This window comes from Dermochelys coriacea, chromosome 5 (assembly GCF_009764565.3).
Source record: "Dermochelys coriacea isolate rDerCor1 chromosome 5, rDerCor1.pri.v4, whole genome shotgun sequence".
Classification (NCBI taxonomy): domain Eukaryota; kingdom Metazoa; phylum Chordata; order Testudines; family Dermochelyidae; genus Dermochelys; species Dermochelys coriacea.
The window spans coordinates 126,510,009-126,774,995 of NC_050072.1; the positions used below are offsets into that span (position 1 = coordinate 126,510,009).

Genomic DNA, 264,987 nt, shown 5'->3' on the forward strand with positions numbered 1-264,987 from the left:
TTGATCACCATCTTCTTTATAACAACCAGTACAGTCTGTTAGCTGTGTGGCTGCTCAGAAGTCTATCGATTCTGTTTTATTGACTTTTTCTCCCTTTTCAGATTGACTCACCAGGTGTTAGATTCGTTTTTATGTTGCTTGAAACAGACCACTTCCATCGTTGTTTTTTTAGAATATAACAACCAAAGTAATTAAAACACTTTTCCAGATATTCTGTTCCCTTAAGTAATAAGTGGTTTTGAATGTTTTCTCTAATTAATTACACTATTAGTTAAATATGTATTTTGTATAACATGCATATTCACCCAACTACTTACTCAAACAGTTAAATGCATATTTAAATATGTATTATACACTTTAATGCATATTAATTATCTGGTAGCGAGAGAAAGCTCATTCTGAGATATTCCTGTCTGGGGACTAGATATTTACGCATAAAGTATATTACTGACTTGTTAGATGATAGCTGCTTCAGATTTCTTATGGTCTATCGTGCAGTAAATCCATATTTAGTATTGTGTTGATCTGTGCACCTCCACAACAACAGTGTGACAATGTGCAGTATATTGTGTGGTATAAAAAAGAAGGCACTGCCCATGTGCCACATTCATTCCTTTTAAAGGCCTTTTAATTGACAAATATACAGTCAGGGCTTAATAGCTCTATGGCCCAATCCAATGGCCATTGAAGTCAATGGGAGTAACATGTTAACACTTTTGATATTTAAACTCTTTAGGCTTCAGAGGAGAGATGTGGCAGGATGGCCTAGTGGTTAATGCACTAGACTGGGACTCCAGAGATCAGTCTTCAGCTGTGCCACAGACTTCCTGTGTGACCTAGGGCAAGTGACATCTCTCTGGCTTTGATTCAGTAGGTGGTAAGTAGGTGCTTAAGTGCTCTGCTGGGTCATTGCCTAATGGAGCAATTAAGGAGGATAAGGACATCACGCAGAAACTAAATGATTTATTAGTACCAGACACTGCTACAGAGGAGATTGGGGCGATACTTATTGTTTTCAGGTAAAAAAAGAGGTGCTGGAATATCAACCCATTAAAACCTCCTGGGCTAGAAGCTGTGCATCCAAGTGTTCTGAAGGAAACCTGAGTTGCCAGCTACAACATGTCACCTCTCATTAAATCAGCGACAGTACTAATATAAGGGGACAGGAGGGGAACAAATGTTGCTCTATCTTTAAAATGCTGCGAGGAGTGGCCCTGTGAATTACAGACCAGAGAGCCTTTCTGCCGGGGCTAGCTAAGCTAACTGACACAATTAAAAATAGAATTCTGCAACACCTCGATGAATGAGGTAAGAATGAACCAGCCACCTTCTGCCCAGGAAAGCCCCAGCTCCCTAATTTATTCCAGGTCTTTGAGCATGCCCACAAAGTAGTTAATAACGGGTGACATTGTTTATTTGGCCTTTCAAAAAGCCGGGGACAAAGGCTTATCTGAGGCAGTTAAAGCACTAAGTGATCTCGGGCTGAGGGGAAGTACCGTCATGGCTCAGAGCCTGCTAAGAGACAGAGAGCAAAGGGTAGGAATGAAGGGTCAGTTTTTCTGCATGGTGATGCAGTAACGATGGGGTGTCCCAGAGCTCCAGGCTTAGTAAACAGAGTCGTGACCTGGAGAAAGGGGTGAGCTGGCGGTGGCAACATTTAGAGATGACAGATGATTTGGGGCAGTCAAGATAAGGCGGGGTGGGCAAACTACAGCCTGGGGGCTGCATCTGGCCCTCCAGATGTTTTAGTCCTGCTGTGGAGCTCCCGTTGGGGAGTGGGGTCTGGGACTTGCCCCACTCCGGTGCTCCAGCCGGGGAGTGGGGTGGAGGGCTTGCCTCGCTCCACACGGATCCCAGAAGAAGCGGCATGTCCCCCCTGCTGCTCCTACACGTAGGGGCAGCCAATGGGCCCCCGCAGCGCCCATTGGCCGGGAACCGTGGCCCATGAGAGCTGCAGGGGCAGAGCCTGCGGACAGGGTGGCACACAGAGCCACCTGGTCATGGCTCCGCGTAGAAGCCGGAGCAGGGACATGCTGCTCCTTTTGGAGCTGCTTGAGGTAAGCGCCACCCAGACCCTGCATCCCTGAACCCCTCCTCCACCCCAACCCCCTGCCCAGCCCTGATTCCCCTCCCTCCCTCTGAACTCCTTGGTCCCAGCCCGGAGCACCCTCCTGCACCCCTATCCCTCATCTCCAGCCAGAGCCCTCACCTACCCCTGCACCCACCTCCAATTTCGTGAGCAGTCGTGGCCTGCCATACAATTTCCATACCCAGTTGTGGCCCTCAGGCCAAAAAGTTTGCCCACCCCTGAGATAAGGACTGTGATCCTCTGAGGAACCAGACAAAACCAGGTGAATTCCTCCCCCCCACCCCGATTCTTCTCCCCATGTATTTAAACACATGGCTTGCATGCCACCATGGCCCTTTTTCTTACCTGCATCTCCTTCTGCAGTTCACAAGGGATCCTGCTCCCACTGGCTGCAGCTCAGAGGAGTGGGGCAGGAGTAGGCCGAGCTGCGGAGTGGGCACATGTCTGATTTGATCTAGGCACCTGAGTCCTTCCTGCCTGCTTTGGTGCTTTGCATGTCCACTGCACAATGCCTTGGCTTAATGGAGGCTCCATCCCAGCCTGCCCCATCCTTGGTCTCTGCTGCTAAGCCTGAGAGATTAGGCCTCTTCACTAGCCTTTCTCCCGTGCCCCGGTCCCTGCTGCTGCCACCAGCCCCCCAGCATTGGAGTTAGAGGAGAATTTTTTCTAGCCCTTCCTCCTGCTTCTCTGCAGCTGCCAGGCCCCACAGCAGCAGGTGTAGGGAAGGAACTGTCCCTCCCTCCAGGGAACAGGTGGGGAGAGAGGGAAATGTCTGAGTGGTGTGTGCTAGATTCCCACAGCGGTGAACCTCTCCCGTCAACCAGTTTGTTTCTGTGCTTCAAGTTTCCCACTGGAGCTTGGGTTGCTAGTTCGGTTGTCATATTAGCTGCCGGCTTGCCCTGCTCCAGAACAGTCACCATGCCACCAAGTCCTATCAGCGTGACCACTGTGGAGACCCGCTCCTTGCAGGAGATGCATGACCACGTGCTTACCATGTGATGCTAGAGCCACTGGAGCTGCCTCTGCAACAAAGAACACAAAGCGAAAAGTCACCCAAGAAACCAGCTGAACCCCCTTGCTTTGCCTCCTTTCAAACGCCACAGGATTCATGGCCAAGAGCTTCAGAAATAAGGGCCTAAAACTAGGCTCTTAAACCCAGATTTAGATTCCTAAATAAGTGGCCTTATTGTCAAAAAAACTTCTCCCCCAGACATTCCCTTGGAAGGTGTTGGCTGTTTAACACTCCTGTGTAAGGCTTTCTAGGAGAAGACTGTGGTCTAGTCCTCCTTCAAGCACTCTTCTGGCCCGTGTGCTAAACACTGCTTTGAAGGCGACTGGCCGCATTCAGCTCAAGTTGCTCATTGAACATGCTGCAATCGGGAACAGCTTAGCGCTAGCCGTATTGATTTCCTATTGAAACTTAAACTTGCAAGCAGACTGGCTAGCTGTGCAAAGTGGTTTAGCAGGGCAGCTGTCGGGGGGAGGCAGTTCATTCATGCAGCCCTTTCTCCCTTGGAGGTTTACCTGGCTGGCTGGTGTGCTTAGCGGTGCTTTGTAGGGCCATAGGAGCTGCTAGAGTGGATCAGACCAGTGGTCCAAAGTCCAATGTCCTGACAGTGATCAGCACCAGTAGGAGTTTATGGAATAACCTGTCCATCAGGAAAGTTTCTTCCAATTCCCAGGTATTTAGGAGTTGATTTATGCCTTGAAGCATGAGGGTTTATATCACTTACAAATATATTTTAACTTAATACAACTGTGGATGGTTCTTATTCATATAAGGGTCTAATTCTCTTTTTCATTGGGGGGCAAATTGTGATTACTGACTGGCTACGAAATGTATTCTCAACTAGTCTATGCTATGAAATCCTAGTTTTGTTACCCTGTCCTGTCTCACTTCCCTCTCCATCATCCACTCACTTTTTTCCTCTATCACTTATGTCTTGTCTTGTAGACTTTACTGGGGTAGGAACTGCCATTTGCTACATTTTTATATAGTGTCCATCACAATGATACCTGATTGAGGCCTTTAGGTGCTCCTGAAAGAGAAGTGATTAATAAGGTCCTGCTCAATTCATGCCTTCAATAACATCTTGTGGCAATGAGTTACACAGGTTTGGGGCTTTAAAAATCCACTTGCCCAGGTTCTGGAAAGCAAGGGGACCTACCCATGAGATTCCTGCATCTATAGAAGTTGAGTGTCTTGCTCTGGGCTAGGAACAGTTCTGATGGACTTGGTTGAATGGGGTGAAGTCTAGCTATGCCTGCTCTACATTTGAAACCAACCTAGAATTCAGTGCCAAGTATGCTTAGTAGTCATGGCTCATGCTGATGATGGTGGGTAATTCCTGTAATAAAAATTATTACCATAATAATTTGTCATAGCTGAGCCTATTTAATGAGCAGGAGTCAAAGACTTAACTTGAGACCAGATTGTTACTTATTCCCCATTGAGCTTCTGTTAAGATGAGGTCTTGACTTGCCATCCTCTCTCTGGGAGCCCTGAATCGCACTGCCAAGGCATGGAGGCACGGCTGGTGTTTAGCTTTGTTTTTAACAATGGATCTGGCTGCAGTCTTTTTTGAAACAATGCACTTTTACTGTACAGTACCAGATTGTACATCAAAACTATTATTCCACCATCACAGGCTTAATTATAAAAGTATAATTCAAATGACATTGGGGGTTTGCTGGTGTTAAATTTTAATGGCAAGCCAGTGCCCTTTTAATGGCATTTTAGACATTTAAATTGGGCATGATCCCTTTGGGAATAGTTATTTTATTCATGGAGATTATGTCTAATTTGAATATAAAAATACCACTCAAAAGATACGGTATAGGCTATTTCTCACTTGCAGGAGTGCCACAGGCCAATCTTCCCAACTGATTGGGCATCAGTGGATTAAAAAAAAAATCTTACTCAAGCAAAGCACATGTGCTCATAAATATTCCCCCAAACCTTTCAGTTTGTTCCCTCAGCATTCTGGGTATGGCATGCAAATGAGAACACCAAGCAACTTACTTCACGGTGAAGATGTGTACTCTCCAGTGTATACATCACATGTAGCTTTGAACATTGAACATAAAAGAACTAGCGAGCTGTGGGAAGTAAACAATAACTAGGAGTTGTCAGCCTTACTCTAAAAATCCCAGGCCAGTCCCTCAGCTGGTGTAGATCAAGGTTGCTCCTCTGAATGCAATGCAGCTACACCAATTCACACCAGCTGAGAATCTAGCCCTGAGTTTTTCTACTGCAATCCCAAACCTTACCATTGATCATTGACAATTGACACAAGTATATCTCCCTGTGCATCCCCTTGCTTATAGATATATGGTGCATCTGCAACAGCAAAGCATTGTGGGGCACCCAAGGTTGCAAGGCAGGCACCGATACAACCCCTCGCTGGTTTGGACCGCACTGCAGAATGTGCTAGCAATGAGTGGAAGACAGGTTTCTGCACCAGGTATGGTCACTCTGAGTAGCTGGTTGTGCCCTTCTGCTTTTCCAATGCCCTGACCATATTTCATTTAGTGAGTGATACTTTCAAAGACATCCTAGACCAGTTCACTGGGACCTACTGAGATGACATCTCATCTTGTTGGAGAACTGGTCTCTGCATAACTAGCACATCTGACAAGTGCTGGAATGCCTCCGGAAAAATTGCCAATATGCCAAACTGGAAAGATATGAGTAGGACTGCACCACTGTCGATTGCGTCATCTAGATCATCTTGCTCGACAGGATCAGGAAGGGTCCACAGAAATTTTTCGTCATTGTGGATGGGGCCCCGCCGAAGACTACCTGTGACATTCAGTGCTTTCTGGGATTTGTGAATTTTTATCAGAGATTTATCAAGGAATTCTCCCCAGTAGTGGCTCCAATTACCAAACTCCTCCATAAGAATTCCACCTTTATCTGGATGTTGGAGACCCCGTGGGCTTTCAAGCAGCTAAAGAAGGCCTTCACCTCTGCACTTATATTGAAGCACCCTGACCATCCAAGCTCTTTGTTGTCGACGCAGACACTTCTGACTGTGCCATCAGAGGGATACTGGCAGAATCGCTGGGGTCACCGAGCAGTCTCCACCCAGGTGCATTGTACCGCAGAAAGCAAACTCCTACGGAACGGAACTATGAAATCTACAATAGAGCTGCTATCCATTGAGACTGCCTTTGGGGGTGGCATCAGCACTTGGAGGGTGCATGTTTCTCTGTCCTGGTATTCACCGACCATAAAAACTTAGAACATCTGTGATCCGTGAAGACCCTGATGCAATGCCAGAGCCCACGGTCCCTGTTGTTCTCCTGTTTTGAGTTCACATTACATTATCGGCCTGGAGAAACATTCATGGGAGCCAGTGAACCATATCCATGCCCCCTCTGTGAATTCCACCAGTCCTATCCCCACAAACCCAGCCCAGGGGCACCAAGTAATGCCTGGGCTACACTAGACAATTAGGGCTAGTCAATTAGCATAACTACATCACTCAGGGCCTAGTGAAACCGATCTCAACCCTGTGTAGACAGCACTAGGCTGATGCTACCTCCTCTCGGGGAGGTGGATAACCTGCGCTGACGGGAGAGGTGCTGCAGCTGTACCACAAGAGCATTTAAATGTAGACAAGCCCTTACTCTGGGCAACAGCACGACTCGGCCAGGAACTCTCCTGCTGCCTCGCAATGCTACAGACTCCCTAGACTTCCAGCCGGCCTTTGAGCTAGTTCCTGTCCCAGCCTGGCCCCATCCTTGTTCCAGCCTGCTCCAGACTAGTCCGTGCCCTACTTTAACCTTGCTCCAGCCCTGTTACTGGCCCGCTCCAGCCCTACACCTAACCCCTGGGCTGACTCCAACCCAGCTTCAACCATTATCCTGCATCCAGACTCCAACTCCGACCCTGATTTGGCTTGTCTACTGACTTTGACCTCGGTTCTGACCCATGGCATGTCCCCCAGCTCTGCTTTTGGCCTGCTCCCAACTCTACAGCCAGCTGTGACCCTTGGGACCTACTCTAGACCCCAGCTCCATGCCTGACCCCCTGGAACCCAAGCCTAACAAACAGAAGCATGATTAGACCGTATGACTGATTTGCTAATCATTAACACATTTCCTCTCGCATAGAGTGCTGGTGCAATCATGCTTTGTTTTACTGGCTCTCTGGTTTGGGGTAGCTGTGCGACCTTTTACAAAAAAATATTGTCCGCTTTTGGCAAAAGGTATATTAGGGCTGACTGGAGGGGAACAATTCTGTTTCATGGCGACTTACAGAGTTTCAAAATGTGTTTGTGTTCCACACTGGCCTGAAAACAAAACCTTTTCACAACAGTGGCCTTGTGTATGTCACACTCCGTGCCCTGGTGCCTAGGGTACCGGCCTGGCAGTGGGTAGAACCCCTGCTCAAGTTTTTCTTCCCCTATCGCTTCAAATCAGGCAGAGCCAGGCCTCAGACCCAGGCTAGTCCCGCTAGCCCCAAGCTGTAGAGTCTCTTCCTCTGTTTCTGCCTCTCGCTGGCTCTCTGTAAGGGACCAGGGCCTAGACAGTCTGGCTGAGCAGTCACAGTTGGGCTGGTGCACACAAGCAGGGATGGGAATAATTGCTAGAGCTGGGATCACTAAGCAAGAGACAGGGTCAGCCTGAGGCTGGGGTAGAGATTGGAGATGGGAAAGCGAGGCACAGTCTGGAGTCACAGCAGGCCAGGAGTCTGCGTGGTTACCCAGACAACACCCTGGGCCACCCTCCAGGGCTAAATAGTGTGCATGGGCCAATCAGAGGCCTGCCATGCTGGAGCCTTTGGAGGCGCTTCCTGCAGTGTTTAATCTCCATAGGGCGCCATGGACGGGGCTATGCATGGCTGCTGTGAGAACATCAGCTGTCCAGGCTCCGCAGAGCTGGGCTCTCGTCCCAGGGATCCTCATGCTATCAATCTGCCTGATGGAGATTTGTGGAAACCAATACGTCTCTGCCAATCGCTTCAGCTTCGGAACAGCATATTTTGGCAAAAAAATGTTCCAACCATCTCTAATGTTTATCTTTTTATTTTAGCTCGGTGACAGTATTTCACTCCCCTATGCTGGAAGGGAGCTGACGCATGAATGTAATAGATATATTTATGGAGAACTGTCTGTGCGCTCAGTATGATACTGATCCCAGTAACTAAGATGCTGCTCCAAGGAGCTTATAACCTAAGGCCCAGATCCTCCAAGGCAGTGCATAATGGCAGACCTTTGTGCCTGGATAACTCCGATTGGAGCCTTAGGCAGAGAAAATGGGCTATGTCCACTCCGTGGTCATTCATTGCTTGATGTGTGTCAAGCTGTCTAGAGTGCCTTAGGAGCAGGAGTACCAACTTCAGGGCACAAACCACAACCTGGCTCTCAGTTCTATACTTAGATTTCACCAACCAAATATCAAGTGTAAGCTCCTCAGGCGCTATAACAGGCCAACCATGGAGTCACAGACAGTCCCCTTGGGTACTCTGGTCTAGCCTGCCAGCTAGGCAAGACTGCCTTTGTGATAGATGGTCCCTTACACCAAAAATCACAACAATATTCAGGTTTCAGAGTAGCAGCCGTGTTAGTCTGTATTCGCAAAAAGAAAAGGAGTACTTGTGGCACCTTAGAGACTAACAAATTTATTAGAGCATAAGCTTTCGTGAGCTACAGCTCACTTCATCGGATGCATTTGGTGGAAATTTTTTTTTCCATCAAATGCATCCGATGAAGTGAGCTGTAGCTCACGAAAGCTTATGCTCTAATAAATTTGTTAGTCTCTAAGGTGCCACAAGTACTCCTTTTCTTTTAACAATATTCAGGTTACTCCCAATCTTAAAATACCAGTAGTCACTTATCCCAGGTCAATTACTCTTTAGATCTTACACCAAAGACAACACTTGTAGCCAATCCTACAATAAACTATCTAAAGATGTATCAACTAAGAAGAAATAAGAGATTATTTACAAGGTTAAAGCAGAGAAACACACACACAGAAATGAGTTACAGTGTTAGGTTCCAAAAGGTGCTAAACGCTGCTGTAATGTGCAAACTTTATATGTCTTTTATGGCTAATCCAGGCTAAGCAGCTGAGGATCCCTTGCTTATGCTTAGAAATCTTGTCCTCCCAAAGTCCAAGCAGCACAGAGATACAAGTTTCTTCTTGTTAGGGATTTTTATTGCCTTTCCCACAGAGTTCAAGCTGATGGGATGAGTTCATATGCCCATCTCCTCCTCATGGGGTGCAGGGAGGGAGGAACAAAATCAACAAAGTCTTTGTTCTTTGATGGTCCATAATGGCTCATTTGGTTTCGATGGGCCTTCTCGGTAGGCAGGACCTAACACAGGGGTTCTCAAACTGGGGGTTGGGACCCCTCAGGGGGTCACCAGGTTATTACATGGGGGGGTCACGAGCTGTCAGCCTGCACCCCAAGCCCCACTTTGTCTCCAGCATTTATAATGGCGTTAAATATATTAAAAAGTGTTTTTCATGTATAAGGGAGGTCGCACTCAGAGGCTTGTTATGTGAAAGGGGTCACCAGTACAAAAGTTTGAGAACCACTGACCCACCACCTTCTTTACAAAGCCAGCATTTTACATTAATTAATGTTTCTTTCCTGTTTGATGACTTACAACGGATTACACTGCACAAACACTTATCACCACCTTAAAGCATGGGATGCAGATGCTATAAGTGAGATAAATGCATGCAGCAATTTACAAGCATTCCTAAGTATTGTCAACACTACAGAGTTTTGTCAACAGAAGTTATGTGAATAAATGACATCAGTATGCACAAGGTGGACAAGCCTCTGAACTTGGCTCTGTTAATGTAACTCAGCCCGGGCCTAGACAGAGTGCCCTCTAGTGGATTAAAGGGTATTGCCATCTTCACTTGAAAGAGCTCTGACTTATTTTTCTATGCTCAAGTTTCAGTTCATTGAACTGAGCTGTCTGCCATATGAGGCTGTTAGCTATGGGTGAATTCTGGCCCTATGGAAAACAATGACTAAATGCTCATTGAGTTTAATGGGACCAGGATTTCACCCTATATTTCTAAAAAATATAAACATTTACCCAAACTCCTGTAGTGATCCCCCCACTCCACCCCCCGGTATTTCTTTTCACATTATTGTTGCTTTGCACATTAGGATTATCTATCTGTACACTACTCTCAGTAGAATGTCACTAGTGACTGGGAGCCCCCTTGTGAATTACTGAATCATGCGATTGGTGAGTAAAGAGAATTCACACAATACAAAAAACACCAAATATGCCTTGTTAACTTACTTTGCCAATTTCAGTTTAGTTTTGATGATGATGATACTGCAGAGAATACAGTGAGGGTCCTGTCATGCATTTGGTAACATTAATGAAATTTTAGTAAAGAGCCCCAAACACTGTTTCAGCTATTGAATCTATTTTGAGAGTTGGAATCTCCAAGTCTTTTGTGTGGCTTGCAAAGTGTGTCACGTAGTGACTTGAACCTTAATGAGATCTAATCTGATCGATACTCCCTCTTTTTGCTGCCAAATTCTTTGTGACATAGTGGGTCACATCGCTTGTGCTGTACACTAAGGCCCATGCACACAGCTCCAATGCAGGATTCATGGGCTTGCATATGCACCTAGCTAAGTAGCTGAGCATTTAGCCCTGGGAGTGAGGAACTGGCTATTTGAATGCACACATCAAGCAATGCATGCACAAGGAGGCATACATTTATTTGCAGAAAATCAGGCCCCATAAGCACCATCACATGGCTTTGCCCTGACATGGGCAGTGTGAAGGTTGTTTAGGTGATGAGAATTGCACATTTCAGTAACTTCTCATTTTAAAATGATACAGCAACACTGCAAGCCCCCATTGTTGTTGGTGCTGCATGTATTCATACTGAGAAGCAGTCCCTATCCCCAAGAGCTTACTGGCTAAGTAGACAAAGCAGTCATTAGTATCCTCCCTTTAAAGCTGGGTATCGGAGGCACAGAGAGATGAAAACCCCGATTCTGTGCCCATTGGAATTACTGGGAGTTTTGACAAGACGTAAATGGGAACAAGATCAGGGCCTCACAGACTTGACCAAGGTCACAGAGGGAGTCTGGCACAGGTTCAGGAACTAAACACAGGTTTCCAGAATCCCAGCTAATGCCTTATGTACAACCCCACCCTTCCTCTCACTGCAAAGTGCACCCTAACCATTCATTTCCAGGCTAATTCTTTTCTTTTGAGAAAGCTGCACTTTTCCCTTGAGTTGAAATAGCTTATCCCTTAAGTGGCTGATCGAAATCTGCAAACTGAAATCCAGCTTACCTAAGTGTATTTGGGGTTTTGGTATCATAATGATACAGTGGGCATCGCTTGTCCATCATTCCCTTTTGATGCCAAATATTATCACCGGTGCTATATAAGGGAGAGGGACAGAGGGCAGGTATAGCCACAACAAGCAACAGATTTTCGGAACAGTTTAGCTTTCATTTAGGAATCAAAATGGAATGGACAGATTGTCAACAAAACTTAGGCCCAGCTCCTCAAAGGGAGTTAGACACCTCAATATCTTAGTGGATTGGTACCAAGTGCTGATTGCATTTCTGGGCCACTTTAAATGTGATGGAGAAGAGCTGTATTAGCCCTTGGGTTTCCCTTTAATCCTCCCTGATCACAGCATCACGCTCTCCAGCACTGGTAGTTTGACAATGGTAATGGCACTGCTCTAGCCTTGTTCCCTAGTCAGGATAAACTATTTGGCCTGTGGATGAGATTATTTCTGTACGGAACAGGATTGTTATCACTTAATTGAAAATAATTATCCAATGCAAATTAACTTCAAGTTGCCTAGCTGAGTAGAACGAAGGGAGCATTTCAGATCAGTGTAAAGGGGGATCGAGGTGGATGTTTTAGCTATATGTAACAGTAGAGATAAAGGATGCTTTATAAGACCGAGAAGTATGAGGCCTTTCACAGTGTAACTATGGGAGAGAGCCACGTGAAAGTGTTTATGTTATCGTAAGCGTTGAAAATAATTGTACACTCCAATGAAGCAAGCATGCTTGTTAGAGAGCTGGAAGACATAGCAGCAGCGAATAACCAGGCTCTAATGCAATCAAAAGGATTTTAGTAATGGCTGCGCTTGCAAAAATCAAGCTCCAGAGGTGTGTGTGGTTGTTAGAGGCCCATCAGACAAGATTTTGTGTCTTAATTCTAGATGATTCATAGAGCCCTCAGTGAAGGGAGTAAGTAGGGGAGAGAATTCAGATTAGGGCTTCAGATGTGGAGAAAGGGGCAGACTCAAGGAAGAAGAGCAAACTGGCTGATTTCTCTTTGTCTAGCCCTTCCAGGAGCCACCTGCTCTAGCTGCCAGGGCCGGGAAGTGGCGGTAGCAGGTGCAGCACTGGCAAGATTTTGCTCCTTGTTGGGGTTTGCAGATTCCCTGCTTTCCCACAATGCTCCAGGGAGTTGCCAGGTAACATTGCCCCTGTGAACTATGGGCTGCTCCTTACATTCCCTGTAGATCAAAGCCATCTATCAGACCTGTTCCTCTAGGGATTTTGAAAAAAGTTTTCCCCTCCAAAACTCTTGTAGAATAATTTCAGTGTGTATAAATGTGAGGGACCAATGACACTGACCAAGGGCTGAGCTTAGTGCAAGGCTGGGCAGGGGAGCAAAGGTGCATTCAAGCCTGCTTTACAAAATCATAAAAACCTAGTGCTGGAAGGGACTTTGCAAGGTCATCAAATCCAGCCCCCGGTGCTAAGGCAGGACCAACTCAATCTAGGCCACCCAGGCAGGGGTTTGTCCAACTTGTTTTTAAAAATCTCCAGTCCTGAGTCTTCCACAACCTCCCTTGGAAGCCTGTTCAGAGCTGACTTACCCTTAGAGTGAGAAAGATTTTCCTAATATCTGCTCTAACTCTCCCTTGCTGCAAACTAAGCCCGTTATGTCTCGCCCTGCCGTCAGTGGACATGGAGAACAGTCGCTCCAAGTCCTCTTTGTCCCAGTGCTTTACATATTGGAAGACTGTTCTCAGGTTCCCCCCCCCCCCGTCAGTCTTCTTTTCTCAAGACGAAACAAGCCCAGGTTTTTTAAACCTTTCCTTGTAGGTCAGATTTTTCTAAATTCTTTATGCTCCTGTGATGCTGGGCCCAGCTAGGTGTCAACAGTCCCCAGTGTAAGTAAGAGTAGTCTCTGGGCTGCTCCAAGTCATACTTAATTGCCCCATTCCATTGTTAGGGTGCCAGGATACCTTGGACACACCCACTCCCCCCCCCCGACACACCCCCTGTACACCAGTAGCTGGGGGCAGGGCTAGCATGAGAGATTTTGCAGCTGTTTGGTGACACACAAGGGTTCCATTGGCCTGGCACAAAGCAGCTGGAGTGAGTGCTGGATTTGGCTGGGCATGGTGCAAGCAGGTCCTGTGCCAACTTCCCCGCGTGTCGCTGCCAATGCTTTTCACTCTTGCCCTGATCGTCCATCCTTGGGCCCTCTGAAGCAGTAATGTCCTGTGGCTTGATCTAGCATGATATTCCCTTGCCAGTCAGCTATTCCCAAGGGCCCAACAAGAGGTTAAAGGAAGCGAGGCTGGCCACACACAGGTGTGAGCTCTTAAAATGGCAGCTTTGGGAGCATCCGGCTTTGTAAAGGACCACGTTATACACGGCAGTGTTAGTGCTTCCTCTCCTTTGCATTAGCACTAAGTAAGGGACAAGGAGCATGACTGTCTGGGTCTGAAAGAGGTGCTGAGGCTCAAGCAATTAGGTCCTGGGGCTCAAGCAAATTTTTTACTTTAATAACTGATGCAGCAAGCCCAGAGGGGCTGGGGCTACAACCTGCCAGGCCTAGAAAGTCCTGGCACAAGTTAAGTCCTGATCTGGGTTAGTGACATTTGTATCACATCTAATTTGACACTAAATAGATCACAATTTTTCTAAGGTGGATATTTTTAGGGTGGCTGAAATTTCTTTCTCTGTCACTCCTTTAACACCTGCAGGGGGAGCTGCTCAAAGTGGCCAGTAGGCAGCTGATTCCATAGACCAGTTCGGGGCCATTTGCACTCAGTGACCACCAGTTCCTTGGCAGTTTCTCTTTTCCCCTGTGCGGGAGGGGTTTGGATTAGATGAGCCCTTCCTGAAATGTACCCAGTAGCTCTGCCAATGTATTTATCCACAAATACACCAGAGACTGCTGCTGAGTTTCTGCAACTTCTTGTTGTTGCACATTTACCAGGTTGGTATTAGGTTAATTTCTATGTTTAAAATGGTTTAAATACAGTCTCTTCAGAATAAATGTAGACACCTTAGTAAGAATCTCTGTCAGTACTTTTCAGGAGATAGCATGCTTTACGTGGCAAAGGACAATTAGACACAGTCAAATATTGTCCCGGTTAAAGACTATTAATTTTCCTCACATTTGTCATGAATTAATTTTTTCTGCCTGTATCAACAATATAGCTTTTATAAATGCAACTGGCTCCTCTACATGGAAAAATTTAATTTGCTTTGATAATGAACGGAGAAGCTAATAATCATTTTGCAATGCAAAAAAGCCCAATTACTGACTGTCAGGCTGTGCAGTGTCACACTCGGCTATAATTGTTTGAAAGGACGTTTAGTTGTGGGAGAAGGCGCTTGAGTGCTATGGGCGGGAACGTGGGGTGAGATCAGTGGTGGATGACACCCTGGGGGTTGTAAATGTGTCCCTTTGCTGGTAGGTGTGTTTCATGTAAACACGAGTATAAATGTTAAATTGAATGGCAAAGCAGCAAGCTAAGATTCCCAATCCATGGTGATCTTAAAGTTGCTCTAATGCCATGGGAGGCTAATATTGGTCTGTCACCTTTGATTTTGCTTCCTTTCAATCTGCCTGCTGTAACTGTGAGCTGTCCCTGCTACTGGCTTTTAGTGACACATCTTCTCCAACATTTTTCATGTCCTGAAGATTGTCACCCATAACACAGATGCAGAACTTATGCATTTTCACTCCATGGGTCTGGCCCCTTAACTTTCATTACATGATGGCACTTCGGCTCTTTGACACTTTCGTGTTGACTAACCAACCATTTTTGCCATTATATTTCCTTCCCATGAGGGGCTGAGCTGCTGATACACAGAACTGTTGATTCCTGATTGGAAGACTGAGGGAGAGTGCCACTGGGACTAATCTGATTGGTTGAATATAGCCTTCCTTCCTGCACTTTCTCCCCGGAGGGTCCAGCTCCTTCGGCTGCTTCCTGCCATCTTGTGGCTGACGCAGGGTCCCCTCAGCAGCTCCCTCCTGCCTGGTCTGCAGGATCGAATCTAGCTGTTGAAGATCTGCTAATTAGCCTCCGCTGTCTCTTAACCCCCTTAGGAGCTATGGCAGGCTTAGAGTAGTCAGGTGCCTGGTTTTTCACTGGAAAGTCCGGTCAGATCTACTGACCGGACACCCAAAGTCCAGTTACTTTGGGCAGGGGTGGTACTGGGTCATCATCCGTGCCAGCCCCTACTCAGCCGGGCCGACTCCTACCTGCGTTGGGTGGGTGCAGCTCCCAGCCCCGGTGCTGCAGGCGAGTCTCTCCTGACCCAGGTGGGGAGGTAGGGTGTGGGAGCGGAAAAGCAGCGAGCAACAGGGGGAAGAGGAGTGGATGCGGGCGGGACCTCGGGGAAGAGGCCTCAGGGGGAAGAGACAGGGAGATTCCGGCACTCCTTCTGGAGTGTCCGGTTTTTAAATATTACTGAGTTGGCAACCGTAGGCAGGATGGGGTTTATACCACCCATCACAGGGACAATAACCCACTCCACTCCAAGTGAAACCTACAATGACTCTCTTTAATAATGACTCATCGTGGACGCTGCTAACAGCTGCTTGGCTGACCTCACACCAAGCCAACCCATTCTCCTACCACCACCCTTCCCCTCCCTGAAGACAGGACTTGGGGCCTGATCCCAAACCTACCTAAGCCAGTGGGAGTTTTTCCATTGACTTCAATGGGCTTTGGGTCAGGCCCTGTCTCCAAAAACTAAATATTTCAGCAGAGGTGAACTCTGCCAGGGTACATCATCTCTGGTAACTGGGGCTCCTCAGTAGAGGTACAGGTTAGCGAAAGTATTCTGCAATCCAAGTTCTTTCTGGGCCAGTTGTTCACCGTGGAAGGGTTGGATCCCCTGTAGGCCTTTATTTAAAAATATGTTACAGTGGAGCAGAAGCCCTTTGAGTTTTGGTAAACCGGGAATAGATTGAACAAGAATAGCGCCGACTGTCGTCTTACTAAAAAGAGGCAATTTATCATTCTGAACAATAGTGAAGGGGGAAACAGAACTTGGAATTCAGTGTTGTCCTATGTCCACACATATATATTTGCTTACATAAGGGGGGTCTTACACCCAGCCACGGATACGGAGGAACACATTCTACATCACTGTTAGAAATGGCCAGGAGACAGTTACATGACATAGAGCCCCGGGCAGCATTATATAATGTCGCTGATTCTTTTTCGTCAGAAAAATGAAGAGAATGAATACAAAAGCTCCCCATTTTTATGGGGTGAGTGACTGTTAGATTATAGCAATGAAACTTAAAAAAATCACTGTTTGAAAATTAGTATATCCAATTCATTCAACCCCCTCTTCTGAGCCCATCTGCTGTAGTGCATAGAGATATATCACTGAACGGCACAAGGAACCCTGGACTGCTTGTCTGAAAGCTGTAGTACTGAAATTTAAAGGACTGTTTCTGGAATTGTTACAACACTGTTACATATTGTAGCAATTGCCTAAAAGACAAGACAAGTGCTGAAAACAGGACGGTTTGGAAAAGGTGAAACTTTGGAATATCTTATCAATTTTTAAAATATTTTAAGTATTTACAAATTTTATGTAGATTCCCCCACTACTCTTCCCCTTCCCGTTCCCATACAGTAACTTGTGGTTAATTCCACTCAGAACTGACTTTATCTCAAGAACCCTAGTCTATTCTCCGTAAAGGAGGAAAAATATAAGAGCAAAGAAGTGTTTGAATGATACAAAAATACTATTTAAAAAAATTGATTAACTTTTTGGAACTGCCCTAAGAACTATCTTTCCCCCCAAAACAGTCTATTTGTATTGACTGGTTTAAGGAATTCTTTTTTCCTCACCATGCTGAGTTGTTTTGAATACTACAGTGTAAAGCACATACAGATAAAATACTATTTTTATAAAATAAAAATCTGTATCATTGTAAAGGAGCTTACAGAGCATAGGCATAGAATAAGTGACAAAGCTGGATACACTCCAACAACTTCTGCCTCTTTGGTTCTCTTTTTACTGTAGGATACAGCTGAAAACAGAATTGGGTTCATTTTGGAGGCATTTATTCTGTTGGGCTCACACATTCTGATGCCAAGATACCTTTATCTGTTTGAATAGGTACAAGTTAGCCATTAATCTAAAGTCTCCCCATTCTATAGCACCCTATAGTACATACCTTCTACACACATGATAATGGCCAGATTTCAGATCAGCAATCTAAATAGATGAATACAAAGTGTCTGACTAATCTATACACAGTATGCAATTTAGGTGGAATTTTCTAAGTTTAATTAAAGCAGAATTTTGCTGAAGCTAATTTAAAATTTAAACAACCTAATGTGCGTGTGAGGAGTTTTTTTTATTATTATTTTAAAGCTTTGTGTTACTTTGTTCTTTTGTTAAAAGTAAGTCATTAAAGTAAAAATTAAAAGGCAAAATGGAAAACCACTGGGCATAGAAAATCCACCAAGAGTTCAAAAGAACCTCTTTAAGACACAAGTTGAGTGGAGGAGGAGGAGTGAGATGTATCTAGGCTGCTCAGTCAGTGGCAAATTTTCCATACACCAGGGTTCCTGGAGCTTACATTCTGTTTAAGCCCTGAACAACAGGATAAAAATGTATTTTTATGCGAGTGCTGCCACATTCTCAGGGTGATTAGGGAGTTGTAATGTTGGAGATTGGCCTACACAGCATTGTTAGTCCTCATTAACTTTGTTTTAGAAAGTACACGCAATGAGATTTCAAGTGGTAACAATCCACAGAGCAGCGTCTTCAACCCAGGAAGCTTTCATGGCTAATGTATAGCTGGAAATGTGTTTTTTTAAAAAGAATTCGTATGCAGATAGATGTTCTCACCGGGCAAACCTGCATGAAGGTCTCCATTGGGAAACCATGCTTGAGTCATCTGGGCCAAGCTTTCCTAGTTTATCAAAAGAGCCGTGTTCATTCTGACATAGCACTTCAAACTTCCTCGGCAGTTAGCCCTCACAGGAGACCCCCAGAGGCTTTGGATCAGGCCCTATGTGAACTCCACAGATGGAGTGAATGACCAGAGCGGTGAGAGCTGGGTGGGTGTTTGAAAAATTGCATTAATATGTGCGGGAGAAAACAACGCTTATGGAAAAATGATAGTTAAGGCCCTATTTGAATCGCAGGATGATTGTCAAATAATTGCGACTGAGCTGCGGACAAGTCACGGAAAATGGCAGAAAAGTAACAATGGGCCTTTATTATTTGTGGTAACTTTGAAAAGCCAGAGAAAACCTGTTTAAGAAAAATTTGCTGGAACAATATAAACACTCAACTACTAGGTTATGCCTGCTAATTTTTTTGATAACCAGACATTTGCTGCAGCTATATTTCAGTCATTAATGCACGGGGCTGACAGCAGGAATCCCACCATGCACTGTCAGTCCCGGGCGGCTGACAAAATTGCGATGGAAACATAATATCGCGGGATCTGCAATTTCCGCAATATTGCAAATTAAGTAAGGCCTTAATGACAATGTATTCTTCTCAGTGGGAGGTGGTGGGGGCAGACTGTTATTCTTTGGTGCTTTTTAAAAATCTGGCTTTATTCATTTAAAAAAAGAAACCCTGTTGAATGAATATTAAAATTCTGTCTTAAAATGCAGTTCTACTCTGGAAAATATCCGTGTACACATGACGTCTTCTGAGAGAGCCAGCCTGAATCCTGTGTGTGTGCAGATGCCTATCTGCCGAGGCATGTAATAAAGTACCATCACCACTTTTTACACCTGCTAGCCCTGCAGAGCTAATGCAGCTACAAGGAAGGGAGGTGGATCCTATTCCTTCTTACGCATCATCAGCAGAACTGTTTACTTAATTCCAAACAGAAACAGATTTGCAGCCTCATTGAAGAGGTTTGCACAGGTGACCTGGAGGGCACAGTTTGGCCTGCAGAATGTTTATCAATGGTGAAGGCAGGCGGAAGGAAAGAACCCAGACTGACTTTCAGCTCCCAGGTTGTGAGGCTTGCCATTAGAAAAACGTCTCTTTATATGATAACTGAGCATATTTGATCCGGATTCACTGAGACCCAATTAACCTGGAATCCCACCATGCCATTTTTGAGTTGGTTTGGTGAGTTACAACCACACTTTAAACCTCCAGAGGAGAGAAACTCCTCTAGGGTTTGAACTTCCAACATGCAGGACACAGGTAAATAGTAATAGTCAGAATAACATGTCTTTGTGAGTAAATATGGGGGCTTAAAGGTATGATTTTAAACCAGTTGTTTGTGTGAGGAGCTCCTTTCCCAAGGGACAATAGCTTAGATGCAAAATTTGACCGTCAGCACCTAAATATTGTTGTGTTCAGTGTTCTTCAGGTCACCTGCAGAAGAGCTCTGTGTAAGCTCAAAAGCTTGTCGCTTTCTCCAACAGAAGTTGGTCCAATAAAAGATAATATCTCACCAACTTGTCTTCTTAATATTCTTACAATTTGATAAGGAATATCTTCTGGATTGGTCCATGTGGGTTCTCTCCCTATCCCGCCCCAACCCATCATAGAAAATGGTGGAGTTAGCCTATTTTGTTGCTCTTTCCCCTGGGACAAGCTTATTCTTTGCTGCTGTGTGTAGTTTGCACAAGTTTTTGCACACAGATTGCCCGATTGAATCATTCCTTGTATTGAAGCAAGCCACTGGAAAAACTTTTCTCCTCCCTAATGGAGGCCATACTTTGTCCATGCAGATCCAAGACAGCTTCTAACTAGGAATTTAACATTTTTTTTTAGTAACAGCTCAAGGAGTCTTTTGTGCCCTTAACCCACTCATTCAGAAATGTACTTTTGAATAACTAATGAATGGCAGCAATCAGTCTGCAAGAAACAAATTCTAGTGCCCTTGGGCATGGTTTTCAAAAGCATTTGTCTTTCCTTGGGACTTGTGCTCCTAAATCACTTAGGCACTCTTCAAGACTCTCATCCTTCATCTTACCTATGAATCATAGCATCAGACCTGAAATGGCTACTAGGATTTTCTCTCTATCAACTACATCATCAGGTTTTCTTCATAATGCAACAGTTGAGTTGATTCCTTTACTTACTAAGAATGTGGCCTTTGTGGCAATTTCCATAGCCTTTATTGTTGCTATTGTCCGCAAAGATTCTACCTGATTATCCTAGACTTCTGCAGGAAAAGGGTATTTGGGTATATCTCTTCAACCAGGCAGCTAAAGACCTAAGTGAAAACCTGGCCCCATTGAAGTCAATTGAACTTTTACTATTAACTTCAATGGGGTTAGGATTTGATCCCTAATGGGCAACAAGGATCCCTTGTTTCTATCTCAAATCTGCTGACAAGGTTTAAATTAATGGATTTTTTCCCCTTATAGATAGATGTGGCCAGGAGAGGGTGGTAGGAAAAAGATCTCAAGGACACCCAACAAGGCAATGGATGGATTGCATTGAAGAAGATGGTAAGCAGTTAGACCTTAATGGCTCCTCAGGCACATGAAGATGGGGGATGTTTGCTTGACATCCTGACCCCTAGTTGATGGGATAAGGGGAAGAAGAAGAAGAAGATGTAAGAGATACATAGCCAGGAAGGACCAATTCATGGCTTTCTTTCTCATAAATGACTATTGATTCTCTCACCCTAACCCTGAACAGATTAGAGCTTTGAAGCATGAGTATATATCAGATATGGAATTAAGTTAACTATAGGAGAAAAACTGGAGCCCTTCTATTGGCCTCTAGATCTCCACATGAAGACCCATCGATTTCCCAAAGGAACTAATGGACCTTCTGTCCAGCACAATGTTCTTTATCTTCAACACGCACAGGGATGATGCCAAGGATACATCTGTAATCATTCTTCTCTCCACGGCGGTTTCACACAGGCCTTCTTGGTACCCACATAGTGAACGATCTTCAGCCCAGGACTGGACACTGAGGACATCTCATAGACTTTAAGGCCAGAAGGGACCAACCTAATCATCTTGTCTAACCTCCTTCACATTGCAGTTACTGAAGTCCTCCAATCACGATTTAAAGACTTCAAGTCACAGAGAATCCACCATTTACTATGGTTCAAGCCAGAAAGTGACCCCACCCCAGGGTCTCTGCCAAAATGACCTGGGGGAAAATTCCTTCCTTTCCCCATATATAGTGATCTGTTAGACCCTGATTATGTGGGCAAGACTTACCAGCCAGATACCTGGGAAAGAATTCTCTGTAGTAACTTGGAGCCCTCCCCATCTAGCGTCCCATCATCGACCATTGGAGATATTTGCTACTAGCAGTAGCCGATAGGCCACATGCCATTGTAGGCAATCTCATCATACCATCACCTCCATAAACTTATCAAGCTTAGTCTGGAAGCCAGTTAGGTTTTTTGCCCTCACTGCTCCCTCTGGAAGGTTGTTCCAGACTTTCACTCCTCTGATGGTTAGAAACCTTTGTCTAATTTCAAGCCTAAACTTGTTGATGGTCAGTTTACATCCATTTGTTCTTGTGTCAGCATTGATACTTAACTTAAATAACTCCGCTCCCCTCCCCCCCGATATATATCCCTCTGATGTATTTATGGAGACCAATCATATCTCCCCTCCCTGTTTGTTTTGTTAGGCTAAACAAGCCAAGCTCCTTGAGTCTCCTCTCATGAGGTAGGTTCGCCATTCCTCTGATCACCCAAGTAGCCATTCTCTGCACCTGTTCCAGTTTGAATTCATCTTTCTTAAACATGGGAAACCAAAATTGCACAGATGAGGTTTCACCAGTGTCTTGGATAACGGTACTAACACTTCCCTGTCTCTGCTGGAAATGCCTCGCCTGATGCATCCTAGGATTGCATTAGCCTTTTTCATGGCTGCATCACATTGGTGGCTCATAGACATCCTGTGATCAACCAATACACTCAGGTCTTTCTCCTGTAGCTTCCAATTGATATGTCCCCAGCTTATAGCAAAAATTCTTGTTGTTAGTCCCTAAGTGCATGACCTTGCACTTTGCACTGTTAAATTTCATCCCATTTCCATTAGTCCAGTTTTCAAGGTCATCCAGATCTTCTTGTGTGATATTCCGGTCCTCCTCCATATTGGCAATACCTCCCAACTTTGTCTCATCTACAAATTTTATTCACACACACCCACTTTTTGTGCCAAAGTCATTAATGATAATGTTAAATGAGACTGGTCCCAAGACCAGTCCCTGAGGAACTCCACTAGCAACCTCCTTCCAGCCCGCCAGTTCACCTTTTATCATGACCCATTGTAGTCTCCCCTTCAACCAGTTCCTTATCTATCTTTCAGTTCTCATATTAATTCCCATCTTCTCCAATGTAACTAATAATTTCCCATGTGGAACTGTATCAAATGCCTTCCTGAAATCCAGGGAGATTAGATCTACTGCATTTCCTTTGTCTAAAAAATCAGTTATCCTCTCAAAGAAAGATCAACCTTTTGTAAAACCATGTTGTACTTCATCCCAATTACCATTTACCTCTATGTCCTTAACTACTCTCTCTTTCAACATTTCTTCCAAGATCTTGCATACAACTGAGGTCAAACTAACAAGCCTGTAGTTTCCTAGATCACTTTTTTTTTCTCTTAAAAATAGGAACTATCTTAGCAACACTCCAGTCACAGGGTACGACCCCCGAGTTTATGGAATCATTAAAAATCCTTGCTATTGAGCTTGCCATTTCATGTGCCAGTTCCTTTAATATTCTTGGAGGGAAATTATCCAGGACCCCTGATTTGGTCCCAATAAGCTGTTTGAATTTGACTTCCACCTTGGTTTAGGTGTTGAGCCAGGCCTAGGTTATCTTTAATCTGCACCCCATCCTCAGTGTTTAGCAGCCCCATTTCTTCTTTCCTTGTTTTCTTCTTATTTATATGGCTAAAAAACCTTTTACTATTGGTTTTAATTTCTTTTAATTTCTTCTCTTGACTTCTCAGAAAAGAGCAAGCTGGTTTTCGGAAAGGGCGTGGGTGCACAGACCAGATCTTCATTCTACGAAACATAATAGAACAGTGCTTTAGAATGGCAACAGCACCTCTACATAAACTTCATAGACTTTGAGAAGGCTTTTGATAGCATTTACAGGATCAGCCTATGGCACATTCTGCAGGCATATGGAACCCCTCTCTGTATAATCAACATCATCAAAAGCTTCTGTTTCAACTTTACATGCAGTGTTGATCACAATGAGCTCAGTTTTGAAGTCGAAACAGGAGTACGTCAGGGGTGTGTCATTACTGTAATCCTCTTCAACATTGCCATTGACTGGGTAATGCAGTGTACAACAGAAGACATGTCAAGAGGCATTAAATGGACACTCAACTCATCCCTTGAAGACCTGGACTTCACAGATGATCTATCACATACCGAACACCATATACAAGAAAAAACAACTCGACTCAACGCATTCAGCCAGAAAATTGGTTTGAAAATCAATCCAATAAGACAGATCTCATGACCTTTAATATTACCTCACCATCACTGGTACCGATAGAGGATTATGTTCTCACCAATGTGGAAACATTCACATACTTGGGCAGCACTATCAGTCAAGATGGTGGAACAAGCCAGGACATCCGGAACAAAATCAATAAAGCCAGGAGCTTAAATACAATCTGGAAATCATCAAAATACAACACCAAAACCAAACTGAAGATTTATCAGAGCTGTGTACTTTCAACACTACTTTATAGTGCAGAATGCTGGGGAACGAGAAAGTAGGATATGTCCAAACTGTCTTCATTCCATACAACCTGCCTCAGAAAAATCCTCCGTATCTTTTGGCCCAAAACGATCTCAAACCAAGATCAATTGACACAGTGCCGCCAAGCGGATCTGAGCACCATCATTGCCAGGAGGTGCTGGAGATGGCTTGGCCATGTGCTTCAGATGGAAACTGATTCCATTACCAGAATAGCAATAAGATGGACACCTGAAGGCAAGCGAAAACAAAGCTGCCTGAAAACAACATGGCGAGGAGCTGTGGAAGCCAAGCTGAAAAACCTGGGGCACAGCTGGGGAATCATTGAAAGACTTGCCAGAAACAGACAGGAGTGGAGTAGCTTTGTCACTGCCCTAAATGCCAGAGGCGTAATGGGAACATGATGATGATCTCTGGACTTTCTCCAATTTGTCCACATCTTTCCTGAAATATGGCACCCAGAACTGGACACAATACTCCAGTTGAGGCCTAACCAGTGCAGAGCAGAGTGGAAGAATTACTTCTCGTGTCTTGCGTACAACAGTCTTGCTGATACATCCCAGAATTGTATTTGCTTTTTTTGAAACAGTGTTACACTAGAGAAGTCCATCAGTAGATCTCAAAGCCCTTTACAACCAAGGTTGATATCATTACCTCCATTTTACAGATGGGGAAACTGAGGCACAGGAAGGGCAAGTGGTTCTGCAGCAGGCCAGTGGCAGAGCTGGGAATAGAACCCAATTCTCCTGAGGCCCAGTTATCTTTCCACTGGGCCACACTGCACTTGGTCTCGGCTGAGGTCTTTACCTGCTGCTGGGATACCTAAGAATGACAGCTGGCTCCTCGAGGAGGCCTGTAAATCTGCTGGATGTCATCTCCTCTCCAGAAGCAAAGTGCTCCTGACAGACAAATACAGCAGGACAGTCCGCATGCTTCCAGCCTGAATGTCCTTTCTCCTCCAAAGGGATTGTTTCAATGAGGGGTAGCCATCATGGGACTGACAGTGGTTTATGCTTGTAACCTAGCCCAAGGCTGGGAGGGGTAAACAAACATCTCCACCAGGTGAGGGGAAGCGGCAGCTCTCACCTGCTCGAATATGAAGGCCTTTACACACGTAGGATCCAGATCCTCAAGGCCATTTAGGCACCTCACTGTCACTGAAACCAATTTCAATGGGACTTAGGCACCGACATACATCTGGGCCTAGGTTCTTCTTAAGAGTGTGGTGGGGTGTAATGGCCTCCCACTAGCTTGATCTCACTCCAAATAGGAACCCGGGTTGGATGCGGGTGCAGGGCTGGAGGGTGCTTTTCAGGGGTGACACGGTGTAGCACCAGCCCTGGGAGCTGTAGCACCAGCCGAATGCTCCATAGCGCACAGAGGCTGGTGCCCCCTTGGGTGGGTGCCGTGTATTCCCCCGCCTATGCTGATCCCATGCAGGGGGGAGAGGATTCCTTGCAGCTCCTCCCCTGTAGCGAGCTGACCGGGCCCCAGCGAGTTTGCCAAAGAACCAAGCAGCCTGCTAAGGGGCATATGGGGTTGTGTGACCCCGCATGATCCCCCTCAGGCGCAGAGGGAGAAGGGAGGCCCAACCCAGGGCCCCTCTGCTTGGGTCCCATCAACCCCATGGCTCTTGTGAAAGGTAGGGAGGTCTCAGCCGGCCCAGGCTGAGCCTATCTCCAAAGATCCTGCTTTAAGCCAGACACCGTGCAGGGAGGCTGTGGCAAAGCCAAGGCTCCTAGGTGCCCAGGCAGTGCCCTGGCCACACAACCACTCCCCTCTTTACCAAACCCTACTTAAATTCACTGCCCAGGCCTTCCTTTGCCTCGGTCTCACAGCACAGCGAAGCACATAGATTTGGCTTAAGCTTTCTGAGAGGCAGCGTGGCTAAGGGTTGGCGCTGCAATAAGAGGGGGCTAAGTTCTATTCCTGGCCCCGGCAGAAATTACCTTGAGAAACTTCCCGCCTCTGTACCGTACCCCAAGGGTAAAGGTAACCCAGTGCAAGCTGTGTGCCCTTCCCTACTCTCTGGTCCACAAAGGGGGACAAGAGTATACTGCTGCTGCCAAGTAAAGGAGTTAGGCTTTGTCTACACACGGTTTTGGTGCTGGTATAACTAGTTCAGGTAGGGGGTGGGTTGGGTGAGGATTCTTTTTACTGGTAGTTATACTCACACAAAGCCAAAGGTGGATGCTGTGACGCCATAGGGGAATAGACTATATGGATATCAGCTCCTTTACATTGGCATAACGGCATCCATGCGGTGCATTGTGGGAAGTAGTACTTCCTTTTGTTTGTTTTAAAGCTTCTGCCTGTTCATTTCACCAGGTGACCCTTGGTTCTTGTGCTATGTGCAGGGGTAAATACCACTTCCTTATTCACGCCACACCGTTTGCAATTTTACAGACCTCTGTGGTAGACTTTAAGGAGCAGCTAGCTTTAAACAGACTTGGCCACAGCCTTTGCTGTGGAGAAGCCAGCACCTCCCCAGAGTCCTCCCCAACAGATCCCTTTCGTTCCTCTGAATACACACGCTGCTTTATTCCCCCCACCCCCAGCCCGCAGGGTCTGCCCTGCAGTAGCTGCAAACGAAAGACGGAATTCTCTCTTCCCCTCGCCCCACTCTTGGGCCAACTGCCCCATTACTAGCCAAGACTCTGAGCCTCCCACCCAGCCCCTGCACCTCACACCCCAGGCTGAGCTAAAGCCCTTTATTTATTCACACACTGTAGGCTTCCTCATGCTGCTTCACCAATGCATATCGACTGTGACCTTGAGACACCCTCCCCTCCTGGGATGAGCATGTTTCCCAGTCCCAGGCATCTCTGGAGTGAAGACTGACAGCTCTTTAAAAGGAGAAAAATAGCAGGTGGGAGGGATGACATACAGACATGCACTTTGGTTTAATAGGATAAAATTGAGAGGGGTCAAACTTACTCCGGTCTGCAGTTCCCTTGGCCTAGCTGAGGATCTTCCAGAGACACTGTCCTTTAATTAGTGCACCGGCTGAGGCTATCTTTGCTTGTGGACAAGTCACTAAATATGGCTGCCAGCATTGTTTGCTCTTGTCTAGGATTCCCTGTTCCCTTCCTACCCTGTCTTTTGTCCTGTGTAAAAATGTTTTTAACTCTATTATTGAAATTCCTCTGAAAACTCTTCAGTGTTCTAAGCCACTCCACAGGGCACTGACTGAAAAGGTGAGCCTTGATTAAATGCTCCTGATTGATTTTGTGGAATGTAAGAGGATGATCTTCTGCTTAGGGGCCAGGAATGGGGCAGGGAAGGGCTTGGTCCAATCTCCAGCTCTTCCAGACTCTTCGTGTCTCAGTGCCCCACTGTTGGTGGAGAAATAATCCTCCCTTTGTCTCATCTATTTTGACTGTAAATTCACTGGGAAGAGGACTGTCTCTCACTATGGCCTGGTCTACACTACAGCCCTGTATCAGTACAACTATGTCGCTCAGAGGTATGAAAAATCTACCCAGTTAGACCTACCTAACCCCGTAGCCAGCACTGGCAGTAGGAGAGTCTCTCCCGTCGGGGTAGGAGCATCTTCACTTAAGTGCTACAGCAGCACCAATGCAACGTTTTAAGTGTAGATTTGCCCTGAATGTATATACAGCACCTAGCACATTGGAGCCCTCATCTCAACTGGGAGTTTCTAGGGCCCGGATTCTCAAACATGCATAGGTGCCTCCTTATGAGGCACTGAGATCAATGGTGTTAGGTGCCTCAACATCTTTGGGGTCCAGGCCTAAGTGCTCCAGTAACACAGTGGGTCCTGCTAGATGGAGCACTGGACAGAGATTCAGGAGACTAGGTCCCACTCCTAGGCCTGCTGGACAACCTTGGGCAAGTCACCTCCCCCCTCCATGTCTCAGTTACCCAATCTGGGAAATGGGGCTACTGCTGCTGACCTCGGAGCACTATTGTGGAAAGGCAGGATATAACAGCTGTGATTGTTAATATTAACTGGTGCTATCTGAAACAGATCAAGCTACCTTTAATTACCTCAAAGTAATACCACCCAGAGGAGTTAAAACAGAACAAAAATGCTCATTATCCTGCAAGGGAAAAGCCAGCAGCATTTGGGCACCAGGTCTGAGACAGAGGGGTTGAAAAAACTTAAGTGAAGTTCATGTTTTTGACTTACAGACTTTAAGGTCAGAAAGGACCATTGTGATCATCTAGTCTGACCTCCTGCACATCGCAAGCCACAGAACCTTACCCCACCCACTCCTGTAACAGACCTCTGACCTCTGGCTGAGTTACTGATGTCCTCAAATCTTGATTTAAAGACTTCAAGTTGCAGAGAATCCACCATTTACACCAGTGTAAACCAGTAAGTGAACCCTACCCCATGCTGCAGAGGAAGGTGAAAACCCCCCAGGGTCTCTGCCAATCTGACCCAGGGAAAAATTCCTTCCTGACCCCAAATATAGTGATAAGTTAGACCCTGAACATGTGAGCACGACCCACCAGCCAGACACCTGGGAAAGAATTCAGAGCCCACCCCATCTAGTGTCGCATCACTGGCCATTGAGGATATTTGCCGCTAAGAAGTTGCAGTTCAGCTCCATACCATTGCAGGCCGTCCCATCATAAACTTATCAAGTTCAGTCTTGAAACCAGTGAAGGAGTACTTGTGGCATCTTAGAGACTAACAAATTATTTGAGCATAAGCTTTCGTGAGCTACAGCTCACTTCATCGGATGCATTTGGTGGAAAATACAGTGAGGAGATTTATATACACACACAGAGAACATGAAACAATGGGTTTTATCATACACACTGTAAGGAGAGTGATCACTTAAGATGAGCCATCACCAGCAGCAGGGGGGGAAAGGAGGAAAACCTTTCATGGTGACAAGCAAGGTAGGCTATTTCCAGCAGTTAACAGAACATCTGAGGAACTGTGGGGGGTGGGATGGGGTGGGGGGGAGAAATAACATGGGGAAATAGTTTTACTTTGTGTAATGACTCATCCATTCCCAGTCTCTATTCAAGCCTAAGTTAATTGTATCCAGTTTGCAAATTAATTCCAATTCAGCAGTCTCTCATTCGAGTCTGTTTTTGAAGTTTTTTTGTTGAAGGATAGCCACCCTCAGGTCTGTAATTGCGTGACCGGAGAGATTGAAGTGTTCTCCGTCTGGTTTTTGAATGTTATAATTCTTGACGTCTGATTTGTGTCCATTTATTCTTTTATGTAGAGACTGTCCAGTTTGACCAATGTACATGGCAGAGGGGCACTGCTGGCACATGATGGCATATATCACATTGGTAGATGCGCAGGTGAACGAGCCTCTGATAGTGTGGCTGATATGATTAGGCCCTATGATGGTGTCCCCTGAATAGATATGTGGACAGAGTTGGCAACAGGCTTTGTTGCAAGGATAGGTTCCTGGGTTAGTGGTTCTGTTGTGTGGTGTGTGGTTGCTGGTGAGTATTTGCTTCAGGTTGGGGGGCTGTCTGTAAGCAAGGACTGGCCTGTTGGCTTTTTGATCCCACTACTCCCCTGGGAAGGCTGTTCCAGAACTTCACTCCTCTGATGGTCAGAAACCTTCACCTAATTTCAAACCTAAACTTGTTGATGGCCATTTTATATCCATTTGTTCTTGTGTCCACATTACCTCAGTCTGGATACTGCAGAGAAAAATATGTACTATCCTGCTAGATGCATGTTAAGTACAGGCTCGTTGGCTACTGCAGTCCTGTGTCTAGTCACAATTGCAACATCACAATCTGGATCCTGAGCCAAAGCTGGCTGAAATCAGTGGCAGACCCCCTCTGACACAGACAGGAGGTGGATCAGGCTCTGAGAGAGCAAGGAGTGTAGCCGAGTCTCAGTGGCATTTCCTCCCCTCCCCTGGCCCATCAGCAAGTGCTCATGTTACACAGTTGGTAACACTGCTCCATTGTGGGTTACTGAGCCCCAGAGCCACAAAGGGACTTAGGTGTTGCAAACTTTTAGGCACCTACAAAATCACTGCAAGACTGGGATCCACCAAGCCTGAGTGAGGTGCCCAGGCTCCCTGTACAATGCACGGGGAAAGAGAGGTGCCTACAAATGGGATCCACCAAACCCAGCATGCTAGGGCCAAGGAGAGAAGTGGATGAGAGGGGTGTGTGCGCTAAGCCCCACCCCTTTTGTGGACTTAGGCACCTCTCTCTGGTAGAGATCCGCTGCCAGGACCCCCTCTCCTGGATGCAGGGGCTAGGCGACCAGGCTGTTTCTTGTAAGAATGAATTAGATGTCTGCCTCACTCCACAGAAACAGAACTCCTCTCTGGTAACCATTAGCCCTGTGATTACAGCACTTATCGGGGCTGTGGGAGACCCTGGTTCAATTCCCCCCTCAGCCTGAGGGGGAAAAGGGATTTGGACAGGGGCTCCCCCCTGGGCCCTGCCAGAGGATGGGTACACTGTGGCTCTTTTCAGACTGGTTCACCAAACTAAGAACTCAGCTGTGCCAGAACCCTCCACAAGCCAAGTGAACAATGTAGGGTCAAGGCTTGGAGCAGGTCACAATGGGAAAGTCTAGTGGCTAGAATATGCCAAGCACCATTGAGTGTTCAGCGGACTGCAGGGTGGCCCAGGACAGCAACCGAACTCATGTTCGCCTGGCGGGAGGAGGAGGAGGAGGAGGGATGCAATGAAGATGAGGTGGAGGACTGGAGGTCAGATGGCCTAGCACCAGTGACAAGAACTGGAAGTGTCAGTGCTGGCATGTACCGGGACTGGGATCTATTGTTGAAGACACTTAAAACTAGATGAGACAAGGTCCAGTAGAGTGTGAGGGATGATCCAGTGCTGGCCTACGAGGTCTTTTCAGTCTCTACATTCCATGACTGCTCCAGCCCTGCACCGTACGCTACCTCCTGCGATGCTGGGGTGTTCCACTGGCAGTCAGTAGGAGCACTGTTCATCTGAATGGAGACAGCAAGGCTAGCATGCTATACAGCGACGCCAGGCCAGGGGACATACTGTCCAACACTCATCCTTTCCTTCCTATTCCTACTCTCTTTTACTTCCCCTTGTTCTGCTTTCTCTCGCTGCGTGTGGTGTAAAGGGTGCTGCTTATTGCCATCCGCACTGCAAGGTCTATTCCACACGCAGAGGGAGCTGAGCATCAGTCAGAGTCTACCGGCTGGGTAGAAGCAGCACGAGCAGCACTCTAATGCTCCTCAATTTAGTGGCAAAGGAAACTGCCTTAGTCCTTGGGTTGCACTTTCACCACAGCAGAGGAGAGGGCGCTCTCTCACCACCAGTCATTTCCTTCCCAGCTGTGTGAACCAGGGCTTGAGAGCATCACCACCCCTGAGAGATAACGGACACATTTTTTAAGTTATGCACCTGATGTTGGGCCCCAATCAGTATATTCAGACACCTAAATAAGTGGCCTGATTTTTCACAACCACAGCTCCCATTAACTTCCAAGGCAAATCAGGGCACTTTGCAGTAAGGCACCAGACATCCAAAACTGAAAACGTGGCAGTAGAATCTAGGATAACACAGAGTTGGTTGATGTCACTGAGTCTCTGAGAAATCACCCAAATTGGCTTCCTCTAGAGCTTCAGGCATCATCCAACTCCCATTAAGGCAATGGAAAGCACCCCTTGGTCTCACAGGGCATTGCATCAGGTCACTCCTTAGTCACTCCATCGCATAGTATCTTTCCAGCCCAGTTTATAAAGCCCAGACCAATGATGTGTACACTTGGTGCTTAAATAGGGCCAGTTCACAAAGCTGAAAACAATCATGAGCTACATTACCTGGAGGAACGATTTAATCAGAAAAACGTGAAGGATCAAATAATCATACAAATATTGGGCTGGAAGGGACCTCAAGTCCAAGCCCCCTGTGCTGAGGACCAAGTAAACCTAGACCACCCCTGACAGGGGTTTGTTCAACCCATTATTAAAAGCCTCCAGTGATGGGGATTCCACAACCTCCCTCGGAAGCCTATTCCAGAGCTTAACTCCCCTTAGATTTAGAAAAAGCTTTTCCTGACATCTAACCTGAATCTCCCTTGCTGCAGATTAAGCCCAGTTCTCCTTGTCCTGCCTTCGATGGACATGAAGAACAATTGACCATAATCCTCTTTGTAACAGCCCTTAACATATATGAAGATTTATCGGGTCCCCCTTGGTCTTTTTTTCTCAAGACTAAACATGCCCAGTTTGGTTTTTTTTACCCTTTCCTCACAGGTCAGGTTTCTAAACCTTTAATCATTTTTGTTGCTCTCCTCTGGGCTCTCTCCAATTTGTTCACATCTTTCCTGAAGTGTGGCACCCAGTATGAACACAGTATTCCAGCTAAGGCCTCGCCAGTGCCGAGTAGGGCAGAACAATTACCTCCTGTTTCTTATGTACGGCACTCATGTTAATACACCCCAGAATGATATTTGCCTTTTTCACAACTGAGTCACACTGTTGACTCGTATTCAATTTGTGATCCACTGTAACCTGCAGATTCTTTTCAGCACTACCACCACCTAGCCAGTTATTCCTCATTTTGTTGTTGTGCATTTAATTTTTCCTTCTTAAGAAAAGTACTTTGCATTTATCTTTATTGAATTTCATCTTGTTGAATTCAGACCAATTCCTCAAGGTCATTTTGAATTCTCATTCTGTCCTCCAAAGTGTTTGCAACTCCTCCCAGCTTAGTGTCATCCACACATTTTATAAGCATACTCTCCACTCCATTATCCAAGTCATTAATGAAAACATGGATCCAGGACTGATCCCTGCAGAACCCCCTTAGCTACTCCCTCCCAGTTTGACATTGAGCAAACCATTGATAACTACACTTTGAGTATGGTCTTTCAACCAGTTGTGTACCCATCTTATAGCAATTTAATGCAGACCACATTACCCTAGTTTGCTTATGAGAATGTCATGTGGGACTGTGTCAAAAGCCTTACTAAAATAAAGATACATCATGTTTACAGCTTCCCCCATTCATTAGATCAGTAATCCTGTCAAATAAGGAAATTAGGTTAGTTTGGCATCATTTGGTCTTGACAAATCCATGCTGGCTATTCCTTATTCGTATCCTCCACATGCTGACAAATTGTTTAATATTTTGTTCCAGTATCCTTCCAGCTACTGAAGTTAGTCTGATTGATCTATAATTCCCTGGGTCCTCTTTGTTCCATGTTTAAAGATGTACTCCTATTCTACCCCTTCTCCAGTTTTCTGGGACCTCACTCGTCCTCCAGGAGTTCTCAAAGATAAATGCTAACGGTTCTGTAATTGTTTCAGCTAGTTCCTTAAGTATCCTAGGATGAGTACCATCAGGCCCTGCCAACTTCAATATTCTAATTTATCTAAATATTTTTAACTTGCTCTTTCACTGTTTTTGTTTGCATTCCTTTCCCCTTGTTAATATTAACTGTGTTGAGTATCTGGTCACCATTAACATTTCTAGTGAAGACTGACACAAAATACACATTAAACACTTCAGCTTTCTTGATGACATCAGTCATTAAATCTCCTTCTCTGCTAAGTCTATAGAGGACCCTACATGTTCCTTCATCTTTTTCTTGCTCCTAATGTATTGCCTTTTATTTCCCTTGCTAGGTGTAACTCATTTTGTGCCTTAGCCTTTCTGATTTTGTCCATACGTGCTTGTGCTGTTCTTTTGTACTTCTCCTTAACAATTTTTCCATGTTTCCACTTTTTGAAGGTTCTTTTTTGATTTTCAGGTCATTAAAGAACTCCTGATAGAGCCATATTGGCAGCTTGCTATTCTTTCTATCCTTCCTTCTCATCAGGATAGTTTGCACTTGGGCCTTTAACACAGTCTCCTTGAGAAACTGCCAGCTCTCCTGAACTCCTTGGTCCCATTGGAAGAAAATCTAAGGGATATTCTTACTTACCAGTTCTCTGAGTTTGTTAAAATCTGCTTTTTTGAAGTCCACTGTCCTTATTCTGCTGCTCTCACTCCTTCCTTTCCATAGACTCATGAAATCTATCATTTTTGTGATCACTTTCACTCAAATTGCTTTCCACCTTCAGATTTACTACCAATTCCACCCTGTTGGTCAGAATCAAGTCTCAAATGTTTATGCCCCTGGTTATTTGCTCCAGTTTCTGGAACAAAACATTGTCCCCAATACGTTCCAAGAACTAATGGAAATTTTGTGTTTTCCCGTATTACTTTTCCAACAGATGTCTGGGAAGTTAAAGTCCCCCATTACTACCAGGTCTTTTGTTTTGGGTATTTCTGTTACTTGTTCTAGAAATGCTTCATCTCCTCATCCTGATCTGGTGGTCTACAGTAGACCTCAACCTTGACATCACCCCATTTTTTACACCTTTTATCTTACCCAGAGACTCTCAACTGGTCTGCCTCCCACATCCTTCGGCACCTCAGAACAAGTGTTTTTAATGATAATTGGGCATCATTGAAGAACACCTTATTAAATGCCCAAAAAGGAAATCTATGGCCAGCAGAGTTGAGGACAATAAAAAGGTATTTTAAAAATATACTAGGAACAAAAAGAATCCGAACAATAGTATTGGTCCATTACTAGATAGAAATGGTAGAATTATCAACAATAATACAGAAAAGGCAGAAGTGTTCAATAAATATGTTCTGTATTTGGAAAAAAACAGATGCTGTAGTCTTATAATATGGTGATAACACACTTTCTGTTCTATTTATATCTCTGGAGTATGTTAAAGAGAAGCTACTAAAGTTAGACATTTTTAAATCAGCTGGTCTTGATAACTTGCAACCAAAGTATTAAAAGAGCTGGCTGAAGAACTTGCTGGAACATTAATGTTGATTTTCAATAAGTCTTTCAGCACTGGGAAAATTCCAGAAGACAGGAAGAAAGCTAAAGTTGTGCGAAGTTTAAAAAGGATAATCAGGGTGACACAGTTATTACAGGTCTCTCAACCTGACATTGATCCTGGGCAAGACGATGGAGCAGCTGACATGTAATTAATGCAAATCAACATGGATTGATAGGTTTTGTCAAACTAACTTTATACCTTTTTTGATGAGATTACATGTTAGGCTGAAAAAGGTCATAGTGCTGATGTAATATACTTAGAGTTGTGTAAGGCCTTTGACTTGGTACTGCATGACATTTTGATTAAAAAACTAGAACGACATAAAATTAAGATGGCACACATTAAATGGATTAAAAGCTGGCTAACGGATAGATCTCAAAATGTAACTGTAAATAGTGAATTGTCATAGAAAAGGTGTGTTTCCAGTGAGGTCCCGCAGAGATTGTTCTTGGCCCTATGCTAATTAACATTTTATCAATGACCTGGAAGAAAAGATAAAATAAATAAAGTTTGCTGATGACACAAAAATTGTGAAACTAGTAAATAATGATGAAGAGGACAGGTCACTGATTCAGAGTGATCTGGATCTCCTGGTAAGCTGGGTGCAAGCAAACTATGCACTTCAATACAGCTCAATACAGGAACAAAAAACATAGTCCATACTTACAGAATGCGTGACTATCCTGGGAAGCAGTGACTCTGAAAAAGATTTGGGGCCCATAGTGGATAATCAGCTGAACATGAGCTCCCAATATGATGCAGTGGCCAAAAGGGTTAATGCAATGCCTGGATCCATAAACAGGGGAATCAGAAATAGGAGCAGAGAGGTTATTTTACCTCTGTATTTGGCACTGGGTGCAACTGCTGCTGGAATCTGTGTCCGGTTCTGGTGCTCACAATTCAAGAAGGATGTAGATAAATTGGAGAGAGTTGAGAGAAGAGTTACAATAATGATAAAAAGATTAGAAAACCTGCCTTATAGTGACAGACTCAAGGAACTCAATATATTTAGCTTAACAAAGAGAAGGTTAAGGGGTGACTTGATCACAGTTGTAAGTACCTACATGGGGAACAAATATTTAACAATGGGCTCCTTGATCTAGCAGAGAAAGGTGTAACAATCCAATGGCTGGAAGGTGAAATCAGACAAACTCAGATGGGAAATAAGGCATACATTTTTAACAGTTAGGGTAATTAGACAAAAAGAAAAGGAGTACTTGTGGCACCTTAGAGACTAACAAATTTATTTGAGCGTAAGCTTTCATGAGTTACAGCTCACTTCATCAGATGCTGTAGCTCACGAAAGCTTATGCTCAAATAAATTTGTTAGTCTCTAAGGTGCCACAAGTACTCCTTTTCTTTTTGCGAATACAGACTAATACGGCTGCTACTCTGAAACCGGTAATTAGACAGTGGAACAATGTACCATCAGTCATGGTGGATTCTCCATCAGTGACAATTTTCAAATCAAGATTGGATGTTTTTCTAAATAATCTGCTCTAGGAATTATTTTGGGGAAGTCCTATAGCGTATGTTCTACAGGAGCTCAGACTAGAGGTCACAAGTGGTCCCGACTGGTCTTGGAATGTATGCATCTATATGATTATTTAAAGGACACTTGTAGTTACTAAGCACAATAATTGCTAGATTTTCTATAGCATTGCCTCATTAGTATGGTAATGATAGTGATGCTATAATTTGCTTTGAGTATTTTTATTGTACTATATTTGTGGAATCCCTGTGTTACATGTCACTGGGCTATGCCATTACATAAAGTTTACACATCTCCACATTGTGGAAGGGTGAGGAATGCATTGTGCCCTTTATTTCCTTGGGGTGTCTTGAAAATGAGATACAATGCTGGATTCACACTAACCAGAAGTGATGGGCCTGAGGCAGGAATCACCGAATAAGATTCTGTGCCCTGTGTTAGGCAGGTCAGGCTTGTTGATCGTAATGGTCACCTCTGCCATAAGATCTATGAATTATCGCCTTCTAACCTCTCTCCTTTATGACAACCCACATCACATCGGGGCCTTTTACTCATTGCTAGCTGCTGAGGTAATTCTGGATTCTCCCATTGCAGGGAGGTCCCTGAGCCTGAACATCTGCACTGCAATTAGACAACCTGGTAGGCTGAGCCCCACAAGCTCAAATCAGCTAACACAGGCCAGATGCAGGTGTTTAATTGCAGTGTAGACATATTCACTTACAACTCATTATGCTGAATGTTGTTTTCTGGGCTTTGGGAGCTGACTGCATGAGGGTGAAGAGCAGACCACTTCATGCTGTGCAGAAAACTCTCCTCTTCTGAAGGAGCCCAGCTGCTTTACTGTGGGCTACCTGGCCATATCCTCACACCAAGGAGACAGAACAGAGGCTAGTGGGTTGGCTGATGGATTCAATCCAAAGCAAGAAAAGCTCCTCAATTTGGTGTCCCACAAGGGCCTTTAGTCCAGACTGGACAGTCTGCTGAGAAGTAAAAAGGAATGTGAAATGCAGCAGGTAGGGAAGGAGGCTCAGAATGGATATTAGGGAAAAGTCTTTTCAGGAGTGAATTAAAAAAATTACATGTGATTAATTTTTTCCAAAAGTACCTCTAGAGAATTGTCATTTCAATACAGCATTGAGCTAAACAAAAATCAGTTTGGAACCACCTCTGAGGACACATTTTACATGAAGTGGAAATGGGGCCTGAGATACATGAATTCCTATTTGTCTATTTTTGCTCCAAATAATCTCGGGTATGTAAGAATATGGCTACTGAAATCCTTACATTCACCCAAGTGATTCCCTTCAACCTAAAAGCCGATGAATTAGGGCTTTGTCTACACATGGAAAATTACCGGCATAATTATCCTGGGATAACAGTGTCCACATGTAGAATTTTACTGGCATAATTATACTGGTATAGCTATGCAGGCAATTCTCCCCATGTAACTAAGGGCTTGCCTAAATAGGTTAACGGACATCCTGTTCAGTTTCAAAATCCAACAGGTTTCAAATCTAGCAGAACTCTCTCAAGGAGTCTGTACCAACTCTATGAAGCCATTATTGGTTAGCTACTGTTTTGCTCAGGCTAGAAAAGGGGCTTAGAGGAGGGTATCTATATTATTCCATAGCCGAGAGACTTTTGGTTGGAACTGACATAATTTAATCTTGTTAACAAAAACCAGGCATTGTTTTCTACCTCAAAAGAAAATGTATAACCAACGTATTTTTTCATGTATCCCCACATAAAACTTTATTTGGTTGGTTCCTTTGATAAAGTATTTATCCTTACAAAGTTTTTAATTCTTGGAGTACAAAAAATACTTCATTTCTTAAAAAAAAAACCCCAAAAACAAAAAAACCCATTAAATCATTAAACTTAGGCATTATATTTCTGGAAGCAGGTAAATTGCTTGCATTCTATAGCTTGGCTACATAATTTTATCTTTTAAAAAGCAGGACTTCCACACTGTGGAAAACAATGGCATATTTAATTCCAGATGTCAACCCAACTGCTTGTAACATTTTTTAAACGAACTTCTCTTGCTTACCAGTTAGCAAAAAGATTTGTTATTCAATCAAGGATTTGCTTCCTTGTAGTTCATTTGCTCCTGATACTTAAACTTGCAATACTGTGATTATGATGAATTTGTGACATCACATGAGTTTCCAGAGCAGAAGACTGTCATGTCATAAGTACAATACAACAATTTCACTGCAGACTCCAGCTGGGTGAGAAGCAAGAAAATGCTTCTCCAAAAAGATTGTATTTTGTATTGCTGTTTACTTTCCCCTTCCCTGCCTCTTCTCCAAGTCTCCCCAGTGCGAAAGCCTCTCTTTAAAGTCAGGCTGCAAGGGAATCACATTTGCTTAACTACAGTACTTTGACAGGTGTAGCATTCTTAAAAAGGAATCGCTCAAAGGAAAGAAGGCCAAACCTCCCCACTATGGATCTTTTCCCTCATTCATCCAAACAAAAAAAAAACCAAACCCCAAACAAAACCAAACTTTCATCAACTTACAGAAAAAGAGGGACTGCCAAAAATACAGTATGATTTTACTCGCGTACATTAACCACTTCCTACCCATTGGCAAATACTCTCTTTAAGAAGCTGAGAGTCACAAGCTCAGTATTCTTTGTCGTATTGGTTTTACACATCCATGCCTGTATGCAAAGGTGGATTCAAATTCTACATCTTAGCACAGGGTCAGAAAAATACCATGGCAAAATGGTGGTGAGTTACGCCCCTCCCCCCACCATAAGCTTTCTGTTGACAGATTAGCAGCTGGATTCCTGTTTTGATTTCTTTTTCCTCTGTTTTATAAGGAATAAGCTCTCATCAATGGTGGAACTACTGTCTTTCTTGTTTCTTTGCCTTTTCTTTTTCTTCTTCTTTTTAGCTGCATCCAGCAGCTCCTGGCCATTTTTTGTTTTCCTGCTATGTGGACAGAAGGCAGAGCTGTGATGCTTTTTGCTGCCCTTAGGGGAGTGTAGTCTACACCCCCTAGGAAAGTCTTCCTCCTGGTCGTTATTCCTTTGGACATCTTTCTTCTGTTTCTTCTCTTTGCCTTCCTCTGCCCAGGACCGCTTAAGGGCCTTTTTGTGGCGCTTTTCTTCTTTAGGACTCTTTATACGCTCTTTCCAAAGGTTCTTCTTTTTCTTATGACACTGTCCCCTACGCTCTTCCTCCTTCCGCAGTCTCTTGAACTGCACTGGCAAAAGGCCGGCTTCTTGAAGTTCTGTAAAATAGAAGAGTTTCTTTTAATAGTCACTCAGAGGCCAGAACCACAACGCTTGAAAACCACAGCTCTGTTTGCAGTTTGGGGTCAGCAATGGACCTGGTATGTAAAAATTTGAGGACCTGGATAAAACTCAGATATTTTGGCAAACACTGGGTAAGCCAGAAGTTTATCGTCATATCATTTTAAAGTGCAGTTGCAGCCAGAAAAGTGATATTGTGGATTTCCATAATCATTTTCTCTTCGTGACTTCATATGAAATTTGCTCAGTTTAAAAAACAATTATCTTTGGAAGACCCATATATTCAATCTGGGATTGGAAAATTAAACAGTGTCATTTTACCTCTGACATTTCTATAGTCAAGATTCTGCAGTCCAAAAACTGCTGATCTGGCTGTGAAGTAGATATACCTGTTCTACAGATGGGTCTTCAGACATTTGGACAGAGTAAGGACCAGACCCTGCCAACTTTACTCATGTTGAATAGTACCTTCCTCCACAAGAGGGCTTATTGTAGAAAGTGGCCATTCATATACATTGGTTTTTTTTTTGTAATTGTTTTTCATAACAGATTTTTAAAAACATAATTTACAATTCAGAGAACATTCCCCATCAGTTTATAACCATTTTAAGGCCAGTGAGTACTTCCTGGTGTCCTTTTAGAACAATGAATTTCAGGAACAGACTGATCTTACTAAACTCATTAACCTTGCCCTGCTTGTTGATTGAGATAATCGCCATCATCATCTTACACAACATGAAGAAAGCCAAGATTACAAAATGCCTAACAAAAAGCAGTAAATATACCAATGTACCCTGATTAAAGACCACTTAAAAACGTGATGGTCAGTAAGAAGTATTTCACAAAATATACCATACCTTCAACCTTTCTCTTTGCCCTCTGAGCTCTCCTCTTGATGTCATACTCATCATCATAGTAGTAGATGAATGGGGAAGAAGGGAATGCCCCATTGTACATCCGCTTCTCTGAGCACTCCTGCAAATCACATTTTAGGTTACTACATGCTGTGACATCTTCTTAAGCTTTGGATTATTGATTTCAAAGTTAAGGAAATAAACCAGAACCTCAAAGGGTATAAATCAGGTTTATCCCACTGATTTCTATGGATCAATGTTGATTTACATCAGCTGGGGATCTGGCCTTCAGTTCTTTAAATCCTGATAATTGTATTAGTTTCCAATAGCCCTGCTTATATTTGTATCACAATTGTGCCTATGAAGCAACATTTATTTAAATGTTTATTTAACTTCTTTGTTACTATCCTTTGATAGCTAGGGGTGTGACGGATGGAATCCCATGTCTCTCATTGGTTATTACAAACCTGCTCTTATTTTGATTTATAAAGTTATGTAGCAAATGTAGTACACATGGAAATGAAGGGCTAGAGTCAGACACATTGTAGGCAGGTGCTATACAAAAAAAATCAATCAAAATTAATTTTCTGAAAGATACTGAATCAAAACACATTCTGCAGGAAACTTCATCTGCAAGGAGACATCAGACTTGTGAAGAAGAGATGAGAAGGGAAAGTCTAGAATCCTGAGTCACAGGAACTGATTGGTTTAGTTGTACTCAGAATCTCACTTATATTGGGGGCTTATTTCTCAGTCACACACATTGGCAAATATGAATCATACAAATTAAGTGTTATTGCTGTCTTGACAGCCAATCTGGCTAAACTTTAGGGTGCTAGGTGATACTAACTGCTGCTTTTTTTGCTTGTAAATTTCTTGGAGGTGTGATTCTTTTCTTCTCTGAACACGCCCAAATCTAGTTAAATCTGTCTTGTAGTTCTCATGAAATCTTCAGTGGCTTTCACTTCTCTGATGTCCCCACCAGATGCTGAGCAGCTTTCTTTCAAGACTTTGGTACTGCTAACTGTACAGTCCCCTCTTCCTATGTGTCCTCATACTTCCTCCTATGTAATTTAGATCTACAACATACTAGAAATGTCTTCAGCTAGGATTTCCTTGGTCTTTGAGCCAAGATTAAATGAGGCACTATATCCCAAAATGGCAGCAGTGGACTTGGCAACTGAATGCATTTTTTAAAATTTCTAACTACTCTCATTCCTATTCAGACAAAGAACTTGGTTGAAGTAAAGCTAAGCTTCAGAGAACACTTCAGTAACCTAAGAGTAAAAATCCTTATAAGCACATTGCAGTTAGGAAAAAACCCACACACAAACAAAAAACCACATTAAAAATCAGGAAAATTAAAAGATCAAATGTCCAAGAACCCCAAACACTTGAAAATATGCAAATTTAAGGAACTCAAACCACCCTTATTCTGCTATCTAAGTGATCTCACCTTCCAACCCTCCTTTCTTTATTCCTTTCTATAGATACTTTGCAAATTGGGTTGGTCTTGGATCAGGGTCTTTTTCTCCAGTCTTTCAGAAATCTGCAGTCTATAGCTTAAGCTTTTAATGTTATTAACTATCTGTTAAGGTGAAATTTGCCCCCATACCCAACTTAAATCCCACTCAAGACTTGTGCTGGCCCTCTCCACGGCTAGCTTGGAAAATATGCCAAAATGTTTCGTCTTTGACTTTTTTTCTTTTTCCGCTGAACAACTCAAAACGTTAATACTGTCAAATATGCAGCAAAAGTCTAGAAAGCACTCTGTGCAGATATGACATATCAACACTGACATCTCTGATATCCTTCCCCCTCTCCCCCATCCCCAGGACAACATTATCTTTGTGGTATATTCCCTGAAAGTTGGCTAACCGTGACACTATGTACAAGCATGAAAACTAACTAACAGGCAGGAGATGGTGAACAGAGTGATCAACAAAAAAAGCCCTCAGACTTTAGGGTTATGTGATCTCAGGTAAAATGATTTCAGTTATGTGGGCTCTATCTCGAAGGATATTTAAAATGGTAGCTAAGGAAGCTTAGCCATAATGTATTCAGTACTCATGTAAATGGAAGGGAGTTTGGAAAGAAAAGCGTGTCAGTGAGAATGAAGATTAGACTAGCTTACTGATGCCTGGTCTATAGTAAGAAGTTAGGTCAACCCAGCTATGTCACTCAGGGTTGTGAAAAATCCACACCCCTGAGCAGTGTAGCTAAGATGACCTATTCCCTGGTGTAGACAGTGCTAGGCTGATGGAAGAGTTCTTTCGTCGGCCCAGCCACCCCGCCTCTCAGGGAGGTAGAGTACCTACATCGACAGGAGCATCATTCCCATCAGGGTACGTAGTGTCTACACTGAAGCGCCATAGCACTATTGTGGCATTTCAAGTGTAGACAAGCCCTAAGACATATTGCTGTATGTGGCTGCAATAGTCTCAAAGCAAGAGGTAAAGCAGGGAGTTATTTTAAGCGTAGTGCTATTACTGCATGGATTTACCAAGAATGCGGTGGACATAATATACTTGGACTTCAGCAAGGCTTTTGACAGAGATATTCTGATGAGTCAGATGGAGAAATACAGGCTCAGCAGAACTACCATTAAGTGGATACATAATTGGTTAAACAACCGCAAAAAAGTAACCATTAATGAAATGATGTCAGATTGGAAGGAGGTCTCAAGTGGGGTTCCACACAGCTCTGTTCTGGGTCCAGTATTATTTAACATCTTTATTATAAGGCTGTCAATTAATTGCAGTTAACTCATGTGATTAACTCAAAAAAACTAATCGCGATTAATCGCACTCTTAAGCAATAGAATACCAACTGAAATTTATTAAATGTTTTCGGATTTTTTCTACATTTTCAAATATATTGATTTCAATTATAACACAGACTATAAAGGATACAGTGTTCACTTTATATTTTTTATTACAAATATTTGCGCAGTAAATATGATAAACAAAAGAAATAGTGTTTTTCAGTTCACCTCATACAAACACTGTAGTGCAATATCTATCATGAAAGTGCAACTTACAAATGTAGATTTTTTTTGTTACCTAATTGCTCTCAAAAACAAAACAATGTAAAATTTTAGAGCCTACAAGTCCACTCAGTCCTATTTCTTGTTCAGCCAATCGCTAAGACAAGTTTGTTTACATTTACAGGAGATATTGCTGCCTGCTTCTTATTTACAATGTTGCACCTGAAAGTGAGAACAGGCGTTTGCATGGCACTTTTGTAGCTGGCGTTGCAAGGTATTTATGTGTCAGATATGGTAAACATTCGTATGCCTCTTCATGCTTCGGTCACCATTCCAAAGGACATGCTTCCATGCTGATGATGCTCATTAAAAAAAATGTGTTAATTAAATTAGTGACTGAACTCCTTGGGCGGAGAACTGTATGTCTTCAGCTCCGTTTTACCCCCATTCTGCCATATATTTCATTTTATCGCAGTCTCGGATGATGACCCAGCATGTTTGTTTTAGAACACTTTCACAGCAGATTTGACAAAACACAAAGAAGGTACCAATGTGAGATTTCTAAAAATAGCTACAGCACTCGACCCAAGGTGTAAGAATCTGAAGTGCCGTCCAAAACCTGAGAGGGATGAGGTGTGGAGCATGCTTTCAGAAGTCTTAAAAGAGCAACACTCTGATGTGGAAACTATAGAACCCGAACCACCAAAAAAGAAAATGAACCTTCTGCTGGTGGCATCTGACTCAGATGATGAAAATGAACATGTGTCAGTCTGCACTGCTTTGGATTGTTACAGAGCAGAACCCATCAACAGCTTGGAGGCATGTCCTCTGGAATGGTGGTTGAAGCATGAAGGGACATAGGAATCTTTAGCGCATCTGGCACGTAAATATCTTGCCATGCAAATGCCTGCTCTCACTTTCAGGTGACACTGTAAACAAGAAGTGAGCAGCATTATCTCCTGCAAATTGTAACCAAGTTTGTTTGTCTGAATGATTGTCTGAAGTAGGACTGAGTGGACTTGTAGGCTCTAAAGCTTTACATTGTTTTATTTTTCAATGCAGTTATTTTTTGTACATAATTCCACATTTGTAAGTTCAACTTTCACGATAAAGAGATTGCATTACAGTACTTTTAGGAGGTGAATTGAAAAATACTATTTCTTGTGTTTTTTACAATGCAAATATTTGTAATAAAAAATAAATATAAAGTGAGCACTATACTTTGTATTCCGTGCTGTAACTGAAATCAATATATTTGAAAATGTAGAAAACATCCAAAATATTTAAACAGATGGTATTCCATTATTGTTTAACAATGTGATTAATCGCGGTTCATTTTTTTAAGTATGTGATTAATCGCAATTAATTTTTTTAATCACGTGACAGCCCTGCTTTATTAATGACATAGATGTAGGAATACAGAGCATACTGATCAAATGTGCAGATGACACAAAGCTGGGGGCGGGGGCTGCCAACACTTTGGAGGATAGAGTAAATTCAAAGGGGTCTTGATAAATTGGAAAATTGGCCTATCAATAACAAAATGAAATTCAGCAAAGACAAATGTCAGGTGCTATATTTAGGGAAGAAAAATCAAATGCACAAATACAGACTGGGGGAAAACTGGCTTGGCAGCAGAGCTGCTGAGAAGGATCTGGGAGTTGTGGTGGATCAGAGTCTCAACTTGAGCCAGCAGTGAGATGCTGTTGCAAACAAAGCAAATGCAATATTAGGTTGCATTAACAGGCATAGCATACAAGTCACAGGAGGTGATAATACCACTCTACTCAGTGCTGGTTAGGCCTCATCTGGAGTAGCGTTCCCAGTTTTGGTCACCAACATATAGAAAGGTTGCAGAGAAACTGGAAAGGATCCAGAGCAAGTGTCAAAGATGATCAAAGGATGAGCAAAGGCTGAAGGAACTGAGTATGTTTAGTTTGGAAAAGAGGAGATTAAGGGGGGACGTGATAGCGGTTTTCATATACTTGAAAGGCTGCCATAAAAAAAAAGATGGAGAAAAGTTGTTCTCTCTTGCTACCAAGGGCAGGACAAGAGGCAGTGGGTTCAAACTACAGCATAATAGGTTTAGATTAAATCTCAGGAAAAACTTCCAAACTGTACGAACAGTAGGACAATGGAACAGATGCCTAGGGAGACTGGGGCTGCTCCTTCATGGAAGGTTTTCAAACAGAAGCTGGGTAGCCATCTCTCTTGGATAGTTTAGACACAACAAATCCTGTATCTTGCCAGGGGGTTAGACTAGAAGTCCCCTGCAATCCCGTCTAACCCTGTGGTTCTAGGATTCTATTACATAATACCAATATTCAGGAAAGAGATGCATATTGGACCACAAGACTTCCATTCCAGGTTAGGCATTGATTATTGGCACATACATTTAGCAAGCTGCTTCCAGCAGTAATCAGTACCTGACATGTCAAGAATGTAACCCTACTGCCAAACTCCTCAAAACACATATTATTAGAATAAATGTGGGGCAGGAGGGTGTAGAATGGCTAATGAATTGGTTATTGCTGGGAAAGATCAAGAGGTGGACACTGAAGTATTTTTTCAGCTATCTCTAAATAGGCTACTTGAAAGGAGTGTGATGGGACAGACAGCAAAGACAGAAATGCCTACAAACAAATCAGAACTACTTATGAATTTTTCTACAGAATTCTAAAACAGTTTTCTTTTTTGAAACAGGGGGAGGCATGTCTGGCCACAACCACAGAGCCGCTGGATAAGCACTCCAATATGGCTGTTCTCCAACAGAAATTTGTAGTTCTCAGAATCAATCTACTCCCTTTTTTGGCATGCAATATATATTGTTGCAATTTGTAATCTGTGTCTAACTACTGATAATTACAAATCCCAAACTTTTTCCTATTCTCGCCTCCCAGATGGTGCTTTCATGGCTTAGATGCTTCTGCATATTGAAAAGTGCAAGGCAGCCCCTGAGAAAAGGGGATAAAGGACTCCCTACCATGATAAGCAACTAACGCTCCTCCTCTTCCTATGAGGTCTGTTTGATACAATGCCTATATGATGAAATGTTAAGACATAGGTAGGAAAAAAACATTTTTTAAATATGAGTGGCATGAGTCAGTTATCCGAATGCAATAATTCAATATAAAACTAAGTGGTGGAGAGAGACAGTTTGAGTCTCCATAAAGCACAGGATTCTGCCCTTTGCATAATCCCAGCTCTTACATGCCCCAATACCAGTTGCACCACTCAGGTATGAAGGGATAGAGAAGCATAAGTGCATCTTTAGTACATAAAAAGGCTTCAAAGATTAATATTACACACTTGGCCAAGGTTTAAGATGGGAGAAGCCTAGGAAGAGGCGTTTAGGTTTGGCACGCTATACTGAGTAAGTGAAAGGAAACATTAAGCCAAAAAATTGCCAGATATTTACTGAAAGGCAGTGGTGATACTGTTTAAGACAAGTAATGCAAAGACACAGTTATCTTCTTTGATGGCTGTGAAACACACTCCCTCAGGTCTGTTCTGAGATGCTGCACAAAGTCTAGGGCTTGTGCCACAGACAGATGGCCCTTTTGTTATTTTTCATGTTGTTAATATGTTGACAGTAAAGCCCTAGTGGATGAAATGCACATGCGTCCAAAACCAGCACTTCTGCTTCCTCTTTTAACTTCACTGTATTGAAGAATCATCTCAATAGTGTACAACATGCACTTTCCCACACCCCTCTCTCTCAAATATTCTGCAACTACTGCTATATACTTTGTGCCATTAAATACTCTTGGGACATTTTTCAGCACTAGAGGTAATCCACATAGGACTGAAAGCACAGCCTGTTACTAACCCAACAGAGGCATTTTCTATTTGATTGACACATTTGGATGTGAATGCAAGGCACATCTGCAGACACTACCCAGTTCCGTAGTTTTGTTACATGCAAAACCTGCTGCAAAGTCTGAATAATGCAATGGGTTGCCGCTTATTAATGTGGGAAGTTGTTACACTTAATGGTGAGACCCTAAAAAATTAGTCCTCGTTATGGCTGTTCCAGTGGATGGCTTGGATGTATAGATTGTAATGAAATGGAACATTCTTGGAAGTCCAGTGAAAAGAACAGATTTGCCATCAATACTGACCCTTTAACGGAAGCCACAGTTTTAAAAAATATATTCTGAGTAAACAGATAATATGGTAACTTAAGTCTATGGCAATTGTGACCTCAAGGCATCAATGTTGTATTAAATATATGTCCAAGTATTTCCACATCTAAAAACAATGGAGGAAGTGTGTTGGCCTATGGTGATCTTATGGATGGAAATGGTCCTGTTAATGCTAGCAATTAACTAAGTTTTTGCTGTTGCTTCAGTTTTTGGGAATGGTGAAAGTTCAGTGAATCCCTAAATTTCTAGCAAGTACTGAGTATTTCAGATTTCATCAACAGGAGTAAGAGGTAGCTTAACATATGATGGACTATTGTGAAAAATGTTGTCTGAGACAGTTCTTTACAAAACCATAATCTGAGCCTTCTCTCTCCTTACACTTTGGTACACTTCAGCTTTAAAGGAAAGGAGCACTGCTGTGTGTCATTTATTTCTTGAGGTTTGGAAACAGCAAACTGAGGAAGACCATGAAGATCCAGTTATTTGGGAATTCCTGCAGTCTTTTTCTGTTCTAAAGACAGACTTTTTAAATCCAGGCAGAGATGTCCATCTTTTAGAACCCTAAGTTGAGACAATGGTTTTTGCACTTGCTTTATGAACAGCTCTCTTTGTGGGATTTATAGATTTGAACTCTATCTACTGACTACATGTGTCTAGGTGCAACACTACCAAGATGTCCCCATGGCCACTATCTGTACTTTCAGCCACTTCTGAGCTGGAATTTTTACAATAGAGCAACTTAAGCCAAAGTGTGAATGACACACTCTTTAATTTCAAAGGACTGAATTCTTAACTGCTTTGTCGATGCACAAGGCTCAAATGATGCAAACACAATACCTTTCTGCTGTGTCGGGGGCATGTGGAAAACTATGCATGGGGACTCCACACTCTCACAATTGCCACAGAATTCATTTTTGCAGCAATCTTTCACAGGGAAATGTGATGGGGGTAAATGTGTCACCCACAATGGGGTCAAGACCCGTGGGTAAAAAACACAGATTGCATCCTCCTGGCTCAGACCCTGCTAAATGGCTGCTAGTCTCCCATATACTTTGTTGCAGTTAGCTGTGTTGCGAATTATACCTGATAGGTCACGCACAGTTCGAGTCTAGGCTGAGGCACACGAACAAAGTCCACAACTGTAGAGTTCTCAAAGATATTAAGTTTATTACGTTCGAGCATGGTGCCCCCTGCTACTCAGAAGGGGACCCCAAATGCAGGTTATACAAAGATTATATACCTTTTAGCAAAGCATGTTGCCCTCGTGCATCAGAAACCTTAGCCAATAGACATACCTTTTCCTTATCTACCAGCTATCCCTGCTAGGTACATTCTCTGTGCTGAACTATTACTTCAGCTACACAACATGGTCCTAAAGCAATGCATCAGTAACCTTTTTATCAGGATGGAAGGCCCACATCACAAGGCCAGGAGGCAGGGAGCTAAGAACGGACAAAGAACAGAAACCGGGAGTCGAAACAGGCTGGAAACAAGAGGGAGGGTTTTCACAGGAATGCATTATCTAAGGAACACTCCTCCTGGTGCATAATGTGCTTGCTTTTAGACATGGTGGGCCCCAAACCAAAATGGAGTCACATATACTAACTTTTCCTTAACAGTTGTCTACATGTGTTCAGGTCCTATAACAAGTCACGACTGAAGATTCCTTCTCGGAGCCCCATCTTCTTTCAACTCTATTTTGAGTGAACTAAATCCTTTTCTTTGGGATTTGCTAGCTTACAGGACTATGTCCCATGGGAGTTTACTCCTGCCAGGCGTGGTTAGCTCTGTTTGCGGGATGGAAAACCGTTCTGGTGTTGGGGTTGTTCTATCAAACTTTAAACAAAGGTAATAGATTCATAGATTCTAAAGTCTGCGGGGACCACTGAAATAATTTTATCTCAACTCCTGCCTAACAAAGGTCATAGGACTTTCCTGAATTAATTTCTGTTTGAACTAGAGCATCTTGTTTACAAAAAACATCTGTCATAAATATAAAGGGAAGAGTAAACACCTTTAAAATCCCTCCTGGCCAGAGGAAAAACCCTTTCACCTGTAAAGGGTTAAGAAGCTAGGATAACCTCGCTGGCACCTGACCAAAATGACCAATGAGGAGACAAGATACTTTCAAAGCTGGGGGGGGGAGAAACAAAGGGTCTGGGTATGTCTGTGTGATGCTTTTGCTGGAGACAGAACAGGAATGGAGTCTTCGAATTTAGTAAGTAATCTAGCTAGATATGCGTTAGATTAAGATTTCTTTAAATGGCTGAAAAAATAAGCTGTGCTGAATAGAATGGATATTCCTGTCTTTGTGTCTTTTTGTAACTTAAGATTTTGCCTAGAGGGATTCTCTATGTTTTGAATCTAACTACCCTGTAAGGTATTTACCATCCTGATTTTACAGAGGTGATTCTTTTTACTTTTTCTTCTATTAAAATTCTTCTTGTAAGAAACTGAATGCTTTTTCATTGTTCTTAAGATCCAAGGGTTTGGGTCTGTGGTCACCTATTCAAATTGGTGAGGATTTTTACCAAACCTTCCCTAGGAAGGGGAATGCAAGGTTTTGGTGCGGATTTTTAGGGGAAAGACGTTTCCAAACGGCTCTTCCCAATAAAAAACCCAGTTAGATGTTTGGTGGTGGCACTGAAAGTCCAAGGGCAAAAGGTAAAATAGTTTGTACCTTGGGGAAGTTTTAACCTAAGCTGGTAAAAGTAAGCTTAGGAGGTTTTCATGCAGGTCCCCACATCTGAACCCTAGAGTTCAGAGTGGGGAAGGAACCTTGACAACATCCAATCCTGATTTAAAAGTTTCCAGTGATGGAAAATCCTGCACAGACCTTGGTAAATTGTTCCAATGGATAATTACTCTCACTGTTGAAAATTTGTGCCTTAATTCTAATCTAAATTTGTCTAGCTTCAACTTCCAGCCATTGGATCTTGTTATATCTTTGACAATTTAAAGACTGCCATTTTAATTATGTACTATTCTAATTTCTTACTCAAAATGTTGTGTGATGCCAAATCAAACACCTTACAGAAATCTGTTGCATCAACACTATTACCTTTATCAGCCAAACTTGTAATCTCATCAAAAAAGGTATCCAGTTTATTTGACAAGATCTATTTTTCATGAATCCATGCTGATTGGCATTAAATTATATTACCCTCCTTTAATTCTTTATTAATCAAGTCCTGTATCCATTATTTTGCCTGGAATCAATGTTAGGTAGGTAGGTCTACAATTACCTGGATCACCCTGCTTACTCTTTTTAAAATGTTAGCTATTCTTTAGTCCTCTGGAACTTCCACAGTGTTCCAATATTTATTGAAAATCAACATTAACGGTTGAGATAGCTCATTGGCCAGCTCTTTTAAAACTCTTGGCTGCAAGTCACCCAGTTCTGCTAGGTTAAAAATGTCTAGCTTTAGTAGCTGCAGTTTAACACCATCCTTAATTGCTGCTGGAAAGGAAATTAATTCATCATCATTAACTGATATGAATATTGTGACAGGGTCAGGCCAGATGGCTACAGGAGAGTGATAGAAGGCAGATATATTAGCCCCAGGTTGAATACGTCCCTTTTCCCTGGGTAAGGCAACAGGGAAGGTTCCAGAACAATCAGGAACTTTCTGGAAACAAGACAGGCTGGTTAGAATACCTGCAGCCAATCAAGAAGCTGCTAGAATCAATTAAGGATGGCTAATCAGGGCACCTGAGTTTAAAAAGGACCTCACTTCAGTTTGTGGCGTGCATGAGGAGCTGGGAGCAAGAGGCACTCGGAGCGGAGAGTGAGAATGTGTACTCTTGGAGGACTGAGGAGTACAAGCATTATCAAACACCAGGAGGAAGGTCCTAGGGTGAGGATAAAGAAGGTGTTGGGAGGAGGCCATGGGGAAGTAGCCCAGGGAGTTGTAGCTGTTGCACAGCTGTTCCAGGAGGCACTCTAGACAGCTGCATTCCACAGGGCCCTGGACTGGAACTTGGAGTAGAGGGCGGGCTTGGGTTCCCCCCAAACCTCCCAACTTCTGGTCAGACACAGGAGGAGTTGACCTGGACTGTGGGTTCACGAAAATGGCAAAAACTGAGGGCTGCTGTGAATCTCCGAGGTGAGCAAATCTGCCAATAAACACAAGAACCACCAAGGTAGAGGAGGTACTTCATCACAATATATTATAAATATGATTTGAACACTTCCATCTTTTATACTTTATTATTCACCATTCTACCCCATCCATCTAATCATTGACCAATACAATTGTTAGTATTCATTTTGTTCCTAATAGTCTTAAAAAGCTTCTTCTCTTGTCCTGAACTCTGCTGGCCATATTTTGTTTGTATCCGTTTGCTTCCCTTATCAATTTTCTACAATTCATAATTTTCTGATTTACGCATTCATTACTATCAACTTCCACTTCCTTGTTTACAGTATTTTATTTTTTCACTTCCCCTCTAAGCCAGGTTAATTTTTTTTATCCACTGTGGTCTTCTCTCTTGATTGTGACTTTTTGGGCCTCAAGAACATTTTAACACTTCCCAATTATCATTCACATTTTCTGTTTAAATTCTTTCTCCCAAATGTTTTGGCTCATAATTATTTTCAACTTTGTGAAATAAACTCTTTTAAAGCATCAAGTATATATATATTTTACTGATTGGATTTATTCTGTTTATAGATAACAAATATGACCAATAATTTCAACATTTCCTTTGTCGAAGGTTCTGATAATTACAGTCTGAAATCCTAGATTGAGCAATGACAGAACAAACTACAGGAATAAGTGTTGGTGTGTCATACTATCAGCAGATTTATCAATACTTCTTAAAACAGTTGTCTTGCACCTTAGAGCTATCATTAGGCAGACTGCTTTGTACCATCTGAGAACTATTGCCAAGATTGTGATTGCTGCTCAATATGAATGACATAGGGCCGATGACTAATGCTCCTATTTTATCTATATTGGATTATTGTAGTTGCCTATTTTCTAGGGTCCCCCCGCCCCCAAGGACACACCTTATCCAGAGTGTAGCAGATTTCCTAACAGGTAAATGTTTGTCACAATACAGCCCTCCAATCTAGAAATCTTTACATTGGCTCCAAGTAAAGTTGTGCACCAATTTTAAAGTTCTTCATTTAACGTTTAAGTCTGCTGGGGGGTAGCCCTAGCTAATCTGATTGACTTTTAACTGCCTTATGTCCCCATACCATTCCATATGAGGCTTGAAACTCCTTGAAAACAACATACCCTGCTCTGTTTGTGATGCTGTAAAACATGACAACTACTGTGGCTAAGTGGACATGTAAGACAGTTAGGAGGGCAGGAAAGAGTGTTTGGGTGAATACTATCCATAGGATTTAGAAAAGGATGAACCTAAAGCTTTCAAGACACTAGGAATGCAGATTTTCTATCAATATTGTTTCTCATTGTAAAATTTCCCCCGGACATATTTCACAGCCAAGTTAATAAGATAACACCTGTTTTGTATGGCTACAGGTGCAGAGCTGCACCTGTTGTGTAAGGATACTGACAGTCAAAATATATATCAAGGAACTGATCCTGTAAGGTGCTAAATGCCCTCAATTCCCATCGAAGCCAACATACATTTAGGGTGCTCATCATCCTGGAAAATTGTTCCCAATGAAGAAATTATATGAAACTCAATAAGAGACGTTAAGTTACAGGTTAGAAACCATCAATTTTTTCTGTATGAAAACTGGTCGTTAAATGGCCTGGAAAGTTGGCTGGGGAGGGGGAATTTCTAATCAGATGGCACTGCTTCAAGGCATGGTTTTGGGACTCCTTCTATGGTACTTTAATATATACCTATCTCAATGTCAGAACAATTGGGAGTACCAAATTTGAAATAGTCTGGCTGACTAAAGTGGAGACACTGAACATTTCAGCAATATTCCATGCCACACCCACAGAAGACCTTAACATGTTTTTAAAAATTAGCCTAAGGTATTTCTTCTTTTATCTGTTCCAGATCATTTTACAGTGGCATCCAATTATTTTTAACAATGCTGCAAGATCACAAATATTTAATTAGCGTTGTTCTTTCTACAGTGTTAGTGTGAGTCTTTCAGCTCATTCCTCCAACCACACACCACAGTGAAGATAAGCATATGTATAAGATGGATACATTTAACATTTAGCCAGAGACTACTGAGACTTACATATCCATAATGTCCTTTCTGGGAGCAGTTGTAGCAGTACACCAATGCAGAATGCTCAGAATACGAACTGGACTTCTTGATTGATCCTGGTCTGGTCTGCAATACGGAAAACAGGCGAGAATTAGGTCTGCTGAATTCCAAATGTTTAAATATTCTAAACAAACAGTTGTCTAAATCGCAGCATTCCAGCTGCAAGCAAGAAGCTTGGAAAAAGGAGCAAGTTGCTCATGTAATATTACAGCAACAAATTAAACCTTGATCACTAAAATCAAGTGGGATAGGAAACTTCAGTGTTCAGTTCCATACAGACATTTTATTTTGACTCTCAATGCAGGAAAGTAGGCTGCTGATTTCTCTCTCTTTTTTTTGCAGATGTCTCACTATCCTTAGGGAACAACCAGGGCCATCAGATATTACATCCACCAGCTGGATAGAAGCATTTGTGTATTGCAAAACGAGTCCCTCCCAGCAGGGCTCACTTACGGCAATATGGGAAAGGTCTTCTGAGAGAGATACGCAGCCTAAATCTACCACACTCATATTTCCTTTCACTCTCCACCTCCCCTGCTCCCTACCCCCAGTCATTGAACAGAATCTGTCAATGTCAATTTTCAAGTCAATCTAGTGGATCTGAATCTGCACCAAACACCAAATTAAATTATTGTGTTTGCTGTTTGAAGTCAGACCTGCTTTTTAACACAAAGAATGTTTTGGAACACTAAACTGAACTCAATGGGTCAGGCAGATTTATTTTTTAAATCCAAAGCCAATAAATAATAACTTTGCTCAGAGTACCACCACATACATTTTGAACGGAGTGCGTGAGCACACATGTATATGTTCTAGGTTATATACACACACTTATTCAATAGAAAACAATAACAAATAAAATCTTTGTTTAATCAGAGTTGGCATATCCGCCAAGGAAGGGGGATGGAATAAAGGTTCTATGAAAACTGGTCAAAACAGAATCCAATTAATTTAAAGGTCCACATATTTTTCCTTTATTATTCATTCTAGTGGAACATAGGAAAATGTGTGCGATTTCAAAGAATTCACCAATTATTTTTTTAAATATCAGTCTGTTATTGCAAGGGATGCTTTTTTCTTTTAAAACTCATTGTGTTTACATCCCATTAATACTTCTAATGCAACTGTATATTCTTTCTTTACAGAGGAATTATAGTGATGCTTGTAAAATAGACAAACTACAGGATTATTCCTTGATCATCTTTTATGCATCTGATCACATTTTTGGTAGGACGGGACAAGTTTGTTTCACCACATTTTGAACCCACGTGGCTTTAAAAGCGCACTTCAGATTCATGTAACTCAGTTCACATTTCATTCACTACATGCTGTGAATGAAGGATCAGAGAAAGGACATATCCAATGAACAACAGGATAAACATGGAGCAAAAATCAGAGAGAATGAAAACCAATGTTTGTGACAAAAGGATCACAAAGACAAAAAGAGAAAATCTCATAAAACAACAGATATATATTCTGTCTCTCTCTGTAGATAGATATAGAGCTAGTAAGAATGTGTTCAGGCCACTCACTTGTGCCAGCCTAGCTTTTTGGACATTCTTTCTACTACATAGAACAGGCTAAAAAACCCTCCCCATATTTAATTTACATGAAAAAAAATTCATAAATTCAAACTGTTTTTGAATAGGAGATGTGCAAAGCCTTCAACCCTAGTAGGTTTGGTCAGCTTCCGTTTTTGGATCCCATACTCTGCCACTCACGGGAAATAAAGTTGCATAGGTTCTAATACAGAGTTCCTTAGAAGTAGACATAAATTAAATAATCTGGATCCTTCTTCCTCTGCCTTTATACAGAATTTTGTGTGTATGAAATCCGTTTTCTAGGCTTATGTCAACTGAAGCTCACATTGTGATGCGACCAAGAAACTGCAACGGGTCACTATCTCTGGTTACTTCAGTCACCACTTGTCTACTAGAGAGAGCTCTTCATCTAGAATATCTGTGGAATGCATCTGTCAAGAAAAGATCAACTGCATTATATTACAAATGACTCTATATTTCTATTAAGCCCTAAAGGGTTATATTTCAACTGGAGAAATTTGATTAAATGGTCTTATTCTTATAGTTTGTCATGTATTTGGAATGTGAAATTGCAACTGTGACACATCAGAGACACATATACATTAACCTCAAAGTATCTGTTACAATGTTAGTGGGGTTTTTCACCTTGAACTGTCAAATGGTGTTACATGGATTTAGCCAATAAAACAATTTAGACTACTAGTGTTGTATGTTTTTAAAATCTCTATTAAAAATTACATGACGCTTAAAACAACATAGCTTTCTTTTGAAAAAGAAAAATCAAGGTCTCTTCTCTCCTGAGATATTTGTTAAATGAACACCAGATTTAAGGATCAGAATGATACTGCTAGCATAGAATTTATCATGTCTGCCAGTGATAATTCTAGTAATTTATATGACTGAATGAATAAATAAAAAGTACTTATAGACTCCTTCAGTCTAATCCAGTAGTTAAATCTTACAGTTCAAGAAAAGTAATCCTCCAGCTCATAAACTGTGTGTGTACTTTTGTAGTTTGTCTCTTTTCTTCTATTTAAAGATGGGTCAACACTAGCACTTGAAGTTCTTAGCAATTACAGCCTCTAACAGCTCTCCTCAGAAGTTCATGTACTGCTGACTTGACTGATAAACGTCTGGATGTTAATCTGAATAACACTTTGAGCTGAAAACTTTAATTACTATGATAAATGTTATCTGCATGCTATCTTTTAACCAACTGTAGTACACCATGCTACTAAGAAAAGAGGATGGCACTCTCAATAGGTCTTACCTCAGAAAACAATTGTACATCAGAACTCGGTGGTGGAAACAGAGGGATGTTAAGCTTTCTTATTGTACTGTACAAGGTCTAACAAGAATCCTTGAGAGCATTCACTGCATTAGGAATGTATGCTTAAGTGACATGAAAAAAGCTCCACACAACATTCCCTTGTGTTTAACAAATAGAAAAGGTCAGATTTAAGGAGACAAATTAAACTAAATACTTACAGTTCAGATTACAACTATACACATCTCTACGGCTTTCCAAAAGCCAAACACAAGGGGAACCTGTATGTTTTTAAGCCCTCTATTTTATTATTATTTAAGGTTTAAAAAAGTATCTAAGGACTCCAATCCAATGGGTACAAAATAAAGCATTCATGAAAGTAGCTCCTCTATGTTATTTTTTTTTGTTACAAACATTTAAATAATCTATATTTGTACGGTGATATCTAGGAGATTACTTCACTATCAATATATAGAAGTAATAACCTGGTAGATAGCATTACGTATGAAAGGTCCATCCCATCTGCTATTCTTGCTGAAAGCTTTTCATGCACCAGTAAACTCAGTAAATATCAGAAGATAAAGCATAAGCCTACCACGCCATGGATTTACTCCTAATGTCTCCTCAAAGTGCAGCCCGATGCAACGATTACAAATGATTTTTCTTCTAATGTCATTTTACATAACCCTTTTTTCTGCATGAGTAGTTAGTGCGGAATGAATGAATGAATGCCATTAAAACAGTTAATCATTATCTGGGACACTGGCCTTCCTCCCTTCTCAACCAGGAATCTCCATGACAAAGGCCAAGAGATCAAAATGCCAGGGCTGCCTCAGTGGCCTATTTCTGACAGTAATTTTTTATGCAAATTGGCCTGCTGGGCAGCTCCCTCTGTGACCTTGAGCTGCCCTTATCTAAACTGACTTTGATCCAATGAGGGTTTGCTTATATGAAGCTCATTACAACCTAGGATATGCAATCTGACTAAATCTCACTAATTAAAGAGAATCTTCCAGTCTCAGTTTTATATTATATGCATGTGTGCGATTACACACACACAGAACCAAAACTACACTAGAATATGCTATGTGAATTGAACATTGCATTTTTGACAAGTACAGTATATTCATTCCACAGTCAAGCACATAATGTCACTTTTAAAGGAAAATACAATGCTTAACTGCATACTCCATAACACAGATTTATATAAACACACATGTCAAACTTGAATAATGCATAGAACTGCGATGATTAAATAAAGTTTAGACCTGACGCTTACAAAGTCCTTCCAAGCCCCATTATTCTGTAATAAACTGCATGAAAACATATTTTAAAATATGGGATTCCCACTTGATTATCAGAGAGAACCCCATCCAAACAACCAAGTCTACTATGATCCACAAATACCTAATGGAATGATTTTGACAGTTGAGTAAAATGTGAAAAGTTTCAACTGCCTATTAATAATCTTTAGCTGAAACCAAGGTCACGGTCTCCTTACACAGATCAGTTTTTACCAGCCACCATTCTGCCTCTGTTTTAGGCTAATGCCTATTTTCCTGAGTACACTAAACAACCCTGTAGGTTGAGTCCACTTCAGTACCCAACCCACAAACTCTCTGGAAACTATTTATACAGCTTATCCTATATACATGGGCCCACTGCAAGTTTTCTTGTACTATCATTAAAGCATCTGGTACTGGCCTCTGCTGGTCACAGAATACTGGGACTAGATGGGATGATCCAGTTTGGCAATTGCTGTGTTTCCATCTCACTGGCAGATGCCATTTTCTGCTGCTATTCCTTACTTCATTCTACTGAGAGAGTATTTTCTCTCTCTAGTGCTCAACAATTAAACTGATAATTAATCAGAAAAAAACCTTCATCTAGGCAACATGGATGATCCTGCAGTCCTTACTCAGGCAAACCTCCCATCGAAGTCAACGCATGTTTTGCATGAGGACTGCGGCTGTAGGCCCTAAATGTGTGACTCAAAAAGACAAGTAAGGAAATGTGAAACTGAGGGTGGAACTCATTTACATCAGTGCTGCTACGTCTGCTTTCTGAGACCAGGGCATGATGGTCTGACTGTATCATTACATACTACAGATGTCACTACAGTTAGGCAAAACACAACAAGGGAATTGACACAACTGCCTTACTGTAAAAGCATATTTCATTTCTCTTTAAAAACAGATCATAATCTATTTATATTTTAGCAGAAGAAATAGCAACTATGGGTCATTCCCCTGCAATCAAAACTGCCAGTAACAGCTAACATGTAATGTTGTAATTATACTAAGATTTTTTTTTAAACCATGTCATGTACCCAATAGACTTCCACTCCACTGGGTAATTCCTTAATTAGGCAGATTTTTGAAACATGTATTATGTACACAACAGACCGGAACGTCTCCTTTAGAGTATTCCTAGTCCATCGCGTGATTGCATCATTAAGTCGCACATGCTACGTAGTAAAAATCCTTATGAAAATTCATGAAAAAAATGTACAGAGGATATTTAGTATGCAGGTGAAGTACATAACTTAAATATTTTGGCTTAAAAATCTCACAACCACCAAAGCAATTAGACTACTTTAGTGGACCAATTCTTTGCCAAATTTATTTCTTACATTTTAGCCATTTTAAACCTGTACACATCCAAAAATTCATTTGCTCAAATCCACCAACCATTAATTTTTTCTTTTTTAAATTGCACATGGCTTGTGATCTCTTCTCACAAGTTATACTTTGTGAACGAGTATATTTAGGTGTATTTATAACCTCAGAAAAATAGGTTACATAGCAGAAACAATGAAATAAGTGTTACTAAAGCAGAGTGAATTATGCAGTTATATTTTCTCTAAACAATATCTAGTAAGTCACAAATCAATGGCTAGATTTTTTTTTAATTGGATAGTCTGGAAAAGCAAATACTTGCAAATAACCACAAGGAAAAATATAACTTGTTCAATCCACAATACAAGGGGTAAGACATGATAGTCTTCTACAGAAGTAGACATTTATATAATGCATTTTAAATAGATGCAAATGGCAGCTACAATTCACTGTGTGAAAAGATGAAACCAAGAGACAAAAACTAGAAAATTATACATATGAAATAAATGAATATAATCTTTGATACTCTTACGAGTAGGGAAAAATACTAAGTATTAATTTAGGATGTCACTTCTGTAAAATGGACAAAAAAATCTTCAGTGGGTTCAGAACAATGAATATATGCAAGATAGTATGGATAACAGCAATTCACTCCCTGAATGCTCCAACATCTTCCTGGCTTAAAAAGCATCCCAATTTTCTCCAAAGGTGGTGGCATTTATTCACTGGTCCATGGCTAATTTTACACGGAATGCAAAACGTTATTTAAATAGGGTGGTGCATTTCATTTCAACTATTTCCTATGGAGCTCTCAATCGACAGACCGATCTTCCTCTATTTTAATTTTAAAGTAAGTTAGCAAAAGCTTCCTTCTGAATCCCCAGAGACTACCTATATAGTGACACAAATGCACATATTTATGACAGTAACATAAATGCTCCTCTGAAGTAATGTGCAACATTAAGTGAAATCGTTTCCTGGAAGATATTATAGGGATCTATATTTTATTTGCCATCTTAAACATATCTGGGTCTTTATGACCGTATTTTTAAAATGCATTTCCTTTTTATATTTCTTGGTGCAAATGGACTGCATAAATAAGCAATGTGCTATGAGGCTTCAGACTAGCCGATAAACCCTTTCAATTTTCATGCCAGCTTCTTCTTTTGTAATTCAAATCTGGCTGGAAACTGGCAGCTCTGAAAACTGAAACAAGCACTGCCACAAATACCTTGTAATGCTATCGACCTTGTCTGCCCATGCAGTGAGAAAGGGGGATGCATATGTGTCTGCAGTCATCCAGATAACACAACTCATTTTTTGGGCGGGGGGGAGGGAATAACAGAAGCCAGCTCCGGACTGTGCACCAAAAGCAGTCATTACCAGGCAAGCTGGAGAATAAGTCTCTTCAAAATACACAGCGCATTTAAAAACCATATACAGGGCTCAGCCACTGCTTTCATTACCAATTTTAATTTAGCTCCTTCAGTTTGCCAGCCAGATAAACTCTTTAGTGCTGTTTTTTAATCTATTTGCCACATTTTCTGTTTAAGATTATAGTAATATGGGGCAGGAGAAGGAATCACTCTTAGAGGAAATAAAGAAATAGATCCGCTTATCAGCACCCATCAGAAAGTTCATTAATCAGCCAGGCTTTGTGCCCCCTAAATTGAAAGGTTAAATAATCCTCTCAGGAATATTTCTAGGCACCTCCACCAATTGTCCGGAGAGGAGCTGCCATTCACAGCACTCTGGATCGGTGACAGGGTATTTTACTACTGTTTGGACCCCAAACAATGACGGACAAATGGCCTGGCTTACAAAGAAACCTTTTAGTACAAGGATGGAAAAGGACCACAAGCTTTGATGTGGTGCGGGGGAGGGAGGAAAGGAGAGGGGAGGGAGAGGGAGGAGACATATGGATCCCTGTATATTTTATTTGAATGTTTATTAGTGTAGCTATCAAATACATTTATATACGCATACACACACACACTATATATATATATAACACACACATAATATACACTCACACTACTAAGAATATGCATGTTTACACAAGCATTTATACATTAATCTGAACACAAACATTTCCAATGCTTGTAAAATTAGGAGTAGAACAGAACTGAAGCTTGGTTATATTTATTAGCTAATACACTAGAGAGCTAAACAAACCCCAAGGTTTTAATTTTCACTGTCATTCTAAATGATTTACAGCTTCCCTTTTTTTTTTTTTTCCCCTTCTTCTAAACTATATCTGGTCTACTGGAACACCCTTAACCATGAGTAAAGCTTTATTCAAAAAAGGAATTATTTCTTTAAAATATGGTAGAATATGAAAACCATGCCTATTATGGTAGTACTTGAATACAACTGATTCTGAGAGAATGCGTTTCAGTCCCTTATAGCTGTGTTTTTGGAGTGTTATCTTGACATCAGATACTCAGGAGGAACAAATTATAAGTAAAGATTCCTATTTTAAAGATATATCAACTAGCTGTCAATCTGTATTGCCTTTGATTTTATTGATGAGTGAATGCATACAATATATTTAAATATCAGACTATTAAAAAGACAAGGTCATTTCCTTATACCTTTGGCACTGACACATGAACAGTATGATTACTAGCTATCCAAGTTAACGTTCATTTGGCAGGAAGCAGCGTCTACAATTTGATAGCTACATCCCTTAGGCATTCCCCTTTAAAGATATCGTATATATCCCAGACAGAAATTTTGTAATTATTTTTTTTGCCTATGCATTGAGTTCCTCATAACTATAAATTGCCTTCAAGGAAATATTTGATACACGTAGCAAAAATAATCCCTGGTCAAACAAATTCAAACCAATCTGTACATGAACTTCTTTGAAACTTCATATGGTGTTTAAATGTCTCTCTTATATACCCATTTCCATTGAAGAAGTCTTAATGCCTGTAGCTAGATTTTACTTTGTAACATGATTAGGGGCACTTTGACTAGCTATTCTAAAGTGTCTTAAAACAAAGCAGAAAATATTTTAATTTCCTCCAACGCCAATTAAATAAATACCCCAGACAGTAATCATGTCCCCAAATCATCCTTCTGAAAACTTCTATGCTCGCTGCCTCTCTCTCTAACACCCCTGTACCACCATCAGAAAAGCAGCATCAGTGGGATCTCATTTAACCAGGTTCTCTGGGCTGCCCATCAAAAAGTCAAACTGAAACCATACACCACTGTCAAATTCAGTATATCTAAATAAACAGAATAATTTAAATTCAATCTCTTTATAGACAGAAAATAATATAAACCCTAACATTTTAGAACTATTATGGCAATCTTCTGTTTCCAAGAAATCCTATGCTATATCGCTGGTTATTTAAAATGCCAGGGCAACAATTTACTAATAGAATTAACAGCACTGTCAAGACCAAAATAAAGCAAGAGCCATGTGCAGTCAGCATTGTCAGCTAAATAACTATAGTATGAGAATTTATCATAGGTACAGTATATATAACAAAATGATTAGAATCTACTGCAGATCCACAGATGAGGTACTAATGGAGAATATCCCATTCAAGTAGATACAGTCCAAACTGCAAAATCAAACGAGTAATTAAAAAAACATTTGTTGAGTCCTGGTGGTGGCGGAAACAACCAGCCAATGGCAGCAATGTCATGGGCTGTTTAAACTTGAAGCACTGCCGAAGTAAAGGAAAATATATTGTATAACTTTGCACATTTGAGAGTTACAGTCATGGCTTTTTGGAATAAATTTACTATACATTACAAACCAAATTAACATACTAAAATAAGTTAAAAGATGAAGGTCTAACTTCAATCCACAGAAGCCAAAAAATTCAGAGCCAAGAGACTTCTTACTTTGTCATACATATTTATTTTAACACGTGATCAATCAGATCACCCACTGTTCTGAGACTTCTCTAATACTGAAGTAAAATGGTGCCTATTCAGCCTGGAACTAAGCTCTTTAACTCTTAATATATGGAGCTTAGGGTTATATTTTAATCACTTTTATGGGTTTTTTTAAATTAAAACAAAACCAAGGTAAATGTCAGAGATAGTAACTTCTTCATTGACATGACAGGCCATACATAGATGTATTGCTGTTATTATTGACACGACAGACCGCTCGGAAATAAGTCAATAAATAGTTTTAGGGAATCAATCTGTAGATGATTAACATGATCAAGCATAACTTTAGAAAGTTATGGTCTAAAGTGTTTGAGTACTTAGCTGCTCCTTAATACATGGTTCATTGACAAGATAAACTCACAGCTCCTAAACAGTAATTACGGTCTATAAATGACAAGTAAAAGAGAGTTAAATACACATATTAATTGGTGCAATACATCATATCTTCTCCTCCCAGGTCACTGAATACTCACAGACTTTTTAACATGCAGATTATTTATATGATATAGTGCAGTAGTTTTAAATGATACTAAAACATACCATTTACAGACCATTACTCAGTGGACAACTGACAAGCAAAGAAGCCATTATTATTATGACAGGCAGACTCAAAATTCTTATGAATCAGAACAGGATGTCCATGTTTGAGTTAGCAGTTTACATCTTTAAATTTTTGTTTTAATTTTGCAATATTCAAAGGCATTTATCCACTTAAAACAGCAAAATGCAAATATTTTAAATTAAAAATATTTATACATAAATTTTATATAAAACAATGTAAAACCACAACATATTTTTTGTTTTTTCATAGAGAAAGCTTAGACACAACCTCATATATTTTAACCAAATTTAGTAAACTTTGATTCTGCACTCACAGCTTGTATGTCAAGATTCAACGAACATACATTTATGTAGATAACTTAAAGCATGAAAATGTACACCTACGCTTTACTGTAGGTGAACTGCACAGAATTATTACATACTCTCTCGGACTAAAGATTGTAAACATAAAATGCAGCAAATCTGACACTAATCTTCCACCCTATTTAGTTTACTGTTCAAATCATTAATACTTGTCAGCATAGAAATTAGCTAAATGAATGCTTAAATGTATCTTTTTTATTTTTAAAAAACGAAACAAGTGAAAGTAATCACCAGCACCATAAACATTACAGAAATGATAGCACATGTTAATCCTTTTAGTTAAATGAAGCTGCTGGTGGTTATATGAGGGAGAAGGCTTTTGACAATAAGATCTAAACATTAATTATTCTTTTTTCTACTTAAGTAACTATATATCCAATAATTCCAGTGCATCACAAAAATGTGTGATGAAAAGAGATTAATACAGGGCAGTTTAGTCATTAAGAACACAGAGATTCCTACTCCAGTTTTTAGTAAATATTTGGGGTACTTGTCATCCTTTCCCAGTTGTGTGAATGCCCTACCATTGGGATCATTGACAGTTACATGCATTGTACAACAGCCTTCAGAATAAAAAGGTGTTATTGTTAATTGAAATAAAAATTAATTTCACCCCCTGTAAAGCCAGGATCCTAATCTCCCACCCCACAGAAAGTACAGAGTTCCTTAAATATCTTTATTATGCATTCAGAAGACACATGGAAGTCACAGACATACTGAAGGATGTATCTTAACAAATGGAAATAGTTCAAGGGGCTACTGTACGTAGGTGCACAGAAGTTAGAAATGAAAAGAGTCTGATGAGATCAGTCCATCCATCTCTTCTGCCGTGGTGTAGGACTGTTTCCTACAGCACATCAAACCACAACTTATAATCAAGGCTTAAGCTGTACCACACCACTCCCCTACCCTAATCCGTACAATCACATAGTTTCAGCATAAAATGTTATAGAAAATATTCAGAAAATAACTTATGGTTAAATGGTTCAAATAAATGACAGTTCATTATTGTGCCACTTGCAGGTTCATATTCCAACAAGGTTAACTTTCACACGCTCTAACAACAGTTCAGAATTCTTAGAGTGCTTTAGAAGTGGACAAAACATACGGCTAAGGGCCAGATTCTCAGCTGCTGTAAACTGACAGTGCTCCACTGAACAGCTAGGACAATTTACATCAGCTGAGGATCCGGCCCTAGGTATAGAAAAAACATTAGGAACAGCATCAGCAGCTACTCCTCAAACAAACATAGTAACATAGGTGCCACTTAAATATATCTGCAATTGGAATTTTCTATTCTGTCTTTACTAGTAAAAACAAAACCTGATTATTGTGTACTTCAATTATTTCCCCTTATAAGCGGTTAGTTGCATCTAGTTCTAAACTTGTATTTTTCTGAGAAGGTAAGTATGTAAATAATACATGTTTGTAGACAATCAAAAGTTTAACATGAACTTTTTATTATTTATGAAGATCATTCATTTTGCATATAATACTTTAAATGCAGTTTAAAGTAAAAACTGGAAAACACTCAATCATTTTAACAATCAATCTCACCCACACCTGTAGTATATATTTTGGACTCATTATACAGTTAAAGTCACTATGTGTAGAGTGATCTAACTGCTAATTTATATCTCAAAGCTATCAGGGTAGCCTTTTGTATACTTTGGCTATTTGGAAATAAGACCAGCCCTAAGCGTTCCCTACCGTAACAGCAGTAAACGTACTCTGAATGAACCTTACAAAGAAGTCACAAGTAAGGAAGAAATAGCCATTAATAGGAAAACAATACTATGTACTGCAAAACAAAAACTAAACGAAAAAACAAAAACTAAAAATCTGACAAATCAAACCACTCCTGAATGATTTTTTTTTAAATAATGGAACGCTTATGAAGCATAATACCTTCATGGAAACATTTGCCAAAGGTCACACACATGTAAAAGCAGGAGGGATGAAATTTTCATAAACATTTGATAATTAAAAAAGTAACTCTACCAATTATTATTAAAGGGTTGGAACTTCTTTCTCCTAAACTAAACATATTTCAACATAAATTTTTAAGCCATGTGAGAACTTCACGCAACCCAAACATCTTAAACCACTTTTTCCTAAGTGCAGATGCTCTTGTTTTTTCCATTGCACAGAACATCACAAAGTCATCCTTATTTCAAATTCAAATGCCTTGCAATTCTGGGTTATCTTCACTGTAAATCATCCAGTAAAATGGCTATGTGAGTTCTGACATACAACTTGTGATGGGATGCCGTGTCTCTCCAAAGTATGTGAAAAATATATAATCTATGTCCAACAAAAGTAATATATTACAGTATTTTCTTAAAAAGAAGACGACACTGATCAGTTGGTGACATGTAATATAATTTACATAATCTTTACAAAGTTACTGCTCTAGAAACTTTAGGTCAGGTAATTCTAGAGGAGTTGATACCATAGTCATGTCCCAAGAGCCTCAATAATCCCATCCATGAGACAGAGCAGCAAGACTGGAGAGTAGCAAGACTTAATCTCTGCACCAAAATACTCTTTTCCAACCGTCATCTGCACAAAACCTACAAAGCCTTCTCTAGTTTCCAAATCTGCCAACTCTCAAGCTTAAATATTTTTTCACAAACACTATATTTTAAAAACTCTTTCTGAAAGTCACATTTTTAAGGATTTAAATTGATTTGAGTCTAGACTGCTTACATTTTTATTTCAGAAAAAAGGTGGCAGGCCATGTAGAATTGTAATAATGGCACACAAAGAAATCAGAGTGCAAAATTTAAACACAAAAGATGTATTGTCCCTTCATGTCTTTTACGCACACAGGCCAAAACAGCGACTTTCTGGTTCACCTTTTTTTATGTAAGTGGATTAAAAGTAAGATTAACAAACTGTCAAAAAATGTGTTAATGATAGCGTCAGTTGGTTAAAAATTCTGATGGCTGTAAAACTCTGTTGGTGGCCATCTTGGACTAGGGGTTGTAATATACATGAAACTAGCAGAGACAGGAGATGGGGGAGGGGACCCTTACTGCTTGAACACTGGAAGAGGAAGAGAGGTATTATCAAGGATGAGCTATCCTTATGGAAACAACCCTCCTAAAAACAGCAGGATTTTTTTTAAAAGTATATCTACACATCTGGAAATACATTAGAAAAACAAGAAAGCAACTATGCTTTGTCCATCTGCTGGGCTTTACCTTTCCTTAGTCTTGCCACATGTATTTCCTGAAGAAGGCCATATAGATATTAGAAAGATTAATTTCTGTTTCATTATTGTATGTAGATTTTATTCTTGGATTGTGCTTGCTATATGCTTCAGTGTATGAATGAATTAGATTACAATATGCTATGATAAAGTACAACATATGTAGTCAGAAAAAAATGAAATTATACAATGTGAATGCAAATTTTATTTTATGCCAAACATTATAGTGTCCATGTTTTTCCTGGTGCGTAATGTCGTGTGCCCCATATCAGGTGAATATAGGATACATTTTGTCCCATTTTTCAGCTTGAATAATAAAGATACAAATATGTGCTTTTGTACCTTAAACAAAATATTATGTGTTATTTAAAAATAAGCTTTGTCCTACATTTTTCATAGTTATCCCTTATTTGACTGAAAGGTAAATGCTCCATTAAAAAATACGCATACGCATACACGCTATACCCACATACACACACTATACCCACACACACAGAGCCGAATCCCACTCATTTTACTTACTTTAGTAGATTCCCTAAACCAGGACTTCTCAACCATGGGTACACAGAGGTCTTCCAGGGGTACATCAACTCATCTAGATATTTGCCTAGTTTTACAACAGGCTACGTATAAAGCACTAGCGAAGTCAGTACAAACTAAAATTTCATACAGACAGTGATGTGTTTATGCTGCTCTATATATTATACATTGAAATGTAAGTATACTATTTATTTAAATAGATTAATTTTATATGGTAAAAATGAGAAAGTAAGCAATTTTTCAATAATAGTGTGCTGTGGCACTTTTGTTTATTTATGTCTGATTTTGTAAGCAAGTAATTTTTAATTGAGGTGAAACTTGGGGTTCACAAGACAAATCAGACTCCCGAAAGGGATACAGTAGTCTGGGAAGGTTGAGAGCCACGGCACTAAGCTATTCATAGATTTACAGATTCCAAGGCCAAAAGGGACCATTGTGATAATCTAAGATGACCTATATAGCACGGATCAGGGAACTTCTCCAAAATAATTTCTGGAGAAGATTTAAAAAAAATAATCCAATCTTGATTTTAAAATTGTCAGTGATGGAGACCCACCATGACCCTTGATAAATTGTTCCAATGGTTAATTACTCTTGACATTCAAAATGTTTGCATTATTTCCACTCTGAATTTGTCTAGCTTCTACTGCCAGCCACTGGATTGCCTTTCTCTGCCACACTGAAGGTGAACTGGATTCAGCCCAAAGCCCCACCCATGTAGATACATATCTAGTGCTGTGGCATTTTTTTCAGAAGTACTCTACAGCAGTAGTTATCTTCTGAAGCGGGCAACATTGCTGTGTAATAACAGGGCTATCTACTATTAATTGTTTAAGGTAGTGTTCACATAGCGTTCAAGGAATTTTCCAGGCTCTCCAGAAGGCCTGGTCTCGGTCCCAAGCACTTCACAATCTAAGGATACAGTCTATACAGTCAAGAATGAGTACAAATCTGTTTGGTGTATTTGTAGGTGTGGGGGTCTCCAAGAAGTGCAAAGTTACCTAAAAGAGGAACTGCCACGGGGAAAAAAGAAAGCAGATCAGATTAAATATACAGTGCATTTTTAGGTCAAACAACAAAGCTGAACAAAATTATCCAAAAATGTAAGTTAGAAGATAAATCCGGTTTGTCACCAGAGCAGTTCCACTAACTTCAGTACGCACTATTTTTGTAACTAAAGTGGGAAAGATTTTTCCTAGACCTGTATCTGTCCAGAGCAAAATATTCTACAAACACATATACAATTCTAGTTTGGGTCGTGAGTAGTTTATAAACAGAAATGAAAAATAACAGGAAGATAGAATTTAGAAAGAGGCTAATATTCTTAAAATGAATTGCTATGACTGAAAGTGCTCTTTACTAGTCCTGATATGAAAGAGATGAGAGCGATGGTACGTTCTTCGCATCAGAGACTGCATCTTTCTGAGTATTTGTAACTCATCTTGCAAAACCAAGCCACCAATCCCAATTGGTGCCACTGGCTACAACCATAATAAAATCATGAACGACAATACTATTTCTTCAGTCAGAGTTATAGGTAGTTTTCCTAAGGCTCAGGGACAGTGCACTGTAGGACTGAACTTGTCTAAAGGGCCTTTAAAAATTATTTTTTTGTAGGACTGTGATTCTTCATATTCTAGCATTATTTATATCTGGCCAAAATACTGTAAAATTATATTTACTGGATTTTGAAAATCAGCTTCTTGTATTATTACCCTACTACTATGATAATAACGAGTTTGCTAAATGTATAACTGTGTATCTATCATTTATTGCATGCAGGAAACAATGAGGGAAAAAAAACCATAAAAATGTGTTGACAACTTTATTTTATCTTTTCTGAAAAAAGAAGAAATATACAGAATAGGCACAATGAAAATTATTTAATCACATTTTAAATCATCATCAAAACTGGTCATTAAATATTATCCTGATTCACAATATGTAATGTGATTAATGTTTTGGTGATTGACTGATTTTACAGAGTAATTCTAGTTATAGTTGAAAGAAATTTCAAGAACCTAACCGTGCCCAGTTATAAACCTTTGATTATCACAGAGCCTTTAAATTTAAGCTTCATTAATATGATTTGTCTGTTTTTTTCTGACAAGGAACAAACTAAAATATTCTGCTCATAATTCTTTTTGCCATTTCAACTGCCTCTTAAAATATTTTAAATTCTAACAAAAAGAAGCTGCCAGCAAGACATTTCTGACAATTATTACAAATTTTTTTTAAAAAAGAAAAGGAGTACTTGTGATGCATCCGATGTATCCGATGAAGTGAGCTGTAGCTCACAAAAGCTTATGCTCAAATAAATTTGTTAGTCTCTAAGGTGCCACAAGTACTCCTTTTCTTTTTTGCGAATACAGACTAAAACGGCTGCTACTCTGAAAAAAGTTTTTTTAGTGTTTCGAAATTTCCAACCGTAGAGTTTAAACTAAAACCAACCATAACAGTAGCAATAGAATTATTATTATGTACTCATTGTTCCTACTGAAGCTACACTGAAGTGCAAGAGCTACTATGAGTCAATAGATGGCAGTCCACCTCTTAGAAAAGAGACAAATAATGAATAAAATCATCAAAAGCGTCACAAAGAGACAAGAATTGGGTGCTGTTGTTTTTAACAAGCTTTCAGAGTCATTAATTAAGAACATTTAAAGAATGTATGTGCATTTAAACACAATTTTTATATGGACCTTTGGCAAAGCAGTATGATAGAAGTGGTTTTAAAAGTTCATAAACATGGCACATATTTGTATAAAATATAACCGTTGCTCTGCTTGGGTTGATGTCTATATATGTTATGCACATTATCAGTTTACAATTTTCCCAAATTCAGTTTGAACTCAGTTGTTAATTTGCTATATATATTGTTAAGGTATGAAAAAACCTGAATCTAACATGAGTACATATACCTGTAAAGATACATGCATATTCTCCAAAAATAATAAATGCAAGTATTTTTCTTCTCTTGCATTACTTGTTTAGAAATCTGTATTTATAGCAAACTATGATGGAATTGTAAATTGAAGACTGCAGTTAAACAGTGGAATGCCTATTTGAGAGCAAACAACTTTACCTTTTAGTCATACTTATGTAAAAGAAATAGACAACAACTCTATTCAAAACTGTTTCAGCATCATCCTGAATATTATTTGCTTCTGTTGCAGTTTAGATCTAGAGAGAATTCTTAAGTGAAAAAAGAAAAAGTTGATCTCCTGACGTGTTTAAGTAGTTCAATAATATAGATTCTCTGAACTATAGCCTCTATTTTAAATGTCAACTATGTCTTTGTTGTCAACAAAAGTTTTAAAAAAAGTATAATCGATTTGCTTTAATTAATGTTAGTGCCTGTCAAAATGAGATCATCACTTAAAGTTGCAAACAACATGGATAATTTAGTACTAAAAGTAAAGGCATTTATAAGAAACAGATAGGGACTAAATATTTAGTAATGAAATAGGAAATATTTATATGTATGATATATTTAACATTTCAAAAATTTCTTCTCTCACAGCAGAGTGTACCCCCAAAGCAATATTTTTCCAACAAAGTAATAATTTTTCCAATATGACATTTCACGCATAGCTCCAAAAATGTTAAAGTAGATCTTCTGTTGGTGGATATTGTTAATTTCACACACATTGAAAGTATAAAGTAAAAATTTCCCTGCAAATTAGTTGGCTACAATTCTTCATGGTGAAAAAGCTCAGATTGTTGTCAATGACTGTCAGGAAGAATCTGTTTTTAGCCTTTTAAAAAGTAAGAATTTTTGTAGTGTTGATTATAACTCTTCTCTGAGTAATTGTTCTATGTCCAAAACAGGCCCAAATGACAAAATGTATTTTGACATATTAGCTGAAACCTAATTCATCATCACATTATTGCATAAATACAACTATGTGATTTTTAGATTCCAAGTTCCATAAGGGATCTAACAAACCATTTTAACACTTCCTTTTCTGGAGCATAAAAATTATAAAGGATTGAATCTTTTCTTTTGAGTATCTTTAAATAAATAAAGCAAACAACAATATAAAGTGAATGCAACTCAACCTATTCTTATTACATCTTCTTTAATCTGATAATTTAAGAGAAAAGAAAATATTCATACAGAAATGGAGATTTCCAGAGTGAATGTTTAAAAAAAAACCCCTAAACACAGGAAAGATTTTCAACAGAGTGTATCCTTTACTATTAAATTTAGCTGCTAAAACAGAAAAGAGAAAGTTCCAACATGTTGAAAAGGCACATGGAACAGATTTAAAGTACATCCTATAGCAGTATTCCCTTACTGAAAAGAAAAGCCTGAAAACCACAGCACAACAAAAAGTACTGGATAAACTTTCTGCTTTGTTTAATTGTACAAGGATGACAGTGGTTATAAAGTTATTCCAGTTAAACACACATTTTCCTTATGTTGAAAAGAAGTCATAGGCAAGGCCTAAGTTTTTATACATAAATGTGTGTGTGTGCGCGCGCGCGTATAAATAGTATTTAAGGTTTGTAGTGTAGATCAATTAGACATTATTCTAAACAAGTTAAATATTGTTTTCAGACTCCACATTAGTTAATGTAGGTGCAGTTTGTTTAAATTTTCCCTGCGTTTTGCATACAAAAAATTTAAAAACTGAATAATTTATTTGTAGTGTGTAGTAGTTATTTTTATAACTAAAGATCAACTAACCAGGTGCCAAAGAAGAAGTGGCAGTTGATTTCTTCTTTAAGAATCATTTACAAAGATTTCAAAGTTTATTTCTAAAATTCACATTCCATTCTCTAGGTAATGTTCTTTAATTCAAAGTTAAAGAAACTGCCTTGTAATATGGGGATTTGACAACCAAATCTGGGAAACACTGAGACAGGAATACTGTTATACCCCAGTATAAAACTAAACTTTCTTTTTGCAATGTATACACTAAATGCAGTTATGGAGAGGAAAATGATATGATGCAGTCATTAATTATGTAGTAATAAAAAATAATCAGAACTTCTAAGAACGCATAAAAAGGGACAGTGTATTATTGCAGTCTCCAGTTCAAAAACTCTTCAGATATTTATTATCTTCCTGAAGAAGATGCTTGTCTATATTTTACGGTCAGCAGTTCACAGAAGAGTAAATAGGTTGGGTACAAGAAAATAAAAAAGGTGTTTCTACTTACTGTTAGGTGATACTGCCTCCATATTTCTGGGCAAGCCTGGAAAATAAAATATGATCAGCTGGGGCATGAAACAAGGTGCTTTACAGCCTGTTGGTTTTGGCATAACACAGTATCCACCGGTGTCGGTCACAGGAAATAAGAAGCTTAACTGAAAGGGTCTGCATTTCAGCTTCAAAAACCTGGCTAGACAGTTTAATTGAATTTTACACTGGTTTAACACACTCCCTGCCATTGTCAGAAAGCCAGTAACAGTTTTCTCTCTCCCTTTCTCTCTTAAGGTTAGAAGTTTTGGAGACTAAACATGTTTTTAACTGTCATAACTATTATTACTATAAAACAAACCCAAACACAGCAGACTAAAATTCTGCATGTAGGGTATAGAATGTGTTTTGTAACATTTGAAACCTACATAATGTTTTGGAAATTAATTCAGCAGTTACTTTGCTTTAATACAGAAGTGAATTTAAAATTATGTTGCTATTTTTGTACATGTCTGAATCCTAATCAAAGTATAATTGTTACAAGTAATAATCCTCAGTAGCCTAATGTCAGATGAGATGTAAACAAGGAGCATAACAGATTGCTTTAATGCTTCTATTTTTACAATGGCTTGCTGTCTCCTGTTTTGATCTTTGTCCATCTTGTTCACAAACTTCAAAGCATAGTCCATGGTAAAAACTATATATAAAGTAGATTTTCTATAACAGCAATTTAACAGTAGACTTGAAGAAAGCACAGAACGTGGGAGAGAGGAAATGTGAAACTTTTTTCTTAAAAACAAAATAAAAATGTATTGAGAATCAATCAGACATGGCTGCTAAATATTTTCCTAATATTCCTTAATATTTTTATAAAATTTACAATGGCTTTTCTGATTCTGATTTTATACACATATCAGAGCCAGAAACAAATACCTATTGCTAATTTGACTGTTATACATGTCAGAACCAGGTGTGTGTTTGTCACATATACACATTCAGCTATATAACAATTATCTGCGCACTATCTTTCATTTCTTTATAACGCCTCATTTACTGTGGAAATAATCTCTTGGTCATTTGAACGATTTCCCATTTGGTTTGTAAATCTCAATTCTGAGGGTTTCCATCAGAAATCTTGGTTATTTCATGTTTTCCAGACGGTATCATGTAGTTTTAACTTCCAACTCTCAAGTCCCCTGTTTTGTAAATTTATATTAGTAACATTTCTTAAGATTTTTGAAACAATCCTTCTCCCATGTCTCATAAATGCTTTCCTTTAGTTTTACAGAGAATTTACATTAAAATACAAACAATTAACAAAATGTAATGGAACTTCTAAAAAATAAAAGGTAGTGCCAGTGGCCCTGAGGCATGCAATCAGAGATACACAGTAGGTTTTCTCCAAATGGGCTGAAAATTTTATTATTTATTATACATTTACTAGTAATGCAATTTTCTGGAGAGAAAAATGTACACTTTGTGCGCTGCGACTGTTCCACACATTCTGTCTTATTAAAATATTCTATGTAAATATTTGTATTTTATATTAACATTATTTTTGTAAAGAAACAGTAGGATGCATTACATTTCTGGGCATTTCATGTATGCATTACATACAACATGTGACAGTTTAAAAACACTCAAGCTATCCTGGAATACAAACAAAAGGATTTACCACCTTCCTAAAATGGATACTAGTTTGGCACTTACACAGGATTAGCAAGGGTAGCAGGCAGTTATTTATACATTAGTTCTGGGTAGTTTTCGATTACCACAGTGTTCCCAGAATAATATGGTTGAAAAATCGCAATCAATGAGTTGTCATATACTGGCAAAATGCCACTCTGCTATATGACCTTTACTTACGCAGCAGCTATTTAATAAAAAAAAATTACTTGGTTTTAGAATAATCATTTTGTGACTCTGGATATGAAGACACTATTTACTGTGGAAATTTGTTGCTAAGAAGTAAGAAACTTATATCTCCTACAACTAGTAGTGCTTAAAAAACATTTAAAAGGCACAACCTCACCTCACCCAGCAACTCTATCTAAAAAGAGCTAGTATTATTATTGCTCTTATCTCTATGTGCATTTTAAGGCTGTGGGGGAAAAAAGAGGTGAAAATTTAAAGGAAAACTGAACTGGCATATTTCTATATTCACAAGGCAAATAAGTGAACACTTTCATAATCAAAATACAATTCAGGTGGTTTATGCAACAGTCCAAAATGGATGACAGGCTAAAAAATAGCCATAGTTTTAAAAACATAATAATAATCTTGAGACTGACTTCATGCACAACTCATAACCACTGTCTGTGCCTCTTCCTTATCACAGAATGACCAAGTATATATATATATTATATATATTATATATATAATAATATATATAACAATGACTACAGAATACGGGCTTCTCAAATGAAGCAAAGTGGCTTGTTATGGAAAAGAGATAACCAAATACAACCACCACTGAACCTGTGATTTTTCTTATTTATTTAAAAGTATTTAATCATGATAGCCCTCATTTAAAGAAAGGCCCTTGTGGTATACATGTAGGATGGAAGTGTGATGAACTTCATTAAAATAAAATTGCATTTATTTCCTGCCCCAGTGGTCTGACCTTACTAGCATTTAGATGTATGAACACAAAAGGTTCCTATACTCTTAAAAGCAGCCCCTACCATCTTACTGCTGCATAAAACACAAACAAAGTATACTTTTAAATCCCTTTAACTGAATCTGCACACCCTTTTTTAAGTTCTGCACAATTAGTTTTTCCTCTGTTACATTCTTTCTTCTGACATCATATGAATAACTTGGAATGGTTATTATTGATAAAATTCAAACATGAATCAACTAAGTTTGCCACACCAGATGAATCAAGAGTTTATATTGTGCATTTCGACCCATATTGAATTTTATCAGGTGCTAATTATTGTTTTACCAGAACAATAGCTTAATGCATCTGTTGTTTAATTCCCACTTCCCTATTCTCAAATGTGAACATCAAAGAAAATAAAACACTCAATCTTAAACAGCCCCTGACAGCAGACCAAGACTCAAGTGCTCAATAGACAAGGCCCTTGCCACCAGTTCTCATATTTCCACAACAATGAACAAACACAAAAACAGCACTAAGCGGCCTTTCCTCCTTTTCAGCTCCCTTGGCCAGTTGTCTGCTTGTACTAGAGAGAACCCTTGAACACAGCCCTGCTGGGAACACAGCACAGGAGAAAGGATTAGCCTTACTAACATGCTAGCATTTGCAAAAGTGAAGAAAAAAACCACAGTACTGTATTTGGTATATGAATAACCAAAATGTATGAGCTGACAAGAGACCAGGACAGGCCTATGGCTCCCCGGGAGAAAATGTAGCTGTGATGAGTGACAGGGCTTTCAGGAAATATGTTCACAATCACAGACAGTGAAGGCCATGACCTAGATCGTTTAAGAGCTTGTCTTGTCAAATTATCAAAAGCTTCTTCCTCTCTGAATAAAGAGTGACATAAGTGAGTGTCAGAAAGCTGCAGGCTGACAAGCCAAGCATACAATAACAGAATGCACGTCACATACTTGCCGAACATCGCCACGGCTAGCGGCAAATCTTAATGAGAGCGCGGCTGGCCCATGAGACTTGGGTCCCTGCTGGCACAGCTACTCATCTCACAAAAATCCTTCAGCTCCAAGTCAGTTATATTCTGACACAACGACTACAATTACTAAACACAACTTTTTAACAGAATCCTCTGGTGCTTTGTCAAAGCGGCTGCTGTTAGAAGCTGCCCCACTTCAAAACAAAAGATTTAATAAAATGAGCCATATTCATGACTTTTGTATGATAATTAGTGCACAAGAACAAGAGTCACTTTTTGACAGTTCTTAAATAAATAGATAGAGAGGCTCTTTCCCAATAACATGTCTCACCTGGTCACTCTCCACTCACATCCCACAAAACAGAATTAGACTATTTTACCTCAGGGATTGAAAGGACTCTTGGCAATATTTACTTATGATTATGATTAGACAGAACATTTCTCAGGAGTAAAAGAAAAAAGCAACTCAAGGGAAAACTTGTGACTTCTGGACAGAAAAAGACTGCCAGAGGAGGAGTTCGCAAAAAGAAAAGGAGTACTTGTGGCACCTTAGAGACTAACAAATTTATTAGAGCATAAGCTTTCGTGAGCTACAGCTCACTTCATCGGAGGAGTTGTGTGAAATCAGAAAAAACGGGTAGAAATCCCTGCTTTTTTTCAAGAGACTCTTTAGAAAGGGGCGAGACAGATAAGGTTGAGGTTACATAATATAGCGGGGAAGTGGGGAAGGAAAAAAGTGAATAGGCAAGGCTCTTATCACTAGTGGCAGAACTCTCAGGTTTTTCTAGCCACTTCAGCTGACCTTGGTCTTCGGAATGCCCACAGGTATACTTGATTCCATAGATATCCAGTAGTTAAGCAAACAACTGGCCTGTGCTATTTGACAGCGTAGTTATTTAAAATGACAGACATGAAGAAAAACCCAAACATCATAACGAAGACATTAACAGAAAACTCATCCTGAAACATGTATAATTCCAATAAGTTAAACTTTCAGAAAAGGCCTCATAGGAAGAAAGTACATCAGAGCGTTATGCTACACAGTGATATATTTACATATACTTTTGCTTTTTGAGGAAAACAGCTGAATAAATAGCGTGGGAGGCACACACCTATTATACATGAAATCAATACAAGGCTGGAGGCTGTAGCATGGCCAAAGAGTTGGAGCAGGGGACTAAGAGGCAAGAGATAGGGGTCTATACTCTCTGCTAACTCAAGGGGTGACCTTGAGCAAACCATGGACTTTCTGTGGACTAGTTTCTCCATCTGTAAAAGGAAAAATGGGACCTTATTTGTGCATTTTATTTCTAGAAACCTCCATGTCAGAAAGTCTTCACTGAGGGATGCTCCCTGCCTCAACAGCAATTGAGAGTTAGACCAGATCTTTGGCTCTGAGCCTGGGGCTTAGGGTCATCCTGCAGGAATGACTCTCAAGAATGACAGCATTGTTCAGTTTGGAAACTGATTATACAACAGTCAAGAAGTGTTAATCAAACTGTTTGCAGTAGATTTGACAAGAAATTTAGGGAAATTTAGGGATTTCCTAGGTGAACACACTTTTCCCTTTCAAATTATTTAACAAGCATGTGACAGCCAGAAATATCTGTGGATGTAATGCAAACTTCCAAAGGACATGGAATATTTTAGAAGTAAAATTCATATGTAAGAATTTTTCCTCCCCTTCCCTCCACATCAGTCTGAAGTTCAATCAGAAAACAATTTATCATTCCGGTGGGGGGGGGAGGGGAAGAAATCAATTGAATGATGTAGAAATTGGAAGGGAAAGTAAGGGGCTATTGGGGCATCACACTTTGTACCACCCACCTACCAAGTATGGCATCTGCAAGGGTGTGGATATTTGCTCTAGAGTGCTTTGAGAAAAGTGTGGGGGGAGGATCACATAGCAACCTTGAAGATCTCACCATAGATGGTGCACAGTTTCTTAGAGTGAGCAGCAATAAGCTTAGGAGCTGTACCTGAGCCTTTGAATGCCTCTGCTATATACATCTTTTATCCCCTGTATGTCCCTTTTACTTCCTTAGGATGTTTGGATTCAGACAAATCTTCTGAGAAAGATTATGGTGACCTTCAGAAAGGAGGACTGGTCATTTTCAAGAACTGCTATGCCCTGGTAGAATATGTATAACTGAGGCTCCAAAGAGCACATGCCACGCTCTGAAATCCCTAAGGCTGAGGACATGGCATGTAGGCAAGAGATTTCCAGTGAGAAAAGGTCTTCCAGTGGGAACACATGCTGACTGCAAAGACTAGAAGAGTGGTTTATGTGGACCTGTAGTACACAGTTGAAGATCATGTCAAGAATCTGAGTAGTAATGGAGCACTGATGATAGTGGTGGTCCTGAGGAACCTATTTTGTGAGAGTGATTAGAGATTCTCCAGGGTTTGTTACAGCGCAATATACTTACAGTTGCAGACTTGTCTTTCTGAAGTGTTAGCAAGGAGCCAAGCCTCCTTGTAGAAATGTTAGAGTGTCCTTTACTTTAAGCTGACTTTGCTCCAAGATGTCTTTTGGGTGCCAATATTTGAATCTCATCCAAGTGATTTGTAGTCATCATCTGTCTGTCTGCTCCAAGATGCTAGGAGAGTGTTTATCACCTTATTCGAATATCTGAGTTCCCTACTGCTCAGTTTTCGCAGCACTGGATTTTGGTGCAGGGTATGCTCCTGTTGAAATATGTTCTTTTGTGTTGGGATCTTGAGAGGAGATTCCAGTTACGGCTTAATCAGGCCTGAGGACTGAGACCTGAGAGCTATTGAGAAGGTAACCAAACTCACTAGCCTGTTTGTTTGCAAATTATTTAGCATCTTCACACTTGCATGGAGAAGGAGGCCCTGAAGCCACTTCTGAACTTAGGTGTCCAGATTTCCCACTTTTAAGTGCATCTTCCTCATGTAGTATCTTTTGGTTTTCCAACTGGACCTGAATACCAAGAGGTTCATCAGGACTTCCAACCTGCTTTGTGATGCTCTGCAAAAATGGCTGGCTCTGACTACATCCCTTCAGGTCTAAGTACATTCTGCAGAGCCAGTCAACTCTGACTTTTCTTTTCCTTTGATGTGTAGAATCCTGAGGGACAAAACGAGAGCTTCAGCCCAGGACATGATCCAGGCTTCCATGAGAAGTGCTGAAGATTTCTGTTTTCTTATCAAAGAGGTATTGCCCTTCAAACCCTCCTCAGAAAAGGAAAACATTTTTGGAGTTCAGCAATTTTGAGAACTTAGAAGACAACGAAAAAAAGAAAAGGAAAATATTTAGTTGTTTTTTTAATCCTGTAAAAAAACTCTGCTACATAAGGAGGCCTGATGTATGCCATCTGTATTGGCATGAAGATCCAGAATTCTGGAGAGCTCTTCCTGAGGGGTAGTTTAAACCCACACACAGAAGAAAAGTTGTGGTCTGCCTCCAGTTGCTGTTGATAGAAGGAACACCACAGGGTGAAGACTGACACAGAATTGACAAAGGATAGAGATAAAAATGATTACACCATTTTGTAAAGTTCTTTGAGATCTTTGGATAAAGAAAGGGACTAGGGCAAAAGCCCTATAATCCCTCTCACAGAAAGCTACCAACTGGGGATGATGGTAGATCTGAGGGCACTAGGAATACCTGATCACTCTGCCTTTCAAAAGAAATTGCAAGTAGCAACGACACATTGTGTTACCCAAGAAACCAGAAGCTTTTTTTAATTTGGAAAAGTTTAGCTAGTAGAGAAGCTGTGGTCTAAAGTATGCCAAAATCTAAACTCTGAAGTTTCAGAATGGCCATCTACATTATAAGAATGGAACAGTGTATTTTTTAAATAGTAGTATGATTGACTGTAGCTCTGAAGTGCTCTGACATAAATGGTCCCTAAAAGATATTTTCCTACCCTATTTGAGGAATTTTCTTGTCCTTCCACAATTCTACTGTTAGAATAATGAGTATGTGCTGAAATACTATCTGTACTAGATGTGAACAGGTTACTTGATGGAAAACTGAAAAATATGTTTTTAAGTTTCATGTTGTCATTCTGAAATATTGGAAAAGTAGGTGTAAGACAGATATTTTGAACAGACCTAATTTTTATTCTCTCCCTAAATCATCCTCATTCTCATCTGATTCTTTTCTACACCTTATATCAGTGGTGGGCAAACTTTTTGGCCTGAGGGCCACATCAGGGTTGCAAAATGGTATGGAGGGCCGGGTAGGGAAGGCTGTGCCTCCGCAAACAGCCTAGCCCCCGCTGCCAATCCACCCCCTCCCATTTCCCGCCCCCGACTGCCCCCCTCAAAACCCCCACCCCATCCAACCCCCCTGCTCCTTGTTCCCTGACCACTCCCTGGGACTCCACGGACCCCCCCCCTCTGGGACCCACCCCCTATCCAACCCCCCCGTTCCCTGTCCCCTGACTGCCCCAACCCCTATCACCCCCACCCCTGACAGGCTTTCCGGGACCACCGACCCATGCAATCCCCACCACTCCTTGCCCCCTGACTGCCCCCCTCCTGGGACCCCTGTCCCTAACTGCGCCCCCAGGACCCCACCCCCAACCCCCCTGCTCCCTTTCCCCCCGTCCCGGGATTCCCAACCCCTATCCAATGCCCCCTGCTCCCTGACTCCTGACTGCCCCCCACCCCAAACCTCCACCCCATCCAACCATCCCCTGTTCCCTGACTGTTCCCCGGGCCCTCCTGCCCCTTATCCACCCCCCTCCCTATGCCCCCTTACCCAGCTGCTCAGAGCGGCAGGACAGGCTTATTGGAAAGCTTGGGAGGGGGCGGGTGCAAGCCGTGCTGCCCATGCAGTAGCATAACTACAGGGGAGGGAGGACAGCGGGGGAGGGGTCGGGGGCTCAGGGGCTGGGCAGAACGGTACCATAGGCCGGATGTGGCCCACCTCTGCCTTCTATTGTACCTCTCAGAATAATACAGAAGAGTCTCTTATTTCTTATCTTTCCTTACTTCCATATCTTGTCTCACTCTCTACTACCTCTGAGTGTCATTACTGTATCACTCACCTCTTTCTACACACATCAAGACTAGATGCTTTCCTAAAAGATATGCTCTAATTCAAACAGGAATTAATTCAGGGGACATCGTATGGCCTGTGTTGGCAGGAGATCAGACAAGACCGTATGGCAGGAGATCAGACAAGACTGTCACTGAGGTCCCCTTTTGGCCCTATAATCTATGAATTTATATTATTTAGGTCCTTCCCAAGTACTCTTCTCCACTGTCATAAACAACCACATCCTAAGTGTATCATCATGGTGTTTCGCCCTCTGGTTGTGATCTTGTAGAAGTAGAGCAATGGGATAGTGCTACATTTATGTCAGATTAGTTTCAATTTTAATTATTTTACCAACCTCTCTTATTCTACCCCAAGCTTTCATAGTGTGCATCAGAACATTTTAGAACATATTTGATAATCAAATATGTTATAGCAATACATTTATGACATCAGAGATAACGTTCTTTGTTTCAGAGGGATTATACTTTTGCCATAACAATTCATTCTAGAGTAAAAACTGACAAAAATCTTTCATCCAGGAAGGAACATTTAAAAAAAAATTATGTCAGTGTTTTAATGCATGAGATTAAAAAAAATGTTTCCCAGTTTGTGGCTATTTTGAACTCTCAAAATGAGTTTAATTAAAATATACCTGAATATTCAACTCAGTAGCTACCTTTCATAAAGATTTTAACTACTGTTTAGTACCCATAGTTGTATATACCAGCATAAATTTATGATATTTGGGAATGGATCCAATATTATTAGCAATTTACCATAGAACTACAACACTGTACACAAGATACACACAAACTCCCATTAGCAGTAACATGACTTTTGGGCATATGTATCAAGTACAGAAAAGACCCTATTTATTTTAAACAAATGTCTTAGCTATCCATTAAAGAAAAAGAGGGGGAAGTTGCGTACTGAACTTTGGATGTAAATAATGATAAAAGGTTGGTGTGCTAACTGAGAAAAGTAAGTACCTTCAAACCTGGAGCCAAATTCTGTCTTCAGATGTGTATGTATGACTCCTCCTGAAACCAAAGATAACCCCAAGCCCTAACCAGTTATAACCTGGAGTTCTTACCTGAAGCTCATCTACCCATCCGAGATCAGCGTGATTTATGCTTTTCTACATGTTGCTGATTTGCTTCACAGCAGCCTTATTTAATCATACTTCTCTATATTCAACATATATTGTGGTATACCACATTAACTGGGCAACCATAAAACTTTATGCTAAATTACAGGATAGTGGTTCAGGATAGTGACTGTATCAGCTCATTTCCTCTATCCAATTATTTTCACTCTCTGTAAGGTCCTTTTAAACTGTAAAGAGCAAGGAGCTTGAATTAAATTAGATAGTTGTTTAGATGAACAAAATATGTGCAAGAAAAAACTCTCACATTTTGAATTCTTTGTAAATTGTTCCCCCAACCACCAATGAAGACTTTAAAATCTATTTCATCACTTTGTTACTGTGAGATTTTGCATGGCAAGGTTGAGTGAAACCATGCGTACAGACATTTATACCCAAATGTTACAATTCCATCAGATAACACACTGTTGAGATCTGTAGCAACATTCCACCTCAAGCTGCTAGTGTCTACAACGATTATAGAATAAAAGAGCAAAGGAGTGAATTTTAGTGGGATTATTTGGCAGCCTGTGCATTTTACCCACATTCATTGTTGTGCCAATGTTACACGGAGTCCCTAAAATATTAATTGAGAGTTGCTGAGAAAGTACGGTGATGCTAGAGTGTCTCAAAGAAAAGATCACCAGAATTTTTTTAACATGGGCAAAACAATGTATTTTCCCCTAGCCTCATTCTAGGGATCCATTTTGGCTAACATTTTCCAAAAAATATTCAGCCTAAGCTCGACATGTGGCATGGAAAATTTCAGCCCAAATGACTGAAGTTTGGCAAAGCTATAAGCAACTGAAAAAAGGGTCTTGTAATGGGAAGTGTCAGGCAAACCTTAATAATAGGGAGCGCTACCAGGTCCAACTATAATTCTCTTGTGTATACAGGAAGGGACTATTAGCCTTTTTAGCTACAGCATTGCAACAGGAATCCATGTTCAGCTGGTTAGCCACCCTGCTCCTTAAGTCTCTTTTGTCGAGCGTACACTGTGAATTGCAGGGAGTTATTACATTGTTACTGCACCGAGCTTTCACTGTTTATTTCTGGTAAGCATGTCCACTATATGAAACAAACTTATTTTTCTATTCCAGCATTGAGCACCTGTAATGCCGACAGACCCTAGTTGTCGTCGGGCAGAATGGAACCTCAGTGCATGAGCCTCTACCGCATGAGCTAAAAGCCAACTGGCTGTTGGCTACAGCTGCAACCCCTCCCTCCGTCTCTCCTCAGTGCCACTAGATGGGACAGAACACCATATCCAGGAGGTGAGTGGGTTACACAGTCACTAATTTTTTTGTATGTGCATGATGTGATTATGTTGCACTGAGTTAATTTTTAACTCAAGTCAACTTTTTATTCACTATTTCTATTGTGACAACTGTTTTGTCGTAGAATATATATTTAGAAGCCCAATACATAACTCTGTTTCTAAATTACCACCAGAACTTAGTCTTCTAGTGATATGTTCTTAAGTACATTCTGCTTTTGTATGGCTTTGTAATTAGGGCTGAGAGATACACACATGACACTGCACTCCTTATGCTGTATACTTTTGCATCATGGTGTGGTTGTCTTGACGTTTATGTGCAAACAAGTCTAGTCTTGGTCATTTGTTTAGACTTGTATATTGTCTGTGTGTCTTGGGTTATAGGTCTAATTAAATGACCCCTCCCCTGGTTTGCTAACACTTTCACTTCAGAAGGACAATTTTCAATACACTTACAAATATCCTCTATTCTTTGAAAGATCAAATCCTTTTCTTGCAACTTTCTGCTTTGACCCTTTATACCACTAATAATTTGGCCTCCAAATAGTTCACCTGTTAATTGTCCAAATTCACGACTTAGCTTTATTACACTGATCTGTAATATAATGGTCAGTGGTTTCACCTGGCCACTAGTTGCCCCTACTCTACTTGTGCTACATTGATGACATTTTCATCATCTGGACCCATAGAAAAGAAGGTTTCAGAGTAGCAGCCGTGTTAGTCTGTATTCTCAAAAAGAAAAGGAGTACTTGTGGCACCTGAGAGACTAACAAATTTATTAGAGCATAAGCTTTCGTGAGCTACAGCTCACTTCATCGGATGCATTTGGTGGAAAAAACAGAGGAGAGATTTATATACACACACACAGAGAACATGAAACAATGGGTTTATCATACACACTGTAAGGAGAGTGATCACTTAAGATAAGCCATCACCAGCAGTGGGGGGGGGGGGGGGGGAAGGAGGAAACCTTTCATGGTGACAAGCAAGGTAGGCTATTTCCAGCAGTTAACAAGAATATCTGAGGAACAGTGGGGGGTGGGATGGGGTGGGGGGGAGAAATAACATGGGGAAATAGTTTTACTTTGTGTAATGACTCATCCATTCCCAGTCTCTATTCAAGCCTAAGTTAATTGTATCCAGTTTGCAAATTAATTCCAATTCAGCAGTCTCTCGTTGGAGTCTGTTTTTGAAGTTTTTTTGTTCAAGGATAGCCACTCTTAGGCCTGTAATCGAGTGACCAGAGAGACTGAAGTGTTCTCCAACTGGTTTTTGAATGTTATAATTCTTGACGTCTGATTTGTGTCCATTCCTTCTTTTACGTAGAGACTGTCCAGTTTGACCAATGTACATGGCAGAGGGGCATTGCTGGCACATGATGGCATATATCACATTGGTAGATGAGCAGGTGAACGAGCCTCTGATAGTGTGACTGATGTGATTAGGCTCTATGATGGTGTCCCCTGAATAGATATGTGGACACAGTTGGCAATGGGCTTTGTTGCAAGGATAGGTTCCTGGGTTAGTGGTTCTGTTGTGTGGTGTGTGGTTGCTGGTGAGTATTTGCTTCAGATTGGGGGGCTGTCTGTAAGCTAGTACTGGCCTGTCTTCCAAGATCTATGAGTGATTGGTCGTCCTTCAGGATAGGTTGTAGATCCTTGATGATGCGTTGGAGAGGTTTTAGTTGGGGGCTGAAGGTGATGGCTAGTGGAGTTCTGTTATTTTCTTTGTTGGGCCTGTCCTGTAGTAGGTGACTTCTGGGTACACATCTGGCTCTGTCAATCTGTTTCTTCACTTCAGCAGGTGAGTATTGTAGTTGTGGGAATGCATGATAGAGATCTTGTAGGTGTTTGATGGACATCATACCGAAAGGACTGAAGTTAAAAAATCCATTACAATCTACACAGCACACAGACTATGCTGACAGCTTGTGCCACACACTCTCAAAGAAACTGCGGAACCACCTGATCAACATCCTCTACAGCAAACAGGGAAAGATTAAGAATGAGCTCTCAAAACTGGATACTCTCATAAAGAACCAACCTTCCGCACAAACTTCCTCGTGGCTGGACTTTACAAAAACTAGACAAGCCATTTACAGCACATACTTTGCTTCTCTACAAAAGAAAAAGGACACTAAACTATCTAAACTACTACATGCCACAAGGGGCCACAACAGTGGTTCCCGTAACTCACCCAGCAATATTGTTAATCTATCCAACTATACTCTTAGCCCAGCAGAAGAATCTGTCCTATCTCGGGGCCTCTCCTTTTGCCCCTCCACCCCCACGAACATGATACTGTTCTGTGGTGACCTAGAATCCTATTTTCGATGTCTCCGACTCAAGGAATATTTCCAACACACCTCTGACCAACATATTAACCCACTGAGACCTTCCTACCAACACTACAAAAAGAAGGATTCTGGGTGGATTCCTCCTGAAGGTCGAAACAGCAGCTTGGACTTCTACATAGAGCGCTTCCGCCGACGTGCACGAGCTGAAATTGTGGAAAAGCAGCATCGCTTGCCCCATAACCTCAGCCATGCAGAACACAATGCCATCCACAGCCTCAGAAACAACTCTGACATCATAATCAAAAAGGCTGACAAAGAAGGTGCTGTTATCACCATGAATAGATTCATAGATTCAATGATACTAAGGTCAGAAGGGACCACTCTGATCATCTAGTCCGACCTCCTGCACAGCGCAGGCCACAGAATGTCACCCACCACTCCTATGAAAAACCTCACCCATGTCTGAGCTATTGAAGTCCTCAAATCATGGTTCAAACTTCAAGGAGCAGAGAAGCCTCCCTCCAGTCAACCATGCCCCATGCTACAGAGGAAGGCAAAAAACCTCCAGGGCCTCTCCAATCTGCCCTGGAGGAAAACTCCCTCCCGACCCCAACATGGCAATCAGCCAAACCCTGAGCACATGGGCAAGATTCACCAGCCAGATACCCAGGAAAGAATTTTCTATAGTAAATCAGATCCCATCCATCTAATATCCCATCTCAGGGGATTTGGCCTATTTACCCTGAATATTTAAAGATAAATTACTTACCAAATCCCATTATCCCATCATACCATCTCCTCCATAAACTTATCGAGTAGAATCTTAAAACCAGATAGATCTTTTGCCCCCACTGCTTCCCTTGGAAGGTTATTCCAAAACTTCACTCCTCTGATGGTTAAAAACCTTCGTCTGATTTCAAGTCTAAACTTCCTGGTGGCCAGTTTATACCCATTTGTTCTTGTGTCCACATTGGTGCTGAGCTGAAATAATTCCTCTCCCTCTCCTATATTTATCCCTCTGATATATTTATAGAGAGCAATCATATCTCCCCTCAACCTTCTTTTAGTTAGGCTAAACAAGCCAAGCTCCTTAAGTCTCCTTTCATAAGACAAGTTTTCCATTCCTCGGATCATCCTAGTAGCCCTTCTCTGTACCTGCTCCAGTTTGAATTCATCCTTTTTAAACATGGGAGACCAGAACTGCACACAGTATTCTAGGTGAGGTCTCACCAGTGCCTTGTATAACGGTACTAAAACCTCCTTATCCCTACTGGAAATGCCTCTCCTGATGCATCCCAAAACCGCATTAGCTTTTTTCACAGCCGTATCACATTGGCAGCTCATAGTCATCCTATGATCAACCAATACTTCAAGGTCCTTCTCCTCTTCCGTTACTTCTAATTGATGCGTCCCCAACTTATAACTAAAATTCTTGTTATTAATCCCTAAATGCATAACCTTACACTTCTCACTATTAAATTTCATCCTATTACTATTACTCCAGTTTACAAGGTCATCCAGATCCTCCTGTATAATATCCCGATCCGTCTCCGAATTGGCAATACCTCCCAGCTTTGTATCATCTGCAAACTTTATTAGCACACTCCCACTTTTTGTGCCAAGGTCAGTAACAAAAAGATTAAATAAGATTGGTCCCAAAACCGATCCCTGAGGAACTCCACTGGTAACCTCCCTCCAACCTGACAGTTCGCCTTTCAGTAGGACCCGTTGCAGTCTCCCCTTTAACCAATTCCTTATCCACCTTCTGATGTTCATATTGATCCCCATCTTCTCCAATTTAACTAATAATTCCCCATGTGGCACGGTATCAAATGCCTTACTGAAATCTAGGTAAATTAGATCCACAATAGGTCGGAGTATGAACAAGAGGCTACTAGGCAGCTCTCCAACACCACTTTCTACAAGCCATTACCCTCTGATCCCACCGAGAGTTACCAAAAGAAACTACAGCATTTGCTCAAGAAACTCCCTGAAAAAGCACAAGAACAAATCCGCACAGACACACCCCTAGAACCCCGACCTGGGGTATTCTATCTGCTACCCAAGATCCATAAACCTGGAAATCCTGGACGCCCCATCATCTCGGGCACTGGCACCCTGACAGCAGGATTGTCTGGCTATGTAGACTCCCTCCTCAGGCCCTATGTTACCAGCACTCCCATCTATCTTCGAGACACCACTGACTTCCTGAGGAAACTACAGTCCATTGGTGATCTTCCTAAAAACACCATGCTAGCCACTATGGATGTAGAAGCCTCTACACCAACATTTCACACAAAGATGGACTACAAGCCGTCAGGAACAGTATCCCCGATACTGTCACGGCTAACCTGGTGGCTGAACTTTGTGACTTTGTCCTCACCCATAACTATTTCACATTTGAGGACAACGTATACCTTCAAATCAGCGGCAATGCGATGGGTACCCGCATGGCCCCACAGTATGCCAACATTTTTATGGATGACTTAGAACAACGCTTTCTCAGCTCTCGTCTCCTAATGCGCCTACTCTACTTGCGCTACATTGATGACATCTTCATCATCTGGACCCATGGAAAAGAAGCCTTTGAGGAATTCCACCAGGATTTCAACAAATTTCCATCCCACCATCAACCTCAGCCTGGACCAGTCCACACAAGAGATCCACTTCCTGGACACTACGGTGCTAATAAGCGTTGATCACATAAACACCACCCTATATGGGAAACCTACTGACCGCTACTCCTACCTACATGCCTCTAGCTTTCATCCAGATCATACCACACGATCCATTGTCTACAGTCAAGCTCTACGATATAACCGCATTTGCTCCAACCCCTCAGACAGAGACAAACACCTACAAGATCTCTATCATGCATTCCTACAACTACAATACCCACCTGCTGAAGTGAAGAAATAGATTGACAGAGCCAGAAGAGTACCCAGAAGTCACCTACTACAGGACAAGTCCAACCAAGAAAATAACAGAACGCCACTAGCTATCACCTTTAGCCCCCAACTAAAACCTCTCCAACGCAACATCAAGGATCTACAACCTATCCTGAAGGACGACCCATCACTCTCACAGATCTTGGGAGACAGGCCAGTCCTTGCTTACAGACAGCCCCCCAATCTGAAGCAAATACTCACCAGCAACCACACACCACACAACAGAACCACTAACCCAGGAACCTATCCTTGCAACAAAGCCCGTTGCCAACTCTGTCCACATATCTATTCAGGGGACACCATCATAGGGCCTAATCACATCAGCCACACTATCAGAGGCTCGTTCACCTGCGCATCTACCAATGTGATATATGCCATCATGTGCCAGCAATGCCCCTTTTCCATGTACATTGGCCAAACTGGACAGTCTCTACGTAAAAGAATGAATGGACACAAATCAGACGTCAAGAATTATAACATTCAAAAACCAGTTGGAGAACACTTCAATCTCTCTGGTCACTCGATTACAGACCTAAGAGTGGCTATCCTTCAACAAAAAAACTTCAAAAACAGACTCCAACGAGAGACTGCTGAATTGGAATTAATTTGCAAACTGGATACAATTAACTTAGGCTTGAATAGAGACTGGGAATGGATGAGTCATTACACAAAGTAAACTATTTCCCCATGTTATTTCTCCCCCCCACCCCATCCCACCCCCCACTGTTCCTCAGATATTCTTGTTAACTGCTGGAAATAGCCTACCTTGCTTGTCACCATGAAAGGTTTTCCTCCTTCCCCCCCCCCCCCCCGCTGCTGGTGATGGCTTATCTTAAGTGATCACTCTCCTTACAGTGTGTATAATAAACCCATTGTTTCATGTTCTCTGTGTGTGTATATCAATCTCCCCTCTGTATTTTCCACCAAATGCATCCGATGAAGTGCGCTGTAGCTCACGAAAGCTTATGCTCTAATAAATTTCTTAGTCTCTCAGGTGCCACAAGTACTCATTTTCTTTTTTCATAGAAAAGAAGTCCTTGAGGAATTTCACCAAGATTTCAACAATTTCCATCCCACCATCAACCCCAGCCTGAACCAGTCCACACAAGAGATCCACTTTCTGGACACTACAGTGCTAATAAGCGATGGTCACATAAACACCACCCTATATCGGAAACCTACTGACCACTATACTTACCTACATGCCTCCAGCTTTCATCCAGACCACACCACACAATCCATTGTCTACAGTCAAGCTCTACGATACAATCACATTTGCTCCAACCCCTCAGACAGACACAAACACCTACAAGATCTCTATCAAGCGTTCTCACAACTACAATACCCACCTGCGGAAGTGAAGAAACAGATTGACAGAGCCAGAAGAGTTCCCAGAAGTTACCTACTATAGGACAGGCCCAACAAAGAAAATAACAGAACGCCACTAGCCATCACCTTCAGCCCCCAACTAAAATTTCTCCAATGGATCATCAAGGATCTACAACCTACCCTGAAGGACGACCCATCACTCTCACAGATCTTGGGAGACAGGCCAGTCCTTGCTTACAGACAGCCCCCCAACCTGAAGCACATACTCACCAGCAACTACACACCGCACAACAAAAACATTAACCCAGGAACCTATCCTTGCAACAAAGCCCGTTGCCAACTGTGTCCACATATCTATTCAGGGAACACCATCATAGGGCCTAATCACACCAGCCACACTATCAGAGGGCTCATTCACCTGCGCATCTACCAATGTGATATATGCCATCATGTGCCAGCAATGCCCCTCTGCCAAGTACATTGGCCAAACTGGATAATCTCTACGTAAAAGAATAAATGGACACAAATCAGACGTCAAGAATTATAACATTCAAAAACCAGTCAGAGAACACTTCAATCTCTCTGGTCACTCGATTACAGACTTAAAAGTGGCAATTCTTCAACAAGAAAATTTCAAAAACAGACTCCAACGAGAGACTGCTGAATTGGAATTAATTTGCAAACTGGACACCATTAAATTAGGCTTGAATAAAGACTGGGAGTGTATGTGTCATTACACAAAGTAAAACTATTTCCCCATGTTTATTTCCCCCCCACTCCCCCCCACTGTTCCTCTCACTTTCTTGTCAACTGCTGGAAATGGCCCACCTTGATTATCACTTCAAAAGTATTATCACTCTCCTGCTGGTAATAGCTCACCTCAGCTGATCGTTCTCGTTACAGTGTGTATGGTAACACCCATTGTTTCATGTTCTCTGTGTATATATAATCTCTCCACTGTATTTTCCACTGTATGCATCCAATGAAGTGAGCTGTAGCTCACGAAACCTTTGCTCAAATAAATTTGTTAGTCTCTAAAGGTGCCACAAGTACTCCTTTTCTTTTTGCGGATACAGACAGGCTGCTACTCTGAAACCTGTACAGAAAATGTGCCTTTGCCCAAGTGGCATTCTTGACTGGATCCTCAGTATTCTTGTAACTTTTGAATTGCTCTGTATAGCAGTTTGCATCTCACGATGTGCTCCCACAAACTTATTCATTTCTTTGACTCTTGATACTTGATGTTGGATAATGATTTGCCTGCTAATATATACAGACTGAATGCTTTCACTTATTAAAAAAATGTAAACTAATTATCGATCCCACAAATACACTTTTATTTAAGGTTGTATATCCTCAAAAATATGCACAAAATACCATTGTGTACATGTTTTTATTGAGGGTTTTTTTTTCCAATCAACAAAGTATGTGGAAAAAACTCCACTGCTTTGCTCCCTGACCTGGAACCTGATGCTGACAAATACCTGGTAGGGTGATAAAATGAACAGTACATCTTTTACAAGAATCTCTTTATCTGGACTGTGACTATGTTGAAGAACGGGGGCATTTTCATATGCTCATTTGATAAGAGAAATCTGCAAGGTCAAAGGGGAATGGCTTGAGATACTTTGGTTACAGAAAAAGGGTGGTTAAGATTTCAGAAATCATGTTTTATGAGGTGAGGTATGGAGTTCAATATTTGTTCTACGTATCTTTTCTCTCTCTATCTTGTGACATGGAGGCAACATGGTAAAATGGATATTCATCGATTCCAAGGCCTAAAAGGAGCTTTGTCCGACCTTCTGTATAACACAGGCCAGAAAACTTCCCCAAATAAGTCCCAGAGCAGATCTTTTAGAAAAACATCCCATCTTGATTTTAAAATGGTCAGTTATAGAAAATACACCACAACCCTTGGTAAGTTGTTCCAACAGTTAATTACTGTCAAAAATGTATGCCTTATTTTCAGTCTGAATTTGTCTGGTTTTACTTCAAACCACTGGATCATGCTATACCTTTCTCTGTTAGACTGAATTATTAAATTAAATATTATTATTAAATATTATTATATTATTAAATATTCCCAATATAGGTACTTATAGACTGTAATCACTCCTTAACCTTCGCTTTGTTAAGATAGAAGGAAGGGGTTGATTGGCAATGCTGATCAGACTGTACACCCCAACTGGTACGAGTAGTGTTGATCTACACAGCAACAGTGCAATTCTGAATGACACTGATGAAAATGACGGACACTGAAAGATGGATTTAGTATAGCTCTTACTAATATATTGTAAGGATTAAGATAAAGATATCAATAGATTTCAGAAATATTTCTCTCCTTATACTATACTGTTAATTTGATAGTTGAATGATACAAGACAGAATGACTGTTCAGTCTCTACAATTTTTCTCTCACACCACGTACAGTATGCTTGTCTGGGGAGGATCACGTAATTCACCTTGTTTGTCACCATCTTCCCTCTTTCACGTTTCATATAAAAGTTAACAGGTGACTGTGGCAGAAATTCAAAACTGCACACAATAACTGATTATATATCTGCAATTGAAAAGCATGAAAAGTGTAAGCTGAGTCATTCAAATAAACTGTTTCTAAACATCTTCCTTTAACTTTACTATTTTACTGTTCGATAACATTTCTATTTAGCTGTAGTTACATGGGAAAAACCTGTATTATGTCCTTTTACCTGGCTCAGGTATACTTGTCATATGAAATGCCTAAGGTAAGGTACATACCAAACCAAGATATAGACTAACTTAAGTTTCTACTGATGCTTGTATAACAACATAGAATATGGAGCAGTATCAGAACACCATACTGCTATTTACTGGCTTTGGGTGGGTAGAAGCTGTCCTCTGCATCTTTGCTGGAGCACTTGGGACTTCTGATGTCCCCTCATTTTAAGCCACCATCACTAATGAGGACCCATGTATTTTCCCCAGTCTTCTGGTTGAGTACAACTGGATGAAATTCCATTGAGAGCCCCTCACTACCTCTCTCAGTATGGACATTAGTACCCCCAAATTCCTCCCAGTCTATGGAACAAAAGCCTGGAGAACTGTCATAATATATTAAGCATTAAATAGTATATATCTATACACACCCACCCACACACAAATTGAACATATATTTGCATTCCTCTGTCTTGATACCTGTTATGACTTAAATTGAAATATCTTGCTTATTGCATTTTTATATCATTTTTGAAAATTATTTTCTAAAAATGAAATCAAACTCAACAAAACTATCTGTGCTCCACCTGTTCAATTTTCAAATCTTTATATCCAAAGTGTGAAAGAATCACATACAATATCTTTATATACCTTCCATGGGGCTAAATGATGCTTCCATGGGCTTTTCTCACCACACTTGCTGCACAGATATATTTTAGGAAGAAAAACATTTATGTGAGCAAGTAATTGTTGTATAAAGGAAACTGGAACATAGAACTGCATCACAGCAAATAGCAGGGCTTACACTGCCACATTTTGCTAAATTATGGCTTCATTCCTCACGGAAACTATGATGCTATATAGACACTCAAATATATTTTTATATATGTATAAATGTACGCCCACTGTATTATAGAAGGGTAAAAACAGATACTGCTGTTAGAACATCAAGTTTTACCCTGCATAACATTTATTGACCAAGGTGGACATGGACTAATGATCGCTAAATGTTCTACTCACATCAGCATAATGGCCTTTCATATCACAGCGGTTACAATGTTTACGCCAATAAGCTCTCTCAAGGCACTCCCTAGAGCAGTGTCCAGGCAAACAGCAGTTTAAACAAAACCGTGCTGGGCAGTTATTTTGTAGGTGATCTCTCTCTGCACACAGGCAACAAGGGGGAATTTTCTATGAAGAAATATAGAAAGAAGGATCTTAGGTGAAAACATTTCAGCTGTTTAAAGTATTTAAAAAATAATAACAGGTGAAACACAAACCAAAATGAGCGCAAACCCCTACAAATTATAATGTTCTTAAGTATGTATTCTCAGCTGGGATAGTGAGATTATAATGTTTCTTCAAGAAATTCTGGTGATGTTGTACAACACCAAGAGAAATACAAGCTAACATTGTAATTCCATATACAGCACTTCCTGGTCCTTGTTTCTTCTCAAGTTTAATGAATTACTGCATATGCTTGCACTACTTTCAACGACTCAACAACAATCATGCTGAGAAGAAAGGAACATTTTGATTTGAGGCAAACTTTTCATACCTGAACACTGTAATTTGGGATACTGTATTAAAAAATGAAAAAGCGGTCTCTCTCAGTTACATGCTGTGTGATATGTAACACAATTGACTCTTAACGAATCACCTCTTTATCTATGCCATAAAAGTGAATGTTCATACTTTTGAGATTCACATGTATGCAGACTAGTGCATTTATGGAGTTATAAAATCAAACTATTGAAAGCCTATTCTGAAGCTGTGTCCATTCAAAGCCAATTTCCCCAATGTCTGAGTCTGCTATTCGAGGCTAAAATGGCCATTGGATAGGAATGACTGATAGTCACTGAGAAACCAGTTTTACACAGACATGTCCATAGACTCGGAATAGGAAGCAGAAGGTGTAGGCTTTGCAAAATTTGCATAGCTTTTACAGTCTTTTCTGTTGGGAGTGGTAAAGTCACGTTCAGTAGAGACTGCAGCCATTTCCACATAATACTTTACATAATAGGTGTTTTTCAAAAAAACTGAAGATGAGTATTTCAGGTAAAAACTTTCCCTGTTTGTTTTGTAGAAATTTGAGCTGCTTTGAGGTCACATACAATTTCATATTTTCTATGATGGCAAAGGGCGGTAAATGATCTTTAAAATAATTCTTTGCCAGGGCAATAGATGCTAAGTCTAGATGCTGTTCCTTCTTTCATTTCCTATAAATTGTTTCTCTTTACTTTATTTCTTTTTCTCTGAGGTCTGTACAATATGAAACAGTTAAAAAATGTAAACTATTCTTTTAGGATCTCAACAATATGTCCTTACATTGTACTTACCTTTATTTTCTCTGTATTCATTTGTAATTGTGAGAGATTTTAACGTCACACAAAACAAATCTTAACACCAACTAAAGCCTTTTTTAACTTTGTAAATTAAATTTGTCTTCTCCAAGAGGCCTTATTGTCAAATTTCAACCTGGAACAAACTTTTAAGCCAAATGACAAACTCTTGAAATAGGGTGGCTCAGAGCAGGCTCTCTCACCCTGGATGTCTCTTTGCAAGCAATCCTCACACTTGCATACGTAAGTTCACCACACTGCGCTTTAATTACAGTGTCTTACCTCGCCCCACCACAAGGCTTTTCTTGTGTGTCATTGTACCCTCTAGGCACTGAGTCGAGGTGGGGGAGAGAGGTCTCACCTCTCTCAGATCCTGAGCTTCTTTGCCTCTTCCCTTCCCGTCCTCCTCTCCCCCGCCCCCATGCAACAGTCCCCAGCTGATGAGCTGGATTCCCTTGTTAACTGGTTAATCACCGGGTCCTAATCAATTATCTCCCAATCTGGACCACACGGGGATGTTTATAAACTTCACAGTGTGATGGACCAGCTCTAGGACATCCCAAAAGAGTGTTAACTAGTAACCACAGAACAAGTGGCTGCCTCTAAAATAAATTATAATATTGCATTTACCTTTGGAGTAGGACAGTTTTTGGACAAATGACCCCGTTTATCACAATTTCTACAAGTAACATTTTTGTCTGTTGCATAGTATCTGTTGGTGCGTCTCAGGGGTGCATAATTACCAATTTGTGCCTAGGGAAACAACAAGAAAAAAAAATGCATCAATTATTTGGGCTTTTGTGGTGTAGTGCTTTGCTGAATTGTATTTTTGTAGCTGTCAGTGCTGGTAAGTTCAGTTTGAAATCTAATATTGTACTCGTACATTTGTCAACCATTTAGCGCTGGATCGTTCTGTTCTCTTAAACTTTGCCCTACCTGTGTCTAAATGACTGGCTGCTAAATCACAGGCAGTTTTGTCTTTTTTTTTTCAGACTAAAACAAAAGAATAATTAAAAAGGTTTGTCTTCTTTTGAAAATCTCAGTGAGGCTCAATTGGCTCTCTCATTCCAGGATGAACTGTAGCTGCCCCCAGATTGCACATGCAGCTAACATTAATTACAAATACAAGTCACCATACAACATGGGTTGACACATTTCTTAGAAGAAATATAACGCTGTAGGGAGATCAATTAAAACTGCATTTTGCACCATGACAAATTACAGTGAACCTGCAAAACACAAAACTGTGACCTCACATGTTATCTCCACAGAAGCAGAGGAAGTTGATAATTCTCTCTCTTGCTCCTGAAGATTTATTTAGAACTAGTAAACATCCGTTTTTGTTTTTTTTTTAAAACCGACAGAACTAGGACAGGTGCAGCTGTCACAAGCCAAGCTGAAAGATTGAGGGCCCCTGCATATGGAATAGGGTTGCCAATTTGTGTTGGACTTATTTCTAGAGGTGTCATCACATGACATAATCTTTAATTAAAGATTAATCTTTCTTTAATTTCTGGAGACTCCAGGACAACCATGGAGGGTTGGTAACCCTAATATGGAAGCATTATAGAACCTTACTGGAGCTGGTTGTGAGACAGAGTGAGAGGGACCCTCAAGAGGTCTGTGTACCATGTTCCTCTTCGATAGTCTGGGTCTACTAGGATTAACTTTCTTCCAGATCCTCCAGAAGGAGGTGTATATGAGTAGAGTAAGACAAGAAGTCGTCCCACCAAATGATAAAGGCATCATATGCAAGTGCAGCAAGAAGTTGAAGAGTCTGGTTCTACTTCAGAGAGCTACTGATGTCTCATGGATATCTTTAAGAAAAATTAATAATTCTGCTCACACCTTTACTCTATTTTTTTATTTTCTGTTTACATAGGGATACCAGTGTGAATAAAAGAATTTTTTATTTTTTTAAGAATTCATCTCTTTTTTCTGCTTATTCCACATCTGATATCTTAATGTTCTGTTTCTGACATCACAGTTGGAAGCTGTGGGAAATGATTATGATGTTAAGAAAGAATTATTACTCCAAATTGAAAATAAGGAGCAGGGTAGATGAACTCTTAAAAAGCAATTATCCTCTTTTCATGTAAACTAGTCTTACCAATAAAGAATGGAGAGAGAGAAACATACACAAATACATGATATATAAGAATGTTTTCTAAGTATATTGTTCACGAGGGATCAGAGAGTCTATAATAAGGGATTTCATCATAAGGTTATGCCCCATCTTTTAAAAACAACCTACAATATTTGGAATAATTTATTAGGCTATATTACCTCTAGGTCTTTATCACTGATGGACCAGTCCACTCCATCTTCTCCTGCAAAACAGATATATTGTGAAATATATTAATGCACTGAAAATTATTTTGTAAATTCAACCACAGGTGATTTCTATGTAGTCACTGAAAGGAGACAAGACCAGACCTGTTTTTAAAAGCACATCATTGGCAAATCTAGTTTCAGTAACGGGACACTACCAATCTGTTTGGCTGCAAATTTGACCTACCTTATAATTAATGTGTGCTCTTTATCGTGTGTGTTTTGTTAAACAAGCCATCAACTAGGGAAGAACTCCCCATGTGGTAAGTGGCATAGGCACTGAAGTACTGCACTACTGGTTACACAAATTACATTTAACTGCTGTCTGTCATGGCACACAGAACCCTTAGAAAGTCCACTGTCACCCTCATGGTCCTCTAAGATCTCAGAGACACAAGGTGGGTGAGATAATATCTTTCATTGGACCAGCTTCCATTGGTGAGCAGCACAGGGCATGTCTACTCTACAGACTTAATATGTTAGGTTGACTTACAGCCATTGCAGTCATTACTGCGGTGTCTGATGTCCACGCTACCCTCCTTCTGCCAGTGGTGTGCGTCCCCACTCAGCCAGGAGTGTTGGCCAGCTGCCTGGGCTTCTTGCCTCCCCATTCCCCACCAGGGGCAGGGGAGGGATAGCTGCTCAGGCTTCTTGCCTCTCTGAGTGGGGAGCTGGGGGAAGCCAGGTTGTAGTTGTCCGGCTTTCTTGCCAATTTCACAGCGTCAGCATGGAGCCCTGAAATTGACAAGACAGCCAACAGCTGATATAAGTAATGCAGTGTCTACACAGACCCTGCCCCGCCCTAACTACACCGACATAAGCCCTATGCCTCTCGTGGAGGTGGAGTTATGTCACTGTAGTTGGGCATTTACATCGGAGGGACACAGCTGTAGTGCGTACATTAACATAATTAGGTCAACATAAGGCAGTTTACGTCTACCAAACTATGTAGTGTAGACCAGGCCACAAGCTTTCAAGCCACACAGAGCTCTTCTTCAGTTCTCGGAAAGGTACTCTCAGTGTCACAGCTAAATGTAAGGTGGAATGCAGATTATTTAGCATAAGTAGTTAGCACATATTGTAAGGGACCATTCAAGGTAGAGTGACCTGTTAACACCTCTGCAGTCATGGGACAAAACGAGGAGGTTAGTAGGTTACTGATTGTTGTGATAAGCCATAAATCCAGTGTCTCTGTTCAATCCATGATTTTTGGTTATGAATTTAAGCTCATCCTTTGAAAGTTTTGCGCAGGTTTCCTGAGAGTCCTCATCTTCATTTAGAGCACAGATGAAACAGTCTCCATGCACTCAGTTCTGGTGCCTGAGCCCGGACTGGCCTGCAGCAGCCCAGACCTCTAATTGCAGGGGAAGACCTGCTCAGCCCTGGACTGGAGCATGTCCAGTGCAGACAGAATCTTTGGAAAATGCAGCTGCTAAAATCTAATAAGTTTTTACTGAGCATGTGTGAACAGCAATATTTCAAAAAAGAAAAGGAGTACTTGTGGCACCTTAGAGACTAACAAATTTGTTTGAGCATAAGCTTTCGTGAACTACAGCTCAGATGCATCCGATGAAGTGAGCTGTAGCTCACGAAAGCTTTTGCTCAAATAAATTTGTTAGTTTCTAAGGTGCCACAAGTACTCCTTTTCTTTTTTGCGAATACAGACTAACACGGCTGCTACTCTGAAACCAACAATATTTCAGACGCTTATAACTTGGCCAAATAGAGGCAGATTTTCATGGAGATAGCGAAAGAAAAATCCCTGACACAAAGGAGATAAACCTGCCAAATCTGAAGTCCCTGCTCCAAAGCTTTTCAAATAATTTTTTAACTTGGGCAAAACAATGTATTTTTCCTTAGCCTCATACTTTGAAACAGCAGAACCATTCCGGCTGAAGTATTTAAACAAACAAACAAGCCTGAGATAGACACCTGCCATGGAAAATCTCAGCCCAAATAGTTAACATTTAGCAAAGTTATAATAAACTGAAAACAGGATCTTATAATGGGAAGTGTAGGACAACCTCAGTAATAGGTGATTCTACCAACCCTGCCTATGAAATGCATGAATAAATAACTTGAATTTACTAACAGCAAAAACTCTAAATATAGAGTTTGCTGATAATTAAAGGTGGTGAGCCCCCTCCATTTATTTTTTAAATGTCAAAAAGGTAAGTAAAGGATGGCATCTGAGCGCAAAAAAATCCTGCAAGGTGCTGAATACTGTGGCCTCCATCCAGCAAAGTACTCAAACACATGCTTAATATAAGGCATACGAGTAGTCTCACTGTCTAAACATAGGGACACGATGCAGGGTGAAGTCCTCAATGACCCCATGTTTTTCATAGCTGGAGAATTTGACCTGAAATCCAAACCTTGCAGCTGAACCGTGCTCCAGAATCCAAGCTTTCATGTAAAAAATTATGAGACCCCCACACTGAGAAGATAAACATAAAACCAATACACAAGTGTGAACTGGTGTCGTTTGTTTGTAGACAGCCCAAAACAATAGTTCCAAGGGACAAGAATTTTCTTCTTCATCTTAATAGATCACTGATTATGAAACCCAAAGGATAACAGTCATTATTTTTAAAGTGCTGCAAACGGTCCTGCACATGCACAGGCCATCTGAAGTTACTGGAACAATTCGCAGGAAAAGTTCAGAACAAGTGAAACTGTTTTTTAGGTTCTGGACCAACATTGTCAAGTATTTCATAGCTGATTATCTGAGCAACCTCTAACTATCTCAAGTGTCCCTACCTAGCTGCCATAACCTCTGCTTCCCTTAAGACAATTTCTAAGATACAGTACTACCTTAATACAAAAATCCATGGCACATAGAAAAGTGAAACTGAGTGGACAGTTGAAAGTAATTAACACAGAAGCTAGGGTATTGATGGTGCTGTTCCAGTTAAATTGCCCATTATTAAATTAAGTTGCTGCAATTTTTCCAGTGTGATACCCTGAAAAACTGCAGACTTGAGGTCCAACTTATTATAGAGAACAGAGGGCCTTCGTTTTATTACCTAGAAAAGCTACATATTGAAACACGAACAGTCCTGCTTTTGTTTCCATTTAGAAAAATCTTATATTTTTTGTACATGGATGTTAATTATTTAATTTCAATTCAATTTAAACAGATGTAGTTGCAATGTTTTTGGTACCCTGAAAGAAGAATTTATGATATTCTGAGGCAGTGAATATGGCATTACTGGCTGGGATATTTATTAAACAAATCACCGAACACTGCATAGGTTGACATGTATACCCCCCAAATATCTAACTTTTAAGTTTCTTTCTGAAGAAACACCTTTTGAAGTTTAAAAACTTTTTTGGTGGCTGTAGATGTGTCTAAATTTATTACATACAGGATGCCTTTTTTCTGTTAGTCAGAAATAAATAAAAGAAAATAGGACCAAAAGAAACACATTCTACAGAGAAATTGTGGGAAAATCTATGAACAGCAACGTCAGAAAAGCTTCAATATATAATTAAAACAAAGCCAAGTAAATGTACTTTTACTTAACTTGTATTTACTTATTTACTGCCAGAGAGTGTCCATGAGTTTTGGATAAACACAGATTAGCTATGTTCTGAGCTTCTCTGATCTCCCTTTTCTGTCCCTGCTTCTTCAAACCCAAACCACTTGATTTACCATTCTTTCTCCCACTCTGATGCATGACCTCAGCATTAAACCTTGCCTACCACCTGCTCTGAAGCTCAACCAAACTACCAATTCAGGCGACCTAGTAGTTTACAGCTCATAATTTGGCCATCCATCTGTCCATATGGTAGTGGGTTTGACATGGGAGGTGAGAGGAAAATTAGGTGGCTGGTGTGAGTTCCTGCCAGGGACAAGAGCTGAAGTTGTGCTTCAGGGTGGAAGAAAGGATGACTGAAGCAGTAAGGAATGTGGATGGAGCAGACACACACAACGGGAGGATGTGTGAAGGTGACCCATGTTCATCTGAAATTCTTGGACAAGGTATGGATATAAAATAAAGAAATACCTGCTCATTTAAAACAAAAGTTACATTTACTTGGAAGTCTTTAGGAGAATGAAACTTACCTTAAATTGCTGTTAAAAACTAATGGTCTCTCAACAGAATTGAGAATGAGAATGTTCCAATCCTAATTTCTCATTTCCTGCTTGTTAGTAGGAAAATGCTCCTATCAAGTAAGCAGCCATACAGTAAGACTATCCTTTTTTAACTAGACAGCTAAACTTTAAAAAAAAAATCTATTTTAAAAAAATTATAGTAATTTCTGAAGCTTGGAGAAAAAGAGTGGAATTTTCCTTTAAAAGGGACAAAATAGAAAATATTGGGTCCAGAAGAGAATAATAAACTATTCTGAGATGGCACACGAAGACAAGGGAGTTACCTCACAAGAGGAGAACCAGTGTTGACAGGGCCAATTCAGTCAGGGTGGATGTGGTCCACTCCCAGTAATTGAGGAGGAGGTCTCAATACCAAGAGTGAGAAAATTGCTTTTGTAGTGAGCCAATATGTGGAAAAATGTGCAAAGATTTAACCCCATGTTTTTAGCACTCAGTAAAGCCACTCAGCCATATTTTAATTCCTGTTCTTCTGGGGGTTCACATGTCCCTTTTTCACTTCACACTTTTTGGGGGGCATAGCTATAAGGACTGTAAAAACGTAATGCAGCTCTTTACTAAATATCTTTGAAAGTGCTGTCATCTTTTTATCCATTTTATGTAGGCATCCACAAACATTTTGGTAATTAAATTCTTGACACTGTCTATGGTTTCTTTGGTAATTATTTTGTTTATGCAAAAACACCACTTTTCTTTTTATTTTTTTAAACAGCTCACAGTGCCTTTGTGAAAGGATATTAACATTTTTAAAAATTATTCTGAGAATCTCCCCTGGGGCTTTCTCCATTCTCCAGCAAGTGATTGCACCAGAAGCTCATAGCCACAAATGCATATGTTATTCAAAGGAAGCTGCTAATTTTCACCTGGTATCAAGGTAAACCCCCACAACACAGACCTGCCACACTTAAATTATTTTATTTTTAATGGATTTTCTCATACTTTGATTTTTTTTCCACCTTTTTCATTTGTGGTAACCACATTAAGATACTCTTTATTTGTTTATGATTCATTCATTCACATAATTTGATGAGAAAAATACAAGCTTGTTTATTCTTCTGTTTAGGCTTATGAACTTTTTATATTTGTATCGGAGGGTGGAGAGGAGAATGGCCTTGTGTGCATCCAGCTGATATCAACATCCTGTCAGTTCGGGGTGTGGAGAGAGAGGATGGGGCCAGAGTATATGAGAATGGGGATGATGTTAAATGTATAGTGCTTGGATGGAAATAAAGAGTTCTGTGAAAGGGGCTTCTTCTATGGACAATTACACTTTGCTTACCCTGGAATAACACAATATTATGGGATAGCCTATAGAAGCACCACAGTTAAGGTTGCAACCGTATTTCTGTTTCAAGCCAAATTTTTCAAACTGCACTAAAATTTACATGAGCAGTGTAAAAACTGGTATATTGGTTTAAGGCCCCGGACAGAGTTTGGGGTTGCTTGGCCAAGGGGATATCTGAGATATAGACGTCCCTCCCACCCACTCCCCAATCTGTTTTAAAAATGTAATAAAAAAAAACTTGCTTCTAATTTTTTTTTCCAGAGAGAGACAGACAGACAGAGAAAACTGCAGACAAAATGTATTCATATCATTGGACTGCTCCTTTTGAGACCGAATGGCCAAGTATTATAAATCAACTCCACAGCCCAATAGTTCAGAAGTTGTTGGACTTTCTTCTGGTTTTTATGGACTAGTGTGCTGCTGCAAGCAACACAAAGAATGTCAGCACCATGCAGACTCCTGGCAGAGAGAGAGACCCTCCCAGAAAATGCTCTATAGTGGAGGGGGAACCTGCTCTGGGCTAAGAGCCAGACGACCATGAGCCCAAGTCTCTTCTTCCAGAAAAAGGAAGGAGATAGCAAAAAAAATCATGAAAGAGACCTGTTGAGAAAACCTCTGCCCCAAGCATGGAAGAATAGTATTGGGGAGCAATATCAATAAAATTCACCAAATGCGCCTACAGAGGGTGCTACTCCCAGAGGGGGGAGGGGACGCGGGTGGTAAGTGGACCTTCTTGCTTGCCTCTGAGACTTGGCAAAGGTGGAAAAATCCAGCAGTTCCAAGCTTGGCAGGGCAGTGGATTCCCTTAAGAGAGGAAACAAATTTAGGCTGAGCTACAACTTAACTGATTCCTTATATATGATCCTAAAACTTGGGTTATTCTGCTACAACCAATGGTCTAGGGATTTGAAGATGTCACCTTTGCAGTCAAGCATACAGCTTGGCCTGACTTTCAATCTCTGGGGAAAATGAGACCTTTTACACCACTGGGAACACTGAACTTCAGTCCTCTGAGCAGGGAATCTGGAGAATTTTATCCTGTTCTCTGGAGTGGTTAACCCCAGTCTAAGACTAATCACATCTCCAGTGTCTCCAAAAGACATTATGCATACCAAGTTTTTTTGGTAACAATATGCAGTGAGCTTAGTGTTTGATGGTACTTGTGCATTCAACTTTACAGTAAAAAGAACATACTCCCTAAAACAAGCGAGATTTTTTTTCTTATGGTGGGAACATGGATGCAAGCATCCCTGGTTTCCAAATCACATTAAAATCTTAATTCCATAATTGTATTTAATTATAATATAATCACAATTATATTAGACTGTAAACTCTCTGGGGCAGAGGCCATCTCTGACTCATATGCCTGGCACAATGGGATCCTGGCTTCTGAGTGTTACCTCATTACAAATAATTAATAAGAACTTAAAATGGGTAGAGATAAATCCCCTAGAAAAATAATCTGGATTTTTTTTCTCCATAAAAGACTAATTTAATGCTAGCAGGTTTTACATGCATCTGAAACGTCTAGGGTTTCTAAATCAGTAAATATTTTTGTTTACCTCATCAAGACTCAAATATCATTACAACAGAATTTTCTGTGATGGAGTTTTCTGATGGTTTTTATAGCTCTTGTTTTAGAAATGAAATAGAAATTTGGCAAGTTCTCTACGTTTAATGTGGTAGTTTTCCAAGCTATCATGGAAAATTCACTTCTTGTTGTGACTGGTGGTAACAGATATACAAAGTTTGTCTTTTGCTTAAAGGAAAATCAAACATTTGAATTTTGATGTTGAGTGCATATTCTGTTTATTAAAACCAACAACCAATTTACTGGTCATAGAGTGCAGAGACATTATTATTACCACCACCCTCAATAGAACTCCAACAATGTGCTTGGCAACGTACAGGGAAAAAAATATGAATTTCCCCAATGACCTTTCATTCTAAATAGAATACAGACAATACAATCCACACATAATATTGATCAGAAGTACACAGAACACAGATGAGGCATAGATGAAAGAACAAGGCTTCATGATGCTTTTTATACTCTCAACCTACTGACTCAAGTCTTTTAAATGAACTTTTTCAATGCACAGTTATCAGCAAATGCCATGTGGAAAGACCAGGTTTTAAAATGAGGTTAATTAATCAATCATATTTATTATAGCAGTGCTAAGAGGCCAAGAGAGAACTGGGCCTCATAGTGCTAGGCACTGTACACACACAGTCAGAAAGAGTCCTTGCCCCCCAAAACTTACAATCTATAGGGGTTCTACTCTGAAAAATAATGAAACAAAAATGGCCAAAGTATTTACCTTTATGTTTTTATACTGGGAAAGCCCATGCAAATTTTATTTTCAGTTTAAAAACTGTGCACAGCTAACTCAGGCAACTCAGATTGTAGAAACTGACTCAATTATGCTGCTTCTTCTCTCTCTCTCTCTATTCCTGTCACTCTGCAAGGCAAAAAGCCACTGTTTCAAAACACTTCTGATTCTGGAGAAGTTTAAGAAATGCTATTCCTACAGGATAATATTTTCCCTTGAGTAGGATGTATTCTAAATACCCAGATATTACAGGCTTAAATCTGTATTGACAATGGCTGCATTACAGGCATCAACATATGGTCTGTGCTAATAACCCTGTTGCTCATTCCAGTTAAGGTTCCCATTCAAAGGACACCTAAATCCAATTGAACTCAGGTGGTACACAACATTCTAAAATGCAACTGGATGAAGAGAGGCACCTCCAGGCCTAAACAACAGTTGGCAGTGTTTATGACATATTTTCAAAAGACTGAACACAGACCTAGATCCTAACGTTTCGATTTCTCCAACTCCAGTAGTGACTAATGAATACAAAACTTTTATGGTGGGTACCGGCATCTCAGTTCACACAACCCTAGGCAGTAGATCAAAGCTAAATGATACCGAGAAGCAGCAGCAGATGAAGCTCTGGATATACCACTCAGACATTTTGAAGTAGAACTATTTCTGGAGAAGAAATGGAATCAACTGCTGTAAAGGCTGTTCTCTGAGACTTCCTTAGACACTTCAAGGGATTTCTCAACTTTTGCTTTGATAATAAAGAGATGACTTCTTGAAATAGACACCTGCTGTTGGAACAGATTATGTGTATTAATATCCCTTAAAAGTAGAGAACTTTGAAAGAGATCCATAGATTCCCACTGAAAAATCAGTTTATACAGTAGTTGATAGCAGTCCAACATGAAAAATTTCCTTATGGCAAGGACAGAACCTCCCTCCCACAATAGCAAAACATACCACCTCTCTTCTCTCTGACATTTTTCATCAGCCCTTTGTGTTGTTTTGGTCACTCTCATGATAATAGTGACCATTTATCTTTAGCAGCCATTATCTTTGTGCACTATGGTACTCTTTAAAGCAACATATTGGCCCAAATCTACCAGTGACCATACATGGAAAGCCATTCCACATTGAAATATATCAAAACATATGATTTTGCTTCCAGCATAACAAAAATTGGTATTTAGAAAGTTTAAAAAAAACCCCCAAAATCTGAATATAATAATTTCAAGACCTGTTAAAACAACTTTAAACAAACTTTATGAACCTATTACCTATGGGAGTAGACTTTAACTGTCATCACAAGAAAGAAAAGTCTGACAGTTGGGGGCTATGACATGGTATTTATAATCTCTAGGCAACATATTCTCTTGGGGCCCACCACAGGGCTAAAACTGGGATTTTCAAGAAGGTTCACAAGTTTTGAAGTACACAAGAGTATTTAATCTAAGTGGAGATGCTTGCTTTTCATATTTAAAGCAGCCTTTTAAATACAAAAATTTGCCAAGTACTGGTACATACATTTTCTTTTAACAGTTTTTAAAGGTTCAGGACTGCTTCATATTTCTGCTTTGTGCAGTGTAACTATTCTGCAGTTTTTTAGCTATAAAACATATATTGCCCCCTCATTTTACTGCCTCTTTCTTTTGTGTTTTATGTGTGTAAGATGCTCTAAGAACTGTAATGTGAATAAAAATATGTAGAGCAAAAAGCAGTAAACAGTGAACATATAATATTTCACATTCTTGAAGCATATGTATCATGCAAAATTGTATATAGATACATAGGTATACATTAAAATATACACACACACACCATGTGTGGGTTTGTATATTATATAAATGTGTAATTTTCCATCTGTTTTGTGTATTCTGTGATAGATATCCTCGCCCCTAAGTCTTGGCCACTGCTGCTAATGTTAATTCACAAAACTCAATGGCTCATGGTTTTCAAAGCTTAGTGCAACATTTGCAGAACAAAGTAGGTTTTTCTCTTTTTTTGGTGGGTACAAGTATGGGGACCACAGGAACAGTTAAATTCATGGCATGGTTGGTCTACCACACAGTCGGGGGAATTCTTTAAATAGAGCCTGTCACTCTCTTTGCCCATCAATGGGATTTCCTTCTCAAACTGCTGATTCGTTCAGGTACACAACAGAGGAAATTTCAGTTAACCTTTGTTTCACCCCGGGGAAAAATCTGTCTGAAAAGTATAAAATGAATAGATTAAAAAAAATAAGTAGCTCAGCTGCAGGGCTATTCTTTCTATTGTTCACAGCAGTCAAAGTTAAACAGAGAAAAGGAGACAAACCTGAACATTTTATTCCCACTGGAGAATAAATGTATAATATGTAATTTAGAAATCCAATTGTCTATACTTTGATTTTTGATTTAGCCAAGCAAGACAAAAACAGAACTAGCCCTCACACCAAACATTCACCTTTTGGTCTGTCTTGTATGATTGTGGAAAGAGAATTACTAGTTTCTTTGAACAGGGAGGCATTTAATTAAGTTGTCCTAAGCACCTTTTAAGATGCCAACAATTCTTGGTGGAGAAATAAATATGAAAGATGCTATATTTGAAGGATGCTGAATATGCTTTCTAAGTGGTAACTGTAACGTGCCTATTAGTCATCCAACCAACATTCATTATTGTAGTGCCTGAGTGTTTTCCAGGAAGACACAAGGTGGGACGTGGGACCAGCAAGGCCACAACTACACATTTTATAGGAAGACAGTTTGCTGTGGATAGGTGTTCTCCCTGCATAATGTGTAGCATTTTTGTTTCTTTGTCTATTACTCCTGTGGAAGAAATAAGACAGATAGTTCTGGCATTTTCTCCTGAAGGAGGCAAGATTTGAGATCATTCTAATTTCCTGAGGAACACAATTCTGTAGATGTGAGTTTGTCATTAAAGAGATCTGTCTGCAGCTCTCATAAGACTTATTCTTGTTAGAGATGACTCCATTGTTCCTGAGGTGGATAGCTGACACAGAAGGTCTTGGTCTTGAAGAGAGTGGTCATGCCTCAAGCAGCCCAAAACTAACTCAGAGAGAACCTTAAGGATTAGAACCAAAACTTTGAATTGGATCCTGTATTCATTGTGGAGCCCGCATAATGACCACAGCATTGGGTTGATAAGTTACAGCTGCCATATTCTCAGCTAGCTGAGTCTTGCCCTCTCCCAACCACCCAGGTTTGCATATTCATTCTAAGGTACAAAGCTGAGCACTAATCAACGCCTGGAGGTCATGACAGCATGAACCACCATGGTGAGTACCCAGCACTCAGTACCCAGCACAGTCTCCTGGTCAGATTCAAATGGGAAGAGATATTCCTAGTAGCCACCAATCTAAATATCAGCAAGCAGTGCAGGACACCAAAGCCATGCCCAGTGATGAGCTGCCAAAATCTTAACGGGTTCCCTCCTCACCCCACGAGGGGGTCGTTGCCCACCCCCGCCCCCTGGGACTCCTGCCCCATCCACCCCCCTGCCCTGTCCCCTGACTGCCCCCAGAACCGGGCAGGAGGGTCTCGTGGGCCACCGTAGTGGGTGCCCACATGACCCCTAAGAGCCAGAGGCACCTACCGGGGAGTGAGGTGGGGAATCCCGGAGGTGCTTACCTGGGGCAGCTCCCAGGAAGCATCCGGCAGGTCCCTCTGGTTCCTAGGGGCGAGGGAGCGTAGCTGGGGGGGAGCAGCCGCTCCCCCACTGATCGCATCAAAAGTGGCGCCTTAGGCGCCGACTCCCAGGATGCTCCGGGGCTGGAGCACCCACGGGGAAAATTTGGTGGGTGCAGAGCACTCACCGGCAGCTCCCTGCCCCCCGCTCGGCCCCAGCTCACCTCTGCTCCGCCCCCCCCGCCTCCCGCAAATCAGCTCTTTGGCGGGAAGCTGGGGAGGACTGAGAAGCAGGCGGCAGCTTCGCACTCAGGCCCAGGGTGGCGGAGGTGAGCTGGGGTGGGGAACGGTTTCCCTGCACGCACACCCCCCTCCCCAGGTTACCTGCTGCGGCGCAGGCGGCCCTCCTCGTGCCCCCCTCCCTCCCCAGCTCACCTCCACCTCTCTGGGCCTGAGCGGGAAGCTGCCGCTTGCTTCTCAGCCCGCCCCGGCTTCCCACGTGAACAGTTGATTCACGGGAAGCCTGGGGGGGCGGAGAAGCAAAGCAGGGTGGTGCGTTCAGGGGAGGAGGCAGAGCGGAGGTGAGCTGGGGCCGGGGGTGGGGCGGGGAGCTGCTGGTGGGTGCTCTGCACCCACCAAATTTTCCCCTTGGGTGCTCCAGGGCTGGAGCACCCGTGGAGTTGGTGCCTAAGGTGCCACTTTTGGCTGGTTAAATTTAGAAGCCCTTTTAGAACCGGCTGTCCCTCGCGGAACAACCGGTTCTAAAAGTCTTCTAAATATAACAACCAGTTCTAGCGAACCGGTGTGAACCAGCTCCAGTTCACCGTTGGCCATGCTCCATTTTGAAGTTCTGTGGGCAGTCCCCTTTGTTGGAAGGTGATGAAATTATGCCAATTTTAGTTTTTCAAAGCCTCTCCCTCATAGCAGCATCACCGTTGCTTGCCAGCCAAATGCTTTTAATCTATATGCTGATTTACTGTTGGTGCTGGGATAGCTAAAGACTTCATTTTATTTGCACTTGGCATGAAGGAGATGTAACAGCTTCCATTGTTGAATACTAAAGACATTTGAGTCCATGTTCATATTAACTGAGGTATATTGAACTCAAAATTGTATAATTAAATACTGTTGGATATTGAATTTTTTCTGTATAGTCAATGATAAATATTTAATCATTTAATTAATTGAGGATTTATATTGTTTCACAAAAATCACAATTGAATTATCAATGTAATGAATGACCAGAAGATGGAAATTGAGTATTCGATAACCATCTGTCTTCCCCATAACAATGGAAATGACTGAAGGCTGGTGAGTGGAGATGGTTCAGTTCTTCACTGAACATAACTGTAGAAAATCTAGCACCTCAGCTAGGGAGTGTATTCTTGCAACAAAAACCCTCTTTCTGCAACAAGGTGTGAATCAATTCCAGATTCATTAATATAATATACTGCTAATGTATTATCCTCTCACAATTCAAGCCAAGAAATAAGACTTTGGAATCCTGTTCTGTCAATCTCTGTGTTAGAGACACAAGATGGATGAGGCAATATTTTTTATTGGACCATTAGATTATCTCACCGAACTTGTCTCTCTAACATCCTGGGACCAACATGGCTATCAATACTGTTAACAAATCTCTGTATAACATTCACCATGACAAAGTCACTGGGCCCAAGAGAGCCCTGGAATATGGGATCTGGTAGTGGTAGTTTGCTTGAGAGAGATAAAAATAAAATTTCAATGTGTATTTAATGTAGTTAGGTCTTTAAAATAATTACTTTTTAATATGGGCCAATACTCTGAAGTCATGGCTTGCAACATTACATAGGAATCAAGGCTTTGAATTTACCCTGCTTTGTTTGGAGCCTATTTATCTGCTGTAACAAGATGGCTGTATTGTAACTACAGCATAACAGCAACATTCTGGAAAGAAGTATTTCCTGCTTATCAGGAAATATTTAAAATGTCCATCTTCTAAAGAAAGCAAGAAAAATGCCCTTGTCGCAGACAGATTGGTAAATTTTCTCTTTTTACAGTATGGTTGAAAAGAAGTCTCTTGATTAGATTCATGTTTAGATTTCCTCAGATGCATTTATTATAATTGAATTGGTCCATCCAGGGATGTGCACAGGAATAAAAATTTGGTCACTTTTGGGGGGCACTTTCTGTGCCCCTGCACGACCAGAGGAGTTGGTTCCTCCCTTCCCCGGCTCACGCAGCCAGAGGAGCTGGTTCGTCCTGGGGCTGATAGATCGCTTATCTCCTGCCCTGGCCTGGGGAGCTCACTCGCCCTCTCCCCCAGCCCTCATGGCCAGAGATGGTTCTTTCCACCACAGCCCTGGGGCCGGAGGAAATGGCTCTCCCCCCATGGCTGGAGGAGCTGTCATCTCCTGGCCTGGCCCTGGGCCGGAGGAGCTCTCTCTCCCTGCCCCAGCCTGGAGTAGTTCTGTGCCCCCACTGATTGGGGTGGCTCGTGCCCCTGCTTACCCCCCCTTGCGCATGCCCCTGGGTCCATCAATGCTTCAACTGAGTTGCCTGCCTAAAACAACTGTTTAGAGGCCAATGGTATCTCAGACCTATAGCACAGCTCCTTTGCAAAGTATGAAGACAATGGAATAAGAATTACCCTAACATTAAGACAGAATGGAAACAGACAGTTTGAGCACAAACCACCTTATTCTTCAAGAACAAAATATAAGGAGAATCAGCCGTTGTAGATTGGCTTTCACTGGTTGATGTTATTGATACTAAAAATGCACGTTAGTGATTGCTGGTATGAGCAGCATTCTGCTAAAGGCTCTAATTTTTCATCTCTGTAAGCATTTGAATAAGGTGCCAACAAGTGATAGCTCACACGCATGTGGAACGACATGCAGCAACACTTACAACACTTATACAGTAGGATGTGTGAACTCTCGGAAACATATTGAACTTTTAATGCAGAAATGGGTATCAGAGACAAACAGGACTCAAGGACAGTCTAGAACTCATAAGTGATAATGAGCAGCCCAAATTTAAAAGAATCATGGAAAACAATGGAGCAGATCTCTTTCTAGAAAATGACAATGAAAATATCTTCGCAATTTAAGACATATGGTCTTCCTCATTAAAAGGATTTGTTGTACCTCTTGAAAATAGTCAATCAGAATTCAGCAGCATAACTCGGAAATTTCAGAAATAGCTGAAGAATGTGGCCATTGCCTTAAAATAGGAGATTCAGAGGAGCTGGAGGTTCTGATGCCAGGGCTAAGACTAAGAACTAGAACTGATGATCCTAACCTAGAGTTATCACCTGTGTCATCTCATCAGCAGTGCCCTTTTTGATCTTCCTAAAGAGCCTGGATCACAGAGGTAGGGTAGGAAAGGCATACAAAACACTCTTGAGGAAGAATTACTTTAGGGAGCCAGGACCTTTGCAACTTCAGGAACAGAATTAAAGGCACATGGTTTTCCTTGAAGGAAGGAGATCTGTTTGAGGAAACTCCCAGCTGATGAAGACTGGAATAACTACAACATCCTTGTCAGACCAAGCATCTGGAACACTACATTTCTACCTCAGATTGCTTATTTACATATACTTACCACTTGCTGGGAAAATAAAGGGCCAAAGGAGTGATTTGATTCAGGATACACCATTCCTAAAGCTAAGTATCCTTTTGACATACTAGTCAAGAGCTAACTCCCCTCTTTGTCCGTTATGAAATACATAGCTGTGGTGCATTAGTGAAGATTTGTTTAAAGAGGTCATTAATGTGTGGGAAGAAAACACAAAAGTGCACTAATCATACTCAGCTCTAAGTCTGGTCTCTTTGGATTTCTGAAGATCTTAAATTGTATCACAATCTAAGCCAGTTCTTTAGGCCATTGCCTAAAGCTTCCATCAGAATCACCACTGATTGCTGAGAAAGGCTGAAAGGTGAACCCTTGCAGACATCCTTGTGCATTGCCTGCCTGAAGAGAGTGTTGGATCTCCTGAGTCAGTGCCACCAGAAATCTTAACCTGCCTTGTCCAGGGTAATACACGGTCTTTAACCAACTCTGCAGACATCTCATATTGAGTCTAGCTAACAGTATTAAATATGTTCGGAGGTCATGAGACTCAGAAGTCTCAAGAACCACCATATGTTGTTTCGAGGTTGAGATGTTGCAAACAAAGTGGCCAGATTTTCATAAGGGCACAGCAGCCAGCAGCTTCCCTGGAGAACTATGCTCCAAAATGAGGGTTGAGTTATTTCAGAAAATATGTCTGCTTATTTAGATGCCTAATTGGGAGCTAATGGGTGCTAAGGACTTTTGAAAACCTGGCCCCTTGAGGTTCATGTTCAAATTTAGGGAAGAAAATAGATTTTCTTGTAGAGATTGTATCCTTGAAAATTAGTTAGCTAGGGAGGACAATACATGGATACTTCACTGTTGTAAAAGAGCAAGCCACAACTGTCAGCCATTTGGTAAAGACTCTAGCAGCTATAAAAAGTCCAAAAAGTAGTATTCAGTATTGATAAAGATAATTGCCCTAACAATGAACCTTAGGTATTTTCAGTGACTTGGTCTAATAAAAATATGGAGTGACAATCCTAATGTCAGGGGCCACAAACCAAGCTTGAGAACTTAGGGAAGTTAATAGCACACAGAATTTTATCCATCTGTGGTCCTTGTTCAATATTCTAAAGTTCAGTATGGGACAAAGTCATCCGGGAATGAGAAAATAAAGAGACTAGAACCCCTCCTTTTTCAAATCACTCTTTTATTGTATTCTCGTGCAGAAAGAAATGTGGTGTTATGAAGAAATACACAGCCTTTCATGAGAGGCTCCCCATAAGGGGACAGGGAATGGGGGTATCCTTTCTGAATAATTTCTAATACCCATTTGTCTGTAATAGTTCCACTTACACTGCAGAAAACAGACCTGATCCCAAAAGGAAGATGGGAAAGGGTGAAAGTAGTCCATAAATAACAGAGAAGGGTTCCCAAAGGAGCTGTTAAACCTACTATTTAGCTGCAGATTTTTCAGATAGTACAACAGAAAAAAAGTTGAGGGCTTTGATTTCTGCTCTTCTCCTCTACATCTAGTAGAGCGTGATTGTTAGCAATGACTAGTGACTTGCTGAAGAAGAGACTGCTTCTGGAAGCAGAATGTTGTCAACTTTCTCTTAGCAAGGCCTGCAAGAGATCAAAAAACCTGAGGGAGTGCCTTGTGTTTCAGTTTCTTCAGAGAGTTATCAGACATCATATTGAAGAGAATAGGGCCTTTCAGCAGCAGATCTTCCATTCTTGAGCAGATCTAAAAAAACAGGCCAGTATTCTTTAACTCGGTTGCCTCTGAACAAACTACTGTGTCAGACGTGTCTTATGCAGCCCTCCAGACATGTTTACCTGTCCTTTGGTCTTCTGCCACAGTGGTCTTGGCTTCTGTTTTCTTCTTGTGCAGATGTTATAGCAGTGGGAGAAACTATCCCACAAACAAAAATCATATCACCAGGAACCACTGGTAAATTGCAAATCTCCCTTGCAGTGATGTAAACAAGTATAGCTTTCTTCCAAATAAATCCTGCCAAAGGAATAAACAGAAATGCTCTTTGGCATTGTACTAAAATCCCTTAGCTTCACTAAAGTGAGTTTTGCAAGCAAGAGAGGCTATTAATACAGTGACATATGACTGCTCTGCACACATTTTCAAATTCCTATAGAAAGACATGGAAGAAAGAAAGATGAGAAATCATACTATCTAAGGCTCCAACCTGTAATGGGAGCTGCACACAGGAAGACCCTTCCACCCCCTGGCAGCCACAGTTACTTCAATGGGGATCTGCATGGGCACAGTGGTGGGCCATGTGGGTCCATTTGCAAGACTGGCTCCGTGCTCTTATAAGTTTTCATAACACCCACTTTGCAGCTACCAGCTACAAAAAAGGAAAGCGGCTGTGCATTTGTCACGCCTCAAGTAGTAAGGTGGATTATATAGAAGTTTTTGTTTCAGACTGGCCCAACTTAATGAAAATATGTGAAGGGTACAGACAGAATATTGACCCTGTTTGCCAGAAGATCCCAATATTGGTTGAAGAAGTTTGCTGGAGAGTTGCTCCAAACACTGTAGCCAATAGCAATGGTACTTGATTCTGTACAGAGGAATTCATGCTCCATTGCTGAAGCTGTTGATATGTGGAAGAAATCGGGGGGGAGGGGGGAACCCTTTCACTGAATTGCAATTAGAGGATGGCAAAATGTATGTGTTCTGAATGCATTATAATCAAGTTTCTATAATCAATAAGCATTAAAATCAAACCATTCCATTTTCTGTGGTCTATAATTGATCCCTGTGTGTTCCAGTTTCCATTCACAACAGAGGAGCACTTGATCATGATTATGCAGAAGAGGTTTATGTTGGATATAGGTTACTGCCACCAGTAACGGAACTGTAAACCAAATCTCCTCTAGTTCAAAAGTCATATTCCACAGTGAAATACTGAAAAACTAACAGCTATTCATTCCTGGAAATCTCACTCTGGTAGAAAACAAGGATGTGATCAGGAAAGCAGTGTCTCAACTGTTAAGAGAAAAGGAGTACTTGTGGCACCTTAGAGACTAACAAATTTATTAGAGCATAAGCTTTCGTGAGCTACAGCTCACAAAGCTTATGCTCTAATAAATTTGTTTGTCTCTAAGGTGCCACAAGTACTCCTTTTCTTTTTGCGAATACAGACTAACACGGCTGCTACTCTGTCAACTGTTAAGTGCTACATTGTCTTCTGATAAGGTTGGATGATAGTTGGGTCTGGTGCACTCTAAGATTAGAAACCACATGGAAACAGTCAGGGTTTCAAAGTTCACTTTCTTTCTCAAGCATTTTAATTCTGAAAGGTTTTATGCACCCTCAGTGAATTTAAATAATAGAATTCTGCAGTAATTGACTTGTGATTTGAATCATGGATTGTAATTTTGTTTAAAAGAATGTTTTAGGAAAGATTCTGATGTGTTAACACAATTGTGAGTTTGCGTGCATAAAAACAAGTTTTAATAAAATTGACATTTCTTTAAAAAGTGTTCTAACTCCAAACAACATTTTCAGTGTTAACTCCAAAGTGAGTTTGCTTTGTATTGACAGGATTTTTATTCAACTTTAGAAAAATGTTTTGAATTAAAATTCAACTTTAATTTTAACATTTTGTTTTTTGATTAAACTTAATGATAAATTTTAATCTAAAATTGCAATAGTATACATTTTCAAATGAGTTTGCAGCTTAGTAACATTGATTTAAAATGTGTGATTTTTAAAAAGCGGGTGATCTTAAAGAACTATCTAAATGACTCCACCCTCCTAAATAATGAACAAACTAATCAGCTTGAACTGCATAAACCCAGTGAAAGACCCAAACACTGACACTGTGCTCTTACCCTACTTTGCTAAATAAAAAAACACCCACATATGGGACAATCTCTCCACAGTGGAAGACCTCAAACCAAATCTGAGGGCAATAATCATTCTTACCACTTTTGACTCAGATTCTGCTTCTGGCTAGCAACAGCCACAAAGAGCAGCTGGTTCCACCACTGAAGAGGAGGATAAATGCCTCATTCACAGAATGCAACCTAACAACTTTCCTGAATTATATGATAGTCCATTTCCCTCTCCCAAAAATAGAATACTCGATGCAGATAATTTCACCAACTACCACCCACTTATGTGAGGCAAAATTCAGAAGGAATGGATAAAAAACACCAATAAAATGTGATGTCTGACATCCTGAACCTATCACAATCATGCTTCAAACCAGTACGTGGCACCAACACAACTCTGATGACAACAATGGATGAGCTATTCAGTTCTTTCTTGGGGTACACAGCAATTAAACACCTGCAACTGGCCAACACCAGCTGACTTGGGCTTGTGGGACTGTGAAATTATGGTGTAGATGTTCAGGCTCAGACTGGAGACCGGGCACTGGGACCTGGGACCCCACCAGGGGGCAGGAACTCAGACTCCAGCATGAGCCTGAACATCCACACCACAATTTTACAGCCCTGCGAGCCTGAGTCAGCTGACGCAGGCCAGCCACTGTTGTTTAATTGCTGTGTAGACATACCCTTGGAGGCCCCATTATGGGCGCAGGAGTAAGACAGACATCACAAGCTGGCTCAAGGAGACCCATGTGAATTCGGATGGCCTCTCTTCTTTCACACATTATAGCTCAAAAATAACAAATAAGCAGTAGAGGAGGAAAATGGATGAGACTTTGGGTGGCCTCCTCCTCAACTGATCGATGGAATCCTCTCAACTACATTGCATAGGATCAGATCGATGCAGTGCAAGGCCTCAGTGTCAGTGATGATAATCACACAGGGCTTTTGGGAAACGAAGAAGTGGAAGGCCCTGGTCTTTCTAATGTCTGTAAAGGAGATTAACAGAACCGAGCAAGCTCAAACTGACTGATCCAGGCAATGGATACAGAATCTAACTGGAACTAGTTCTGTGTTTCATGCACACACAACTCCAATGGCCTGTGTCTTTCAGAGGGTTTCAGAGAGCACATGACCTTGAACGAGTTTGGATCTATACCGTTAATTCAAAAAGTTTTCTTTAAGTACCATTATTAAGGCTTACAATATTTGAATTCTCATATATTGAGTTTTTAAAACAAAGGCCTAATAAAAGGTAGCAGACGAGTAAAATTTTAGCATTCATATAGAAAAAAAAGTCATGTCTTAATTTAGTGACAACTTTAGATAATCTTGCTTTAAATTCTTGCTAGGTTGGCTATAAATAAATTCCTGGCTACTAGAAGTTCATATCCCCTTTTACTTTTGTTACATACCATTACATGCCACTGATTCAGAAGCCAGACTAAGACTTGATTCTGTGGTGGAATATATATTTGTAAACTCTATTTTCTTGTCTACTATATAAGTTTTCAAATCACATATTCCATACATTTTCTTTAAATGGAACGTAAATTTGATATGCATTCTTTTATTCCTAGAGCTCACTTACTTTTCCCAGGTGTTCAATCTAATCCATATTTTGTACAGAGTAAAGAAGAATAGAAACTAGATCAATAGAGAGAGAGAGAGAGAGAGAGAAAAAAAAAAGAAGAAAGCATAAAATGTGGTGGCATTAACATTCCTATTTCTTACAGAAGAGAGAAAGTAGTGGGGGGGGGGTCCATCAATTCTGTGATAAAATTAAATCTGCTTCTTAGTAGGAATCTTTATATAATTCTAGAAATCTAGAAGGAACAGCATGACAATAGTACAAACTGCTAGGCATAAATGCTTTCAAGTAAATATGCTAGATCATAACAAACTTTACATAAGTTAGTTGCCATCAATATTCAAAACCCGGATATTAATTTTCTAGGAAGGGAATGCCCAATTATCCAAGAAAATAACCATTAAGTGGCCACCCTAAAGAAATATGTCTAAAGGTGTTCTAGAAACATTAGCTTGTCCTTCATCATGGTCCCTGACAACACGTTCTATCAGAATTTCACACCTGCCTCTAACTTTAGTGATTTTCTACAAGATTATAATTATATTAAAGATTTATTATACTCTGATTCTAGAATCTGCTCATCTTCAGGAAATACTATAAAAACTTTCCTCTTTGACAAAGACTTACCACTATAGCAAGAATGACATTCTCACAACACCAACATGATCCTTTTACCTACTTCTTTCCCTTCTAAAAACATACAAAAATATAGCCCTATCAGAATTTTTATATCCCTACAACAGATAAGAGCCAGGGGTTGCATGAAGACCACTATGAACTTCCCTACTACTGTCAATTTTAAATGGAATATACTGAGGTACTATGGTGGTGGGCGGCAGTATAAAACCTTTAGCTGGATAGAGAAAAATACTGATTGCATAATCACATATTTCAATAAAACAGCTTCATGATCAAATAAATATTTAGTAGATTTTTTTAAATGAAACTCCTGCAGATGTTTAACTCCTTATGATGCTGCTAAATCCTTACTCAAACCCCTAGAGATTTATTTTATAAAATACACACATGAAATTAAAACTTCATCTATCATTCATTTTGAACCTCATGAGAAATTACATCAAGATTCGTTGTATTTGTGTGTGTTACACACCTGCTCTTACATTTTAGAAGACTGCCCCATAAATTATTTTATGAACACAGAGTAAAATGACAATGCCTTAATCTGAAAACATCCAAGTGTGAAAAAAGAAAAAATGAAGGCCAGAACCTGACCCTCACTTCAGCCCCTTTGCACTTCTCTGGTACAAGTGGGCTATAAAGCCAGCTTAACCAGCCAGCTGAAGATTCCCTTAGTGTGGGGAATTCCTGGGTGGTGTAGCTGGTTCTACGCCACTTCCCTTGTAGCCCATCTGGGCACCATGTCTTTTCTAAATTGCACCAGGGGACAAACTGGATTCTAGCCAACCCCAGGATAAGGGAGCTAGCCACCTTTGCCCTTCCCTTCTCAGCTGCACCAAACTGAGCTCAGCTGCAGCTGAGGATTGAGCCTGAAAGCTCAGATTTGGGGATCTGAGAATTCAGTTTATCTAGTCATATCATATTCATGGTATATGAATTTACTATGCTAACCTTCTTTTCTGGACTCAGGGTGCATGCATTTGTTTATATCTTCTACTGACATTTAATACAAGGCCTAGGCATTGTTAAATCTGGAATCCTTTGGTCTCAATATGAAAGTCAGTAGGGTTTTTTGTTTCAAAAACACATTAAGTAATTTGTCAAAAACATATTTTACCTGCTGTAATATGCTATTTTCTTAAGCCAAAGGGAGAACTCAAGTGATCCCATTGGGGTAAATTTGGATACTGTTTCCAAAGATTTAGCATGCCACTCCAGGCTTTCTGAATACTGAATAATGCATCCTCTTTAAAAAAACAAAACAAAACAAAACAAAACAAACAAAAAACCTACCCCAAACCCTCAGCTATTCTTGCAGTCAGACAATTTAAAAAATATTAAGTTCCTATAAATGCAGTGTTATCTTAATAAGTTTAAACATTATTAGACATTTCCCTATGGGAAGAAAAGCAACTTATTCTAAAATAAGTAGCTATATGTTTTTGGAAGGTAATTCTCAGATTAAGAAATGCAAATGACTTTTACAGTTCGTGTGCCTCAAAGTAAAAAAAAAAAAAAGAATTAAAAAAAACTAATGTAAGATAATACTGCTTACGCACGAACATCAAGATGCCAAAGGACGCAGAGCAATCCTCAGTCTAACATTTTCTATGGCACAGACTAGTGATCACACGATACTGGTGATACTCTCCAGTTACCCTTGGCAACCCTTCTCAACTGTAACGATGCTGCCCTACAAAAGCTTTCACTGGGCAGCTTTCTCTTCCCTTAACTGAATGCTTTGGGACCATCTGCGGCGGTAAGCATAAAAGGCCAGCCTGCCTGTGGGCCCGTCACTCTGAACACCACCTCTCTGACCCTGATTAAATACAACTTTCAATCCTTTTTGTCCTCCCTGTTGACTTCTCCTATTAAGGGAGCCCTTTGACAAAGAAAGCGGAAGGGTGGACTAACTGCCCCCAAGAAAGGTGATGTCTGATACTGCTCAACATAAGGATTAGCAAGCCAATACATAACAAAAGCAAGTTTGGGGGAGGGGGAAGAGGAAAAGAAAAAAAATGGTTTTAGCCAGGTCTTTGACTAATTCAGTGGGTACACAATTCGGCAAATAGCTATACAAGAGGCCTGCTTTGAAAGAAACAACTACTGCAGAACAATGATTTGGGGAGATATCTTTCAGCATCATGACACAGGGCCATGACATTGACAAGAACACTAGATATATCATTTGCCAGCTACACAACTTTTTAAGATAAAGTGAATTTTTGGAATGGGGAAGGATGGGTGTTGAAAATTATTCTCAAAGCAGGCCTGCTTCCTAAGGAATGCTTTCTCAAAATAGCTTGCTTAGTGTCATTAAAATAAACAATCTACCAAGCAGAAAGGTACAAAATCATGAATGACAAAATACAACAGGTTTGACTAAAGACATTTTAAATTATTTACCAGTGAACACCCTGGCTTCCCTTTCAGTATGGTGGCTGAACTACTTCACCCTGTGACCCATGGTATCTTGCAGCTTTACACTTTCAAAACATTTAAGAGGCAGCTTCATGTACCCACTCAAGCTTTCACATTACTTAGGAAAAAGAAAGTAAATACATTTTTTAAAAGTAAAAGAGTAAAAATATTTCTGAAGTATAAAATGTTCGTTTTTGGCTAGAAAAGACTTTTAATAGCAACAGAGTTTACAGCTCTGACTCATTCTGAGCCGGAAACCCAGCGACTTGAAGCATGTAGTCCAAACCCTGTAAATGTATCAGAGGTTCCAGCTACATACAGCATCTTGTTCAGGAGCAGACGCTTTAAGCAGTGTTGAGCACAAACTGGTCTCATGGTCCTGCTTAGCATTAAGTAGAACTGACCAGTCAACTGACCAACACTCAGAGGCAGCTTTCTATGTGGGCTGTTGCAGAAACCCAAGAAGATGGGGGTGGGCCAGTTTGGGAAATTTCACTGAGAAGCTGCACGGCTCCAACAGCCTTTCCCCAAACTAGTTGGCAGCAACCACTGTGAGGCTATCAGGAAAGTGAAATCCGGAGACCCTCTAATACAGTACTTGTTGTCTCCACTGAAGAATCTGTACCAGAATAGAAAGGATGACTGCAGAGGGCAAAGTGGAATGGGAGGGGGCAATGTTCTGGGATTCTGTTTCCCCAGGAAAAGGATGCTGAATCAGTGGGACAGTTACCAAAACATAGGAGCCGCAGCAGGGAATCCCAATACAAAGCAGAAGAGATAACCAAAGGTCTGGAAGGGGATTTTTTACATCATGCGAACTGGCATTGGTCAGACATGGAAGATACATAGATCAGGCTGGTCCTGTGAAAATGTCGACCTAGGACCAAACTACCCTGTACCCCATTATGAAGACTCACAGAGATAAAACACCATTTGCCAATATCGCTATTTCAGTCATTACAGTTTAATAACATTTTTTCCTTTCTTTGAACAACTCCCAGGCCTCAAGGCTTTAAAGCCACATCCATTATCCTTCCAGCTAAGCTGAAGACTAGAAAAGACTTCCGTGAGAACAATCCAAACCTGTTTAAACTGCTATTGGTGTCACTACTGAGCATCATGTGGTATTCCCCACACCGCACTCTGCCCCCCTCCACCCCACACACCTCCCCCGGTCATTTCTCTTGTTTCCCTTTCAGTCTGCTCAGGGAGCAAAACAGACCCAACATCAAACTTGTACTAACACCTGCCACTGGGGGAAAAGAACAACAACATGATTTTGTGATTTAAAATGAAGTCTTCTTGGCCATTTAACCTACATTGTGGGTAACTTGTAGGGGGGAAACCCACATTCATGACTCAGCTCTTTTGCTGTGGAAAAAGAAAAGACACGTGAGTATGTGCACATGTGTGCTCTAAAGCGCATAGACAAGTTTTCCTTTTCCAAAATGTTTCTGAATGGATCAGGTTTATGGTGTTTACTGTTACTTTCCCTAAGCATATGAACCATTTGCAAATTTAGTCACTAAGTGGGTGCTCTAAATGATTTATTGAAGAGGTATCTATCTAAGTAGGTATCAATACTGCTGATTGCCCTGCAAATAATCTTGCTTTCCTTCTGTAAGCTTTAAATTCTACTGGATTCTATGAGAATTTTGAGTACACAAGGACCGTAAGTTTTTGTTCAATATGTGACAGATCTCTATGACTTGGTGAGTTAACGGTATATATTGAAAAACTTTAGTGCCTTTCAGCGCGAGAGATAAATTAATTATCTCTGTTGCATCATGGGTATGCATGAGGATTTACATACATAAAAAGTAGACATGGGTTCATGACCCGAGGAACTTACAATCTAAATGGAATGGGAACAATAACATTTAAGGATAGAGAACAGAGTGGGGGGTCAGGTAGTCAGTTGTTGGAGAAGGAAGGACAAAAGAAGTAGGTTTTAAACGAGAATCTGAAAGACAAGAAAGAGGATAATTGCTGCACAGGATCAGAGGACTATATGACTTCTCTTAAGTAGCCATTACAGGCTAAATGAGCTACATTAAGGCTGTGGTTCTGTTGGACAAAGCCAGTATGCACAAGGCCCCAGCAGCCGAAAGTCCAGCCAAGAGGCTATGGCAGAAAGAGGCCGTAATCGCCTCTCTACTGAGGGTTGCAAGGATCAGTACAGCTCAAAAACTTGGTTGGTTTGTCAAAGGTATGTTCAAGGCAGCCCTGGTGCATACTAATAGTTAGCATAGTTAAACCAGAACCTACAGAATACTCACCCTTCTGCATAAAGACGGCCATTTCTATCTACAGTAGTAGAAGCTTGTTATTATAGCACACAGTTAAATTCAAAAATGTTGGCTTTTGAAAACCACAGTTCTAGTGTCACAAATAAGTAAGATCAACATGTAATATATCAATTCTGAAGTGCAAACCATTATTACCCATCAAGAGTATATTAAATGCGATTGTCAAAATAAAATGGAAACTGCTCTGTAAACACAACAGGGGAAATTCTGGCCCCATTGAAGTCAGTGTCAAATTTCCCATAGACTTCAGTGGGTCCAGATTTCACCCAATCTCTTTTCAATTACAATGAGAATACCACCAATATCTATATCTTCCACTAAATTTTCTTCACTTCTAAAACATCAGTCCAACCCACCCTCACCCAGGCACCTTCTGAAAAAAATTAGTTTCCTACAGAATATCATCTTGTCTTCTACATCATGTAGCAAAACTCAAAAAGAAATGCAATTGGTATTTATCCTTGAAATTGTGCTTATCCTTAACTATCAGAAACATACAGGTATAGAGACAGTAGATAGAGTTTTAACCAATGGATAGAGTTTGTGATTCAAAGGACTCTGTTCTTAGGCCCTGATCCTGTAAGGAATCATGTGTAAGTGCAGGAGATAGCCCCTGCAGAGTTACTTGCAAGATTGGGGTTTTTACTGATAGCATTATTAAAATTAACTACTTTTTAGAGACCATTTCTTTTATATTTTCTATTCAAGTTTTAAGTTTTACTTGGCCTAGTCAATGTATCTTCTCCTTCCTTGTTTTGTCTTTTATGAAGGGATGGGGAGAGGGAATGTGATATTGCCCGAATGGGCACCACTGCAAATTAGTACTTCTCTATACTCTCAGGAAAGTAATAAATGGGGACCTGTTTCCGACAGTTTTACTTTCTGTATTATCTGAAGACAGACAGATTCATACATACAAAATGGACTGTTTTAGAAGATACTGCTGCTAAAAATGAAAGACTGTTCAAAAGTAAAAAGTGATTATTTCAGATGAAATGAGAAGTTCCAGTGTCAACCTTAACTTCCTGAATCAGCAAAAAAATCAAATCTTTGCTCGGAATAGGAAACCGGAGATTTTCTTTTAATTTACATATCTTTCTGCTGAGTGCATTTTACCTGAAATATGGGAGAGCTTCAGAGAGACACTACTTCCTGTTTCAAACACTGCTTTTGCTATGGCATTGTAAAAATGCTGCTGGCTGAGACGAAGACACCACTAGCACAGCCAGAAGAATTTATATATTGAAGCCAGAAATGAGCCACTGAAACCAGCCATTTTAAAAGGATGCGTGCGTATAGCTTACATAGTCAAAGTGAAATCTGATTTTTTAAAATAAGTAAGATCTCTTACTTAGACTACAGTAATAATTTTCTAGTGGAAAACTAAAACCCAGAAAATCTAAAAAACCATGATCAACAGTTTCTGGATTTAGGATTCACAATAAAGGTAAATAAGCATGTGCTGTATACAATTTTTTTTTTAGTTGAGGGTGTATGAAAATATTAGGGAAACTAACGTTAAGAGTTCTACCACTCCATTACAAAACATTGTTTATATTTTATTAAATATTATAACAGACATTAACAAAGATGCTCCAAAAATGATATTTGTGATCAATTAAAGAGCCATGCGATAAATTATTTTATCATATGCTTTTGACAGCCTAACCTGCACTCTGCCCACCAACACTGCTGTTAACATGCTATACCTCTGAACAGCTTCGAACAGTCACCATAAAAACAAAAACAAACAAACAAACCAAAAAAACCTACTCAGCCAGAGGAACATTTTCTTTCTTCCCCAGATGTGGAATTCCACCCCCCCATACTGATTTACGCTTTAAGATGGGCAATCTTTATTCATCCACCAGTGAAAGGGTTATGGTCAGATACCATTGAACCCTCAAAGCTAAAAATAGAAGCTTTATGCCAATGGAAATGAGAGATCGATGGCAATACATGCATTAGTCCTTTTTGTAAAAAAATTAAAAAGATACATGCAGATTGTAGAATGAATGAAGATTCCTTATACAGGAAGATGGTTGACTGATATATATCTGCTAAATGAACTTTAAGAGTACTCAAAGACAATCCAGGCCAGTGGTGGGCCACCTGCGGCCCGTCAGGGTAATCCATTGGAGGGCTGCAATATAGTTTGTTTACATTTGTACGGCCACCTGTAGCTCCTAGTGGCCGTGGTTCACCATTCCCGGCCAATGGGAGCTGCTGGAAGTGGCGCGGGCCGCAGGGACATGCTGGCTGCTACTTCTCGCAACTCCCACTGGCCAGGAATGGCGAACCGCCGTCACTGGGAGCTGCGGGCAGCCGTGCAAATGTAAGCAAACTGTCGGGCGGCCCGCCAGCGGATTACCCTGACGGGCCGCAGGTTGCCCACCACTGATTCAGGCTGTCTGAGACATAATAATGCATTAAAAATAAAATAATTGTGGAGAGCTCAGCAATCTTACCCTTTTGACAAATTCACAATCAACACCACTTCCATTCTAAAGCCAAAAAAAAAAAAGTTGATGGCTTTTGAAATCTAAAGGATTAGTTGAAGTTCAACTGGAGCAGTAGGGTCAGAGATGAGCCAATGAACTAACATTTAAAGCTCCCAGACCCAAATATTTGGCTCTAACAGATAATCTGACCCTGATCTTTGACAGGAAACCATGATTTGTGAGATGGTGATGAACCATGCAGAGCTTGTACCCCAACTGATGCTCAAAGTATCTGGTCCTATTACACCCCTACAGAGTGTGCATGTTTGAACAGTACTCTCAGCCATTACTGAACTTTGTCAGATTACAACAATCCTCAATCTTTTTAGTGATGCCTATGCTACACGCCTCTACTGGCAGCATGTAGTGCACATGCAGCTACACTCTGCAGTAAAAAGCAGGCTGTGTCCTCACTGCAGTGTGTAGCTGCATGTCAGTGAAAGGCTCTGGCAGAGGGAAGGCATGGAGGGGAGGAAAGGCAGCTGAGAAAGCCTTCAGCAGCTCCCCAGTGCCAGAGCCTTTCACTGTGGTAAGGAAAGGTTCTGATGGGGGGAGGCAGGAGAGAAAGGCTGAGTCTACTTTCTCTCCTATCAGAGCCTTTCCCTCTTTTTCTGTTGCAGAGAATGGCTCCAGCAATGGGGAGCTGCCGGGCGCTTTCCCTGCTGGTCTTTTCCTATTGTGGGAGAAAGGCTCCAGTGGTGTAGATGCAACACTACACACTGCTGAAAGAAGTGTGCAGCATAGATGTACCCTTGGTATATGGTCATGAGCAACTGCATGCTGTTACTAGTCCTATTTCCTTAACCAGCCCTAAAAAGATATCAGTCAATGCCTGGCAGAAGCTGTGAGTTCAAGCTTTTCCAAAGGATGAGAACTCTCGGAGTTCTGAATCATTTGAAATTGGTTTGGCAAGTAAGCAATCACAGACTTAGTTTTCATACGCTAGTAATCCACTACAGTAAAATTCATGCTCCAATTACATTTTCTCAAATAGATTAATAATTTAGAGAAAATACTATGTGATGAAACACTGATCCCTCCATGGCAAGATTTGGAAGCCAATAAAATACCTACAGTCGATGTTTAAACTACAGCCTAGTGGTCTGGCCTACTCAGGACAACTTTTGGAAGTTTAACTGGAACACAGCTGCTTTTTGCGTGTGCCTTTGCTGTGACACTACGTATTACTTGCTCATGACCCTCCGTCATTGCTTTTGTTAGTCTCTCTTACAGCTAACCAAGTGCTTTAATTTTGTTCAGCCTAGTAAAAAGCCCAAACACTAGAACATGAGGGTCACCAAGGTCTACAAGGTAGGTGAACAAATCAACAAAGCCACACCACAGGGCAGACAGCAAAGAAATAAGAATAAGAGCCTAACAAAGGGAACATACTGCACAGCAGTAATAACTATAAAAAAAACAGTAAATACATTGGGGATGCTAATAGTGGTCTTTTGTTATTACCATTGACAGAATATTAGATTAGGGCTGAAACTCTAGACAGTCAACACTAATCTCCAGCTACAAAGTAACTTATTCCATGAATACATAATAGTACAACAAAATAATACGTCAGATAAATTCTATGTTTATTTGCGCGTAACCAAGGCAGTACTCACTGGCTTTCTCTTTTTGATATGAAATCCTCTGACCTCATTTCAGAGCTAATAACATGTAGACTTCTTCTAGCGTAACTCTGCCAACCGTAAAACCTACCCTAACTTTTAAAAAACATCTTTAGATCATTATTTCTAAGAAACAGACTTTACATGAGGAAACAGAGTTCCTTAAAAAATGTTCCCACACTATGAAGAGAGATTTAAATAAGGAGACAAACTAAAAACATTAGACTTTACAAAAATAGTTTTTCATTATGTTCTTGCTATATTTTTCATGTTTGTTTAGGGAAGGCTTTGATCTTCTTTACTTACACAGAAATCATCACGCAACATCTGTTGCATCACATGCTTTTCTGTGGCAAGCGACTGCTGTACAATGCAGGCTGATGACTTCCAGGGAAACACAAAGCAGAAGTAGTAGGTTGGTGGGACGGCAGAGAGCTTAGGTATGTGTGTTACATGAAGGCCTGCCTACATTGTGCCTCAGGATGCACTATGAGGTGTGAATTGCTGCACGCACCCGTGTGTTGCATTCCAGCTGCCCCATGTGGATGCTGCTGGCGTGCACTAAAAGGTATCTAGTTCGCATTAATGTGAGCACCTTTTAGTTCGTGCCAGCCGTGTCTACATAGGACAGTTAGAGCACAACACTTTGGTGCATTCTGCAACCCATAGTCTGCACTGAGGTGCAGCAGATTTAGCCGTACTAACCTGTGATTATGATGAACTGGGTCTTTCAGTTAGAGTCATATTAACTCCATTAATGTGACCAGTCTGTTCACAGCCAACATTCAGTCTGTTAGCTGCTGTTTAGGGCAGTCCCTTCAGCTACCATGAAGTCATGTACAAAATGGGTATCTCCCTGCCTCAAAGAATTTATTTAGCCTATCTTCTACAATCTTCTTAGGTGTCAAACCAGCTGAGACTATATACAATATGAACTTCCAGGTGCAAAACACCAGGGAGACCAGTTTATTGGGGAAGAGGATAAAAAAAGAAAGGGGGGGAGGGAAGCGCAAGAGAGGTATCAATAAAGCAAATGTCATCCAGACTATTAAGCAAGTAATACAACAGGTTTTTCAAGGCCAGAACTCAGCTCCCACTGTTCCTAAGGTCTCACACTATGACCCTACTAGCCAGCCTAGTCATTGGACTCGTATTGAGGGACTTGACCTAGGCCTTTTTCCCTCCTGTATTTGTCTCTCCTCACAAGTTCCCCTATCACAGTAGTCTTGTCACCATCTCTGCAAGTGTGGTCCACAAACACATCATTCTGCAGTGTAGGGAACATCCGAGGCACCTAACAAAACTACATGAATGAGCAACGTGATGGCAGATAACAATTAATTGTTGACAAATGCAGATAATGCACATGGGAATGATTTATTTCTACTACTCATGCACCTTACAGGGTTCTAAATTAACTAAACCAACTCAGGAAAAGATTTGGAACCACTAGTATGCCATCACCTGGAATATTATGTTTATTTCTGGTCAACCCATCTAAAAAAAAAGATTTAGCAGAAATTGAGGGAGTTCAGAGATAGGTAATGAGAAAGATTAGAAATGTGAAAACTTCCATATGAAGAGACTGAAAAGTTTGGAACTGTTGACTTTAGAGAGAGAGAGAGAAAAAGAGGGGACATGACTAATTTGTACAAAATAATGAATGGTATAGAGAAGGTAAAACAGGCACTTATATTTACCCTCTCCTGTAATACAAGAACAGGGGGACATTCAATGAACTTGAAAGACAGTAAATTTAAAATTAATAAAAGGAAATACTTATTCACACAACGCACAGTTCACCTGTTGAACTCATTGCCACAAGATCTCACTGAGCATAATGTTGAAGTTGTAGAAAAGGAAACAGGATACGGTAGGCCCGAGGAGTCCATGGTGGAGGAATCTCAGGATAAATAATAATTTGTTAATAGTTTGCTGTTATTAAATCTGATTCTTTATTTCAGGACTGAGCTAGGGTGAAGAGAAGCCCCCTCCCCGGCTCATTAAGGGTGTTGGTGATAAGAACATTCCCTATGTATAAAAGGCAAACCAAGCGAGCTACTGTGACCAGCAAAGATCATGGAAAAGAAAGGCTAGAAAAAGATTGCTTACTACTCCAGTCTTTATACGTTGCTTTGAACCAGATGACATGCAGGTGAGATGCCAGTGGGTTTAAGGCAACTATTAAATTCTGTGTTTAAGAGAACCATAGAGAACTGACCCACACATCAATACAGCCACAGGAAGTTTCTTCTTCCTCTCGCTGATTGGACTATAACCGGTGAGTGAGCTATCAATGCTGCACAGGAAGCACATGGCTGCACATGCAGGCAGCTCTGAGAAATTACCTATGCCAGGAGCAGTTCCGAGTGTCATTGGTTCCTAAAATGGAGAGGGTGAAGTACAGGCATGGAGAAATTTGTACTGATGCTAAAGCCTTTAGTACAAAAGGAAGCTGTTTCGGTAGTTGTATGCATCAGTCCCCAGAGGATGTCTTCTTCCTCTTACTTTAAATTGTTCACAGGCTTTGTTGAATGATGCAGGCTCTGGTGGGAGAGCAGATTGATGGTGTTAGCTGTAAGGCTCCTCTACTGCTGTCCCCAATGCGGTCCCAAGTGGACTGCCAGAAAAGTGGAGGTCTGGCTCATATCAAAGACATAATTATGATCCTGAGAAGGGGTGGTGTGAAAACCAGCTTGCTGAACCACGTGGAGTGTCCTCAACTCTGTGTGCAGCAAAGTGGAAGTCAGCTAAGTTGCTGACTGTGGAACCGGGTGAGGAACTTGTGAACACAATTGTAGAGGGGGTAAGCACTGAAGGAAACCAATGGATCCCAAGAGAATCCCTCCTAAACACTACCCCCATTCTAAGAGGCAAACTTTGTTTTGCCAACCCAGAAGATAGTTGAGGATCAACATGTTAGGAAAAGAGCACTATCACTAGAGGCCCCCCTTGCAATTCTGGGGTAACAAGAACACCCTGCAGCCATTTCCTTTCTAACTGGTGGAAAAAATAAAGAAGAAAAGAATCCCATGTCAAAGGCTCTCTTCAGAGACAGCTGAAGAAGCAGCAGCATCTGCTCTCCTGTGTGGAGGGAGACACACTGGGGGAAACGTCTCTAGTTCAGCAAGTGTGCCAGCAGGGGGAGGTTTAAAGAAAAGAGAAAGGAATTCTGCCTTCATTCAGCTGGACTGAATAAACCACCAGTTATGACTTCCATCTGATGCAGAATATTCCCCTTTACCTTTATCTTTCCCAGACTCTGACAATTCTAAGAAACATCTAATCAGAATCATGCCAGTTGATGACACCCATAGCATCCACTGTTCAACTTTACATTCTTCCAAGTCATCCTATAAAGATTATTTTACAGGACAGCAACTTCACTGGAGAAAATACATTTTAATATTTCAAGACTTTACCTATAGCTCATATATACAAAATAAAATCTCTGAATTACTTGGGTATTCACATGTAAATTACAGCCCAGTTTGCCATGGCTTGGTTTAGAGTAACAAGTCCAAACGAAACAGATTAAATGCCATAGTCTTTTTGGTCCATAATTTTGTAGTTTAAAAGAGCAGAAAATTTTTAATTAAATGTTACATTCTTTTAAAATTGCAAAATTATCATTAAAGAAAAGGACAGAAGTCTACAATGGCAATTCTCTTTCGAGCTACAATTTTATTTGTAGTGTGGGAGTGCAGCAAAAGGACTATTGTTAATTCTCTGGCTGGAAAAAATGATTTACTGAACAAGTCCTTCAATAAATTCCAGTTGAGACCATGTAAAAATCCTATAGTCGGAAAGGATCATTCTTCCATGCATACCTTTTAAAATACAAAATTAAACTTCTGAACTACTGACAGAAACTAACAGCACATCATACTATGCAACTGACCAATACACTACTGATTCCAATGTTAAGTAACTAGTGCTATTTATTGGCACATCCCCTTGGTAAATTCACCTTAATGACTATTCTTCCCATTTACCATTCCAACAACATATGTTGAAAGAACAGACATTGACACATAATTTTCAAAGCATAATTGAGACACCTTACACATTTCTCTGAACTATTTCCAAAACATTTCACTTTCATTCAGAGAAAGAAGGAAGCAGGATTTAGAATGGGGTTAAGTGGATCTTTTGTTGGTAACCCATGTCCCTCCTGTGGTCTCATAAAAGAGCTGCTTCTTTTAGAAATATAACAGACCTCCAATTTAAATTTATGGAAAGGCTGAACTAGAAGAGTCTGCACTCAAACAATTTTAATAACCTATTAAGTTGAGACTTCAGATTCATTTTATAACCATGTTCCTCAGGGAGAAGTGCTATCTGGATAAAGATAGATTTTTTTTTCTTTTAAAGATAAATAGCATCATTAATCTGCAACATTTCTTTTCTATTATCTTTCAAAATGAGGAGTTATTTTGTTCCAATCTTGAGGTAATTAGCCTTCATTCACTAGCCAGAAAATGTCTGTGTTCTGAAAATTAAAAATGTGTCATTAAGTGGAATTTACCATAATGTCATTTATCTTTATATAGTTCATCAGTGACAGCAATGGGCCTGGGAATCCATCAGCTTTTACCAAGGAAGCATTAAAACAAATTGAAAAACAGAATAATCCCAGACACCCTTTAACACAGTCAAAGCCATTTGGGTAATTAAATAGTGGTATTTAAAGTTTTAATTTAGATTTTCCCCTCTGTTCATCAGCAGTCAAATGAGATGTTCATATTCATAACTGTTTGTAATAAAGGATCTCATAAAGCAAAGAGAATATTTCAATGCTAGTAAAATTAAAGAGAACACACAAAAAGCTTTCAACCGCAAACAGGGAAAGTTCATTCTTATTGCACCCCATTTTCTAAGATTATATCAGGAAAGAAGAAAAAAAACCAACATTGCTACAACTGACCTGATTTCAATACTAGAAATACAAGACACCTGATTTTTTGCTCCCACTAGCTAAAACTATTTTCACTTAAGATTCCACTATTTGAATGCTTTATTGACAAGGAAAAAAGTAACTTTAAAAAGTGATAAGTTTGCCTTACGCCCATTGTTTTTTCAGTTATTTGTATATTATCTTGAACTTTTTTTTTTTAAACTGTATAATGTTCAGCTCCAGCCAGGTTATCATTTTGTTGCGTTCCTACAATGCAATAATGCGCTGCCAGGATAATTATTATGTAATATAAATAAATTCTCCAATGGCATTATTTTAAGAACTGGAATGGAGTATTACTTAGTTAACAAACTGTTTTCATGTTATTTATACAAGTGATCAATTTCAGAAACAATTCTAGAATTACATTACAATCCAGATGACACATTAAGAAAACCTGTTTATAAAAGTATGCCTTAGTGAAAGAATACTGCATAAAACTTTTCAAATCATATTAAACTAAACTGAAATAACTTAGGAACAATTACACCAAAACTAAAATAAGCATCACCAAATTACACAACATATCCTCAAAGAACCAAAACATTCTCACCCATTGGACACTACCTTTCTAATGGACTCTTAGCCAGATAAATTTGGCAATACATTCTTAAAATGAAAGATAATGGAGCCCATAAAGAACGTTAATGGTTGCAGTATGGTGAACTAAAATGCAATTCATATTACAAACTTAGGACTCAGATTCAGAGTGGTGAATGTACTCAGTTTAATTATAATTTAAATCATAGCACAATGAAATGTAGAAACCTGCACACACACACACACAACTCGTGATTAGAAATTTATTGCCAGTTTAAATACAGCTGCAGATTGTAGATTGATGGTCTCTCATAAAATAGTTTTAACTGAAGGAGCAATTTGACTGGCTGATGAGGATTCCAACATATGCATCACTCTCCTCACATCATCACTCTCACAACAGTATTGCCTGGGACTCAGTTATTCAAAGTGTGCAAAGGATGTTCTCTCTTCTGGATGCAACCTGAGTTTGAGTACACCAATCAGACCATATGTCCTATAGTATCTAACAATGATTTCTGATGTGATATAGAAATATAATTGTTCTCTGTTTCACATGAGGTGCTATAAAAAAAATCTTGATTTGTTCTCTGAACCCAGAGAATTTCAGTCACTAGAGTTCAATAAACATTCCTACATACTCCCTTTCAAATAAAACAGACAAAATGCACGTTTTACTTTATTTACAACCTTATGGCGATTTTCAAAGATGTGGATCTCTGAGGAAGATTCTCAGAGATACCAAATTTCAGGCCTGGAGTATTTTAAAGATAGTAAACTGGTAAAGGCATACATACTGCATTAGTCAGGGAAGGAGGCACTTTCAGATCATGCTATAAAGACCCAAACTCAAAATGTGCCTCTGTGATTCTTTCACAAATAAAATGGACCAAATTAATCTACCACTTACTTCATTAGAATTACACCGGGGATTAATTTAGCTAATTGTGAATTAAAATATAACTCTGCAAGTCAACAAGATAATCATAAATTGATCATATCATTATGCCCATGTTAAAATACCTCATCCGTTCTCCATTGTATATCCATTTCTTTCTTTATTTTTTAAGGTAAATATTATAAGCTTTCTGTAATACTTAGATGGTAGATGCGTTTAAATTACTGTAGCTCAGGAACATACCCCTTTCCAAAGATGCTGGTAATTTAGGGAAAAATGCTTATTTCTCATTGAGGCTGGTTTTTAAGTCAGCAAAATTTTGCTCTAATTTGATAGAAGTGTTTTTCTGAATTATATTCTCAAATACCCTCCTTTGCCCAACTCATGGTCAGAGACCGGTTTCCAGGGCTATAATTCTGGCAATGTTTTTTATTCATCAGTCCCACTTACTTGGACAATGTACCTTGATGAATTTTGGAGGTCAATGTTGGTGGGATCAGTTTTGTTTCATTTTTAAATTCTGTAGCTATACTAAATTTCATCCACCTGCAGATGGTTACTTCAGTCCATAGAACTTTTTTAATGTGGCCAAACTCAACAGAGAGCAACTTTGACCGCTAAAAGTAAATGGAATTATAAACTCTATAGCCATTCACTGAATAACTACCACCATTATCACTGTTTGTGGAGTTCAAGTTCAACAATAAAGTTCACAGGGCCCAAATAAATGATGTATACACTGTGTAAATCCAAACAACACCTTAATTCAAGCATATTAGGAAAAGATTCCATTCTGCAATACTTATTTTATTAAGTGTGGTTTAGGGTATTTCCAACAAAGATTGAAAGCTATTCAGAGTGGGGGCCATGTTTTTCTATGCATTTGTACAGCGTCTTCTACAGTGGGACCCCAAGCTTGGTTGTGGTCTCTGGGCTCTATTGTGATATAAATATTTAATAATAATAAAATACATTCAGATAAATTATTAGAATAAACCCCTACAATACTACTTGCTGCAATAGAGGAGCATTTCTGGATATAGGGGATATGAAGGATTTACTCCTGAAAAAAATCTATTTTGTAACTTTGTGAAGACATTTTTCATGTGCACCATTCCATGATGTACTGAGACAAAATAATGTAGTATATACTACACTGAGAACTCCCGCAAATCCTAGGTACAAAAAAGTGGCAACTCTCACTTTTTGATTTAATTGATGACAACATAAAACTGTTGATCAAGGATAATAAGAACAACCCACACACTACAATTATGCGTAACAAGGTACAGTATACATGATGTGTGTGAGAGGCAATCACCCTGCAGACCACTGGCTACCTACTAATGGAACATAAATAACTACACTTTCGGTAATGTGAACTCTGTTCTTGTAATATTTAACTATAACTTCCTGTGTCTTTGTGATATTCAAGGAAGTGAAACTCATGCATAACATGTTTTTATTATTCTCCCTTATAGCAGACTTGCAGACAATGTCAGGTCTGGAGAGATAAGGGCTGCTTCTAGGACATGAATTCTCATGAGGATTAGACAGCCACCATCTGGGGCTTCAGAGTTTATCTGCAGCTGCTGCATTCTAAATATCAATGCTGGATAAAAACAGGTTCTGATTTTAAAGTGTTTAACAAGTTGCTATAACTTGCTTTCAATTACACTTTGTTGTCTTAGGAAAAAATAAAGGAGTAAACATAATAGTGACCTCCCTTCTCAGCAGCCAAATACCAACTGATGCTAGCTACAGTATTACAATCTTAAGAAGTCAACACATTGCTTGCTTACTTACTGCGAATAATAAAATGACAACAATTTAAGGGGAAACAGTATTGCACAGATGTTTAATGAAAAGAGGTCACAATAATATAGTACTTACAGTACATTCGTTAACTCATTCACGGGACTTTTTTTCAAAGCAGGGAATCTACAAATAATGTATATTTGATTTATATAGAATCTGTATTGTGTGAATAGGCTGTGTGTTTACATATTCAGAATGTATATGTTTTTAACCTGTTGAGGAGAAGTCGAGGGTAGTCACTTAGGCATCTAACTTTAATCATGTGAGAAGCCTATTAAACATCTCCTCTGAATGGCGGAAAGGATGAAAAGGGGTAACATTGTATTTATTTGATTTATGCATCTTCAGACCTCAAGTTGAAATGTGTGGTTTGTCTTCTCATCTCATTTGATGGTCAGGAAGCAGTGCTAATGCTGATTTTGGGCATCTTCTTCTCTGGATACTGCCTCCACCCCTGATTATGATGTTTTGTTTTTTGCTCACTTATATTCTTCGGTAGGCAAATCCTTCTTGCAGTTATTTTAGGTAAATCCTAGGGCACTAACTATAAACCACCAGAAAAAGCACCTTAAAACTGCAAGATGGAAAAGCTCCCTATGTTTTTTCTAAGTAGGTGACGGAGTTTCCCATTGCTTCAACGAACGAGTATTTGGTTAGTGCTGATTTGAGTTCTAGATTTATTTATTTTGATGGCTTCTCACATAGAAGTGAGTCCAATCCTGAATTTGCAAATGTGGTTGCATGTCTTGCAAGTGTAGTTGTTGTTGGGGGCGGTATGTGGGGGGGGCAGTTTAAGGCATTAGTCTTATGATGTGCTCTTCTCCTGCAAAGACCTCACATGCTGCTCCTCAAAAGTGGACATGGCCTCATGGAACAGACCTCTCCATTTGGGTCTGTCCAATGCAATGAGTTCTCAGGTTTCAAGGTCTACCTTGCATGCTTTGAGATTGACTTTGAAGGTGCTTTAATATTAGAGGATGGGTCAACCTTTAGATCGGGCTTCTGTGCACAGCTGACTACAGAGCACCGCTTTGGTCCCTCCATGTGAACCACGTGTCCAACCCAAAAAAGTTGAACCATGATATGCATGCTCTCGATGCCAGGGATTTGGCATCTCTCAAGGACTTCAATGTTATGGATCCTGTCCTGCCATTTGATGTCACAGATGAATCTTAGGCAGCGAAGGTGGAAACTTTCCAGCTGTTTGATGTAGTGTTGGTAGAGCATCCATGTCTTGCTGCCATAGAGGAGTGAGGTAAGTACAATACCACACTAGATTTTTATCTAAGTAGATATTGTGGTTGAGAAAGTATTAAATAAAACTGAGGAAACCCCCCAATTTTTGGTGCATCTTGTGAACAGGTCATTCTAAACTGGGGTCTAAAAATGCAACAATCAGGTTACCAGATATAGGGACAGATTCTTTAGTGAGATTTGGCGCCTTTGCACTACAAGAATGGTGAAAAGGGGCCAGAAAGCAACTCAATCTCTCTACCTTTGTATCTCCCCAGCATGTGAGAGTCCATATCAAGCAGAGAGTGAGCTGGCTCCTACACCACCACCACCACTCATGCAGGCCTGGGTCAAGAGGGCACGCTTAAGGGTGTGTCAGGGAGGGGACGTGACTGGAATACCCCACACTCTGATATTCCATTGCTGGCAGAAGACACTTAGATTAGATTGGATAAGCCCTGAAGCACAGCTCAGAATCTGATCCAGAAATTCATATTTTTGCATCCACTGGCATTTTCTTGAAAGTAGCAATTCCATAAGACTGCGAACCAAGGCAAAGACAGTCCAAGTGATCACAGGAAAAGGCTAAGTGTCCAGTCTGTACTGTTTGGATAAGTCTTTCAAGGATCCTGCCCATTTCTTAAGCGGAGCCAAATATCTTTCCAGGCAAGAGGCTACTTATCCTAGTGGAAGGCACTGGACAGTCTGCTAAGGAACAGCCTAAATAATACACCATTCAGTCCAGCCAGAATGAACGGCCAAGTTTTCAAAAATAGTTACGGGAAGTTAGGCTGCTATATCTGTATTTAAACACCTCAGTGAGACCACTCTGTAGTAGCTTAACTTTAGGTTCCTGTTTTGAAGATCTTGCCCAGTAGCTTTAGGACCCTTTCATAACAAAAAGAGCCAGTGCGTATTTCTGCGGGCTTTAGATTTGTCTCTGTAGTATTTTAGTGCTCTACAACTATCCAGGGCATGCCACGTACTCTTGGTATCAAGTTTAAGAAGCCAATGGGCAGGCAAAAAACGGCCTGATGTTCTTCATGCAGCTTACCCTATGCCCATTTGGACACTCACTATCTTCCTCTTTTCCTTTGTGCCTTCTTGATAATGAGAACCACGCTTAGGTGAAAGCCGCATCATAAGCTTTCATCACTGACTCAGAAATCTTACATGTGTGGGCAGAAGGTAGGCTCTAGAGCAGTGGTGGGCAAACTGCTGCCCATTAGGGAAATCCACTGATGGGCCGCCAGACTGTTTGTTTACATTTGCACAGCTGCCTGCAGCTCCCATTGGCTGGGAATGGTGAACCGTGGTCAATGGGAGCTGCTGGTGGCCGTGCCTGCGGACGGTCAATTTAAACAAACTCTCTTGCGGATTAGCCTGATGGGCCGCAGGTTGCCCACCACTGCTCTAGAGAGAACAAGGGAGTTGAGAACTTGCTGTTTGAGGCACACATGTCTTTGCATAACATAAAAACAAACACATTCCAACAATGGAAGGCAACAAGAGGGCTCCACATTTAAGGAACTTTCTACCCTATCTGTAGTTTTTTTCAGCTATTTGCATGTAGAAACTACAGAAAATCAGCTGCTGCTGAATTCTGTCTCATATGTGGCAAAGAGAAAACTGGGCAAGGAAACAAAGAAGTAGGCATTTGAGAAAAAGACACAGAAAACCTCTAGCTAAGAACTGACTCTGCTTTCTTTGTGGGACACTACAAAAAGTTCCAAATCTGTGAGCTGTTTACCAGTTCTTATCAATCCAACATACAAGCTGAACAACAGCAGATATCAGAATTTAGAAGAGGTGCTGCACAAATCTAGTTGGTTAACAGATCTCAATGGAATCCAGATTGATGAGTAGAGAACTCACTGAAACAAAATATGGAAACCTCTCCCTTTCTGCTCCCAAACCATTCAGGAATCTGGACCAAATGGCTATAGTAGCAGGGCCCAAAATACCTTAATTTCACATGAGGGAAGACATCCTTTCAGCGTGACAGAGCTCTGCCCTGCTGAGGGTGGGATATGCTGATGCTGACACATCAAGTCTGTAATGTCTCACTGAAATACGTAGAGAACACCATGCTAGTGTTTTAACATAATTATTCAGCAAAAACTACTCTCGCTCAGCCTGTGACAGCCATAGATCTACCAGAGTGAGTGCTGATGGGAAAAAGAACCCCTGATCAGTCTCACATGACAGTGATTTCTTGTGCAATAAGAGAGTAGGATCTTATCTTCCCCATATTGGGACTGACCCCTCAGGCCACAAAGAGGGAAATCAGAGCCTGAAAATGTTCTGGATAAACATATTTTAAATACTCTGAGCACATCTACACACTCACGTCAAAATTGCTTTGCTAACTTTGCCCCTTCCCAAAGCATAGCAACAGCAAAGTGCCCAGGGGTTTTGGGCACATTGACTGTACCTAAGCGTCTGACAACCCCCAGATCTTCATCAACAGCTCATCTTAACAAAGTCTTGTCACGCGCTAGACATCTAGCATTCGGCTGGATTTCTACCACAGCCAACTAGGTTTTCCTCTCAACTATATGCTTCTCCAATACAACTAATAATAGGAAGAAATAAACAAAACAAATATCAGCCAGTGCCTGGAAAAGAAATCACTAGACAACTACATCATGCTGGCCCAAATCTGAACACACACGGACCTCAGACTTATGCTGATTAATTCAAGATCTATGGTCAAGAAGCCCTTCACCATCCATGATATTATCACTTGCAAATCACCTAACCTGGCTGATACCACGGGACCAGCATTAGAGACCCTCAACGCCTCAAGATATTTTATTCACCACACACCCAGACCCCAGAGCTCAAATCTGGAGGTGAAGTAGCCATTCTATTTCCTTTTGAGCTAAAATGCAGGAAAAGAACCTTGAAACATTTACCAAGCTAAATGGAGCATTATGCTACTATATAAACCCCAGACTCCAAAGACTTCCCAGAGGAGTTGATAGAAATACTGTCTGACACAGTGATAAAGTTTGCAAAACTCTGTCTTCAGAGACTTCAAACAACCCCAAAGGCAATGCTTATGACAGGATAGCCCAAAACCTACCAGCACTTTCAACTGCAACTTTGGTTCTCAGAGATAACCTGTAGGCATGTACCTAGTCAGCCATACCTTAGAACTGGGTCCTCAGGTTGGATAGAGACCTAAGAATATTCTAGACTCTGGGGACACATTTCAAGGAGACTAAGGAACAGATGAATAATAGGGCACTGTACCTCTCCCTTATTACTGCTATAGTCACCTGCTACCTAACAGCCTTCTCCCAATCTGTCAAGGGCCTGATGGGTTTTCTCTGTCCTTTGAGGTGGCTTGCAAATAAGCAAGGTATAAGACCTCAGTTAACTACAATTTTAAAAATTACTCTAGATTACTGTAGGTAAAATACCATATATATATCCTGTTAAAATGAATTTACATAATTCAGTTGTATATTATGGTGATGTTGCAGAGTATAAATACACATACTCATTTTTGGTTCATAAAATTGTAAGTCAGACCCATTTAAACTCTGAGTGACTGCAAGAGGAAGTATTAACAAATGATTTCAACAATCTTTATAGATATGAAACTAAAGGAACCACATACATTTCTATAATTCAATTAATGTCCAGTACAGCTCATCTTTTATTATCTGTTCCTTTCTTGCTAGATAATCTTACTTCTTGCCATCCTCCCCAGTCAGAAATTAATGTTGATGACATATCTGTAATGTAGATTTATATCTGACCAGAAAGACATTTAAAAAAAATAGAGGCCAGATTCTCTCCGAAGCCAAGATACATTTGGAACAGGAAGAGGAGGAGCAATTGTCAGAGAACCAGTGGCTATACTTCAACAAAAAAGCTTCAAAAACAGACTCCAACGAGAGACTGCTGAATTGGAATTAATTTGCAAACTGGATACAATTAATTTAGGCTTGAATAGAGACTGGGAATGGATGAGTCATTACACAAAGTAAAACTATTTCCCCATGGTATTTCTCCCTCCCACCCCACCCCCCACTGTTCCTCTGATATTCTTGTTAACTGCTGGAATTAGCCTACCTTGCTTGTCACCATGAAAGGTTTTCCTCCTTTCCCTCCCCTGCTGCTGGTGATGGCTTATCTTAAGTGATCACTCTCCTTACAGTGTGTATGATAAACCCATTGTTTCATGTTCTCTGTGTGTGTATATAAATCTCTCCTCTGTTTTTTCCACCAAATGCATCCGATGAAGTGAGCTGTAGCTCACGAAAGCTTATGCTCTAATAAATTTGTTAGTCTCTAAGGTGCCACAAGTACTTCTTTTCTTTTTGCGAATACAGACTAACACGGCTGCTACTCTAGAACCATTTGCGGTTCCCTATTTCTTATAATTGCTCTGGCCCTGGTATAATTTAGAGTAGCTTTGGGGCTGCTTTAAATTATGATATTTGACTATGGTCCTTAAGATACTGTACGTCAGCTGAGAATTACTGTAGAGGAGCAGAACTCCCCTCCACCTTACCCATCACACACCCTGATGTGCTCCATATGCCGGGAGTGGCTGGGATGTCAGTGGGCATAAAAGCCTGCTCCCTGAGCTGTACAACGGCTGATAATTCCTCTCCACCAGTGGAATTCTCAACTGGCCAGCTGCAACGAAATCACATCCCCTAGGTACCATTCAGGCAGCCCAGAGGGTTAGAAACAAGGCTGAGAACCTAGCCTTAGGACTTCAGTAACAGAGAGTTCAGTGTTTGGAAACGCCTTCAATTCAGTCTTCTCTAAGCACTTTTCATGTTGCAATTTCCATCTCATTCTTTTATTATTTACTTAACACTTTATTTTTATTTCTGCTATTCTTCATGACCATGACAATGAGGATAAGAGGGGAAGATGGATATAAGTATGCATCTGTGTTTGTTAAAAGGGGGTTGGCACGACTACAATTTTTCTCCCTTTCATTTTGCACTCTTTGCTAAAATACAGTACACTATAACAGCTTTTCAGTTAGCTAAGCAGGCAAAGTTATAAAGAAATAAATGAAGAGGCTGTATTGCATATTTGCACACAAGAAGACATAAGATATACTGTAAAAAGCAAGCACATATTTATGCCATATAAAACTCAGCTAAATTACTAGAGACATTATCCAAGATGGAATATGGATAACATAAGTCTTTACTTGAAGAAAATTTGAAAGAAAATAATATATTGGCACCCTATACTACATTTAAGTTATGTCAAGTTCTTTTAGATATATTAAATTCTTTTCCCTACTGAAGATCCAAGGAGGCAACAGCTGCATGCATGTGGAATTATATAAGGTAGGAAATTCTCTATTGTCCCAGTAAGTAAATTAACAAGTTCTATGAATGCTTTCTATTAAATGTGCACAATTTATACTTCTGGGGATGGAAAATAGAAATTTCTTAATGACAATCTTTTTTCAGGAATATTAGTTACCAAAATGTAGCAGAATCTCCTCTTTTTAATTTAAGTGGTAATGTGATAAAATAATTTTCTAAATTAAATGCACTGAGTTTTACAAATTATGTTTTAAACTCTAAAACCTCAATCATTGATCACATTTTCCCATGAATTTTGAAATGCTATGTGATTTCTTCTTTATCACTTAATTACCAAAGAACTTTTCCTTGCTTATTTCCATCCAGAGAATGTTTTAATTTGTAATTTAGGAGCTAATCATGAGAGAGTAGCTGAGTACCCATAATGCCTCTTGACTGCAATGTGAGTTGAGGTCTCCGAGCACCTTTCTGGATCAGGTCTTAGTAGAGTTTGAGAAAGTTTCAAGGGACACATTCCATTCAATTCGGCCCATTATTTAGGATTTCTGGAAATCCTAAAATCAGTAGAGAAATGTTTTGAGATTTTTAAAATTCCAAAGGAAATTAAAAAAAACAAATCTCCCTGCTATGTTTGTAGCCCAAAGAGTTATTTTACAGAAAATCTGAAAATGATTTTGACTAAATGAAAGCAAAACTGACTAGTTTAAATTCAGTAGAATGCAAAAACCAAATCATATAAGCCAGTAATAAGTAAATTAACTTTCAAAAATTTCAATTGTAACAATCTATGGCTTTGATTAAGGTTAATCATAATATATATATATATATATATATATATATATATATATATATATATATATATACACACACACACACACACACACATACACACATCTCCATCCCTATGGAGGACTGGGGCTTCAGATGTTATCTATAATATAGGTTATAAAATAGATCAATTTAACATATACAATTTTAACTTAACTTTAACTTGTCCCTTTAAAACATGAAGAATAAAATGTCAACACAAATAAAACTTTGCAGGCAGTGAATCCATTTTCTTTATGAGCAAATATTTCTGTAGAAAAATTGAGTCCATCCAGCAAATAAGCAGGTGTGTTTATCAACCCCATTATGAAAACTATATTTCCATGTTAAACTTTAAGTTTGAATTCTACTCCTTAAAGTGGCAACTAAGCTACATGACAATTCAGCTACTAAAGAAAGGCTAAGTAGTGCTTCCCATGACTAAATGGATTAATTCTTTAGTACAACACAATTACTGTTCTCCACACTGTTTCACTGAACATCTAAATAAGCATCCAGAGCTTATTTTGTGCAAAGAAAAGACCTAGGCAAAGAATAATCCCAATGTAAAAAGTTTACATTTTGTAAAACTTGTTTTTTTTTAAATAAAGTAAAGAAAAATCTATAAGGAGAGATAAAAAGGAATGGACATTTTAGGCAGATTTATGGGGTGACATCTATTGACTAATGGATATCTTTGTTGAAGCAGCACTGTTCACATGCCTGTTTTATTTGTGGATGTCTCTCTCTCAGAATAACAATTTTTTTCTGATGTGGGAGAGCTTAGCCTCAACCTATCTGGCATTTTTAGCAATGAAAAGAACTGATTGAGAAACAGACTGGTTCAGAGGAGGAGGAGAATTTTCATCCTACAAGTCATTGTGAAACTGACATTTCCGATAGCAATATAGGAATTGCCATACCGGATGATGCCAGAGCTTCAGTATCTGACAGTGGTCACTATCAACTGCTTCAGAGGAAGAAAGGTGCTTCCTTTTAAAATATCCCTCATTTAAAACAGGCAGGAGGCCCACCTTCCATCCAAAATCAATTATTAGAAGGTTTTGGCACAGAGCAGGGAGGGGCAAGGTGGTGACTGACTGACTGACAATGTGAATGATCTTCCCAGAGAGGCAATCTGCCGCATTGTCACCAGCAGCATGCCCTGGCTGATTATTTTAAATTTTGACATGTTTTATATGAAAGAAAATTTATTGAATAGAAAATACCCTTGACTTTTTATTCTAGGGAGCTCAGTGATCAAATTTCAAACTGATTGAACAGTGCATAATATAAAGCTAAAAAATGAAAGCTCAGGAAGTTTAGAATACTTTGTATGGAATAGACAGTGAATACTATTCCCAACTTCTACATCTCCCAAGCTTTCATCTTTCATAAAGAACTGCCAGAAAAGAACAAACTTTTTTTTTTAAACTAGTTGATGGTAGTTTATTAGTTGATGGACAATCCCCTAAAGGGCAGATTGTCAATATCAGCACCAGCTGTACAATTGCTTGCCTTAGGCAAGCTACAATGTATTAATCTTCAGGCATTATTTAATTTTATTTCATAATAAAAGACAGCAACTTGTGAGCAACAGAGACATTCCTATCTTTGTTGATCCCTTATTCATAAATATGCAGCTTTTCAGCTTTCTAATATCACTGCTTATGAACTTTTTCAATGTATGGCAAAATGAAAGAATTTCACTATACCTTAAATCATTGTAAAACTGAGCCAAAGGCTACCATATTAGTGTCACTAGAACACTGCTTGTGCCTGCTGTAAAGTTGCGGAAATACCATAATGGTGAGGTGTAGGACGAAGACAAATTCTTTATACTGTTGTTGTGTCACCAACACTATAATCAGCCTGTGATCAAACAAGCCCTAGAACAACATATAACTCCCCATGAACAAATACCTTGTTCTTAGATGTCTTTACTACAGAGAAATTAATGCAATTTCCATAACTTCCGTCCTCTCAAACATTTATGGCCATTTTCTTGGCTAAAATCCAATATATGCAAACAGGTGAGTTCAGGTGGCTTTCACTTCTCCAAACTGGATGCTTCATATTCAACATGGCTGACACTCAGATTGAATATACATATTCAGTGACAGAATAGGGTTATTATTATTTCTTATTAAGAATAAGAAAGACCTGACTTTGCATGCATCTTGTATCAGGACCTGGGGCTGAATGACACTGTAGAGCCTGTGTTGGCAATATGTCCTTGGCCAAGCATTCAGTGCACTATGAGTGAAATGAGAACCGGAAAGGAAGTGTGTGGATGTGGGGATTGTATCCAGTCAAAAATATGGGAGAGCCCTTCTGCTCCCCATAGGTAGAACTGTTGGACTGTGTCAACTTGGTGTGAAGATCTCACAATGGTATTAAAGGTGATCCGCAAAGGACTTTTTTTTTTTTAATGGGCCTATAACTTGCTCTTTTGCTTCCTTAAGATTTACAAAGGTAGCCTAAAAAGGTTTCTTAAAAAGACGAGAGGGAGCATGAGAAAAATGCAGTGTGAAAGAGCGAGGGTTTTTTGGATTGAGGGATAAGCATGAGCAAAATGAGGTAAGTGAACTAGGATGTTAGTAGGTTTTTTAAAGGGTATAACATAATTGGTTATGAAGTTATTGGTTTATAGACATGGAGTGAAACAATAAAAATAGACAGTATCTAAGAACTTGGCAAGAATGATTCCCCACCCCCTGTAATAAGGAAATTGGGGTAGGGAACTGTTTTTTAAAAAGTGCATATATACTGTGAAACTACCTATCATGCCATTTCCCTATTCCTTCTATAGTTTTCTTTGTTCCCACTTGGTACATCTTCTCTTATATTTAGACCATAAGCAAGGAAAAAAAGTCTGTGTTTCCGAAGCACCTAGAACACTTTTTGGGTTCACAAAAAAAGCAAAATAATGAGTAAGGAACATTTTGTTTGTTTTAATTCAGGAAGTGCTGGTATCTCCTTTCCTAGTCGAAAAAAAACTCAGCGTGCTGTCCAATTCAAACCATTTGAAAAAAATATACACACAAACATAAATATATACAAAGACAAATACAGTACTGACATGAAATTACAAATATACTCATCATCTACTAGAAACTTCTCCCTTATATAACAATTTATTTGACCTTGGAAATAAAGTATTGAATTCACCTTACTGATTTTGCCCAAAAGGTTTTGTATATAGTTTAGAGAGAACACCTTAAATCTGTTAATACTATAAAGGTGAGCAAATGCGGTTTAGGTAGAAGAATATGCTGCTAATTTTCTAGTACTAGTATACCCTGAAAATGAAAGCAAACTGCAGTTACTGCCAAATGTCCTTGATGTGTCTGTAACACCCTCAAGATTAAACAGTATAATGTCATAAATCCTATTATGGTATATAATCTCTAACTTACATTCAAGGGGATAAAAATACACAGCATATTAATGAACTTTACATTTTCATAACCCCATTTACACTGCATATAAGAATCTAGTTACTTTGGATAAAAGTTTATGAAAATCCATTTCTCATAGCTATTAAGCACAATGTATTCTGTTCATCCTTGGAATCAGTTACTTTGGAAATGTTGTCACAGCCTTAGAATTGGATTATTTCCCCCCCCCCTCTATTTTAAGGATTTATTCACATGGCATCCTGTATGTGAGAGTGAGAGAGAAAAAATCATTTGGATATTCAGATGAACACAGAATAAGGGTGGATATTTAGAATAATCCTGCTTCTTATGCTCCTGAAGAAATGGCTGAACTGATTGTTATTTTACGGCATAGTTCTCATGTCAGTAAAAGTTTATAGAAAATGTTGGTGTAGTACATCCTCAGATAGAATCACCAAGTTTGTGTCTCATCTAAAATATTCAGCTTTGAACTTGTCAAAAGACAGTTGTGGGGAGGGAAAGGGATGGATTTTTCCAGTAACTTCAGCCTATAACTTCCCAAACTTAAAATTTATTTCTTCCTTGTGATAGGACATCTGAGAAACTAAAAATGGTGCAAGCTTATTATAAAGTATTACTATATTGGAGAAAAAAAGGAACACTGACTGATGTAAAGATCTCAGACGGAGAAGACTGGAATTTTATAAACAGCCTCCTTGCAATGGATGAATGAGTTTTCCCTGTCCCCTACAAATAATAGAGAAACTAATATAAATCTGTGAAGACACAAAACTATGCCAATGACTGTTGAGTTAGGTATTTAAGGTCTCAAGTTGCAAAGCTGCAACTTTCAAACTAATATCAAAAAAAGGTATTTAATTTGCATATTAAGCTTTTTTTTTCTTATTTACAAAAGAATTGAATTTTGCAATACTTCTACTCCAACAGATTAGACAAATGTAAACACACAAAAACCATATTCTAAACCACAGAACGTACTTCCATAGTAAAAAACAAACAATTCTGAATGTAAAATACGGTTCAGTGCTCATTACTTTGTGAGCCAAGAGCTGTATAATTTTAGAGGCCTTCAAATAATAAGCAGGTTTATTGTTTGCAGTGTTGCAGTTGCCGTGTTAGTCAAAGGAGAAAGACAAGGAGTTAATTTCTTTCATTGGACCAATTTCTGTTGAGGGAAAGGACAAGCTTTCAAGCTTCACAGAGCCTTTCTTCAGGTCTGTTTTATTATAATAGTTATTAGTTTATCATAATATAGAAAATTATAATAGTTTATTAATAATTTTATTAGCAGTATTACTAAAAATACTGTTAATTTTCTAACTCAGGTTTCATAGCTATAAACAACTTTCCTAACTCCATATTCTGCTTAATCAACTTCCCTTAATTCAGTTGAGCTTCATGGAGAAAACAAAAGACAGAATTTGGCCCATAGGAACTAGATACAAACAGGAGAATGGATTCAAATCTTAAACAACAATTTTGTACATCAGTAATTTAATTAAAAGCTTTGTTACTTTTGTTTCATTGGAAAGTAAGTTCAGGTAAAGAAAAACAGATATTTAAGCATGTACCTTATTCATATGTTCTAAGATAGGCATAGTATCAAATGAGCTATAAGAAAACGTCAGTTACTGCACATTGTGTAAATAGGTTATTAGTAGGGCCTCATGTAGTCCACATTTTTGCAGCCATGGAATTTACTATGGAATTCATCTCTGCCTCTGGAATGTGCTCCAAAAGTTCATCTTTTTTTTTTTAAAATAATGTTTGTAGCCTTTATGATTGAAGAGAAAACCTTGAAAATTTGAATTGCTATAAACTGCAAGACTGATGTCTCCCTGAGTCTGCAGACAGCCTGAAACAATAGTTCTGAAGTGGCAAACGGTTCCATTCAGCTCAATTAGGTCCCTATGGATTCTTCGTTCCTGCAGTCTTGGAATTTGGCATTTTCCCAATACGCGCTGGAATTCAGCATTTTTTCCCCAGAATTCACTATTTTGGCTGCTGTCAGTCATCTGAATGGTTTCTGTCTCTGTGCTCTGTCAGCAACTGCCTCCAGCTGCCCCTTGCTCTCCAACTTTCCCCACAAGTGGGAGCTTACTGGCATACAGTACATGCTGCCTTCATTGATCCACAGAGCCAGGCAGCAGCAGGTCAGGGAGCCAGAACTGGATTGCAGCTTGCAGTCAGGGAGCAGGGGAAGCCAGTAGTAAAGGCTGGCAAGCTGGGCTCCCTGGAGAAAATCACTGCAGCCAAGATGCAGGGACCTATGAAGATAAGCTACTGGAGCCAGCTCCAACTTCCCCCTTCTCTGGCATACAAAGGGTGAATGAGGTCTGAGCCAGGCCGCCTGCATAATGCTGCAGGAGCCAAGACATGGGAAGTGCAGCCCAGCTACCTACATAGCATTTGCATTTAGTCCCATTGTGCAGCAAAGTGAATGGGCCATGGCTGTAAGGCAGGGGCGGGCAAACTTTTTGGCCTGACAGCCACATCGGGTTTTGGAAATTGTATGGAAGGCCGGTTAGGGGAGGCTCTGCCAGGCTGTGCCCCCACTCCCTATCCGCCCCCCTTTGCTTCTCGCCCCCCTGACGCCCTCCCCCACGGGACTCCTGCCCCATCCAACCCCCCTGTTCCCTGCCCCCCCCAGGACCCCTGCCCCCCCCAGCTCCCTGTCCCCTGACAGCCCCTGGAACCCCTGCCCCTGACTGCCCCCCACCGCCCCATCCAACCCCCCTCCTTCCTGACTGCCCCCCCGGGACCCCTTCCCCCATTCAACCACCGCCCCATTGCCCATCCTCTGACCGCCCCGACCCCATCCACACCCCCGTCCCCTGACCACCGACAAACAACCACCCTGAACTCCCCTGCCCTCTATCCAACCCCCCTGCTCCCTGCCCCTTTACTGCACAGCACAGAGCACCAGTGGCTGGCTGCAATACAGACGCGCCGCCCAGAGCATTGCCCGGCCATCCAGAGCGTAGTGCCAGTGTAGTGTAGTAAATTGCTCTCCATAATTGCAACGAGTAGCACATTCCTACGTGGAGCAGTTTAATACACTACACCAGGAGCATGGCGCGCTGAGGCTGCAGCAGAGGGGGAACAGCAGGGGAGGGGTCAGGGGCTAGCCTCCCGGGCCAAGAGCTCAGGGGCCGGGCAGGAGGGTCCCGAGCTGGAAGTGGCCCGCGGGCCATAGTTTGCCCACCTTTGCTGTAAGGCAATGTCAATAACTGTGCTGCCAATTGTATCTGCATGCAGTTAGTCTTTACAATAAACTCAGAGGATGAAGAACAGAGTCAAGCAATTCTAATGTGGAGCAAGTAAAAGGCTGTGTGCACCACAGCACAAACATTTTCTCTTTGGTATTATAGATCCTTCTTGTAGATCGTTTCTGAGATGTCAAAGGCACAAGAACTATCGGCTCAGAAACACTATGCCTATGATACCCACCTGTCAGGAAGAGAGCTTCTGGGGTAGGAAGGAGAAAAGTGCCCTGGTTCCAAGCGGTGATCAGAGGTCAGGCTCCCTGCCTGGTAAGATCAGCTCTGGCTACTTAGAACAGAGCCAATGACCAAACCTGTCTGGGCCAGCATTAGGCTGTTAAGATCTTTGAACTGGTCTCCCTGAGATTTCCCAGGACCTTTGTCACTAGAAGAACTGGTGGACAGGAGTACAAGAATCTCCAGTGGATGGATGTGGTGTCCCTTGCTAATAGTGTCTTCTCCCAGTGCCGTGAGCAAACCTGTAGCTTCTGTCTGGGGTAGGTGGTGAAGAGAGGCACCTTTAGGGTCCCCCAGAGAGAGCGGCAATCTGCCATTCCCTGATATCTAGAGACAAGTTGTGAGGATCCATCAAAGACTGCTTACATAGCTCTGTGATTTTGTTCTCATTCACTGACAGGTATGTGATGGCTAGGAATTCTTTGTAAAACACAGCTCACTCTTATATTTGCAGGGCTTCCCAATACAGTAAGCAGAATCCCGTGCCTTCCTGGCAGTTTATGTAATATAAGGTGGCCTAGTTGTCTGTCTGAGCCAGGTGAAGTTCTGGGAATAACAAAGGTCCTTACAGTTTGATTCAATGTCCGTTGAAGTCAATGGGCATCTTTCCATTGACTTCAAAGGGCTTTGGATCAGGGCCTTAGTATGTAAAAGGACCCACCTCATCTCCACATTTGTGCGCAGTTGCTGTTCCTGTTGAGATCAAATCCCCTGAGTGAGAAGTCCTCCTTCATGGGCTCTTCATCCCAAATTAGAAGTATCCATGAGACCATAACTTGAATGGGAGTTGAATGGAATTCCATTCCTAACTGCAAATGGTCTCCGGACTACCAGTCCAGAGAGTCCCAGAGGTCAATTATTACCCAGATGTGATGCCAGATTCCATGTTGCTTTCATCCAATGGGACCTCATTGTTCATAGAGGTTGTCTCAGATGGAGATGTGCCATGGGTACTCTGATCTCAGCTGCAGCGATGAGACTCAGCATTTGTAACAATTTGTAAAAACCTACTGGTTCTTGCTTCTCCTTTCTGCCATGCTGGTGATAGCCTAGATCATGACATAGGCAAGGAAGACTTTGAGGTAAGCAGTGTCTAGCAGAGATCCAATGCACTCCACTTGTATCCTCGGAACACACCGAATCCTTGGGTAGTTTGTCATGAGCCCTAGTGATTTTGATACATTGGTAGCAACAGAGACTAATCTTTTCACAAAAGGTCTTTTTCTCCCCTACATCGGCGGGGAGACCCAAGGGCAAGGGAGAGACCTGAGAAAAGACAGCGTTGCCATTGTCTCCTTCACCATCTGGAAAGGGACTCCATCTGCTTCCCATAAATGTAAATTCCTGTGTAAGGCAGGTCCTCAAGCTCTCTCTGGATTTCTTGCTGGAACTCATGGAGATTGTGCTGAAGAACTGGAGTCTGCCTGGCAGAAAGTGACTTCACCAACCACAGTGAAGAAGGAACAGAGTGGAATCTTTAGAGGTCACTATTTATATATGGCAGGGGATGATGTGCACTAGACAGAAGGGAGTATGGCTTATACTGTATCCCCTCTATCCGTCTTCAAGGGTCAACATTCTCTAAGAGCTCAGGGAGTTCCACTGGTTTAATGCTAAGGAATGAGACTCCTGATAAATAGTATATTTAGAGAAAAACTTTTTTCAAGCAATATCTAGAAAAATCAGTCAAAACATTTCAGAAGGTGAGCACTGAATCTCAGGTATTACAATTACTGTACTTGCAAAAAGAAAAGGAATACTTGTGGCACCTTAGAGACTAACAAATTTATTAGAGCATAAGCTTTCGTGAGCTACAGCTCAGCTGTAGCTCACGAAAGCTTATGCTCTAATAAATTTGTTAGTCTCTAAGGTGCCACAAGTACTCCTTTTCTTTTTGCGAATACAGACTAACACGGCTGCTACTCTAAAACCTGTAATTACTGTACTTGTTATAGATTAGATGAGGTTGTGTTAAAATCACTGTATAAAAACAAGTGCTATTACAAAACTATTTAGTCAAACTGTCTTATTTTTTTAATAACTACAATATGAGTAGTGACTGGGCATGTTTGTTTAACTTTTTGAAACTTTGGGACTTTTAGGCAAAGTATCACTCATTATTTCAGAGCAAGTTTCCTTAAGTAAACCTTTTTAAGACATTATGAAAAAGGAGGTTGTGGATTAGTGAGCACGGAAAGATGAGGTCATCCTGACCTATTGAAATGGCATTCTAAAACCTCACAGACTGACAATGGCACAACTTCAGCAAATCCTCTGAAGTACCCTCACTTGTTTTCCATATAGCCTGGATTAGTCTTAAGAGACTTTTTTTTTTTAAACAGCTTTGAGATTTAAAAATACAATAACCCTTTTTACTCATGTACAATGAAGAGAAAATGACAATACTAAAGAAAATAATCTAATTGGTTTATTTAAATGTCCTGCATATAAAACTGTTTTGTACTTGTAGCATGGAGATACATTATACATCATCCACTATTTTGCAATACATGGCAATAATAAAATCTAGAAAAGCCAAATGATTATTTTTCTTAAAAAAATCTACAAATGTTTTCAAATTTTCTTGAGCTGTGATACCAATATTTGTATGGCACATTAAAATAAGGTAGTACTCATATCACAAATGGGTATGACACTCAGAACTTACTACCAACATTATGAAGTCTATATTTTAACAATCTAGTTTTTAGGACATAGCATAAAGAGAATCCACATGGGTGGTGGTGTCCACAAGAAAGTCATGTCAGAGCTTCAACAGACAATTCTCTCTCCAGAAGGTTGCTTTGTTGAATTGTAAATACTTTTGGCTAGAAATTATAAAGTACATGGTTGGGGCCAGCTCTTACACCACTGAAGTTAAAGTTTCGCCAATGACTTCAACAAGAGCAGGACTGAGCCTTTCATGAGTGTGATTTATTCAAAGAAAGGTTTTCCATTTTAACGCTGTATAAAAAGTTGAAGTTATTACTATTCTGTATAAAATCTGTAACTATACACATGGTCCTGGCAAGGAAAAAGGAAAATTGACATACATCAAGCTACAGATAAGTTACAAAAGGGTTGTGCAGTTGTTTAAAATAGGTAACTAATGCTACTCAGCACCTTTCTTCCCCCTGTATTATATTAGTGACCAGCAAATTTTGAGCATATGAAATGTTTTCATACACCCTGAAAAAGCATATGTTTGAATTTTAGGCCTAAATCTTGCAATGTGTTATGGCAACTTTATGCCACATAAGTCATGAAATATGGAGATAGCCAATGGAGTGTTCCCCTTACACAGGTGCACTCACCTGATGGAAGCTGGCAGAGACTGTTCCACTACCTTGTATGAGAGACACGGACCTTACAACAGTGGCAGAAGTTAGGCTAGGCCAGTGGTTCTCAAATGTTTGTACTGGTGACCCCTTTCACACAGCAAGACTGAGTGCAACCCCCCCTTATAAATGAAAAACCCTTTTTAATATATTTAACACCTTTATAAATGCTGGAGGCAAAGTGGGGTTTGGGGTGGAGGCTGACAGCTCGCCACCCCCCATGTAATAACCTCGCGACCCCCTGAGGGATCCCGACCCCAAGTTTTGAGAACCTCTGAGCTAGGCTCCCTGGTCCCCTAAATTCCGCAAGGACTAGGTGGCAGAGGATCAAGGCACAACCAACAGTGCCTTGCAGCTGCCACTCTCCACTATACCTGAAAGCAGCTTGGACACAGTGGAGAATCAGGCCCTTAGGTTATGCCTACATTGACATTAGATACCCGTGGCTGGCCTGTGCCAGCTGACTTGGGCTCACGGGTCTCGGGCTAAGGGGCTGTTTAATTGCTTTGTAGACATTCAGGCTTGGGCTGCAGCCTCCACTCTAGGACCCTGTGAGGTTTTTAACTGGAGTGTAGACATACCCTGTGTGTGCATGTTGCAGTTTTTGACACTCGATTTTAGCTAATGAAAGGAGGAAGACTGTTCTAGCTGATAATGAATGTGGGGGGAGCTATAGAACACAGCTACACATACAATACATTATCTAAAGTACCTTATTTTCAAACTAATTTATATATACCAATGTTTATGATTTCATATAAAAATATTTTCTATTTATGTCAATTATCATCCCCTCAAAAATTTGTTTTGTAACCAGTAAAATGAAATGGGGAAGACTTCTGTAGTTTGTAAAATCAACATCATTGTATCTTTAGAAAAAAAATGCCAAGAAACCGCATTTGCCTTTTACCAATATATATGAATAATACTTAGCACATGTATGGCCTTACAAAGTGGGTAAATATTTTTAAACCTGCTTTAGAGATTGGGAAACTAAGGCACAGAGAAAAATGAAGTGACTTGCCCAAGGTCACACAATGGGTCAATCTCACAGTCAAGACTAGAACTCAGTTATCCTGACTCCCTGTCCTGTACCCTAACTACTGAGCTACATTATCTTGTTTTTTAGGAGTAGGATTTATTTAAGAAAACAAGAAAGGGTGATGTTTAATACTAGCTGTGGAAGAAAGAACCATAAACAGTTTTAATTAAACCAACAATTTCCTTGCAATAGCAATCACTATAGACCTTTGTATCTATATGTTATTTAATTTATTGCATTAACATTGCTCCAGTGTCTTATTCCTATAAAATAGTTTTTAAGAACTGCAGAGAGACAGATGATTTACTTCAAGTGTCTAATGTCTTTGTTCAATAAATTGGTACATTTACAGATTCAACATTTTGTGACAGTTCAATTAAAGAATTATCACCACCTGGTTCAGGTTCCCAGACTTTTTCCAGTTTTTATTTTGAACTCTAAACAAGATATCACTTAATAAAAAACAGCTTCAGGATTGTCCTACTGTTTGTGAGTAGTCCATCTTCCACTATGACCTACTGAATTAATGAGAACTTTAAACTTTGATTACGCACAATTGAAATAAATGCTAGGAAGTGAAAAATCTTGGAAATCTGTTTTTCTGTGAAGCACTTATCACTGAGACATGAGGCACCAAGATGGAAGACCTTTTTCCAGGTTGTTGGCAAAACTGTCAATCATCTTGATGAGCAGTAAATAAATGAATGCCCAATGATGGGATTCTATATTATCCTTTAAAAAGAAATCCATCAACTAAACATCAACAGGTAAATGTTTATACCCGACAGCCATCAATTTCAACTACCCATGCAAAGAGACAGGTGAGCTGGACTGGTAAACCTCGAAATTAGAGAGGTATTAATCATCTGCTCCCAGCCAATATAAACAGATGTTATTTTTAAACAGGCAAAATCATCTCTTCCTCTGAAATTTATTTGCAGCAGATAATGTTCTGTTACATTTTTAATCAAGCAGATGAAGTTACATTTAAATTGAAAATCTGCTGCACTCAACTAATCAGGCAAGTAAAATTCTGAGATGGCTGAATGGCATTACACAGCACACTATTACGGCAGGTAAATTGTGAAATTTACCTGTCACGCCACACAGTTTATTGTTCAGCCACTGAATCTGCAAGTTAGAGGCAAAGAGCTAAGACAAAAAGGCTAAAGCATGTTAAACATATTTATAAATCATCATATTTTATGAAAACACTATTAAGGCTGCCAGGGGAAAAACTCCACCTCTTTCTTATGAAGAAGTCAAAGATTAACATGCGTTATTCCTATCAGTTTCATGCTAGCATAAGTGGCATGCCTGGATATTTTGGAGATCAAGATACAACATGAAAAAATCCACTATCTTTCACAATAAAATACAAAGTAGCAACACTCAATATAAGACCTAGAATATCTTAGAGGAGGAAGGATAGTCTTGTGGTTAAAGCAGTATATGAGACTCGTGATCTGCAGTCCCTGAATTCCCATCAGTAAAAGTACAAATACTGTCACTGCCCTAGCTCACAGGGGTGTTGTGAGAATGAATTCATTGATGTGAATTAATGTGATAGAGGCCATATATATATATATATATATATATATATATATATATATATATATACACACACACACACACACACACACACACCTAGAGAGAGAGATTGAATATTGGGTTCAACTGCTCATTTTCTCACTTGTTCCCCAAAAGATTTTGTTAAAAATAAAATCCATTAAAGAATAAATATTTTCCTATCTTAACTTTAAAATGAAATTTGGGTTGACTTGTATATAGGACAATTATAAATTATGCACAACTGTGCTTTTTAGTCATATTACATAGAATGGAGGCAGAAAGTGCACATCTGGAAGACTGTCAATTATTCTAATTTAAAAATAGCTAGACCTCTTGGCTAGCTACAGCTGCTGACACTGAAGGGAGAGAGTGCTGATCAAATACAGTATATATTTCAAACTTAAAATGACTTTCGCTATCTCAGGACCCCAAAGCCTAGTACAGACTGTACCCTGGCACAGAGAACTGAATATGCAAAACAACATTCTGAGGTGCTGTACTACCCATAATAAAAATTTGTTGTGAGCTCTTTAATAATCTTGCTAATTTATCCCTGTGAATATCTGTGTAATTATTTCTTAGTGCTAGAGCATACACGCATTTAGTAACTTCATAATACATAGATTTCAAGTACATTTTATCACCACACCACACATTAAAGCCACAATTTATTAAGATCCACCAATTAAATTAACAAATGTGGTATCACATGTGCGATTTACTAGTCACATTAATAAAGATGACTGCCCTTTAAAAGGTGCAAAGGATCTAATGTCAGGAGTTATAAGTATGTGATGATTTATCTATGACACAGCAAGAATTAGGGTTAAAAGGTAGACTTAGAAAGAACTAATTCAATCATTTAAGTCTTTATAAAAAGAGTGCAGAATAAATTTATTTTGGAACAAAGTGATTTCCATTTTCTCCCTTCTTCCAGTTATGTGCAACTATTATTTTTAAACATAATCTGTTTGAGTTATTTCCAGGGGGAACTGAAAAGATGTGTTTTATAGTTCAATCTGAGCACAGTCAGATTTGAGTTCAATCTGGTTTCTTTCAGCAAGGAATTATACTGCCAAGGTCCAGCCTAGGAAAATAAGTGCTATTTTAAAATACTGTATCAATACATTTTAACACATACATTTTTAACTACTACATAGCATCTAGCATAGTCAGAGTGGAACACCTTTAAAAATGTTAGCTGATTTTGGCCAAACCTATTTGACCAAGACTATCTAATGCATTTTTAAAGGTGTTGCACTCTGTCTACATTAGGTGATATGTGGTGTTTAAAAATGTATTAATTAAAATATATTAATACAATATTTTAAAATGTGACTTATTTTCCTGATCTAGACAGAGCCAGAACATCTAAGTCTAGTGCTCTCTAGCTGCATTACCAGGGTAAAAAGTAGCTGTAGTAAAGACTGAAAGAGAAGTATCGCCACACTGGACAAAAAACCTACATGGAATGGCAAGCCATATATGCTGCACTTCCCCATATACTGCAGAAGCAGGCATGTTGTGTACACACCAATGTCATGAGTCTTACTTGCAAGATGGAGGAAAGAATTCTATTCCCTCTCCCCAACCATTGCACATTTTTTCTAGAGGCAAAGCAGCAGAGCCTCTAACATAATGGGATCCATGCTTTGTGTTTGTGCACACATGATTTTCCCCAATTTCTGATGGCAACGCTTTCTTCTTCTTGCTGTTTTGTTAAAAGGAACTGCTGTGTATTTTAATAACACATTCACAATCTTTCACATATTTTTCCCATTAGCAGCCTTAGAGCCCAAGTCCCTCTTTCCACATATGACATGACGAGGGGGTTCAGGCAAGGAATGTGCCATTCTAATGTAGCAAAGGAGGCAGACTTTCATGAGATTGCTAAAAACCTTAGGTGGCAACTGAGCATGCTCAGAAGTGACTTTTCAAATTCTCATCATTTTATTTTTGATAAAAACAATGAGGAGTCTGGTGGCACCTTAAAGACTAAGCTTTAACGAATAGAAATCCACTTCTTTTTTACCCACGAAAGCTTATGTCCAAATAAATCTGCTAGTCTTTAAGGTGCCACCGGACTCCTCGTTGTTTTTGTGGATACAAACTAACATGGCTACCTCTCTCATACTTTATTTTTTATATTTCCCTTCCCAGACCAGGCAAAGGAACTAGTCTTCAATAAAAAGTGTCAGATCTCCTTCACTGTTGCTGTATATCTGCCCAGAAAACTATTATTAGAATTTTTTTAAAACCATTGGGGAAAATATTTTTTCCATTCTCGCTTCATGCAAAAGCAGCTTAAGAAATTTTGTTCAAACTTTGACCAAAACATTTTGTTAACAAAGATAAAATACAGAAAATTTCAGCCCAAAAAAGCTGTGGGAAGAAAGTATGACATGAAAATAGTAGGTTTTAGTATAAACGGTTTTGAAATCTTAGCTGTAGCAGGCATCAGACACCTGCAGTAATGCATATCACAAGCTAAAAAAACAGCATTAATGCAACATAAGGACTGAGAAATTAAGCACTCCAGAGTCAGAAAATGGAGAATGAAGGTTGAAAGCTCAGCCTTAACAGTGGGTATTTCTATAATGCAATGCAACACCCATGGCTGCCCCATGTCAGTTGACTCATGCTCGCAGGGCTCAGGTTGTAGGGCTATAAATCTGCAGTGTAGATGTCTGGGTTCGGGCTGGAGCCCAGGCTCTGGGACCCTGCGAGGGCTATACTATAAACTCCTGTTTGAAAACTACACTACAATACATAAAGTCTTCAAACATGACTTGATTTTCAAAGTCTCTTCTACAAAACAAGCACAGTTTAAAGCAAATCGATGTAATAATTATAAATGTTCGTAATTTCAAAACTAGGTAGCCCAAAGTTTCAGACAGCAGTGTTTTCAAATGGCAAAATAAACGAAAGAATTTGTCAAATTTTAGACCCTGATCCTGCAAAGACTTCACTTTACACACTGACTTCAAAGTTAAGCAAGTGTTTAACTCTTTCTAGGATCAGGACCTTAAACATTAAAAACTTTAGAACTACTAAACCAGTTTTCTTCATACTTGAATTGTTTTGTAGAGTCTTAAAAAATAACCAAGCAAAGTCTGAGATTTTATTTAATATATAATAACTTATTGTATGTAAAGTTATGCAAGAAGTTAAAGTTTGCTGTATTTTATTATCTGATCATATTAAATGGTATAGTGAGACACTTTATTTTAAGGTCTAAGTGTAAGAAGGCAAAATTAAAGTTCAGCATTCAACCTACAAACTGCATTTCCCGACTTTACCTGAAAAAGAGCTTGGTGTCAGCTCGAAAGCTTGACTCCCTCCCTAACAGAAGTTGGTTCAATAAAAAGCATTACCTCATCCAACTTGTTTTTCTAATATCCTGAGAGCAACACAGCTACAACAACACTGCATATAATTCCTGACCTGTGAAAGTATGAATTCATCAGCCTCTTAACTACTTTAAAGCTAGGTTTCTTTCTTTGTTTTAAACAAAATGAAATTCCATGCAAAGAGCAAGTTACATTACAATTGCTGACTCAACCCTTGAAAACAGGCCTTACGAAATCACACTGCCAACACATTTTTGAGAACATACTACACATTGCCACAAGAAAGATTTTCAAATGAAGTGATCGGGAAAAAAACTAACAGAATTTGTTTAGAAATTAGAAAATTTCCCATTTCTTTAGGAGCAAATCTGAGACACACAGACACATGTGTTTGTTAAATTAATACAGGGAAAAATTAGAATGCAAATCAATTATTTTTAAACTTAAGTTTTACCTATTTTGACCCAAAAGGACAACCACGGCCAATATTTTAATACCTTGTGTATTTAATGCATCACTAGGCAAAGAAAAATAATTATCCTAAGGCCAAAAGTAGAACTGAGTTAAAAAAATAATTAGATAAGTTTATGGAGGATAGATGATCAGGGATGCCACCCCATTTCTCTGGATGTCCCTAACCCTTGGACTGCCGGATGCTGGGACCGGATAATAGAGGCTGGGTCATTCTATAATTGCCCTGTTCTGTTTATTCCCTGTAAAGCATCTGGTATTGGCCGCTGTCGGCAGACAGGATACTAGGCTAGATGGACCATTGGTCTGAACCAGTATGGCCGTTCTTATGTTGTTTGAGAGTTGTGACAAAAGCAGAAAGACTTAAGTCTTAACATGTTTGTGGGCTGTTCCTCAGATTACTGGGTCTTTCCTAATCGGAAGAAATACACCTAGGAACACAATTTTGTTTAGATTTTTTTTAGCAGAACACTTAAGATTGGAAAGTAAATTTAAATTGCATGTTAAATAAAGAATATAATTGTTTATTCTTATTACTTCATGCAAAATAAGTTTTCTGTGAACTTTGTAACACAAGAACAAAGAAAATGTAACCAACTCACTCTTTTGTAATGTGTTGCAAGGCTAACAAGCTACTAAAAATGTATTTTAATCAGTAGAGTGAAGAGATAGATCACTGCAGATACTATGGTAGCAGTTCTGTTGAGTTAGAAGGTGCCACTTTTTCATAGGCACTTTTCAGAGTAGAAAAGCACTACTAAAATATTAATGATGCAGTTAATTCTTCATTACAGAGGCACTGGTCATGACTACATAGTTAAGGTTGCAACCAACATTCCATTATAAGAGACAGACTATCCAGATTATAATTCTTAATTTGAAGGCACCATTGGTCTGAATTGAACTGTGATTTATGTAAGTGTAACAGAATTTTTTTTTTGTATTCTTTAATGCAGGATTATAATTGTTTACGTAGAAAAAATTGAGATAGCTGGTTTTCACAATGAAAAAAGGTCTGATTTTTCAGCCACATAGCTGTGCACTGATTCATAGTAGATGTTTGAAAATCATATATTTTTACATTTTAATACACTGTTCTGAGTTTTCTAATTGAATTTTTCATTGATTTAGAGTTAAAGAAATATTAAAATGTCTCAAAATTACACATTGTGTGCGCCAGACACACTTACTAAAAAAGTCTCAAGATAAGTATATTTGGCAACCAAAGTTTTAGACGAGACCATTTACATTTTTAGTAGGGCTGCCAAGTGATTAAAAACATTAATTGTGATTAATCACGATTAATTGCACTGTTATAGAATAATAGAATACCATTTATTTAAGTAATTTTGGATGTTTTCTACATTTTCAAATATATTGATTTCAATTACCACACAGAATACAAAGCGTACAGTGCTCACTTTATATTATTTTTATTACAAATATTTGCACAGTAGAAAACAAAAGAAATAGTATTTTTCAATTGACCTAAGACAAATAATGTAGTGCAATCTCTTTATCATGAAAGTTGAATTTACAAATGTCGAATTATGTACAAAAAAATAACTGCACTCAAAAATAAAGCAATTTAAAGCTTTAGAGCCTACAAGTCCATGCAGTCCTACTTCTTGTTCAATGAGTCACTCAGACAAACAAGTTTATTTACATTTGCAGGAGACAATGGTGCCCCCGTTTCTTGTTTACAATGTCACCCGAAAGTGACAACAGGGTGTTTGCATGGCACTGTTGTAGTTGGCGTCACAAGATATTTATGTGCCAGATGCGCCAAAGATTCATATGTCCGTTCATGCTTCAACCACTCTTCCAGAGGACATGTATCCATGTCGATGATGGGGTCTTCTTGATAACGATCCAAAGCAGTGCGGATCAACGCATACTCATTTTCATCATCTGAGTCAGATGCCACCAGAAGATTGATTTTCTTTTTTGGTGGTTCAGTTCTGTAGTTTCTGCATCGGAGTGTTGCTCTTTTAAGACTTCTGAAAGCATGCTCCACACTTCATCCCTCTCAGATTTTGGAAAGCACTTCAGATTCTTAAACCTTGGGTCAAGTGCTGAAGCTATCTTTAGAAATTGCACATTGGTACCTTGTTTGTGTTTTATTAAATCTACTGTGAAAATGTTCTTAAAATGAACATGTGCTGAGTGATCATCCGAGACAGCTATCACATATATATGGCAGAACGCGGGTAAAACAGAGCAGGAGATGTGCAATTCTCCCACAAGGAGTTCAGTCACAAATTTAATTAATCCATTTTTTTTTTAACAAGCATCATCAGCATGGAAGCATGTCCTCTGGAATGGTGGCTGAAGCATGAAGGGGCATATAAATGTTTAGCATATCTGGCACGTAAATACCTTGCAATGTCGGCCACAAAAGTGCCATGCAAATGCCTGTTCTCACTTTCAGGTGACGTAAATAAGAAGCGGGCAGAATTATCTCCCGCAAATGTAAACAAACTTTTTTTCCTAGATTTGCTGAACAAGAAGTAGAACTGAGTGGACTTGTAGCTCGCACAGTTGTAGGCTCTAAAGTTTTACATTATTTTGTTTTTTTGAGTGCAGTTATATAACAAAAAAAAAATCTACATTTGTAAGTTGCACTTTCATGATAAAGAGATTGCACTACACCAACCCTAGGAGGTGAACTGAAAAATACTATTTTTTTATTTATCATTTTTACAGCACAAATATTTGTAATAAAAAATATAAAAAGTGAGCACTGTTCACTTTCTATTCTGTGTTATAATTGAAATCAATATATTTGAAAATGTAGAAGAACGTCCAAAAATATTTAATAAATTTCAATTGGTATCCTATTGTTTAACAGGGTGATTAAAAGTACGATTAATCACAATTTATTTTTTGAGTCAATCACATGAGTTAACGGTGATTAATCGACAGCCCTAATTTTTAGATGTCAAAACTACAATGCTAAGCTCAGAGCAGGATTTCATACTGCAGCAGCTAATTGAAAACAGTAATAATGATCTTTAGAGTATCATTATTTATTTGTATTGCCTCGTATATATATATATATATATATATATATATATATATATAAAAATAATGCATCCGATGAAGTGAGCTGTAGCTCACGAAAGCTTATGCTCAAATAAATTTGTTAGTCTCTAAGGTGCCACAAGTACTCCTTTTCTTTTTGCGGATACAGACTAACACGGCTGCTACTCTGAAACCTGTATTTATTATAGTGCCTCAGAGCCCCAGTAATGGACCAAAGCCATTTGTACTAGGGCCTGTATGAGGTGGCTGTCTGTGCTACTCCTTTATTAGAGCTTTTTCTGTCTCTATGATGTAAGGAGCTCCATAAATGACTATATGGATTGAGAGAGTGAACTGCATCCAATAGGCAAATAGATATTGTTTAAAATTCCATGATAACGCAAGTTTATGATTACAAGGGTGTTATGTGAACTGAGAGGGTAAGAGAGGAATGAAGTGGCAACAATTAGCAACAAATGTCATAGTGATCCATTGGGGTGGATGTGATCTTTTAAAAGAGGTGCAATTAAAATTACCCTATCATAGAAGAGACTTTTGAAAAATTTAAATGGTAAAAGTGACATCTTTATTTTCTCTGATATAAAAAAAGATGGAACTGGAGCGATGCTTCTCATTTCCATACCCTAGCTATAACTTAGAAATCTTATTTAATATTATAATGTAAGGAAATTAAATTTATCTATTTATGAATCAGATGCGAGGGTGAGCATCACATATCACTGACTGGTGAGCAGTCCGTCACCTGAGGAACACCCAAGGAAAGGCTCCCAACATCTTTTGACCCCACAAATTAGAAACAGATGCGTTCCAGAGCCACACAGAGCCCCAGCACAGCTCTCCACACGTGCAGGGGCTGCATGCTAGGGCCTAGATAACCGAAGTTCTACACAAACAGCATGATGTCCGACCTGTGTTCTCTGAGGCTCTGAATTGTGGCCCTCGAGGGCAACTGTTTTAAAAATAAATGAATTATTTGATTCTGAACTGAAAATGTTTTCCCTGAGACACGTCTTGCCAGTTTTTGCAATGGAGTGTTTGAAGCAGGGCCATCACTGCAGGGATGAGGCAGGGGCAAGGCCACCCCAGTTGCCTCTTCCTGCAGCTGCAGATACATCTCATGTGAGCTGGGAACCTTCTGAGCAGCTGCTCCCCTTTCCCAGCTTCAGCAGCTCAGCAGCAACTCCACTGGCCACGTCCTGAATCATTGTGGAGGAAGGAGGAGTAGAAGCTTTGGCTACTCATTTGCCAGCTACTCCTTTGCTTGCTTCTCCCTTCCAGGCTTTGGACTCCTCTGGTAGAGCAGGCATAGGAGCTTGTGTGGCTCTGCCTGAGCCTAAGGGAACCTCTTGTACAGAATGGCTCCCTCACCCTGCACAGCCACGCGGGGCAGCCCAGGAGAGGGGAAAAGAGGAGAAGCTGAGAATCTATAACAGGGGTGGCCAATCTGGGGCTCCAGAGCACATGCGGCTCTTCAGAAGTTAATATGCGGTTCCTTGTATTAGCACAGACTCCGGGGCTAGAGCTACAAGTGCCAACTTTCCAATGTGCTGGGGAGTGCTCACTGCTCAACCCCTGGCTCGGCCACAGACCCTGCCCCCACTCCAACCCTTCCCGCCCCCTCCCCGAGCCTGCCAGGCCCGTGCTCCTCCCTCTCCCGGGCCTCCTGCATGCCAAGAAACAGCTTATCGGGAGGTGTGGGGAGGCGCTGATTGGTGGGGCTGCCAGTGGGTGGGAGGCGCTGGGAGCGGGGTGAGGGAGCTGATGGGGGGCCGCTGACGTATTACTGTAGCTATTTGGCAATGTACATTGATAAATTCTGGCTCCTTCTCAGGCTCAGGTTGGCAACCCCTGATTATAACCACATCCCTGATTCTCTCCCCCAGCTCAGGTTACAGCCCTGGGGCTGCTCTAACTTCTCCTCGTACATATCTAGCCATCAGCTAAAGCTCAACAGGTCTCAAACAAGCCCTCTCTGCTACCTTCTTTCTCCATCACGGTGGACAACACCACCATCCTACCTGTCACTCAGGTCTGTAACCGGGGCGCCGTCTTTGACTCACACCTCCCTCTAGGTCCTCACATCCAGGCCATTTCTAAATCTTGCCAATTCTTTCTTCATAATCTCTCTAAGATACAGTTACAGCTTTCCACTCAGCTAAAACTCTTGTCGGGATTCTCATCATGTCACATCTTGATTACTGCAATATCCCTGTCTGTAGCCTTGACAAACGCAGTCTTGCCCTGCACATCTCCATTCAGAATGCTGCATAGATCAATGCCTAGCACGTTGATTTGATCATGTAACCCCTCTTTTTGAATCCTACCGCTAGCTCCTCCTTTTCTATCACAGCAAACTACTTGTCTTCACTTTCAAGCCCCTTCACAGGTTATCCGCTACTTATCATCTCTGATTCAGTATCAACACGTTGCCTTCTGCCCCAGTTGACCCATGATGTCAGCTTTCATTATCCATATATTAAAATTTCAAACAAGCATCTTCTTCCTGCTTTCTCCTGTACTACGCCTCATGTATGGGCAGTGCCCCCCATAAACATCTGCCCAACTAATGCCTTTTCCTTCTTCAAAAACCTCCTTAAAAATCTCCTGTGAATGTGATGCCTACCTGACAATAGTTTGGCCGCCAGCATGCTGAGACCACTTCCCATCGTGCTGACCAATACTGTTTCATTATTTCCTTGCAGTCCCCCAATAGTATCCACCTGTTGTCTCTTGTCTTCTATTTACATTGTACTCTTTGGGACAGGGATCATCATTTTTCTCTGTGTCTGTACAGTGCATAATGGGGTCCTGGTCCATGATTGGAGCTCCTGGGCACTATGGTACTACAAATACAACTAACATCATCATCCTCTAGGCACCATAGGCCATCTGGAGACAGCTGGAGAGCAATACCTCGCAGCCACTTCTCCTCCTCAGTGGCTGTGAGAAGGTAAAAAGAAAAGGAGTACTTGTGGCACCTTAGAGACTAACAAATTTATTTGAGCATAAGCTTTCGTGAGCTACAACTCACTTCATCGGATGCATTTGGTGGAAAATACAGAGGGGAGATTGATATACACACACACACACAGAGAGAACATGAAACAATGGGTTTATCATACACACTGTAAGGAGAGTGATCACTTAAGATAAGCCATCACCAGCAGCAGGGGGGGGAAGGAGGAAAACCTTTCATGGTGACAAGCAAGGTAGGCTATTTCCAGCTGTTAACAAGAATATCTGAGGAACAGTGGGGGGTGGGATGGAGTGGGGGGGAGAAATAACATGGGGAAATAGTTTTACTTTGTGTAATGACTCATCCATTCCCAGTCTCTATTCAAGCCTAAGTTAATTGTATCCAGTTTGCAAATTAATTCCAATTCAGCAGTCTCTCGTTGGAGTCTGTTTTTGAAGTTTTTTTGTTGAAGAACAGCCACTCTCAGGTCTGTAATCGAGTGACCAGAGAGACTGAAGTGTTCTCCAACTGGTTTTTGAATGTTATAATTCTTGACGTCTGATTTGTGTCCATTCATTCTTTTATGTAGAGACTGTCCAGTTTGACCAATGTACATGGCAGAGGGGCATTGCTGGCACATGATGGCATATATCACATTGGTAGATGCGCAGGTGAACGAGCCTCCGATAGTGTGGCTGACAGTATGGCCCCACAGTATGCCAACATTTTTATGGCTGACTTAGAACAACGCTTCCTCAGCTCTCGTCTCCTAATGCGCCTACTCTACTTGCGCTACATTGATGACATCTTCATCATCTGGACCCATGGAAAAGAAGCCCTTGAGGAATTCCACCAGGATTTCAACAATTTCCATCCCACCATCAACCTCAGCCTGGACCAGTCCACACAAGAGATCCACTTTCTGGACACTATGGTGCTAATAAGCAATGGTCACAAACACCACCCTATATCGGAAACCTACTGACCACTATTCCTACCTACATACCTCTAGCTTTCATCCAGATCATACCACACGATCCATTGTCTACAGCCAAGCTCTACGATATAACCGCATTTGCTCCAATCCCTCAGACAGAGACAAACACCTACAAGATCTCTATCATGTATTCCTACAACTACAATACCCACCTGCTGAAGTGAAGAAACAGATTGACAGAGCCAGAAGAGTACCCAGAAGTCACCTACTATAGGACAGGCCCAACAAAGAAAACAACAGAACGCCACTAGCCATCACCTTCAGCTCCCATCTAAAACCTCTCCAACGCATCATCAAGGATCTACAACCTATCCTGAAGGACGACTCATCACTCTCACAGATCTTGGGAGACAGGCCAGTCCTTGCTTACAGACAGCCCCCCAAACTGCAGCAAATACTCACCAGCAACCACACACCACACAACAGAACCACTAACCCAGGAACCTATCCTTGCAACAAAGCCCGTTGCCTACTCTGTCCACATATCTATTCAGGGGACACCATCATAGGGCCTAATCACATCAGCCACACTATCAGAGGCTCGCTTTTTGCGAATACAGACTAACACGGCTGCTACTCTGAAACTTGTGAGAAGGTAGGCACAGAAGTGGCAATTCTGGCTGTATACCCACTGAGGACTTGCAGGTGGTTTCCACTACCTGAGCAGCACAAAGGAAGCAGAATGGGGCAGAGCATCTGTCCCAAACCACTGATCGTGCCCCTTGACCTTTTTGAAATACAGTCAGCCCTCAGGCTCAAAAGGCTTGACACCACTGTTCTACAGCCTGCACTCTTTCAGGGTGGAAATACAGATTGGGGCACAAGTGCTTTTTCCACTGGGAACAGTTTTCCTGTTGTTTTTCCTTTCACGTTTTAAAAAAGGTGTATTCTTTCATTTTCTTACATTTCAAACTGAAACTAGAGACTGGGAGCTGGAAGAGAGGGGGAGACAGAGCTGCTAAAGGTGAAACCCCCTGCTCATGTGTGAAGCAAGAACTGAGCGTGTGGGATCCGGTTATGTGAGTAGGTAACTACCGGTGCAAACAGCAGCAGTGGCACAGCTGGAACCCTGTGGGCATCACGGATGGGGGTTGACGACATGTATGGTAAGAGCCACCTTTCTAGCAAGGACAGCCAGCATCACAGTCCCTGCCAGGATTATAGTCACTAATTATGGGTTGTTCAGTTTCAGCTATTATTCTCTTTCTCGGCTCCTCTTCCACAATTTTCACACACATTTTTTACAAGCCATATGTGCTGAACTTGAGCTGCATGCTAGATTTCTGACTGAAAGATACTAACAGAAAATTATTTAAGTCAGAAAGTCTGAAAGCCCCTAAGATCTGCATTTCACTATCTTGAGTAAAAACATTGCTAATTTTCAGGAGAACTAATAGATAAGGCTACAGATTGTGGTTTCTTAAGAGGACCAGTACAGAAGTAGTTTAAGATTCAGTAAACTACTAACTTACTTTACTTCGCTCACACTAATGGTATGCAGATTTAAAATGGTTACCACTTCATCTTAATGGCACAGGTTACCCACTTCCTAAGAAGGAATCAAAGATTGTCTTGTATGTTGTGAACATATGCTTAAGTACATGAAAGATGTACATTTCAATTATAGGATTTGTACAGTGAATTTAAATAAAAAATTATTTCTATTCCAAAATGTGTGCTGAAAAGGTTACTTAAAATTATCAATATTAATTTGTTTGTTCCATTTTTATTTTGCTTCTAAACTTAACCTCTGTGCAGTGCCCCTTTTTATAATTTTTGATCACCATCCTGAACTCTGCACAAGCCTCCAAATTGCTTCTGTGATACCTGACACAAATCCATCTAGAAGTTTTGCACTGTGCACCTTAATTACTGAGGTAACATAATCCTCACTTTTCCTTGAAAGCAATTAATTACACCCGTGGAGCCTTAAAACTGAATCTGTCCTGTACGAATTTCCTGCACTGCAGGGTCATTTCCATTTAAGAACATTAAGTCTTCCCCCCGTCCCCTAAAAGAAACTGTCCCTTCCTGAAGAATAACAGGAATTTTATGGCCTCAAGGCTAGGTCCATTTAGATTCCTGCTTTACAAAGGACAGGTTTTTTGCCACTGCTGTAACGTTTAATTTTCTGTGTTGCGGGTGTCTCTTCCACATTCAGAATTAAAGCCTGGTAGCAGAACTTCTTGAACTATCCCTTTCAATCATTTGACTGATTGGTAGAAATTGTGTGTTCGCAGGAAACTTCTCTAGTCATAATTTTACAGAGGCACCTAATTTAGACCCTTAAATATTTATCTGGCATCAGCTCTCATACATGAAATATCAGCATTGCAACCACGCCTACTCTAATAATCAGAAGAAGGTAGGTTTGATTGTATACCATTGAAATCAATGGGAGCTTTAACACTGACTTCAAATGGCTGCAGTATCAGGCCTAATAACTACATGGTCAAACTCCTGCCCTTCAATATTCTGTTGGTTGTTAATAAAGACAGCATCAACCATAACAATCTGCGATTTAAATGCTGACCTTGCTTGCATCACCAAGACTTTGTTGGATAACCCATCTGATCCTATATTGGTACAGTTTGCACCAGCTACAGACTCAGTTCAACACACACCTACAGAAGGCACGAACAAGGAATGGCAATACTTTTCATATCTAACCTTCGATAAAAGATAGAGTCCCATGACCCTTTTTAATATGTTCATGATATGAGTCCCAAACTAAAAATCAGCATAGATATCCTGGTTCTATTAAGAAAAAACACATAATGCTACTGGCTTCATTTTATTAACTGAAGCATTGTCATGCCTAGCATTGAAGTCGCCTAGACTCCTCATTTTAGAAGACTTAAATATCAGAATATATGATTTCTAAATGTTGACCAGGATCTTATAATCAATTGGCATCCACTGAGTTTTCCCACCTGAATACTTTCTCAATCTGATCCTTGAGTCTAAGGATTGACTTTGCAGATTTAAGAAACACACTTCAATCATGGTCTGACCATCACTGAAGGCAGTGATAAAGGTTACAAAGGATCTTTGGGGACATCGAGTCTGACTTCCTGTATAACAGAGGCAGAGAATTTAACCCGGTGATGCTTATATTGAGCTCAATAACTTTTGCTTGAACTGACAATATTTTTATAAGATATCAAAATCTTGTTTTAAAGATTTCAAGTGATGGTGAATACTCCACAATCTGTGGTAAATTGTTCCAATGGTTAGCTACCCTTACACATTTTCAGAATTGGCCTTTAACACTGGGTGCATCAAATTTTTGGGTACCCACATGTAAACATTGTTGGCCTGATTTTCAAAGGTGCAGCTCCTATTAACATCAACTGGAGTCTTAGAGCTCAGCAACCATGAAAGTTAGTCTTCAGAAACCATTTAATCCCCTTGGTCTCTAGGATACTCAGCTAGCATACATCATTCAGAGCATCAACAACCAAGTATGATGATATAGCCATTGGTTCTTAAAAGCCCCCCTACGCTTCCCACACACAGTTCACTGATGGCCACCAGCAGATTAAGCAAGAGGGCAGAAGGTTATTGTGATTCTGGTAGTTCTGAATCCCAGCAGCTACAGCATTCATATAGTACTTCATGAAATCATTCATCATTGCATCATCAATGAGATCTAGGCCAGAAGAACATTTCCAGAAACAAGACACCTAACCAACCAGCACGTCTCCACCGGTACGGCCCCTCCAGCTGAGCAGAATTGTTGTGCTACTTTGCGTTCATCTGTAATTCTGTTGATCAAAGTACTCTTTCCTCCCATCTTACCTAGCAAAAGTAATTTCCCTCTGGAAGGAAGGAGACAGAAAAGATCTATCAATGCAGGCTAGTATGTAAGCACAAATCTATTCCCACTCTGGTTAGAAACTTCCAAAGAAAAGTAATAAATAAAAAAATCAGAGAAAAAACAGCTCCAAATTACACACCCCCAAAGAGAAATGGGAGGAATGTAGGATGGGATGAGCGGATTTCCTTTGTCATATGTCCCTCTTCCCCTATTCCACCCAAGAAGGATTAGTGTCATTCAGAGGAGACGGACTTACAGTGAGCTGCAGCTGGAGCTCCTATCACCCAACAAATGTCAGCAGACAAGGATAGACACAACTGATAATGCCAGATGTACACATGAGAAGACAACCATTTCATAAATTCCAGAAGCAGATGCTTCTGTTCTCTGAGCCCAGGAAATTGCTTAAGTCTTACATAATGTTATTTAACAATTTTCCATGTAGCCATTTTGACCTGGTCATAGGCTAATCAGAAGAGTCTTTAAATCACTGAGACACTGTGGTGTTGATGGCCTCCTGTGCCTTATTACAATTTAAAAAACATATAAGTTAAGATTTCCTAGAATTATGGGTACATGACAGTTAAAATTAAGTACCTCACATTCTTCAAGCTATGGTCACCACAACTGAACATGCTACCTTGGAGAAAGTAGCTATCCAACCATCTTAGATATTTTATAGTTTCAAGGATGGGTTTCCCAAGATTTTGAATGGTGTCCCATGATCATCTGGGAAACCAAGGAAAAGTCCCGGAAAAGAACTACTGGAGTTGCTTAGCTCTCTGAAAAAGAGGGGAATCAAAAAGCTTTTGGATAGAGGGATTAGAACCAAATTCTCTAGTTTGATAGAACCATGAAAATTAGGGGGGAAATGAACATACTGGAGAATGTAGAATGCACATTTAACCTATTTCACAACTCCAGTGGGAGAAAGTGTTCCAAATCTGGAAACAAGCAACAGATACTAACCATTAACTACTACATGAGGCAATCATCAACCTGTTAGGAGAAAGCTTTGGCTTTGTACCACTCAATCTGCATACTGCCACGTCCTAAGAGAGCCAAGTCTGCGATAGACATGAATAGATCTGAAAATCTAATTACAAAATTCAAATCCAGAGAAACCTAATTACAATAGATTCATTGCACAAAATATTTATTGGACAACAGAGTTCAGTAAAAATCTTAACAAGTACATTTTAGCAATCAAAGCGTATGTTGTTTTCAAGTTATGGCTAAGCTTGTGACTGAGGCATCATGAGAAGGCTCATGTCATCTGGACTAGATCCTTATTTTTGCATCCATCACTATGGCAGCTGTAGGTTCTCTTTAAAAGGTCTTAATTTTTCTTAATTAAGAAGCATAAGAATTACTAGCATTTTAAAAATAAGAATTCAACCACGAAATAGTAAGAAGACGACTCTTTGAGCGCTCTGAAGTACACTAAAACATTTAACCAAGTTATAATAAATAAACCATTATAAGAAAAGTCAAAGAGATGACTGTTTGTAGTGTTGTTGTAGCTATGTTGGTCCCAGGAAAATAGAGAGACAAAGTGGGTGAAGGAATATTTTTTATTGGACCAACTTCTGTTGATGAGAGAGACAAGGCTTTTGAGCTGACACAGAGCTCTTCTTCAGGTCTGGGAAAGTTACTCAGAGCGTCACAGCTAAACAGAAGGGTGGAGCTGTGTTACTCTGAGTACCTTTCCCAGATCCAAAGAAGAGCTCAGAGTAAGCTCAACAGCTTCCTTCACCAACAGGAGTTGATCCAATAAAAGAAATTACCTCACCCACCTTGTCTCTCTAGAGAGATGACTGAACATTTTCAAGGGAATGGGAACTTTGGCAGTAAATTATATTAATATTACAGGAAAATGTGTTTACAGCTTCCTATGTATTTTTTAGAGTCTACAGGTTACTTTTAGTAAGAAAATTATATTTGATTATTCCTTTTTCACCAGATACTGAGAAACAGTTCTTCCACAGATCATCTTTCTTTTAAACACATCTGTGTCACAAACTTATTGGCCTGCAATATATCACAAGTGTAATTAATGCTTATTAAGGAAAAGAACAATGCATTAAAACAATATCCCTAGTGTCAAAGTGAAATTATGGCTTAAATGAAATTTCAGATTCAATGTATCCAGTTTTAGTTAAACGCAGAAAACAGGATGCCTCAAGAAAACAATTAAAAAGCACAAATGACACAAGGATAGTTTGTTCTATTTTTTTCTCTCTCAGACCATTGATTTATCTTGGCACACATTAAACAGCAGAGGTTAAACATACAGATACACAAAAGGGAAAACACCATGGTTTACAGGTAAGAGGCAAAGCAATTATCCCAATACTACATAGCAAGGAAAATGCAGTCATTTTTTCCTCTATTCCAAACTGGATTAAAATCTTGAAAAGAGCCCAGCAGGAAAGCTGATGAATACATACTGGGCATCATTGTAATCCCTGTGGTCCTCTGGACCACAAGAGGAATCATTTCTAAAAACTTAATGTCACTTTATTGCTTTCTCATAAAAATAGGAAGGAGGAAATCTGCCATTAAAGGTAATGGTCATTATGGTCACTGGCTTTTAAAAAATGTTTCAATGAAGCAGGGATTTCATCTCTGAAATTTGTTTCACTAATCATTAAAAGGTCTTGTTATCTTTCAAGAAATACATAATATAAGTAGCAATCATCTATAAAATTAAGAGAAAAGGCTAGAAAGTGAAATTACAAAAGCTATAAAAAGAATGAAGTGTTAGCTGTAGAGTTCCACCCTTGTCATTCACAGTCCTAATTGTCACAGTGGTTTAAAAAAATGAAGAGTTGATGCAACAAACTTTATAATCTCACACAGTTATAAAGTATTGTCTTTAAAGTACTATATATTGCACATAGAAGGAAAGAAGATATGAAATTCTAAAGAGCTGTTATTCCAACCATAAATCACCCTTATAATGCTTAGGTATTGCATGTATGTTCTGTATTATCATTTACTACTTTAAAACCCACTGGGTATGTCTACACTGCAAGTAAAAACCTGAGGCTGGCCCATGCCAGCTGACTTGGGCTCTTGGGGCTCGGGTTACAGGACTGTTTAATTGTGGTGTAGACGTCCGGGCTCCGGCAGTAGCCGAGGTTCTAGGACCCTGCAAGGTGGGAGGATTCCAGAGCTCAGGCTGTAACCCGAGCCCCAGTGTCTACACTGCAATTAAACAGCGCCTTCGCCCAAGCCCTACAAACCCAAGTCAGCTGGCAGAGACCAGTCACAGGTTTTTAACTGCACTGTAGACAGACCCAATGTAACATTTTAGCATGAAAGAATGAACTTAAATCAGAGCTTTCCTACATATTTCTTTGTTTTGTTAATTTAAGGAGATTTAATTGATTTGTGAATATTTTTGTATTTAATTTCCTTTGGTTTTCTGATTGCAGAGAATCCCCTACTCCCCATTTCACCCCAAGAAACTTTGGGCTCCCAGGAGAAAGTAAATGAACCTGCTAGCATGGCTGTTTTGCAAACTCTCTCCTGGTTAGATGCAATAAGAACACTGCACTATTGTATTTTCTGCACTTTGTCCATAGTACTGAGTATAACTTTTATCATCTGCCTTATGCCAAAATTTAAAAGTAACTTACTGAACCCAAAGAACTACCCCATCCAAACAATGTTTCTATTTAGTACGTTTGTTATCTGAACTCAATATAGATGCATAAACAAGTATTTTGCTGTAATTTTTACATATGTAATATTACAATACAAATGCACTCAAGACTTTTGTTAATAAAATCAAGTACTGAAGAACTCATAACTAAAAAGTACACTGGTGGGGTACTTACCTGTGACATGACACACTGAAATTGGATATTGTCCTTGTAAAATATAGTCTGAATGCATGATGCATTACTGAACAGCACTATTTAAAAATCTCATCTTTGTTAGCGTGATGACTATCACCACCACCATCTTTTAGGGAAAATCCTCCCTCACCACTTTAACAAAAGAAAAACACTCTCAATTTTATATATCAAATAGTTTTTTTAAATCACTGTTGGTTCCAAATGTATTACCTCCCCTCTTTCCACCTATTTTTCTCCCCTTTTGCCACACAACTTAATTTTAGTAGGGTTTCTATTGTATACTGCACCTGAAGTGCCAGACTGGGGGCAGAGCAGGATTTATGTTTTTATTTATAATAATAATATACAAAATGCCACTGAAAGTAATGGGACCTTACATTATATTGTATTTCCTTAACTGTTCATTTATACACAATGTATACTATGGGAGGGTAAAAAAAATTATTGATTTTAAATACCAAAAGTCTTACTTCATATCATAGACTGATGGGCTACAAAACACAATGTTTAGAACTGAAACCATATTGAGTTAAATTTTGTACCAATGAATTTACTGCATGATGAGAAGCAGCTTTATATGAAATTTTATTGCAAGACAAACTTTGAAACTTGATCATTAAAGTTTACCCAGGGCTAAGGCATAATAGAACTTTTATACTCTGAAATTAAATATAAAATTCAAAGATTTCTATAGTACAGGAATTTGAAGCTGTCTAGCAATTATTTTAACCCCTCAAAGATGGTGATTTTTATACTCCTATTATTGACCCTAATTGCTTGAGTCATGATGGCAAATCCCACTACCCAAAAGTCTAAAAACTTTCTCTAAGTACTGTAGCTGGCTAGGAGATTCTCAGAAATATTGATTCTGATGTCATTTCCTGCTTTTTTTCCTCTTCTTTCTTCCTTTAACTTTTTTTTCCCCCTCCTTTTCTTTCTTTCTTACTTTAAGACTTTTATATGGAGTGGGGGCCATTTTTCATTCAATTGTTTTATACTTTCTAAGATTTCAAAGATAACTAGTGCTCTGAGAGTTTATATAACTGTGTCCTGTATGATATTTTATTATATTAACAATCTTAACACTTGCAGTAATAAAATTTTATGTGGAAGAAAAAAGTCAAATTTTTAATTTATCAAACGCCTCACTATATGTTAACAAAACCAATTAATATTTCAAGTTCATGATGCATAAATGTTCCTTTTTCCATCCTCTGGATTAACTGTTTTTACCAGTAACCCCCAGAGTTCTCCTTGTGCACGAGAAATGAAACTACCATTTAAAAATAAAAATCAGTAACTTGAAATAGTACAGCTGCTACTAGATTCCTTTAAAAAAAAAAAAACAAAAGGTTTCACTTAACATGTATATCCTTTATAATTCCATTTACATATTTTGAGGTTTTGATTAATCATGTGAACATATCATGCAGCTTCCAAGTCATAGGTAACAGACAGCAATTTCAAATGAGTGTGCCAACAAGATTTATTTGTGAAGGTGCAGCTATATTACTACTATAACACAACAAATGAGAGAATCTTATGGTGCTTTCTGTTTTAATTTACAGCAGCATGCCCGTGGCTAGGGCTGTTATAACCACACAAGAGAAAGGCAAACTACAGATAAAGGCCTTGGGATTTTTTTGGTAACTGTTTAAAACTAAGCACAGGCAAAGTTCCCAGAGTTCTGCTCTTCAGAAGATCAGTTAGCAGAGGTTACTCACTGTGTTTGATTGCCATAGCTGTTTTCATATTGTTACATATAATACATAGATTTAAAATTCTGAACAGTAGTCCCTGAGATAAGGCATGATTTATGAAGTAGTTTTGTTCAACTTTTAGCCCTTTGTATCTGACATGGTTTTGTGGCTGTGTTGGTATTTTAACAGTTAATTAGTACACTGTTAGGTACAGCAATACATTCTGCATTAGGAAGTTCTGTTTTATTTCCCATTATTCATTCTGAAGCATAGTGGTGAATCCCAGTTAGAACCATTGTTGCATTCAATGTAGGACATTGTCTCTTATCTGAAATATATATATATGCTTTTATATCAGAGAGGTTTTCTCCAAATACTTTTAAAAAATCCATGTTTGGTACGTTTTTCAAATCTCATTTTATATGGTTATAAACAATTTCTCTCAACATAAAATACAAACTAACTGGAATGACAATACCTCATAAGAACATTTATATTTTACTGAGAAAAAAAATAAACAGAGAGAAAGAGAATTAAGCCAGGAGGTGAGATTCACTAATCTTTCCCCCACCACCCATCAAATAATTCTGTTTTTTAAAGCCTATGTAGCACCTATAAATAACAAAAAGTATTACATTCTCTATTGTTTTAGGAAACGTCCTTCAATTTCTGAATGGTCTGCTTTGCTCCTCCAAAGTCTTAAACATTACAATTTGTTAACTTTTACAACAAAGCAAACCAAGCTTAGCAAAGCTTTGAAGTTAAACAATAAAAAAGTTGACTATGAAGGAGTAATATTGGTGATTATAATATGAAATGCTAAATAAGCCAACTGACGAAGATATAAACTAAACAAATGCTCTACAAATAGGAAAGTAACTATCATGCCCAAAAATAGCTATCACATTTATGCATCTATGTTACATACATAATGGATGTCACCCAGTGTTCAACTAGACTCTTGTATACTTTTTTAAAATACAGATAAAATTTTCTCAATTTCAGGGAGACATACTCTAAATTTAAAAAAAAGCAAACTCTACTTTTCAATTTCCATGATGTGATAAAGCAGAAAATATCATGCAGTCAAAAGGTAACCAGAACACTTAACTCACAGAATTTTTCTTTTTTTCCCCTATGTCAAATAGCTTGAGTTAAGGGCTGAGTTATAGTCTTACTTATGAACTTCCATAGAGTTTGTTTCACCACCTCAACAGTGCTTGAACCATTTTCTAGTGGCCCTCTCAACCATCATAGACCAGCAGACAGAAGTTTTAAAAATGTGTATTTACCAGATAGACAAGGTGGGTGAGGTAATAGCCTTTAAACTAAAATCTTTCAGTTCTGCTCTATAAGGTAATATATACACATGGCTTTGGGTGTGAGAAAGAAAAAAATATATGCCACTGACTGATATATTTAATAATTTACTGAACTATGTAAAGGACCATCACATGTGTATTAAATTAATATTAGAAATGAGTTATTGTACATTGATAGTAGCCAATTTTTTAAGACCTAATAGATTGGTACATTTTGTATATTACTACAGGGGCTAGTACACAGCTAGCTTGCTAATTTTTGTTTAAAACATCAAAAAAGTTGGACTACAAAAGGACATACTTTTTTTTGCAATTCTGTAACTTAATAAAAGTCTGAATAGATTTGGGGGAATAATTTAAACAATGTACTCTTGAGGTTGGAAACCTTATGACAATTTTCAGCAAGGAAGAAGTACTTAAGAAAATGTTTAAATATTTGGATACAGAGCTCACTATTGGCAAAGCTGCTACTATCTTACAAACTGCAAAAGCAGAAATGGAGACCCCATAGTAGTTAGGGCATAGTTCTAAAAACGTTTCCTTTCATTCTCTCTCATATCTAATCAAACACTGACAAAATATTACAAGACGAAGAGTGAAAAAAATCATAATGAACCTCTCAGATGAGAAACTAATTGGCACTAAGTACACAATGGCTTACATTTAATCCTGTTAATAATCACACACAAAAAGAAATAAAAGACTCACTTTTCAGCCATCTCTCTGGACGACTGGGCTAAAATAACAGCACGACTAAATCTGACATTGACCCCTTGGCCCTGCTAGGAGTTTAAAGAATTCCTTTGAGTCTTCTGAGACTTTTTTTTTTAAACTATTCCAGAAGGGGTGGGCTAGTCTCACAGATTTGATAGTCTTCTTTGCATAACAGGTATAAGTCAGGAAGTTCATGTATAAACTATGTTCCAGTTTTAGTAATAACTTAATACTGGACTGAATTAAATTAAAGGAAATTGGTAAGATGATAGTTAAAACTATGTAACAAGTTGCCTGGATAAACGTTCAGTTTTGGGGGCGGGGGCGGTTATGTTAATAAGTAGAACATACAAATCGCCTGGCTGACAGAAGTGAAAACAGGATTTGTGTAGATATAATATAAAAGAGACAAATAAAATAACATGTATGATGTGTAAACAAATCAAATGTCTGTACTGAGGCAATTACACTAAACTTTAAGAACAAAGACCTAGACACATTCAAGTTTAAAGGATGTTCTGACAGTCCATTTTCAAAGCAGGTTATTGAATAAGAATACTCAACTTATTTGGGCTTCCTTTCATAGACATTTACAGGACTACAGCATTTACTGGCTTTGTGACATGAACACACTTCAAATACAGCGTACTGGCAAATGCCAGGAGCCTGTAAACAAAATCCTGTGCAAATTAAATGAAGCAATACCATTACTGGCAAGTAATTTACTTTTGTTTTTCCCTCTTTTTCTAAAGACTATTTATTTTGCTAACAAAAAAAGTTCCAACTTCAAACCATACCTGGGTCAGAAGGTTATTCAGAGGAACTACAAGTTGCATAATAGTACATCCATTTTGTCTAAATAATACTCGCCTTTTTTTTTTTTTTTTTTACAAAGTAAAGTAAATTGAATTGAATTAACGTAAAGTAAAATTCTGAGAAAAATGTTAGAGCATGCCTGTTTTTCAAGGTTTATCCAGTTGTCAAAAATGAAAGTCACCACTAACACACTTTGCACATTTACTGTCAACTCCTGCAAGTTTGAAAGCTCAAAAAATAACACTTTTTAAAGAATGGTGCATCACAGCATAGACAAAATATAAACATATACTAATAAAAATCAAAATTTCCCCATCTCCTTATAACCAAAGGTTAATACAGCAATGTTTCAATGAAACACTAAGAGTAACCACCCCTCCCCCCCACACATTTGGGGATATTTACAATATATTTAATAAATCACATACTACAAACCTAAACTGAATTTTCTCTCTGTTTCAACAGCCAGTTTTGAATGCTGTTGTTCACATCCGATCACACTTTCTGAACTGTGGCTAATCTTTTTTACTTTTTCTTTCTGTTAAGATAAAATTATAAATGTGCCACATAAATATCAGAAATCAGACACACAAAAGCTGGCTATCAGGCCTTGATGAGAGCATATGCTCAACTCAGTTATAATTCTGCAGAAACATAATTTAAATAATATGGAAAAGTTTCTATGTCACTGAAGGGCAAACATCACATGCAAGAATTTTGTTTGGTTTTGTATTACCAAAATTTCTTGAAATTTACAACATAGACTATGACTAACTTGGTAAAGAGCAAAGTTGGAAATTATTACATCATACCTTAAAGAAACATTTTCAAATATTACAGTAATCTGCATTCAAAGTTGGCAACTGCCTTTTTGTGTGTAGTTCTTTTTCTTTTTAAAAAGTCACATAAAGGCAGGTATTTCACAGTAAATGTAGAGCAAATGGAAATGCTAAAGCTTTTTATTCCCCTCTCCTAAATACTGTCCCAAGTTAGAGTTACATGAGTTTGAGCAAATAGTCACATTGAAACACTCATTCTGAGCCCACAATTGTTATAAAATGAAAGGACCCTGAAGCTAAAGTTTTCAATCTACAAGATATAACCTTATGAAACCTTATTGACTTACCTTCACCGAAGTATCTAGACTGAGAAATAAATATAGAGCTAAAACTATTACTGTCACCACAGTGGCTGTTAATCACCATAAGTATTTCATGGCCTCTGCTTTAAAAGGGGAGAAAAAACTCTAGTGTTTCAAGACGCAGATGGAGTTTCAAATAAAGACTGAAAAAAGGCATCTGGCAGTCATGACTTTTTTTTTTTTTTTTAAACAGTTGGTGGAGAATAGTTTATAAAGTGTTTAAAAAGCCCGGAAAGCACTTGGCAATTCTTTAGATTTATAGACTTTGGTCAAACTATATGTTGTAATAGCCTCATATATGACAAGATCAACAACAATAATAAAGCAGTATTTGCACCTAACCCTATCCACACTGTACAAAGATTAGGTTTTATGTACATCTCCCACAGAGATGCGCTGTATCCAACAGATCCTGTTCTCTTTGTATTTTCCCCTTCCCAATGTTACACAGAATACAGATACAAGTATGCTGTATGCATATTTTGAAAAAAAAATATGTAACATAAGAAATGTCAACATCAAACTTGGCATTGAATAAACATAACAAATGGATTCAACAGAAACAGCAGCAAACTAATGACAACCACAAAATCAATCTTTGTGGCCAGAGATGCAGATACTTGTGAAATAATATATACATTTTGGGGGTGGGAGTTTTAGGTCTTCACCAGAGTAAGCTCTCTAGAACTAAATACATTATGAGTATTCCCTGACAACACAGAAATAACGGTTAGTTGTTTTCTGTAACTCCAAGCTATGTTATAAATTTTCAACATACATTAAAGATACATAACAAACGTTCCAGATGTATTAGCAAAGGTGAAACAGCACAATGATACAAAGCCAGAAGAACATCACCTCTGGAGATCTAAAAGGTTTGTCAACCGTTAACAGTTTAAAAACAAAAACAAAAAATTGCACTTTACAAGATAAATTGGTGAGACCAAATTCCTGAACTTGACAAGTTTGTGGTAACTTTTAAAAGCAAGTTTCCCAGGGTGATTCATAAAGAATAAAATTGTCAGGTAGTGTACTGTAAAAAGAATACTCTAAGTCGCTTCCATACTTGTTACAGACATTGTTTAGTAATTTGAAAATAAAACAAAAGCTTAACACTAGAACCATATTGTTCTATGTAAACTTAGAGCCACCCCTTCTCACTGCCATATCTTCCAGGAACTGCTATACTCACAGGTGGCAGTCTATCCTGCTTTCCCACCTTTACTAAAATTGGTGGGAGTCCTATCAGTTTAGTAATACATCAAAAGAACAGAAAATTATCCAATGTTGAGAGTTTTCTTGGGAAACCAGGGTGGTTTAAAACCAATAGACAACTTGCCAGACTCTGGTCTCAGTTATACTGCCTTAAATCTAGAGTTACTCCAGCCAGATTTACACTCTAAGAATAGATCCGTCCATGTGCTATGATCTCCTCTAAAGATTCCAAAGTACAAAATGAAGCAGAGCCTGGGATTGCTCTCTTTTTAAAATGTGTATACAGTAGATTATTGGCTGTTTTTGTAAAGAATAGTATGATGTATGTATGAAGACATATTGACTATCTGAATCCAGATGTCACAGTTCTTGTCCAGTAGAAGTGAGTAAACAACACAATCACTACATCTGAAATTCTATAAACTGGTTGTTTATTTTTTACTAATGGGAATATTAGCAGATGTAAATAATATGGGGTGGAGCATTTGCATCAGGGCTTTTTACAGTTGTGTCCATAAAGATGAATTAATAAGACAAGAATTTGCCTCTTTTCCTCCATAATACGCATAGATTATTTTATTTACACACACACACACACACACACACACACACACACACACACACACACACACAATTGAATGCCAATTGTAAGCACTTTCATAAGAATTAAAGTCTTCAGTAAGAGTTTAGGTGCATAAAACAACCTTTTTTTGTTATTAGTACACAATCTTTAACAGTCATCTAAAACTGCATTTTCTTGCCATTTGATACTACAGTAGTTTCATATAGTATTTTTCAAACTTTCACATTATGTCCCACACATGTGAAAAGGAAATGGACAGAATTCTGATTTGTGACAAATTCTTGAATTTCCTCAATAGCCTGAGTTACCAACATAACACAACAGTTCTCAGAATGAAATCTTCTTGTTTACTTAGTCATCTTCATTTTAAACTTTGATTGGCAAGACAGTTTCCCCTGGAAGAAGTCTTAATTTTACTTACTCCCTGGAAAAGTGAAACCCTTTCCAGTAGACAGTTTTACAAACCAGAATTATTGTCACAATAATGGTATTAGTCATGTTCTTGCTTTTCATTCTACTTTGGCATATTATTTTTATTCTAATATGAAAGGGTGATATACATTTACTTGTTTTTGTACCTATTTTAACTAAATGTTTTCCCCCCTTTCCTCTAGTATGATGAGTCATAAATGCTGACTCTCTTTGTACTTCTTGTCCCCTAAAAACTATTTGCATTTTTTTAATTGCTAAAAAAAAAAGACACCTCCACTAAAAAAGGACAAAATTAGTTTTCCCACCAGTCCCTAGAGATCTAGCTACAATATAAGACTTCTTCCCAACCTGCAAGAAACACAAATAAATGGGACAAGGAAGAAAGATCAAACTGATGAGAGAAGTGGGAAAAAAATTCCCCTTTTAACAATCAACAAAACAGCGGGGGAAAAAAAAGTGGAAAAGTCACCCAGAATATATGACCATGTAAGCATGGGCACTCTTGCAGAAAACCTAGTCTGCAACCCAAAGCCATGGGAAATTTAAATTAGTTAGAGCTAAGGTCCACAATAGGCAGGGAAATCTGTACAGATAAAAGGGACTGCTAAGGTTGCAGGTAGACAGACTAGATCTTTTGAGATTTCTAAAGGAACTTTATTAGTTTTATTAATTTTTTTTAAATAATCAAGAGATTCAAGTGTATCCTCATTACACCATAAAGAAGATTAACTTTTTTCTTTTAATCAAAATATCCATATGCATGTGCTGTATCTAGTAAAGGGTAGGTGGATTCCCACTGCTTATTACAGCTCCAGGGTGAATGCTGTTATAATAATTCATGCATAAAAAACTCCCCCTCCATTTAAGTAACATTAAGTTCTGACAAACAAAGGCAAGAAAAAATTCACATTAAAGATAAAGCATCAGTTTTAAAACTTTCCTAAGAAAAGAAGTGCATATTATAAAGTTACATATTGATTTAATACTATTGCAATGTATAGAAAAAAATTCAGAAGTTAATGACAGCACCCTTAATTTTAAACTTAAATGATGTGATATAATGTTACACATAACTTTATTAATTTCCTCTTATTTGTGAGCATATAGTTATAAATACACACACTATATAATATTAATTATAACAGAGCCCTTCAAAAATTGAAAAATAAAATTAAGTCTAGAATGGGCCTTTTAGAGACCACCATATCAGCACATGCATTGGAACTTTTAGAAAAGAAGGTTATTTACTTTCATGGTCTTCTGTCTGCATTTAAAATACATATAGTAAACCTCCATACACAAATAGTTACACAGTGCCAGATACCGCAAGCTGCTCCATGTAGCAAGATATCTCCATCCACATGGAGCTCAGTGCAAGACCTGGGCCTCAGGCGCCAATCCTGTAAGGCACCAATTCCTCCTCAGAGACACTGAGCATCCTATAGGCCATGAGAGTTTAATCTAAATTGAGGTTGCTCAGCACCTCTCAAACTGTGCTCCAAGCAAGCATAATCAGACCCTGAGCCCTATACAAACAGAAATCTGCCAGCCAATTTTTATTTTACTGAAATATCAAAAGTGACTATAGGGTTTTATAGCATGTCAAATTTCATTTTAAATTGAAATGTCAATTATTTTGTGTGTCAAAAAAATACCATGAATTTTTTTTTGTTTGCTACATTTATATCTTAATTCGTCAAATATATATCTGGATGTGTACAAAATGTTCTTGGGCTAAGATTCACCTCTCTGATTTTCAGCCCAGAATAAACCTTAAATGGAGAATTATAAACCCATAAAAGGAGGGGGGTAAGTGGGAATTAACTAAAGCAGCACTAGCCACAGTTATTGAACTGTAATGCCCAACAGTTTATCAAAAGTTAAAGCTTTATATGAAATGTCTCAAGTAAACAAAGATACAGTATATTGTTGGCAAACCTTTGTGAACAGCAATGTATTTTAAACAAACTCCTTTTCACTGCCAAAAACCCCTTTTTCTGTGTTATTTTGGTGTCATACATTGATATAAATTTGTACATTGTCCATGGGGGGGCTTCTTAATGTAAATATGAAACTCTAGAGATATAACTCTAATTTAATCTAATTTAATTGAAGAGAAAATATATTTTCTTTCATTGCTGAGCTAAGCATCTGTAAAAATTCCTTTCAGAATTAGAAAAAAAATTATTTTGAGGACGGGAAGAAATGGTAATTCAGATTTTTCCTGCACAATCAAAAGAACAAAAGATTTCTCATGTACTACAACAAATTAAAAAACCAAATCCAGAAACAAAATAAGGGATTGTTATCAAAATATCAAAGTTCTAGAATAAAAAGATGATAAAACTGGTTATCAAAGAAAATGTTACAGTAAAGGGGCAGTAAACTAAGCAGTTTATTCCCCAAAAATATTTAAAAGATTTTCTGCTTTTGCTTAAATACATTCATAAGTAGTAAAATGGGCTATCAGTGCAGGCAGGATTGTTATAATTGTAGTCTAATTTTCAAAGCAATTTTGTACATTCAACACAGAGCACTAGAATTTTAACAAAATTCAACTGTCAGGAAGAATCTGTGTAAAGCAGTGATGGTCAAAGAAGGGCTTTTCCTTTTTGGATCCTGACTAGTAAAACACTTAGATTGCAGTATTTGAGGTTGCTATATCCATTTTGACTCCAATATCTGCATATGCAGTAGTTGTTATGATTACTACTTCTAAGCAAAGCTTCACCCCAAGGCCAAATGTTAAGACCTAACATTAATAGAGCAAGAAGTAAAGTCTTTGCAGATTCTATACTTTGTTTTAAAAGCATATATTTTCATTACAATTTCATTGTAGGCTGAATGGGAAATGTAGGTAATGTAAAGGGAAGCTTAATAAGGGAAGTTTGCAGTTAGCAAGACTTGTAAACCCAGCAAAAGAGAGACAGATAGACACTAAAGGGGTTAGCTAAAGATGAGCAAACTGCTTTGGAAATAGCAGCTTCTGTTTTACAGGATGATGACCAGTGTTTCTTCTCTCATTAATCCCGCTGTTTTTAACCAATAAATTTTCAACAGAAAAAGCATCTTCAATAGACAAAGCATAAATCGTTTTGAAATGCAACACAGTGATGATAACAAACTAAAAGGCCTGAAAAGGCTTCTTCTCAGTACTGACAAAGTAAGGATCAGCAGATTCCTAAACTGGAGTGTAAATAATCTGCCCACATGTCAGTCAGCCATTAGTTTGTTCCACTACGCAACACCACCATAAAAAGTACTTTAAAAATCAATTTGTTGGGCAGGTAGGAGAAGAAGCAGGAAGTACTCTGTATTATAGATTGTTGAGTCTGAAGATCATTTGATAAATAGCTTTTAAAATATGTTCTAATGACCAGCAAGTTTTGGCTCAATTCTGTACAACCTGCTCTGAGTCTTCAGTTCTTCATTTGTCTGAATTTGCAATCAAAGCCAAAGCTATAAGAAGCAAAGCATTCATACAATCACTGAGTGAAATGTTTAAATAAAAGAGTAGAGCATAATCCTTGGTGCACAAACTTTTTTGTTGAGATATTGATCATTGTTGGAAGAAAACAGATATTATATGTGAATAAAAATTTAAATCAGAAATCTAATCTGGAGCGCAGCTGCTGGAAGACAAGCTATCATGTGCTGGGATCCCAAACAGTAACTGCTATGTGCGCAGAACACGTAAATTAGTTAAAATATCTCATGTTGTGTCAACATCCCAAAATGTTATTACAATGTCAGCCAAAGCTGCTAAGAAGGTTCCAGAGTTCTAATGAGGTTTTCAGTCTGCTGAGCAATGACCATAAAGGGCATTTGAATTAAACGATTTTTACCATTACAAGCGATATCCAGTATTTGTTACTTTTAATAGCAATTTCTAGTTGCCAGAAGTGATACTTCCAACACTCTTTCAAAAAGCTGACCTATTGTGTTAGTTAAAAACACACGTAGCCTTTCCAATGGCCCAGTGGAGAATAATGTGTGTTCCTTCCTGGGATCTTTGGGTTCAATAAGCGACTTAGGAATTACACTCTGCAAAGGGGAATGGCAAAGAATGTTGGCTAAATAACCCACTTTGTCACTGATGGGAATGGGGGGATAGGAGAGAAATCATTTTTTGCACCCCTTAGTGGGTAATCCTCAATGCTGCAACTTTGAAAACTCTCTCTCCAAATGTAGAAAAAGTGCAGAGATTAAGACGAGTGCTAGATACAGGAGAACAAATATGTTAAAAGATGGTCCTTAATGAGGGAATGGATGAAATCTTGAAAGCTACAGGAGATTAGCCCTCTCATCATACATGCCCTTATTGAGGTAGAGAAGAGGTGAAAGCCCATCTTTCAAAGGTCTGTGGTACCTCTGCCTCAAAAATGAATTATATATATTTACAAAATAAAAATCTGCAATTTTTGTCTCTCTGTTTGTCTCATGCACAAAGCATTTACATGTCCTGGAAATACACAGTAAAGGTCCAACTCTAGAAGATAATCCCTGCTTAAAATGCGAAATGAAAAAAAAACATTCCCTTTCGTTGTGCAAAATGGCAAAAGCAGTGGAATATCACACATGGAAGACTAAAAAAAGAGCCAATGTACATAGGGAACAAGAGATATGGTCACTGTTGGTCACTCTCCCTTTGGATCTAACTTGTTTCATGAAATTTTGACAGCTTTGATCAATTCCAAACCATGTGCAATCTCGTAATATAAAACTGAGATCAGGGTGAGACCCATCAGAATTACTGGAGAAACAGTAGCTATTTGCAGAGTTCCAGAGACACCTCAGCTGGAAACAAGAAAGCCAGTATCTACCCTTGTCTCCTCAAATAAAAAAGTGTTGCCAGATATCACTGCATAGCTATAATTAAAAGTTGGTGTCATCACAAGTTTTGGTTAAAAAAAATTTTGGCGGGAAATTGAAATAAAACCAAAATGTAAAGGGTACCATGAATCTTTAGGGAGGCTGAAGGAAGGGTAAAAATACAAGGGATTTCATATATGTACCTCAGAGCCATGTTGCACAGATTGGGAATTTGAACAGCATGATTTAAAACTTTCAGAATTTTAATTCAAAATAGAAAAATTGCAGAAGCAGATTTGTGCAGCAAGCACCAAAACACTTCTTCCCAGCATAAAAGGAACACATCTTTCTGTCTCAATGGAAAGTGCAGGTCACTGTATGCTTTTCCATCTCTTCTAAGTACCACCGTAATAGACACAGGATAGAAACAGGAAGTTTATGTATGGAAAGGATTCTGTGTGTGCGCTGGGGGAACCAAGGAAGGATGTTCTTTGTTTTTATAATTTAAAAATAATATGGTTCTTAGCTTAAACTACGGTGGCAAATACGATGTAGAAAACTTAACACAATAAGGAGGGGTGCTTCATTCCTTTCCCTGTAGTAGTAATTTTTTATTCTCGTAGAACCTCAGTATCTTTATCTCCATGTCTCAAGTACAAAGAAAGGCCCACCAAATGATTGACACAACAGGCCACTCCAATAATCAAAGTATTGTGCATGTTTCATTCCCTTTTTAGTGTGAATCAAACTGGGCACTACATATACCAACAGATTGTCACAAGAGATCTCTCAAATTTATACAGCCATAAGTAACTTTGACAAAAAATAAAGGTTTCACCAGTTATATATATAAATGTTATATCCCCCCTACACTCAAGTTAAAAGCCTTAAAAAGTAGTAATTTACATAGTAGGTATTCACAGTAAATCAACAGAAGTGATGTTTAATTCTGTGCCCCAAACATTCTGAGACTATAACTAAAAAATTTCTCAAAATAATTCCTACATGAATTAGAGGAAATAAATCTCTGAAAGAATAATTTGCTTATAAAATTACAATAAAAACAAACTAACATCTTGTTTTTCCTTATCTTCTTTTGATTTGACATGACTGTGTTCAAGTTTCAGCAAAACACTGTACTTGGAGTCCACAGCACCTAAGAGATGATGCTGTGAAGCTCAATAAATAAATTATGGATATATTAGATGTTGAAGATTTGCAGGTTTTGCTCCTTAAAATTGATATGTTACAGTTATCCATGAATCCACTAAGTTTGAATGCATTAATATTTTGATACTCTTTTGGTTTTTACTTTTATACCAGCAAAAGACAAAAATAATTTTCAGCCCTGTGTTGTCTTTACCTTCCACATCACAGTATTTGTTTTAGAAACAAAATACCAGATGGAGCAAACTTTTCTGCATCGAGTATGCTTGAATAGAGGTTGTTTAAATTTCAGTCAAAATACAGACGTACTGATTTAACCTACACTTCTTCTAAGATGCATGCTATGCTTTACCTCTCAGTCTTTTGTGTTCAAGCTGGGGGTTTAGGCTCAGAGCACACAGTTCCTTTCTGGCTCTCACATATATTAGACTACTCTCAAACATGTCATCATTAGCTTGCACCTTTTAAACAGAAAAAACTGTGCAAGTCTTGAGATGTTTTGCAAAGTAAATACATATGAAAGGAGGAAACAATACCTGAACAAAAACAAATTAAGTTCAATGCAAATATTTAAAAGAAGGCTACAACATGGTACCAGACTCCACAGTGTAACTGATCACTCTTCTGTAAATCATAAAGCATGAGATTACCCTTGACAATACCATTACTGACGCTAGTCAAAAACATGGGAAGGGTTTCTGAAGGGTTTCGCTGCAAATGAAGCAAAACTACCTCTGGATATTACCCACAAGTTAATTTTTCTAAATGCTACACTTTGAGTTTAGGCAGCTGCACAACAAAATTATGGTAGTGCAATAAGAGAACAAAGATTTGAATTTCCACATTGGTATCACATCTAATAAAATCACTATTTTGATAAACTGATTACAAAATATCTCCAAAAAATGCATAATGTACTTTTTTCATGTAATATAAAAAGCTTACGTATTCTTTACAACATTTCTCTATATTCTGCTGTGGGATAATTTTTATAACCACCATGGGAAATTCCTATAAGTAAGCCTACGAAGGATGTGTAGAGTCAAAAAATAAACTAATCACCTTGCCTGTCCAATATGGTTATTCACTGAACAATACAAGATGACCAAAAAAAAATGACATGTACACAAGTTACAGTAGCAACATATCATTTTGTTGTGCACAAACTGTATTACCAAATGTCCTGGTACATTTGCTGCCTGAAAGCCACAAAGCATTCTGTTAAAGAAGCATACATACTTTATACTGCCATGACACATTGGTTGTGGTTTCGAAGAAAGGAAAGAAAATGTGAAAATATAAAAAGAAAACAAATAAAATTTAGTAAAATTAGGCTTTAATACTTATCTATTATACCTTTAAATTATTTTTAAGAGAGATTTATAGGGAGAAAACATATTTCATAGAGAATGTGACAATCTGGAAATGTGATGTGGCAACTTGTGTTCTGTACCACTATACTAGCCGTTGATTTGAGAACAATGTGCCCAGCAATTTTTTTGTGAAATTTCTAGACAATGGGCAGCCGCACAATGATCTCAAAGCAACACATTGTGGTAAAGGGCATATTATAATCTATTTAGCAAGTAACTACAGAAAAGCAAACCAGAGAAAAACACATTCTGTTGGTGGGACGTTATAGAATTCTTAGAGGCAAAGAACAGACAATCTAAAGAAAGGAAAGAAGACATATTTCTGGCTTCCTCCATCATTACAAATATGTGGGCAATAGGGGTACTAAACGTTTGAACAATAATTCTGAGGCAATCTCTTGCTTGCTGATATTAGTCCACATATTAGCAACTAAGAATGTCTCCCTCAACACCCACAACTACATAGTGTGTCATTTGTGGGCACCAAAAGAAAACTAAAGCAATATAGGGCTGAGAAAGTGCTACCCATATTTTTGTGAGTCAAAGCTGAGTGAAGGCCCTAACTGCTACAGGTGACCTGACAGGCCTTACTGTACTGAATCAATATCTCTGACAGCAATGCTCCCTCTCAAGTGATTGACAAGGGACACTGTTTCTGGAAATTGTCTCAGTGCAGCAAGAGACTAGCATGCACAGGGAAAGGAAAGATGACAGTCAAGTAGATTTTTCAGTCATTGGTTCCAGAATACATATTATCCTAGCAATAAAATAATCACCACAACATGCGGCCAATGTGATAACTTCACCATGGAAAGGACTTACAAAGAACAAGTCTCTACAATTCTTTGAATTACCTCTTCTTCATTGACTTTCCTCTACAGTAACTTGGAAACATATTTTAAAAAAGCTGGATATCAATAATCCCACTGTTTAGGAATCACTGTACTATTTCATGCAGGATTTGTATATTGTGGATAGTAAATTTTAGAAAACAGCAAAGTCTCAGTATAACTGAATTATTTACACAGACCACAGGGATTATAACCTTCTCCTACTGTATTTTTCAGTAGTCTTAGTTTTGTGATTTCTTCCTCCAATTTTGCTTATTCTCAAATTTCTCTTGACATTGCTATATTTTCACTACCTACTTATTTGCTTTGATCACAATAATTAACCATTGTATACCTTTCTTATTTCTATTCTTGCTTCCCAAATATTGGTTTATCTTTTTTCCCCCCAATATACACCTCCACCCCGATATAACGCAACCCGATATAATACAAATTCGGATATAACGTGGTAAAGCAGAGATCTGGGGAGCGGGGCTGCGCGCTCCGGTGGATCAGTGCATCAGGTTCCAACATACTCCTCTGAGCAGTGTGTTAAGGGTGCCGGGCTGGGGCTGAGGGGTTGGGGCAGAGAGTCTCGGGGGGGGGAGTCAGGGGACAGGGAGCGGGGGGGAGGGGTTGAATGGTTCGGAGGTTCTGAGGGCGGGGCGGTCAGAGGATGGGGGCATTGGATAGGGTGTGGGAGTCCCAGGGGGCCAGTTAGGGGTCAGGGGCGTGGATAGGGGTCAGGCAATCAGGTGGGTTCGGTAGGGGGTGGGATTCTGGGGGTGATTAGAAATGGGGGGTCTCTGGAGGGAGCGGTCAGTGGAGAAGGAGCAGGGGGCTTAGATAGGCGGTGGGGTTTTGGGAGGTGTGGTTGGGGCAGGGGTTCTCTGGAGGGAGTAGTCAGGGGACAAGGAGTGGGGGGGGTTGGATGGGTCAGGGTCAGTCAGGGGACAGGAAGTGACTATTAATAACGGAAATGTTTGAGACCAAAGCAAGTTCGATATAACGTGGTTTCACCTATAACGCGGTAAGATTATTTGGCTCCCGAGGATGGCGTTATATCAGGGTAGAGGTGTAATAGTTTTATTTAACTAATTAAATTCCTTCTGAATTCCCCCCTCTCTCTCTTTCAGTTCTTTGGAGTAGAGACACAGTCATTTGCTTCTCTGCAAAGCACTATGCATATGTCTGGCACTACTCAAATAATACACAACACTATTAACGATTATCTGCTAGACACATTTTATGTCTGCCATCCCACTTTACAATTTCCTCCTTTTGGTTTTTGCCACCTTGCACTGCATCTACTTCTTTCCCTTTATGATATTGACATCAATATCATGGTAACCAGATCTTCCCATCAGGTTCCTTTGCTCTATTCAGTGTTATCTACACAAAAGTACTGACCTTCACTGACAGCAGTTCCACAGCCTTCAAGGTTCAAAATGATATTTTCATCTCTGACATCTGCATCACATCCCAACAGCATCCAGCTCTCTACATTATCACTTTCAGAGATTGTGCTCTCCTCTTCTTCCTCCTCATTTGAACTATCCTCTATTACCAGAATCTCTTGGATCATGCGTACTCTACCAGCAGAAGTTGTTTTAGACTTCTCATTAGCCCTTTTCCCTTTACTTGAACTTTTTCCATCAGAATCCAAGGTAGTAGGTGCAGAAGCTCTAGCAGGGTTCCGTGTGGAGCATCCTAGTTGACTATATTGTTTAGCTGGTGTTAGGAAGATTGCTGTCTTCTTCACTTTGCTTTTGTAAACACTCTCTTCATCAGGTGTGTCAGACAAGATGATGATCTCAGGGCCATCTGAAATCTGAACAACATCATTGTCCGAAAATATACGGTTCTTGCCCTGATCCAATGTATTGATCAAAACTGAACTCTGACCTTCCGTCTTCTCTGCAGAGTCCACTACCTCCTCATTCTCTTCCTGCCCATTGCCTTCTCCAAGACTCTGTGCATAATGGACCTGGCTGTAGAGATGAAATTCTACCTCACTGTCAACACTTAGTTCGCTGGATGACTCCTCACGATAAAGGTCATCATCATACGCTTCTATGTCTCCATGCCCCCCGAACATTCTGGAAAGAAAGTAGACCCGTATCTAGGAAAAATAAAACATCTTATCAGTAAAGCCAAGTAAATGGGTCCAGAAACTCCATGAAAATGTAATACTTTTTCCACCTGTAATAGCAGAAGCCTTTTAAATACTTAAAACATTATTCATACCATTCTTTAACGCAAACAATAGTTAACTACATAATATCTTCAGAAAATGTGTAAGTATTTCCGTGGACAATCATAGAGCTATGAACATGGAAAACGACATCACACCTAGCAGATTTCTGATACCAGAAACATTAATTATAACATTCACAATAGAAAATGCTATAGTCGAGGTTGCACTTTGATTTTCATTTTAACCTCAGCTGTTTTGACTGTCATGACAATTGCATTTAACATTATCCTAGTCCCCAGTAACCCTCCTACATGGTAGACACCAGACCAGAGCTCAGGACTCAGTTGGAAGCCAAGGGAAGATCCTGAGTTCTAGACTTAGCTCTTTCAATTACTGTACCAGTATTAATTCTGAGTACTTCACAGTCTTTATTTCTGAGCAATGCCTCATATTTGCACATCAAGAAGCAGGCAGATACCATTCACCCATTTTACAAAAGAGATACTAAGACCACTTATGACAGAGCAGGGAATAGAACCCAAGTCTCATATCTCTTCTACTCAGGAACACTGCATTTTAGAACAAATGTGCCAAACTTGTAACCACTACTCACTCCCACCCACAGCCAGGAACAGAACCCGAGATTTCAGATTTATAACTTTCCTCTGATGTTTAGCAAACAAGATAAGTTATTTCTGATTCATGCATCATGAACAATAAGAATTCTGCGACTGGAACTTAGATTATAGTTCTTCTGATAATATGAATAGAATCCAGCTCACTCTCCCATAGTTGGCTCTGCAGTACTAACATTGGTAAAAAATGTTAAAATATAGTAAAGTAAAATGCCACTCTGAATACACAGAGACACCAAGTCTACTGAGTAAGAATTTTTAATGTCATTTTTCAATGCAGAATTGCTGTTCAAATTTCACAGTCTGTCCATTTGTACAAAAACTAACATTTGTTTTGGAAACCTAACTTAAAAAGTGGTTGAGATTACATACAGGAAAAAGTATTTTCCTTTCCTCTTTAAAGCCTGATGTTGCATTTCTTGGACATAATAAAACTAGTCAAGTAAATGGACCTTTCTGAATATTTAAAAAATACACACAGCAATTAAACACCCAGGACCAGCGTAGGTCAGCTGACTTGGGCTCACGGGGCTTGGGCTATGAGGTTGTAAAACAGCCATATAGACATTCAGGTTCGGGAGGGAGCCCAGGCTCTAAGACAGGATCCTCCCCAAGTCACGGAGTCCCAGAGTCTGGGCTCCAGTTTGAGCGTGAATGTCTACACTGCAATTATACAGGCCCTCCGAGCCCAAGTCAGCTGACCTGGCCAGCTGCAGGTGTTTAATCAATGTTTTTTGGCTGTGGAAGGTGGTGGTTTGGTCATGTTAAAGTCCACAAAGGATACATATGCATCATAAATCAAAAATTCAAATCTACATTTACTATTGGTATTATGGTAGTACCAAGACGCCCAAGTTCAGGGTCCCATTATGTTCGGTACTGTACATACATATAAGAAGAGACGGTCTCTGTCTCAAAGAGCTTTTGTCCATAGTAACATTCCACACAAGGTCAAACTAAAAAAGGAAAGCACCTAACATGACCTTACATACACAAGTTTTTACAAAAGTAAACAATGTAAAAGTAGCTAAAATTGCAAACAAATTGAAGATTTTAAGTGTAGAAAAAAATAATGCTTATGACCACTGAACAAGGGGTTTTGCATCCTCTCTAATTTAAATCTCCATTTGAAATGGTGTACACACCAACAATTTGAAGAGAGTCCTATTATTGAGCCTCATCCCAAGATTACTGAGCTCACGGCAAAGATTAACGTGATCATCTGCTGGGCAAGTCCAAAGACAGAGATACGGACAACATAGAAATCCTGTGTTTCACAGCCCTTGGCTTATCACTAGGGCTGGGCAGGAAATATTCCCATACTGCGAGAATTTTTCAAAACTTGAAAAACATTCTTATTCTCAATAGAGACAAAAGTCAAAATCTCAAAATTTTTCACAAAGTGAACAGCTTAATGGTTCCGGTGAAGCAAAACGTTTTGTTTTGATAATTTCGAAACATTTTGGTTTGGTTTGACCTTTTTAAAAATTTTTTTTAATAATAAATTAAGTTAAATTTTAAAATGACAAGTCATTTTGAACCAAAAAACCTGAAACTTTTCCTTTTGAAAATGTCAAGATGAGACATTTTAACAAATTTTAAAAAATTAACTTTTTGTGGGTTTAGAAAGTTTGTCAAAACCTGCCATTTCCAACGAAATTTCAGTTTTAAGAAAAATTTCAGTTCCATCAAAAAATTTCTGATCATTTCTTAACACAGCTAGTTGAGCTACTTTCTGGCCTGGTACTAGAGTCTCCAAAATATATTAATTTGGAAGACTTTAATACCCATACAGATGACACTTCTATCTAGCATGAAACCTCTTTTCCACCACGACAACTACAACATTCTGTGTAGGATCCCTCTGAATTGGTGGGTCCACTAGAGGAGACTCATCAACCCATTTAGTTTCCAAAAAGAACACCATGACAGAGAGTCCTATTTAGCAAATGACCCGTGCAATGATAGTCTGGCAAGGCCCTACAGTCATCTGTTGACCACTACTCTTGGTGCACTGGCCATTAGACACACCTTCCTCCCATTGCCTTGGTTCACTGATGACCTATGTTAGATAAAGCATGAGAGAATGAGATGAGAACACTCAGTAACATAAAATGCATCCAAATGGGATTAGCACCAAACAAATGTATGCAATGCTATGCTGCAACTGTGAGAAATGGTAAAAAAAATGTCTGCCACAGCATCTGTAAAATCTTGACTAGCTGACCTGTAATAGCTAAAGTACAAGCACTGATTTCAGACAATCTCTGACTCAACTAGCATCTACCTTGAAGAGCCCTTGTATTACTTTCAGAGGCACAGGGCTTGGCAGTGAGTCACTCAAACTCAATATAAGCTCTCCAGGTCCAAACAGACAGAATCAGAGCAGAGGATGAGGAACATAGCACCTTCCTGGACAGAGTTTTTGCCCAATCAAGCAACCTTATGCCAACGTATACTAATAATCTGTGATTTGTGAAGGCAAGTATAGAATACTTCCTTCAACAAGGCGAGCCCACCATCACGGTTAAAAAGCAATACTCTGTCTTGTGTTCAAGAAGCCATCACTCAACTCAAATAATCTTGCCTATTATTGTTGTGTCTTTAACCCTTGCATTCTAGACAAAGTTATTGAGAAGCTGGTCAGTGAGCCATGGCCAAAAACATAAGCATCCAATGTTAGATCTATTAGGACTCTTTGACACTTGATTATGAAGTGCTGCTAACTCATCTAGACAACATTAGTGCAATTTGGCCCATCCCCATTAACGTCTATTCATTTTCTGCTATCAGACTCCAGAGGATCAGGATAGATAACTAACTGCTCCTCCTCCGTGGCTCTTGAACTGGGGAGTCTTATAGAGATCAATTGTGTCTCCTCTCTTCTTCAGCATATATGTCAGATTACTGGGGAGATGAGATACTACAGACTTTAACACCAATAAGATGATGGCATCCAGCTCTCCATCTCATACTCCCCAAACATGGGCAATAACTTTACTCATACTTCCTAGTGCTGGAGTGAGAAAAAATACTTGGATGAAAAGTGGCAGGTCAAGCTCTAGCCAAGGAAGACTGAAATTATATTGATAGGAAAAAGAGAAAGCCCTTGACAGAAATTAACAGAGCTTTCTCTTCATCCTCTTTTGAGAACATCTGCACTCAGACTGTGATAGAGAAGTCCTGGAATCATACTGAACTTCTATTGACATTCAAATAGCCAGAAATGCTTTTCTAACTTCAGCTAAAGAGGATATTTCCTTTCAGATATGGGCCTACCCATAAGGACTGATGCTTGTCACCTTTACGCTGGACTACCCACAAAGCACTCCCTTAGGTTTGAGTGAAAAAGCCAAGCAGAAGCTTCAGCTGGTCCACCATTTTCCTAGGTAATACCGACCAATAAGAGCACATCACACTGGTGAGTCACACTCCACACTGACGCCTCATCCTGTTCAAGATCCATGTCAAGGTCCTGATGCTAATATACAGAAGGTGCAGGGATTTGGCCAAATGTGGTAGCTAACTGCGGTAGCTAACATGACACAACTTTTGGTGCAAGGCTTCCCTCAATATGTCCTAGAGTTCAAGACCATTAGATTATCTAGTCCAATCTATCACGGGAAACTCAGTAACAAATATCCCTATGTTGAGCCCAATGATTTCAGTTAAATTAAAGCATTTTAGTCTTCAGGAGACTAAGCTGCTTTGTGCCACAGGCAAAGAACAAAAATGGTTGTAAAATGGCTGGCAGTGTCTCTCGGACACTAAATGAGAACCCAATTAAAGGAACACAGCCAAGTTTAAAAAAAAAAGTCATGCTTCTCTGAACTTTTTTAAACCACTGTTGTTTCAAGCAACACCCTAGAATTCTAAAATAAAGAGATTAGAGAAAAAAACATTGTATTTTTTTCAATTGATTTACATTGTGCATTTGACAGCAGTTTTCTGTATAGCCATTTAGCAAATAAATTCCTTAGGAGAGAGTTTTTTTTTTTAAAATAGCATCATGTGATTGAAAAATGACAAACATTGTAGGGGATGAGGGGGTGGGTAGAAAAGAGCAAGGTGTAGTTACTGACTAGAAGGCAGAGTTGAAATCATAGAATATCAGGGTTGGAAGGGACCTCAGGAGGTCATCTAGTCCAACCACCTGCAGGACCAATCCCCAATTTTTGCCCCAGATCCCTAAATGGTCCCCTCAAGGATGCGGGCTCACAACCCTGGGTTTAGCAGACCAATACTCAAACCACTGAACTATCCCTCCCAAACAGGATGGAGAAAGAATACCCAACAGTCATACCAAATGAAGCTCTGGAATAATGGCTAGTAAAACACATTCTCTTGCAGAAAGCTCCTTCATTGACCACAGTTGAGAAGGTACTGTCTGGAACATTCAGAAAACAGCATTTATGCATGCTAGAGGATGTTGTGCACAACAGCCAATTGGGTGGCCTGGCATATGCTATCCCTTGCCGCCACCACCATCCTGCATTGGGAAGAACAGTACCCCTTATATTAAAAACTGTTCATGGACTTGCTTGAACCAACTTCACATACTCTGTGTCTCTATTATGTCCTTTGCTCTCCCCACAATTCCTCTGCTAATCTAGTACTGTCCTCCTGATACCCCCAACATATAGCACACAGATGGTACGATGGCCTTTTCCTCTACTGCTCTTGCCATCTGGAAGACAACTCTTGCTTAAATAACTCTCCAGCTTATTTCAAATATAATTTGGAAACATCTTTTTTAACACTCTATCTCCTGTAGCTGCAAAGACAGCCTTTCAAACGTGGACCTATGGAGTGTTTTTTCCCTGAGTCTGTAGTCACCTCCAGTGCACCCGCTACAGCTCAAATCTTCACAAAGCAGCAGCCAACAGAATTGACAAATCTAGTCAGTTTCTCTGATGCTACTTAATACCAGATGGACAGCAATAAAACTGAAGAGCAAAATTGACATGATACTTAACTGCTGGTTGCTGCTAAGAATATTAGCATCAAAGGCATTTGAGCTAATCCAGGATGGGAAAGAGGCTATAGAAAAAACAGAGAATGAGAAGGGATAAAGCTCCAGCAGAAGCCAGGATACTGAGGAAGAAAAGAGCAGCAGAACCCTACTGCGGTCAGAAGGCCCTGCAATGACAGGGGTCTCTGGTAAATATTTCAGGCTCTATCTATACGTTTTCATTTTTCTCTTCCTGTACTTTTATGTAATCTCTGTAGTGGTGATACTTAACTCTAATCTGTTTTAGGACAAAGGCTGTATTAAAGAAGTTCTACAAAATAAAGATGTGTTGTATTGTTTAATGGAGTATTCACAAAAGAAAGGAGAAAAGCTAATCTTTTTCCCATGTATGAAAAAAAACCAAAACAAAACAATACAAAACAAAACAAAACAAAACAAAGCAGCAAATGAAGATATTCTGTTCTAGAAAAATCAATGGTCTTAGAGAACTGCCAAAACCTATTCAATCCCCACTTGCTTGTTCAGATTTAAATCATTTGAGATTGGATAATACCTGTAACACTTAAGAGTCCAGACTAGAAAATCTCTATTCCATTTTATCTATATTTAATTAAATAGGCTAAAGCACTACACAGTTCATGTATCATGAATAATACTACTATGATAACTGAAGATGTCCAATGCATAATGTCTATTTAACTTACTGAACTGGTGTTTTTAACATTTTAAATTATTCTAACAGAAGTTCAGATAGATGGCTGTAAACTTAAATTAATCTTTAAACAAATCTATTTAAATTGAAACACGTTTTATTTAAATTGAAATCATTTTAATCCATCCTGCACCAGAGCTGACATAGGATGTATCTAAGCGTCTTTTATCCCACTTTCAAGTAGCACAGAAGTAGATGGAGGGCACCATGAAGTTAACACTAATGGATAAAGTGGCCTTGCCGTTATGATTACTGCAGAGGCAAAGGAAGGATAGCTTGCATTGCTACAGAGCAGCCTATCCAAACAAATAAGAAGCAAAAGGAGAGACTAAGTGCTCTTTCTTGTAATGTTAGTTTTCTAGCATGCTTGTAGTTTGTTCAAATGGAGAGAAATAGTTTTCAGGTAGAGTGAAAACTGCTTTAAACAAGAAAAAATTGAGTCTGAGACAGAAATGGTGTCTTAAACAGAATCATCAGACACAGAGATGAGCACAATATGTTGGGGAAGAGTCAACATGGCTTTTATAAAGGGAACTCATGCCTCACCAATCTATTACAATTCTTTGAGGAGATCAACTATCATGTGGTCGAGGATGATCCAGTGGATAGAATGTATTTGGACTTGCAGAAAGCATTTGACAAGTCTCACACCAAAGGCTTTTAAGCAAAGTGATGGGATAAGAGGGAAGGTCCTCTCATGAATCAGTAACTGGTTAAAAGACAAGAAATAAATTATAAGAATAAATGGTCAGTTTTCACAATGGAAAAAAATAAATAGCGGGGTCCTCCAAGGATCTGTACTGAGACCTGTGCTGTTCAACATATTCATAAATGATCTGGAAAAGAGGGCGGAAAAGGTGGCAAAGTTTGCAGATGATACAATATTACTCAAGATAGTTAAGACCAAAGAAGACTATGAAGAGTTACAAAGGAATCTCAACAAAATGGCAGATGAAATGCAGGATTGGTAAATACAAATTAATGCACATTGGAAAACATAATTCCCATTATACACACAAAATGATGGTTTCTAAATAAACTGTTACCAGTCAAGAAAGAGATCTTGGAGTCCTTGTGGCTAGTTCTCTGAAAACATCCACTCAATGAGCAGAGGTAGTCAAAAAGTTAAGTGTTAGAAACCTTTTAAAAAGGGATAGATAAGAAGAGAGAAAATATCATAATGCCACCATATAAATCAATGGTACACCCACACCTTGAATAATGCATGTGGTTCTGGTTGCCCCATCTCAAAAAAGATATATTAGAAGTGGAAAAAGAACAGAGAAGGGCAACAAAAATGATGAGGGGGATGGAACAGATTCCATGTGAGGAGAGATCAAAAAGATTGGGACTGTTCAATTTAGAAAACAGATGACTAAGGGGGGATATGAGAGAGGTCTGTGAAATCATGACTGGTGTGGAGAAAGTGACTAAGGAAGCGTTATTTGCCTCTTCATATAACAAAAGAACCAGGGGTCACCCAATGAAATTAATAGATAGCAGGTTTAAAACAAACAAAAGGAAGTATTTCCTTCATACAACGTACAATCAACCTGTGAAACTCATTGCCAGGGTATGTTGTGAGGAACAAAAATATAACTGGGTTCAAAAAAGAATTAAATAAGTTCATGGAGGATAGATCCACCAATGGCTATTACCCAAGATGGTCAGGGACACACCCTCATCCTCCAGGTATCCCTAAACCTCCAATTTTCAAAAGCTGCTACTGGACGACAGGGGATATAATTGCCCTGTTCTGTTCGTTCCCTCTGTAGCATCTGGCATCAGCCACTCTCAGATGGCAGGATTCTGAGCCACATGGACCACTGGTCCGACCTAGTGTGGGCATTCTTATGTTCTTATAAAGCATTAAAAACTTCAGGGATTCTTTACAATGATCTCTTAGGGATGTTATCTTTCAGAGCTAGTTCTTAGTACAGGTTTCATTTTATTATACAAGACTCAAGAAGCTTTATTTTGAAAGTTTTTTCACTTTGGGGAAAAACACTTTTTCTCACCATGATCACAGAATGGGGCAATTCCATTGAAATCAGCTGAGTTGTCCCTTTACATCAAGGATGAATTTTACCTGAAGACCTATGCACAGCTCTCTGCCAACAGTCCATATGATGAACTTATAAATAACCCAACATTATTCCAGTGTAGAAGATCATAAAGATGGAGGTTTTTAGGACAGTGAATGGGGAAGGAGAGGAAAGGTGATAACCCAACTGTCTATGCTAAGTGCCTCCTTCTGAATTTTCCCATAAAATACAAAGTTCTAAAGATGAAACTGCCAGGGACCCACTACTCACTCTTTTCCTGAACTGTCTAGGGATTTACAGGTTTGGCACTCATATAGCAATTGAAGAACTAGACATTTATACAATAACACAGAAGACAAGAACTTTTTTTTTTTTAATACCACGCAGCTCTAAAATTTAAGGCATTTAGCACTACTAAAAGCTTTTATGGCACAATACAGCAGAGCTTGGCCCACCTCAGCTTAAATAAAGACAATAGGTGCCAACATGAGATGTACCATCTTGGTCTAAGTAGACACTACTTGGATCAAGAGGGAGTACTGCATGCTGGGACCGCACTATCAAGGCCAGCTGCAATACGCTATTTTATACTAGTTAGGTGTAAAAGGGTCAAAATTTGGGAGCCAGCATCATATGGAAACCATGTCATATGTGGGCAGTTTGGGACTGGGGAAGGGAGAAGAGAAAAGGGGTAGGCGGTAGGGAGGTGACTCTGGGCAGGATGTGATGAGGTGGGGAAAGGGCACTGATGCAGAGGACATGTACTGGAAGTGGGGGGGTCTCCAGGGACTGAGATAGCATGTATGTGGTGAAAAAGCAGCTATGGGTAGGGGAGTCTGAGAAAAGGGGTATTTGGACTCTGGGAAACAGGAGGGCTAAGGGGGTGAAGAGGCTCTGGAGAAAGGGGGCTTTAGGACCATGGAGCTTGGGGCCAGGCAGGAGGCTCTGGGCAAGGACCAGAGCATGCTGTGGAAGAGTGGCAAGGGCCTCTGGAAACAGGGGGGATGGAACGCAAGGGTAGACATGGGACATCGGGGGAGGCACTGGCCGGGCGGAGTGTACAGGGAACACAGAGATAGGCGAGGTTCTGGCTAGGTAGAGAGGGAAAGCTCGGGGTTGGGGAAGGAGCTGGGCCAGGCAGGGGGCACGGAGGAGAAAAGGCTGTGGGGGAGCCTCTGACCGGGCAAAGGGCGGAGGTGGCTCTGGACAGGGGGTATGGAAGAGAAGGGGCTGGACAGTCAGGGGCTCTGGCCGGGCAGGGACAAGGGGAGTGGGTGGGGAACTTGGAGGGGGGAAGCTTGGGCAGGGGACGGAGTATGGAAGAGAAGGGGCTGGATGAGGTGGGGGCATTGGGGAGGGGGAAGAGGCTCTGGCCAAAGAGAGAGCATGGAAGAGAAGGGACTTGGGGGGGGTGCATTCAGGGGGTGAGGGGCTCTGGCCTGGCAGGTGGTGGAGGTGGCTCTGGACAGGTAAGGGGTATGGAACAGGACGGGGGGGGGGGGACTCTGGCCACGGAGGGGGCATGGAAGAGAAGGGGCGGAGATGGCTCTGGACAGGTAGGGGGTATGGAAGAGGACGGGGTGGGTGTTCGGGGGGAGGGGCTCTGGCTGGGGAAGGGGGGCTCTGGACAGGTAGAGGATATGGAAGAGGACGGGGTGGGGGGGATGCTCGACAGGGGAGGGGACATGGAAGAGAAGGGGGATGGGGGCATTCGAGGGGAGGCGCTCTGGCTGGGCAAGGGGGGATCTGGACAGGTAGGGGGTATTGAAGAGGACGGCGTGGGGGGTATTCAGGGGGAGGGGCTCTGGCCAGGGAAGGGGGGCTCTGGCCAGGGAAGTGGTATGGAAGAGGACGGGGGGCATTCAGGGGAGAGGCGCTCTGGCCAGGGAAGGGGGGCTCTGGCCAGGGAAGTGGTATGGAAGAGGACGGGGGGCATTCAGGGGAGAGGCGCTCTGGACAGGTAGGGGGTATGGAAGAGGATGGGGGGGAGGGGCTGTGGCCAGGGAAGGGGGGCTCTGGACAGGTAGGGAGTATGGAAGAGGGCGGGGTGAAGGGGAGGGATTCTTGGCAGGGGAGGGGGCATGGAAGAGAAGGGGGATGGAGGCATTCGAGGGGAGGCGCTCTGGCCGGGCAAGGGGGGCTTTGGCCAGGGAAGGGGTATGGAAGAGGACGGGATGGAGGGGAGGGGCTCTGGCCAGGTAGGGGGTATGGAAGAGGACGGGATGGGGGGAGGGGCTCTGGCCAGGGAAGGGGGGCTCTGGCCAGGTAGGGGGTATGGAAGAGGACAGGATGGGGGGGAGGGGCTCGGGCCAGGTAGGGGGTATGGAAGAGGACGGGGGGGAGGGGCTGTGGCCAGGGAAGGGGGGGCTCTGGACAGGTAGGGAGTATGGAAGAGGGCGGGGTGGGGGGGAGGGATGCTTGGCGGGGGAGGGGGCATGGAAGAGAAGGGGGATGGAGGCATTCGAGGGGAGGCGCTCTGGCCGGGCAAGGGGGGCTCTGGCCAGGGAAGGGGTATGGAAGAGGACGGGGTGGGGGGGAGGGGCTCTGGCCAGGTAGGGGGCACGGAAGAGGACGGGGCGGGGGGGAGGGGCTCTGGCCAGGTAGGGGGCACGGAAGAGGATGGGGCGGGGGGGAGGGGCTCTGGCCAGGAAGGGGTTACGGAAGAGGACGGGGCGGGGGGGAGGGGCTCTGGCCAGGTAGGGAGTACAGAAGAGGACGGGGCGGGGGGGGAGGGGCTCTGGCCAGGGAAGGGGCATGGAAGAGGACGGGGGGGGGGACGGGCTCTGGCCAGGGAAGGGGCACGGAAGAGGACGGGATGGGGGGGAGGGGCTCTGGCCAGGTAGGGGTTACGGAAGAGGATGGGGCGGGGGGGAGGGGCTCTGGCCAGGTAGGGGGTACGGAAGAGGATGGGGCGGGGGGGGGAGGGGCTCTGGCCAGGGAAGGGGCATGGAAGAGGACGGGGGGGAGGGGCTCTGGCCAGGGAAGGGGCATGGAAGAGGACGGGGGGGAGGGGCTCTGGCCAGGTAGGGGGTACGGAAGAGGACGGGGCGGGGGGAGGGGCTCTGGCCAGGTAGGGGGTATGGAAGAGGACGGGGCGGGGGGGAGGGGCTCTGGCCAGGAAGGGGGTACGGAAGAGGACGGGGCGGGGGGGAGGGGCTCTGGCCAGGGAAGGGGCATGGAAGAGGATGGGGGGGGAGGGGCTCTGGCCAGGTAGGGGGTACGGAAGAGGACGGGGGGGGGGGAGGGGCTCTGGCCAGGTAGGGGGTACGGAAGAGGACGGGGCGGGGGGGAGGGGAGGGGCTCTGGCCAGGTAGGGGGTACGAAAGAGGATGGGGCGGGGAGGGGAGGGGCTCTGGCCAGGGAAGGGGCAGGGAAGAGGGGGGGAGGGGAGGGGCTCTGGCCAGGTAGGGGGTACGGAAGAGGACGGGATGGGGGGGAGGGGCTCTGGCCAGGTAGGGGGTACGGAAGAGGACGGGATGGGGGGAGGGGCTCTGGCCAGGTAGGGGGTACGGAAGAGGACGGGGCGGGGGGGAGGGGAGGGGCTCTGGCCAGGGAAGAGGGGGGGAGGGGAGGGGCTCTGGCCAGGTAGGGGGTACGGAAGAGGACGGGATGGGGGGGAGGGGCTCTGGCCAGGTAGGGGGTACGGAAGAGGACGGGGCGGGGGGGAGGGGAGGGGCTCTGGCCAGGGAAGAGGGGGGGAGGGGAGGGGCTCTGGCCAGGTAGGGGGTACGGAAGAGGACGGGGCGGGGGGGAGTGGAGGGGCTCTGGCCAGGGAAGGGGCAGGGAAGAGGGGAGGGGCTCTGGCCAGGTAGGGGGCATGGAAGAGGACGGGGCGGGGGGGAGGGGCTCTGGCCAGGGAAGGGGGGCTCTGGCCAGGTAGGGGGCACGGAAGAGGACGGGGCAGGGGGAAGGGGCTCTGGCCAGGTAGGGGGCAGGGAAGAGGGGGGGAGGGGAGGGCTCTGGCCAGGTAGGGGGCATGGAAGAGGACGGGATGGGGGGGAGGGGCTCTGGCCAGGTAGGGGGTACGGAAGAGGACGGGGCGGGGGGAGGGGAGGGGCTCTGGCCAGGGAAGAGGGGGGGAGGGGAGGGGCTCTGGCCAGGTAGGGGGTACGGAAGAGGAGGGGGCGGGGGGGAGGGGAGGGGCTCTGGCCAGGGAAGAGGGGGGGAGGGGAGGGGCTCTGGCCAGGTAGGGGGCATGGAAGAGGACGGGATGGGGGGGAGGGGCTCTGGCCAGGAAGGGGGTACGGAAGAGGAGGGGGCGGGGGGGAGGGGAGGGGCTCTGGCCAGGGAAGGGGCAGGGAAGAGGGGCTCTGGCCAGGTAGGGGGCAGGGAAGAGGGGGGGAGGGGACGGGCTCTGGCCAGGGGGGCTCTGAGGAAGGGTGCAGCTGCCCGCCCGCCGGCGGCCCCGCTCACTCACAGACTCGTTGCCGGCTCCTGCACCAGGAAGCACCAACCAGGGAACCCCGCGACCGGAACACGCGCCAGGGACGCCCCCGAGGCCCCGCCCATTGCGCCGGCGCTTCCTGCGGAGGGGAGGGCTGCTGAACGCGCGTGTTGCGGGCGCGAGCTCCGTGTTTCCCCTGGCGCCGCGCGCTGCTAGCGAGGCGCGGTCCCAGCGCAGGGCCAGGCCGCTTCCCCCGGCAAGCAGACGGAGCCTGGGCTGCGCCGAACCGCCAAAAAACTACATGTCCCATGAATCCATGGGGCTTCTGACGTGACCGTGGCGCTCAGAGGGGCGGGAATGGAGGCGGGAACCGTTCGGGGCGTGGCGCGAGACCGGCCCTTCCGAGCGTTGCCGGGGGCTGGCCGCGTACGCGGGGTTGTCATGCGCGGGGCGGTGGGAACCGCTTGGTCTCAGCGACCCTGCCCGAGACCCATAGCCCTGGGGGCCGACCCCGAGTGAGGCGCGCCGAGCTCCTGGACCCATAGCGGCTGAGCCCACAGTGATGCTCCACTACCAGAGCCCGCCCCAGTGGCCCCCGAGGCAGCCTGACCTCTGCCTAACCTATCCAGCGACGCTGCCTGCGCCTGCAGAGAGCCTTGCCCCATAGCGCCAGGGAGGCTGACCCTAGAGCGACTGGTGCAGCAACACGGCCTCAGCCTGCAAAAGTGACCGACGCAGCAATGCTGCCTGAGTCTGCAGAGAGCCTTCGCAGTCTGCCCGAGTAATGGGGCCCTAGCCCAGAGTGACCGACACAGTGACGCCGCCTGAGTCTGCAGAAAGCAGGAAGAGGGAGTGGGTGGGGTATTCCAAGTACGTGGGACTGGCCCCGTAGCGACTGACATAGCAATGCTGTTTTTGTCTGCAGAGAGCCTGCACCAATAGCCCTGTGAGAGAGGGACTGGCCCAAGAGCGACCAACGCAGCGACCCTGCCTGAGTCTGCAGAGAGCCTGGACCAATGGCCCCAAGAGAGTGGACTGACCCAGAGTGACGCTGCCTGAGTCTGTAAAGATCTATAGCATCAGAGGAGGGGACTGACCCCATCTACAGAGAGCCAGGACCAAGAGTCCCGACGGGGGAGGGGACTGATCCCAGCCTAATTGAAAGTGCAATATTTGCACGAGTCTGCGGAGCCTGGAATGATAGCTTTGAGAGGGAACTGCCCTGTGCATCTCTGCAGATTGCTAATACCACGACCTAAAGACAATGACATTATCACCCTGCTGATCACAGCCTGAAGGAGAGGGATGAGCATATTACCAACAGCTCCACAGTCTGCTGTAGGGTGTGGCTCTCTTTCTTGCCACAAATGGGTATTGCTTCAGTGAAGGCCACTTCTCTGATCCCATAGTGCAAGGCTGGCAACCAGTGTTCTGCATGGGGGGCCCTCTGCTCTAGGGGATTGGGGGTGTTTCCATTTCCTTCCTGGCTACCTGGAGAGACTGGGAGGCCCTCCCTCCCCCTTATGGACCAGTGGCAGTGGTGGGAGCAGCAGCAGGGTGCCCTTCCTCTCAGACTCCAATGACTCCCTTGGATGAAGGCTGTTGGCAGACTCAGGCAATTATTGCTGCATTGCGTGTGTGTTCATACTTTTCTTTGCATCCATGAGGACTAGAAACTTTCCTTTTTGTTAAATGAAAGCTGAGATTCTGATAATCACATAACTGGGAGCCAGGGTCCCATGCCTGTGCCTTAGTCTGGCCCTGCTTATGGGGTATCCAAACTCTGTTAAAGGGGAGCTAAGCTATGATGCCTAGAAAAGCCCACTTGATCATACTCTGAACATCTGCCCACCCTATTGTCAGAGGTATCTCGTCTTGATGCTTAGTGGGCAGATCCTGGGGAGGACCCCTCACACCCACATTGCAGCCCTGGTAGTAAGGGTGTAACAGTCAGTAGTGCTGTTTACATGAGGCTGGCCTTTATGTGCGGCTTACTTGTTCTCAGCACAGCTCATTCTGCAGTTGGCCATTTCACTGTTGTGATGGAGCTGATGCCTGGAGCCTGAAATTGCTGCTATTGGTGTCTTTCACTGTCACTGACTTATGAAATGGGAAAAGGGAGATGATTCTGTCAGCAGCATTCTGGATGTCTTCAAGGAACAGAGAGCCAATCTTCTCCCTGGATTCATTTAAAAGTCTTTTTTCCCTTCTGTATGGCTGACCCTCGATAATTATGACCACAGTGCTGATGGTAATAGCTGGTACATTGGCAGATTGTCAGCCACTTCATGTCTAGAATCTTGTTAGTCAATACATATGCAAGACATAGTATTATATAAGGGTTGGGAAGTTATGTTAACTGAATGTATTATTCTCTGCTCACAATTCTTTTCACCCATGTCAAGTTTCCCAAAACACCATGCATTAGCTCAGGGGTGGCTAACCTGTGGCTCCGGAGCCACATGCGGCTCTTCAGAAGTTAATATGCGGCTCCTTGTATAGGCACCGACTCCAGGGCTGGAGCTACAGGCGCCAACTTTCCAATGGGCCAAGGGGTGCTTACTGCTCAACCCCTGGCTCTGCCACAGGCCCTGCCCCCACTCCACCCCTTCCCGCCCCCTCCCCTGAGCCTGCCGTGCCGTCACTCCTCCTCCCCAGAGCCTCCTGCATGCCACAAAACTGCTGATCAGGAGGTGTGGGGAAGGAGCGGGAGGCGCTGACTGGTGGGGCTGCTGGTGGGTGAGACACTGGGAATGGGTAGTGGGAGCTGCTTGGGGTCTGCTGACATATTACTGTGGCTCTTTGGCAATGAACATTGGTAAATTCTGGCTTCTTCTCAGGCTCAGGTTGGCCCCCCCTGCATCAGTTGAAGTAAGCTTTGGCTTAAGTAGATAGGAAAACTCAAGATTGGGACATAGCAAGAGGTAGGGAGTTACTCTCATAGGCTAATACTGGAATATCCCAAAGGAAAAGTACAAGTACATGAATGTTCTATCATGGTACGAAACTAGAAGGTGCCTTCATGGTCCTTAGTACCTGGACTCCATGTATTCGGAACAAAGAAATAAGGGATACAGAATGGTACCAGAAGAACAAGGTAGAAAGCTGATTGGTTATATCTAGTTTCAGAGGATGTACGTAGCATCCTTTACCTGTAAACTGGTGGGGTTATACAAAGATGGTATTGAGTGGTGTAAAATTGGGAGCACACCTTCTGCATAAGGTGAATGTGACAACCCTGCACAAGATGACCTCCTGGAGATTGGTATCATATTGGATCTTTTTCCAGTACTATATTAGTCTTAGGTTTTAACAATAAACCAAACTGACATTTAGTCTCTTGAATATATTTCACAATGAACCAAAGTGTGGTCAAGCAATTCTGTCAGTAATCTAATCCTTTTTCCCGCTTGTAGTTGAAGTATTCTTGTGATAATATTTATTCTCCTCTAGCTTCCTGCCTTGTAGAATTTGTGTAGCTGCTTTGAGGTTAATTGTCTTTGTCTAAGGAAGCTTGGTAGAAGTCAGCACTAAGGCCTTTCTCTTTCCCATGAGTCTGTGAACTTGTGATCCTGATAAAGCATGGTGAGGGTATGTGAATAGCACCTGTTAACAGCTAGCTTCACTGGGAGCATAGGAGGGAAAAGCCAATTAGAAGATTCACCTATTGCAGACTATAGTGCCCTGCAGGTTTGAGGATTGCATCTTCAGCCGTATCCTCATACAGGTGCTCCCATTCTTCCTCAATGCAGGCTTCCATCTTCACTCTTGTCATCACACCACACTCATGTTCCATGCCATTGCAGTCCTTCCCACCCTTGTTCCAGGTGCTGCATTGGTTTCACTTGCTTCTGGTTCAGTGCCAGAGATGTGCTATAAATAGGGCTGGTACACACAAAAAAGTAGGTGTTGCCTTTTATTGGCTCTTTAGGATTTATACATATAAGTTTGAAAATGTTTGGGTTTCTTTCTTTTCAAAGATATTTCTAATGTAACAACAAGCAGAAGAAAAAGCAAGTCCTCAGTGCTCTTCTCTGGGGTGGAGGACCCTGTCAAGATCTCTTTAGGACCTGAACAGAGTTGTCACAGGAGGCTACGAGCTACAGCTGTTCCTCCATCTTCAACTATGGGTGGAGGGGATACTGAGACTCCATTTGTGTCCTCCAACGATCTGGTAAAGAGGTGGAAGAGAGGGTCTGATATAGGTAATGCTAAAGAAGCACAATGATTCTGCCTTTGCTCTTTATATATCAAAAAGGAGCAACAAAGCCAGACTTTCTTGTTTTGGCACTATAGTTCACCCACCCTTAATCTCTAAAGATCTGTAGCAGGGTTCTCATGTTCCTTCATTTCATAGGTTACCCTGGGCTCCCCCACTTCTAACCTCTTTATTCTCCCAGCCAATTTGGGGGCCCCTTCAGGAGCACCAGAACCTTGATAGAAGTGGGGTTCCCCCACTGGTGCCTGAACTGTGGTCCTGCCCCCGTTCCTCCTCTTCCCCTGGGGCCCTGCCCCCAGCCAGGCTAGAAGTTAAAGCTGGGCCACAGTAAGAGATGCCCAAGGAGCCTGGGCTGCTGTGGTGAGTCCTGGACCCTCCACCTGCCCTGGGTGGGGGACCGGGGGACCTGAGAACAGCCCCTGGCTTGTGTCCCAGGGCAGATGGAAGGTCTAGGGCTTCCCACAGCAGCCCAGGCCCCCTCGTTGGCTCTTACCATGGCCAGTCTCCAACTTCTGGCCTGGCTGGGAGTGGGACCTCGGGGGAGAGGAGGAGCAGGAGGGTGAGGTTCCATGGTGAGTGGTATGTGGGGGGGGAGAGGAGGGGCAAAAGTTCTTTGTACCCGGCACCAATATATTTTAATCCACCTCTGTCAAAAGGATTCCACAAACCATTCCCCTCATGTAGTTTGAGATTCAGATGTTACCCTAAGATTTAGATGTCAGGCACTCCAATGATGGTTTACCTAAGACTATGCAATTTGCTTTATGCAAAGGGGTAATAAGATAGTGGTCCGCCATAGAGGAATTGCCAGGGTGTTACCAGGGGGCTTGTCTCCGACCCGCAGAGAGCTCCCCAGAGCAAGCTAATTGTGCTAGGAAGGACACTGATCCCGCCTTCTGCTCAAGGACGAACACACAGGCAGTAATTCTTCAAAAACAAAATATTTATTTAGAAGAAGTAAATAGTCACAATGTATCAAAGAAAGAAAATGTAAAACACAATAGAATTACATTTAAAGAGTTGTATAATAAAGCGGCAAAACAAAATAATACAAAAAAACCCCACAGAATATACAGGATACACAGACCATATAGCTGTTGCACAGTAATAGGCATATAGAGACCCTGCATACACAAAGGTCTTAGTGTTAATGTTATAATCCGATGCTGTTATTTGATCTAATGTAGCGTGCATGACCTTTACGCACACGTAAAAGAGACTATTACATTGTTACAGATGTAATGAAATCGTTTGCTTAACACTAACACCCTGTGAGCAGTGATGAGTGGGGTGGAGCTCGCTCAGACACAGGCATCCAGCTTTATTGACAGGCACACCCAATCATTCCTTTTTACTAGGAGACAAAAATCACAGCTTCTGCTTTTCCCACAGCCCTCCGATACCGTCCGTAAAGGTCTTTCTGCTCCATCACAAAAGGAAGGAGGCGCTGTCAGGTTGCCGTTCCGGCTGCAGTGATGGTTGGGACTGTTACTACCGTCTTCCTCAGAAGCCTCGCTTCCCGCCGCCTTGGAGGCTTCCACAGCTACTGGGTTCTTCAGCTGTTGCTCTCTAGAAGATCCTACTGTTGCTTCTGCAGGTAGCTGCTTTCCAGAATCTTCTTAAGATGCTGCTGCAGTTGTGTCAGCTGCTGCGGTTCTTGCTGCTTCTTGAGGTTTCTGATCTTCACCAAGCCTGCGAGCTGTTGGTCTTATATACTGGTTGCTCCTGCAAGGTCAGTTCATTAACATAATTTATTAGCCTGGCTCAGCCAATCGGCTTCCTGTAATTAGCATATTTCTAGATCCTTCCTATTATGTCATACCTATTTTTAGATAGCTAAGCTCCTCCCTATGAGTTGCTGGAACTTGCCATGCTCTAACCCTGGGTCTTTTATAGAGGATTATTGTGTCCACCATTATGGATTTCTAACTTTAAATGATCACTAATTATTATTTATCTAAAGCCTTAATCTTAAAACTAACTGCTATTTTATGCAAATCAAAGTGTCCCGATACTGTCACCACCTTACTTATATCAATGGGAGAGGTGACATTTTTATGATATTTAACCTCCCCCCCACTTTTTTTCCCCCAGCTTTTCTCTGGTGGTCTCTATCAAGGTGCTGTAAGGTTTTTCAAAACAGCTAAAAGCAAAATCTTTCATTACACAGATACCTCATCACTTCTCTGCTCAACACTAGATCAGTTGAGGCACTTTTGCTGATAGTTTTTGGTTTGCTCTCTTGAGACACGATGTCTTCTTCTGCCTCTTTTGAAGCCTGATTTACACAATGTCTGTTTTATCTGTGATGTGTCCACATGCCATTGCAATAAAATAAATCCTGCAGTTCTATTTTTTTCCCATAACTGTGGGGGATTCCGATTACCTCTGAGGTGTCATTTAAAAAAATGTGTTGTTATCCTTTTCTACTTCACATTTCTCTCTTACACTCTCCCTTACAGACCTGAGTGTCTTTGTGGACCGTGCCTTGATTCTCAACCCCATCTCTCCTATTTAGCTTTTTTGACTAAACTTGTTGCTATAGTTTCACCAGGTGATCTGACACTTCTTGCCTCCACTGTACAGTGACTTGGGCTATGTCAACGCTACAGCGCCACTGTAGCACTTCTGGTGAAGACACTCTAAGCCATTGGTTTAGTAACTCCTGCCTTCATGAGAGGCACTAGTTATGTTGACAGGAGAAGCTCTCCCGCTGACATAGCACTGTCCACAGAAGTGCTTAGGTTGGTATTACATCCCTCAGAGATGTGGATTATTCATGTCCCTGATGAGTTCCCTCATGAATTCATTCCCTCATGAATTTATGAGAGACATAAATTATACTGAAGTAATTTGTAATATAGATATAGCCTTGCTAGTTAATTAATATATTATTCTGATTAGTTTTTTAATGAGAGATGCAATGTGTTACTCTAGTTCAATGAATCTCTTTTGAAGTTACAGGGGGCAAAGAGTGAATGTGTTATTGCACTGGAAGAGGAAAGACAAGTCTTTTCTCTCTGGGATTATCCACTTCTCGTCTATGGATAGAGAGCGCTCTGATTCAGCCGTTCCTGCCAGGGAGCCACAAACTCTCCTTCAGATCCTGTGGAAGCTAGAACTGCACAGGATGAGAGCTCTGTAGAATTTTTTGGTGGGGTGTAGGGAGGGCGCAAGAAGTATTTGAAGGCAGGGACTGGCCACTTTCCATGGCATTGCCCCTTGCAGGCCCTACAGATGTCCTCGGAGATTGGGAATTATTGTTGTTTGAACACCATTATCTCCCATGGAGCCTCCCTTCATTGTGGAGAAACAGGCAATGGCAAGCAGCTCCTTGCAGGCGTGGTGCAAAAAGAGAGGGAAGCAAAGAAGCTGGTGCATGGGACTGACTGGTCTAGGACACCTTTTCTCTGGATGTCACCAGGATCACCAGCTTGGGAGGCTGTGCCCTTTCCATATACTCCAAAAGCCTTCCCGCCTGAGGGCAAAATCACTGGGAAACTCCATGAGAACAAAGTTTCCTGGCTCCTGTGATCTGCTGCCATAGTCTTTCCTGTGTGCGCAGGATGACCTGTTTCTGATTTCTATGATTAATTACTGTCACAGCGTAGGAAGGGTTGGCTTGTGGCTACAGCATTGGACTGAGGCCCCGGACACCTGGTTTCAATTCCTGGCTCAACCACAAATTCCTTGTGTGATTTTGAGCAAGTCACATAACTTACCCTGTGTCTCAGTTCCTCGTCTGTAATATAGAGATACTACTTCTCTACTTCCCAGGGAAATTCGGAAGATAAAACCCATTAATGATTATGAACTGCTCAGATACTACAGTGAGGACTATTTGCCTAGATACACTTATCTCTGGAAAGGTATTTTTATCTGTTAAAAGATCAAAAGTAAAAGTTGCTTGTCACACAACACTCAATGTTGAATATTGGTTTAGTTTTATTTGTAGGCACTTGCAGGCCTTTGTGCATGAGAACTTTTTATTATAAACACAGAGATATTCCAGGTTTCAGAGTAGCAGCCGTGTTAGTCTGTATTCGCAAAAAGAAAAGGAGTACTTGTGGCACCTTAGAGACTAACAAATTTATTAGAGCATAAGCTTTCGTGAGCTAGAGCTCACTTCATCGGATGCATTTCCGATTTGCATAAAGAGGATTGTGATCAATTGTGCTCCTTGTCCTCTGAAGGTAGGACAAGATGTAATTGGCTTAAGCTGCAGCAAGGGATATTTAGGTTAGACACTATTTAGAAAGTTTTTCCTATAAGGATAGTTAAACTCTGGCATGCTTCCAAGGGAGTTTGTGGAATCTGCAACATTGGAGGTTTTTAAGAATAAGTTAAATATTTGTCAGTGATTGTCTAGGTTTAGTTGGTCCTGCCTCAGCATATGGGTTTAGACTAGATGACTTCTTGAGTTCCCGTGCAGCCCTACATTTCTATTATTCTTGTGCAGAGAATGTGCTGCCATATTTCCTCATTTAGTAACATTTGAGTGTTGAGAATTAAACTCTCCCATTCTGGAGGCACACAACAAGCACAGGACACTGTTGAGAACTTGCGATCTTAACAACTTTGCCTGTGAACTGCTATTTCACATATAGATATTTTTATCTTTAATTTAGATATAATTACTTGTTCAAGAATTTCACTGTATATCTTGAACTTCCTCAAACTAATGAGTGTCTTTTCCCCACTGTATTTGTGTCTGTACCTCAAATATTTTTCTATGTAACTCATTAAAGATTAATACTAACAAATATTAACAAAATATTTGTATGGAGACACTTCTTGATACCAAAGGCAAGGTGAGTAGTAAAGGATGCCTTCAGTTTTGGCTTACATTTCAGAGGCAGCAAACAAGGTAATTCTTAGACATTCTCAATGATGCTCTGATACCCTTCCAGACTTGTTAAAGAGTTTAACTACCTTTTATATTATTTATTGATTTGTAGTTCTTAAATTTACAAGGTGATGGGAAGAGTAAACAGTTTTCATCCAGGTTACAAATAATTCTTTAATTAGTTATAGACTTCCATATACATGCCTTTTCCCTTTTTCTTGAGAGTATGCCTTGTCATAACATTGGAAATATACTTTTTTTAAAATGTGTGAATAAAACAGACAGTTCTCAACTCATAACATTCTGCCTGAATGAGTTCCAGGAAAACTGTACTCGGCAGGGACTAGGTTTTTTGTTTTTTTCACTTGATGCAGCTTTGTTTTTGAAAGGCTTTTCTTGGAGAAAAACATCTCAATTTGTCTAAAGAGGCTTTTTTACACACACACTCTCTCTCTCTCTCAGTATAGGCCAAATGGACCTAGCTAGTCAATATCAACCAACCACAAATGGTTATTTAGGTTTATTTTTATTGCTTAGATTCTCAGATCTTTGCAGGTGGGACTGTCTCCCCCCTTCCCCTCCCCCCCCCCCCGTGTTTGTCAGCAGCTAGCACAATGGGGTCCTGGTCCATGACCTGGGCTCATGAATGCCACTGCAATACAAATATATACTTTTGAGACTTGGCCATTAACATATGAATGACATAGTATTGAAAACAATTCACTTTTAATATGAAAGATGACCCATGTGTTTGGAGGATTTATGGACAAAAATATGTTTTGCAATGCGCATTGGAAAAAATAACCCTAGCTATATATAAAATATGATGGGGGCTAATTTAGCTACAACTAATCAGGAAAGAGATCTTGGAGTCATCGTGGATAGTTCTCTGAAGACGTCCACGCAGTGTGCAACGGCAGTCAAAAAAGCAAACAGAATGTTAGGAATCATTAAAAAATGGATAGAGAATAAGAGGGAGAATATCTTATTGCCCTTATATAAATCCATGGTACGCCCACATCTTGAATGCTGCGTACAGATGTGGTCTCCTCATCTCAAAAAAGATATACTGGCTTTAGAAAAGGTTCAGAGAAGGGCAACTAAAATGATTAGGGGTTTGGAACGGGTCCCATATGAGGAGAGATTAAAGAGGCTAGGACTTTTCAGCTTGGATGATAGAGGTATATAAAAACATGAGTGGGGTGGAGAAAGTGAATAAGGAAAAGTTATTTACTTGTTCCCATAATATAAGAACTAGGTGCCACCGAATGAACTTAATGGGCAGCAGGTTTAAAACAAATAAAAGGAAGTTCTTCTTCACACAGCGCACAGTCAACCTGTGGAACTCCTTGCCTGAGGAGGTTGTGAAGGCTAGGACTATAACAGGGTTTAAAAGAGAACTAGAAAAATTCATGGAGGTTAAGTCCATTAATGGCTGTTAGCCAGGATGGGTAAGGAATGGTGTCCCTAGCCTCTGTTTGTCAGAGGGTGGAAATGGATGGCAGGAGAGAGATCACTTGATCATTACCTGTTAGGTTCACTCCCTCTGGGGAACCTAGCATTGGCCACTTTCAGTAGACAAGCTACTGGGCTGGATGGACCTTTGGTCTGACCCAGTATGGCCATTCTTATGTCTTCAAATTGCCTCTCTCTCTCTCACATTCACACACTCACACATTACAAAAATAATATGGGCCAGAATCACCTGGATGCTTTGACAATTTTGCAAAGCAGCTATAAGTCCAGCCTAATTGAAGCCTACCAGTGAATCTGTCCCTCCAACTTTAAAAAACCCAAACATTAAAAAGTCTGATAATGAACAGGCAAGCAATCCAGTCAGTTCCTCACTGCCATAAAATACTTCAGTTCTCACAAAACCTAATTTACTACTCACGCATAACTTGGCCCCCTTTGCTAGCAATGCTAGTACCTGTCCCTGGACAGGAAAGGTGCTGTGGGCTCTGCTTCACATTCTCCATAGTAAGAAAGAGATCAGGAAGAATGTGGGTTGTCTTAGACCTGAAGAAACTGCACAGGTCCAGGAGAGACTAAGTTCAGGGTAGAGACATGAACTTTCACGATCAGTCTCCAGGAGGGTATACACAGTTCCACCAATTTTAAGGCCAGACGGGACCATTAGATCATTTAGTCTGACCTCCTGTATAGCACAAGTCAGAAGACTTCACCCTGTTACTCAAGGTGGTATGAGAGTTTTCTTGTTTTTGTTTTTTTTACTGTATGCCAAGTGTTCCATTACAAATGATTTACTATACTGTTTGAAAGAAACAGAAAAGGCTAGCACTAAGTTCCCAATGGGAGCTGCTCACCATCTTCCAGGGATATTTATACCAGTATCTCTATTAGATGGAGAGGAAGAAGATATACAGCATCAGCAATGTCTGTCTAAGGTACTTCTATAGCCTCAATCACCATTGTATCTGAGCACCTCACAGTTTTTACTGTATTTATCCTTCCAACACCCCTCTGCGGTAGGGAATTGTGATTATTCCCACTATATACAGAGAGAACTGAGACATTAGTGACCAGATCCTAATGGGAATTAAGCACCTAAATACCTGTCAGGATCTGACAGGATGAACCTATGTCCCAGGTCATCTCCAAAGCTGTGGTGGAACAAAGGTTTCCCAAGTCCCAGGCTAGAACCTTAAACAGTAGCCCATCTTTCTTCTCAGAGCTAAAGGCCTGAGCTTACAAAGAGGCATATATGTAACTTGACTCACATGTGTAAAGATATGCACATGCAGGACCAGAGGCCTCATATTGCTTGAAGAACCTTACCATTGAATTTCCTGGCTTTAGATTTTTTTTTAAACAACATTCTAGTAATTTCTGTATTCTTACAGCCCTAACATTATCTCAGCTAAGTTTTCTATCTGTTCGAAGGTTTTGTCTCACAAAATGAGGTGGATTCTGTGACCCAGTAGGCTGTGGTTGGAAAACAAAACATTTATCCATGAGTGTGACATATTATATCTTCTTGCAGCTGGCAAGCAAATCCTAGAAAATGACAGAAACATGAGATTCAGTGGATATGTACAGTAGAAATGATTTGTGGATAAGCTTGCTAATGATATTTTTAAAAGCTAATATGTTGTTTATAGGGTATCAGCAACACTCCTATTTCAAATAGACCAATTAATCATGGTGAAATATTTGTAAAGATGGCAAGATGTATATTAAGAACTGGTAGATGAGCAGGAAATGCAGAAATGTTTATTTGCATATATACTCATTAAATGGTCTTCATGGTGCAGTTTAGGATCAACATTCAGGTGTTGCTAAACCATATTTAACAACAACTACTGTGCAAAGAAATGTTTTCATTCTGAGTTTTTCACCTTATTTTATTTTTAATCTTTGATAACTACAATTGAGTTAGAATGGTATAAAATATACACCCTGTGATGGGTTTGGTCACAGACATCCCTTTGGGACTGTCACCTGATGTGCTGAAATTATCTCTGAGCCCATTTTCCCTGCCATCTTGGGACTCCAGAACCCTGCCTTGTTGAGCCAGACACAGACCCAAGGTCCAGCCCACGCCCCCAAAGCTGCAGGCTTTAAGTGAAAATAGCTTTGCAGGTTACCAATCTCCAGCACCCAGACACTCAGCTCCCAATGGGATCCAAACCCCAAATAAATCTGTTTTACTCAGTATAAAGCTTATACAGGGTAAACTCATAAATTGTCCGCCCCCTATAACACTGATAGAGAGATATGCACAGCTGTTTGCTTCCCCAGGTATTAATCACTTACTCTGGGTTCATTAGTAAACAAAAGTGATTTTATTAAGTATAAAAAGTAGGATTTAAGTGGTTTCAAGTAATAACAGACAGAACAAAGTAAGTCACAAAGCAAAATGAAACAAAACACACAAGTCTAAGCCTAATACATTAAGAAACTGATTACAGGTAATATCTTACCCTCAGAGATGTTCCAATAAGCTTCTTTAACAGACTAGACTCCTTCCTCGTCCGGACCCTTCCTTTCCCCTGGTATAGTCCTTGTTAGTTCCAGCAGACATCTTAGGTGACTGGCTTCCCATTGTCCTGCTTCCCATTCTCATGACTGGCTTCCCATTGTCCTGCTCCACCTCCTTTTATAGCTTTGGCACAAGGCGGGATCTTTTGTCTCTTTGGGTCCCTACTCCTCCTTCTAAATGGAAAAGTATCAGATTTAAGATGGATTTCATCATCAGGTGACATGATCACACATCCCTGTGAGACCTCATTCTTCATTACTCAGGGGTTGGCCCACATGTACACAGGAAGGCTTGCAGGTAAATAAACCATTTACAACCAACTGTCCTAATCAATGTGAGCCATCAAGATTCTAAACCACCATTAATGCATAGTTACAGTAGGACCTTAGAGTTATACTTCATATTTCTAGCTTCAGATACAAGGATGATACATACATACAAACAGGATGAACGTAGATTATAAGCTTTGTAATGATACCTTACAAGAGACCTTTTGCATAAAGCATATTCCAGTTACATTATATTCACATTCATAAGCATTTTTTCATAAAACATATGGAGTGCAATGTCACACACCCCATAGCACTTTAAATCTTAAAACAGAAAACCTTAATCAGATTGCCAGAAGTCAAACCTCCATCCTTCTAAAACCTCACAATATTAGACTACAAACCAAAATAAAAGATAATCTTAATGTTGACAACAAAACAGATCCAAGTTTGCATTTGAAAAATATTCATTCTTGATGAACTTTAGCTTGCGAGGATATTGTTCACTGGTGACCTAAAGAAGGAAAGTTACAGTGACAGCCCAATAGCTTATCAGTGCCTTTGAAACCAAACATTCCTTCAGAATTAAAAGAAGAGGTAGATATATTGTCCATTAGGCATCATTTATCCCAGAATCTGAACCATCCCCCTATACAGTTTGCTGTACTTTGTCCAATGAGTATTTTACTACACCTCAGTCCCAAAACACAAATGGCTTCACATGGTGTGTGGGGACTCCCAGCTTTGCAGGAAGTATGAGCATAACTCCCACCCCTTCTTTTAAAGAGGTACCAGGGATCTCCTCTTTGCTTGTGTGCAAAGACTTAGATTTTGGAAGAAAAAAATTGGGTGGGATTTATAGGTTATTTCCCTCTATCTCAAGCCACTTTGGGGATTGTGGTGTCCACACACCCACTGTCCACCCTGGCAAGAGATGTAGTGTGCATATACTGCCCCAAGTGGCATCAAAACATTTTGTGAATTTGTGTTAATTTTACTAGATTGTTTCAGTGTGGGGAGGAAAAAAGAACCCTTAACCCCACCACCCCAATCAAAACTGTTTGTTCTGACATTTTGGAAATAAAGCCTTTCAAGTTTTCAGTTCAAAGCAACTTTGTTTCCTTCAACTTTTTATTAAAACAATCAAAAACATTTTAAAAAGACCAAAATCACAATTAAACATTTCATTTCTGCTCAAAAGAAATGTTTAGTTCAACCTGAAATTATTTTTTCTTCAAATTTTCAATTTGCTAAAAATTTCAAAAGTTTTTTGGTTCAACCCAAATTTTTTTTTCTAAATTTCCAACAAAACTAAAAAATGCATTATTCACTCAGTCCTAGCTCTATATGCTGTTCCTTTGCAGCACTGACCTTCTTTAAGTGGAATATTAGATAGCCAGTCAGATCCTTCTTTCCTTCACTTCCTTGCTACCCCAGTAACAATGTATGCATGGGCTTAATTTTCCACCATCTGTCTATATTGTTGTCAGGTTTCCTTCCCCACTCTGAACTCTAGGGTACAAATGTAGGGACCCATATGAAAGACCCCCTAAGCTTATTTCTACCAGCTTAGGTTAAAACTTCCCCAAGGCATAAAATCTTTGCCATTGGATTAGACAAATGCTGCCACCACCAAGTGATTTAACAAACAGGGAAAGGCCCACTTGGAGTTCCTATTTCCCCAAAATATCCCCCCACGTCCTTGCACCCCCTTTCCTGGGGAGGCTTGAGAATAAACAAGATGAGCACAGACCAGCCTTCAATTTTTAAAACCCAATCAGATTCTTAAAAAAACAACTTTATTAGAACAAAAAAAGATAAGAGAACAACTCTGTAAGATCAAAATGGAAGATAATCTTCCAGGCAGTCAGATTCAAAACATAGAGAATCCCTCTAGGCAAAACTTGAAGTTACAAAAAGACACAAACAGGAATGCACATTTCCTCCAGCACAGCGATTTCACAAGCCAAAACAAGGAGAACCTAACGCATTTTCTAGCTAGATTACTTATAACTTTACAGGAGGTGGAGGGCTTGCGTGCTTGATCTGTTCCCGGCAAAAGTATCACACAGACAGACAAGCCTTCTCTTCTCCCCCTTCCCCGCCCCCTCAAGATTTGAAAGCATCTTGTCCCCTCATTGGTCATCTTGGGTCAGGTGCCTGCCAAGTTACCTGAGTTTCTTAACCCTTTAAAGGTAAAAGGACTTTGCCTCTGGCCAGGAGGGATTTTATAGCACTGTATACAGAAAGGTGGTTACTCTTCTCTTTCTATTTATGACAATTGTAGAACCTTATTTTCTTTATTCGTGTTAGATGTTATCTTTAACTAGTGATCACACTAACTATGATGACCTTGATAATCCTTTTCAATCTAAATTGCATATATTTTTCCCATCCCTGTACTTTAATTTTCCAGATTAGGAAAGGCATGAAACTACTTGATACTGCTGTGTGTCTAAGAGCAATAGATGCTCTGGTTCAATTTAATTTCTGGTGTAATTGCTGGAGGAGGCCTTTGTGACAGTGGACTGAGTTCTGGATTACATTCTACTGGGCTGGAAGGCAGTTATTTCAGGAGACAAGATGTTCTGGGCAATGTTTTTAATTGTGATATTTCCAGCAGCTTTTTTAGCCCCAAACCAAAGATCTATCCTTGGAATTGATTTTTAATGAAAGGTATCACATTTAGTCTGAAATAAAATCTCACCATTTTCACGCATTCAAAAATCATGATCCTGGCCCCCAAAATCATGAGATTGTCTTAAAAATCATGAGGCACTCTCCTGGATTGAGGTCATACAGGAGGATTTGGAACAAATTAATAAATAGTAATAGTCACCAGGACCAGATAGTCGTCACCCAAGAGTTCTGAAGGAACTCGGAAATGAAATTGCAGAAACTTCTAACTGTGGTCTATTGCTTGAATCAGCTTCTCTATCAGATGACTGGAGGATAGCTAATGTGATGCCAATTCTTTTTAAAAGGCTCCAGAGGTAAGCCTGCTAATTACAGGCTGCTAAGACTAACTTCAGTACCAGGCCAATTGGTTGACACTATTGTGAAGAACAGAATTATCAAACACACAGGTGAACACAGTTTGGGGAAGAGTCAAAATAGCCTTTGCAAAGGGAAATTGTGCCTCACCAATCTAATAGAGTTCTTTGAGGGGGCCAGTAAGCCTGTGGACAAGGGTGATATAGTGTACTTAACAAGGTCCCTCATCAAAGTCTCTTAAGCACAGGAAGCAGTCATGGGATAAGAGGGAAGGTCCTCTTGTGGATTAGTAATTGGTTAAAAGACAGGCAACAAAGGGATATGGTTAATAAGTGGTCCATTCTCCGAATGGAGAAGTAAATAGCAGGGTCCCCCAGGGATCTGAACTGAGACTAGTGCCGTTCAACATAATCATAAGTGATCTGGAAAAATGAGTGGACAGTGAGGTGACCAAGTTTGCAGATGATAAAAATTACATCATTATATTTCAAAGCAGACTGAGAAGAGTTACAAAATGATATCAAAACTGGGCAACAAATGTCAGATACAAAGTTATGCACATAACAGTAAATCATAATTCCACAATATAAAGCCATGGTATGCCCACACCTTGAATACTGCATGCAGTTCTAATCATCCCATTTCAAAAAAGATCTATTGGAAATTAAGAGAAGTACAGAGAAGGGGTGGGGGGAATTAGGGGCATGGAACAGCTTTCATATGAAGAGATTACAAAGACTGGGAATGGTCAGCTTGGAAAACGGACAACTAAGGGGGGATATGAGAGAGGTCTATAAAATCATGACTGGTGTGGAGAAACTGAATAAGGAAGTGGTTACTCCTTCACGTAACACAAGAACTAGGGGTCACCCAATGAAATGAATAGGTGTAAAGCAAACAAAGGAAGTACTCCTTCACACAATGCACAGTTAATCTGTGGAACTCATTGCCGGGGATGTTGAAGACCAAACATATAACTGGGTTCAAAAAAACTAGGTAAATTGATGGAGGCCAGGTGCATCAATGGCTATTAGCCAGGATGGGCAGGGACTCAACCCCATGCTCCACAATGACTCCAAGATCTTTCTTCAGTGGTAACTGTTCATTTAGACCCCATCATTTTAGATGTATAGTTGGGATTGTTTTCCAATGTGTTACTTTGTATTTATCAACATTGAATTTAATCTGCCATTTTGTTGCCCAGTCACCCAGTTTTATGAGGTCCCTTTGTAGCTCTTCGCAGTCTGCCTGGGACATAATAATCTTGAGTAGTTTTGTATCACTGGCAAATTTTGCCACCTCACTGTTTTGTCCCTTGTGAATAGTCCTGTTGAAGTCAGCAGGGCCACTTTTTTGTTCCTTAAAGGTAAGCATACATGTAACTGCTTTGCTGCATGGCAGAATCTGCTTCAAGAAGCAAACATGCATCACATGCTGAGTGATGCATATGTTTGCTTCTTGAACCTGATTCCGCCATCTATTAGGGCCTCTGGGCTTATGGGGATGGAGAGGTGTGAAAGGAGTTCAAATAGTTCAGGGAAACCCTGGAGGGGAAGGGCAGAGAAAGGAGGAAGATTAAAAAAATTAACTAATATATTCAAGAGAGCAGGGGAAATGTATTTATCTGTCCTTACTACTTTCTCATCACTTTTCTTGCAGCTACTTTACGTGCACTGCATAAATCCCTATAAAACCGCTTTCAAAAAGTTTTGCTTTTAAATTAAATGAGACATTAATGAGCCAAACTCTAAATTGCCCAACGTTGTGCACTAGTAAGCTATTGAGGTCTGATCCAAAGCCCCTTTGCAAGTCAGTGGAAAGAATCCCATAGACCTGAGCGGGATTTGGATCTGGCCTGTGGTTCACTTCTGGGTGAAGGGTGGATTTTGGCTGCATGCCTCACAATGCTCCATAGGCCACTAACACGCACCCTGCTGTGCGTTATCAGTACAGCTTCATACTTGGGAGAGTTGTATTGCATTGATGCAACCTTGTGAGCTCCAGCCCACCCCCAAACTTAGTCTAGCTCCAAATCATCCTCAACTGAGTGACGCTACTACTTCAGATGTTAATTAAATCCCACCCTTGCCCCCACCTGATCTGCTCCACCTCTTCCTAATACTGTACTCTACAACCTAAGAGGAAGCAGTGGGAGAGGGAGGGAGTGCAATTACTGAGCTCCATGGTACTAACTCTACATACAGTGCGTGGTAGCTTTTAATTACAGTTTCTGCTGTTCCACTCAGCCGAGGACCAGAGCAGCATGTGGAGGGGGAAGGGTAGTAGTGGGAGGTGGAGGAGCTCTGTACATTGGAGAGAAGCCACCAGGGTTAGCAGAGGGGAGAGAGTGGGTATAATCAGGAGGAAGCAGGGAGGAAATTTGAGAGGGGAGGAGGAGAGAGAATTTGGGGGAGGAGAGAAGTAGTTGAGGATCAGGAGAGGATGCAGAGATGGATGGGGAGAGGGAGAACAGCAGGATAGAGAGGAGAGAAGAGACAGGACAGAAAAACAGATTGTGGAGAAGGAGAGAAGTGTAGCTTTGCCTGTGGTGAGCAATGAGGGAGCAGGCACTGGACAGAGAGCAGGATGTGGGGTTGAAGTGCAGAGAGTGCATAGACATGAGCAGAGGTCAGACACCCTAATCTCCATTTGTTGTATTTTTTATGGAAAATTGGGGGTTTTTTGCAGGAAGTGCCTGCTTGTCTAGGAAACTTTTGATTTTTTCCATTGGACAACCAAAACCCCACAAACTGAAGATTTCTGATTTTCAGACAAATGTTTTTGCCAAAAAATTTGAAAAGTCAAAGTTTTCTATGGGGAAAAACAAAGTCTCTAACTGACACAACTGTAATAAACTAATTGCAAAATTACTGAGAAACTAAATATCAGACAACCAGATACATATAACTTTTAAAAGAATAATTAAGTGATCAATGAAATATCTCTGATGCAGAATTTTACTTTTCCTGCTCGGTTGTGTTGGAAGACACGCAGATACCATCATAAGCAAGCTGAGAAAACCCAGATTTACATAAATTTAATGTACTACCACTAAAACACAGGAGGGGCTGACAAGATGGAAACGGTGAGCAGGGCATGCTGGAATAGTGAGCAGATCATGGAGAATGAGCAATGGTGGGCATGGCCCATCATGGAGTGATGGGGATCATGAATATGGTGAATACATTCAGAATGCACCATATTCTTCCTCTGCCACCCCCTCGCCCCACCTCAAATCCTCTCCTGAAGCCTCAGTGGGAGAGGGCACAGGCTGTCAGGATCAAGGGTCAGAGCAGGGTCAAGCCTGGGGCTGAGAGTAGCAGAGGAGTTCATAGTTAGGTTCGATGCCAGGGCCAATACTCAGGGTCAGAGGTCGAGTCAGGTTTCAGGGTCTGAATCAGAAGGCAAAGTCCAAATCAAGCCAAGGTCAAAGCCAGGCGTTCAAGGGCAAGAACAGCTACAGGAGAGCCACACTGTTGTCTGGGCACTTCCAGCACACCCGTTGCATTGATGTAGGGCAGGGAGCCAATCAGGAGCCATGAGGCTGCTGCCTGTCAAACCTCTTGAGGCAGGACTTCCCATAGTCTGTGTCCAGGGTGGGTCATGGGCAGTGGAGCATAAGTTAGCTACAGCTGCTGCTGGATGACAGCCTGGAGATGCCAGCTACCTAGCAGATTTACAGGCCTGGGTAGTACAGCTGCAGGGTCTTATACAGGCTAAGTGGATGTGCAGATTGACCTACTTGTTCCTCCAGAAAAGGGCTTGGGAATCTCCTGTTGCTGCTGCCTTGCTCTATCTCTTCCATGAAGAAAACATTAGTCTCCATAACTGTCATGCTGGTGCTTTTCATGACCACTAAAACCAATTTATTTAAAAGAACATAGGAGAGGGGGACCCCTGGTGTCACATCATTTTGGCTTTATCTGCTGCTTCTGAAAAGAACATGTGAGTTCCATCCTCTGATGGAAATCAAAGGACAATTTAATGCCAGAGAAGAATTCAAGCTCAGTGATTTGTTGCTGCATTACCAATAGTTTAACTCTGATCTCATGATATTTGCTTTCTTTTGGTTGTTCCTTGTCTCTGTGTGTCATCTTTCTGGAGAATTTCCCTTAAGGAATTCCCAGGGATGGCTCATCAGACAAAGATGCGAGTGGCTGACATTATGTAATGTTTTGATATTTGGCATTCCCATGGTAATGTCCCACCCACCAGTGCAGAATAAGTTATCAGAGCATGAAATTGGTATTTTTACATATTCTTAATGTACAGATGTCAGTCTGAAAACTATTCACTAACGTTAAGATTAAATTCTTTGTTTCATTCTCTTATGCACAAATTTATTTGGATGATTTATTTTCTTTTTGGGAGTATAGAGAAGAGACAAACTTAAAGTAATAACTTAATAGCTCTATCAAAAGGTCCAAGCCAACTTAGACTCATAAATCCAAAAGCAAGAGCGCTCAGTTTTAGCACCTGACATGGGAGCAGAAAGTGAACAGCAAGTACCAGATGCAGAGAGGCAATATAATCAGTGAGCCATTTTCTGCTGCCAAATTCATCAGCATGTTCCAAACCAAATCTGCTCACAGTTTACAAGTTTGTTCTATGTTAATTACTGTGAAAGAATGGCCTACCCTTATGGGAGGATTAGTATTTCTAAAAATAATGTGCATGGAGAAAAGGAGGGAGGGTCTGAAAATGGGGCCACCTAGGATGCCAAATTGTGTTTGATTATGAGATGACAAAGACTAGAAGATATCAAAGTAACTTGCATGGAGACCAACTGCTCCACCAATTCTTCCTTACCTTCCACTTGCCTCCCAGAGGGCTGCATTATAAATATATAGGAATAATGTTGCTTCTCTACTGTGGGATATTGTCTTCTAAGTGAACAGTGAAAATAGGACCTTTTGGCTAGAGCTTACTGCTAGAATTGCTGATGATTGTTCAGTGGTTTCTCAAGAAGGGAGTAGTCCGGAAATGTATCCTGAAATCCTTGTTTGCAGGGATGATCCTTATCCAAACAGCCCCATTTTCCTGCGGTGAGGCTACTCCTGGGATTACAGAGCTAGGCTTCTGATTTGCTTAACAAAGATTCCAGCTGATGACCACATGGCCAACATATCAGAACTGATTGTCCACATCTTTATCAAGCCCTACTGGAAAACTACCTCATTTTTAAAATTCATTTTAATGAATTTAAAATGAATGAAATATGATGGGGTCTAGGGCCTGGCTGTCACTGACAAAGTTTCTCCTGAGGGTGGTTGTGACACCCATTTTGTAAAAATGTCTCAGGCCGCATCTACACGAGCGCTAGACAGGGGTGCTGGAACAACTTGTATAATCGGGGTGCTGAGAGCCATTGAACCAAACTGTAAACTCTGCATATGATGGAAACCACTTCAAGCGAGGGGGTTCAGCAACACCCCCAGCATCTCTAATTCCAGCACCTAAGGCACTAGACAGCTAAGATGATTTTAAAGCTGAACCAGTTTTAAAATTGGTTAGGATTTAGGGGAGATTTTCCACAATGTAAACAAGCCCTAGGAGTCTGATGCTCTTGAAACACAGCCTGTGAGACTAAAGTAGGCATCCACCTACAATTTCAGCTGTGACCCTAGCTTTGATGTTTGAGGTCTCCTAGCTTTGATATCTGACTTTTCTGGCAGCTTCTCTCGCTGACTAAAATCCATGGTGGTGGGGAAGCAGGTGAACACTTCAAGCTACTTCCAACTGAGATCATAATGGAGACTCCCAAAGTGGAAATTCCAGCTGAAAGCTTTCAAAGTGTTTCATCTGGCCAGTAGGCTGTTGGCTCTGCAGATGTTGGATGAGACTGTACTTTACTGCTCACTGGAGTGAGCACTGTGCTTGGAGACATGGGGGTTTACAGACAGACCCTAGGTTTTGGAACTGGCAGATTCCATTGGTCTACTGACTCCTGGAGATATACTGGTTGAAGGGCTCTAATGGTGCATATTGGAATGTCCACTGGTGTGCTGTATGGAGCCTGTTCACTGTGCATTGATGTAGGCAGGAGGATGGTCACTGGGGCCCCTTAAAGCCCCAGCACATGGTAAAATAACCAGCCCATCACTGTGGTTAGATTTCTTGTTTTCTGGACACCACTGGTTGAGCAACTCCAGGCCCAGCCAATAGTGTATCAAAGGCAAAGACTTCATGCCAGGGGCTGAAACAGAAAATGAAAGGCCATGACTACACTACAAACTTTTGCCAGCGCAAGTTACATCCACATAAAGCTGCTGCAATTTGTATATTGGTTATGTACATGCGTATTTGGCCTCTGTCAGTGCTGTGTGCTCTCACCAGGAGTGCTTGTGTCAATGCACAGTGTGGTGCACCGGGGTAGGTGCCACCCATCACCATCCAGCGCTCTGTCTCTTGGCACTATGTGGTGGAGCAGAAGGGGTGTCTGAGGCTGCAGGGTCAAGTGCCCAACGTGCCACTTTCTCCACCCCACAATGCTATCTTTATCCCGTAATTTTCACACCTATTTTGAAAATCCCATGAGCCTGCATGGGGCTTATTGTCGCCTCTGACAGAAGCATGGCGCTTGCTCAGCTCTGCCCTCTTGTCATGAGCATTGCAAGCACAGGATGACAGTCCTCCACTATTTGCAGAGCCACAAGAGCTGCATCAGCAGGGGCCGGGAAGATTTCTTGGAGGACAGGTTGCTGTGGGACATAGCACTTCAAGATGGCCGGTAGCATTCACAGAGCATCTGCAAAAGGTGGTGCACTTCGTCTGGGCTTGAGAAACGAGCACTGACTGTTTGGATCACATCGTAATGCAGGCTTGGAATGATGAGCAGTGGCTGCAGAGCTTTCAGATGCACACGGCCACATTCCTGGATCTGTGTACAGAGCTTGCCCCAGCCCTCCAGTGCACACACACCAGAATGAGAGCTATGCTAACAGTGGAGAAGCAAGTGGTGATTGCACTGTGGAAACGTTGTAATGCTGGATTGCTACAGGTCAATAGGAAACCAGTTTGGAGTTGGTATGTCCACTGTGGCAGCCACTGTCATGCAAATGTGCAGGGCCCATGAATCATTTCCTGCTACATAGAACAGTGATTCTTGGCAATGTGCAGAACATAGTGGCTGGATTTCCAACAATGGGGCTCCTGAACTGCAGTAGAGTAATCAATGGCACAGATATCCCTGTTTTGGTCCCAGGCCACCTTGCCACACAGTACATCAACAGAAAGGGCTATTCTATGGTTAAGCAAGTGCTTGTGGATCACCTGGGATGCTTCACCAACATCAGTGTTGGCTGGTCAGGGGAGGTGCATGACACTAGCATCTTTAAGAAAACAGGGACTTTCTTTCCTCAATGGTGGATTACCATTGATAATGTTGAAATGCTAGTAGACCCAGCTTACCCCTTGCTCCCCTGGATCATGAAGCAATACACTGGGCATCTAGACAGCACCAAGGAAAGCTTCAACTACCAGCTCAATAGGTGCAGGATGACCATTGAACGATCTTTTGATAGATTGAAGAGACACTGGCATTCTTTACTCAAAGATTGGATCTCAATGAGAGAAACATCCCAATTGTTATAGCTGCCTGCTGCGTCCTGCATAACATCTGTGAGGGAAAAGCTGCGGCCAGGGAGGAGGTGGAGCGGAGGTCTGCAGAGCTGAAATAGCTAGACAGAAGAGCTCATTGCAGAGCTATACAGCTGAAGGAGACTTCTTGAAAGTCCCAGTAATCACAAGAAGTCACACTAATGCACTATAGTGTACAGTGCTCTTCCTGGCCCTGTTTGGGGCTGAATCCCCATTCTGTCATGTTGAGTGCAGAAGGTGGGGGGCCTGCAAGGATTCTAAAAATTAATACATGCCACTCCAGGCTTGTCTCTGACCTTGGCTTGGTAAACACTGCCACCATCCAAATGCAAAAAAAAAACCCTTTGAACCCAGGAAGGAGCACTTGGAATTCCTCCCTGTGGGGTACCCTCAAGCCCTTTCTCAACTCTTCCCCAGAAGGGGGGTGAAAGAAAACAAAGGAAATCCACTGTGGCTACCAGCTAATCAAACAGCATATGCACAAACCTCTTAGGACACAAATCCAAATCCTTCTTAAAGGTACATTTTATTAAAACAAAAAGAAAATACATCTGGAACTTAAGCTGCTGCTAGATTTTTTTTTTTAAAAAAAAGACCAATTCCAAAAATTAAGCACCCAAAATAGCTTTTTTGGGGGTTCAGCTTAAAGGTTACAAGCAAACAAAAGCAGCTGGGGTTAGCACAGAAGAGATCCACAAGCCAAAATAAGAATAATAAACCTAATCATGTCTATTTAAACATGCCCTATCCAATTTTTTTCTAGGTATGGAAGATAAATTCTTATACAGCATTCCTGCTGCCCTCTGTTCCCCTCTCTTCCAGAGAGATGACAACACAAACAAAGGGAAGGTGCCTTTTTTCCCCTCCATTTTAAAAAGTTCTAGACTTCCCATTGGCTCTTTTGGTCAGATGCCCACTCCTTTTCCTTTACCTGGGGAAAGCTACCTTTGTTAACTCTTTACCAGTAAAGCAAGCACAGAACAGCCATCACGAGGGACTTTATGGCTGGCTGGGCATCCGTAAAAGGAAGCTATCCTCTCCCCTTCATTTATCACAGGGGCCCTGTTAAGAATTGTGTGGTGTACAGTGCACATCTATGAATAAATACTGACCATGCACCTGTTAATTTTGCAGTGCTTACTGTATATTTATGATTAGTACACTGTTTGTTATTGATCCTATGAGCTGTCACAATGCACAACAAAGAAGTGAGCACTTTCACTACTGCCAGGCATTCAGCAGCATATGTTGAACTAAAAGATTGATTGTTTTCCAGACAATTTTATTGAATAATGAAAATACTTAAAAATACAGTGCACGTTAAAAGCAAATACATTTAAACCACCTTAAATGTATGGAACAGAGCTTAAAGAAGGGGAAGGAACATTCTCATACATTTTAGCTACATATATGCTAACCTTGGCTCTCATTAGTCAGTGTATGTGAAATTTTGGTTGTCCATAATGTCCCCTAGTATGGAGTGGTAGGGGTAGGGATGTGGCACCTAAAGCCATGAGGAGGGGAAGGAGTTATCCATGGACCGCAAAGGGAGGTGAGCCTAGGAATCTGTAGGTCCACCAGAGGCTGCAGCATCTGTGTTTGCTGCCAGAGAAGTCCCATTATGTCCTGGTGCAACTCCTGCCCCTTTCTCCTATCTGCTCTTTCCTTATCCATACAGTCTGCAATGTTCATCCTCCAGGCCCTCCGTCCACTCTAATGCAGCACTGGATTGCAGGAACTCATTGAACATGTCATCACAAGTCCCCTTCTTTCTTCTTAGCTGGCTCAGGCATTCCACAGGTGTAGAGGGGGACCTCCTCAAAGCCACAATGGCAGCAGATCATACACACCCCCACAGAGGTACTATTGTTGGTACAGTTACAACCCAAAATGAAAGTTACAATTCAGAACTCCCTTCCCTTGCTCCCCTAAAGTTTAAAACAAGACCTGCTGATTGACACTTCTGCTGGGGAGTGTTTGTGCTCAGCCCCAGCCAGGGTGACCACAGCACACCAGCAGTGAGGGAAATGAGGCAGGACTTGCTCAGTTGCATGAAACTATGAGAATAGGACAATGGCATTGAATGCTGACACCATTTTCCACAGGCAGCGCCTATGCTTAGTTTTGTTCATCCTCTTTGATGGGTGGGGGAATGGCTCCTCTTGCCTGAGTTCACAAGCTCAGCAGCCATTTGTACAGTTATAAAGCAAAACTTATGTATCGCCTTATCACATGGGCTATATACATACAAGTAAGATTAATGCATGCAGCAACTTATAAGCCTATTGGAGCCCAAATACTAAATATGTCCTTTAGAAGTCTAACACTTGTCTTGAATAATACTAACATACAGGTCTGGTCTAGTTTCCAGCTATGAATTTGTCAGTGCTCAGCTGATGACTCCAGCCTTCACAAGATCTGGCATCTGGTCTGCAAGCATCACTCCATGCCCCCTCTCTTCCTCCGCACTGTTCACAGCAGGGGCATGTGACTTGGGTTTCTCAGAGGTAACCCGGTGGTGTGCAGGGAACTGGTGTGGTCTCTGACAAGTACGACATACAGCTCTTTGTAAAAGTGGCAGGTCTGTGGCTTGGCACTGGGTCAACTGTTGGCCTCCTGGCTTTCTGACATGCCTGCCACAGTTCCTTGGCTTTCATGTGGCACTGATGATGATCTTTGTCATACCCCTTCTCCTTCATCTCCCAAGCAATCTGCTCATCAATGTTTGTGTTTCTATGGCTGGTCCAGACCTGTGTCTGCACAGCCTTCTCTCCCCACAGGCCCAAGAGATCCAGTATCTCCTGTTTACGTCTAGCTGGAGCATGTCAATAGCTGGTGTGGTCATCTGGGCAGTTACACACAACAAGGGTGAGCTGCTAGGTGAGCTCACCAAGATGGGCAATCAGGAAAAGGCATTTCAAACTTTCACAGGGTTTTAAAGTGGGTTGGTTCCCATTCTCTGTGATCCCTGGGCAGTGGAGTTCACAATTATGACCACAGTGGTCAGTGTTGGGCATTGTGGGACAGCTGCTGGAGGACTGTTAAAGTCGACATGGGTAACACCATGTCTACACTCACGCTGTGTCAACCTCAGTACATTGACCCTGGGAGGTGTTGGTACTGCATGGCTGTAATGGGGAACTTGCATCAGGAGAGACAAATTTAAGTGTAGATGCATGTACAGCTAAGTCGACACCAGGCAACTTACATCGACCTAACTTTGTGGCCGACTTCAGCTCACATTGATTGTCTGAGGATCCTAAGCCTCTCCTGCTTTTTCCTATTCACTTTAAATAATACACTTTCCTTTTATAAAGGGACAATTAGTAAGTGCTATGTATTTACCCACTAGGTCCAGATCTTCAGCTGGCATAGCTCAGCGTAATTCATTGATTGCAAAGGGGCTAGCATGACTTATGCCAGCTGTGGATCTGACTCCTAAAGCTTTTTAAACACCTTATGACATGGCGCTTTTTATTGTCTTAAATCTCCATCTAAAAGACGAAGTGACTCATTATCAGGTCTGCAATAGTTGCCTCTGGTACGCAGTGAGACACTCTGCTGTAGTGTGTCCTGGGCCCCTCTACGGGCCTGATCCATTGAGGAAAGACCTCCATTGGCTTCAATGGGCTTTGGATTGGAGCCTAGGAACCACCGGTGCCAGTATTGGGAGGCAGGGGGCTATGACCCCCCCCCCACTTTTTAACAAAAGAAACATAAGCGAAGAATTCATATCCGCTGCAGATTTCTCTCTCTTCCACACCTCTCCGCAGATTCTGCTGGAGAGGCGCTGCAATTACACCTTTCACCCACCAGGGGCTGCTGTGGTGCCAGAAGAGAGGGCAGCTAGCTCACTGCATGAGCAGCCAGCCTCCAAACTTTGGCACTGCCCCCTGCACACTTCTACAAAGGTTCCTGCACCCTTGCTAGGAACCCAATGTGTGCCAGTATCTTCCAGCCACGCACACCACCTGTTATGTCCTATTCATTATTTTGAGAGAGGTCAATAGTTTCACATATTTATATTTTTAGGCCCGTTAATGATTCTGTAGTTGGGGCTGAGCAGAACTTTCTATTTAAGAACTCAAGAAGGTTGGTGTCACAACCCAAGGTAAACATCCTGGCTGGCCAATTGTCGGCCCACCACAAGAAACAACAACCCCCCCCATCTTACAGCAGGTTCTTGTCACGTACACCAAAAGGAGCCGTGCGCAGACCCGCTAACATAAAGGGCACTGACCCGGGAGGTGAAAAAGCGTGTCAAGTGCATAAATCAAAGGTGTCGTGTGCAGAGAACCAAAAGCAGACCCGCTGATGTAAAAGGGCCCCAACCCGGAAGGCGGAAAAGCTAAGCAACCTATAGCAAAACGACACGACCCCAACAAAGCCCCATAAAATACAGCAGCCAACAAGCGAAATGGGGGGATTTTCCACGTGTACACCAAGGAGACTGATCATCCTCGGCCGAGATAATCCTCCTGTTAGCGCTGGCCCGTGTCGTGTCATGTTCATTGTAACTTACCCTATGCCTACCATGTGATTGGTGTCTGCACTGCTGGTCAGTTGGCTCGGATGTGTGGTATGTAACTTTTCCTATCACCTTTAAGTCTATAACTCCCCGTCCTTCACCTTTGCGTAAGAGATTGTATAATTTGAATTGTCTATGGGCAAACCGTTCGTTCTATTCCCCAGCCACCGCGTAACTTTGTTTAACCAATAAACATTGCCGCTGTGCATTTTTATCAATTCACTTGTCAGTGGGTTTGTGTTTTACCCAGTAAAGTAATTTCTGAGCCCGCTAGTGCCACAGATAGTTGGAAAAAACTCTTTTTCAACCCAAGAAAAGATAAAACAGGTACAGTCTGCTATACACCCAAGCAGGAGGAGAGGGGAAATATTCAGAGGCCTATTTGTTGCATGCCCAGGTTTCTCCTCTTGACTAGGTTTAACATGTTACTGTCACTCTATTCTTTTTGCTTAGCTGCCCATCCACACTTAAAATTGACTGGGAAATGCACAGATTTATGGCCTCAGCCAAACAACTGCTATCAAAATCCATGGGAGATAGGGCTGACCAAATTGCATCAGACCATTGGTTTGTTTAGTTAGATGTTGTGCTCTTGGCAGCCTTCAACACCTGATGATTCAGCAGAATGGGGGGGGGGGGGGAAATGCATACAACACAAGGGGAGTTACACCAACATATATTATAACCAAAGCTTCCCATCCAGGACCCTTGACAAGGCCAGGTATCTTCTTTGTTAGAGCCAAAAACTGAAGTAAAAATTGAAGCTTGAATGGTTGTTTTGCCTAAGCAAGGACTGCATATTTCCCCATCTGCGTGGAATGGTCTATAACTGTACAAATATCCTGGGCTGGTACTTAATTAAATTGTACATTGAATGTACATATGTGGCTTATCAGGAGTGTATCTGGCAGAGTACAGAAAAGCAACATGATGTTCAGTGTGTGTAAAAGGCATTCTTGACTTAATGGGCAGTTTATATTTATTTGTTTTCACAAATATAGGTGTAAAGCTAATCCTGCATAGGATAAATCCAATTTATGTTCTTGTCTCCTGTGCAGGATTTATTCTACTTCCTTAAACTCTGACATCTCAAAGGGCAACATCTACATTGTCACGTCACCTATGCTTGAGGAAACTTGCATAACAATGTTTAATACAAATTTATTTCTCCTTATTTTGCAAGTGCAATAACAGATTACATTAGATTTTTTTTTACTTTATTGCTATTTCATTTTTAATTTTTATGCTTAAACAAAGATATTGGGCCAGATTCTCAGCTGGTATTTGTTGGAGTGACACCAATTTACACCAGCTGAGGTGCCTTTTTGCAAGTTTGCCGGGGAATGGTGTTTTGTTTTGTTGCTGACTGTGAGGCTGGTAAATGTGCTGTGTTGCAATACAATACTTGTGTATGATTATTTTTGGAAGAGCGTGTTTTTTTTGTTTTTTTGTTTTTTTATTTTGCTCTGATGGCTTTCTCCAAAGCTCTTTAAAGTTGAGGTAGGTGGTATCTTAAATGTCTATGAAATCGGGAGACTTAAGAAGAACTCACTGAAGCCCAGCCTTAGCAAGATAAAAGCAGGGCTGGTAGGAAAAGGTAAGTAACTAGAGGAGTTTTAAAAGACCCCGGTTGCACTCTTGAGCAAAGGAAATATAGCATCTGCTCCCAGAATCCTAGAAATGTAGGTTGGAGACTGGAGGGGATCTCCAGAGGTCATCTAGTCCGTCCTCCTGCACTGAGATAGGACCAAGTAAATCTAGACTATCCAGGACAAGTTTGTCCAACCTGGTCTTAAAAACTTCCAATTTTGGGGATTCCACAACCTCCCTTGGAAGTCTATTTCAGAACTAACTACCTGTATAGTTAAACAGGTTTTCCTAATATTTAACTTCCAGAGTCAGAATCCCTGGCTGGTGGGGGGTCCCCACAGGTGCAGGCAGAGGAAGAGCTAGCAGAGCTGTTGGTGACACTCTGTTTTTCCTCCAATTGTGGGCTCTTCCTTATAGAGTATCTGCAGATGAAGGAAAGTAACAACATTCAATCCTACTAGGGTGACCAGGTGTCCAGTTTTCGACTAGAACACCCAGTCAAAAAGGGACCCTGGCGGCTCCAGTCAGCCCTGCCAACTGGCCATTAAAGGTCTGGTCAGTGGTGCTGCGGCACTAAGGCAGGCTAGTCCCCACCTGTCCTGGCACTGTGCTCTGCCCCAGAAGCGGCCAGCATGTCTGGCTCCTAGGCGGGAGGCCACGGGCTCCACGTGCTGCCCCCACGCCAAGCACCGGCTCTGCGCTCCCATTGGCTTGTTCTTGGCCAATGGGAGCCAGAGGGGTGGTGCCTAAAGATGAGAGCAGCGCACAGAGCCTCCTGACTCCCCCGCCGCCTACTAGAGTCGGACCTGCTGTTCACTCCCAGGGCACGTGCAACATGGTTTCAGGGCAGGCAGGGAGCCTGCCTGAGCCCTGCTGCACCGCTGACCAGGAGTCACCCGAGGTAAGCCCCTGCCCCAACCCCCAGCCCTGAGCCCCCCCCAACCCAAAGCCCCCTCCTGCGCTTCAAACCTTTCATCCCCAGCCCCATCCCAGAGACAGCACCCCCAGCCCAGAGCCTTCACCCCCTCCCACACCCCAACTCCCAGCCTCAACCTGCAGCCCCATCCCACGCTCTGAATCCCTTTGCCCCATCCCCTAGCCTGGAGCCCCCACTGCATCCCAAACCCTTCTTTGCCAGCCCCACCCCAAAGCCTGCACCCCTAGCCCAGAGCCCTCACCCCCTTGCACCCCAACTTCCTGCCCAAGCCTAGTGAAAGTGAATGAGGTTACGGGAGAGCGAGCCACTGAGGAAGGGGGAATGTAGTGAGCAGGGGGCAGGGCCTCAGGGAAAGGCGGGGCTAAGGTGTTCGGTTTTGTGCAATTAGGAAGTTGGCAATCCAAAATCCTACCTCCTTGCCTTCCTCTATTGTCAAACTCAGTTGGCTAGTTCCCTTAATCTCCCAGCTACCTTCATCACACCAGCCACATGTCTCAAAGGGACATTCACCACAGGAGTATTCTTGAGTTCCAGATAGCAGCCACCAGGAATGCCTTCTCCCATCTCTGGACAATCCCTGAGATTTCATATATCGTAAGGCTAGAAGGGGCCATCTAGTCTGACCTCCTGCATAACACACGGCATGGGACTTCCCTGTCTTAATTCCTGTTTCAAGTCCAATAGTTATGGTTGAACAATAGCATATTTTAATTTTTTTTTATTTATAAAAATCCAACCTTGGTTTATAATTTTCAGGATGAAGACTCCACCACAGCCTTGGGTAAAATTCCAATCATTAATTACCCTCACTGTTAAGGTATATATTTTGATTTCCAATCTGAATTTTCCAGCCCCTGGATCTTGTTATATCGTTGTCTGCTAGATTTAAGTGCTCTCCATTATCCAATTTTATTTCCCAGATAGGTATCTATTGACTGACTGATCAAATCACCACTTAGTCTGCTCTTGGATAAGCTAAATAGATCAAGCTCCTTGAGTCTGTCACTATAAGGCATGTTTTCTAATCTTTAATCATTCTTGTGGCTCTTCTCTAAACTCTCTCCAGTTTATCAACATACTTCTTGAACTGTGGGCACCAGAACTGGACACAGTATTCCAGTAGCAGTTGTGCCCGTGCCAAATCATCATTATCGTGGCAAATCCTCAAGGGACGTGGCCTCCTTGCAGACTGAGCATAAGCCGAGTTGATCTCTGGCTAGGTCCGTAAGTTGGTCGGACTGAATATAGTTTATGTCCATCACTGGCAATCTTATTGCCCCACCAAAGCTTTTGGCACCCATGTGATCACTTGCTATGTTACATAGTAGCATTTCTTGGTAAACACTATTATGTTCTTTGGGGGTTTTTTCAGGTCATTGATAAAAATGGCGAATAGTGTAGAGCCAAGAACTGATCCCCATGGGACCCATTCCTCTTGAACAATGATCAAATGACCAAGTGTTTGTCTCTTCTAGCCTGGACTACTTTAACGCCTGCTACTCAGGGCCCATCAAGAATTCCAGCTTGTCCCAATCTCTGACTGCTGATCAGATAAAAAGAAAAGGAGTACTTGTGGCACCTTAGAGACTAACAAATTTATTAGAGCATAAGCTTTCGTGAGCTACAGCTCACTTCATCGGATGCATTAGGTGGAAAAAACAGAGAGGAGATTGATATACACACACAGAGAACATGAAACAATGGGTTTATCATACACACTGTAAGGAGAGTGATCACTTAAGATAAGCCATCACCAGCAGCAGGTGGGGGAAAGGAGGAAAACCTTTCATGGTGACAAGCAAGGTAGGCTATTTCCAGCAGTTAACAAGAATATCTGAGGAACAGTGTGGGGTGGGGTGGGGGGGAGAAATAACATGGGGAAATAGTTTTACTTTGTGTAATGACTCATCCATTCCCAGTCTCTATTCAAGCCTAAATTAATTGTATCCAGTTTGCAAAATAATTCCAATTCAGCAGTCTCTCCTTGGAGTCTGTTTTTGAAGCTTTTTGTTGAAGGATAGCCACTCTTAGGTCTGTAATCGAGTGACCAGAGAGATTGAAGTGTTCTCCAACTGGTTTTTGAATGTTATAATTCTTGACGTCTGATTTGAGTCCATTCATTCTTTTACGTAGAGACTGTCCAGTTTGACCAATGTACATGGCAGAGGGGCATTGCTGGCACATGATGGCATATATCACATTGGTAGATGCGCAGGTGAACGAGCCTCTGATAGTGTGTCTGATGCGATTAGGCCCTATGATGGTGTCCCCTGAATAGATATGTGGACACAGTTGGCAACGGGCTTTGTTGCAAGGATAGGTTCCTGGGTTGGTGGTTCTGTTGTGTGGTGTGTGGTTGCTGGTGAGTATTTGCTTCAGATTGGGGGGCTGTCTGTAAGCACGGACTGGCCTGTCTCCCAAGATCTGAGAGAGTGATGGGTCGTCCCTCAGGATAGGTTGTAGATCCTTGATGATGCGTTGGAGAGGTTTTAGTTGGGGGCTGAAGGTGATGGCTAGTGGCGTTCTGCTATTTTCTTTGTTGGGCCTGTCCTGTAGTAGGTGACTTCTGGGTACTCTTCTGGCTCTGTCAATCTGTTTCTTCACTTCAGCAGGTGGGTATTTTAGTTGTAGGAATGCATGATAGAGATCTTGTAGGTGTTTGTCTCTGTCTGAGGGGTTGGAGCAAATGCGGTTATATCGTAGAGCTTGGCTGTAGACAATGGATCGTGTGGTGTAATCTGGATGAAAGCTAGAGGCATGTAGGTAGGAATAGCGGTCAGTAGGTTTCCGATATAGGGTGGTGTTTATGTGACCATCGCTTATTAGCACCGTAGTGTCCAGGAAGTGGATCTCTTGTGTGGACTGGTCCAGGCTGAGGTTGATGGTGGGATGGAAATTGTTGAAATCCTGGTGGAATTCCTCAAGGGCTTCTTTTCCATGGGTCCAGATGATGAAGATGTCATCAATGTAGTGCAAGTAGAGTAGGAGCATTAGGAGACGAGAGCTGAGGAAGCATTGTTCTAAGTCAGCCATAAAAATGTTGGCATACTGTGGGGCCATGCAGGTACCCATCGCAGTTTCGCTGACTTGAAGGTATACATTGTCCCCAAATATGAAATAGTTATGGGTGAGGACAAAGTCACAAAGTTCAGCCGTGACATTATCGGGGATACTGTTCCTGATGACTTGTAGTCCATCTTTGTGTGGAATGTTGGTGTAGAGGCTTCTACATCCATAGTGGCTAGGATGGTGTTTTTAGGAAGATCACCAATGGACTGTAGTTTCCTCAGGAAGTCAGTGGTGTCTCGAAGATAGCTGGGAGTGCTGGTAACGTAGGGCCTGATGAGGGAGTCTACATAGCCAGACAATCCTGCTGTCAGGGTGCCAATGCCTGAGATGATGGGGCGTCCAGGATTTCCAGGTTTATGGATCTTGGGTAGCAGATAGAATACCCCAGGTCGGGGTTCTAGGGGTGTGTCTGTCGGATTTGTTCTTGTGCTTTTTCAGGGAGTTTCTTGAGCAAATGCTGTAGTTTCTTTTGGTAACTCTCAGTGGGATCAGAGGGTAATGGCTTGTAGAAAGTGGTGTTGGAGAGCTGCCTAGTAGCCTCTTGTTCATACTCCGACCTATTCATGATAACGACAGCACCTCCTTTGTCAGCCTTTTTGATTATGATGTCAGAGTTGTTTCTGAGGCTGTGGATGCCATTATGTTCTGCATGGCTGAGGTTATGGGGCAAGCGATGCTGCTTTTCCACAATTTCAGCTTGTGCATGTCAGCGGAAGCACTCTATGTAGAAGTCCAGGCTGCTGTTTCGACCTTCAGGAGGAGTCCACCCAGAATCCTTCTTTTTGTAGTATTGGTAGGAAGGTCTCTGTGGGTTAATATGTTGGTCAGAGGTGTGTTGGAAATATTCCTTGAGTCGGAGACGTCGAAAATAGGATTCCAGGTCACCACAGAACTGTATCATGTTCGTGGGGGTGGAGGGGCAAAAGGAGAGGCCACGAGATAGGACAGATTCTTCTGCTGGGCTAAGAGTATAGTTGGATAGATTAACAATATTGCTGGGTGGGTTACGGGAACCACTGTTGTGGCCCCTTGTGGCATGTAGTAGTTTAGATAGTTTAGTGTTCTTTTTCTTTTGTAGAGAAGCAAAGTGTGTGTTGTAAATGGCTTGTCTAGTTTTTGTAAAGTCCAGCCACAAGGAAGTTTGTGCGGAAGGTTGGTTCTTTATGAAAGTATCCAGTTTTGAGAGCTCATTCTTAATCTTTCCCTGTTTGCTGTAGAGGATGTTGATCAGGTGGTTCCGCACCAAATGCATCCGATGAAGTGAGCTGTAGCTCACGAAAGCTTATGCTCTAATGAATTTGTTAGTCTCTAAGGTGCCAAAAGTACTCCTTTTCTTTTTGCGAATACAGACTAACACGGCTGCTATTCTGAAACCTGATCAGATCAAGTCACTCACCTGTACTCTGTGCACTCCGCTGGTCTTCTCATTGGATATTGAATCCAGTTCCAGGGGAGACTTGTGGAGATGAAAGCCTAGTCAGTAGCTTCACTCTTCCCAACCCTACATATTAGTGGAAACCTCTGCCCCTATAAAGTGGTGTTACAAAAGAAATATGATGTTCGGCTGCACTAAGAAAGGTGTAGACAATAATACAGAAAATATTATAATGCCCCTATCTAGATAGATGATACACACTATGGTGAATTGCATGTTCGGTTCTGGTCACCTCATGTCAAAAAGGTCATATACCTAGATCCTCAAAGGTATTTAGGCTCCTAACTTCCATGGATTTAGAGGTGGTTCAGCCGTGGGTGATGAGATTAATCAGAGACATACAAGGAGAGATTTAAAAACGTCAGTCCTCTTTAGCTGTGAAAGGAGAAAAACAAGAGGCATCCAAAATAGCCGATGGTAAAGAGGAAGCAAATGGACACTCCTAATTACTCTTTCCTAAGAGAATAAGAGGCCCTCTACACGCAATGAAATTTAAAGACAAGAAATTTAAAAGCAATAAAAGGTACTACTTCTTGATAGAATCTGTCATTACCTGGCAGAGCTAACTCCCAAAAGGTATTTTGAGGTGAAGAACTTAGCACGATTCATAAAGGGCCGAGGCTGAGATTTTCAAGAAAAGGAGCCTAAAGTTGGGCTGCCAAGGGCAGGATTTTCAAAAGTCCCTAGGGTAGCTAGGCTTATGCAATGCTTTCCAGCCTCATGAGCATGGGGGTGGGTGGCAGGATGGCAAACCATTCTTGGGGTGAGGATGCATGAGGCAGAGAAGAGGAGAGTGAGTAGGGGCACAATAGACAGAGAAGGCATAGTCCTTGGACAAGGCTATTTGATAATGCAGGGAGGTAAACACACTCTTTCCCCTTGGTAAAGGGGATGGAAATCGCCTGAAAGCGGAATGATGCTCTGGGAACGAGGCAACTAGTCAATATATATATAATCTTCCTCATGCGGTGTGCAGCCTTGCCTCATTGGCTGCACAGTGTTCAATCCTAGTACTGCATATGGACTTTTTCCTTTTGCTGTGGTGCTCTCTCCAGAGTACATGAGTGCTTCACAATCCTTAATGGACTCATCATCACAACACCCCTAGGAGAGAATTCTTATCCCCGTTTTGCAGATGGAGAAATGGAGAAATTGGTGGGGGGGGGGCAATAGCTCAGTGGTTTGAGCATTGGCCTGCTAAACCCAGGGTTGTGAGTTCAATCCTCGAGGGGGCCATTTAGGGAGTTGGGAATTGGTCCTGCTTTGAGCAGGGGGTTGGACTAGATGACCTCCTGAGGTCCCTTCCAACCCTGATATTCTATGAAGAACGAGACTTGCCTAAAGCCACATAGTGAAATAATAGCAGAGACAGGATTAGCATCAAGCCCTACTTCCTCCTAGCCCTGTGTGCTTTATTGCCACAATAACATGCATTCACAGCTCCCAGGGAGCAAATGAGTCCCCAATCCTTCTGCAAATAAGGCCCCCGGTGGTGTCTCACTTTGGGCACCCAAAAAAAGAGGAGCACGCACTTAATGAAAAACAAACAAAAACACACCACACCTCTGCCCAAAGTGACTTGAGCTGCTTCACAAGCAAATCGTATAGCTAAGGTTAAGATAGGATCAGACTTAGTAAAAGTCACGGACAGGTCGCAAGCAATAAACAAAAATTCATGGGACTCTGTAGCCTGCCTGTGACTTTTACAAAATGTAACTAGGGGGAGGACTGACAGCTGGAGCCCCGTGGGGGAACTAACAGCCCGAGCCCTGCCATGGGGAGTGGGGGGACTGACAGCCCAAGCCCCACTGCCGCAGGGGAGGGGCGCACAGTGCAGGCCACAGCCGTGGGGAGAGATGCACAGCCCTGGCTGCAGCTGCTGACAGTTGAAGCCAAAGAAGTCACAGAGGTCTGGTAAAGTCATGGAATCTGTGTCCTCCATGACTAAATCGTATCCTTACTTATAGCTGATGCAGGAACAGGACCCGCATGTCTTAGGTAGCAGCAGTCAACCACTGCAATGGTGCAAAGGGGTGAAGGGCAGGTGAAAACCCTCCCCTGCTATTGAATTGCCCCAGCATAGACCCCTTACTCTGTGCAGAGCTGGCTCACCTAGGATGGCATTTTGGAGTGATCTGGGAACACGTTTGGGATGGAGGAGCATGAGAAGGCATGATCAGAATGGTTCCACATGCTGGCAATTCTTTGTTGCCCCATGCAGGCTAACGCAGTGGTGTGCACACATTAATCCTATCTTCTGCCGAGGACTGAGCCAGTCCCTGCATCTCCTGAAGAGGTACCCCACTTCCTCTTAGTTCCTGTGCCAGCCCTATGGATGAATCTGCCCCAATGGTCCTTCTACCAGTGGTCCCAGAGCAGACAGCTGTGACCTTTGACTCCAATCTCTTTTCATGGAGGCTTTCTCTGAAGTCCAAAGTTCACCACAGCCACTTCTAAAAGCTGAATTGAAGCCAAACATCTTGTCACAGTGTTCAGGCCCCAACTGAAACAGTCCCTCAGCTGTAAAATACCCCAAAGATGCTCAGAACTGTATCTTGGGTAACTGCCCTGCTATCAAGGGCTAAGCTTGAGCAGGAAGTTTAGATTTGCCCCATCTCCTGCAGGACATTCCACAATGCCACATTTCCCATTGTTTTCTTGTAACACTGACAGACCCCAATTGTTGGCAGGATGATTGAACCTGGGACCTGTGGAGCTAACTGCATGAACCTCTAGTGCAGTGGTTCTCAACTTATTTATCATTATGGGCAGCATATGCAGCTCTCTAGGTGTTAGGTGGGCCACAACCACACACACGATATATATATATAGATATAGATATATATATAGGGTGACCATACATCCTGTTTTGGCCAGGACAGTCCCTTTTTTAAGCCCTTCCTTGGCTATCCCGACTTTTTTGGAAAATGTGGGCATTTGTCACGTTTGTTCTTGCTGACTTGATCAGTTGACAAGAGTAAACGGGACAAATGCCCACTTTTGTCAAAAAAAGTGGGGTGTGGTGCAGAGGAACACGCAGGGAGGGGTTGAGGGGCGACTCCAGCCTGGGCTCAGGTGGGGCGAGGCACGGCTCAAGTGAGCAGCGACCCCAGCCTTGCATGGGGGGGCAGGCAGAGCTCGAACAAGCAGTGACCCCAACCTCTCAATGGGAGGGGGGTGTGGGCAATTTGGGAGGACTCTTGCCAGCCCTGTGTGGGGGCGGGGAGGGCTAGCCCCACATGGTATCCCATTTTCCCTTTGGGATATATGGTCAGCCTATATAGATATACTACCTCTATGGCCATGAGGAGTCACATGGGCTGTAACTGGGTGCTGATTGGGCCGCAAGTGGCCTGCAGGCTGCAGGTTGAGAACCACGGCTTTAGTGCATGAACTAAAAACCACCCATCTCTTAGCTAAGGCTGTAGCAGACTCATCAATCTCCAACTGGGCTAGGTGCCCCGAGAGGGGACCGAGCGGCACACCGAGCCGGCCTGGGTTACACTTAAACAGGAGAGAGAGTAAAATAGAGAGAACATGCTGGTTAGAACAACAGCATCAGTGCTGGATCTACTTTGTACATTATTCCTAGTTGTTAGTTAAATAAATAAATTATACAGCTATCTGCCTTCGTCATCATTCAAATGGTGCACCTTGCTCTTCCCCAGACAGCTGTGATACCACTACTCTTTATGCAAAAAGAAAAGGAGTACTTGTGGCACCTTAGAGACTAACAAATTTATTTGAGCATAAGCTTTCGCGAGCTACAGCTCACTTCATCGGATGCATTTGGTGGAAAATACTCACAAAAGCTTATGCTCAAATAAATTTGTTAGTCTCTAAGGTGCCACAAGTACTCCTTTTCTTTTTGCGAATACAGACTAACACGGCTGCTACTCTGAAACTACTCTTTATGCTTCACACAAATATCATCAACAGTCCAATTATAGACTCTAACGCAATTACCCCCATACCCAACAACAGTGGTGGCCAAGCAATGGGGTCACAGTCTGACCGCACTTTGGTCACAAGTAGATCTGGGGGGAAATTTTCTGGCCAAAATCCTTCTTCAGTGACAAATGCTGCTGCAGAGGCACTGCAGCACTTTGCAAATTCATACCAGCGTAGCTGAATTGTTTAGGCTGGGGAAAAAAATCCCCCAAATGTCAAACCGTTTAGTGAGGGGAAGGGGGGGTTACAGTACAAAATGGCTTTTTGTTTCGACAGTTCTGTCCGTTTTATTTGTTTCAATTCAAAAGTGTAAGAAGAGGGTTGAAATGGAACGGCAATGTTTTGTGCAACCAGAACTCTTTTTTACTTTTCAATTGGCCAAATAAATAAATAAATAAATAAATGGGGGGGGGTCAACCCCAAAGTGACCTCCCCCTCCCCCCCTTTTCCAGAATTACCAGCAAATTGGCAAACCCTTTATTTGCCCCGCTCTCATCCTGAGGAGGATGAGGTGTCTCAGACATTTTGGAATGTACAAAGAAATGCAAGAAACAAGGGCTGGGCTGGGCTGGGTTGGGGTACTGAGCCTAACCGTGGACTCTGTGAAGAATGAATAATACTGGCCACAGACTCCAACTAAAGGGAGAAACGATGAGGAGCAGAGGATGAGGCATGGAGTTTGAAGCGGAGAGAGAGTAACAGAGCAACAATATTACTGAAGAAAGAGTGTGGTTCAGTCCTCCTTTTTCCACTGCATGCATCCGATGAAGTGAGCTGTAGCTCACGAAAGCTTGTGCTCAAATAAATGTGTTAGTCTCTAAGGTGCCACAAGTCCTCCTTTTCTTTTTGTGGATACGGACTAACACGGCTGCTACTCTGAAATCAGTCCTCCTGGGTGATCTTGCTCAAGTCACTTCCCCTTCCACCTCTCGTCTATTTAGATTGTAAGTTCTTGGGGCTAGAGGTTGTCTCCTGTGTGTATGTACAGCGCCTAGCGCAATGGGTACTGCACTGTAAATGACAATAATAACTCAGCACTGCTTGATTACTACACTTGGGGCCAAATTCCTCAATGAAGTCAATAGAGTGACACTAAGGATGACTTTGGCCCAGTATTTTTAGTAGTAGTAGTTTCTCTCTAGGCTGGGCCTATTCTTCTTTGTCTATCCCCTTGGCATATATGGTTAATGAGATAGACCTTCAGATACTGTAGTCCACGGAGCTGCACCCGCTGAGGATCAGACCCTAATCCATTGGAAGGAAAGGGCAAGTGGCCTCCTTTGCATAGGCTGGCCCCAGCAGTAAAACTCTCCGATGATAATCTGGTGATTTTTTTTTCTCCTTATCCTGAAAATTGATTGACAGGCTCATGCTTTGAATGCCGGAGTTCCGTCAGGGTTGAGTACCCTTCTCTTGCTAATAAGGCGTGATGCACTTACTTCCATTAACAACTCTATAGCTCTGCGAGCTGAGGTTCTGAGCAGTGACAGCCATTGTCAAAGGCAAAGACAGGGTTGTGTATATTCCTTATATTGGATGAGTTCCAGGATGGTTTGTCAGAACATTGGGTCAGGAAATGGTTATGTTTGTGATCGGTGGGTCACAAGACCAAAAAGGTTAGGAAGCACCGGCCTACTGCCTAATAGAGCATTTACAGCCTTGTGCAGGTTGACGTGAAATTTAATTTGTACTAATCCACCTAAGAGCGACGAAGGATGAAATATATTGTAGGCAGGACTGATCTGTTTTACAGTGTCCTGTATTTTATACACTGGGTTTTTTGAAGGCATAATTGTCAGTTATGGTTTGCTTTGGGTTAAGTACTTGACCTTTCTCAGCTTCAAACTCTCCCAATATCCGTGGTCTTTAAGTGCGTTGCCCTTTTAAGCACTCTGTTCTCCGTCCTGTTTTTAGTGTAACTTGGGAGTTCTAACCGCACCAATTACATTTCATCAGGCAAATTCCCACTGACGTCAACTCCAGTATGACAGGCCCACATCCAGATCCTTTAAAGACCTGGGCCGTAATGACTTCACTGGGAGTTTTGCTTAGTCTGGACTGCAGAACCAGGCCCCCAAAGCTAAAAACTAACAGGCCCACACACTCTCTGGGTAAACCCTGCCCCCATTGACTCCATTAGGGCCAGGATTTTGCTGTCTATTATCTGTGCTATGATGGAACTCATTCCTTGTGAAAGGGATGGTTCCAACCCTGTGGCAAAGCTGTCCCCTTCTCCCTGCCTTCCATAGGGCTTTCACAGGGTTCCAGCTCCAGATTCTCATTCACCTCCAAACCTATGGGAAAAAGAACCCTGGTCAATACCCATTGAGGTTGTGTTAACTGGCAATGCTGTTTTCTCCGTGTTGAAGAACTCCACACATCACAGGGGCTACCAGGGTAATGGGAGTCCCTAGAAATAAAGCTCTTGCAAGAGCTCTGCTGTCCAGGGCTGGGGAGATGCTGGGGGGGCTGGACAGGAAAGAGGAGGCATGGATGCCCATTGCCTTCAGCCGATCCCCTGAGATATGTGCAGCTCTGGAGGGATTCACAAGAGAAGGAAGTTGGACCACTGGCTTCTTTTGCAGGGGTAGGGAGAGACCCAACCCCCTGCCACCAATGGAAGAATGAGCCAGAAACACCATGAGTTGAATTTCATGGCATTTCTTCTCCCCTCTGTGGGTTGTTCCAGCCTAGCAGAGATGGGACCCCAAGATATGGCAACAAACTAGCAGTGTGTAAAATGCACTTTGGTTCAGGGCTCTTGGGCCACTCATGGTCCCTAAAAATCCTTAGCATGGGACATCAGTGGACCTTAAGTTACATGGTCAGCCTTGCCAGGGCCCACCATGATTTACAGATATCACTGAGCCAGTGTCTGATCATGCTGCCTAGACTGTAAAATGTTGTGAGAGTTTGGTTTTCATTTGACATCAGTGGCCTATAGTCAGGGTCATCCTTTAGACACGAAGGACTGGTGGAAGTGGATGTGTCAATGAGAGGACACAGCTTGAGGTGCCGCAAAAACTTATGCATGCGAATATTGAACTCATCTCAGTCAAACGGCTCCTCTGTGTAACTGTTTGCAGGCTCGGGCCCTTACTTTGTATTTCCAATCTGGAGAGCGCATTACTCTGCTGTTTTAGAAGCACTTGGTGTCCCCAGCCTTGAGGACTAACCCACACAGGGTCTAACCCACACAGGTAAACAAAGAGTTAACAGGAGCCTGCGAGCTCAGTTAGCTCACCTTGCTGCGCCTGGAGGGTGTGTCAGACTTGATCAAAGAAGGTAACAAAAGCTATAGGGAGGTCCAGGAGAGGTACCCAGGGCAGAGAAATCCAGGATACAGATGTCAGTGACTGGCACAGAAGTGGTTATACCTACTGGTTAGAGAAGAAGACATGCCTAGTGGCTAGAGCAGGTGTTGGTAGCCAGAAATTGGATCCCGGGGTCAGAGTTGGAGGCCAAGACCAGGTGCTAGAGCCACAGGTCAGAGTCAGAAGTCAGAGCCCAAGGTCAGCTGGATTCAGGAACCAGAGCTGGAGCCAGGAGTCGGAGCTGAGGGTCAGAGCCAAGTTACCTGGAGTGAGGCAGGGCAGGGTCCAAGACAGACTATTTCAGCCATAGGGAAAAACTTCAAGCCAACAATGAACTGCTGCTACTGTTGGGCTTAATCAAACAGCCTATTGCAGGCCAGCTGTGCTCGTTAGGTTGCCTGGAGACTGGCTCTGCTGCAGGCCCTGATTTCTGAGCTGGGAGTTGCCCCTGTCTGGGGAGGGGTTGGGGCAGACAGGCTGCAGAAGGCCCCAGGCACTGAATGAACCCCTGTGGTGGGCACTGGCAAGGGGGCTGGGCACAGAGAGGCAGCCTGTGTTCCAGCCGAGAAAGGAGGAGTGGGGAGAGCAGAGGGAGAAGCCAGAGGCCTGGGAATCAGAGGAGGGGCTGGGTTAAGCACAGGGTGCAGAGAAGCAGGAGGTAGGAAGTGGCCCAGAAAAGCAGCAGCACGTCTGAAGAAGCAGACCCAGCTGCTCAGTCTAGGGCCCTTGGGCCACAACCTGGAGCAGGGGATGGGCCCCTAGCAGTCCTGAGGATGGGGCATACAAGCCCAATTTAAGCATTACGGAGACCAGGGTGGGGCTGAAGACTCAGCCTCAAGGTCAGGCCAACATAAAGCCCAAAGGGGGCAGCAGGATCTTTTGTGTTGGGACATGTGGGGACTTTTAGTTGTACTCTTGTTACCCCGAAAGGAGTGGAATTAAAACATGACCTGGCTGGAGGGCCCAGTTGCAAGAGGAGAGATTGCTGCAGGACTGGACTGGCTGTTGGCAGGAGGGTGCCAGTGAGAGGTCTGCTACCCCACACCCAGCCACGAGGGGGCGCATCAGCAGTGAGAAGAAAAGGAGGACTTGTGGCACCTTAGAGACTAACAAATTTGTTTGAGCATAAGCTTTCGTGAGCTACAGCTCACTTCATTGGCTGCATTCGCTATTCAGCAGTGAGTTAACTCTTCCACATATGGTAGACCTGGCAGGTTGAGACGTGTTCCAATAGCTTACTCTAATGTACTTTCAGACTAACTTATCTCTGAACAGCTATCGCATGTTGGAAAGAAAGAGATGCTCTCTTAACCTACATCTTTTTATATAACATAATTCTGTACATTCATTGCAATATTTTATCACTTCCTTGTGGAATCTAGAAGTATTCGCCCCAAAAGGGCTTCTTTAAAATACATCTATTGTATATGATGTTCTTTTGTTTTTAAACAAGCCGTGTTGGAATGATTGTAAACCAACTCTCTGTGCATGGCTTGGATAACCTCACACTGCGTACCTCATTGATTAAACGTAGTCTTCATATTTCATATCGTGTATCTTTTAAAGCACCTTATAGATTCATAGCTGTTCTGTAAGGCACTTAGATTTATTTCAATATTTATAATACATTTGTTGTTCATTAAACATATTTACCCAGGCTAACCCAACATGAAAGAAATTATCTTGTTTACAGTGGAATCTTGACAAAAATACATGCTGAATAGACAGACAAACACACACAAACCTGGGTTGCTTAGTGGAACATTGATTTGCTGCCATATCCAATTTTTCTCATTAGAACTTTTTATTTGAACATGACTCAGTACCCCATGTAAATGCGAAGTTGTTAATCTTATTACTATATGGAAAACAAATTAATTATTATGCATGATATTGGAAATGGGTTGTTAAGTTGGTGTTGGAAAGATTAGAAAAATACACTCATTACTTCCAATGATATCTGATATACATGTATAGCTCTGTTTTGAGATAATTTGCAATATTCAGATAAATAATGCCGACAGAAAAGCTCTTTTTCTATGTCTTTATAACATTAATTTGAATTTTTTTTAAAGGTTGGATTAAAGGCCGTATATTGTATGTGAACTATTTACATTTTCTCTATGCATGGTGATGGATATATTATGTTAATACAACCAGCCAGTGCCAGGTAGCAAGGTTCATTTAAACAAAGAAAGAACTTGGAATTCTAGAAACTGCTTTCCATAGACGTTTATGCATTTTGATCTCCCTGGAGATTATCTATGGAAATTATTGTTGTTGTTAAAATAACAGCAACAATAATAAACTTAGCACTTATAAAACACATCTTCGGTGCATGTTTATATAGTATCTAGCACAACAGGGTCCTAGCTCATTACCAGGCTTTGGTAATATAAATAAATAAGGAATTGCATTATAAGCATTAACTAATGAACGTGTGTGTGTTCATATATAATATATGTATTATTACTGTTTAGTCTATACAGACTTTCATCTTTTCAAGGTCTCTGTTAGGGACCACTCCTGCACCTCTTACTCTAGTGAAGAGTCTTTACTTATGTGAATTGTGCTATCAGTTGCAACGGAACTGCTCATATAAAGGTTACTCATGTGAGTCGTGCAGTTTTGCCAACCCCAAGCGTTCAAAATTAATGAGCCTGGACCCCAAAAATCGTGAGATTAATTGGATTAATAATCATGAGATTTGGAAAAAGAATCAATTTGGGATCTCTTTATTTGCCTTCTGGGTTTTGAATCTTTAGGGGATCAGAGTTACAAATTGTTTTCTGCTACCATGAGGGCTAGAAATGTCCTTTTCTCTTTAACAAAAGCTGAGGTTCTCATTTTCAAAGAGCTGGGGTTTTAAGAAAAATACCAAATATGGTGAGACTTGCGGTCACATGATAAGAGCTGATAACACTGGTTCTCATCGCAGACTTTCCATTGACTTTAATGGGTTTTGGATCAGATCCCATACAAGGCTTGATCTTATGAGGTGTTGAGAGCTCTCAGCACCACAGCCCATGGTTCATTGAGCTGAGACGCTCTCGGATTCTTTCCCAGTCAATTGCAAGAGAACTTGTCTGTCCTTTGGGGGGGATTGTGGGAAGGCATTGGAAGATTATGGGCATTCAAGTGGTTTAACCTGCAACCTCAGTGCAAAGTGAGCAGGGTCCAGCCAGAGTAACAGGGAAACCTGGGTTCTAACCCCACCTCCAGCCAGGTACACTAGACTCAAACACGCATCAGAGGTTTCCCTGTGTGGATGGCAGGAGGGTTAAGGCTAAAACCATTATAAGAACCTAATTTAGCTGTGCCATGAGAGACCAAGGGTGGGGAACTGAGTGCTTGTCACCCACACCATAGGAATGTAGGGCTGGAGTGACCTCGAGAGGTCACCTAGTCCAGCCCCTTTTGCTGAGGCAGGACCAAGGGTACCTAGACCGTCCCTGGCAGGGGTTTGTCCAGCCTGTTTTTAAAAACCTCCAATGATCAGGATTCCACAACCTCCCTTGGAAGCCTTTTCCAGAGCTGAACTGCCTTTATCGATAGGTTAGATATTAGGAAACACTTTCTAAGTGTCCTATGCTGCAGAATGAGCCTTATCCTGTCTTCAGCAGACATGGAGAACAATTGACACCATCCTCTCTATAACAGCCCGTAACAGATTTGAAGACTGTTATCAGGTCTCCCCCATCTTCCTTTTTCATACTATAGAACGCTCACCTCTGGGCAGCAGAGGCAGGTTGTAGAGGTTTGTTTGTTTTTTTTAATCAAACTGTGCTGTGGAGCAATTGCTTCTTTCTTTCAGAAGTGGGAACAAGAAGCTGCCAGATGGCCTGGGAGTATGGGCTTGTTTGTGGTGCCAATGTCCTGGGTTCAAATCCCAGGGAGGGCCTGGTAACAGAGCTTAAATCTTTTATTGTGTCTGAAAGATACATCCGATGTTGGGCTCAGTGCAGGAATCACTCTGTTAAATTCTCTGCCCTGTGTTGTACAGAAGGTTGGACTAGGTGATCATAGTGGTCCTTTCCGGTCTTAAAATTAATGAAAGAAAGAAACAGTGGCGTGCATGAAAGCCTTCTTTTCCTGCCAAGAATGAGCACCTCTGCATCATTTCTTTTGCGCATCTTCCAACAACAGGTTTTCCAGAATACCTAGATCTGATGCTGTCCATCATTTTGAACTGAGCGGCACCTCCGTGGAAATCAGTTGCTGTTTAAATAGAGCATCGAACGGCTGTAAAAATGTCCTATGTATCCCACTGAAAAATGTTCCTTATAAGACAATCTTTGGAAATCACTGACTCCATTTACTTCCTACAGGCCAAATAATAAACCTCCCCAAGATAAAACAGCATAGTAAATAGAATGAGTTAATGAGTCAGTCCAATGACAAAACAACTATAATAACATGTGGAAAATTCCCTTAAAACGTGGCAATCATTAAAGACCCGTTTAGTTCCAGTGTAGCAAAGCTAGAACTGTGAGAGTCTGTCACTGAATTCCTGGCCACACATTCTGGATCCTCTTGGCTGCTGCTTTGCCTCATGGTGAGAAACAGTCTCCTCACTGTGAACAGGCGTGGAAGGGGCTCAGCATCTTACACAACTGGGACCTACGGTGGTGATTAGAAGTGACCTTATCAGAGAAGTGCATTGGTTTTTACAATTCAGGAAGCCCTTCACTTCCCCAGCCACAGCAATCTCTCTGACCAAGGAAGACAGCTCCCCCAAGACCCATCATTGCTGCTTGGGGCTAGCTGGAGGGTTGCTATGATGATGATGATTTATTCTCTCTCTATTGTTTATACCATGCCCAAAGGTATTGGCCTCCCCTTTAAGGGCTGGAGGCCTGGCGCCAGTAAGCCCTGTCCAGTTAGCCCTCCCCACCTTTAATTAGCAGCAATTGGGTTGGGAGGAGCTGATTCCCCTATAAAGAGCAGTAGGAACCTGCCAGAGTAGAGGAAAGGCAGCTTGAGTGAGAGATGGCAGCAGATGCCTGTGAAGGCAAGGCAAGGCAAGGCAAGGCAAGGTTATGATGGTGAGTAAACTGCAGCAGGGAAGCCTCAGCCTTCAGTGGGAAAGGCTCCAGACAGGGAAGAACTGGGCAATCCCCTGCAGGAAACACTGGGAGTATGGATTTGATGGGGTTTGGAGAACTTTATTTTTGGGCTACTAATAAATCCAGCACTAAGCAGGGGTGTTGCTGAACCAGAGAAGATTTTTTTTTGGTAGTTTAATTGAGAGAGCCCTGAAAAGTGGGGAAATTGAAGCTAGGGTGCTGCAGAACCAGCCCTGGCCATGAGGGGATGCTCAGGCTCTATATGAGATATGCTTGGTGGTATACAGCCCAAATGCTCTTCAGTGCAGGGATCTTGACAATTTACAGGCTGTATTTAGCTGAATGGACCAGGGTCCTTGCCTTCCCCTTTCCAGATACTTTGCTCTGCTAAGGGGACAAGTTCGAACAAGTCTGGTGGTCTCATGAAGTGGTGGCATAGGTGGTTCTATGCCATGTACTTCTGGTCTCCCTGATGTGGGGGGCATGTTGGGAGCAGGCCAGGTCATAGCTAGAAGATACTACTCTAGTGATCCTAGGCCAGCAGAGTGGCCCATTGGGGCTGTCCTGCCAATGTAACTCAGAGCAGCCTGAGGCTGCTCTAACTTGTGCCGGGGGCCAAACTCAGAAGGGGCCACTGGGATCATCTAGTCTGATCTCCTGCACAGCACAGGCCAGGGAACTTCCCCAAACTAATTCCTAGAGCAGGTCTTCTAGAAAAACATCCGGTTCTGACTTAAACGTTGTCAGCGATCGAGAATCCACCACAACCCTTGGTAAATTGTTCCAGTGGTTAATTACTCTCACTGTTCAAATTTAACACCTTATTTCCAGTCCACATCTGTCCAGGTTCAGCTTCCAGCCAGTGGAACTGTCACTCCAGGATCAGCTGAGTGGAAAGGTGGCAGAAAGCCACTGGTGCTAACTTTCTCCTCAAGGGGTGCTGAGCTGACCTGCTTCTAGACCACTGCGTCGGAGAGAGGGGAGGCAGTTCCCACCCAGGACTTCACTGTTCCCTCTGCAGCGAGGGACCAGGCAATAGCCAGGAATTGCTTGTCTTTTTGAGGCAGCATCTTATGCTAGGGTGTCTTGCCAGCCCACATGATCTGACATTTTACTGTACTATATTACACAAGTCTTGTGGTGGCTTATTAAAAAGCAAGCAAGGAAATTCTTCAGTTTTCACTGGAGAACATATAACAGAAGTAAATGGCTTTTTATCAGTGATTATGACTATATATTGAGCAAACAGGGTGTTATCAAATTGCTGTTTTTAATTTTATTTTTATTGATTTCAAAATTTAACTAAAAACAAACAAACAAAAGGTTCCAATTCCAGAACAACCTTTTTATATTTCACAGTTAGTAACTTTCATACAGCTGTCCAATTGGAGCTAAGCAGTTTCTGGAATTAATTAAATAGATTTCTGTAAGTATTGTTTCCCAGCATTGTTCTTAAAGTCTTCAGCTAACTACAAGTCACAGTTTTTTATCATAAACCAGGGCTCTTTATAATTCTCCTCTGAACCCAGCCCTGCAAAATTACAGAAAGAATAAAAAAGAAACTACCCAAATAGCCAAAGGGGAGTGGATGGGAGCAAAGATCTGATGAGAATTATTCTCTGAAGAAAGCACAGTATCAGAACCTATAATTGGATCTATAATTCTATATAAGTAAATCAATAAGAATTATTTAAATTCCATATGAAGGAATTGTTTAGCAAACTACCAGCAGCTATACCATCTCCCTCACCACAGTCTAGTTTTTTTTCCACCAGCATTGGAGCTGTCGCTTTCAATAATCACAATAAAAAAATCTTTGATACATTTTAATGTCACTTGCAGATTGGCTGGGAGCATAGTGTTGCAGCATCCACCTCCTGACATCCATTTTTAACTACTCATGGTGGCTGGCTCTAGAATGATCATGGTGCAAAACAGATTCTTCCTTTTTGTTCTTTCAGGGTACACTCGTGGGCCCATCCTTAACAGGCATCATTAGTCACAGTTCCCCTGGACTTCAGTGCAGTGATCTTTGTCTTCAGATTTCTGTAGAAAGCTAGGATGGTTTTGGTGGAGAACATGCCTGGTACTCAGCGGGCAGGTCAGATTGGCCATGTCTCTTGTAGATGTCCTTCGTTATAAGCCTGCTCCCAGACTGTTTCCAACAGGCTTTTAAATGTGCTGTGTCCTGGCTCATTGAATTCTCACTATCACTTCTGTTGACAGAGCTTTGTTTTGGTTTTCAAGCCCCAGGACAGAAGTGTCTGAAAATGGAGCTTTTTGTGGTTTTTATCAGGTATTTCCCTTGTCTATTTCAGTGGGGTGAATTAAACACCCAGAGCAATGATGTGTGAAATGCTAAGACACAACAATTTTCCATTGCATGGGTCTGGCTTTGAGAATGCAGGGCAGGGACCATCTCTTTGTTCTGTGTTTGTACATCACCTAGCATAGTGGGGTCCTGGCCCATGATTAGGGCTCCTAGGTGATGCACACAATTTATAATAACCAAAGAATGGAATACTTGTGGCACCTTAGAGACTAACAAATTTATGAAAGCTTATGCTCAAATAAATTTGTTAGTCTCTAAGGTGCCACAAGTACTCCTTTTCTTTTTGCAAATACAGACTAACACGGTTGCTACTCTGAAACCAAAGAATGGTGACTGAACCATGACTGAGGGGGATTACTTATCCCTTGGCAATGAGATCCACAATTCAGAGCTACCCCAGGTGTCCTGAGGGTGTGAAGTGCCATTTCTCATCTGTATTCCCCACCATGATTCAAAAGTTTGTGTGATGTGGACCTGGCCAAATTCTCCTGTGCCTTGGTGAGTTCCAGATTGGACCTGCTGCAGGAGCTATGGCTGGGACAGCTCTTGGAAACTACAGCTGGTGCAGAACCGGGTCACCCACTCGGTTGCTGGGGTCGTTGACAACAGGAAAGAATATTTCACCAGTGCTTCCAAGAGTGGACTCCCTAGCTGCTTAGTGTGATTCAACATGCTGATACTAATTTGTAAAGCCCTCTCTGGTGCAGGTCTCACCTGCCTAAGAACCCACCCCTTTTCCTGTGCGCCATGCTACAACTGTGATCAGCTGAAGGTCCCAGTTCCATTCTGCAGACTAGAGCATCCTGGCAGGACATCTTGGGGCGGGTTTAAATTATTGTAGCTCCCATTCACACCCGTTGAGGAGCTGCCCTTGTGAGTGGAGGGCCCAGGGTTCTGGAATGTATCACCTCTTCCATCAGTCTGACAGTGCCCCATCTGAATATTTTTGAAGCTCACCTGTTTGCTGAGGCTTTTGCTTGAGGAGGGCACGAATGAAGAATACTTGTTGTTTTAAACAGCTTAATTTGGGGTCACCTATTTATTTTTGGGTGACAGTTCACTGACTCCTGTATTTAATGAAACGGCCCACATTGCTATGACGAAATAGGAATGATTTTTAAATCAAACCCTGGAAGGGAGGACTTTCTGGCCATAAGAGCATAAGAACAGCCATACTGGATCAGAACAAAGGTCCATTTAGCCCAGTATCCTGTCTTCCGACAGTGGCCAATGCCTGGTGCCCCAGAGGGAATGAACAGAACAGGTGTGATCCATCCCCTGTCACCCATTCCCAGCTTCTGACAAACAGAGGCTAGGGACACCAACCCTGCCCAACCTGGCTAATAATTTATCTAGTTATTTTTTGAACCCTGTTAGAGTCTTGGCCTTCACAACGTCCTCTGGCAAGGAGTTCCACAGGTTGACTGTGCATTGTGTGAAGAAGTACCCCCTTTTGTTTGTTTTAAACCTGCTGCCTATTCATTTCGTTTGGTGACCCCTAGTTCTTGTATTATTAGAAGGAGTAAATAACACTTCCTTATCTACTTTCTCCACACCAGTCATGATTTTATAGACCTCCATCATATCTCCCCTTAGTCGTCTCTCTTCCAAACTGAAAAGTCCCAGTCTCTCCTCATCTGGCAGCTGTTCCATTCCCCTAATAATTTTTGTTGCCCTTTTCTGAACCTGTTCCACTTCCAATAGATCTTATTTGAGATGGGGCGACCACATCTGCACGCACTATTCAAGATGTGGGCGTACCATGGATTGATATAGAGACAATATGATATTTTCTGTCCTATTATTTATCCTTTTCTTAATGATTCCCAGCATTCTGTTGGCTTTTTTGACTGTCGCTGCACATCGAGTGGAGGTTTTCAGAGAACTATCCACAATGACTCCAAGATCTCTTCCTTCAGTGGTAACAGCTAATTTAGACCCCATCATTTTATATGTATAGCTGGGATTATGTTTTCCAATTTGCATTACTTTGCATTTATCAACATTGAATTTCATCTGCCATTTTGTTGCCCAGTCACCCAGTTTTGAGAGATTCTTTTGTAGCACTTTGCAGTCTGCTTGGGACTTAACGATCGTGAGTAGTTTTGACAGGTTTCAGAGTAGCAGCCGTGTTAGTCTGTATTCGCAAAAAGAAAAGGAGTACTTGTGGCACCTTAGAGACTAACAAATTTATTAGAGCATAAGCTTTCGTGAGCTACAGCTCACTTCATCGGATGCATTCCGATGAAGTGAGCTGTAGCTCACGAAAGCTTATGCTCTAATAAATTTGTTAGTCTCTAAGGTGCCACAAGTACTCCTTTTCTTTTTGTGAGTAGTTTTGTATCATCTGCAGATTTTGCCACCTCACTGTTTACCCCTTTTTCTAGATCATTTATGAATATGTTGAACAGGACTGGTCCTGGTACAGACCCCTGGGGGACACCACTATTTACCTCTCTCCATTATGAAAACTGGCCATTTATTTCTACCCTTTGTTTCCTATCTGGCTAAAAGCCTTCCCTCTTATCCCATGACAGTCTACCACAGAATATATGGTATGCACCCATACGAATATGTGCTATGATATCTACCAGAGACACATGCAGGCAATATCTGGGCCACTTAGTAAAATGTGCTAGAATCAAAACCCCTCTCTAAGGGAGATTTATAGATGTATGAATTCACTGCATATGAAAGCATGTCAGGAAAAAGATGCACCTGTCTACCAGTCAAGGGATTCACAGGGGGTGGGTGGATGGAAATCCCAGACTTTTCACCTCTATACAAAAGACCCCAAACGCAGAGGGAGACGGGCTCAGAGCACTGCCTAAATTTTAATCTCAGACACCTGGTTAATGCTAAACATGTGCTCAGAGATTGTGACCCATGCAACTCTTTCAATCAATGAGGGAAAATCATATTCCTGACTTGGAATACCATCTAGCAAAGCAAATAAATAATACTTTAAGCATTTCTCCTTTTGTGCCTTGAGATAAGCTTAGATTTCTTAAGTTTCCTCTCTTTAGTTGCATTGAGTTTCTACTTTTCTATCCATTGGAGAGATCACCTTAACCAATGCACTATTTACTTTAATGGTATTTGCCCCCTTGCCGGCCATGTCTGAGGCAGACAGTTCACCCATTTCACTTCATATCTTCCCATCTACTTTTTTAGCCTAGCAATTCCTGAAGCAATGGAAACAATTTGACCTTTTCAGAGTTTAATAGCAGCAAGCACAAAAGTTACAATACAGGATATACTTGAGTTGAAATTTTCCTTCTTTTGCTGCAACACTGACCTTAGAGGCTGAAAAAGCAAGCATTGTTTAGGCCCATCTGATGTGTCTCCTGCAAAAAGTCTCATCAGAAAAATCTCATTCATAGTTTTCCTTACTTGGCAGCATTTCCCCTACCCAGAATGGCCCCAGCATTTCAGAACGTCTATGGAAAGAATACAGTTAGGAAGGAGGCTGCAATAAGGCAAACACAAAATATGCTTTGAAGCAAAATTGCAGAGACAACATAAGCACCTCAAAATTCTTTCTGTTACGTTAGCAGATTGTTTAAAAACTCACAATTTGTGAGCATGTTTGACCAGCATAAATTGCACGGGTAAAATATGGGGGGTTGAATAGGAATGGATGCTCTTGCACTTAAGGAAGTGGCCTGGGACTTAGAAGATGTTTTGTTCAAAGGTCTTAGCTCTGCCACAGCTTCCCCAAGTGACCTTGGGTAAGTCACTTCATCTCTCTGTCTCTGATCCTTAGTTGTAAAATGAGCCTAATAATCTGTGTCTATTTAGAGTGCATGCACCCTGGGGCAGGATCTGCCTCGTACTACGTGGATGTGCTGATCTTGGTTTGAGCCTGTAGGTGTGATGTCATTGCACCCACTTCATTCAGTTCAGCATTTTGCAGTTTCTCCTGGTGAGGAACCTCTCGGATTGTATAAATTATAAGGGACTGCATTTGAAAACACAGCCAAATACTGGCTAATCCAAGGCGTGTTGCTTGTACCCCCATCATCTGCCAGGCTCCTGCTCCTAATACAGCCATTTTGAAAGAGGCTGTTTGACTGCCCTCTGCAACCTACCTGAGACCAGCCCTATACATCCCTCAGTCCTTCTAGTCCAGCTAATTTGCATGGAGAGGATCTTAGTCAGGACCATTACTTGGCCCAAGCAGCCACTTACACATGTGCAATAACTGTGGTATAGGCTGATGTCCCTGTAGTCATGCCCCATTCCACTCCACCATGGTGTCAGTCTCAAAGAACCCACTGAGCTTTCTCTCTGCAACTTTGTGGAAGAGGCAGATGCCAACGGCAGCCATGCACACCCACATTTTCTGCCATCCAGGTAAGAGTGTCGCCAGCCAGAAGTTGCTCCAAAATTGACTTTTTAAAAATTATTTTTGTGAATTAACAAAACATTCAACCCAGTGACTATAACCGGGGCCTGATCCCACTCCCATTGAAACCAGTAGGATCTTTGGCCATTAATTTCAATAGAAACAGGACTAGGCCCTGTGCTTTATTAATTAAGTTTGACTAAATCCTTGCACCGAAATAAATAAAAACAGCAGCTCCTGCTCACAGTACTCAGGTAAGTGGTCCCGTTGAAGAAAAGAATTCAAAACATGAAAGGAAGATGAAATGGTCATTGGGGACAGGCAACTCTGATACTCTGGATTTGCCATTTGAAGACTAAGTTTTATTCTACTGATCTGAATGGGTACAACAATCTGGTGGTCTGTATCTCCTGAAATGGGAGAGGTGAGCAATTTTATGTGTTGGTTTTGAATGTATTCAGTATACAGGTCTGGAGAGACTTGACACATCTTGTTTAAATGAGACATTTCTGAGGCATTTGTTAACACAGCCATCTTATGGGGAAAGGGGAGAAAAACTGCTAGCATTGTTTTTTAAGCCCTCCAAATGTGACTTTTTTGTTGAAATTTTGAACACTGTTGAAATTGTTGCTATACATGGTAGAGCTATGTTATCAGAGTACTGCCACTGAGGCACTTCAATTGCATGTTTGCACCTGCCAGTTCGTTTTTTTTTAACTTCCCTGATTATTAAATCAACATTAAAACAGGAGAGGGACTAGTTCTGGGTCACCTTCTACAGGGTGTAACTTAGCATATGTTATTGATGGCTGGCCGCATGGATCACAAGCTAACCTCTTTTTTAAACCTTACTTCCTGAAGACTTCTTTTGGTCAATTTCCTAAGGATCATTGTGGACATGAGGCTATACCACTGACCAACAGCTTTCCACTTTTGGGGAGGGCCCAGTGAATGCTCCTTAAATTAGTTTAGTCTAATTAGCCTGCCCATTTCAGGGTTTAATTTTATCCCTGGGAAGATACTAGGTCACAATCACTACCCGAGCCTCCATCTGCTGAAATTAAAATGAAATGAGGAAGAGAGGTGAAATAAACAGCATCATGGCACCAAATGTGCCACACAGACATGTAGCTCTGAGACAACAATAAAATCACTGTTTATACCTTCAGCTCTTGAAGCTAGTACGACAGTCCTGCAGATTTAGGAGGTGAGTGGTTTTTCAGGAAAATAAGTAAAAAGCAAAGAATTTGAGCAAGGAGTTAAAATGTACATGCTCCAACATAATACCTTTGCCTGTTCCCTGAGCAAAAGGAGAGGTTAATCCTTCCTAATGAATACAAAGTCCTTGTAAATGAAAACAAGCATGTGGTTGGGGAGGGAAACATTCTTATAAACAAATCATTCTGGATGTTCCCAGTAGCTGGGCTATGATCTGACGCAATGAGCACTGGAACATATTTTCCATGTGTTTTTATCCTTTTCTTCACATTTTCTTTTGCTACTAATTTCATGCATCAGAGGTCAAAAGACAAAAGACTAAGTCTGGTTTAAGACCCATCTAACTGCATACCTATTAGTAAGGCCACAGAAAGTGTCCTTTAGATAGTCTGGAAAAGGGATCAGGTTCCAGAAACAGAACAATTTTCTTCTTCATTCTTTTTTATTATTATTATTCCCCCACACCATTCTATTTACAGAAAACAAAACTGTGTGTGAAATGATACACATGATGGACTTTATAAAACCAAGACAGTGCCAGCTAAGAAAGCTTTCTGTCCTTATTACTCAAGCTTGAAAAATATGGTTTGAGCCCTGAGTGGGTTTTATTGTATAAAGAATGGGGGAGTCTGCATGTGGAGGAGACCTTTAAGCATCTATATTTGGATTTTCTTTTCTGTATTTTGCAAAGGACTAAACAATCCATGTATCTGTTTGGTTTAGATGGGTACTTTGCTCTTGAGGTCTCATTCTTTAATTCTTTCCAACACAATGTCTTTAAAATGAAGATCTGTCTTAGGAAAAAAATCAGGAATAAAAATTGAAATAGCTGCCTAACATTTCAAAATTAAACTCGATCAGTAAAATACATGACTCATTTCTCTAATTTTCTTTTTTGGATCCAATGCCTCTGGTGCTTAGAGGAAATAAAGGATTATACATGTTGATTTGAAGATTTTTTTGGGGGGCGGATTACAATTTTCTTTTTAAAACCTGCTTTAACTTCTCCCCTTTTTTCTATGCAGATATTTGCAAAGAAACTTGCAAACACCCAGCACTAAAAGCGTCCTTTGGAGTGGTTGCGGGACCCGATCCTGCTCTCTCTGTTTCTATTAACTTCATTGGGAGGAGGATGGGGGCTGTCCCCGTCTGCATGACAATCTGCAGAGGGTAGGAATGACTGCCTCCTGCACCTGGAGCAAACCAGGAGCCTGGGGGCAGTTCGCTATGGGGACAGGTCGCCGGCGCTTGCCCATCAGCTAAGGGGACTCTTCTTTAAACCATGATTTGAGGACTTCAGTAGCTCACACATAGGTGAGAGGTTTATTTCAGGAGTGGGGGGGTGAGATTGGGTGGCCTGCATTGTGCAGGAGGTCGGACTAGATGATCATAATGGTCCCTTCTGACCTTAATATCTATGTTTCTGTCCGTGTCTTGGACCGGGCTAGGAACTACCGTAATTACAGCGGGGCTTTAAATACTGCGCAGCGAGCTCCAGCCGCTTAATCAGTCCCGGTTTGTTTTAGGCAGGGATTAAGCTGTTCAAAACCCTGGTTCGGTTGGATTTGATTTGACTTCGTAGCGAGCTGCAAAACCCCCCTGGCCCAATGAACAGGCAACAAATCTTGAATGGCCGGGGCGAAAAGAACTGGTTCAATTCAGCCGCTCTGGCAAATCTGGTGCCTCTCCTGTGGTTAGGCGTCTATGGGGCACGTCAGGGCCCCTGGAGCCAGCCCCAGCCCCGCTGGGAACCACGGCTCCAACCCAGGGCAGCCCAGAAAAACAGCCCAGGGAAAGCAGGCTCCCAGGAAATAACCGATCTCATGAAATGGCCACTTTCCTGCCTCGCCGCTGCCTCTGTTTTGTTCTGTTTTGCCTGGGACCAAAGCCCTAAGGTTTCTCCTAATGATCAGTTTTAAAAAGTTCTAATTTCTCCACTTAAACCGTTGTAAAATTAGGGGCCTGATCCTGACCCCCACGGGAGTTTTGCCCTCGATTTCCTGCGAGCGGGATCGGGACCTTACCTCAACTTTGCACCCCTTGAGGGAAATCGTGGCCCCACCGAAGCCAATGGGAGTTCGCACACACATTGCAAAGGGATCGATACTTCATCCCCGGAGTCTCCTCTGGGATCGGAGTCTAAAATACACGTTGTGCTGAGAAACAGCTGCATAAAGCCCTGTTTGCTGCTCTTAACTCTCGCATGAGAAGCCCTGGCGATAAAAAGACAGTGTGTGTGGCCAGTGTGTAGTGATTTCCAAAGGAAGCCCTCAAAGTACATATATTGCCAAGCTTAATAAAAAACCAAATCTGTGGCCCTCAGCATATTTCAGACATTCTCAGGTGAGCAAACAGGCGGGGATCCATGGGAAAAAGGGTGAAAGAAAGGGACAAAAACTGACTGGAGAGCGTGATATTTTTACACGTGCCAGCCTCAGGCAATTGTATGGAAATGGTCAAGAACTCACCCAGGACAGACAGCCCTGAATTTCGCTAACATGGCTTAATGCTCTCCGGTGGATCTGCACTGAGCAGGTCTTTCTCAAAAGAATTCAAGTTGGCGTTCATTTGAATAACGTTTTCTTGGTGTGTCTTTCAGGGACAAGAACTAATTAGCGAACCGAAGCTTTGAGAAATGGAACAGGTTCTTGGAAGCCCCATCGTAAAAAAAGCCCACTTGTCTGCATTTCTCTGCCCCGTGTTTCAACACCTTAAGAAAGTATGAAAGCAACTCCTAGCAGCGGCTGCTGAGCTGTGGTGGAAGTGCCGAGAGCTGGGAGGTGTCGCTATCCCTCCCGCAAGATGCCAGTGGTTTCCCTTTTAAATCCCAGGCCGGACGTGGCTTTGGGACAGTTTCATGTCCACACTCCCGTGCTCCTGCACCAGTAGAATCGTTTCCCCAGCGGCGCCGGGGGGCCTGCTGCCGGCGGGGTGTTTGTGTGTCTGTGTGTGTGTGTGTGTGTGTGTGTGTGTCTGTCTGTGTGTGTGTGTGTCGGTTTTGTCCCCTTACTGTGTATTTGGTATTAAACTCTGCCGCACCCCGGTTGTGATTCGGAACAAGTGGGGTCCGCTGCCATTATTGTGAGTTATGGAGTCCAGTCTCTGCCCTGGGCGGAGGGGGAGAAAGTGAGCGTGACCTTGGGGAAGGCAGCCAGACTTCCCTTCCTGGGCTGCCGATCACCCGGGGGTCTCTGCCCCCGCTCCTCGCAGGCTCTGGGCTCTCGGGCTGCTTTTGTCCCAGGGCACCAGTAGGAAGGGGGCAGCGGAGTTGCCTTTTGACCTCCTACCCCCAGGCGCTGCGCCCAGCGGCGCCGAAGCCAGGAGGAATCGCCGCGGCTGGTAGCGGAGCGAAGGTTGCCCTGGTCCTGGGGTGCCCTGGGCCGGGGAGGGTGTGCAGCGTTTTACCCCTGACTCCCGGGTCCCCACCTGGGGTCTCACTGAGGGCGGTTACGCTGCTAACCGGGGACCGGCCAGGCGTCCAGGTCCCCCGGCTTGGCTGTAATTCTGGTTCCCGGTCCCCGCAGCGCGC

At 41.3% G+C, this 264,987-nt stretch overlaps 1 protein-coding gene across 4 annotated transcripts; it reads right to left on the minus strand.

Moving 5' to 3' along the window:
* Positions 1-38,040: 38,040 nt before the first annotated feature.
* Positions 38,041-206,470, minus strand: ZCCHC7 (zinc finger CCHC-type containing 7). 4 transcript variants are annotated; one of them, XM_043514562.1, is made up of 9 exons: positions 205,778-206,470; positions 192,206-192,917; positions 97,863-97,906; positions 96,207-96,329; positions 94,255-94,425; positions 72,957-72,992; positions 53,737-53,832; positions 40,434-40,551; positions 38,041-39,554 (listed from the first exon to the last, which is right to left on the minus strand). In XM_043514562.1, exons 1-9 carry the CDS (start codon positions 206,048-206,050, stop codon positions 39,094-39,096), a joined length of 2,034 nt encoding a protein of 677 aa, XP_043370497.1. In that variant the 5' UTR covers positions 206,051-206,470; the 3' UTR covers positions 38,041-39,093. The 4 variants fall into 4 exon arrangements, with proteins under 4 accessions (XP_043370497.1, XP_038258942.1, XP_043370499.1 ...); XM_038403014.2 differs by having other exon boundaries at positions 205,774-205,904; XM_043514564.1 differs by lacking the exon at positions 205,778-206,470 and adding an exon at positions 201,812-202,108.
* Between the last annotated feature and the right edge of the window lie 58,517 nt (positions 206,471-264,987).

Bases quoted from the DNA above. Each gene is read 5' to 3' on its own strand.
- ZCCHC7 (XM_043514562.1), bottom strand. From the start codon at position 206,050: ATGGGACATGTAGTTTTTTGGCGGTTCGGCGCAGCCCAGGCTCCGTCT. The intron at 192,918-205,777 runs GTCTGTGAGTGA...TATTTTTCCTAG, and splicing joins GGTGCAGGAGCCGGCAACGA to ATACGGGTCTACTTTCTTTC. The intron at 40,552-53,736 runs GTAAGTCTCAGT...TGTGATTTGCAG, and splicing joins AGAAAGGACATTATGGATAT to GAGTGCTCAGAGAAGCGGAT.